This window comes from Diadema antillarum, unplaced genomic scaffold (assembly GCF_040938485.1).
Source record: "Diadema antillarum isolate AM-2024a unplaced genomic scaffold, OU_Dant_1.0 seq00000226_RagTag, whole genome shotgun sequence".
Taxonomy (NCBI): Eukaryota; Metazoa; Echinodermata; class Echinoidea; order Diadematoida; family Diadematidae; genus Diadema; species Diadema antillarum.
This window is the reverse complement of record NW_027271278.1, coordinates 217501-430000: the sequence shown is the minus strand read 5'-3', so window position 1 is coordinate 430000 and position 212500 is coordinate 217501. Positions and strand designations below refer to the sequence as shown.

General features: G+C 37.8%; 2 protein-coding genes and 1 pseudogene across 4 annotated transcripts; 1 reads left to right on the top strand and 2 right to left on the bottom strand.

Moving 5' to 3' along the window:
- Positions 1-27757: 27757 nt before the first annotated feature.
- On the top strand, positions 27758-129501 carry LOC139729221 (DNA mismatch repair protein Msh3-like). The gene is given in 22 exon segments (XM_071640151.1): positions 27758-27937; positions 28912-29044; positions 29534-30084; positions 31250-31524; positions 32386-32503; positions 83062-83214; positions 84033-84171; positions 84836-84953; positions 85772-85856; positions 87215-87324; positions 88371-88503; positions 89349-89530; positions 91039-91207; positions 93572-93636; positions 94349-94465; positions 95601-95708; positions 100367-100481; positions 120687-120844; positions 122664-122850; positions 123899-124013; positions 126489-126657; positions 128306-129501. Coding segments are annotated over 22 exon segments (3480 nt in total). The 3' UTR covers positions 128406-129501.
- On the bottom strand, positions 105444-115307 carry LOC139729214 (uncharacterized; annotated as a pseudogene).
- Positions 129502-142954: 13453 nt separating the features above from the next.
- LOC139729224 (sorting nexin-24-like) lies at positions 142955-198710 on the bottom strand. Of its 3 annotated transcripts, none has more exons than XM_071640155.1 (6): positions 198598-198710; positions 195633-195716; positions 194833-194937; positions 188746-188825; positions 185953-185985; positions 142955-144463 (listed from the first exon to the last, which is right to left on the bottom strand). In XM_071640155.1, exons 1-6 carry the CDS (start codon positions 198658-198660, stop codon positions 144310-144312), a joined length of 519 nt encoding a protein of 172 aa, XP_071496256.1. In that variant the 5' UTR covers positions 198661-198710; the 3' UTR covers positions 142955-144309. The 3 variants fall into 3 exon arrangements, with proteins under 3 accessions (XP_071496256.1, XP_071496257.1, XP_071496258.1); XM_071640156.1 differs by having other exon boundaries at positions 194833-194928; XM_071640157.1 differs by lacking the exon at positions 185953-185985.
- Between the last annotated feature and the right edge of the window lie 13790 nt (positions 198711-212500).

Below are 212500 nucleotides of genomic sequence, written 5' to 3'. Positions count from 1 at the left end.
CACGAAATTCTGCAACCGTGTACAACAAAAAAGTCTAAGAATAAAGTATTTACTTTGATTAGCCTGATCAGACGCACTGCTGCTTAATCGTACGAAATACATACAAAGAAAGCATTACACAAAAGCCTGTGACCAATTTCATATATTCTCATGTCATGCTGACAAAGACATTATCATAATGTACATAGTTTTGGAAGATATACTTCTTGTGTATCATGATTATTTCAGTTGAAAATTTTATTTAAGTGTCCTTCAGTGTCAATTACAAACTTTGTGTATCTGCTGTTTTATACATGGGTGATGTTAAGGAATTTATCGTTTGTGATTATAAGTGATGTGATTAAAACAAAAGATGCAGCTTCTATAAATCTATGAAAACGCATTGATATCATCCTTATCTCTCTCTCTCTCTCTCTCTCTCTACAACCCAGAGGTTGCGTACCTTTAGTTAATACCTCACTTTATTTTAAGGTATTCAAAAGAAATTGTGTTTCCTATTTCCTCCGCCAGTAGGTGAAACCTATATATGGAGGTTACGTTTGTTTTCGTGTGTATCTGGCTGTGTAGTTATAGATATTGTGACCTCTTGTTGGCAAGGGACGCTTTTATGTATTTTTATATACGACAATAAGTGTTAGAGAAACTTTCGATTCATTTTCGTACAAAATTGTATTTATTAGCATGATAATAATGTCTTCTGCAGCTGACATCAGTATGTGATTAGTAACAAGCAACACTTGGACAGGTTCGAGTGATTACCATTTTTCACTGACTAGTCACAAATGATAATATAGCACTACGTACATTTGTTTCTCCCCATTTAAACTGATTAAAAAATGTTAACAACTGATCATTAATTGTCAAAGATGAAATTAAAAAAAAGCGCAGAACACAGAAAAGAAATTGCTCGGCATCATTTCCCTTCATCACCGAAACAGATTTACGCTGACTGTTTCTGTTAACCATATTCATGTTTTAAATCAAGAACACATCAGTAGATGAACTATCACAAACGATGGACACCAGCCTCACGCACTGGCTGATTGTGAACAAAGAAATTAATGTGAAACTAAATTCAATCTTAGGCGGTCCATAAATTAGACTATATTCACATATCAATATATGGGTTTTGATCTCGGTTCTAGGAAATGACATTTTGAGGTAGGTTCTGCATCATTATTTTCTCGGAATATGTTAAAGTTTTGGATCGTGCGATTATTATGATAAATTTACAAACTTTATCCATGGTAGAGACATCAATGCATGTAACTGACGACAGAAAGAAAGACGTCACATGGTATTCACAAGATTCATAACCTGTCGAGGCCCCTTCTCTTCCTGATAGCGTACACAGTAACGGCTACTGCTACAACGCCAATGAGACCGAACACACCGAAAATGATTCCGGCTTGGCGCCCGAAGCCAGAAAATCCCTGGCCCTTCCCCTGGTCGGAAGCTTGCCCATTCACCATCGTGTTCTTTGCCACTCGGGGTGCAGCCACGCCTGGGATTATTACGACCTCAGCTACCCGGCCGGATGCACCCCCAATCGGTACTGCAGCTACAACCGGCCGTGCAGCAACATTGGCAACATTGGCAACATTGGCAACATTGGCAACAAGATTGGTTTCTTGATCCATATCGACGGCGCTTTCGAGGTCGATTTCGACTTCTAAAACGGCAGGTTCCCTCTCTTCTTCTTCCGAGCTGGAGGAGGCTTCAGCTTCAGCCTCAGCCTGGACTTCGACCACACTTTCCATCAGTTCAACATCAACCTCGACCTGCGTCTGACGGCCTTTTCTGATGTTTGCCTGGACGAAGCAGCACAGACCTGCGATTGAATAGGAGTAGAATGCTTTAATTTCCTGAGACTTAATTTTAGTCAATGTTAGTAATGATAATAAAATACCAAGTGACATCTCCTCACATATTTGAACACATTTGACATGCTATGATAACAGATAATAGGTTTTAAAACATTAAGAGAACTAAAATAAGTGAAATTAAGATATCGATTGGAGACATTGGTTATGCCTCTCCACTAGATGGACATCTCAGAGACCTTTCACTTAAGAAGAAACTGCAATTGTATACATTTAATCTGTTTATATTTGAAAAGAAACAATTACCTTCATATTTCTTTCTAAATTGACATGATTGATGGTTTGTGCAAAATCATTCTTAGTCAGCGCACTTTATTACTTCAACGACATATATTATCAGAATACAAGAGGGACGCGACTATAACCTTTTCTTCTTTTGTTATCCCCTGCTCCTGCTCCCTGTGTTGATTAGCATTGACGATTCTATTACTTTTCTTTACTTTGATAAATGACGAGATTCGTTTCTATTTCTTTCTCAAACACCTACTGCGTTAGGAAATGTCATCAAATATGTTTCTACTACAACAAATTCTTTTTGAAAGAGAATGAATATGAATAAATGCTTTAACACGGAGAATATTCACTTTACATACGAATAGATCAATGATCCACGGTATAAAGACAAAGATCCTTTCACAATTAGTATTATGTTAGCATAAATTGATAGTAGTTTTTGGTCAGGGTTCTAACGAGGGATAACATGAATATTGTTGCTCCCACGACATTTCAATGAAATTCCTTCAATAGGTGGTCATCACCAGTGAGAACTCGGCACTCGTATGTAGTTTACTGTACTTACCACAAAGAAGAGCGAAGATGATGCAATATTTTCCTCCTAGAGCCATGGTGTAGAGGTGTTCTTTCACTGTTCTGTAAGTTTAGGCGAAGCGAGATGCTCTCAAGTTTGATCCCAACCTGAAGCTGCTAGTTGATGTCACTTAGTTAAACCCTAAATACCTCACTGAAGGTAGAACTTGAATGGAGAAACCAATCAGGATGTAGAATTCACAAGGAATGGTGAGTCTGATGACAAGTACCCAGCAGGGTATCACTTATATACACTTTCAGGAAGGTTGAATTTCAGTCATCAAACCAATCAGAATGTAGAATTCATAAAGAATAGTTACACCTTTAAAAACGATGATATGGTTTCTCATATCGCGTGAGACAGCAAGTACTTGGCAGCTTGGCAGTTGGTAAATTATCAACTCATTATGGTTTTATTTTGTCCAGGTAAGCAAATAAGCTGCTCTTGCGTTTAACGGTGGAACCAATTCACAATAATGACACTGCGGTAGAGAGAGGTGGAAGTGGGATAATGTAAACTTTAATTGATTACCAGCATGTAGTTACGCACTGGTTAATAAGCCTTCAATATCTGACCTCCAACGATTCATCCTTGCTATGTGCACTGTATGTGTCATATTCAATCTCCCCACGCGGATCCATTTGGAAAGTCATTCATTACTCAGGCACGTTACACTTTCAGTAAAGCCATTCATAACAAGAGGCGGGTTCAACGCCATATAATTATCTCATTAAATTTCTAGTCCTTGAGTCTTGTTAATGTTTCTTGCCTTAAAAATTACCAAACAGCAAACAAACAGAAAGCCTCACCCAAAATAACGATTCTTCCCAGTTTTCCAGAGCCATCGAAATAAAGATTAAAGATAAGATTACGGTAAGATATGCATATGTGCACATACATTTTCATTTGACCGAAACACTGATGCTATAATACTTTGTTAGTTTTGCAATATATTATCATTATCCATTTCATGAAAATGTGAAATGAAAACAAATCTTAACTTATCCTTTTTGCTTACATGATATAGGCTATCTTTAAAACATTAATCTATCTCAAGGGATGACGTCATGATATTTATTCAAAATGAAATTCGCATGAAAACATCAGCCCCCTCCTTTTGAGAAAAAAAAAGCGTCAAAGAAACGTTTTGTCGTATTTTTAAGGTTTTGAGAATCATACGATATTCTCCAACAAGCTATAGGTTACGAAACCAAACAGCTGCTCTTTTTACGACGAATGATCAACAACTGTTCATTTTAAGTTTATTTTGAAAAGAAGCAGGTGACATCGAAATCTTTTTCTGTTCATATACTTAGAAATGTATGGTGACATGATAACTGCCCTTGAATTTTTCTGACATCCATCAAATCAAGTAAGTTTTTTTTTTTAAATCTAATTGTTATAATTGTCATGACAACATCAGCCAACAGTTGTCAATGATGAGCAAAGCATGGAAATATGTCACATATAATCATGTTTAATTAGCGTTAATTAATCACCTGCGTTAGCCAGACAATCATTAAAACCCTGCCTTGAATCATAATCAGCGGATGTATAGCTCCCTGAACCTGACTTGAGAACAATGTAATAGGATTATTGCCAGAAAATGAATGGCCTGAAATCACTCTTGACGGGATAAATGCAGTCGGAAATTGCCGGATGCTTCCTTTAGGTGGATATCCCACGGGAAAATGTTATTCTACTTCCTTCTGATATCCGAGGATCACTCGCTGAACAAATGCCGTATTGCACTACCTTCGTTTGAGACTGGGTAAGTTCGCTACTGTTCTCAATTACTTATTCTTAACTTACATCAGCATTACAGTTTTTTCTGCACTTCTACCAATTTCTAAATACTTCGTGGCTTTCTTTTCTTTTGATCTAAGGACTATAGTTTTTTTCTTTTATTAGTTCTGTTTAATAGTAAGGAGCGTACCAAATCTTTGAAATGGTAAAATCCATTACGCGTGGTGAAGATAATCAATCCATGTAGTCATTTGTTGTTGGAATATCTTGATATCTCGTCCATAGACAGTATCTATGTAACATTTTAAAGGTTTACATCTGAAGAACATGCCAGAACAATTTCTTAGTATTTAGTTACAAAAAACATTCTAAAGAATGCAGAAGAGAAATGTAACTGTAGGGGGTACAGTGGCTGACTTTCTTGGTATTTATCACAGTAATCGAATGGTAAAAGGTACTCAAGCAGGTCAAACTGTTTTCATTGCCTAGTGTTAAACAAACAACTTTGAAATTTGATAGACGGTAATCATCTGCCAAAAAATTCTTTAATCGAAAATTTGTTACACTTTTGGAGATTTCTAAGAGATTTATTTATAAAATATTTATAAGCAGGCAAATGATATTGCTGCTGTTTCAGGAGGGTTTTCCATAACTACACTTATTGGACAGCCAGAGATCTTTTATGTTGGAACAAAACAGTAAATGATAGTAGTTACTTTCTCATTGAAGTTGAAAGAGTACATCATTGATCAAACGTATTCTCTGCGCAACGCATTGGTTCTAAACATCAGTATAATGTTATCACATTCTGATCATCAGACACGAGCAAAGAAATGTGTTCCGCAATTTCGTTTTTGTTACTGCTCTAATGTTCTGAAAACAAAGAGAAAAAAATATGATAATAGTATAAATTGAATGAGTTAACTGAACGACGACGTGCTGGGAATGGAACTGCAAGTGTGATGGCCTAGGTAACTAAAAGCCTGCCTAGTAAACTCGGGATCCATGGTTCTAATTCGGGCGGCGTGTTTTGTTTCGTTTCACGTTGTTTAGATTTTTTTTCAGGCAAGGTACATGTACATATAACTGCGATATATACGATGGACAAATATTATTAGAAGAAAAGCAGTTTGGCGCAATTGCAAGATCTTTTTTTTTTTTCTAGATGTGGCGATACAATGTGTTGAGACCCGAAAATCGAAATGATAGTAGACTCTAACTGAAATTTTAAAGTCACATTGTAATTGTCATGGAGATGACAATCCAATGTTACAGCAAAATGGCGCTGGTTTTTTTTTTATGGCTATAATCATTGTTTGACATGCTAATCCCGATATGGTGCCCAAAGTTGCATTTCATACAGTCAAATTTTCTAGGCAGGGAGGTTATTTCATAACAATTTTCATGTTTATAAACAACCAATGTTAAATTGAATTTGAATCTGATAATTTGAATGTAAAGCTTGACTTAAAGCACAATTGGATTTTGTCAACCAATCTTCTGATGACTATTTTAGTCGCAATATTCATGATAGTCGGTACATTTTGACAGACGGGGCTTTTGTTTTACGCTGTTTTTAAATTGTTTTCGTTAACATCATTTTTGGTTTCTTTTCGTAATTTCCACTTTTTCATATACTTTGATGTCAAGTAATGATGATGTATGCTTAAAGTAGTGTATACACACATACATAAAGATTGTGAAACAAAAACATGTTAAAATGATGCTTATGATGAGATGCTAACGGAAAGAAAAAAAAAAGAGGAAGAGAGGTACACTGGATTTCCTATGAAAGTATTCGTAGCATAGTTTTGGAAGCTGTCCAGCAGGAAGGCGAAATCATGAAAGAAACATTGTGGACTCACGGGCTCAAGTGACGTCTTAACGTGAATCACATGCTGTTACTGTTGGAACAGTCGTAAGCGATATGAATACAGTAAATAGTCTAAAGCTGTAATTCCTTCGCACACCTGCAGCCCTGCGTGTATTATTAATGTTTACATTGTCGATCCGACATGAAATTGGATTACAGCAATTCCAAATTTTCAATTTTCACCGGTTTCCGTTTGCTCTCCGTGAGACCTTACTGGCAAACATGATTGTTACAAGTTGTCAAACCGTTCAGAAGCAGCTGACAGAGTTGTTGAACTTGAACAGAACAGTGGGCACAACTGAGCAATATTTTAGTCTTGAGTGTGTGGCCAAAAACCTAGACCCAATAGTTGACATTTATGCACGCCTCGAGATATTCGACAGTCAAGACTTAAAACAAAAACGTAGAAATCTCGTTCACTTGTTTTGAGGATGGATCAGATTCAGAATCCATTGTATAATGAAAGCCCTGACAGGTGTCATGCCTGGGCATCAGTGGATGCTACAGAAATGAATTAGTAGATCCAATGCCAGATTAGTGTAGAAAGACAAACGTTGGGCAAGCTGTAGCCGTGTGGTTTAATTGCCGGTGACAAGCTTGTATATTCATGGCCATGACTACCTGCATGAATTGTTACTGGGAACATGTCTGCAGTTTGCAGCTTAAAAGAAATCATATAAAAGCAGCAGGAATTGACTTCAAATTTCAGTTCGGCTTACAAACCAGATCAAATAACCACTGCTCCCAATATTTGGACTGTCACTACTTGAGTGCATACATTGTCGACATCATGTCTTTATCTGGTCAATTTTCCGGAATGGTCTCCCTGCTCTTCGGTAAGTTATTTCAGTCTCACACCTTGACAGTATACTGATATAGAGTAAAAATAGTGGGGAAGTTAGTTACTCCGCAGGTTCGTTTATCCGAAAGTGAAATAAAGTTCGTTATGTAGAAGGTTTGCTAGTCTGAAAAGCAAAAATCCTGCATACCTAGATTGTAGATGCTTGTTAATCTGAAAAATGAAATGGGGTTCGTTAATCCGACCACTTATGGCATTATCCCGAAGGTTCGTAATTTCTAACTGTCTAAGGTCTGTTATTGCGAAAATGAAATAAGGTTCGTTATTCCAAAAGTTCATTCATCCCAAAATGAAATATGATTCGTTACTCAGAAGGCTCGTTTATCCGAAAATGAAAAAAACAAAACAAAAACATGGTGGGCACGAACTAACCCTCGGAATAAGAAACCTTATTTCGTTTTCGGATTAACGAACCTTCGCTGTAACAAACCGGTTTTATCTTTTTTCCCCCATTTTCAGATTAATTCTAACGAACCTATGGAAGCACGAACTGTAACCAAAACAATACGGCCTTCTTTTCACTGATATTTTTTGCTTCCGTGCCCATTGCAAATTTATGTATACATAAAAGTGAAGTACAAATGATGCTCGGTCTTTCTTCATGGAATCAGCCACAGACTTGCAACCATGATGCAGCTGCATCTCTAGCTAATGAACCTTTACTATCATCGACTTTAATGGGTTTGCCTATCAATGTGTTGACATGGCCAGAGTTTTCAATGAAATATTATAAAACTTTGTTTTAGACTACACTTTATTTTGAGTTTATTAGTGCAGCTTTATAGCCCAGACACATGACACTGAAGTCAAGGGAAATAACAAAGGTTTAAGTTACCGTCGTTTCAAAGTTGCAGTTTCACTTTATTCGAAGCGTTCTGTCAGCATATCAGGACTGCTGATTTGGTCACGTGAATGAGAGTGAAATCTTGTAACCAATATAAAGAAGCATATGGCATCCAATATGTGTACAACAAATACAACCAATAACATACTTGAAATTACGTTTAAAATTGACTTCTTCTGTCCTGGAGGGCATGGAAGGTCTTTAGTAATCGATAAATTTCAAACAGCATAATAGGGAGCACATTTCTGCCAAATGGTGAAAAAAAAAGATGTGATCATGGCAGCCCAAGAAAGGCAACAAGAAGAGGTCATATTAACTGGAAGACTAACATTCAAATAGATCTTTGTTCATTTTAACTGTTTTTATATATCTGTTCTGATAATTCTCTGTAATCTCCCGGAGATGATGCTGCTGTTCTTCCTTTCATAAAGCCTGCTGCTGTGTTTCTGTAAATTCGTATAGCATTCTGTGGTTGATATCGCCAAATATTACTCGTATGAGCTGTTTAATTCTGTTCTTCATCTGACCGAATATAGTTCACAAAATTCCCTTGTGATTGCACATTATTTGATGACTTTCTGTGAGTTATGCCTACAGTATGAGCTACTTCTACAACAAAGAACATTTCAGAGAAATTAGCTGATACCGTTAATTTCAGTGGAGTCAAAACGCGTACTGCTAAAAATATTCTGAATTTGACGGGGTCCGAGATGTTCTCCCGGCAGAAAGTTGCCATGTTGAAGCCCTTTCGTATTGACATGACAGCATAGACCAAATTGGTAGGCGATCGCAACAGTGCAGTACGAAATGTTGGAATTTAAGCCACGTTTATCGTGTTAAGTTTTATATCGTGTGTGAAAACAAGGTAACTATATACCAGTATTGTCCTCTATTGGCCATCGATAGACGAATAATTACTCAATCATATCTCATGTCAGTCCGAGTTGTTTGGCCCCAAATTAAGTGACAGCGATAAAAAGGAACCCTTTTACATTACTTGAGCTTTGAAAGATATACTGGAGGTTTGTTTCTTCTACGCCTTGAAAGCGAGGCTCCGTGTGTATGACAACGTTTTTTTCGTTCTATGTCTATCTTTTACTTAATGGTGGATGTTCATCACTTTGCAGCCCTCTGTCTAGTGGCCAACGCGAGTCACGTGGCCAAGGCGGTCAAGCGGAATGTCGGAGCACCGCAGGAGCAGAATATGTTTGACATGCCGTTTGCCCAGACGGGCCCCAGCCTGGACGGGAGCATCATGGACATGGACTCCAGCAGCTCCAGCGAGTCAGAGGAGATCGGATCCGTGGTCGACATGGACATGGACATTGACACGGACGGCAACGCGGCCGCGGGTGGAGCAGCAGCTGCTGGTGTCAACCCAGCAGGTAACCAGGTTGCAGGAAACACGTTCGGCCGGGTAGGCAACGCTCCGTCCACGTTTGGAAGGAACGCAGCAAACAAGCAGGACCAGGGACAGAACAAGCTGGGAAGGAAGTCGAGCTCGGGACAGGGAGTTGGCATTGCCTTTGCCGTGATCGGACTGGTCGGCGTGGCTGTCGCGGCGACTCTCTATGCTGTCAAGAAGTACAGGCAGCGAATCCCAGTAGTGCAGGTCTAGAATCTGTCGTGATCGGGTGATGGTCGTTAAGCTGGCAAGCAAGATGGTTGGACAATGATTGATGACGGTGCTCGTTCTTTGGCATACGACTTCCATATCGTGTTATCACAGGCATTTTGCGTCAAATTTTGAATACCGTTGGTTATTCAACGCTTATCTTCAAACCAATGAAGGAAGCATCAGCTATTTGGTCATATTTATGTATAATTTGTTGAAATATTTATGACTCTAATTTGATTTTCTTTTTGCTCTTGTTCACATATCATGTTACGCGTATGTGTAAACGCGAAATATATTTTATATCAATAAATCTTCCAGTGGAAACTATTTTGTGAAAAGAAATTTGTCACACGTGTAATCGAAGATGTCATGCTACTATACACACCGAAATAGTCATACACTTCTGTCTCACTTTCACACTTAGCGTTGTGTGTGTGTGTGTGTGTGTGTGTGTGTGTGTGTGTGTGTGTGAATTGTGTTTGAATCAGTAACAATCTGGATTATGAACTATTGAAGAACAGAATGCAATGGAACAGGAAAGACAGGGGAAAAAGCTGTATGCGGGCAATAGGCCAGCTGGCTTAGAGTAAGAAGAGAGTTAGAGTCAGTCCCCAAACGGGATTCACATTCCCTGACACAGATAATTAGTCTCTACGTCAGAATGTGTGCACTTTGGATAAAACAATCACTCGTGCATAATACAGCGCATGTACGGTCTGAGTGTATTCAGAATCAATTTAAATTTAAATGCCTCTAAAAAAAAACCTTTTCATTTGGCTTTTAAATCTAAGAAACGGCTAAACTTGACAGGTAGACATGCTTGCTTTATCAATTAGGTTTTCATCTCTTCAAGTTGTAAATTACAAGCTGTTAGCGTGTCTGTTAATTTTGTTCGGTATATCGACGAAGAACAATATCGGGAAGGAAGAGTAACGATTAGAGAGAGCCTGTTTTAGCCATAACAGTAACTATTTGGAAAAATACTTAACTTAAACGATAATTTTCTTTTTGTTTTGTTACGCTTCAAAATTAAATAATCGTCTTCATGTGACATTGAAGTAATTACAGGAAGGGTCTAACTGAATCTTAATTATCAAAATTTACTGCGTTAAGTCTTTGATTTACTCAATCCCCTTGATAGAAATCACAGATATTATAAATAGTAAACACTTCAAAGTAAGATGATTGGGGTGAAGAAAGCATTTTCTACCCGTTGAGGAATCCAAAATTTGATAAAGATTTTCCCATAAACAGTAGTGATAGAAAAATCCGTTCAATGAATGGTTTATGAGTACAGTGATATTTGTTCATAGGTATCTTTCAATTTTAATTTTAGTTTAAAAGATTTTGTGTAACCCCTTTTCAACAATGCAATGTACAAACGAAAATACAACAATAACAAATATTTGGGATAATAAGACTTTCCAATGAAAATCAACTTTTACAAACAAATTCAGTGGATAATTCAGATACAAAATACATTAAATTGTTGCATCCTGATAGTGGCGGTATATGCTTCATTACATTTATACTGTGTTTCTTTACCCATTTTATTTGAACACATTATGTATAGGTCATTTCACACACACTCCAGCAAGCTTCAAAGAAATGTCCCTCCCATGATATCTACACAGACTCACATATCCAACGGTTCAACATATCTCTATTGAAAGTAGAATTCCACACTATGATAGTGTCACAGTGTGTTAAAACGTTGAGGTACCCATTCATCTAATTTAAGATTAAGCTGTTTGATCACCCAAAATGAAGTGCACCGTAGGAAATGGGATAACATAGAATCGTTTACTACTGTGATTCCGTGCATTTGAAGCATACATTATATCAATCAATGCAGTAGCTCTCTATATATATGCTGGATGATTATAATCATCTTTGCGAGGCTGACTAACTCTTCATCCCACTGGTCAGTTAGTGACAGCTCGTACAATGGTGTTGAGTAACTATATGGTCTTATACTGTATGGTCTGTTATAGTAAACCAATTCCTGCATTATACGCTGATATTTTATCCACATATAGTTCAATTCAGTTCAAAGGTGAGCTTGAAGTTTCCCGTATGAATGTAACAAAATTAACTGCCTTTAGATCGCGACTCCGTAATCGTTGCTCGTCGAGAGTGGGAAAAACAACGAAGAGTTGAACTCGGGTCGCTTGGGAAGTTCGATGTCGAGGCGACAACAATGTCCTTCCCCGAGATGACGTTTAGTATACCCAGTATACCCGGGCTCAGTATACCCAGCTTCTAAGGCGAGATGGGCCTCGAACGCGTAGAGGAGAGGAGTCCTAGTACGGTGTCAGGCTTGACAGAGACACCCGAGGTGTCTTGACTCAGTGAATGGACGAGCGTCCAAACTACGCCCATATACGCCCAAAGCTTCGCCATAATAATCCTTAACAGCGCAGTTCAGCCTTGGAAACACCAGCTCAACTATGTACGTGGCGCCTCTGTCATCTTGTATGACAGGGCGTGGCAACTTCGCTTTTTGGTCAGTTTGCCTAGAACATCGACAGCTAATTTTGACATTGAGTAAATGTTGACATTGACTATATTGACCGTAGCATTGACTGATAATGTTGACAGTCTGCCTATAAAATTGACTGCTAAACTGAACTGAACTGAACTGAACTAACGTGCACTCCCAGTTATCAATGTGTGCTGTGGGGTCTAGGTTGATTACCCCCCCCCCCCCCCCCGGCAATTACCCCAGACCCTTCGCCCTGACCCTAATCCTGATCCTGAACTTAATCTTAACCGTAACCCAAACTCTAACCCTAAACCTAACCCTAACCCTCTAATCTTTACTGTAGCCTTATCACTAACCAGTATTTAGCCGGGGGGGGGGGGGGGGGGGGGGGTAATTGCCTGATGCGGTGCTGAGAGCAGGAATAGCTGTAACTTACCTGTGAGGATTCCACCCACCTAACTCCCTAACTAATGAGTTCATATTCAGATCGATTAATAAATGAGAAATTGATTCCTGCTTAATTGAACATTGAACTATATTATATATAGGCCTATATATATTATATATATATATATATATATATATATATAGTGTGTGTGTGTGTGTGTGTGTGACTTTTACGGCGTCAAGTATTTTCACAAATCAGAGATATGATTAATCCCACATACATTCAGATCGAGAGAGACGATGAGATGCCATCACCAAATTCCCTATGAAACTGTAGAAAAGTCTTCATTTTTTAAGCATGAAAAAAAAAAATAAATGTGTAAGATGTAGACTTCGCATAAAATTATCGTATTCACGCAAAGGGTCATGAAACCAAGCAACGATGACTTTTGGGGAATGTTCCAGTTGCTGGAACTTGGACCAAAATATGATTTGGATATTTTTTGCTAACAAACAAGTGGGATATTGGATAAGTGATAACATCGTTGCGTTTTCCCATCCGCGTGTATTCAGAGAGAACAAGACTAGTGACAATATAAATCGCCATAACTTTTCTCTTCCTGTTCGTCCGATTATGTGTGTGTATAATCATATGCCTACGCACATATCATAATCCTAAATCTCTCTCATCACACACTCAACACAATACATAAGGTGTCTATGAGTGACTCTTATATTGTCAAACAAATTAAACGAAGGTTGTTGAAACATGAAGTTGCAAAATCGACAACATAAATATTTATACAAACCACAGCAAGCGATATTCATAGAATATACATATTAACTTTATTAGGTATTAACTTGCTTCATACACTTCTGAATGGACAGAACAGGATCGCACAAAAAAAAAATCGATAATGCATTGCATACTATATACATATGGCACCATATCAATAAGCAATCTTCATCGATTGTATCAATACCAACCTTAAAAGAAGCATCTTTGATTGAACAGATGAATGCAAAAAGATAAGTGTTTTATAGAATGTGTGCTTGATAAAATTCGCTGTTTACCGCAATCAGTGATGATAATATCTATAAGAAAATAATATCACATGGGCAGGAATGACTGATTGCGGCTGGACAAGGATCAACACATCTCAGAGCAAAAATTGCTATGATCACGACTTGAAATGCGGTCCTCGATCAGCAGAATTTTCCCTCTTTAACACCCTAGGCATCAAAACTTAATGAACTTTTTGACAATCAAACCAAGGTGAAGTTCGTTTCGCCTCCTGTCATTTTCGCGATTGATATTTAACATTTGATAATTTCAAGCAGCATTTGAATTGTAGCAGTCTTTAGTAATACTTTTTAGTTGCTAAGTTCGCATTCTATATTTTTCCTCACAGCGAAGATCTCAAAGATGGAAAGACGTATTTCTGTTTCCTACAGGTTAGCGACCAAGGGTAGACGATGTCTGTATTTCCTGACTGCGAAAACCGACGCTCCAACCACGAATCCAATCAGGGCAATGACGGCGACGGCGATGCCGGCACTTGACCCGGAAGAAGACGCAGCGGCCCCTGCACCACCTTTGCCATTTCCTACACCTTCCGCCATACCAGGACCTCCCATCATTGGTAATCTATCGCCCGCGTCATTACCGGTGTCACCGCCCACGTTAGGGGCTGGGTTAGCGGCCCCGACGACCACTGATGCGGCACCGTCACCGGCAGGTGGCGGGGCAGCTGACTCTTCGCTCGACGCCGATGCGGACGAGGAATCAGCCGGTTCGACGCTCTGGGCAAGGGGACCATCGACCTGGGCTGCGGGTACGTTGAGTTGATCCCACAAATCTGCAGCAAACATCTTTTGGTTTGCCTGTGCTTCAAGGCAGCTCGCTACAAGGAAATGAATAAGATCTCGAGTTATGTAAATTGTACCAAATAACGATTTTCTTTTTCTCATTATCACGGAGGAGCCTGCACTCTACACTACGAAATTGGTATTCGCCTTGTGTATTCCTGAAAGGACTATCATAGTTTAGTCTGTTGGAGAAAAATGAATTATTATTTTTTTGATGATTTACTATCATATAATTGCATCATGAAACAACTTCTGAGAGAAAGTAGGCCTAGTTGAGTAGGATTTGATGTCCTGCATGCTGCATTTTCAATTAGCTTAGATAATATGTAATATATCTACCATGTTAAGCAAGTGAGAACATTTCGTCATCGAAAACATCAACATCTACGAAACATCCTTTGCTCCCGACCTAAGAATTGGTCACATAGCTGTGGCCTTCATACGCGTAACAATTGACAGTTTTCTGTTTTATCTGTTGATTTAGTTTTATTTCTCTTTTCTGGCGGGGATAGTGAAAAGACATCTGTTCCGAATGTTGTTTCGAAATGGATGAAGTATACCCAAAAATAACAAATGTTAAGGTTTGTTGCGAGATGTATGCATGACATTACTTACAGTACTGCCGTACTTTGGCAAAAGGAAGCAAGTGACATACCATCCAAATTTGAGTTCTTGATGTTTTCATATAACAATTTACATAATGAACTCTTCTTCCAGGCCAAATGTCATGTAGAAACACTCATACTACTAAGAGACAATATGTTAGATAAGACACCCTGATAGTCCATTGACGTCAGTGTAAATGACAGACACATTTTGCTCTTTTGTTTACGAGAAATTTCACTTTTGTCACTTGCGTCCTTTTGCCAAAGTAGAGCAGAGTAGCCCAGGTCTTCTTTGGTTGTTGTTTTAAACTGAAAGTGGAATGTCAAATCCAAGACATTCCAGTGTGACGTTGTAATAGTTCATTAACTTTACACGTAAAGAAACACGTTAAACTCAGAAAGAGCAGCTACTTACATCACCAACTTCGTGCAATTTCCCTTTGACTATTAAATAAGATGTTCTTTCATATGAACATTAAAAGAAATAAATGTCATGCATTTCGGATGAGTTGCTGATTCCCCAGTTTTGTTTTTTCTTTAATTCATGAAAATTTCATTAAAAAAAACCAAAAACATCAAAACAACAAAACAATACAAGCACATCAAACTTTCACAATTTTACAGTTCTCATATTCATCGTAGACGTTAAACGCTGTGAAGGCCAACAGCAAAAATGAACGGATTTTTTTTAAAATTTATAATGATTATCATTTTTTTTTATAACATGAGAATCTGTAAAGACACGTATGGCTTGGGAGATAACGTAATCAACCAAAACTGAGGTAATTTAGATAGCGTTGAAATTGAGTGATGATAAAGATACACGAAGATAAAAAGAGCGAAAGCAGCATTTTCCTCACAATATCCTGCGTAATTTAAGCTAAGAGAATGAAATGATAGAGTTGAGTCAATTGTGATTGCAAGTTGTGGTTTCTAGTTTTTCTATTTTTTTAATTTTTCTAATTAATCGAATCATTTGCATGCGAAATTATCATAAAGCGAGGAATATAGAGAGTGTCCTTCAGGCTAAAATACGCCTCAAAAGAAGATACAAGCTCACATCAAGACGCCTGACTATAGTAGGCCCTAATGGAGGGACACTTATGATGCAAAGAATTCAAAAGCTGTTGTTACTTTCAAACGTCAAATGGAGAAACTTACCGAAAATGACTGCCATGAGGAGAAGAACTGATGCAAGTGGAGACATGGTGGGTTGGAGTGATGGGAACTTCTACTTCCAGAATTCTGCTTCGAAAGCTTCGAAGAAAGGTCTTTCCAATAACGTTTAAAATGATGCACCCCAAGCGAACAGTTATAGAGATTGGAGATTGAAGCAGAGAGTGCCTTCTTTAAATACCTAATAACGTAGTCCTCTCTTATTACAGATCAAGGGGAAGGAGTAGCGACCTTCAGACCTCAAGAACATTTTGTGCGAGGAGCTAAGATCGCCAGCGACTTGATGGTCAGAGTTAATGAGGCAAAATTAACATTGCATTCACATGTCGCCACTAGCTGTACCGCATCCAAGGCCTGCGGCAGATGGCTTGAAGATGACATTGTCTTTGAAAATATTTTGATGTCGTTGCCGTTGACTCTGACAGTTGATATCACAGTCCGCTCGCACCTGCATTCAAGTCTTTTCCATCAGTCAAAGCCATTGTATCTATACCTGCGAACCAGATTGTTCACCATAAGATTTTGCGTAGCGGTCACACAGGCTTGGCTTTTGCCCAAATCGGCGGGGTATGAAACTTGAATGTCTCGTGACCAACTTGAGCGATGGTTATTGGTCAATGAAAGTTGCAAGCAATGAATTACGTAATAGCCACTGCATCCTCGCGTTACAGTGGCTTAAAGGGGAATTCCAGTGCAGATGAAAGTTACTCTGAAAAGAAGGAATAAAATTTTCTTAGCACAACCATGAAAATTTGATTAAAATCGGATGAAAAATACTGAAGTTATGACATTTTTGAAATTTCGCTAATTTTTTTTCAAGAAACAGTTCTTGAACAGTGCATAAGAATATGCAAATAGCGACGTGTTGATGTCATCTTCTCACAACTTGCCATAAAGTTTGCACGTAAAATTTTGAAATTTCAAATTTTTCATTCAAACGCAACTAGTCTCAAATCCTGATATATCTAACTGATCGTTATTCTGAAGTTATTCTACCAGGAATAACATCATGTGTGACACTTAATAAGGACATTTAATTTTCGTCATTTTTTGCTTTTGTACACGATCAATGGAAAATAATGAGGTGACGACACCATCAGCTCCCTCATTTGCATAATTATTATTCATATCAGCTGTACGAGTGAAGCAGAAATAATCTATTAGTGAAACTTGACAATATCATAACTTCCCAAATGTTTATCCGATTTTGATAAAATTTTGGTAAGATTTTACTTTTTATTCTCAGACTAACTCGACTGGAACTCCTCCGTGAGATTGAAGGGGTGGATGAGATCGAGGAGTTGATGAAATCAAGGGGTGAATGGGACGGAGGGGTTTGTTTGTTTGCTTCATTTCCATATGAGAAGAGGGCTGGACAGCCCATATTCAGCTGCAATAGCTGGTCTTCCATGGGGTCCAGTTGGACGTAAGGCGGGACCACTTCACCGGGTTAAACACCCTGAATGAGATGGAAGAGGGTGAATGACATGAAGGAGCATGAAGTGGATGAGATGGAGGAGGTGGATGAGAAGGATAGGTGCATTGGAGGAGAGGGTAATGCGGAGGAGGGTGAATGAGCTGAAGGAGGGATGAGGGTATGTCTAGATGAGATGACAGAGGGTGGATCGAGTGGTGGAGGGTGACTGGATGCAGGGGTTGATGAGATGATGGAGGAGGGTGGATGAGATGAAGGAGCACGAAAGTGGATGAGATGGAGGGAATGGTTGAGAAGGATGGGCGGATCGGAAGAGTGTATATGATGTGAAGTAAGGGAATAAAATGAAGAAGGGTGAATGTGATGGCTGAGAATAGGCCTAGATGAGATGAAAGAGGGTAGACCCCATGGTTGAGGGTGACTAGAATGGAGGGATAGGGTGAATGAGATAGAAGAGGGTGGATGACATGGAGGGGGACGAACAAGCCGAGACTTCCCTTTCAAATCTCCCAATGTCCTCTTTACCCAATTCTATGTGGCATCATTGCTACAAGTGTTACTTCATTGATTTTTAAGGCATGATTAAACACTGCCAGATATTACCTTGACTCTGCTAATCTTTGCTCTTACTTGTAAACCACTAACTATGTGCTTTACTATCAAGCTGTTGCATCGAAGCTTAAAAGCACGCAACACTTTGACATCGTGTTATGTTTCCACTCAACAGCTGCACAAGCAACGACTAATAACCATGTAATAAAATTAATGATGTCACTATAATATATATTCAAGCTAAAGTCTGTCTCTACAGTACATAACGTAATCAAGGTACAAAGAGTTTTGAATTGATAAACGATGTTATCATGTCGGTGAATTTTTGTTATTTCATACATTGTCAATTTCTCTCTTGGATAGTGATATTCCTATAAAAACATCCATTTCTTGTTATCATTTACAACGTATTCTACACCCAGAAATGTTTGGTTGCTCAGAGTTGCCTAGATCGTCTTTCCTTGACTAAGACAATCTCAGTGTATATGCCAAGAGTTCCTGCCACAATACACACATCCCAGCCAAACGTACACCTACACAGACGTTAAAGAGCGAATAATTATATCACATCGCACAATAAGGCCAGAAGCTCGGTCATTAACGACGGAAATTTACAGATCCTATAATGCGATATGAATGCCACCACGTAATCATGAAAAATGTCACGAGAAATTATTTTCCTCTTTCTTTGAAATGACGTCATATCTTGTTGCTTAGAATTATCATTTTGTTGTTAAGTGTGGAGCTTTAATGACTCTTTATACGTCTCGGCGCTTGTAAATATTTGGATTGTCTTCAAAATGCGTCATGTGTCATGTGTTTGAGTAAAAAATCAGAAGCAAATTGCCATAAATAAAAGTTGTTTGTTTGTGTGTGTGTGTGTGTGTGTGTGTGTGTGTGTGTGTGTGTGTGTGTGTGTGTGTGTGTTTGTGTGAGTCTGTGTGTGTTTTCATATCTATTATGCTATATAGATCAGAACCTCAACGTTGCTGTCGGTGCGTTCAAAAACCAGTACTGTATATTGCCGTAACAGTATGCCTGTATTTTGTCAGCGAAAATGTACTTAAAATTCTAACCTGTGTTCGATCTCTTTCATGATAACGTGATAACTGAAAGACGATATTCCGAAGAAGCCTATCTTTATTGCAAATAATGTCTTAGTTCTGCTTGGGACAACCAAGTTAATGCATTCAATCGAGTTTTTCATTACTCCCCTGATCGATTAACATCATGGCAACTTTACAACAATCTCAAAAGAAATCGCATGGTATTGGAAACAGAATCTAGATGATTATGGCCTGATTTCAAGGTAACTTTTTTGTTTACTGTACTTCCCGAGAAATCCTAATAACATCTAAAATGTGGAATACATTACACTCTTATTATTCAAATCCTTCGTGGTACTAACCTGTGTGGTGGTGTTGAAGGAAGTCTTTGAGTAAGCTCGCCCATACCAGAGAGTGATCGACGAGATTTCCACCTATCGGCAATAAGTGATTACCTAATATCATAATCTGCAAGGAACAATCTAAGCCGAAACAAAAAAAAAAATGTACGCAAAAAGCGAACATATATATATATATATATGTCATTTAAATCATGGCGGAAAAGTTCCGACATATCTTTAATTAGCAATGACATCTGCTGCATACAACATGGATGAGCAATAATGTGTGTTTGTTGCTGTAATCTTTTCAATTCAATAATCAGTTATGAAATATGAAAAGTCAAGCCAAGGATACGCTCCTTTTCTCTAAACAAGACAGCACAGAAAACAGACATAATAACGAATACAAAGACAGGCAATGCGCATAAACATAACACAAACACCGTGAAGAGAGAAAAAAACCACCCAGAGATACTGTAATGATTCATGATTACATTTACTATAAAAGAGTTCTATCAGAGTGGGATAGGAAATATGGTACATATTGACGGGGTTATTACGCGCATGATTACCGGTATTCATGTATAGGCCTGGGAACATCCGTTCTTTCATTCGGGGTAGTTGTTTTATAATGTGTAAATTCTGCCTGCATTTAACTTTCGCCAAATGTCATTATAACGCGTCATCGGGCTCAATGATCGAAGGTACAATACGAAATAACAAGATACAAAAAGTATTGCCCGAAGTGGATTGCTGTGATTCCGTATATAGGTGGCTTACTATAAAAGACACGTTTACACCTTAAAGTAAACTTGGACTGGGATGGCGATACATGTACAATAATTCCTATCTTCTTTATATCTAAATTTGGCGATCAGTGTGAGGATATTCAGCCTGTTTCCTCCATGCCAAGTATAAACCACAAAGCGTATTATACTATTGCCAGAACTGTAGTGTTGTTCGCGCTGAGCCATCGACACTAACTTGTTCCCGACGAAAAATGTTAATGATTTGATAATTTGTTTGATACACTGTATGTGCTTTATATAATAGGTTATACTGCGCCCTCCCATTAGTGGAATTCTTGCGGCGAGTCGCATAAGGAGGACGTAGATTCGAATCCCGCCCGAGTATATGCCCGTGATTTTGATTTGTTTTTGTTATCATGCCTTCTACCAAACACTGATTAGGGTGTAGTTATTACGTCAATGTAGGGCAATTTGTCAATCAGCTGCGATACTGTACGCCCAATACTGATAATAATGATAATAATTGCATTTACATGGCGCTTCATACTGGCGTTTCTAAAGCAGCCACATCATCATGCATGCACAATCTGCATTTTGATTTTGTATGTTCCTACCATACGTCATCCGTTACACAAAGGAATACAAACACTCACACACACACACACACACACACACACATACACCCACATCCACACACATCCAAATACACACATCCACGCGCGCACACACACACACACACACACACACACAAGAACATTGAAAGATATAAAATATCACGCAGTCTGAACGTGGCATCAGAATAATGAAATTATAGTCAACTATAGAATTATCACTGAAGGTGATTAATACCCCGCCCCTAGTGTTGCTTTATAGTATGTGATGTCATGAGGGCAATGACGTTAATACCAAGTTTGTGCACTTGTCGAATTGGAAACAGAATAATTTTAGTTTACTGTACAATTACAGAGTTGACACTGAGTATAAAACTTACAGCAAATGGAAACATGCTTTTCCCCATCAGCATCACTACACTTAAAGACCATCATACACACCAAATTTGACCTTCATAGCTTGAATGGTTTATTTTGATACAGAAATGAGTGGTTACCATGGCAACACATTTTCCTTAAACTAACACATTGGTGTCTTGCAAAACTACACTTCTAGATCATGATACATACTAAATTTTACTTTAATTGCTTGAATGGTGGAAATGTTATTCGATCTGCAAGGTTTTGGTAAAATTGTGGTTACCATGGCAACGGTTTGTGTGAGAAACACAAAGATTATGTGTTCCACATCCATACCTCAGGGCCATAATGCCTACCAAATTTGGTTTCAATTGCTTGAAAACTGTGGAAGAAGTTCACTCCACAGGATTAAAAAAAAAAAAACATGCGGTTACCATGGCGACGCATTGTCCAATACAAATACAAAGGACATTTTGCAAAAGTATCATACACACCAAATTTCACCTTCATAGATTAAATGGTTCAATTTGATACAAAAATGAGTGATTACCATGGCAATACATTTTTCTTATATTAACACATTAGCGTCTTGCATATAACTACACCTCCCGATCATCATACAGTACATACTAAATTTGACCTTAATTGCTTGAATGATGTGGAAGTTATTCAATCCACAAGGTTTTGGTAAAATTATGGTTACCATGGCAACGCTTTTTCCGACAAACACAAAAATTATGTGTTCCACATCTATGCCTCAAGGTCATAATGCCTACCAAATTTGATTTCAATTGCTTCAAAACTGTGGAAGTTGTTCACTCCACAAGATTTCGAAGAAAACATGCGGTTACCATGGCAACACTTTGTCAAGTACAAACACAAAGAGTGTCTTGCATAACTACACCTATAGATCATCATAGATACCAATTTTAAAATTGATTGCTTAAATACTATGGAAGTTACTATGGAAGTTTTGGTAAAATTATGGTTACCATGGCAACGCATTGTCCGACAAACACAAAAAGCATGTCTTGCACATCCATACCTCAATATCATCATTTACCCTAAGTTTCATTTAAATTGCTTCAAAACTGTAGGAGGAGTTCGCGACGCAAGATTTTGCAAAAAACCGACCGACCGACCGACCGACCGACCGACCGACCGACCGATCGCCCGACCAACATCGCGGTGATTCCTATATACCCCCTTCACACTATATGTGGCGGGGGTATAACAATATTCTGTATTGGCAAACTGGGGAAAGAAGGACGTTTTTTTTCACTGATTGACTCTTAAATCTTTCAAAGTTGGTCGACCTTAACAGTGCAGCTTTAGTCGTCCAACACAAGTTTATGTTCTAGAGAGATAGTGCTAGTTTAACACATTCAGATTGTAATACATATTGGATGTAATGACTTTTGGTATTAGTAAAACGTGCACCTGTTAGCTCCTGTTATTTGAGTATGAGGACTGCTCAAGGGCTTCGTCAGTGTCAACTATACATGACTGTAACACCAGCCGTAGTGACAACGACACAGCGAGACAAGTGTTGCGTGCGTGAGAAGCTTGAGAGTGGATTACACGGCGGTTACTGCTTCTGTTTCAGACATGGTCAGATACTCATTACAAGAACGTAGGCCCTATCAGCTGCTGTAAAATAGCTTAACTCAATGGATAGAATTGATTATGCGTTTCTCACATTTTTTTTTCACTTATGCATAATTACATTCAGAACATTTCGGGAAATAATGCTTCATATCCAACACTCCTTACATTCCTTTTTAATAGGTCTATAATTAAAAAGCTGGTTTAAACAGGTTAATAATGTGTCAGGTTTTGTACTATCATATAAATTTCCATGTCATTATGAAAGACAATAAATAGCATAGCAGTTAAACAATGGCCAAAGCGACAGAAATCTCCCACAATGTAACTTTCCTTGCAGACTATCCTGCCCCCATCACTGAAAGAAATTGGGAAAAATTATAGGAATGAGGAATACTAATTTGACAAGAGCTAAACGTGCACTGTTCATGTGGGTAATTCCTTGCTCAAAATGCACCAATCAGGATGTATAACATTCGTTCCTTTAAGATTAGACAGTATGTTTTCTAGTTTTCTTCTTGTATGTTCATGACAAGAAGAGTTACAAAACAAAACAAACCTCAGCAGCCTTAATTTTTGTAGCTTTATTTTTTCTGCACACTCACTCTCTAAGCTTAAAAAGAGAAAAATTGTATTATTTTCTTTTTTCATATTCGGTCTCCTTTGTCTCTTATCGTAATAATTCACAATTTTAGCTGTAGGTCCTATATACTTATCACTTCGAGAACACCGCTGCCTCTTTCGTATTAATTACCGGCGTATTGACGACTTGGCCCTCTCGATTTAATCACCACTAAAGCTTCCCTTTCAGGTTTTTAGTTCAACTAATACGACAGGGAGTTGTGAGGTTTGAAGATGACACTATATTCCATCGAATATGCGAATATTATGATTATAAAGAAGGTGCGCATGTATATGATGAGATAAAGATGCAACTATAGCATAGATGATGGTGATGATAGTAACAATAACGATGATGATAGTAGTGATATGGATATGTAGGCCTACCCTAAGTAGGTATAAGAATGATGCCTGTAGGGCCTAGACAACATTATTAGCATTCATTAGCATTAAACTCTAAAAACATCCGGGTCAGAACTGACCCGGAAAAGGGTCCGCAGGGGTCACACTCCTTTCCTCGTCAAAAATGACTTGGAATTTGGTCATAAGACCCGGAATGGGGTCACCCTGACCCAATTCATGACTCTGAATGTGGTCATATCTGACCCCATTCCATGTCATTTCTGACCCGGAACGGAGTGTGGCCCCAACAGACCCTTTCCCGGGTCAAACTGACCCGGATGTTTTTAGAGTGTTGATTTTTTATAACTATACCATCATCAAGAGGATCTCAGCGTTCCCTGCAACGTAGATAGTTTACCGTGGTTTTTTTTTTTTTTTTTTTTTTGTCTAGCCTACTTACAAAGAAAGCTGCAGCATGCTGAGAAACATGGTGTTCTTGATGTACATATTATAGCAGGGCCTAAAATAAGGAAAACGAGATTTGTGTCAATATATTCTACAGACGCGAAAAGTTACGCATCCTCCTGATTCTGTGCTTGAGAAATGCTGATGAGTAGTCTCGCACTCGGGCTTTAGAGGGCGCTTTTCCCGTCGACAGGGAGAAGACATTCATCACGTTATCTAAACAATCCCCTACGATGAAGTTGATCATTTTATAAATGTGAACCTTCAAGAAACTTAGGCAGCAATATAGTAGGCCTGAATGCTAGTAAGAGAGACTTATACAGAAAACATCGAGGGTGTATAGATATATGATCCATCACACCATCATGGTCTGTTCGGTGACACGACATTATTTGCTCATGAGACAAATTGCTCGTTGCTCCGGTCTGTTTCTCCAACGACTTCTGGTTGGAGTTAAGTTGTGATTATGAGGTGTGGTTTAGTTTGATGACAGATTGTGAGGATTAGGATTAGGGTGAGGGTTAGAGGCCTAGGGGAGAGCGGGGAGAAGTTGGACATTATTTCGAGTTCGCCGATTTTCTTCTTATCTTTTTATAGAAGAGATGATTACATTTCCTTTGGGGCTTGCATGAAGGTTCATATGGTATAGGTTACATAAAGAGCTATACACTGGGGGTGGCACTGTTCTCAATTTTCTGCAGTTAATGAAAAGAAAAAACCTTATTTTGGGGGAGAAGTTGACCCACCCGTGGGTAAAGTGGGACAACGGCAAGGGAAAAATGGGACGGTGTTGGTAAAGTGTGACATCCTGTAAGAATGTCGGAAATGTCAAAGTTGGAAGGCGTAATGAAACATTGGTATGAAAACAGTCAAACATGCTTTAAAATGATCTTTATTTCAACAAAACAAGTTTGAACATGATGTTTGAAAATCTGAACTGTTTTACATGTAATGCTGTTATGAGGGACAAATGGGACACGTTGTCTCAACTGTCCCTCACATGGCATATACATAGGTATGTACGACTGCTCAGTAACTATGCAGGCATTTGTCAAAAACAAGTTATATTAGTTGCATATCAATAAGGCTCACCACCAGCTTTTTGGTGCCCTTAAAATCATGAATGCAAAGACAACAGGTTAAAGGGATCGTATAGTTTTGGTTGAGACTTAATTTCAGGTTTATAATTTTTTTTTTTTTGTGAGATAATGAGAAACCTCTTATGAAATATGAAAGAGCATGTAATTCTATGAGGAATTCAACATTTAGTTGATGAAAATTGGTTTTGAAATGGCTGAGATGTCCAAAAAAGAGCGATTCTAATAAAGTGTGGGACCGTGCACACTTTATTACGATCGCTTTGTTTTACTTTGTTTTTGGATGTTTCAGTCATTCCAAACCCGATTTTCATCAAATACACTTTGAATTCCTCTTAGAATGGTATGCTCTGTACTAGGACCTACATCATAAGTGTTTTCTTGGTATCTCGCAAAAACTTAAAAGCCCAATTCTCATCTCCACCACTGTACCATCCCTTTAATTAATCTGATTTCAAAAAAAAAAATCATATTTTGGGGAAAGTTTTCAATAGCAATTTATACATACTTAGAATTTGCCGAACTGCATGGCTTTCTTAGTGTGATGTATGGTTGCTAGGGGTTTATTGTAGATATAAGCCAATCGCTGATTGGTTGAACAGTTTTTGATTCAGAGAAAGTGTCCCACCTGACCCGCGTGCCAACTCAGTAACTCACCCCGCTCTCCCCTATATGTTAGTATTTTTTGGGGTAGAATTTATGTTGGGCTTAGCGTGCAGTTCTGTTCTGTTCTTTCCTATAACTGTTCATAGCTATAATTTGCTATTGGGAGGTTTAATTCATTTGCCTTTTCAATAACACTGTTTTGACAGAAGGAGATATGGGCCCGTGAAGGCTTATTGTAATATAGGCCTAATCATTGAGAAACCACATTAATAGGTAATGCGAATGTGTTGAGATGTAGGCCCTACGTGAGACTGGTTCCATGACTTGTGTCTGCGACATGGAATATTGCTCCTTAATAGGTAGGCCTATAGGCCCTATATCAGCCAACCGCAGAGTTTTATGAAAAGGCACTTGGTGATACATGGGAAATACATAGGGTCTAACCGCTTGATTTTTTTTTTTATACCGGAGGTGGCACCAGAAAAAACAAAAAACAAAAACAAAAGTTTATTGTTGTTGTCGTTTTTTGCTACCGCGGGTATTTTTTTTTCTTTCTTTGCTATATATTACTAGTATAGTTAGTTGAAGAAACCCGGAAGTGGAAGCAGAAAGTTGCGCTGAGGCCCTTTTTGTTTTTGTTTTGTTTTGTTTTCCCTTATTTATTTATTTATTTATCCGAAAGTGGCACCAGAAAAACTGCCCCCCCCCATCCCCATTTAAAAACGTGGCACCGGCCTGCGTATGTAAAACTCCCAATAGCAAGCTCTTTCTTATAAAATGTAAAAGTATGTATCCACACATATATACACACACACGCACATGCACACACACCACAATAGAAACAGGCAAACTGTTTCGTAGCTTGGACTGCATTACACTTATGCATTATACACCTGACAACAGGGCAATTAAGAAAAAATGATGCTACAGTTGGAAGCATAATCACCATGCAATGTGACCTAGCCGGGGACTTCTAATCGTATTTTCAAAATATGGTTGCTACCTCATTTTTCCTCTTTTTTAATGTTTATTATTATAATGTTTATCTTGTAATCAAGTAATACAATACGTGAAACAAAATTTAATCCTCGGTTACAATAATGTTATAGTGCAGCCAAAATACAATGTAGGGCCTCCGCCGAGTTTTTCGTGGCACGCCACGATGCCCACATGCCATGAATACCATGCCATACCATAGAGCTGCATTAAACAGCTCTATGTGCCACCAACACACACTAGCAGGAAATGAGCGGCGCGCGTGCGCGCTTGGCTGGCTTACTAGTATTTGAATCTGATGAGACAGCTGCTCGCGGCCACCTCGTCTGCCACCTGCGCAGCGCTAGCGGCCGTCGCGCCACCGCCATCGGCACGCACATCTACTCGAAGTGTGGCGGCGTGCATGGCTCGTGGAAGCCAGCAGCAGAGTTCGAGAAGACACCGTAATTTCGTCTCGTGTGAGCAAAGTTCGTGAATGTTTCATTGCAGTAGCAGGGACTGATCGATGATATGGACTGGGGCTGGCACTGAAACATAATGTTTGTACAGTAGCATTGGCTGGACTTTGTAGAGGTCACATAGACCTGCATATAAATTCAGCAGTAACTGGACTGGTTACACTACAGTGACAGTGTTCAGTTCTAACAGTGTACACTTTACAGTAACATACCACTCTATGCACTATGCTACTCTACCGGTAGGCAATGCTAGGTCTACCTGTCAGTGATGTAAATTTTAACGGCTAGTTCAGATTCACTCAGGACAGTCAGGTGTTATCATGCCGAAACCGAACTGTGCAAAGCTTCATAAAATATCCTCTTCGAACTCGGCAAAGAAGACTCATCAAGCCACTCTCTCCCGCTTTTTCTCACCGAAGTCAGCCGTCCGTGATGGCGTATCTACTCAGGAGAAAACTGCTGCTAAAGCTGAAGACGGTGACACTGTCAGAGAGCGGAATGTGAGTTCATGAGTTTATTCAAAACCACTGCAGTATTACGTATTGTACAGTACTAGTATTGTGTAGATCAATTATTTACAGTAACGTTATATGTACCTTGGTAATAATCAGTGCGGTGATGCTACCACTGCAGTAATCAAATCAGACAGTAGTTGTATACTAACTACTAGCAGCTACACACAATTGAAACGGTTACGTGTGATACTATTACTACTAATCTATAAATTACTCTTTAAATTTAATACTACCACTATCTATGGAATATGGTAATCAGTGACACTACCACTGGCATTGCAGTACTCATACTATGACGTGGTACAAATTAACTCCCAGACATAGTCATACTGGGAAAGTGGAAATTTTCGCAGTAAATTATACTAGTATTTAAATTTTCGTGCATTTTGCGCAACCAGAAGCTAGTGCAAAAATAAAAGCATGCAAATAATTTTTGCTTGCAAGCCATATGTTCCAGTACCGGTAGTTGATGTCTTGATTCCATGGAATTAAAAACATGCGAAACTTTTCTTACGTGGCTGAGCACGAAAAAATTAGTCGCACGAAAATATCCGCTTTTACAGTACAACTACACTACAGCAATTAGATAGCACTATACTACATTTAAACACTTCAGTGATCATGAAATGTTTTTGATACAGCGGGGATATGTGAATGTCAAAGGTTGAATGAATATCTTGTCATCAGCTTGGGAATAATCAGCCAATTGAGGACAGGCAGATTTTTCTACAATTAACATGCATTTCCATAGACACTTGCCCGAGTGTACTGGGGACTCGTCCTCTATGGGTTAAATGTGTTTGTATTGGAGCACCTTTACCCTATGACTTGTAAGTTGTAGAAATACATCATTTTTGGCACTAAGTTGCAGGAGCAAATCAAATTTTACTGTAGTTTACTGTTGACAGGATGCATATGGAACTGAAGCATGACTTTTGCGGAACTTTCACTTCTTTTAGAGCCTGGTGGTCAACTCCCCCTTTGGGAAACGTCCAAGGCCGTTGGAGAAGGATGAGGAGCACTCTACTCCAAAGCCTCCCAAGCAGCTTCGTCTTGATGGAACCATTCATGTGGAGTCTATGCCTATTTCAGGTCCATGAATACCCACAGCCTAATATAGATGGTTAATTGAATACATCGCAACATTCTGTGCTTGCATATGATAGCTATATGTACCACTTTTTTTTTCATCATTCATTAATCCAGAAGAGAATTGGAATATACTGTAAAGATACAAAAGATTTAAAGTCGCATACAGTCATTGGACATGATGCAAATATTTTAGCATGTACGCCATCTGTAGTAGGTTTTCCGGTACAATGTATAGCACAGATTGGGAAAATAACAAGTCTTGCCTATTTAACCTTCATGTACTGAAAGTTATCAAGTTGTTTTTGAACCTAAGCCAATAACACTTGAAATACGAAGCTTGTATGTGGAATGACTGATTGAGATGTATTGACATAGTATTGAAAAGAGGGAATGTGGTCAAAGCTGAGTTTAAATATTTAATTGTGGCAAATTTCATTTGTTTAAAGCTTTCTCATCTCTTTTTGGTTATTGTGTCTTTCCATTCTCCAGAGTCCCAGCCAGTGTCACTGTCTGGAAGCACACTAGCAAAACTCAACAAGTTCAGTTTGCCTAGCTCGTCAAAAGCTAGCCCTGACTCCTTTGAATGTGGAGATGCTGAGTCTTCTGGAGAGTCGAGGCATCAGAATTGCAATGACCCTGTGGTAGCCCCCTCTGTTAGTGAACCAGCAGTAGCATCAAGCTCTTTTTCTGTTCCATCCAAACCAGCCAGTGACTGCATTGTTTCAAAGAGTGTATTATCTCTAGAAACCAGGACTGATGGAGACGACTCCAGACAAACACAGAGCAGGAAGTCTGCCAAGCTGACTGAACTCAAGGACAAATTCAACTATGATACTGGCAGTCCGCCAAGCAGTTCTTCCAAACACTCCAGTGGGGGACCAGGCATTGGGAGTGTTAGGGCAAGGGGGAGAGCCCCTGGAGCAAAGTCCTCCCTCACTCCACTGGAGCAGCAGTTTGTGAAGATAAAAGAGAACTACCAAGATGCAGTCCTGTTTGTTGAGTGTGGCTACAGGTACCGGTTCTTTGGGGAGGATGCAGAGGTGATGCTATGATTCTTTCTATTAGATTTTGGGAAGAAATGGAGGACCATTGCTCTTCCTTCCTGTACTTTTATTATTATTATCATTTCTTTTTTTAAATCATGTTCTTGCTGCTGGCAAGATGCAAGTGTGAGTTGTAACTCTATACACAAGAACAGCTATGTTTAACTTTTAAAATCTCAGTTGATCTGACCATAAAGGTAGCAGATTACAATGAAATGATCACAAAGCAAAATGTTACAAGAGAAAAAAGAAGTGGTATATTTGTACATGTCAACACAGTGTAACTGGTTCATTCATAAAGCTTGCTTGTCATACGTTATTAAAGGACAAGTTCACCTTCATAAACATAAGGATTGAGAGAATGTAGCAATATTAGTAGAACACATCATTGAAAGTTTGAGGAAAATCGGACAATCTGTTCAAAAGTTATGAATTTTTGAAGTTTTTGTGCAGTAACTGCTGGATGAGAAGACTACTGCAGTGTGTGAATAACTTAGATGTCACATGCGTACAACAATATGAGGAAAATATAAAGAGAATTTCACAAAATTTCATCTTATGAAAAAAGTTCACATTCCCCCGACTCGTTACCGACAAATGTTATGGGTAATATCATTCCCCCTGCCTTTAGAAAGAGCCAAATCAAGTGCTCTTTTATTATGTGAAAAAAGTGAAAATATGTTGAATTTTCTTTATATTTTCTTTATACTGTTGTACGCATATGACTCACAAGCTGTAGTAGTCTCCTCATCCAGCGGTTCCAACACAAAAATTTTAAAAATTCATAACTTTTGCATCGATTGTCCAATTTTCCTCAAACTTTCACTGATATGTTCTACTAACATTGTTGCATTCTCTCAGTCCTTATGTTGATGAAGGTGAACTTGTCCTTTAATGATATGGTAAGTGATGAATTGTTGGGGTCACTCTGAATTGTACAGGTGTAATGTATTGTGTTGTGAAAACATATAAATGTAATCATAACTGATATTAACCCTAGAAACAGTATTTGGTACATTGGTTCAAGACACTGATCATTGTGAATCAAACAGGAATATTTCCTGTGATTCATTATACCAAATAACTTCTCCACAGAAAACAATGATGCAAAGAGATTCAAGTTTCGTTTATTATCAGTCATTCTGTGTCTTGTTTTCTATAGATAGCAGCAAAGGAGCTGAACATATACTGCCACCTCGATCGTAACTTCATGACAGCAAGCATCCCGACTCATCGCCTCTTTGTGCATGTCAGGAGGCTGGTTGCCAAGGGATACAAGGTGGGCGTGGTCAAGCAGACTGAGACGGCAGCCCTGAAGGCGGCAGGAGACAATAGAAGTCAACCGTTTGAGAGGAAGCTTTCTGCCCTCTACACAAAATCCACGCTAATCGGAGAAGATATCCTTTTAAGATCCTAACTGTGGAGATGTCAAAATGTGTGTGTGTGTGTGTGTGTGTGTGTGTGCAGTGCACAGTTTAAAGAAATGACCTGTTTTCTTGCAGCATGGTTTGGCTTATTTTTGAAGATGTACAAGAATATGATATAAAGTGTAAAGCTACAGCTGTACATGATCATATCTTCCCATACTAATACTTTGTGAATGTAATATGACTGCGCTAATTATATTTTTTTTGTGTGTTGATTAGAAAATAGGGGTTTCAGATTTTTTTTTTTTAAGTGAAGAACAACATTAATCTTAATCTTATGATATTGGCTTGCCTGATGGAAACCCGAGTGTATTGCTGTAGAATTAGGACCCTCCTGCATGGGTTGTTAACAAGTGCAACAAGGTAGTTCAAGAAGGACCATACAAATTTTCCATCCCCTGAAAAAACAAACAAACAAACAAACAAGCAAACTTGATATCTATTATTACCGGCAAGTTGAATGATTTGACCCTCACAATTGCTTGCCATTCTTTACTAGGATTTATATAAAGCTCTGGCTGCTTGTGTTTACAAAATTGCTAAAGTATGCTCAGTGTTGTTAGTGTGTGAAAGTGTCCATGTAGAATTGTATTGAGTCTGCACATTTTACAGATACTTCAGTGGGTATTCTTGCAGTATGCCACAGTTCAGTAAGAAAGAGAGGAGTTGTCATCTGACAACTTTGCATTCCAATAGCCGTGCTTATGAGTCAATGAAAAACAGGAAATACATGTATGTACCTGACAGTGTAGTTTATTCTCTGGGGCCTGTATATTTGTGTCAAAGAACATACATTGATATGTATGTATATCACTTGTTGCCTTGACAACGAACATCCACATCTTGAGCCATCCAGTCATGATTGTGACAGAGAGCTGGAGGAGTCCGCCTTCTCGTCCTCACCCACCAGCTATCTTCTCTGCCTGTGTGAAGTGGCCAAAGAGGGTGTGAAGAGTCCCAAATCTGATGGCGTGAAGTTTGGATTAGTGGTAAGAATATTGCGATGCATTTTGCCTTTTGCTATTCTGCAGGAATGGTATATGATTCCCAGCTCTTCTAAAACCCATTCAAATTTCAGTACCCTTTTGATACTAGTAACCCTTTTGTTCTCAGTATATCAGCACTCGCTTTCATTTTGCAGAACAGTTTCTATAACCCTTTCACCCCCAACTCTTTTGTACACCCATTCAAATTGCAGTACCCTTTTGATAACCCTTTCATTCTCAGAACCTCTTTACACCCTTTCATTTTACAGAACAGTTTTTATAACCCTTTCACTCCCAGCTCTTTTGTACACCCATTCAACTTACAGTACCCTTTTGATAACCCTTTCATTCTCAGAACCTCTTTACACCCTTTCATTTTACAGAACAGTTTTTATAACCCTTTCACTCCCAGCTCTTTTGTACACCCATTCAACTTACAGTACCCTTTTGATAACCCTTTCATTCTCAGAGCCTCTGTATACACACTTTGATTTTACAGAACAGTTTCTATAACCCCTCCACTCCCAGCTCTTTTGTCCTTTCATTCAAATTACAGTACCCTTTTGATAATCTTTTCATTCTCAGAACCTCTCTACACCCTTTTATTTTGCAGAACAGTTCTATAACCCTTTCATTCCAAGCTCTTTTGTACACCCATTCAAATAACAGTACCCTTTTGGTAACCCTCTCATTCTCAGAACCTATTAGCTTTCTTTCATGTTGCATAACAATTTCTATAACCCTTTCATTCCCAACTCCTTTATAGTCCCATTCAAATTACAATACGCTTTTGTTAACCCTCTCATTCTCAGTGCCTCTGTACACTCTTTTATTTTGCCAAACATTTTGTATTTACCCTTTCATTCCCAGCTCTTTTGAGACCCATTCAAATTACAGTACCCTTTTGGTAACCCTCTCATTCTCAGAGCCTCTGTACACCCTTTTATTTTACAGAACAGTTTCTATAACCCTTTCACTCCTGGCTCTTTTGTATCCCCATTTAAATAACAGTACCCCTTTGATAACCCTTTCATTATCAGAACTTCTCTACACCCTTTCATTTTACAGAACAGTTTCTATAACCCTTTCACTCCCAGCTCTTTTGTATCCCCATTCAAATTACAGTACCCTTTGATAACCCTTTCATTCTCAGAACCTCTTAGCACTCTTTCATGTTGCATAACAATTTCTATAACCCTTTCATTCCCAACTCCTTTATAGTCCCATTCAAATCATAGTACCCTTTTGTTAACCCTCTCATTCTCAGTTCCTCTGTACACTCTTTTATTTTGCCAAACATTTTGTATTTACCCTTTCATTCCCAGCTCTTTTGAGACCCATTCAAATTACAGTACCCTTTCGGTAACCCTCTCATTCTCAGAGCCTCTGTACACCCTTTTATTTTGCAGAACAGTGTCTATAACCCTTTCACTCCATGAAGCTCTTTTGTACACCCATATTACAGTACCCTTTTGAAAGCCCTTCCATTCTCAGAACCTCTCCACATTACAGAAGAGTTTCTATAACCCTTTCACTCCAAGCTCTTTTGTACACCTATTCAAATTACAGTACCCTTTCATTCTCAGTTCCTCTGTACACCCTTTTATTTTACAAAACAGTTTCTATAACCCTTTCACTCCTGGCTCTTTTGTATCCCCATTTAAATTACAGTACCCCTTTGATAACCCTTTCATTCTCAGAACCTCTCTACACCCTTTCATTTTACAGAACAGTTTGTATAACCCTTCCACTCCCAGCTCTTTTGTACACCCATTCAAATTACAGTACCCTTTTGGTTCCCTTCTCATTCTCAGAGCCTCTGTACTCCCTTTTATTTTGCAGAACAGTTCTGTAACCCTTTCACTCCAAGCTCTTTTGTATCCCCATTTCAATAACGGTACCCTTTTGATAACTCTTTCATTCTCAGAACCTCTCTACACCCTTTTTACAGAACAGTTTCTATAACCCTTTCACTCCCAGCTCTTTTGTACACCCATTCAAATTACAGTACCCTTTTGGTTCCCTTCTCATTCTACAATACCCTTTTGATAACCCTTTCATTCTCAGTTCCTCTGTACACCCTTTCATTTTGCAGAACAGTTTCTATAACCCTTTCACTCTCAGCTCTTTTGTATCCCCATTCAAATTACAGTGCCCTTTTGATAACCCTTTCATTCTCAGAACCTCTTAGCACTCTTTCATTGTGCAGTAAAGTTTCAATAACCCTTTCATTCCCAGCTCTTTCACAGATCAATTCAAATTACAGTATCATTTCCATAACCCTTTCATTCTCAGTAGGCCTACGTCTCCACACCCTTTCAATTTGCAGAATTATTTTTATAACCCTTTCATTCCCAGCTATTTCACAGACCAATTCCAATTAAAGTACCCTTTTTATATTCCTTTTATCCCTTTCATTCAAGTAGCAGTACCATTTTGATAACCCTCTAATTCTCATTACCTCTCCACACCCCTTTCATTTTGCAGAACAGTTTCTATAACGCTTTCATTCCCAGCTCTTTCACAGACCAATTCAAAATAAAGTATCCTTTTTATAACCCTCCCATTCTTCGTACCTCTGTACACCATTTCATTTTGCAGAACAATTTCTATATCCCTTTCATTCCCAGCTCTTTCATAGACCCATTGAAATTCCAGTACACTTTTCATAACCCTTTCATTCTCAGTACCTCTGTACACCATTTCATTTTGCAGAACAACTTCTATAGCCCATTCCTTCCCATCTTTTTGTATACCCCTTGAAATTACAGTATCCTCTTCATAATCCTTTCATTCTCATTAACTCTTCACACCCTTTCATTTTTCAGAACAGTTTCAATAACCCTTTTATTCCGAACTCTTCCATAGATGCATTCAAATTACAGTACACTTTTCATAACCCTTTAAGTCTCGGTACCTTTGTACGCTCTTTCTCTCTGCAGAACAATTTCTATAACCCTCTCATTCCCAGCTCTTTCATAGACCCGTTGAAATTACGGTACACTTTTCATAACCCTTTCATTCTCAGTACCTCTATACACCTTTCTTTCTGCAGAACAGTTTCTACAACCCTTTAATCCTCATTAGCTGTCGACACCCTTCCATTTTGCAGAACAGATTTTTAATAACCCTTCTATTCCCAGCTCTTCTGTAGACCCATTCATATTACAGTACCCTTTTGATAACCCTTTCATTCTTAGTACCTCTGTACACCCTTTCTTTCTGCAGAACAATTTCTATAACCCTTTCATTCCCAGCTCTTTTTTAGACCCATTGAAATTACAGTACACTTTTCATAACCCTTTCATTCTCGATGCCTCTGTACACCCTTTCTTTCTGCAGAACAATTTCTATAACTCTTTCATAGACCCATTGAATTCATAGACCCATTGAAATTACAGTACACTTTTCATAACCCTTTCATTCTCAGTACCTCTGTACACCATTTCATTTTGCAGAACAGTTTCTAAAATCCATTCCTTCCTACCTTTTTGTATACCCATTGAAATCACATTACCCTCTTCATAACCCTTTCAGTCTCATTAGCTGTCCACACCTTTTCATTTTGCAGAACAGTTTGTTAATAACCCTTGTATTCCCAGCTCTTTTTTAGACCCATTGAAATTACAGTACACTTTTCATAACCCTTTCATTCTCGGTACCTCTGTACACCCTTTCTTTCTGCAGAATAATTTCTATAACCCTTTCATTCTCAGCTCTTTATTATACCCATTCAAGTTACAGTCCCCTTTTGATAACCCTTTCATTCTCATTACCTCTGTACACCCTTTCCTTTAGGAGAACAGTTTCTATAACCCTTTTATTCCCAGCTCTTTTATTCACCCATTGAAATTACACTACCCTTTTAATAACCCTTTTATTCTCAGTACCGTACCTCAGCACATCCTTTCAGTTTGCAGAACAGTTTCTATAACCCTTTCATTCCCAGCTCTTTTGTATACCCATTCAAGTTACAGTCCCCTTTTGATAACCCTTTCATTCTCATTACCTCTGTACACCCTTTCATTTTGCAGAACAGTTTCTATTACCCTTTTATTCCCAGCTCTTTCATTCACCCATTCAAATTCCACTACCCTTTAAATAACCCTTGTGTTCTCAATACCTCTGTATACACTTTCATTTTGCAGAACAGTTTCTATAACCCTTTCATATTCAGCTCTTTATTATTGTCACATGGGTTAAACCAGAGTCGGATATAATCACACATGCCACTTACTGATCTAGTATCTCAACCAATCTGTAGTGTTTATTCGAACACAACAACCCTCAGGACTTCACAACTTCAAAATATCGTTAACGTATATCTCAACAACTGAGTTGCACATTCGTGTACACGAATTTTGATACTCAAATCCATACACAAGTACCTTATGGGATATCTCAGGTTCCTGATATGAACCTGCCGTGATATCTTTACATCAATAACCACTCCGTCGCCCTTACTACTGTTACAACTGTTGCAGTACGTTGTTACACCACTTCTGCAACTCACCTTTCACTTAGGGCGAGTATGGGACCTAGCTAACTAACATGGGCTAGTATACTCATGTTTTACACGATTCGATAACACTTGTAACACTTCCTCCAAAAAGAGGGGGGGGGGTAGAAATTATAATTGTAACTATACACACGGCCGGTAATCGTTACTCCATTAACATCTATATACCACCCCCACTTATATGGTCCTAGTGGTACACATGAAGCGACTAAATACCCTCCTACTGATATATCATTAAGTGTTTAACTTCTAAGTTATCTATGTTATCGAACAACAAAAATATATATATATTCACTCAACCTTCTCCAAATGCTACGAAAAGAGCATCACAATGGAACATCAAATGCTCGAGCTCACTATACACGGTTCCTCAAACAAACGTCCAGGTACATCACTCACAATATTCGCCATAGGAAGGCGTGCACGTGAAAGGGACATAAACTCAACAAGCTCTTGCTGAGCTAATAATCATTCGGGCTTCTTATCCCTTTATCTTGTCAGTCATGCACGCACACAAAAAAAAGAACACCTCACGGTCGCACCATATATGATGAAAAAAATATATATTGTTGACGTGTATCATAGGCACTAATGAACATCTCACTCCTCTCCAAATTGCAACGTGATGAGCCAACTCAAATATAATCGGGCGTATAACATCGCCAGTTAACTTGTTTGGCCACTGTTCCTAGTACCGTACATGAAATATCCAGTGTTCAATTGTCAGTGTACATCACCAATGTTGCTGGACGCGAAAAAGCATACAGAAGTGTCGACAGGCGGATTGAAGAGCGTAATTTTGCCAACGTTCAGCACATCCAGTGAACTGGTTTTCCACTGGCCGGTATCGTAGTTGACAGCAACCTTCACCGCATCTGGAATGGCATTGCCGACTTTGGGGCGAAGTCCCGAAACCCAGTTGCCATCTAAATTATCAAAGCAGTGTTACGAAACCTTACATACTACGGGCATCTGACTTTTTTGTACATAAATCTTGATGCTTAAATACTCAATTTCGTATAATAGCACGATGTAACATGTACTCTAAACAGTACACATCAATGTATCAGTCTTATTCATACCTAACTTCAATAATATCATGTTGTTATAACACTGTTTTCACCATCACGTTAGTGATATTCAATATCACACGGCATACATGACAAATAATGCGTTTCATGTCACATCATTATTGTTCCTGTATATAAAAAACAAAGAAATACACAAATAACCGAGAGTACTTACTGCTGATTGTATGGATAGTATTCTTCTCCGTGGAGAGGAAAAAGAACCCTGGCTTCAAGTGGTCCAGACTGGCTTAAAAGGATTAATAACTGGCGAGGTTCTGCTACGACTCCTCCTTCGACCACATCCCTGCTCAGTCTGTCACACACTTAAAATATTCTTACCCTATCATGTACAAAACTACACAATGTACTACATAGAAACCCTGGACGGCTCGCCCGCGGAATCTGGCACCTGTGGAAATTCCACCCTTTTGTCGCATCGCTTTTGTCTCATCGCATTCCCCACACAGCTTTCTGCAGTGGGTTATAAAAAAAAAACACACTCGTCATTTTGTTACAACACAAATCGCGCTTCATCACATTTCAACGCACTTATACTACACCAGCAATGGCAACTGTTCCTACTCTATTCACTGGTATATATTCTAATAAAATAGAAACAAAAAACCAAATACATTTCTCCTGTGACAATTATACCCATTCAAGTTACAGTCCCCTTTTGATAACCCTTTCATTCTCATTACCTCTGTACACCCTTTCCTTTAGAAGAACAGTTTCTATAACCCTTTTATTCCCAGCTCTTTTATTCACCCATTTAAATTACACTACCCTTTTAATAACCCTTTTATTCTCAGTACCATACCTCAGCACATCCTTTCAGTTTGCAGAACAGTTTCTATAGCCCTTTCATTCCCAGCTCTTTTGTATAACCATTCAAGTTACAGTCCCCTTTTGATAACCCTTTCATTCTCATTACCTCTGTACACCCTTTCCTTTTGGAGAACAGTTTCTATTACCCCTTTATTCCCAGCTCTTTTGTTCACCCATTCAAATTCCACTACCCTTTTAATAACCCTTGTGTTCTCAATACCTCTGTATACACTTTCATTTTGCAGAACAGTTTCTATAACCCTTTCATTCTGAGCTCTTTTGTAGACCCAATCAATTTACAGTACCCTTTTGACAACCCTTTCATTCTCAGTACCTCTGTACACCATTTCATTTTGCAGAACAATTTCTATAGCCCATTCCTTCCCATCTTTTTGTATACCCCTTGAAATTACAGTATCCTCTTCATAACCCTTTCATTCTCATTAACTCTTTACACCCTTTCATTTTGCAGAAGAATTTCTATAACCCTCTCATTCCCAGCTCTTTCATAGACCCATTGAAATTACGGTACACTTTTCATGACCCTTTCATTCTCGGTACCTCTGTACACCCTTTCTTTCTGCAGAACAATTTCTATAACCCTCTCATTCCCAGCTCTTTCATAGACCCATTGAAATTACAGTACACTTTTCATAACCCTTTCATTCTCAGTACCTCTGTACACCATTTCATTTTTCAGAACAGTTTCTATAACCCATTCCTTCCTACCTTTTTGTATACCCATTGAAATCACATTACCCTCTTCATAACCCTTTCATTCTCATTAGCTGTCAACACCCTTTCATTTTGCAGAACAGTTTTTAATAACCCTTCTATTCCCAGCTTTTCTGTAGACCCATTCAAATTACAGTACCCTTTTGATAACCCTTTCATTCTCAGTACCTCTGTACATCCTCTCTTTCTGCAGAACAATTTCTATAACCCTTTCATTCCCAGCTCTTTTATTCACCCATTGAAATTACACTACCCTTTTAATAACCCTTTTATTCTCAGTACCGTACCTCAGCACATCCTTTCAGTTTGCAGAACAGTTTCTATAACCCTTTCATTCCCAGCTCTTTTGTATACCCATTCAAGTTACAGTCCCCTTTTGATAACCCTTTCATTCTCATTACCTCTGTACACCCTTTCCTTTTGGAGAACAGTTTCTATTACCCCTTTATTCCCAGCTCTTTTGTTCACCCATTCAAATTCCACTACCCTTTTAATAACCCTTGTGTTCTCAATACCTCTGTATACACTTTCATTTTGCAGAACAGTTTCTATAACCCTTTCATTCTGAGCTCTTTTTTAGACCCATTGAAATTACAGTACACTTTTCATAACCCTTTCATTCTCGATACCTCTGTACACCCTTTCTTTCTGCAGAACAATTTCTATAACTCTTTCATAGACCCATTGAATTCATAGACCCATTGAAATTACAGTACACTTTTCATAACCCTTTCATTCTCAGTACCTCTGTACACCATTTCATTTTGCAGAACAGTTTCTAAAATCCATTCCTTCCTACCTTTTTGTATACCCATTGAAATCACATTACCCTCTTCATAACCCTTTCAGTCTCATTAGCTGTCCACACCTTTTCATTTTGCAGAACAGTTTGTTAATAACCCTTGTATTCCCAGCTCTTTTTTAGACCCATTGAAATTACAGTACACTTTTCATAACCCTTTCATTCTCGGTACCTCTGTACACCCTTTCTTTCTGCAGAATAATTTCTATAACCCTTTCATTCTCAGCTCTTTATTATACCCATTCAAGTTACAGTCCCCTTTTGATAACCCTTTCATTCTCATTACCTCTGTACACCCTTTCCTTTAGGAGAACAGTTTCTATAACCCTTTTATTCCCAGCTCTTTTATTCACCCATTGAAATTACACTACCCTTTTAATAACCCTTTTATTCTCAGTACCGTACCTCAGCACATCCTTTCAGTTTGCAGAACAGTTTCTATAACCCTTTCATTCCCAGCTCTTTTGTATACCCATTCAAGTTACAGTCCCCTTTTGATAACCCTTTCATTCTCATTACCTCTGTACACCCTTTCATTTTGCAGAACAGTTTCTATAACCCTTTCATATTCAGCTCTTTATTATACCCATTCAAGTTACAGTCCCCTTTTGATAACCCTTTCATTCTCATTACCTCTGTACACCCTTTCCTTTAGAAGAACAGTTTCTATAACCCTTTTATTCCCAGCTCTTTTATTCACCCATTTAAATTACACTACCCTTTTAATAACCCTTTTATTCTCAGTACCATACCTCAGCACATCCTTTCAGTTTGCAGAACAGTTTCTATAGCCCTTTCATTCCCAGCTCTTTTGTATACCCATTCAAGTTACAGTCCCCTTTTGATAACCCTTTCATTCTCATTACCTCTGTACACCCTTTCCTTTTGGAGAACAGTTTCTATTACCCCTTTATTCCCAGCTCTTTTGTTCACCCATTCAAATTCCACTACCCTTTTAATAACCCTTGTGTTCTCAATACCTCTGTATACACTTTCATTTTGCAGAACAGTTTCTATAACCCTTTCATTCTGAGCTCTTTTGTAGACCCAATCAATTTACAGTACCCTTTTGACAACCCTTTCATTCTCAGTACCTCTGTACACCATTTCATTTTGCAGAACAATTTCTATAGCCCATTCCTTCCCATCTTTTTGTATACCCCTTGAAATTACAGTATCCTCTTCATAACCCTTTCATTCTCATTAACTCTTTACACCCTTTCATTTTGCAGAAGAATTTCTATAACCCTCTCATTCCCAGCTCTTTCATAGACCCATTGAAATTACGGTACACTTTTCATGACCCTTTCATTCTCGGTACCTCTGTACACCCTTTCTTTATGCAGAACAATTTCTATAACCCTCTCATTCCCAGCTCTTTCATAGACCCATTGAAATTACAGTACACTTTTCATAACCCTTTCATTCTCAGTACCTCTGTACACCATTTCATTTTTCAGAACAGTTTCTATAACCCATTCCTTCCTACCTTTTTGTATACCCATTGAAATCACATTACCCTCTTCATAACCCTTTCATTCTCATTAGCTGTCAACACCCTTTCATTTTGCAGAACAGTTTTTAATAGCCCTTCTATTCCCAGCTTTTCTGTAGACCCATTCAAATTACAGTACCCTTTTGATAACCCTTTCATTCTCAGTACCTCTGTACATCCTCTCTTTCTGCAGAACAATTTCTATAACCCTTTCGTTCCCAGCTCTTTTATTCACCCATTGAAATTACACTACCCTTTTAATAACCCTTTTATTCTCAGTACCGTACCTCAGCACATCCTTTCAGTTTGCAGAACAGTTTCTATAGCCCTTTCATTCCCAGCTCTTTTGTATACCCATTCAAGTTACAGTCCCCTTTTGATAACCCTTTCATTCTCATTACCTCTGTACACCCTTTCCTTTTGGAGAACAGTTTCTATTACCCCTTTATTCCCAGCTCTTTTGTTCACCCATTCAAATTCCACTACCCTTTTAATAACCCTTGTGTTCTCAATACCTCTGTATACACTTTCATTTTGCAGAACAGTTTCTATAACCCTTTCATTCTGAGCTCTTTTGTAGACCCAATCAATTTACAGTACCCTTTTGACAACCCTTTCATTCTCAGTACCTCTGTACACCATTTCATTTTGCAGAACAATTTCTATAGCCCATTCCTTCCCATCTTTTTGTATACCCCTTGAAATTACAGTATCCTCTTCATAACCTTTTCATTCTCATTAACTCTTTACACCCTTTCATTTTGCAGAAGAATTTCTATAACCCTCTCATTCCCAGCTCTTTCATAGACCCATTGAAATTACGGTACACTTTTCATGACCCTTTCATTCTCGGTACCTCTGTACACCCTTTCTTTCTGCAGAACAATTTCTATAACCCTCTCATTCCCAGCTCTTTCATAGACCCATTGAAATTACAGTACACTTTTCATAACCCTTTCATTCTCAGTACCTCTGTACACCATTTCATTTTTCAGAACAGTTTCTATAACCCATTCCTTCCTACCTTTTTGTATACCCATTGAAATCACATTACCCTCTTCATAACCCTTTCATTCTCATTAGCTGTCAACACCCTTTCATTTTGCAGAACAGTTTTTAATAGCCCTTCTATTCCCAGCTTTTCTGTAGACCCATTCAAATTACAGTACCCTTTTGATAACCCTTTCATTCTCAGTACCTCTGTACATCCTCTCTTTCTGCAGAACAATTTCTATAACCCTTTCATTCCCAGCTCTTTTATTCACCCATTGAAATTACACTACCCTTTTAATAACCCTTTTATTCTCAGTACCGTACCTCAGCACATCCTTTCAGTTTGCAGAACAGTTTCTATAACCCTTTCATTCCCAGCTCTTTTGTATACCCATTCAAGTTACAGTCCCCTTTTGATAACCCTTTCATTCTCATTACCTCTGTACACCCTTTCCTTTTGGAGAACAGTTTCTATTACCCCTTTATTCCCAGCTCTTTTGTTCTCCCATTCAAATTCCACTACCCTTTTAATAACCCTTGTGTTCTCAATACCTCTGTATACACTTTCATTTTGCAGAACAGTTTCTATAACCCTTTCATTCTGAGCTCTTTTGTAGACCCAATCAATTTACAGTACCCTTTTGACAACCCTTTCATTCTCAGTACCTCTGTACACCATTTCATTTTGCAGAACAATTTCTATAGCCCATTCCTTCCCATCTTTTTGTATACCCCTTGAAATTACAGTATCCTCTTCATAACCCTTTCATTCTCATTAACTCTTTACACCCTTTCATTTTGGAGAAGAATTTCTATAACCCTCTCATTCCCAGCTCTTTCATAGACCCATTGAAATTAGGGTACACTTTTCATGACCCTTTCATTCTCAGTACCTCTATACACCTTTCTTTCTGCAGAACAATTTCTACAACCCTCTCATTCCCAGCTCTTTCATAGACCCATTGAAATTACAGTACACTTTTCATAACCCTTTCATTCTCAGGAGGTCTGTACACCCTCTCTTTCTGCAGAACTATTTCTATAACCCTTTCATTCTCATTAGCTGTCGACACCCTTTCATTTTGCAGAACAGGTTTTTAATAACCCTTCTATTCCCAGCTCTTTCTTAGACCCATTGAAATTAGGGTACACTTTTCATAACCCTTTCATTCTCGGTACCTCTGTACACTCTTTCTTTCTGCAGAACAGTTTCTATAACCCTCTCATTCCCAGCTCTTTTGTAGACCCAATCAATTTACAGTACCCTTTTCATAACCCTTTCATTCTCAGTACCTCTGTACACCATTTCATTTTTCAGAACAGTTTCTATAATCTATTCCTTCCTACCTTTTTGTATACCCATTGAAATCACATTACCCTCTTCATAACCCTTTCATTCTCATTAACTCTTCACACCCTTTCATTTTGCAGAAGAATTTCTATAACCCTCTCATTCCCAGCTCTTTCATAGACCCATTGAAATTACGGTACACTTTTCATGACCCTTTCATTCTCGGTACCTCTGTACACCCTTTCTTTCTGCAGAACAATTTCTATAACCCTCTCATTCCCAGCTCTTTCATAGACCCATTGAAATTACAGTACACTTTTCATAACCCTTTCATTCTCAGTACCTCTGTACACCATTTCATTTTTCAGAACAGTTTCTATAACCCATTCCTTCCTACCTTTTTGTATACCCATTGAAATCACATTACCCTCTTCATAACCCTTTCATTCTCATTAGCTGTCAACACCCTTTCATTTTGCAGAACAGTTTTTAATAACCCTTCTATTCCCAGCTCTTCTGTAGACCCATTCAAATTACAGTACCCTTTTGATAACCCTTTCATTCTCAGTACCTCTGTACATCCTCTCTTTCTGCAGAACAATTTCTATAACCCTTTCATTCCCAGCTCTTTTATAAACCCATTGAAATTACAGTATACTTTTCATAACCCTTTCACTCTCAGTACCTCTATACACCCTTTCTTTGTGCAGAACAATTTCTATAACCCTTTCATTCCCAGCTCTTTTTTAGACCCATTGAAATTACAGTACACTTTTCATAACCCTTTCATTCTCAGTAGGTCTGTACACCCTTTCTTTCTGCAGAACAATTTCTGTAACCCTTTCACTCCCAGCTCTTTTTTAGACCCATTGAAATTACAGTACACTGTTCATAACCCTTTCATTCTCGGAACCTCTGTACACCCTTTCTTTCTGCAGAACAATTTCTATAACCCTTTCACTCCTGGCTCTTTTGAGACGCATTGAAATTACGGTACACTTTTCATAACCCTTTCATTCTCAGTACCTCTGCACACCATTTCATTTTGCGGAACAGTTTCTAAAAACCCATTCCTTCCCAGCTTTTTTATTCACCCATTGAAATTACACTACCCTTTTGATAACCCTTTTATTCTCAGTACCTAAGCATATCCTTTCATTTTGCCAAACAGTTTCTATAGCCCTTTCATTTCCAAGCCTTTTGTATTATACCCATTCAAGTGACAGTCCCCTTTTGTTAACCCTTTCATTCTCATTACCTCTGTACACCCTTTCATTTTGCAGAACAGTTTCTATTACCCTTTTATTCCCAGCTCTTTTATTCACCCATTCAAATTCCACTACCCTTTTAATAACCCTTGTGTTCTCAATACCTCTGTATACACTTTCATTTTGCAGGACAGTTTCTATAACCCTTTCATTCTGAGCTCTTTTGTAGACCCAACCAATTTACACTACCCTTTTGATAACCCTTTCATTCTCAGTACCTCTGTACACCATTTCATTTTGCAGAACAATTTCTATAGCTCATTCCTTCCCATCTTTTTGTATACCCCTTGAAATTACAGTATCCTCTTCATAACCCTTTCATTCTCATTAACTCTTCACACCCTTTCATTTTGCAGAAGAATGTCTATAACCCTCTCATTCCCAGCTCTTTCATAGACCCATTGAAATTAGGGTACACTTTTCATGACCCTTTCATTCTCGGTACCCCTGTACACCCTTTCTTTCTGCAGAACAATTTCTACAACCCTCTCATTCCCAGCTCTTTCATAGACCCATTGAAATTACAGTACACTTTTCATAACCCTTTCATTCTCAGTACCTCTGTACACCCTTTCATTTTTCAGAACAGTTTCTATAACCCATTCCTTCCTACCTTTTTGTATAACCATTGAAATTATATTACCCTCTTCATAACCGTTTCATTCTCATTAGCTCTCAACACCCTTTTATTTTGCAGAACAGTACCCTTCTATTCCCAGCTCTTCTGTAGATCCATTCAAATTACAGTACCCTTTTGATAACCCTTTCATTCTCAGTACCTCTGTACATCCTCTCTTTCTGCAGAACAATTTCTATAACCCTTTCATTCCCAGCTCTTTTATAAACCCATTGAAATTACAGTATACTTTTCATAACCCTTTCATTCTCAGTACCTCTATACACCCTTTCTTTCTGCAGAACAATTTCTATAACCCTTTCATTCTCATTAGCTGTCGACACCCTTTCGTTTTGCAGAACAGTTTTTTAATAACCCTTCTATTCCCAGCTCTTCTGTAGACCCATTCATATAACAGTACCCTTTTGATAACCCTTTCATTCTCAGTACCTCTGTACACCCTTTCTTTCTGCAGAACAATTTCTGTAATCCTTTCATTCCCAGCTCTTTTTTAGACCCATTGAAATTACAGTACACTTTTCATAACCCTTTCATTCTCAGTAGGTCTGTACACCCTTTCTTTCTGCAGAACAATTTCTATAGCCCTTTCACTTCTGGCTCTTTTTCAGACCCATTGAAATTACAGTACACTTTTCATAACCCTTTCATTCTCGGTACCTCGGTACACCCATTCTTTCTGCAGAACAATTTCTATAACCCTCTAATTCCCAGCTCTTTCATACACGTATTGAAATTACAGTACACTTTTCATAACCCTTTCATTCTCAGTACCTCTGCACACCATTTCATTTTGCGGAACAGTTTCTAAAACCCATTCCTTCCCAGCTTTTTGTATACCCATTGAAATCACATTACCCTCTTCATAACCCTTTCAGTCTCATTAGCTGTCCACACCCTTTCATTTTGCTGAATAATTTTTTAATAGCCCTTCTATTCCCAGCTCTTCTGTAGACCTATTCATATTACAGTATCCTTTTGATAACCCTTTCATTCTCGGTACTTCTGTACACCCTTTCTTTCTGCAGAACAATTTCTATAACCCTTTCATTCCCAGCTCTTTTTTAGACCCATTGAAATTACAGTACACTTTTCATAACCCTTTCATTCTCAGTACCTCTGTACACCCTTTCTTTCTGCAGAATAATTTCTATAACCCTTTCATTCTCAGCTCTTTATTATACCCATTCAAGTTACAGTCCCCTTTTGATAACCCTTTCATTCTCATTACCTCTGTACCTCCTTTCCTTTAGGAGAACAGTTTCTATAACCCTTTTATTCCCAGCTCTTTTATAAACCCATTGAAATTACAGTATACTTTTCATAACCCTTTCATTCTCAGTACCTCTATACACCCTTTCTTTCTGCAGAACAATTTCTATAACCCTTTCATTCTCATTAGCTGTCGACACCCTTTCGTTTTGCAGAACAGTTTTTTAATAACCCTTCTATTCCCAGCTCTTCTGTAGACCCATTCATATAACAGTACCCTTTTGATAACCCTTTCATTCTCAGTACCTCTGTACACCCTTTCTTTCTGCAGAACAATTTCTGTAATCCTTTCATTCCCAGCTCTTTTTTAGACCCATTGAAATTACAGTACACTTTTCATAACCCTTTCATTCTCAGTAGGTCTGTACACCCTTTCTTTCTGCAGAACAATTTCTATAGCCCTTTCACTTCTGGCTCTTTTTCAGACCCATTGAAATTACAGTACACTTTTCATAACCCTTTCATTCTCGGTACCTCGGTACACCCATTCTTTCTGCAGAACAATTTCTATAACCCTCTAATTCCCAGCTCTTTCATACACGTATTGAAATTACAGTACACTTTTCATAACCCTTTCATTCTCAGTACCTCTGCACACCATTTCATTTTGCGGAACAGTTTCTAAAACCCATTCCTTCCCAGCTTTTTGTATACCCATTGAAATCACATTACCCTCTTCATAACCCTTTCAGTCTCATTAGCTGTCCACACCCTTTCATTTTGCTGAATAATTTTTTAATAGCCCTTCTATTCCCAGCTCTTCTGTAGACCTATTCATATTACAGTATCCTTTTGATAACCCTTTCATTCTCGGTACTTCTGTACACCCTTTCTTTCTGCAGAACAATTTCTATAACCCTTTCATTCCCAGCTCTTTTTTAGACCCATTGAAATTACAGTACACTTTTCATAACCCTTTCATTCTCAGTACCTCTGTACACCCTTTCTTTCTGCAGAATAATTTCTATAACCCTTTCATTCTCAGCTCTTTATTATACCCATTCAAGTTACAGTCCCCTTTTGATAACCCTTTCATTCTCATTACCTCTGTACCTCCTTTCCTTTAGGAGAACAGTTTCTATAACCCTTTTATTCCCAGCTCTTTTATTCACCCGTTCAAATTACACTACCCTTTTAATAACCCTTTTATTCTCAGTACTGTACCTCAGCACATCCTTTCAGTTTGCAGAACAATTTCTATAGCCCATTCCTTCCCATCTTTTTGTATACCCCTTGAAATTACAGTATCCTCTTCATAACCCTTTCATTCTCATTAACTCTTCACACCCTTTCATTTTGCAGAAGAATGTCTATAACCCTCTCATTCCCAGCTCTTTCATAGACCCATTGAAATTAGGGTACACTTTTCATGACCCTTTCATTCTCGGTACCCCTGTACACCCTTTCTTTCTGCAGAACAATTTCTACAACCCTCTCATTCCCAGCTCTTTCATAGACCCATTGAAATTATAGTACACTTTTCATAACCCTTTCATTCTCAGTACCTCTGTATACCCTTTCATTTTTCAGAACAGTTTCTATAACCCATTCCTTCCTACCTTTTTGTATAACCATTGAAATTACATTACCCTCTTCATAACCCTTTCATTCTCATTAGCTGTCAACACCCTTTCATTTTGGAGAACAGTTTTTGATAACCCTTCTATTCCCAGCTCTTCTGTAGACCCATTCAAATTACAGTACCCTTTTGATAACCCTTTCATTCTCAGTACCTCTGTACATCCTCTCTTTCTGCAGAACAATTTCTATAACCCTTTCATTCCCAGCTCTTTTATAAACCCATTGAAATTACAGTATACTTTTCATAACCCTTTCACTCTCAGTACCTCTATACACCCTTTCTTTGTGCAGAACAATTTCTATAACCCTTTCATTCCCAGCTCTTTTTTAGACCCATTGAAATTACAGTACACTTTTCATAACCCTTTCATTCTCAGTAGGTCTGTACACCCTTTCTTTCTGCAGAACAATTTCTGTAACCCTTTCACTCCCAGCTCTTTTTTAGACCCATTGAAATTACAGTACACTGTTCATAACCCTTTCATTCTCGGAACCTCTGTACACCCTTTCTTTCTGCAGAACAATTTCTATAACCCTTTCACTCCTCGCTCTTTTGAGACGCATTGAAATTACAGTACACTTTTCATAACTCTTTCATTCTCGGTACCTCTGTATACCCTTTCTTTCTGCAGAACAATTTCTATAACCCTCTAATTCCCAGCTCTTTCATAGATGTATTGAAATTACAGTACACTTTTCATAACCCTTTCATTCTCAGTACCTCTGCACACCATTTCATTTTGCGGAACAGTTTCTAAAACCCATTCCTTCCCAGCTTTCTTATTCACCCATTCAAATTACACTACCCTTTTAATAACCCTTTTATTCTCAGTACCTAAGCACACCCTTTCATTTTGCAGAACAGTTTCTATTACCCTTTTATTCCCAGCTCTTTTATTCACCCATTCAAATTACACTACCCTTTTAATAACCCTTTTATTCTCAGTACTGTACCTCAGCACATCCTTTCAGTTTACAGAACAGTTTCTATAGCCCTTTCATTCCCAGCTCTTTTGTATACCCATTCAAGTTACAATCCCCTTTTGATAACCCTTTCATTCTCATTACTTCTGTACACCCTTTCCTTTTGGAGAACAGTTTCTATAACCCTTTTATTCACAGCTCTTTTGTTCACCCATTGAAATTACACTACCCTTTTAATAACCCTTTTATTCTCAGTTCCTAAGCACATCCTTTCATTTTTGCCAAACAGTTTCTATAGCCCTTTCATTCCCAAGCCTTTTGTTTACCCATTCAAGTGACAGTCTCCTTTTGTTAACCCTTTCATTCTCATTACCTCTGTACACCATTTCATTTTGCAGAACAGTTTCTATTACCCTTTTATTCCCAGCTCTTTTATTCACCCATTCAAATTCCACTACCCTTTTAATAACCCTTGTGTTCTCAATACATCTGTATACACTTTCATTTTGCAGAACAGTTTATATAACCCTTTCATTCTGAGCTCTTTTGTAGACCCAACCAATTTACAGTACCCTTTTGATAACCCTTTCATTCTCAGTACCTCTGTACACCATTTCATTTTGCAGAACAATTTCTATAACCCATTCCTTCCCATCTTTTTGTATACCCCTTGAAATTACAGTATCCTCTCACAACCCTTTCATTCTCATTAACTCTTCACACCCTTTCATTTTGCAGAAGAATGTCTATAACCCTCTCATTCCCAGCTCTTTCATAGACCCATTGAAATTAGGGTAAACTTTTCATGACCCTTTCATTCTCGGTACCCCTGTACACCCTTTCTTTCTGGAGAACAATTTCTACAACCCTCTCATTCCCAGCTCTTTCATAGACCCATTGAAATTACAGTACACTTTTCATAACCCTTTCATTCTCAGTACCTCTGTACACCCTTTCATTTTTCAGAACAGTTTCTATAACCCATTCCTTCCTACCTTTTTGTATAACCATTAAAATTACATTACCCTCCATGGCCTCTTCATAACCCTTTCATTCTCATTAGCTCTCAACACCCTTTTATTTTGGAGAACAGTTTTTAATAACCCTTCTATTCCCAGCTCTTCTGTAGATCCATTCAAATTACAGTACCCTTTTGATAACCCTTTCATTCTCAGTACCTCTGTACATCCTCTCTTTCTGCAGAACAATTTCTATAACCCTTTCGTTCCCAGCTCTTTTATAAACCCATTGAAATTACAGTATACTTTTCATAACCCTTTCATTCTCAGTACCTCTATACACCCTTTCTTTCTGCAGAACAATTTCTATAACCCTTTCATTCTCATTAGCTGTCGACACCCTTTCGTTTTGCAGAACAGTTTTTTAATAACCCTTCTATTCCCAGCTCTTCTGTAGACCCATTCATATAACAGTACCCTTTTGATAACCCTTTCATTCCCAGCTCTTTTTTAGACCCATTGAAATTACAGTACACTTTTCATAACCCTTTCATTCTCAGTAGGTCTGTACACCCTTTCTTTCTGCAGAACAATTTCTATAACCCTTTCACTCCTGGCTCTTTTTTAGACCCATTGAAATTACAGTACACTTTTCATAACCCTTTCATTCTCGGTACCTCTGTACACCCTTTCTTTCTGCAGAACAGTTTCTATAACCCTCTCATTCCCAGCTCTTTCATAGACCCATTGAAATTACAGTACACTTTTCATAACCCTTTCATTCTCAGTACCTCTGTACACCATTTCATTTTTCAGAACAGTTTCTATAACCCATTCCTTCCTACCTTTTTGTATACCCATTGAAATCACATTACCCTCTTCATAACCCTTTCATTCTCATTAGCTGTCAACACCCTTTCATTTTGCAGAACAGTTTTTTAATAACCCTTCTATTCCCAGCTCTTCTGTAGACCCATTCAAATTACAGTACCCTTTTGATAACCCTTTCATTCTCAGTACCTCTATACACCCTTTCTTTCTGCAGAACAATTTCTATAACCCTTTCATTCTCATTAGCTGTCGACACCCTTTCGTTTTGCAGAACAGTTTTTTAATAACCCTTCTATTCCCAGCTCTTCTGTAGACCCATTCATATAACAGTACCCTTTTGATAACCCTTTCATTCTCAGTACCTCTGCACACCATTTCATTTTGCGGAACAGTTTCTAAAACCCATTCCTTCCCAGCTTTTTATATACCCATTGAAATCACATTACCCTCTTCATAACCCTTTCAGTCTCATTAGCTGTCCACACCCTTTCATTTTGCTGAATAATTTTTTAATAGCCCTTCTATTCCCAGCTCTTCTGTAGACCTATTCATATTACAGTATCCTTTTGATAACCCTTTCATTCTCGGTACCTCTGTACACCCTTTCTTTCTGCAGAACAATTTCTATAACCCTTTCATTCCCAGCTCTTTTTTAGACCCATTGAAATTACAGTACACTTTTCATAACCCTTTCATTCTCAGTACCTCTGTACACCCTTTCTTTCTGCAGAACAATTTCTATAACCCTCTAATTCCCAGCTCTTTGTTCAGAACAGTTTTTTGATAACCCTTGCATTCCCAGCTCTTTTTTAGACCCATCTAAATTACAGTACACTCTTCATAACCCTTTCATTCTCAGTACCTCTGTACACCCTTTCTTTCTGCAAAATAATTTCTATAACCCTTTCATTCTCAGCTCTTTATTATACCCATTCAAGTTACAGTCCCCTTTTGATAACCCTTTCATTCTCATTGCCTCTGTACACCCTTTCCTTTAGGAGAACAGTTTCTATAACCCTTTTATTCCCAGCTTTTTTATTCACCCATTCAAATTACACTACCCTTTTCATAACCTTTTTATTCTCAGTACTGTACCTCAGCACATCCTTTCAGTTTGCAGAACAGTTTGTATAGCCCTTTCAATCCCAGCTCTTTTGTACCCATTCAAGTTACAGTCCCCTTTTGATAACCCTTTCATTCTCATTACCTCTGTACACCCTTTCCTTTAGGAGAACAGTTTCTATAACCCTTTTATTCCCAGCTTATTTATTCACCCATTCAAATTACACTACCCTTTTAATAACCCTTTTATTCTCAGTACTGTACCTCAGCACATCCTTTCAGTTTGCAGAACAGTTTCTATAGCCCTTTCATTCCCAGCTCTTTTGTATACCCATTCAAGTTACAGTCTCCTTTTGATAACCCTTTCATTCTCATTACCTCTGTACACCCTTTCCTTTTGGAGAACAGTTTCTATAACCCTTTTATTCCCAGCTCTTTTATTTACCCAATGAAATTACACTACCCTTTTAATAACCCTTTTATTCTCAGTACCTAAGCACATCCTTTCATTTTGCCGAACAGTTTGTATAGCCCTTTCATTCCCAAGACTTTTGTATACCCATTCAAGTTACAGTCCCCTTTTGTTAACCCTTTCATTCTCATTACCTCTGTATACCCTTTCATTTTGCAGAACAGTTTCTATTACCCTTTTATTCCCAGCTCTTTTATTCACTCATTCAAATTCCACTACCCTTTTAATAACCCTTGTGTTCTCAATACCTCTGTATGCACTTTCATTTTGCAGAACAGTTTCTATAACCCTTTCATTCTGAGCTCTTTTGTAGACCCAATCAATTTACAGTACCCTTTTGATAACCCTTTCATTCTCAGTACCTCTGTTCACCATTTCATTTTGAAGAACAATTTCTATAGCCCATTCCTTCCCATCTTTTTGTATACCCCTTGAAATTACAGTATCCTCTTCATGACCCTTTCATTCTCATTAACTCTTCACACCCTTTCATTTTGCATAAGAATTTCTATAACCCTCTCATTCCCAGCTCTTTCATAGACCCATTGAAATTACGGTACACTTTTCGTGACCCTTTGATTCTCGGTACCCCTGTACACCCTTTCTTTCTGCAGAACAGTTTCTATAACCTTCTCATTCCCAGCTCTTTCATAGACCCATTGAAATTACAGTACACTTTTCATAACCCTTTCATTCTCAGTACCTCTGTACACGATTTCATTTTTCAGAACAGTTTCTATAACCCATTCCTTCCTACCTTTTTGTATACCCATTGAAATCACATTACCCTCTTCATAACCCTTTCATTCTCATTAGCTGTCAACACCCTTTCATTTTGCAGAACAGTTTGCAGAACAGTTTTTAATAACCCTTCTATTCCCAGCTCTTCTGTAGACCCATTCAAATTACACCCTTTCATTTTGCAGAACAGTTTTTAATAACCCTTCTATTCCCAGCTCTTCTGTAGACCCATTCAAATTACAGTACCCTTTCATTCTCAGTACCTCTATACACCCTTTCTTTCTGCAGAACAATTTCTATAACCCTTTCATTCCCAGCTCTTTTTAGACCCATTGAAATTACAGTACACTTTTTAAAACCCTTTCATTCTCGGTACCTCTGTACACCCTTTCTTTCTGCAGAACAATTTCTATAACCGTTTCACTCCTGGCTCTTTTGAGACCCATTGAAATTACAGTTACACTTTTCATAACCCTTTCATTCTCGGTACCTCTGCACACCCTTTCTTTCTGCAGAACAATTTCTATAACCCTCTAATTCCCAGCTCTTTCATAGATGTATATAAATTACAGTACACTTTTCATAACCCTTTCATTCTCAGTACCTCTGCACACCATTTCATTTTGCGGAACAGTTTCTAAAACCCATTCCTTCCCAGCTTTTTTATTCACCCATTCAAATTACACTACCCTTTTAATAACCCTTTTATTCTCATTACCTAAGCACACCCTTTCATTTTGCAGAACAGTTTCTATTACCCTTTTATTCCCAGCTCTTTTATTCACCCATTGAAATTACACTGCTCTTTTAATAACCCTTTTATTCTCAGTACCTAAGCACATCCTTTCATTTTGCCGAACAGTTTGTATAGCCCTTTCATTCCCAAGCCTTTTGTATACCCATTCAAGTTACAGTCCCCTTTTGTTAACCCTTTCATTCTCATTACCTCTGTATACCCTTTCATTTTGCAGAACAGTTTCTATTACCCTTTTATTCCCAGCTCTTTTATTCACTCATTCAAATTCCACTACCCTTTTAATAACCCTTGTGTTCTCAATACCTCTGTATGCACTTTCATTTTGCAGAACAGTTTCTATAACCCTTTCATTCTGAGCTCTTTTGTAGACCCAATCAATTTACAGTTCCCTTTTGATAACCCTTTCATTCTCAGTACCTCTGTTCACCATTTCATTTTGCAGAACAATTTCTATAGCCCATTCCTTCCCATCTTTTTGTATACCCCTTGAAATTACAGTATCCTCTTCATGACCCTTTCATTCTCATTAACTCTTCACACCCTTTCATTTTGCATAAGAATTTCTATAACCCTCTCATTCCCAGCTCTTTCATAGACCCATTGAAATTACGGTACACTTTTCGTGACCCTTTGATTCTCGGTACCCCTGTACACCCTTTCTTTCTGCAGAACAGTTTCTATAACCCTCTCATTCCCAGCTCTTTCATAGACCCATTGAAATTACAGTACACTTTTCATAACCCTTTCATTCTCAGTACCTCTGTACACGATTTCATTTTTCAGAACAGTTTCTATAACCCATTCCTTCCTACCTTTTTGTATACCCATTGAAATCACATTACCCTCTTCATAACCCTTTCATTCTCATTAGCTGTCAACACCCTTTCATTTTGCAGAACAGTTTGCAGAACAGTTTTTAATAACCCTTCTATTCCCAGCTCTTCTGTAGACCCATTCAAATTACACCCTTTCATTTTGCAGAACAGTTTTTAATAACCCTTCTATTCCCAGCTCTTCTGTAGACCCATTCAAATTACAGTACCCTTTCATTCTCAGTACCTCTATACACCCTTTCTTTCTGCAGAACAATTTCTATAACCCTTTCATTCCCAGCTCTTTTTAGACCCATTGAAATTACAGTACACTTTTTAAAACCCTTTCATTCTCGGTACCTCTGTACACCCTTTCTTTCTGCAGAACAATTTCTATAACCGTTTCACTCCTGGCTCTTTTGAGACCCATTGAAATTACAGTTACACTTTTCATAACCCTTTCATTCTCGGTACCTCTGCACACCCTTTCTTTCTGCAGAACAATTTCTATAACCCTCTAATTCCCAGCTCTTTCATAGATGTATATAAATTACAGTACACTTTTCATAACCCTTTCATTCTCAGTACCTCTGCACACCATTTCATTTTGCGGAACAGTTTCCAAAACCCATTCCTTCCCAGCTTTTTTATTCACCCATTCAAATTACACTACCCTTTTAATAACCCTTTTATTCTCATTACCTAAGCACACCCTTTCATTTTGCAGAACAGTTTCTATTACCCTTTTATTCCCAGCTCTTTTATTCACCCATTCAAATTACACTACCATTTTAATAACCCTTTTATTCTCAGTACTGTACCTCAGCACATCCTTTCAGTTTGCAGAACAGTTTCTATAGCCATTTCATTCCCAGCTCTTTTGTATACCCATTCAAGTTACAGTCCACTTTTGATAACCCTTTCATTCTCATAACTTCTGTACACCCTTTCCTTTTGGAGAACAGTTTCTATAACCCTTTTATTCCCAGCTCTTTTATTCACCCATTGAAATTACACTGCTCTTTTAATAACCCTTTTATTCTCAGTACCTAAGCACATCCTTTCATTTTGCCGAACAGTTTCTATAGCCCTTTCATTCCCAAGCCTTTTGTATACCCATTCAAGTGACAGTCCCCTTTTGTTAACCCTTTCATTCTCATTACCTCTGTACACCCTTTCATTTTTCAGAACAGTTTCTATAACCCTTTTATTCCCAGCTCTTTTATTCACCCATTCAAAATACACTACCATTTTAATAACCCTTTTATTCTCAGTACTGTACCTCAGCACATCCTTTCAGTTTGCAGAACAGTTTCTATAGCCCTTTCATTCCCAGCTCTTTTGTATACCCATTCAAGTTACAGTCCACTTTTGATAACCCTTTCATTCTCATAACTTCTGTACACCCTTTCCTTTCGGAGAACAGTTTCTATAACCCTTTTATTCCCAGCTCTTTTATTCACCCATTGAAATTACACTGCTCTTTTAATAACCCTTTTATTCTCAGTACCTAAGCACATCCTTTCATTTTGCCGAACAGTTTCTATAGCCCTTTCATTCCCAAGCCTTTTGTATACCCATTCAAGTGACAGTCCCCTTTTGTTAACCCTTTCATTCTCATTACCTCTGTACACCCTTTCATTTTGCAGAACAGTTTCTATAACCCTTTTATTCCCAGCTCTTTTATTCACCCATTGAAATTACACTACCCTTTTAATAACCCTTGTGTTCTCAATACCTCTGTGTACACTTTCATTTTGCAGAACAGTTTCTATAACCCTTTCATTCTCAGTAGGTCTGTACACCCTTTCTTTCTGCAGAACAATTTCTGTAACCCTTTCACTCCCAGCTCTTTTATTTACCCATTGAAATTACGCTACCCTTTTAATAACCCTTTTATTCTCAGTACCTAAGCACATCCTTTCAATTTGCCGAACAGTTTCTATAGCCCTTTCACTCCCAAGCCTTTTGTATACCCATTCAAGTGACAGTCCCCTTTTGTTAACCCTTTCATTCTCATTACATCTGTACACCCTTTCATTATGCAGAACAGTTTCTATAACCCTCTCATTCCCAGCTCTTTCATAGACCCATTGAAATTACGGTACACTTTTCATGACCCTTTCACTCTCAGTACCTCTATACACCCTTTCTTTGTGCAGAACAATTTCTATAACCCTTTCATTCCCAGCTCTTTTTTAGACCCATTGAAATTACAGTACACTTTTCATAACCCTTTCATTCTCAGTTGGTCTGTACACCCTTTCTTTCTGCAGAACAATTTCGGTAACCCTTTCACTCCCAGCTCTTTTATTTACCCATTGAAATTACACTACCCTTTTAATAACCCTTTTATTCTCAGTACCTAAGCACATCCTTTCATTTTGCTGAACAGTTTCTATAGCCCTTTCATTCCCAAGCCTTTTGTATACCCATTCAAGTGACAGTCCCCTTTTGTTAACCCTTTCATTCTCATTACCTCTGTACACCCTTTCATTTTGCAGAACAGTTTCTATAACCCTTTTATTCCCAGCTCTTTTATTCACCCATCACTACCCTTTTAATAACCCTTGTGTTCTCAATACCTCTGTTTGCACTTTCATTTTGCAGAACAGTTTCTATAACCCTTTCATTCTGAGCTCTTTTGTAGACCCAACCAATTTACAGTACCCTTTTGATAACCCTTTCATTCTCAGTACCTCTGTACACCATTTCATTTTGAAGAACAATTTCTATAGCCCATTCCTTCCCATCTTTTTGTATACCCCTTGAAATTACAGTATCCTCTTCATAACCTTTTCATTCTCATTAACTCTTCACACCCTTTCATTTTCCAGAAGAATGTCTATAACCCTCTCATTCCCAGCTCTTTCATAGACCCATTGAAATTAGGGTACACTTTTCATGACCCTTTTATTCTCGGTACCCTTGTACACCCTTTCTTTCTGCAGAACAGTTTCTATAACCTTCTCATTCCCAGCTCTTTCATAGACCCATTGAAATTACGGTACACTTTTCATGACCCTTTCACTCTCAGTACCTCTATACACCCTTTCTTTGTGCAGAACAATTTCTATAACCCTTTCATTCCCAGCTCTTTTTTAGACCCATTGAAATTACAGTACACTTTTCACAACCCTTTCATTCTCAGTAGGTCTGTACACCCTTTCTTTCTGCGGAACAATTTCTGTAACCCTTTCACTCCCAGCTCTTTTGTTTACCCATTGAAATTACACTACCCTTTCAATAACCCTTTTATTCTCAGTACCTAAGCACATCCTTTCATTTTGCCGAACAGTTTCTATAGCCCTTTCATTCCCAAGCCTTTTGTATACCCATTCAAGTGACAGTCCCCTTTTGTTAACCCTTTCATTCTCATTACCTCTGTACACCCTTTCATTTTGCAGAACAGTTTCTATAACCCTTTTATTCCCAGCTCTTTTATTCACCCATTGAAATTACACTACCCTTTTAATAACCCTTGTGTTCTCAATACCTCTGTGTACACTTTCATTTTGCAGAACAGTTTCTATAACCCTTTCATTCTGAGCTCTTTTGTAGACCCAACCAATTTACAGTACCCTTTTGATAACCCTTTCATTCTCAGTACCTCTGTACACAATTTCATTTTGCAGAACAATTTCTATAGCCCATTCCTTCCCATCTTTTTGTATACCCCTTGAAATTACAGTATCCTCTTCATAACCTTTTCATTCTCATTAACTCTTGACACCCTTTCATTTTGCAGAAGAATGTCTATAACCCTCTCATTCCCAGCTCTTTCATAGACCCATTGAAATTAGGGTACACTTTTCATGACCCTTTCATTCTCGGTACCCCTCTACACCCTTTCTTTCTGCAGAACAGTTTCTATAACCTTCTCATTCCCAGCTCTTTCATAGACCCATTGAAATTACAGTACACTTTTCATAACCCTTTCATGCTCAGTACCTCTGTACACCATTTCATTTTTAGCTCACCTGAGCCAAAGGCTCAAGTGAGCTATTGCGATCGCCCTTCGTCCGGCGTCCGTCGTGCGTCGTGCGTCGTGCGTCGTGCGTCGTCCGTCGTCCGTCGTCCGTCGTCCGTCGTCCGTCGTGCGTCGTGCGTAAACTTTTTACATTTTCATCTTTTTCTTGAAAACCCCAAGACCGATTTTCATCAAACTTGGCAGGTAGCATCCCTAGGGGGTTAGGAACTCAATTTGTTAAAATGGGCACCATGCCCCACCCAGGGGGCCCCCAGGGGGGCCCAAACCCCCCAAAATTAAGGAATCTGTAAAAATCTTCTTCTCTAGAACCAGAAGTGATAGAGCTAAGTTAATACTATGAGTTAGTACATTGATGACTGTAGTTTCAAGTTTGTTCATGGCAGAATCAGGGGTGCCCCCCTTGGGACCCAGGGGAGGGGGGTGGGGAGGGGTTCTAATGGGGCCTAAATTGTACATTTTCATCTTCTTCTTAAGAACCCCATGACCCATTTTCACCAAACTTGGCAGCTAGCATCCCTAGGGGGTTAGGAACCCAATTTGTTAAAATGGGCACCATGCCCCACCCAGGGGGCCCCAGGGGGCCCAAACCCCCCAAAATTAAGGAATCTGTAAAAATCTTCTTCTCTAGAACCATAAGTGATAGAGCTAAGTTAATACTATGAGTTTGTACATTAATGACTGTAGTTTCAAGTTTGTTCATGGCAGAATCAGGGGTGCCCCCCTTGGGACCGAGGGGAGGGGGGTGAGGAGGGATCCTAATGGGGCCTAAATTGTACATTTTTATCTTCTTGAGAACCCCATGACCCATTTTCACCAAACTTGGCAGGTAGCATCCCTAAGGGGTTAGGATCTCAATTTGTTAAAATGGGCACCATGCCCCACCCAGGGGGCCCCCGGGGGGCCCACACCCCCAAAATGAAGGAATCTTTTAAAATCTTCTCTAGTATCAGAAGTTATAGAGCTAAGATAATACTATGAGTGAGTACATTAATGACTGTAGTTTCAAGTTTGTTCATAGGAGATCCAGGGGTGCCCCTCGGGGAGGGGGGGGGGGTGGTTGGGAAGGTCCAAATGGGGGCCTAAATTGTACATTTTCATCTTCTTCCTGAAAACCTCATGATGGATTTTTGTCAAACTTGGCAAGTAGCATCCCTAGGGGATCAGGATCACAATTTATCAAAATGAGCACCATGCCCCACCCAGAGGGCCCCAGGGGGCCCCAATCCCCCCAAATTAAGGAATCTTTAAAAAAATGGGACCTTATTGTACATTTTCATCTTCTACTTGAGAGTGCCTGGTCAAATTTTGGTAGAGCTGTGAATAATTTAGATTAGTGACTGCGTGAAAGGTGAACTTGCGATACTCAGGTGAGCGCTAGACCCGCGGGTCTCTTGTTCAGAACAGTTTCTATAACCCATTCCTTCCTACCTTTTTGTATACCCATTGAAATCACATTACCCTCTTCATAACCCTTTCATTCTCATTAACTCTTCACACCCTTTCATTTTGCAGAAGAATTGCTATAACCCTCTCATTCCCAGCTCTTTCATAGACCCATTGAAATTACAGTACACTTTTCATAACCCTTTCATTCTCAGTACCTCTGTACACCCTTTCATTTTTCAGAACAGTTTCTATAGCCCATTCCTTCCTACCTTTTTGTATAACCATTGATATAACATTACCCTCTTCATAACCCTTTCATTCTCATTAGCTCTCAACACCCTTTTATTTTGCAGAACAGTTTTTAATAACCCTTCTATTCCCAGCTCTTCTGTAGATCCATTCAATTTACAGTATCCTTTTGATAACCCTTTCATTCTCAGTACCTCTGTACATCCTCTCTTTCTGCAGAACAATTTCTATAACCCTTTCATTCCCAGCTGTTTTATAAACCCATTGAAATTACAGTATACTTTTCATAACCCTTTCATTCTCAGTACCTCTATACACCCTTTCTTTCTCCAGAACAATTTCTATAACCCTTTCATTCTCATTAGCTGTCGACACCCTTTCGTTTTGCAGAACAGTTTTTTAATAACCCTTCTATTCCCAGCTCTTCTGTAGACCCATTCATATAACAGTACCCTTTTGATAACCCTTTCATTCTCGGTACCTCTGTACACCCTTTCTTTCTGCAGAACAATTTCTGTAACCCTTTCATTCCCAGCTCTTTTTTAGACCCATTGAAATTACAGTACACTTTTCATAACCCTTTCATTCTCGGTACCTCTGTACACCCTTTCTTTCTGCAGAACAATTTCTATAACCCTCTAATTCCCAGCTCTTTCATAGACGTATTGAAATTACAGTACACTTTTCATAACCCTTTCATTCTCAGTACCTCTGCACACCATTTCATTTTGCGGAACAGTTTCTAAAACCCATTCCTTCCCAGCTTTTTATATACCCATTGAAATCACATTACCCTCTTCATAACCCTTTCATTCTCATTAGCTGTCCACACCCTTTCATTTTGCTGAATAATTTTTTAATAACCCTTCTATTCCCAGCTCTTCTGTAGACCTATTCATATTACAGTATCCTTTTGATAACCCTTTCATTCTCGGTACCTCTGTACACCCTTTCTTTCTGCAGAACAATTTCTATAACCCTTTCATTCCCAGCTCTTTTTTAGACCCATTGAAATTACAGTACACTTTTCATAACCCTTTCATTCTCAGTACCTCTGTACACCCTTTCTTTCTGCAGAACAATTTCTATAACCCTTTCATTCCCAGCTCTTTTTTAGACCCATTGAAATTAAAGTACACTTTTCATAACCCTTTCAATCTCGGCACCTCTGTACACCCTTTCTTTCTGCAGAACAATTTTTATAACCCTTTCACTCCTGGCTCTTTTGAGACCCATTGAAATTACAGTACACTTTTCATAACCCTTTCATTCTCAGTACCTCTGTACACCCTTTCTTTCTGCAGAACAATTTCTATAACCCTCTAATTCCCAGCTCTTTCATATATGTATTGAAATTACAGTACACTTTTCATAACCCTTTCATTCTCAATACCTCTGCACACCATTTCATTTTGCGGAACAGTTTCTAAAACCCATTCCTTCCCAGCTTTTTTAGTAACCCATTCAAATTACACTACCCTTTTAATAACCCTTTTATTCTCAGTACCTAAGCACACCCTTTCATTTTGCAGAACAGTTTCTATTACCCTTTTATTCCCAGCTCTTTTATTCACCCATTCAAATTACACTACCCTTTTAATAACCCTTTTATTCTCAGTACTGTACCTCAACACATCCTTTCAGTTTACAGAACAGTTTCTATAGCCCTTTCATTCCCAGCTCTTTTGTATACCCATTCAAGTTACAGTCCCCTTTTGATAGCCCTTTCATTCTCATTACCTCTGTACACCCTTTCCTTTAGGAGAACAGTTTCTATGACCCTTTTATTCCCAGCTTATTTATTCACCCATTCAAATTACACTACCCTTTTAATAACCCTTTTATTCTCAGTACTGTACCTCAGCACATCCTTTCAGTTTGCAGAACAGTTTCTATAGCCCTTTCATTCCCAGCTCTTTTGTATACCCATTCAAGTTACAGTCCCCTTTTGATAACCCTTTCATTCTCATTACCTCTGTACACCCTTTCCTTTAGGAGAACAGTTTCTATAACCCTTTTATTCCCAGCTCTTTTATACACCTATTCAAATTACACTACCCTTTTAATAACCCTTTTATTCTCAGTACTGTACCTCAGCACATCCTTTCAGTTTGCAGAACAGTTTCTATAGCCCTTTCATTCCCAGCTCTTTTGTATACCCATTCAAGTTACAGTCCCCTTTTGATAACCCTTTCATTCTCATTACCTCTGTACACCCTTTCCTTTAGGAGAACAGTTTCTATAACCCTTTTATTCCCAGCTCTTTTATTTACCCATTGAAATTACACTACCCTTTTAATAACCCTTTTATTCTCAGTACCTAAGCACATCCTTTCATTTTGCCGAACAGTTTGTATAGCCCTTTCATTCCCAAGCCTTTTGTATACCCATTCAAGTTACAGTCCCCTTTTGTTAACCCTTTCATTCTCATTACATCTGTATACCCTTTCATTTTGCAGAACAGTTTCTATTACCCTTTTATTCCCAGCTCTTTTATTCACCCATTCAAATTCCACTACCCTTTTAATAACCCTAATACATCTGTATACACTTTCATTTTGCAGAACAGTTTCTATAACCCTTTTATTCTGAGCTCTTTTGTAGACCCAACCAATTTACAGTACCCTTTTGATAACCCTTTCATTCTCAGTACCTCTGTACACCATTTCATTTTGCAGAACAATTTCTATAGCCCATTCCTTCCCATCTTTTTGTATACCCCTTGAAATTACAGTATCCTCTTCACAACCCTTTCATTCTCATTAACTCTTCACACCCTTTCATTTTGCAGAAGAATGTCTATAACCCTCTCATTCCCAGCTCTTTCATAGACCCATTGAAATTAGGGTACACTTTTCATGACCCTTTCATTCTCGGTACCCCTGTACACCCTTTCTTTCTGCAGAACAATTTCTACAACCCTCTCATTCCCAGCTCTTTCATAGACCCATTGAAATTACAGTACACTTTTCATAACCCTTTCATTCTCAGTACCTCTGTACACCCTTTCATTTTTCAGAACAGTTTCTATAACCCATTCCTTCCTACCTTTTTGTATAACCATTGAAATTACATTACCCTCTTCATAACCCTTTCATTCTCATTAGCTCTCAACACCCTTTTATTTTGCAGAACAATTTTTAATAACCCTTCTATTCCCAGCTCTTCTGTAGATCCATTCAAATTACAGTACCCTTTTGATAACCCTTTCATTCTCAGTACCTCTGTACATCCTCTCTTTCTGCAGAACAATTTCTAGAATCCTTTCATTCCCAGCTCTTTTATAAACCCATTGAAATTACAGTATACTTTTCATAACCCTTTCATTCTCAGTACCTCTATACACCCTTTCTTTCTGCAGAACAATTTCTATAACCCTTTCATTCTCATTAGCTGTCGACACCCTTTCGTTTTGCAGAACAGTTTTTTAATAACCCTTCTATTCCCAGCTCTTCTGTAGACCCATTCATATAACAGTACCCTTTTGATAACCCTTTCATTCTCAGTACCTCTGCACACCATTTCATTTTGCGGAACAGTTTCTAAAACCCATTCCTTCCCAGCTTTTTATATACCCATTGAAATCACATTACCCTCTTCATAACCCTTTCAGTCTCATTAGCTGTCCACACCCTTTCATTTTGCTGAATAATTTTTTAATAGCCCTTCTATTCCCAGCTCTTCTGTAGACCTATTCATATTACAGTACCCTTTTGATAACCCTTTCATTCTCAGTACCTCTGTATACCCTTTCATTTTGCAGAACAGTTTGTATTACCCTTTTATTCCCAGCTCTTTTATTCACCCATTCAAATTCCACTACCCTTTTAATAACCCTAATACATCTGTATACACTTTCATTCTCAGTACCTCTGTACACCCTTTCATTTTTCAGAACAGTTTCTATAACCCATTCCTTCCTACCTTTTTGTATAACCATTGAAATTACATTACCCTCTTCATAACCCTTTCATTCTCATTAGCTCTCAACACCCTTTTATTTTGCAGAACAGTTTTTAATAACCCTTCTATTCCCAGCTCTTCTGTAGATCTATTCAAATTACAGTACCCTTTTGATAACCCTTTCATTCTCAGTACCTCTGTACATCCTCTCTTTCTGCAGAACAATTTCTAGAATCCTTTCATTCCCAGCTCTTTTATAAACCCATTGAAATTACAGTATACTTTTCATAACCCTTTCATTCTCAGTACCTCTATACACCCTTTCTTTCTGCAGAACAATTTCTATAATCCTTTCATTCTCATTAGCTGTCGACACCCTTTCGTTTTGCAGAACAGTTTTTTAATAACCCTTCTATTCCCAGCTCTTCTGTAGACCCATTCATATAACAGTACCCTTTTGATAACCCTTTCATTCTCAGTACCTCTGTACACCCTTTCTTTCTGCAGAACAATTTCTGTAACCCTTTCATTCCCAGCTCTTTTTTAGACCCATTGAAATTACAGTACACTTTTCATAACCCTTTCATTCTCGGTACCTCTGTACACCCTTTCTTTCTGCAGAACAATTTCTATAACCCTCTAATTCCCAGCTCTTTCATAGACGTATTGAAATTACAGTACACTTTTCATAACCCTTTCATTCTCAGTACCTCTGCACACCATTTCATTTTGCGGAACAGTTTCTAAAACCCATTCCTTCCCAGCTTTTTATATACCCATTGAAATCACATTACCCTCTTCATAACCCTTTCATTCTCATTAGCTGTCCACACCCTTTCATTTTGCTGAATAATTTTTTAATAACCCTTCTATTCCCAGCTCTTTTTTAGACCCATTGAAATTACAGTACACTTTTCATAACCCTTTCATTCTCAGTACCTCTGTACACCCTTTCTTTCTGCAGAACAATTTCTATAACCCTTTCATTCCCAGCTCTTTTTTAGACCCATTGAAATTATAGTACACTTTTCATAACCCTTTCATTCTCAGTAGGTCTGTACACCCTTTCTTTCTGCAGAACAATTTCTGTAACCCTTTCACTCCCAGCTCTTTTTTAGACCCATTGAAATTAAAGTACACTTTTCATAACCCTTTCAATCTCGGCACCTCTGTACACCCTTTCTTTCTGCAGAACAATTTTTATAACCCTTTCACTCCTGGCTCTTTTGAGACCCATTGAAATTACAGTACACTTTTCATAACCCTTTCATTCTCAGTACCTCTGTACACCCTTTCTTTCTGCAGAACAATTTCTATAACCCTCTAATTCCCAGCTCTTTCATATATGTATTGAAATTACAGTACACTTTTCATAACCCTTTCATTCTCAATACCTCTGCACACCATTTCATTTTGCGGAACAGTTTCTAAAACCCATTCCTTCCCAGCTTTTTTAGTAACCCATTCAAATTACACTACCCTTTTAATAACCCTTTTATTCTCAGTACCTAAGCACACCCTTTCATTTTGCAGAACAGTTTCTATTACCCTTTTATTCCCAGCTCTTTTATTCACCCATTCAAATTACACTACCCTTTTAATAACCCTTTTATTCTCAGTACTGTACCTCAACACATCCTTTCAGTTTACAGAACAGTTTCTATAGCCCTTTCATTCCCAGCTCTTTTGTATACCCATTCAAGTTACAGTCCCCTTTTGATAGCCCTTTCATTCTCATTACCTCTGTACACCCTTTCCTTTAGGAGAACAGTTTCTATGACCCTTTTATTCCCAGCTTATTTATTCACCCATTCAAATTACACTACCCTTTTAATAACCCTTTTATTCTCAGTACTGTACCTCAGCACATCCTTTCAGTTTGCAGAACAGTTTCTATAGCCCTTTCATTCCCAGCTCTTTTGTATACCCATTCAAGTTACAGTCCCCTTTTGATAACCCTTTCATTCTCATTACCTCTGTACACCCTTTCCTTTAGGAGAACAGTTTCTATAACCCTTTTATTCCCAGCTCTTTTATACACCTATTCAAATTACACTACCCTTTTAATAACCCTTTTATTCTCAGTACTGTACCTCAGCACATCCTTTCAGTTTGCAGAACAGTTTCTATAGCCCTTTCATTCCCAGCTCTTTTGTATACCCATTCAAGTTACAGTCCCCTTTTGATAACCCTTTCATTCTCATTACCTCTGTACACCCTTTCCTTTAGGAGAACAGTTTCTATAACCCTTTTATTCCCAGCTCTTTTATTTACCCATTGAAATTACACTACCCTTTTAATAACCCTTTTATTCTCAGTACCTAAGCACATCCTTTCATTTTGCCGAACAGTTTGTATAGCCCTTTCATTCCCAAGCCTTTTGTATACCCATTCAAGTGACAGTCCCCTTTTGTTAACCCTTTCATTCTCATTACATCTGTATACCCTTTCATTTTGCAGAACAGTTTCTATTACCCTTTTATTCCCAGCTCTTTTATTCACCCATTCAAATTCCACTACCCTTTTAATAACCCTAATACATCTGTATACACTTTCATTTTGCAGAACAGTTTCTATAACCCTTTTATTCTGAGCTCTTTTGTAGACCCAACCAATTTACAGTACCCTTTTGATAACCCTTTCATTCTCAGTACCTCTGTACACCATTTCATTTTGCAGAACAATTTCTATAGCCCATTCCTTCCCATCTTTTTGTATACCCCTTGAAATTACAGTATCCTCTTCACAACCCTTTCATTCTCATTAACTCTTCACACCCTTTCATTTTGCAGAAGAATGTCTATAACCCTCTCATTCCCAGCTCTTTCATAGACCCATTGAAATTAGGGTACACTTTTCATGACCCTTTCATTCTCGGTACCCCTGTACACCCTTTCTTTCTGCAGAACAATTTCTACAACCCTCTCATTCCCAGCTCTTTCATAGACCCATTGAAATTACAGTACACTTTTCATAACCCTTTCATTCTCAGTACCTCTGTACACCCTTTCATTTTTCAGAACAGTTTCTATAACCCATTCCTTCCTACCTTTTTGTATAACCATTGAAATTACATTACCCTCTTCATAACCCTTTCATTCTCATTAGCTCTCAACACCCTTTTATTTTGCAGAACAATTTTTAATAACCCTTCTATTCCCAGCTCTTCTGTAGATCCATTCAAATTACAGTACCCTTTTGATAACCCTTTCATTCTCAGTACCTCTGTACATCCTCTCTTTCTGCAGAACAATTTCTAGAATCCTTTCATTCCCAGCTCTTTTATAAACCCATTGAAATTACAGTATACTTTTCATAACCCTTTCATTCTCAGTACCTCTATACACCCTTTCTTTCTGCAGAACAATTTCTATAACCCTTTCATTCTCATTAGCTGTCGACACCCTTTCGTTTTGCAGAACAGTTTTTTAATAACCCTTCTATTCCCAGCTCTTCTGTAGACCCATTCATATAACAGTACCCTTTTGATAACCCTTTCATTCTCAGTACCTCTGCACACCATTTCATTTTGCGGAACAGTTTCTAAAACCCATTCCTTCCCAGCTTTTTATATACCCATTGAAATCACATTACCCTCTTCATAACCCTTTCAGTCTCATTAGCTGTCCACACCCTTTCATTTTGCTGAATAATTTTTTAATAGCCCTTCTATTCCCAGCTCTTCTGTAGACCTATTCATATTACAGTACCCTTTTGATAACCCTTTCATTCTCAGTACCTCTGTATACCCTTTCATTTTGCAGAACAGTTTGTATTACCCTTTTATTCCCAGCTCTTTTATTCACCCATTCAAATTCCACTACCCTTTTAATAACCCTAATACATCTGTATACACTTTCATTCTCAGTACCTCTGTACACCCTTTCATTTTTCAGAACAGTTTCTATAACCCATTCCTTCCTACCTTTTTGTATAACCATTGAAATTACATTACCCTCTTCATAACCCTTTCATTCTCATTAGCTCTCAACACCCTTTTATTTTGCAGAACAGTTTTTAATAACCCTTCTATTCCCAGCTCTTCTGTAGATCTATTCAAATTACAGTACCCTTTTGATAACCCTTTCATTCTCAGTACCTCTGTACATCCTCTCTTTCTGCAGAACAATTTCTAGAATCCTTTCATTCCCAGCTCTTTTATAAACCCATTGAAATTACAGTATACTTTTCATAACCCTTTCATTCTCAGTACCTCTATACACCCTTTCTTTCTGCAGAACAATTTCTATAATCCTTTCATTCTCATTAGCTGTCGACACCCTTTCGTTTTGCAGAACAGTTTTTTAATAACCCTTCTATTCCCAGCTCTTCTGTAGACCCATTCATATAACAGTACCCTTTTGATAACCCTTTCATTCTCAGTACCTCTGTACACCCTTTCTTTCTGCAGAACAATTTCTGTAACCCTTTCATTCCCAGCTCTTTTTTAGACCCATTGAAATTACAGTACACTTTTCATAACCCTTTCATTCTTGGTACCTCTGTACACCCTTTCTTTCTGCAGAACAATTTCTATAACCCTCTAATTCCCAGCTCTTTCATAGACGTATTGAAATTACAGTACGCTTTTCATAACCCTTTCATTCTCAGTACCTCTGCACACCATTTCATTTTGCGGAACAGTTTCTAAAATCCATTCCTTCCCAGCTTTTTATATACCCATTGAAATCACATTACCCTCTTCATAACCCTTTCAGTCTCATTAGCTGTCCACACCCTTTCATTTTGCTGAATAATTTTTTAATAGCCCTTCTATTCCCAGCTCTTCTGTAGACCTATTCATATTACAGTACCCTTTTGATAACCCCTTCATTCTCAGTACCTCTGTATACCCTTTCATTTTGCAGAACAGTTTGTATTACCCTTTTATTCCCAGCTCTTTTATTCACCCATTCAAATTCCACTACCCTTTTAATAACCCTAATACATCTGTATACACTTTCATTCTCAGTACCTCTGTACACCCTTTCATTTTTCAGAACAGTTTCTATAACCCATTCCTTCCTACCTTTTTGTATAACCATTGAAATTACATTACCCTCTTCATAACCCTTTCATTCTCATTAGCTCTCAACACCCTTTTATTTTGCAGAACAGTTTTTAATAACCCTTCTATTCCCAGCTCTTCTGTAGATCTATTCAAATTACAGTACCCTTTTGATAACCCTTTCATTCTCAGTACCTCTGTACATCCTCTCTTTCTGCAGAACAATTTCTATAACCCTTTCATTCCCAGCTCTTTTATAAACCCATTGAAATTACAGTATACTTTTCATAACCCTTTCATTCTCAGTACCTCTATACACCCTTTCTTTCTGCAGAACAATTTCTATAATCCTTTCATTCTCATTAGCTGTCGACACCCTTTCGTTTTGCAGAACAGTTTTTTAATAACCCTTCTATTCCCAGCTCTTCTGTAGACCCATTCATATAACAGTACCCTTTTGATAATCCTTTCATTCTCAGTACCTCTGTACACCCTTTCTTTCTGCAGAACAATTTCTGTAACCCTTTCATTCCCAGCTCTTTTTTAGACCCATTGAAATTACAGTACACTTTTCATAACCCTTTCATTCTCGGTACCTGTGTACACCCCTTCTTTCTGCAGAACAATTTCTATAACCCTCTAATTCCCAGCTCTTTCATAGACGTATTGAAATTACAGTACGCTTTTCATAACCCTTTCATTCTCAGTACCTCTGCACACCATTTCATTTTGCGGAATAGTTTCTAAAATCCATTCCTTCCCAGCTTTTTATATACCCATTGAAATCACATTACCCTCTTCATAACCCTTTCAGTCTCATTAGCTGTCCACACCCTTTCATTTTGCTGAATAATTTTTTAATAGCCCTTCTATTCCCAGCTCTTCTGTAGACCTATTCATATTACAGTACCCTTTTGATAACCCTTTCATTCTCAGTACCTCTGTACACCCTTTCTTTCTGCAGAACAATTTCTATAACCCTCTAATTCCCAGCTCTTTGTTCAGAACAGTTTTTTGATAACCCTTGCATTCCCAGCTCTTTTTTAGACCCATCTAAATTACAGTACACTTTTCATAATCCTTTCATTCTCAGTACCTCTCTACACCCTTTCTTTCTGCAGAATAATTTCTATAACCCTTTCATTCTCAGCTCTTTATTATACCCATTCAAGTTACAGTCCCCTTTTGATAACCCTTTCATTCTCATTACCTCTGTACACCCTTTCCTTTAGGAGAACAGTTTCTAAAACCCTTTTATTCCCAGCTCTTTTATTCACCCATTGAAATTACACTACCTTTTAATAACCCTTTTATTCTCAGTACTGTACCTCAGCACATCCTTTCAGTTTGCAGAACAGTTTCTGTAGCCCTTTCATTCCCAGCTCTTTTGTATACCCATTCAAGTTACAGTCCCCTTTTGATAACCCTTTCATTTTCATTAACTCTGTACACCCTTTCCTTTAGGAGAACAGTTTCTATAACCCTTTTATTCCCAGCTTATTTATTCACCCATTCAAATTACACTACCCTTTTAATAACCCTTTTATTCTCAGTACCTAAGCACATCCTTTCATTTTGGCGAACAGTTTCTATAGCCCTTTCATTCCCAAGCCTTTTGTATACCCATTCAAGTTACAGTCCCCTTTTGTTAACCCTTTCATTCTCATTACATCTGTATACCCTTTCATTTTGCAGAACAGTTTCTATTACCCTTTTATTCCCAGCTCTTTTATTCACCCATTCAAATTCCACTACCCTTTTAATAACCCTTGTGTTCTCAATACCTCTGTATGCACTTTCATTTTGCAGAACAGTTTCTATAACCCTTTCATTCTGAGCTCTTTTGTAGACCCAATCAATTTACAGGACCCTTTTGATAACCCTTTCATTCTCAGTACCTCTGTACACCATTTCATTTTGCAGAACAATTTCTATAGCCCATTCCTTCCCATCTTTTTGTATACCCCTTGAAATTACAGTATCCTCTTCATAACCCTTTCATTCTCATTAACTCTTCACACCCTTTCATTTTGCAGAACAGTTTTTGATAGCCCTTCTATTCCCAGCTCTTCTGTAGACCCATTCAAATTACAGTACCCTTTTGATAACCCTTTCATTCTCAGTACCTCTGTACATCCTCTCTCTCTGCAGTACAATTTCTATAACCCTTTCATTCCCAGCTCTTTCATAAACCCATTGAAATTACAGTACACTTTTCAAAACCCTTTCATTCTCAGTACCTCTGTACACCATTTCATTTTTTAGAACAGTTTCTATAACCCATTCCTTCCTACCTTTTTGTATACCCATTGAAATCACATTACCCTCTTCATAACCCTTTCATTCTCATTAGCTGTCAAAACCCTTTCATTTTGCAGAACAGTTTTTAATAACCCTTCTATTCCCAGCTCTTCTGTAGACCCATTCAAATTGCAGTACCCTTTTGATAACCCTTTCATTCTCAGTACCTCTATACATCCTCTCTTTCTGCAGAACAATTTCTATAACCCTTTCATTCCCAGCTCTTTTATAAACCCATTGAAATTACAGTATACTTTTCATAACCCTTTCACTCTCAGTACCTCTATACACCCTTTCTTTCTGCAGAACAATTTCTATAACCCTTTCATTCCCAGCTCTTTTTAGACCCATTGAAATTACAGTACACTTTTCATAACCCTTTCATTCTCGGTACCTCTGTACACCCTTTCTTTCTGCAGAACAATTTCTATAACCCTTTCACTCCTGGCTCTTTTGAGACCCATTGAAATTACAGTTACACTTTTCATAACCCTTTCATTCTCGGTACCTCTGTACACCCTTTCTTTCTGCAGAACAATATCTATAACCCTCTAATTCCCAGCTCTTTCATAGATGTATCTAAATTACAGTACACTTTTCATAACCCTTTCATTCTCAGTACCTCTGCACACCATTTCATTTTGCGGAACAGTTTCTAAAACCCATTCCTTCCCAGCTTTTTTATTCACCCATTCAAATTACACTACCCTTTTAATAACCCTTTTATTCTCATTACCTAAGCACACCCTTTCATTTTGCAGAACAGTTTGTATTACCCTTTCATTCCCAGCTCTTTTATTCACCCATTCAAATTACACTATCATTTTGATAACCCTTTTATTCTCAGTACTGTACCTCAGCACATCCTTTCAGTTTGCAGAACAGTTTCTATAGCCCTTTCATTCCCAGCTCTTTTGTATACCCATTCAAGTTACAGTCCCCTTTTGTTACCCCTTTCATTCTCATTACCTCTGTACACCCTTTCATTTTGCAGAACAGTTTCTATAACCCTTTCATTCCCAGCTCTTTTTAGACCCATTGAAATTACAGTACACTTTTCATAACCCTTTCATTCTGGGTACCTCTGTACACCCTTTCTTTCTGCAGAACAATTTCTAAAACCCTTTCACTCCTGGCTCTTTTGAGACCCATTGAAACTACAGTTACACTTTTCATAACCCTTTCATTCTCGGTACCTCTGTACACCCTTTCTTTGTGCAGAACAATTTCTATAACCCTCTTATTCCCAGCTCTTTCATAGATGTATCTAAATTACAGTACACTTTTCATAACCCTTTCATTCTCAGTACCTCTTCACACCATTTCATTTTGCGGAACAGTTTCTAAAACCCATTCCTTCCCAGCTTTTTTATTCACCCATTCAAATTACACTACCCTTTTAATAACCCTTTTATTCTCATTACCTAAGCACACCCTTTCATTTTGCAGAACAGTTTCTATAACCCTTTCATTCCCAGCTCTTTTTAGACCCATTGAAATTACAGTACACTTTTCATAACCCTTTCATTCTCTGTACCGCTGTACACCCTTTCTTTCTGCAGAACAATTTCTATAACCCTTTCACTCCTGGCTCTTTTGAGACCCATTGAAATTACAGTTACCCTTTTCATAACCCTTTCATTCTCGGTACCTCTGTACACCCTTTCTTTGTGCAGAACAATTTCTATAACCCTCTTATTCCCAGCTCTTTCATAGATGTATCTAAATTACAATACAGTTTTCATAACCCTTTCATTCTCAGTACCTCTGCACACCATTTCATTTTGCGGAACAGTTTCTAAAACCCATTCCTTCCCAGCTTTTTTATTCACCCATTCAAACTACACTACCCTTTTAATAACCCTTTTATTCTCATTACCTAAGCACACTCTTTCATTTTGCAGAACGGTTTCTATTACCCTTTTATTCCCAGCTCTTTTATTCACCCATTCAAATTACACTACCATTTTAGTAACCCTTTTATTCTCAGTACTTTACCTCAGCACATCCTTTCAGTTTGCAGAACAGTTTCTATAGCCCTTTCATTCCCAGCTCTTTTGTATACCCATTCAAGTTATAGTCCCCTTTTGATAACCCTTTCATTCTCATTACTTCTGTACACCCTTTCCTTTTGGAGAACAGTTTCTATAACCCTTTTATTCCCAGCTCTTTTATTCACCCATTGAAATTACACTACCCTTTTAATAACCCTTTTATTCTCAGTACCTAAGCACATCCTTTCATTTTGCCAAACAGTTTCTATAGCCCTTTCATTCCCAAGCCTTTTGTATACCCATTGAAGTGACAGTCCCCTTTTGTTAACCCTTTCATTCTCATTACCTCTGTACACCCTTTCATTTTGCAGAACAGTTTCTATAACCCTTTTATTCCCAGCTCTTTTATTCACCCATTGAAATTCCACTACCCTTTTACTAACCCTTGTGTTCTCAATACATCTGTATACACTTTCATTTTGCAGAACAATTTCTATAACCCTTTCATTCTGAGCTCTTTTGTATACCCATTCAAGTTACAGTACCCTTTTGATAACCCTTTCATTCTCAGTACCTCTGTACACCATTTCATTTTGCAGAACAGTTTCTATAACCCATTCCTTTCTACCTTTTTGTATACCCATTGAAATCACATTACCCTCTTCATAACCCTTTCATTCTCATTAGCTGTCAACACCCTTTCATTTTGCAGAACAGTTTTTGATAACCCTTCTATTCCCAGCTCTTCTGTAGACCCATTCAAATTACAGTATCCTTTTGATAACCCTTTCATTCTCAGTACCTCTGTACATCCTCTCTTTCTGCAGTACAATTTCTATAACCCTTTCATTCCCAGCTCTTTTATAAACCCATTGAAATTACAGTATACTTTTCATAACCATTTCATTCTCAGTACCTCTAGACACCCTTTCTTTCTGCAGAACAATTTCTATAACCCTTTCATTCTCATTAACTGTCGACACCCTTTCGTTTTGCAGAACAGTTTTTTAATAACCCTTCTATTCCCAGCTCTTCTGTAGACCCATTCAAATTACACTACCCTTTTAATAACCCTTTTATTCTCATTACCTAAGCACACCCTTTCATTTTGCAGAACAGTTTCTATTACCCTTTTATTCCCAGCTCTTTTATTCACCCATTCAAATTACACTACCATTTTAATAACCCTTTTATTCTCAGTACTTTACCTCAGCACATCCTTTCAGTTTGCAGAACAGTTTCTATAGCCCTTTCATTCCCAGCTCTTTTGTATACCCATTCAAGTTACAGTTCCCTTTTGATAACCCTTTCATTCTCATTACTTCTGTACACCCTTTCCTTTTGGAGAACAGTTTCTATAACCCTTTTATTCCCAGCTCTTTTATTCACCCATTGAAATTACACTACCCTTTTAATAACCCTTTTATTCTCAGTACCTAAGCACATCCTTTCATTTTGCCGAACAGTTTCTATAGCCCTTTCATTCCCAAGCCTTTTGTATACCCATTGAAGTGACAGTCCCCTTTTGTTAACCCTTTCATTCTCATTACCTCTGTACACCCTTTCATTTTGCAGAACAGTTTGTATAACCCTTTCATTCCCAGCTCTTTTATTCACCCATTGAAATTCCACTACCCTTTTAATAACCCTTGTATTCTCAATACATCTGTATACACTTTCATTTTGCAGAACAGTTTCTATAACCCTTTCATTCTGAGCTCTTTTGTATACCCATTCAAGTTACAGTACCCTTTTGATAACCCTTTCATTCTCAGTACCTCTGTACACCATTTCATTTTGCAGAACAGTTTCTATAACCCATTCCTTCCTACCTTTTTGTATACCCATTGAAATCACATTACCCTCTTCATAACCCTTTCATTCTCATTAGCTGTCAACACCCTTTCATTTTGCAGAACAGTTTTTGATAACCCTTCTATTCCCAGCTCTTCTGTAGACCCATTCAAATTACAGTACCCTTTTGATAACCCTTTCATTCTCAGTACCTCTGTACATCCTCTCTTTCTGCAGTACAATTTCTATAACCCTTTCATTCCCAGCTCTTTTATAAACCCATTGAAAATACAGTACACTTTTCATAACCCTTTCATTCTCAGTACCTCTGTACACTATTTCATTTTTCAGAACAGTTTCTATAACCCATTCCTTCCTACCTTTTTGTATACCCATTGAAATTACATTACCCTCTTCATAACCCTTTCATTCTCATTAGCTGTCAACACCCTTTCATTTTGCAGAACAGTTTTTGAAAATCCTTCTATTCCCAGCTCTTCTGTAGACCCATTCAAATTACAGTACCCTTTAGATAACCCTTTCATTCTCAGTACCTCTGTACATCCTCTCTTTCTGCAGTACAATTTCTATAACCCTTTCATTCCCAGCTCTTTTATAAACCCAATGAAATTACAGTACACTTTTCATAACCCTTTCATTCTCAGTACCTCTGTACACTATTTCATTTTTCAGAACAGTTTCTATAACCCATTCCTTCCTTCCTTTTTGTATACCCATTGAAATTACATTACCCATTTCATAACCCTTTCATTCTCATTAGGTGTCAACACCCTTTCATTTTGCAGAACAGTTTTTGATATCCCTTCTATTCCCAGCTCTTTTGTAGACCCATTCAAATTACAGTACCCTTTTGATAACCCTTTCATTCTCAGTACCTCTGTACATCCTCTCTTTCTGCAGTACAATTTCTATAACCCTTTCATTCCCAGCTCTTTTATAAACCCATTGAAATTACAGTACACTTTTCATAACCCTTTCATTCTCAGTACCTCTGTACACTATTTCATTTTTCAGAACAGTTTCTATAACCCATTCCTTCCTACCTTTTTGTATACCCATTGAAATTACATTACCCTCTTCATAACCCTTTCATTCTCATTAGCTGTCAACACCCTTTCATTTTGCAGAACAGTTTTTGATAACCCTTCTATTCCCAGCTCTTCTGTAGACCCATTCAAATTACAGTACCCTTTTGATAACCCTTTCATTCTCAGTACCTCTGTAGATCCTCTCTTTCTGCAGAACAATTTCTATAACCCTTTCATTCCCAGGTCTTTTATAAACCCAATGAAATTACAGTACACTTTTCATAACCCTTTCATTCTCAGTACCTCTGTACACTATTTCATTTTTCAGAACAGTTTCTATAACCCATTCCTTCCTACCTTTTTGTATACCCATTGAAATTACATTACCCTCTTCATAACCCTTTCATTCTCATTAGCTGTCAACACCCTTTCATTTTGCAGAACAGTTTTTGATAACCCTTCTATTCCCAGCTCTTCTTTAGACCCATTCAAATTACAGTACCCTTTTGATAACCCTTTCATTCTCAGTACCTCTGTACATCCTCTCTTTCTGCAGTACAATTTCTATAACCCTTTCATTCCCAGCTCTTTTATAAACCCATTGAAATTACAGTATACTTTTCATAACCCTTTCATTCTCAGTACCTCTATACACCCTTTCTTTCTGCAGAACAATTTCTATAACCCTTTCATTCTCATTAGCTGTCGACACCCTTTCGTTTTGCAGAACAGTTTTTTAATAACCCTTCTATACCCAGCTCTTCTGTAGACCCATTCATATAACAGTACCCTTTTGATAACCCTTTCATTCTCATTACCTCTGTACATCCTCTCTTTCTGCAGAACAATTTCTGTAACCCTTTCATTCCCAGCTCTTTCTTAGACCCATTGAAATTACAGTACACTTTTCATAACCCTTTCATTCTCAGTAGGTCTGTACACCCTTTCTTTCTGCAGAACAATTTCTATAGCCCTTTCACTCCTGGCTCTTTTTTAGACCCATTGAAATTACAGTACACTTTTCATAACCCTTTCATTCTCAGTACCTCTGTACACCATTTCATTTTGCAGAACAATTTCTATAGCCCATTCCTTCCCATCTTTTTGTATACCCCTTGAAATTACAGTATCCTCTTCATAACCCTTTCATTCTCATGAACTCTTCACGCCCTTTCATTTTGCAGAAGAATTTCTATAAACCTCTCATTCCCAGCTCTTTCATAGACCCATTGAAATTACAGTACACTTTTCATAACCCTTTCATTCTCATTAGCTGTCAACACCCTTTTATTTTGCAGAACAGTTTTTAATAACCCTTCTATACCCAGCTCTTCTGTAGACCCATTCATATAACAGTACCCTTTTGATAACCCTTTCATTCTCAGTACCTCTGTATATCCTCTCTTTCTGCAGAACAATTTCTGTAACCCTTTCATTCCCAGCTCTTTCTTAGACCCATTGAAATTACAGTACACTTTTCATAACCCTTTCATTCTCAGTAGGTCTGTACCCCCTTTCTTTCTGCAGAACAATTTCTATAGCCCTTTCACTCCTGGCTCTTTTTTAGACCCATTGAAATTACAGTACACTTTTCATAACCCTTTCATTCTCAGTACCTCTGTACACCATTTCATTTTGCAGAACAATTTCTATAGCCCATTCCTTCCCATCTTTTTGTATACCCCTTGAAATTACAGTATCCTCTTCATAACCCTTTCATTCTCATGAACTCTTCACGCCCTTTCATTTTGCAGAAGAATTTCTATAAACCTCTCATTCCCAGCTCTTCATAGACCCATTGAACAATTACAGTACACTTTTTAACCCTTTCATTGTCATTAGCTGTCAACACCCTTTCGTTTTGCAGAACAGTTTTTTAATAACCCTTCTATTCCCAGCTCTTTCTGTAGACCCATTCATACTTACAGTACCCTTTTGATAACCCTTTCATTCTCAGTACCTCTGTACATCCTCTCTTTCTGTAGAACAATTTCTATAACCCTTTCATTCCCAGCTCTTTTTTAAACCCATTGAAATTACAGTATACTTTTCATAACCCTTTCATTCTCAGTACCTCTAGTACACCCTTTCTTTCTGCAGAACAATTTCTATAACCCTTTCACTCCTGGCTCTTTTAGACCCATTGAAATTACAGTACACTTTTCATAACCCTTTCATTCTCAGTAGGTCTGTACACCCTTTCTTTCTGCAGAACAATTTCTATAACCCTTTCACTCCTGGCTCTTTTTTAGACCCATTGAAATTACAGTACACTTTTCATAACCCTTTCATTCTCGGTACCTCTGTACACCCTTTCTTTCTGCAGAATAATTTCTATAACCCTTTCATTCTCAGTACTTTATTATACCCATTCAAGTTACAGTCCCCTTTTGATAACCCTTTCATTCTCATAACCTCTGTACACCCTTTCCTTTAGGAGAACAGTTTCTATAACCCTTTTATTCCCAGCTCTTTTATTCACCCATTCAAATTACACTACCCTTTTAATAACCCTTTTATTCTCAGTACTGTACCTCAGCACATCCTTTCAGTTTGCAGAACAGTTTCCATAGCCCTTTCATTCCCAGCTCTTTTGTATACCCATTCAAGTTACAGTCCCCTTTTGATAACCCTTTCATTCTCATTACCTCTGTACACCCTTTCCTTTTGGAGAACAGTTTCTCTAACCCTTTTATTCCCAGCTCTTTTATTCACCTATTCAAATTACACTACCCTTTTAATAACCCTTTTATTCTCATTACCTCCGTACACCCTTCATTTCTGCAGAACAGTTTCTATAACCCTTTCATTTCCAGCTCTTTTATAGACATATTGAAATTACAGTACCCTTTTTATAACCCTCTCATTCTAAGTATCTCTGTACAGCCTTTCATTTTACAGAGCAGCTTCTGTAACCCTTTCATTCCCAGCTCCTTATTACATGTAGATCCTTTCAAATTACAGCTCCCTTTCCATAAGCCTTTGATTCCCAGGTCTTTTGTATATCCTTTCAAATTATAGCTCCCTTTCCATATTAAGCCTTTGATTCCCAGGTCTTTTGTATATCCTTTCAAATTATAGCTCCCTTTCCATATTAAGCCTTTGATTCCCAGGTCTTTTGTATATCCTTTCAAGTTATAGCTTCCTTTCCATATTAAGCCTTTGATTCCCAGGTCTTTTGTATATCCTTTCAAGTTATAGCTTCCTTTCCATATTAAGCCTTTCATTCCCAGGTCTTTTGTATATCCTTTCAAATTACAGCTCCCTTTCCGTAAGCCTTTGATTCCCAGGTCTTTTGTATATCCTTTCAAATTATAGCTTCCTTTCCATAAGCCTTTCATTCCCAGGTCTTTTGTATATCCTTTCAAATTATAGCTCCCTTTCCATAAGCCTTTCATTCCCAGGTCTTTTGTATATCCTTTCAAATTATAGCTCCCTTTCCATATTAAGCCTTTGATTCCCAGGTCTTTTGTATATCCTTTCAAATTATAGCTCCCTTTCCATAAGCCTTTCATTCCCAGGTCTATTGTATACCCTTTCAATTTACAGTACCCTTTTGAAATTCCTTTCATTCTCATAAAAGCTGTTCACCCTTTCATTTGTACATAAAAGTTTCTATGACTCTTTGTAGTACTTTTCAATTATAGTAGTCTTTTGATAACCCTGTTATTCTCAGTATCTCTACACACCCTTTGATTTTTTGAACAATTTCTATAACCCTTTCCATTCCCAGCTCTTTATGTTGATCTTTTCAAATTGCAGTACTCTTTTGATAACCCTTTCATTGGGCCGGATGCATAAACGCTAGCAATTGCTTGTGCTAGCCTTTTACTCGAATCCGTATGCATAAAAACAAGCAATTGCTTGCGAGCAGAAGCTCTTGCTAGCAAGTACAAGCAAATGCTTGCAGTCCGCAAGCAATTGCTTAGAGACCAAGCATTTGCTTAAAAACATATGCATAAAACATACCTTTTGCTAGTTCTTGCTAGCAATTGCTTACGATTTTCCAAACTCTGTAAAATGAGCTTGAGCTTTTGCTTATCTGGGACGTTCCCTTTTAAGTATCATTTTCATATTCATGGAAGAAAGACAACAATTGTGAAGGAGTGGTATAAATCTACAAGAAATTACTCTTAAGTAGAGTAAGAAATTTTTCATTTCAACAACGGGAATAACCAGTGGTTGGCACGCAAAATTTGATGAAAAACAGGTAGGATGTCTCACTTCGGTGGAGAGCAAGGAGACGTCTCTCCACGTACGATGTGCACAAGCAAAAGATTATACATATGTATTTAAGCAATTGCTTGAGCTACACCTTTTACTAGACGAGCTTGTGCTTTTGCTTGAAGCAATTGCTTACAAGCAATTGCTTGTTTTATGCATTCGGCCCACTCTCAGTACCTTGTAGATCCTTTCATCTTGCATAACAGTTTCTATAACTCTTTCCTTCCCGGCTCTATTTGTAGACTCCTTTAAATTACAGTACCCTTTCAATAACGCTTTAATTGTCCCCGCCGAACGAGTTCGAGCAGGGGACTATGAAACGGGCGTGCGTGCGTCCGTCCGTGCGTGCGTCCGTGCGTCCGTCCGTGTGTGCGTCCGTGTGTGATCAAAATGTACAATTTGCTACTTCTCTGTCATTTATGAGCCAATTTTGATTCTGTCTGCTTTATATGATAGCACTACATGGGAGCTTTAAAACTTCTACACAGAATTTCAGTTGTGACCTTTGACCTTGACCTTTGACCTATATTGTACATTTTGCTACAAAATGCTACTTCTTCGCCATTTCTAACCTGATTTCGATTCTGTTTGCTTTATGTGATGGCACTAGGTGAGGGCTTCAAAACTTCTACACAGAATTTTGACCTTTGACTTCTTTGACCTTTGACCTTGATTTTTGACCTATATTGTACATTGGCTACAAAATGCTACTCCTTCGCCATTTCTAACCCGATTTCGATTCCGTTTGCTTTATATGATGGCACTAGTTGAGGGCTTCAAAACTTCTACACAGAATTTTGACCTTTGACTTCTTTGACCTTTGACCTTGATTTTTGACCTATATTGTGCATTTTGCTACGAAATGCTACTCCTTCGCCATTTCTAACCCGATTTCGATTCCGTTTGCTTTATGTGGTGGCACTAGGTGAGGGCTTCAAAACTTCTACACAGAATTTTGACCTTTGTCTTCTTTGACCTTTGACCTTGATTTTTGTCCTATATTGTACATTGGCTACAAAATGCTACTCCTTCGCCATTTCTGACCCAATTTCGATTCCATTTGCTTTATGTGATGGCACTAGGTGAGGGCTTCAAAACTTCTACACAGAATTTTGACCTTTGACTTCTTTGACCTTTGACCTTGATTTTTTACCTATATTGCACATTTTGTTACAAAATGCTACTTCCGGCGGGGACATATATTACGCACTGTGTAATTTCTACTTTTCCTTGTTCTCAATACCACCGTACATGTGCATCCTTTCATTTGGCAAAGCAGTTTATATAACCCCTTCTCTCTCAGCTCTCTGTAGACACTGTCCAATTACACTATTGTGCTAGATGCCATTTATGTTGTGTTCTTCTTTGGTAATAGTATACATGAATGTAGGAAGGTGAACGTGCAATACTGAATTTAGCCCTAGACTCACTTCGTCTCTTCTTTCTTTCTTTTTTTCCCCTACATTTTTAAAGATGATAGCATGTAGCATGTGAAAAAAGTGAGAAAGTTTTGTGTCCATGTCTGTGTGACATTGGAATATTGAAAACATTTTAGCATCAGTACTTTTATTCAATCACTGACCTTCTTCCAACAAATATTGATTTCTCTCTTGAAGGCAGTTCAGCCAGCAACTGGAGACATTGTGTATGACAGTTTCCATGACAACAAGCATCTGAGTGAGCTGGACACCAGGATGCATCACATTCGACCTATTGAGCTCCTGCTACCAGAACACCTGTCCTCAGAAACAGAGAAAATCCTGAAAGATATACAGATGAGGTCAGTGTTTGTTTGACTTGAGTGAAGATCATAACATTGACTTTAAACTTCAAATATCAAATGGAATTTAGTGTCATCGGTTATAAAAAAAGGTCTTTATGTTGAAGATAACCATTGGTAACCTTGGCAAAATGTAGAGTAATTTTTACCTTTTTCTTTGTGTATCTCTCTACTATCAAGCTATTTGATAGTCTTTCAGTCTGGATGTGAATGATAAATCTTTGCTATTTATCCTGTGTAAGTTATGTGTTTGCCACCTGCAATTTATACATTGTTCTTTAGGTACAAAAAAAGTACCTAGCATAAAAAGACCAGCATTGTAGAACACTTTTAGATTTTATGGATATATCTTTGGTGACATGTGAATAATTAGTCAAAAGAATACCTAGTGAATAACAAGTATCAGACAAAAAGAATTTTGTGATTACTGTAAAACACAATATTTTTGCGGCTTGAAATTTTCACGAATTGGAACCAATGGCCTTTTTCATGGCATGAAATTTTCGCTAGTTGCTTCTAACATTCAATGCGTATAGCGTAGACAAGAACTTTCATGTGCATTTTAGTTTTGCAAAATCTTGGCTCTCGCGAAATCTGCAAAAATTGAAATGCACGTGAACATTTTTCGTTTTACAGTACATGTGATGATCATTTTTCTTCTCTCCCTGTCTTTTTCGCATGGTCTGTCAATCTATGCATCTATCCACCTATCCCTCTACCTGTCTATCTATCTATCTATCTATCTATCTATCTATCTCTTTATCTTTATCTCTTTCACTGTTACTCTGTCTGTCTATCTCTATGAACATCTCTCTTTCTGTCTCCAGTGATGTGACAGAAGACTGCATCAGAGTAGAGAGATTGCCCAACACAGTGTTTGAATACACCACGGCCTTTGAGGAGGTATCATCATTCTACAGCATCCAAGAGCACTCGGTCAAGTCAGGTGAAACTGTTGTTCTTCAATTCTCATGTATGCTATTTTGCTCAAAAGGTGTTTTTATAGCTGACGTGAGTAAAAGGCTCATGTGGGCTTTTGCAATTATTAATCATTTGTCATCTGTCAAGTATCATGCATAAAATTCTGACATTTTCAGCTTTTTGTTTAATACCCCATGTCAGATTTTCACTGAACTTGGCAGATACAATCTGTAGTCACCCAAAGGTAATTTCAGCTTTTTGTTTAATACCCCATGTCAGATTTTCACTGAACTTGGCAGATACAATCTGTAGTCACCCAAAGGTAATAGGATCTCAGTTCATTCAAATGATCATCATGCCCTTTTTGCATGTTTAACTGCATTGATGAAGTGCATAGATGATTTCCTTAGAGTCTTGATTATATTATGGCTGACTTCCTCATAGTTTATTTGGTATACACAAATTAGGAAGCAAGATGGGACAGATTACATCTTACTTGGAAGCTTGGAATCTAGGATGAAGAAGGAGATGAGAAAAATTAAATGTACCAGTAGGATATGACAAGAGAACTGATGTTTGCCAACGTCATTGCCTTTTTGTGGTGACACATCGCATACATGTAAGATGTGAATGGCATAGTTGTTTCAAGTAGCTAACGGTCCAAGTTTTCCATTTTTTTCCCCCCACAGACAGTGTTCCCACCCTACAGTCAGTTTTGGATCTCCCAAAGCCAGTCATTTGCTGCCTAGCTGCTTTGTTGAAATATCTGAAGGAATTTAACTTGCACAGGATACTTCGAGTCACAAGGTAAATAAGACTAGTTAGCCTGTGGAGTCTGTAAATGATGGCAGGGTGCGTATTTGTTTGGATGGTCTTTGTAGTAACACTGCTTTTTTTCACAATTCAGGAGTCTAATAATGTATTTAAATCCTGCACACAACCTACAATAAGAGCAAGGGTCTTGCTTGGCAACTAGAAAGCTTGATTTATGGTAACCTCCATCCGGCAATGAAAGTAATTAATGCATATATTGTTTCAGACTTGTTTGCCAAGAAAAGGTGAATAAAGCTGCACAACAGGCAATATGCTGGCTCACCTGGCTCACATGAGAGAAATATTCATACAGTGGAACATATATATATATATATATATATATATTTTTTTTTTTTTTTTTTTTTTTTTTTGGGGGGGGGGGGTTATGAGCAAGTTCAAGAATAAACTTCATTTGGGATGTTATCAAGTGGTGTGAAATATATCTTCACCGTGATAACCCAGTGTGTAAAGGTTTGAAGAATTAAGAAGGATGAGTGGTAGATAAATATAGCACTGTAGGGAAAGACAGGGGGTGATGGAGCATGATACAAGTGATTTTAGGATTAGGATAACAGGGACACTAGCTCACAAAGGTACATATGTAGCCACTGGCTTTGAAGCTATTATATAAATTCATAATTGGCCTTATGGACCTCTACAGTATGAAGGGAGGGTATCTTGATCAAGACCTTTAGTGATTTATGTCCATGCAGATCTTACATTATCAGTTCCCCATGACTGCAATGTACATGATGTAAAGATTAGGTGTTTGAAGTAATGTTTGTCACTTTTGTGTGTGTGTGTGTCAACAGTAACATGTCCCAGTTTTCTGCAGCGAAGGCAGTGATGAGGCTGGATGCTTGTGCTCTCCGCAACCTGGAGATATTTCAGAATCAGGTACTGTCAGTAGTTATTTCAAACACCTTGACTTTCTTGTTTCAACATGAAACTAATGCTACTTACACATACATCCAAGCAGTTTATCCATCTGTTTGTCTCCCTCAACTGACTGCTTACTGGAACCAGATGTGTTATGTCTATAATCTATCTCAGTAAGGAGTTACTGCATTACTGGGAGGTAAAGGATTAACTGTAGTACTGGCCTCCTCTTTTCATAGAATGAGTCATGAAAACTCTGCAGACTCATTGGTCAAGAGCAGTGTGTTGATTTTTAGTAGCGACGCATTCAATATCAATTAATTAATACGATTGCCGACAATAGCTGCTGCAAACATACTATCGCTCCCTTGTAGCAACAGTTGTGCACTTTAGTAGCAATTGTAGAGTGTGCACTAAGCAAGGGAATGCTAGCCGTGAATCCATAATTTAGTGTGCATCCAGTAAATTTGATATGAGTCGGCAATTGTGAGCTGCATGATGGACAAAAATTGATTTTGGGCAGAACTTTTGTCTGCAGTTCTAAAAACAGATAATGCACATGGTGTGTTTTTTTGTGCATTGGTAGGAATAGTGTGCGTGCAGTTACTATAATGGAAACTAGTCTAAACTCACAAGGCACAATACTGTAGTTACCAGTCTACTGATGCACTCGTGTATCTTTGCATCATTTGTATAGTGAGTGTTAATTACAGTGTTTTTTTCTTGCAATACTGCAAAATGTTCATAACTGTCTAGTAAAATCAATGTTTTGCAATAACTTTTCTTGATGAGTATCCCAAACTTTTAACTCTTTATGTGCCACGTTCACACGCTTGACTCAGTCGACGGCGTGCCAAGTTCGCATGATTCTGCTCAAACGCAGAAACCGATTGATAAATCACCACATGCCACAGTACAATGAAACTGTTACTGGTGAATCCATTCCTGTCACATGTAGCTTGCATTTTATGTGGTGATTGACTATCAAGCAAAGTTCCCTACTGGAATTGAGAGTAAATTCTAAGTTTCTGTCACTGTTTTGTGTACACAAGTCTTGCCTTTACCGTATTGTAGCTCCTGGTCACTTGAAAGGAAAACAATCATAAATGTGTCATACAATTTGCATCAAAGCAAAACTTGGCATATTCTCCACATGTTTGCTCATAACATGTCCACAGTAACAAAAATCTATAGAGGTTATGCAGACTTAAACATTAAAAACAGAACGTTTTCTACAAGCATGACTATGTTGCTGTCTCAGAATAATGTGGCACACAGAGGGTTTACATCATGGCACATAAAGAGTTAATCAAGCTACAATTTCGTATATTTGCTGTCCATGGTAACATGATGATTATTTGCTTGTTTCATGATAGGTTGATAGGAGCGAGAAGGGAACACTGCTCTGGGTTTTGAACCACACCAAAACCAGGTTTGGCAAGAGACATCTAATCAAGTGGCTATCCCAACCCCTGGTTTCTGTCAGGTATGAGAGACATCCCGTAGGGAAGTAAAGTTGATCTCATCCTATAGTATTCCATCCATTCCCAGGTTTGGGGAGAGTTTGTCGATTTGGCTCAGAGATCAAAATCTCTGTAAATCAAAGGGTTAATGATTATCTGCATAAACTGTTGGAATATTATCTGTAGTAAGTTGTGTCAAAATGCCAGTAATCAACCCAGTGTATGCCATAGGCATTTTTTTATTTAGTGTTGCATTTAATACATTGTAAAGCCACATGTGAGCTTTGGAATACAATACATGTGTCTACTGTATATAGTCATGACCCTACAATGCAGACTCTGTGGTGCCATTTGTGAAGCTACATGGTGTACACAGTTTGTTTGAGGATAGTGTGCTGTTGCCTTTGTCATAATGTAGTTGGGATCCTTTAAAGTAAAGCTAGGTTTAGTTTCTTGTTTGTTCTCTCTGGAGTATGGTAGTCACTCATACACTGTAGTAAGGGGTTCTGAAAGTAGTGAGATGTGGTTATTCTCTGATGTTAGCAAAGAAAAGAATGTTGGAAAAACTACAATAACCAGAATGGACAGAAAGAAGCATGAGTTGACAAAAGAAATAATTCACTTATAATTCTTAGAAACTATGAAATGAAGTAGATCGTTATAATTACTTGGATAAGAATACTTGAGCGATCTATCTAATTCAAAGTGGATGAATGAAAAGAATTTTCATCAGTTTATGAAGCCAAGTGGTTATCTTGTTATGAAGAGTTCAGACTTTAACAAGGGGTGCCTGAAATGTCTTCAGTAATACTGAAATTTCTTGTAACGTGGTGCTTACAGGAATCCGATGAATCTTGTACAAAGTCTTGAGAAATTTGAAAATTTTATCAGGCATCAGGGTGTTGACTGTATTCATGTCCCCTAACCATATTGGTGCCAAGACCTTTTGATAGTGTATACAATGCTATGAGGTTTCTGTGCCAATCAGCAGTCAAAGCAGACAAAGGAAACTTCATAATGCTTGGCAGTATGTATTGTGTTCATGTGACTATCCCATGTTCATACTCAGTGAGATAGAATGCAGACTGAATGCTGTAGAAGAGATTCTAGGATCTGACTCCCTGCAGCTGAAGAGTGTCTGTGACATCCTGGCCAAGACCCCAGACCTAGATAGAGGCCTCTGCTCTATCTATCACAAGAAGGTACATTTTGTACATTGTAATCTAATACATAATTTTTGTGCCAGGTTTATCCACACATATGTTAATCAGCCCATCGATTCCTGGGAGCTGCATTTCTGTGGTGTAACTACGTTTTTATTTCAACTGTCCATTGTCAGTGTTGCTTGAGGAAGAAGAAGCACATATCTTTTATTCTACACTTTGTAAGTCCTTTGTTGTACATATATTATACAATATAAACATTGATATATTTGTTATTGTTAATGTTGTTGTGTTAAAGCAGGATGTACCTACATGTACATTGAATGTCTTGGAACTGTAGGCCCAATGGTTTTTGCATTAAACTAAAGAGAATGGGGTGCACTGAAGACATCCAGAAGCCATGCATGTTCGCTCTTCCCTTCTGATGAAACATAATTAGGTGCCTGTAGAAACTAGAGGTGTCCTTTTTGAGATCACATGGTTGTAGCACAGATTCTCTGGTCTTTGTGTACTCGGATTTGTTACTGATGGAGATGGCAGAGACTAGACTGGCCTGGCAGTAAAATTTCTTCAATGCTATTGTCTTTGCAACTCTAGAAAAGAAAACTTGATGCCTAGGCTTTTGATTCTTCAAGAATTCATTCTCAAAAAGGACGATATGGAATTGAATTTTGTGTAAGTACCCGGTAAATGTCAGACTATTGGGAAATAGATTTTAACCTGTTGAGGACGGACTGATTTTGTATAACATGCATTTCCCATGAACACCTCCCCAAGTATACTCTGGACTGTTGTCAATGGGTTAATTAGGTATGGCACACCTCACATCCTCAGATTTCCTCAACAGTCGATTTGCAAAACTGTTCATTTCTTTCCTTGCACAGTGCTCAGCGGCAGAATTCCTGAACGTGGTCCGCTCTCTTGCCAAACTGAAGCTGGCCTTCCAGACTCTAGAGGGCAGTATGCACATCAAGTCAGCTCTTCTTCAGAGTGTCTTCAGTGAGATACCTTGCCTCTTGGATGGAGTTGAGTCCTTTCTGGCTGCCATCAATGAAAAAGCTGTCAGGTGAATATGCATCAGTACCCTCAAAGAGTACATCGTAATCATCTCACCAATAATCTGCTCATGTTTTGTCATTTATCTTCATTGGGTGATTTTTATTTACTTCTTTGTTACCATCACTACTGTTAAGTTGTTATAGTCATTATTATTATTATTGTGATTTAATATACATGTATATTATCACTGTCACTAGCAGTTATCTGTGATTCATCATATCAACCTTATAATGATGTATATCAGATTTGTATGTCCATTCCCTTGACTTGAGACTATTCCCTTCATTGATGTGATTTTGTTCAGGAGGTCACTTACAGAATATTGGCCATCTTTTAGATTTGACTCTTGCATTTAGATCAAAGATGGATCATAGCTTTAAGTCTGTAGCCAAAGTCCAGGATGATATGCAAAAGTGTATGTTGTTACGAATGAGATGGTAATATGATTACTACATGAATCTGTAAGAGAGATGTCATGCAAACGTTTAATTACTAGCAGATCATACAACACAAAAACTCACAATAACTCTGGAAGTGAAATAGTCGTCCTCTCTTACATTAACCCGTTGAGGATGAGTCCCGAGTAAACTCGGGCAAGGGTATAGTGTTGCAGCAAAATCAGTCCGTCCTCAACGGGTTAAAAAGAGTCATATTTGATAATTCTTTGATGTACTGTAAAAGTGGTTTCTTTCGCGTACAGAAACTTTCGCGGTTTCCATCGGTGCCGACTTATTCGCGTGTGTTTAAATTCGCGGTTGGTAATGACAGCATTATAACAAGCGACGAGTTCAAAACATTTTCGCGTGATGTTAAATTCACGGTTCAACCTCAAAGCGCGAAAAGTGCGAAAATAAAACCACCGCGAAAGAAACCACTTTTACAGTAGTCAATCTTGGTTCCCTGCCCTCGGTGATAGATTCGAAAACCATGGCTAGTGCAGGCCTGCTATAAAAGAATTGTCCATCAGAATATATGTGCACCGAAGTGTATGCTCTTTAGTAAAAATCACACTCCAATCAAGCAAGATTCATTGCCTACATGTGTGCTGCTTTAAGTGGCTGTGTGTAAAGCTGTACAAGAAGCATTCCAGGGATTGTGAGCCAAGCAATACAGACATGTACAATACCCTGGATCCTGCCAAGAAGGCTTCCCACCAGGTTTGGCCAGTCAGAAATTGAACATGTTTTACTGTTCCCTGTGAGCTTTGCACAGAGACAAAACCCCTGTGTACATCCTCTACTATTACGCGTACATGAAGCAAACAACCAAACAAATAGGAGGCATACTGTACATAATGTTGATGACTGTCAACCTTTAGAACTTGCTTTAGCTTATATTGAAATATTATGCTGTCACTGAGATAATCCTGCAGGATTTTTTGATCTTCGACATGCTGACTGTAACTTGTGCAATATATAGTCAACTGAAAAAAAGGTAAGTTTGAACAGACATCTTGAATAATATTATGTGACACACATCCCATCAGACTGGTTTTCTTTTATTTCATTTTCCAAGGGAGAAGAATAAGACAAATCTCTTCACTGAGCCATCCCAGTTTCCTGCTGTTCACCAGTGCATGTCTGACATCAGAGATGTCACCGACCAGTTTGGGGATCACCTCCGCAGGCTTCGTACTGAGATATCTATGCCTAGTGTTGAGTATGTCACAGTTTCTGGGACTGAGGTGAGTCCATATCCATGTTGAAACATGTAGGTTTGGCTGCACAATAAAAGTGATAATATGCCTTAATTAGTAAAGTCTTTGTCACTTGCAGGCTAAGGTATTGTGATGTGCTGTGTTGTCATGCTTGTGCGCAGGATACATATCCGTATTCACACTCTTCGTTTCATCACTCTCAAACCATATGTGACTGTGCACCTCAAAACGAACATAAAGTCGCACACACTGATTTTGCGTGAGGACCGAAAATAAGTGAAATGGGTCAACCTAGCCGAACTTGACTTTTTCATATTTTCTGAAATAGTGGGTCTTCTTTTACATTATGCTAAAATTTGGTATCATAAAACGGGCAGGAAAGTGTGTTTTTTTAGCAATTTATCTCGAACTTTTTTGGTAGAATAGTGTGATTAGGTGTGTCTTTAGAATCCCTTTTTCATTTCTGAAAAACCTTGTCCACACTCTTCACTTTCAACTCTAATAACTTTTGAAAGGATAGCGCTACTGCTTTGAAAGTTGGCATTGATTATGGACAGAATGTGTTAATGAGGCATGTTTAATTTCAGTTTAATGTAATAATCCCTTTATTATACCCCCGCCAAACGAAGTTTGAAGGGGGTATATAGGAATCAGCGGACGGGCGGTCGGTTGGGCGGTCGGGCGGTCGGTCGGGCGGTCGGTCCGTTGCAAATCTTGCGTCGCGAACTACTTCCTCAGTTTTTAACCGATTCCCATAAAACTTGGCACAGATGTGTGCCTTGGGTTGTAGATGTGCAAGACGTATTTTTTGACAATACCCAAAAGTACGTTGCCATGGTAACGGCATATTATGGGCAAAAATGGGTACAAATCTTGCGTCGCGAACTCCTCCCACAGTTTTTGATCAATTTTTATGAAATTAGGTACAGATGTTCATCTGAATATGTTAATGTGCAAGACACATATTTCCGCAGTGGCAAAAAGTGCGTTGCCATGGTAACGGCATGTTATTGGTAAAATATAGGGCAAAATGCTTCATGGCAAAACTGCTTCATCAGTGTTCTTCCAATTCTCATGGAATTCATATTGAATGTTTGTCTTAGGATATAGGTCAGCATGACACATTTCTTGACAGTGACAAAAAGTATGTTGCCATGGTAACAGCTCACATATTATGAGCCAAAATGATGGAAAATTTTGTGTTGCAAACTACTTCCTCAGTTTTTGCCCAATTTCCATGAAACTTGGTACATATGTGTGCCTTTGGTTGTAGATGTGCAAGACGCATTTTTCGACAGTACCCGAAAGTACGTTGCCATGGTAACGGCATATTAATGGCAGAAGATCAAGGAAAGATCTTGCGGATTTAACTACTTCCTCAGTTTTTTGACCAAAGCTTATGAAATGTTGTTTGGCGGGGGTATAACCAGTCGCTGTAGCGACATTTCTAGTTGTTGTTACTCTGGTGGTTTACTTCCTGTTTTTTTGTCCCATTCATCGCACAGCCAGCACGGTTTGGTAAAGATTAAGCGCCTGAATACACACTGTACTTCAAAGCCTCTTTTCTCAGTTCAAACTTTTCCTGAGTTTGTGCTTTCTTTCCAGTATTTAGATCGGTTAAGAGAGTCCATTTGATTTGAGTTATACATCATTTTAAAGCTTAAAATATGCTCTTTCAGAATATGGTCTTAACTTAAAATTCATGTCTGGCGACTTTTTGTTTGTTTTGAGGTGCAGGGTCACATATTGGAACATCTATCAATCCTCATTCAAGTACTAAAGAATTGCTGTAACAATATTCCAAGCATGTAACTTTTACTTGAGAGTGTTTCTTCATTGATTTGCGTAGATGTTTAAAAAGCAAACTGTCAATGGAAAGATATTACCTTTAATCTCTCTTATCTCTTTTTGTTACCGTGGCATTGGTGTCTGACCAAAACTTTGTGTCGTTTGAGTGTGCTGTATCACTTTTACAATGCCACTATTAAAGTATGGAGGAATCAAAGCGAATTGATGCTTGAAACAGATATAACTAAGTTACTGGGCATGTGAGTGGTTAAAGATATGACTTGTTCATGAAGCATATTTCCTGCAACAGTAAGCCATTAAGATCATGCTGTGCAACATGTCCAGAGTACTATTTGTGTACAATTTGTGAGCTCACAGCATTACTTACAGGCAGTCAGTTTCATAGTGAATAGTGTGGCTGAATTTAATGATACTGAATGTTCCATAGCTGGAAACAAGACAATCTGAAATACTTTCCAGGGTTGTCTAGACTTTCCAAACAAGGTATTCCATCAGATAACAAACAGCAGAATATAGAATAGATTGTTCAGGTGACTTTTGAAATCATGAGGAACTTTCTTTATATCTTTCTTTTCTTAATAGTATATGGTGGAAGTAAAGAAAACTCAGCTAAAGAGGATTCCACAGAACTGGGTCTCTGTCAGCTCGTAAGTATCAGGTGTGGTTTACACTGTTTATGTGAGTGCATTATAATGTGATTTTTAAGGATCAGAGCAACTTGACGTCAGAAGAATGAATTGTCAGAAACTGAGAGGGGGTGGACTAAACTGCAGTGGAACAAACATGCAGATTCGTATGAAGCTACATAATGCATTAAGACAGAAAAAATGTTGTGGTATCAAGAAGTTTTGTCAAAATATGTGATTTTCTTTAAACAACTTTGTACCACTTTCCTGCCAGTTTTCGTAAGTGTATTGTTCAAATAATACATTAGATATAATGAAGCCTTGTAGTCCCAATTTGGCAGTGGACTGTAGTGCATTTCTACGAGACTAACTCTTTTTTTTTCTATACACTTGGTTTGATGAATAAAGAAGAAACATAGGAGAATACAGTGTATCACTTTTTGTAGTGTTTTTACTTGACAGATGTATTTGTTTTTATGTAACAAATTACCTTTCTTTTTTTGTACAAGATGAAGCAAAAGGTTCAGATTCCTTTTTTTTTTCTTTACTAACATAGATTTCTGGAAATGAATTGGTTTTCCATACATGTAGCTTTCATACCGTAGCATGTCTACAAACTTTCTGAATGATAAAACAGGAAACAGCTGTATAGGTGTTTTAATAGGGACTTTGAACAAATCAGGTACAGTATGTAATATATTCAATTATGTGTTTCACTCTCATTCCTACACAGAACAAAGCAGGTGATACGTTTTCGACCTCCCTACGTTGAGTCAAGCTTGAAACGTCTGTGCCAACTGAGAGAGCAGCTCGCTCTGGAGTGTAACAATGCCTGGCTAGATTTCTTAGAGTAAGTGCAGAGTTCCATATTTAGTGGTATCAGTAACAGGTGTATAACTCTTTTAGTCCAGTGGGTGCCATGTTCTTAGAAAATATCAATAGGGCTTTAGGATGGCAGTCCTGAGACTCAACAAACAACCAAACTGACAAAAAGATGAACAAACAACAAGCAACCACACAAACAGACAAGAAAACCACCAAGCAAGGAAAAAAACTCTGATCCAGTTTTTAGAGATGATTCCAAATTTAATGATGCTAAACGAGGGGTAATTAATTAAAGTTGAATTTGGTAAATCTAATGTGCCCTGTAGGAGTTGTAGACACAAATCAGCCTACTTTGGTAGGATATTAAGCATATCATGTTGTGCTAGGACTCTGAGAGTGTTGTGTGGTGTTACGTATCACAATACTTTCTGTAACAAACGGAAACAGAGGGAAACTGACCAGAAAGGAATAAAATTTATTAGTGGAAAAATGAGCAAAGAAAATGGCATTCCATCGAGATTCGAACCAGAGAACTCCGGATAGCCAGCCCTGTGTCCTACCGACTGAGCTACACGTATAGAAAGCCCTAGTACAGTGTTCATCCCAGAAACCCTTTATTCTCAACGCTCATGTGGTCAGAAGCTATAGCGGTGTGTGCTAGTGTGACGCACACACTTAATCGTGACATAAACCTAATAAAGGATAATTCAACTTTGGGATAAATGCAAGGAATCCCGATGGAATTCCATTTTCTTTGCTCATTTTTTCCACTAAAAAAAAAAAAAAAGTTTTCTGGTTACATATCACAACATCAAAACATTTTGTTGTCCATGTTTGTGTGTTGGGGGGGGGGGGATGGACGTAGGTAATTTAATCCTATATAGTTAAATTTTGCGAAGAGATATAGTAGAGCAATATTCTTATATGACTGGTTCATTTCACGCCTTTGCAGAATATGTTCCAAGTATACTATAATGATAACTGTAGATTCTCATTTCTCTCCTTTTTTTTTCTTTTTCTTTTCTCAGTCTGTGATTCTGCAGATGGTAATTTGAAATTCTAGACCTTGGTCAAGGTTTAAGTTGAGATTGACTTCCACAGAGGAGGTTTATAAAGTTGCTTATCTCACCAGAAGGAATTTATCAAATTGTCTTTGGCAGGTCATTTGGGGAGAAGTACTTCTCATACCGCAAGGCAGTCCAGCACCTCGCCAGCTTTGATTGCTTGCTGTCACTAGCAGCCGTATCCAAGCAGGAGGGCTACTGCAGGTAAATCTCATTGTAATGAATGTCTTCATTTCTTGTTTTGGGGTCAAAAGAGGCCTGAGCTTTTGATCCTAGCAGAGTCTTCTTTAGAGGCAAAATGACAAGCATGTGGGGGAAGCAATCACATGATAAAATATGGACAACACAGAGTAAGCACAGTCTGGAGAGGGCTATTGACACAGAACAATGAGAGCTAAAAGGGTGGTTTAGAATTCAAAAGCAGGGAGCCAAACAGGTAAAGGAAGGATTAAAGCAAGGGGGTAAACAGACAAAGGTGGTGGACCAGCAATGATCCTAGGGATCATAGGGGGCTACCTGTAAAGGATAAAGATGAATAGGGAGGCAACATCAAACAAGATGAGGAACAATACAAGGGTAAAGAATATGGAAAGAATGAAAAAGCAGCAGCATGAGTGAAGGGGGGGGGGGGGGTTAAAGTAGTAAGCCTCATATTCTGGTGTACAAAGATGTGTCACAAAATGAAAGTGAGAGCCAACCAGCAAATGCAAGCCACAAAACATATCAATGTATATAAAAATAAGGCAATATATACTACATAGAGTGGATCACTGTATAAAAGCAAAAATCCCAAAGGGGAGAATTATACATAACTTGTGTCAATGTCAACTTTTCATGGAAGTTTCATTTTAATCCATACACAACTTTTCAAATTATTTTGCAGTCAGACAAACCAACGCCGATGATCAGTTAACTTCCTTCTTTGGCGGAGGTAATAAAATGTTTACATTAGGTAAAATGTGTAGAGTAAGGATTGATAGAAACTAATTAGTAATCTTCCTATGGGATGATGAGGCCATGGGGTTGGATTGTTTCACTCATCCTATGACTATTTCACTCATTACCTATTCTTTGCCCTTGTGTTGTTCCTTATTATGTTTAATGTTGCCTCCCTATTCATGTTTATCCTTTACAGGTTGCCCCCTATGATCCTTGGGATCATCACTGGCCCACCACTGCCTTTTGTCTGTTCACTCCCTTGCTTTCATCCCCCTTCCTTTAATACCCATGTGGTTCCCTGCTTTTGACTTCTAACCTACCCCCTTTGTTCTCATTGTTCTGTATGAATAGCCCTCTCCAGAATGAGTGTTGTGTGTACTCCATATTTTATCATGTGATTGCTTTCCCTACATGTATGTCATTGCCTCTGAAGAAGATTAAGCAGTTTTCAGCAGCTTTTTGCTGCATTTGAAGAGTTTGTTTGCAAAAACCGATAAGTCCATATTTGGTAATTGGAGATATTTGCCATTAAAGGTCAAGAAAAATAAAGAGAATGATAAGAAAATTTTTGCTTCTTTTGACCATAACTTTAAAAATTAGCTTTATATGTAGTGACCAATATATCATTTAAAAGGTATTATTTTGTACTTTATGACAGAGACCGTACTTCCAAATCGTCAAAAATGGACTTAAGGTGAATCGGTTTTTGCAAACAAACTCTTCATTTCATCTTGTATGTATGTATACCACCTGCTTGGTTTTAGGTCCCACCTCTTCTGTATGAATACACAAGCTTTTTTGGCTTCTTCTGTTTCTATGTTTAGAACTACCATCATTTGCCCTAATTTAAGAGTATCATTTAACAAAATAACACTTTCTTGACATAATTGAGTTCTAAAAATTGTGTTGTGTTTCCTGTGAATTTCACATTTTGATTTGAAAAAAGAGCAACAGAGTAAATCAATCAATCGCTGTTTGCTTTAGAGATCAATCAGCTGGTCAATCTATCAATCAATTGGTCAGCCAGTCATCTAGTCATGTGTCGATCAGCCGGTCAGTCTGCCCATCCATTAGTCAGTTATACTATTTTACTGAAACTATGCCCAAGGAACTTCCAAATGAAGGCTTTGGTTACAAGAATTTACTGGTTTTTGAATGACTGGGTTGTAATGTGAAGGTCACATGGTCTTGCATTCAAACATTTGACCTTTGTTCTAAAGGTTCTGAATTTCAGATCCCCATATCAGTGGTTTCTGTTGTCTTTGAACATTTTCAGAAGTGCCTGAGTTGACTTAACCCTAAAAAGACTGGGGGGGGGGGGGGGGGGGGGGCTAAAAGGCCCCCCCCCTCGACATTTCGCGCGATTACTCAGCAACACGCAATGCTCTCTCCGCGATGCTCTATGACTTTTTTCTTTCGAGTTTCCCGCACATTTTGACACCAAATTTGTGACGCCCGGGGGTACGGTTCTGAAGTTACATAACTTTTTGTACATGCACGTGAGACCGAAAATGGCTCAAAAATGTGATTTTGTGTACAAAGTCAATACAAATTGAGTTTTATCACATGGTTTATATAAATATGCTTATTTTTACTCTCAATGGCTAAAATCAATTTGTTTTAGTAGTATTATGCTTCAAAAAGGGTCTGCCACAAATTTTGCTGAAAAAAACAACGAAAACAAAAGGTCGAAAAAACAAAGAAATACATAAGAAATTCATAAAACAATAAAATAAATAAGAAATTAATTTTGATACCGAATTTTTTTTCAAGTACATTTGCTAAGAATGCTACAAAGAATATCTAGACCAAAAATGAGCACTTTTGGAGCTTTATTTACTGATTTAGATAAAAAAGTCTGATTTCTTGCATAAATTAGCATAATTAACGCTCTTGTAGATTACATCGCACACTACCATTGTGCAAATTTCCGCGGCGATCGCGCGATCCACGGCTGAGATCTTAAGGGGGGGCCCTTTAGGCCCCCCCCCCCAGTCTTTTGAGCTACCAAAATAGCCCAGTCTTTTTAGGGTTAAAGAGGTTTGATAACTAAACTATTGCTATTTTTGTATTGTCCAAATGTTATTGAAGTGTAAATGTAAACTTGCCAAGCTTTTTCATTTGGTTACCCCAAGTTGTAAAGTTAGCAAGCCCAATCAGGTGTAGCAATGTGCCTCCATCCAACAGGGTGGCCAAGATGACACAACAGGGATTACTGTAAAACGAGGAATTTTCGTGTGCATTTTAATTTCGCGAATTTCACGAGCGCCGAAATTCGCGAAATTAAAATGCACGCGCAAGTTTTTGTCTACACTACATGCATTGAACGCCAGTGGCAATTCGCGAAAATTTCATGCCACGAAAAAGGCTGTCGGCTCCAATGCGCGAAAATTTCATGCCGCGAATATATCATGTTTTACAGTATGGGCGTTACTCAAAGTGAAAGTCTATCCTAATATCATTTTGCTTTGTATGAAAAGAGAAAAATCAGAGAGGCACAATGAAAATTTGGGGAATAATCGGATACTCATAAAAAGGTCATGAACTAATGAGAGAGTAGACAAAATGGCAACTCTGTGTGACGTACATGTACACATGTAGGCTTACCTGTAGGTGTTGAGTAGCTCTCCATTTGGTTTGTGCAGAAAAAGTCAGCAATTATTGCCCCCCCCTTTTTTTTTAATCCTGTCAAATTTTATTTAGACCTCTTCTTGGTATATAAAGATTGATACATTTCTGCATGTCCTACCTCAGTGGATAAGTTCTGTTTCTCTCAAAATATTTGAGAGAAATGAAAATTAGTGAAATTTTGCATGTTGCACAAGCTTTATTTTGCAAGAGATATTGACTGATTTACCTCAGATGGAAAGTGTGCCAGTTTCATTTTTTCTCTACCATGTTTATATGCTTTCATGAGTGCAGTCAACATTATCATTTGACATTGAAGAAAATCTTGTTATTCAAACATAACTCTGTTTGCAAGTTGACAAGCTCCGGTCCATATTTAGAGCAAAGCATGAATTAAAAAAAAAAAGCCCCAAAACAAACAAACAAAGAACGTCCCAAATCGGAACACGTTTTCAAGAAAGAACAAAGTTTCGAGCTAGCCAGGTACAAGTTTTAGAGAGTATAATATTACAAACTAGTCATCAGTAGAAAACATGTATTTTGTGTTTTATGCGTGGCATATGAAACAGGAGAAGGCATGTGAACAAAGGATTTGTATTTAAATTGTTAAGGCACATTTCATCGTATAGTCAGTTTGAGGAAGGGTATGAATGATGCGTGGGTGAAAGCATCTTCAGTTTCATCAACTATTCTTGTAATGTTCAGCGCTGGAAATCAGGCAGAGTGGTGATGACTTCCGTGCAGACGTGAAGAAGGAGGCTGGCTGATTGAGACTGCATGGAAGTCTTGAAATTGAGATGGAGGGGATCGATTTCAGCAATGAGTGCACCTTTGTAGGTCGCAGTGATTTTACACAACCACTTATTCCAGAACAAGTTCATCTCTAAACCTGTCGAAAGCTGCTTTCCATCTCGTCACTGTCATATCAATGAGGACTGAGTATAGGTGGTGGGAATTACTCATTTATTGATCATAGTATTGATGACGATGTAGAATGCAGTTAATACATTTAATTATTCAGACTCCGCATCATTCAGATGTTCAATTGAGAGTGTCCATTTCCCTGTAGAGACGTGCAGTTTAAGAGCTGCAAGAGAGGATAGACAGTTAATAGAAAATGCACACATCTTGAAGAAACGATGTTTAACATATTAATATCATGTGAACATTGCTACATTGACTTTGGCATTGAATGTAGAAATTTTCTTGCAGTGCAAAGAAATTGATATCAAGCATGCCTGTTCTATGGGTGAGTAAATTTTGGTGTTTTTATATCGGTCTCCTCCTCCTGACAGGCCACATGTCCGTGATGGCCCAGTCAAGGTTGAGATTAAAGGGGGACGTCACCCTGTAGTGAGTGCTCTCAAGGCGGAAGGCGAGCAGTATGTACCAAACGACACTTCCATTAACGTGAGTACTGACTTGGACCCCAGCCAGCCGGCAGCGTCGCGAAAATGTGTCTAAATCATTCTACAGCGCTGCGGTGTGACCTTGAAATGACCCCTGTACCGTGTGCGAGGACTGGTTTTCAATCTGCGATATTTCACTTCATTTGCATGATATCAAAACCAGGTTTTTTGCAGATGATTAGCGAAATTCTGAATTTTTCAGAGATCACAATATCAAACAGAAAAGACTGCGATAACATATTCTAATCTCACGTCAAAAATCGTGTTGAAAACGGAATATTTCCTTTCAAAATAATTTGTTAAATTTCACTTTTCTAGTGAATGAGCCAATAAAAAACGTTCACGAAATGGTTGGAAATATATCAATCCATTGAAACATGTAACTCTTTATGAGTCATTTCGTGTAGATGGGTCAGGATCCAGCAAAGTCTAGAGCAACTACACTGTCAGCTAGCCCTCGTGAAGACAATCCGATTTTCTCGTGCTGTGATTGGTCGATTACCGTCAGCTGAGGCTGACGTGTATGACGTCAAAGAATCTCCAGTTACAGCTTCTGCTATTGCCAGGCCCGACGTAAAACTAACTGTTCATAGACTATTATGAAATCATTCTGAAGTTGATTTTAACCTTTTCAAACAAATTTCAGTATTCTTCTCGTGTTTTATGAGCCCCATCGATCAAAAGGTAAAAGAAAATCGACAGACGAATGTGAATTTATATAGAGTGCAAAAACGAACCCGTTTGTTCAGTCCCACGTATTCGTTTTGCAGTGTTGCGATTGCAGCAAAACAAAGAACAAAAAACGGTCACAGCACCGGACACCCAGTCCAGTCGTGTGAACAACAGAAGCAGGTATTTCCGTATTAGAAGTATCACGTTTATGTATATACGTGTCTATGACTGTTATAAACTGTTGAACAAATACCAGACAAGCTATATTAATAAGTCGCAGTAGCTTGTAGTACTATGTAGTATAGACCACTCTTAAGTTAGTAACTGTACTAGAACTACAGTAGTACAAATAGTGCTAATACTATAGTACTAGTGGTAGTAGCCTGGTAATTAATATTGTAGTAAGTTAATACGTTGCACAGGAGTATCAGTATTTACTTCACAGCCTTGCCCTGTCTTAAATAATTGTACCGAATCGTGACCGTGCTGTGCACGGCGTCTGTGGTCAGACTATAGAATATACCGGTACCTTCCTATTACCGGTAACAGTAATAGTAGTACATTGTAGTAGCCATTTTGTAGTACTGGTAGTTGTAGAAGTAGCAGAAGAACTGGTATTCATAGTAAAAAATTAGTAGCAGTGGCGGATCCAGAGGGGGGCGCAACCGGCGCACGCCCCTCCCCTTTATTTTTCGTAAAAAACAAAAGAAATAAGAAAAACAAAATGAAACCCGCAAGTGGCACCAGAAATATTAGTCAGGCCCGCCCCCCCCCCCCCCCTTTACAGAATTCCTGGATCCGCCCCTGATTAGTAATAGCACTTTGACATAGATGTATTTGTCTATTTCTGGGTACTTGTGTGAATGTGTACATTGTGGATTCTACATGATGAGACAGTACATAACACACATGTAGGCTAACTAATCACCGATTGGATGTGGACTCTATTGAGAATGACTGAAATCAAAGCAAGGTGGCCTCTTTGCATGTCTGTGTTACGTTCTTGTACGGTATTTTTTATTTATCTATTTATTTTTTATCCGTTGTCTCTGGTTGATGAAAGCAAGCTGCTCACCTGCAGATCACTGTGCAGAGGGTCATCTTTCCTACATAGGACCATAAAGGACTGGAATAGTCTTCCAGATGAAGTAGTAGCTGCTTCTCTTCAATACCCTCAACAACATTTGGGTTAAGAGTTAGGTGTATAATCAGCGATGGCATTTTTCTTCTTTTGTACTGATGTAATAGTAGATACAGTAGTAGTAGTACAGCAGTAGTACTGATGTGATAGTAGATACAGAGAACAGGTCAAGCTTGCTTCATTTTTACTGCCATGATAATCAACATATTTATTTGACCATCTACTGCAAGACTAAAAAGCAGCAAATCAACTATGGACTGGACAGATTGATGTGTACACAAGCCTTTGCACCAAAACCAAAAAAGTAATGATCCATGAAATATTGGTCAATTTACACTACGCTAGAAATCCATTCATGCAAATTCCAGAAGACACGACTTTCGCACTCATGTTTGTTTTTCCCTCCTTGAAATAGATATCTCTCTTTCTTTCTCTCTCTTCTCCCCAGTTTACACAATAGCTCTCATGCCATCATCAGTTATTCTGCATTATATCTTAGCATGCACTCAGCAGAACAAGACAAGAAGAAACTTTTCAATATTATACACATTATCCCAAATAAAGATCATAACACATTAACAAAATGCTGTAAGCAATACTTCTTTTTATTAAACAGAATGTGATGCAAAAAAAAACCAACATTTTTTGTGCATTACTTCCAATGCAGCAGAAAATGCATAAGTATACAAACAAACAAATAAATAAATAAATATTTGAAAGGCAAATAAATTCAAACTTGACTTCGACTGTGTCATATAAACTTACAATAACTTGAAAGATATGTCTTTGCTTTGTGTTACGAGTAGACATCCCTGTGAAAGTACTGAATTGAACATAAACATTGTGTTGGCAAGGTTGGTTGTATACAGTGTAGGAAAAGTTTGATCACAGAAACCGATCAAGTCCATATTTGGCAAATGGAGATATTTGTGACCAAAGGTCAAGAAAAATAAAGAGAATAATAAGAAAATTTTGCTTCTTTGACCATAACTTCAAAAATATACTTTTATATACATAGTAACCAATGTATCATTTCAAAGGTATTATCTTGTACCTTATGACAGAGACCGTACTCCAAAATCTTAAAAAATGTACTGATCAGTTTTTGCGAACAAACTCTTCATATATACTGTACATTTTTTAAAGCACATGTATCACTAGTACAAGTATTTGGCAAGGAATAGACTGTAATGATATATACCTTTATGTGCAACTTTGACAATAGCACCAAAAAAAAAAAAAAGACAAAAGTATGGTCACATATTTTTATAGTCATGAGATACATACATGTACACCTGTATATGCCAAGTGTTGTTGTTGTATGATGAAATATTACAAAGATATGTAACATGCAAGCTACAGCTGTAGCCTTTGATTTCTCCACTGTATGTAATGGGTTTCATGTATGGGCTGAGCCTAACTGAATTCAACAATGAATACTTTGACGGTTCTGTTTGTTTTTAAAATCTTTAGATGTGCACATGGAATGTTTGAATTATGTTGACTTTTCTTGATACTGCTCAGAATAAAAGCAAACAACACATTTTACTAAAACTCTTAATGAAAACCTAAATACAATGTACAAAGGCATATCTCTAAAATCTTTGAACATGGAATGAGGTACTTTTAAACATATAAAAATCATCATCAATATTGCAAAATGACTGTCTTCCTTTGAAACATAATGTACAACAGCTGTCATAGAGGGGTACCTCCAGTGCAAACAGTGCTCTACTCCATACACTCTAAAATACACTTTACATATATGTACAAATGTAAAGCAGAAGATAAGGAGCACTTTGAAGTACAAGTCTGATGTGCTTAGGCAATCAATAATATTCTGCTAGTCATAACAAATTTAAGGCACTACATCAACCTAGTTCAATCACTACATCTAGAAAAATATAGGCTGTATAAAAGGAAATAATGCACAAAGGTTTCAAATGGAATGCAATGGCAGGAATGGCTCATAAGTATGAAAGAACCTCTTGAAAGTACGTGTATGGACAAACTTAAATATGAGGTACAATGTATGTCACACGTTATCCTTTCACACACATACACAAAAACACAGGTATTGCAGTCAAATGCACAAAATAAATTTTCGATCTCATACATGCTACTAAAATGTGTGATAATCCAGTTGCATATAACTCACATTTTCATAGACCGAGGTATATCTAATGTTCCACATTTATCAACAGTTCTCTCCCAATGTCATGTCTCTTTACAATTTTGACTACATGCCTGGTAACACACACATAATATCTTACCACGGAGGCTAAGTACCTCTTTATCTTATGCACTGCTACTTTCAGGGATAATTGTCACTCTTCCTTTTCATGCACATGTAAGTTTTGTAAGAGAATGAATATGTGGAACTTGATGAGGGTAGGTAATTGTTGCATTCTGTCCATCAAAACTTCAGTTTGCCCCACAAACCTGGGGCACCTACCATAAATCTATAATGTTTTAACTACGATACAGGCTTTATACAAGAAAAACTCGAACAAAGAATCAATATACCCGGGCAGTATGCAATGGCAGGATGACTCTTTGATGAATACATGTCCATTATTCACACACATTCTTCACACAGTATGCACACGATTAAAAAAAAAAAAAAAAAAATTATGGATAACTACCCTACACATCTTCATAATCTTTGGTTCTCCAAACAGGCATGAAAATGCATGTACGCTTGTGTCACACATAATACCATACCAAGGAACCCAAGTACCTCTTTTGTCATGCACTGCTACTTTCAAGGATATTTGTACACATTTCCTTTTCATGCTTATGTAAGCTTTTAAAAAAAAGGATTATGTGGAACTTTAAGTTTGATGAGGGTAGGTATTCGGTTGCACTCTGCCCATCAAAACTTCAGTTTGCCACACAAACCAAGGGCACATAACATAGTTCATAAATGTATTGAGTACAATACAGGATTTACACGAGTAAACTAAAACAAAGAATCAGTTTAGCATGCAATGGTAGGATGACTCTTAGATGAATACATATATTCATTATTCACACACATTTTTTTACACACTGCACTGGACAAAATAATTTATTAAAACTGACACATCTTCATATCTTCGTTTTCCAAACAGGTATAAATGAATGCATGCTTGGTTTGTACACCTTTGATCACAATGTAAGTAAGTCTATGTCATCTTCAGACAAATCTGCAGTGTCTAGATTGTATGTGTGAGTACCTGGGACTTCAGTAACAAAATCAATGTCAGAAGCCTCTTTACTATCCTCCTCATAGTCTGTGATGTCGTCCTCACTGTCTGCACCATCTTCTGTATCACTATCACTACCGTCACTTTCCATGATTACATGGTCTTCTAAATTTGTACAATTCCTACATGTACAACCAGGACCACAATATTGCCCCTGTTTCTTACATTTGCACTGCTTATTCACACACTTATTCTTCTTACATGAACAGCCTCTTGTTAAATATGCAACATTATTTTTTATTTGTTCAATGTTCTCCTGTGAATCCCAAACAAAGTCAACAAAAGTACAATCACTTTCCTGAATAACTGAAAAGCCATACCGAGTGATGTCTGGATACATAAATAGCGGGGTTTTGCATTTGCCCCAGACAGTGCTCACCCAGCATGATCTCAACCAGTGAAACCTAAGAGCAGAATGAGAGGGCATCAGTTGATCTTCATAAACACCTTTCCATGATGCTTTACGGACAATTTCTAATGCCTTGTGATGATGCTCTACAGAATTATCAGCACTTAAGCTGTTGAATAGGTGTACTGGTGTATCATAGTTGTGCAGGCATGCTCGATTGACTTTGTAGTATACACACAATATCAATCTGTAAAAAGAAAGCAGTCCTTTTTCTCTATCTGTATCTGCATGTACATTACTAAAGCTCAAGTTTGCTGTATCTTCACCAGAAATAAATTTGGCATACTGTGCAAAAGTATTGAAGAAGATGCTTTTCCCCAAATGGCAGAAGTATGACACAAAATCACAACCAGAGCAAATGTAAAGAGTCTGAATGCATTTTAGTATGTCAATGTCATTATCAATCAGATGAGTAAAATCTGAATCAAGCTTGATTGCTTGTTGCAATAAATTGATGTTCAGGAATCTCTCATCTCCAGCCTTGGCTTTATATTGCAGGCATACATTCTTTTGACCGAAGTCCAGCGGTAATGCCACCATCCCAACATCTCTATCGATCGAGTACATTAATACGTTTGTACATGTACTGTCAAAGATATGCAGAAAAATTTGTGTATCACTCTCTTCATGGTTGTGTATGAGAGCATGATGAACAACATCTGTTTTTGTGACCACTACACCTGTCCAATCTGGTTTTGTCATTAAACCTACATGAAATCCCCCTGATGTGATGAAGACTTGCCCATTCACCAAATGAGATTTAACGAGTCCAATGAACTTCCGGGATAGATACCTTATCAACAAATGCTTCTGGGTGCGCACCTTGAGAAATTTGTGCCAATTTGGAGGAAGAAGTGTTTCATCATCTATATCAGTGTATACACCATCAGAATCATCATCAGTATCTCGTCTAGAACGTTCTACTGACTTGGGGGATAAACCCTGTGTGTTGGATTGATCAAACAAAATGCGTACTTCAGTACATCCCTTCCTGAAATATGGAAGTATCCACCTAGCAACAAGAAATGAAGCATAATCTGAGAAGGTTTTGAACTGACGAAGGGGACTTGTGTATATAATATTCATGCCTTCTGCAATAAAGCAAGCCTGTGCATATGACACACTTGGTTTAGATGTCACAATATCAACTTTACTTCCATATCGCTTGTCAAAAATATCATACACTAACCACTTTGCACCCTTATGAGGCATATTGTTGCTATCACAAATAGCTCTTGGTTTCTCCACAAATTGGAAGAGTGAACTAACAGGTTGACCTCTTTCTTCTGAATATGCTATGGTGCGTTTATAGCACATAGTAATCAACCTCTTCTCTTTTTCCAAACTTGTAATTTTTCTCTTTGAAACTTTGGGTTTTGTAAATGTTTTCAATCTATGCTGACGAACAACAGGTTTCTTATTACTAACTTCCTTCAAAATTTGGTACTTACAATAAACACTATAAGCATCATATCCAATTTTCCGATATTGAAGAAGACTAGCTGCTTGTTCTTTTGTAGCGAGTACATGTGTAAAAACATGATGCAACTGAGGTGTTTGATCTGGCAAAAACATTCTTGTTTCCAAAAGTTTACCAAAGTAAAGCTTCACATTTGAAAATTCAGATTGTATCACAGATGGAGAAAGATCACGATGGGTAGGAGACTCTACAGAGAATTCAAGCTGAGATTGAAAGTTACGAATAACTTTTGCCTGATATTGAATTGTGGCTGCCAATTTCTCCATATTCTTGGGCAAACCACGAGATATGGCCACTTTGCAATCTTTATTTATGAGCATCTCGTGTGCTTCATCAAACGCTACTGAAGAAAAATGGACTCCTTTTATACTGCAAACAAATGCCCCATTCTGAAAGTGTTTTTTACATGCTCTGGTAGTGCTTGCATCATATTAATATGAAGAGGAATCATTTTTGCATAGTTCTGCCTATCACAAGCATGAAAAAGGGCAACCATATTCTTCATAGCAGCATTGCGCAAATTCCAGTTTCTTGAACGAATGGCCACATATAAATGAATGTATGACATGCAATCCTCATGAATGAATCTGTTCCAGAACCTGAAAGTTTCTAGCTTATCAGACATGTCCTTGCAAAAAATTTCAAACTCCTTCTTGAGTGATGTAAAACAATCTGACAAAACAAACTCCTTCTGTAAGTTCTTGTATGCACAAGTTACTTCCCCCTTCTCATCTATTTTGAAAGTTTTGACAACTGCTGCAACTTTTTCCAGGAAGGAACAATTAGATATCTCAGCATCTTTTTGCCTATGGTCAAGAAAACATTGGAACTGTAACAAATATATGGCTTCATGTACCTGTAGGAGAAATCTATGTGTGCGTTTGAAATTGGAGCAGTTGGCAAGGCTTTGCAAAGTGAGATTCTTATGGACACATTTTGCAAGATTCTTCAACCCACCATCCCAAAAAATCTTCATTAAGACTTCTTGATAATTTTTCAAGAAATGCCAGTCTCCTATATATGGTATTAGCCATTCTAAAGCTTCTCCATACTCTCGTTTGATATCACAAAGAAGTCTGAATGTGGCTCCATCCCCAATCACTACTAGATGATTAACCTCCACTGTCACTTTAAAAGTGTCATAAAGAAGCTGAATACAATTCTTGAGTGTTTGAGAGGTGTCTGCTGGCTGATCTAAAACACGCAAATATGAGAATAGAGACTGTTCTGTGGACTTGCAGTCACTGTCAACCAAAAGTTTACACTTAAAACTGGGAATCAGCGGTGAAACAGGTTCTTCTTCTTTTACACTAACATATCTTTCAAATACATACAGCATCATGTCATTTTTGAAACTTAAGACTGAATCCTCTTCCTCTTGTGATAACACAAAAGCATCCCATTTAATCTGTGAGGAAATATAAGTTTTGAATACTGTGGGTTGAAAGTAATCCTTTGTTTGCGCTTCCATAGGTTCACTTAGCTTCAATTTTTTTCTTACAGAAGGCCTTTCACTCCTATGAAGAGTTTGTGAGGTACTCGGTAGATCTTCAACATAACCATGTAATTTTTCATAGACATCATGCAATAACTCACTTACTGGTTTTGGCTGTTGGCACATGATCAATGTACCATGCCAGCTTCTTGATTGATCTGCCCTTACTGCAGCATACGGTGCCAATACATCTATGTTATCTATTGACACACACGTTACAGCATTCACATTCAAATTACTCAGTGGACTTGCAGAATCATGTTCATCTTCTACCAGTTGTAGCAATCTTTCCAGGGTACTTTCAGAAGACGAGAAACCTAAACGATTCATTATTTTCATAAGCTGGGATGAATGTGACAATCTTTTAATTACAGTTGCTGTTATGATTTGAAGAGGATATAAGCAAGACTCACTCATAATGAACTGGAGCAAGAACATGACCACAACTCGTCTCACTTCCTTTAACTTACTAGAAAGGGTCCCCCCCTGAAATGAAATTCTTTCCTCAGAAACACAAAGAGAAGTTTTCTTGTAGGTGGTCATCTCAGATGCACTTGCAGTGAGAAGTGTAACTAAATTCCATAAAAGAGGATCAAAAGATGGGAGTGCATCATGAAAGGTAAATTTATCTATACATAGAGGATTTCTGGTGTAGTATGTGTTGCTCTTTTTAACTTGTTCTTTAAGCCTTAAATTTCCCTCAACTATAAGTTTCCGAAATGCATGGTCTATGTTCTGACTACTGATATCTTGTTGTGGTATGACAGGTTCCTGTTCATCTTCTTTCTCTGTTGCCTCTGAAATTAGTAACCTGACTTTGTGCTGTGCATTATGGAGGCTGTCTATCAGCGCTTCCCTTGTTACCTCTGAAACATAGAAAAAAAGCCCTTTCCTCTTGGAAGATTTGTGTATTGAAAGTGCATCACCAAAACGGCCTACAATCCTGCTCGTTAACCACCCACTTGATCTACAGAGGTCTTCATATTCTTCACTATTAATGTCACATTGTTTTCTTAATTCAGCTATATAAAATTCATAAGCATCGGCTAACAAAAAACCAGAATAATTTTGACACCAAATACAGATTTGCTTAAAAATGGTACAGCACAATTTGTCTAATAATTGGCTTTCGCCAGAAGAAAAATCCTCAAGACCCAACTGTGTTTCTATATCATTGATTGGTAGCGTTTTGGTAGATGTTCTTGTTGAAAAATTGTAACACTGTCTACAAATAATATCATCATCACTTGGTACATACGAGTCGTTTATGAGAGAAAGATGTTCAAAATCTAAACCTTCGCACTCAATTACCTTGTACCAGTACTGCTTTCTTACATCTATCGGTTTGATTATATGGCCACAGACAGCACATTCCTTAAGCTTGTGAAAATTTGAAATTTGGGCCCTGTGCTTTTGGCAAAGAGGTACTGGGTCGGGAACTTCTTTTAAGTCTGTATTAAATGTTACATTAAAATCTGTTAGAAGGATACATGAATCTACTGTTGAGAGTTCAGAGCATAATGAAATAGTGGACAGAAAGCAGAGTTCATGTCTGTCTTTTTTGCGTGTTTTTTGAGGAGTGTAAGAGAGGTCTTTTAGTTTGTTTGAGTATTTAATTCGACATGCATTGCATATACAATCACTTTCTTTTATTTGAGGATTACTATCTCTAATGCAATTAGCTAATTCCTGAGACTTTAATGTGGCAAGATGGCAATATCTGGAAGAGGTGCGCTGGCAGAGGGTACATGGTCCACACGCACCTTTGCTGCATGGTTTCACCCCAACTGCTCCATGTTTGCAGTAGCTTCCTCACAACTTGGTTCCACTTTCTGGACACTCAGCTCAGCTTCCTTTGTGACACTGGCAATGAGGGGCATGTATGACTGGGCGCCTTGGAATCTACGTTTCTACATTTGTAAGAAATGAAAGGAAAAGGAAAAAGACATTTGCATTCATTATACCCCTAGCAGTAAATCATAAAGAATCATCTACAATCTATATTAATTAAATACTTCCAGTAATAGCTCTTTTCCAATTTAGGAAGCACATGGAGACAAACAATAAAATCATGCTGTCATCACTGGCATATTGTGTGAAGGTAAAAAAAGTTTACAGCTACTAAACTGATAAAGAAGGTTGAAACAAATTAACACTCTTATGTGTACAAAATTTTGATTACTGCATATCTATGTGGCTGGTGTAAAACACATGCATATAATTACATCTGTACATATGCTAATTTTACCTTCTTTTTACGTCTGCGTCGTTTGCATGCCTCGTTGCGACGCCTGTTAGCTTTTCTGCGTATCTTCTGCAAGACATACGATGAGCATTGCATTGGAATGTCTACCAGCTGTTGACGTGGTCGAGTATGAAGTGGCACATAAGGTATGAGGCAGAATGGCTTTGTGTCTGAGATGTGTCGATATGGGGGCAACTTGGGCGGTTTGGGCTGCTTGGCAAACTTGGCAGGAGTAATGTAGCCATCTCTTCCAATAGTAACCCGTCTCTTTGGCTTTGTACGCTTCCGTTTTCTTCTCTTTTGTGCCACCCATCTCTTCTGAGGTAGATCTGAAAGACGGAGTACATTTTCATTAGAAAAAATACAATAAAATGCAAGTATACAATCATAAACAACGAATCAATAATTCAATCAGAATACTTCTCCTATTTAAATGACATCAAGAGTTTTCCCCTTTAAAGAAGATTTGCAATACATATACATGTACACCTGAATACAGTGAATTCTCATTGATCAATCTTTAATTCATATATGGTTTGTTGAGAAAAGAATTATAAAAACAATAATAATTAAACAATACATTTACATTATACAAGGCGCGTAATAGGGATGTTCCCATTCAGCACACAGCTTATGTGAAAAAATGATATTCAGAATTGTTGAATTACCAGTTGGGAGGCAACACGAACAGTTTGTACTGGAATGATTCTGGCCTGCTTGCTGGGAGATTCCCTCTTTCGAAGACATGTGGCTCCCACCAGGAGCTGGCTGCGGTGGAGTGCTTTTGGCGACTGACTTGGCAGAGCATGGCTGGCTTGGGGCAAGAGCTGGTGCCTTGACACACCTTTGGCAAGAATCTGCAGTTTTCTTACATTTCTGGCAAGGAGTTGGGGCTGAAAGGCAAAAAAAAGTTCAAGAAATAAACTATGAGAAGGAAGGACCCAAAATATACTAGAGTAACAGAATAACAATGATTCAAAAAATTTGTCAGGAATCAAATTAATAACTCCTAAAATGAGAACTGGAATATATCAACTTAAATTCCAATGGCATTAATACAGAGAGCATTATTTGTCTTGTACATGTATTTCAGGGATCATAGCTCTATTTATTAAATTTTCACATGAAGCAAGAAGACAAACAGGCAGGGAAAGCAATCACTATAATAACAATAATAATCATAACATTATATTTACATTGAACAAGGCGCGTAATAGGAATGTTCCTATTAGGCACACAGTTTACTAGAAAAAATTAATACTCAAAATTGTTGATTAATTACAATTTAAAAAGTACACAATCCTGCATTTAAATTACCAGTTGGGAGGCAACACGAACAGGATGTACTGGAATGTTTCTGGCCTGCTTGCTGGGAGATTCCCTCTTTCGAAGACGTGTGGCTCCTACCAGGAGCTGGCTGCGGTGGAGTGCTTTTGGCAACTGACTTGGCAGAGCATGGCCGGCTTGGGGCAAGAGCTGGTGCCTTGACACACCTTTGGCAAGAATCTGCAGTTTTCTCACATATCTGGCAAGGGGTTTGGGCTGAAAGGCAAAAAGAGTTCAATAAATAAACTATGAGAAGGACTCAAATTATACTTGAGTAACAGAACAATAACAATTATTCAAAAAAAATTGTCAGGAATCAAATTAATAACTCCTAAAATGAGAACTGGTATCTATACACTTAAATTCCCTTGGCATTAATAAAGAGAGCATTATTTTTCTTTTCTTTTTTTTCAGGGATCATAGCTCTATTAATTAAATTTTACCAAGAGGCAAAAACACAAACAGGCAGGGAAAGCAATCATTATAATAACAATAATTATCAAACAATACATTGACATTGTACAAGACGCGTAATAGGGATTTTTCCTTATAACGCACTGCTTATGGGAAAAAATAATATTGAGAATTGTTGATTGATTACAATTAAAATGAATGTACGTAATCCTGCATTCAAATTACCAGTTTGGTGGCAACAGGAACAGGATGTACTGGAATGTTTCTGGCCTGCTTGCTGGGAGATTCCCTCTTTCGAAGACATGTGGCTCCCACCAGGAGCTGGCTGCGGTGGAGTGCTTTTGGCGACTGACTTGGCAGAGCATGGCTGGCTTGGGGCAAGAGCTGGTGCCTTGACACACCTCTGGCAAGAATCTGCAGTTTTCTTACATTTCTGGCAAGGAGTTGGGGCTGAAAGGCAAAAAAAAGTTCAAGAAATAAACTATGAGAAGGAAGGACCCAAAATATACTAGAGTAACAGAATAACAATGATTCAAAAAATTTGTCAGGAATCAAATTAATAACTCCTAAAATGAGAACTGGAATATATCAACTTAAATTCCAATGGCATTAATACAGAGAGCATTATTTGTCTTGTACATGTATTTCAGGGATCATAGCTCTATTTATTAAATTTTCACATGAAGCAAGAAGACAAACAGGCAGGGAAAGCAATCACTATAATAACAATAATAATCATAACGTTATATTTACATTGAACAAGGCGCGTAATAGGAATGTTCCTATTAGGCACACAGTTTACTAGAAAAAATTAATACTCAAAATTGTTGATTAATTACAATTTAAAAAGTACACAATCCTGCATTTAAATTACCAGTTGGGAGGCAACACGAACAGGGTGTACTGGAATGTTTCTGGCCTGCTTGCTGGGAGATTCCCTCTTTCGAAGACATGTGGCTCCCACCAGGAGCTGGCTGCGGTGGAGTGCTTTTGGTGACTGACTTGGCAGAGCATGGCTGGCTTGGGGCAAGAGCTGGTGCCTTGACACACCTTTGGCAAGAATCTGCAGTTTTTTCACATTTCTGGCAAGGGGTTGGGGCTGAAAGGCAAAACAAAGTTCAAAAAATATACTCTGATAAGGACTTGAATTATACCTGAGTAACAGAACAATAACAACCATTCAAAAAAATTGTCAGGAATCAAACTAATAACTCATAAAATGTGAACTGGAATTCATATACTTAAATTCCAATGGCATTAATAAAGAGAGCATTACTTGTCTTTTGTTCAGGAATCATAGCTCTATTAATTAAATTTTACCATGAAGCAAAAAGACAAACAGGCAGGGAAAGCAATCACATTTGAGGAATACACACAACAAGAACAGTCAGGGGAGGGCTAAAGACACAAAACAAAGAAAACAAAAGGGGAGGGTAGGAGTACATGGTCAAGGAGCCCATCAGATACAAAATATGAAGGTGAACAGACAAAAGGCATAGAAGGGTCAGTGACAATCACGAGAACCAAGAGGGGTTACCTCTGAAGGATAAGGATGAATAGGGAGGCAACATCAAAGAAGAGGAGGAACAATAGGGGGATAAAGAAAGGAAAAGAATGAAATAGCAACAGCAAGAGGGATGGGGGGGGGGGGGGGGGGGGGGCTGTGCAAGTAACAAGCCCTAACCTGGTATATTAAGAAGCAACAAAATGAAAGTGAGTCAACCAACACATGCAAGTTATCAAACATACTGTACATGTATCAAAGCGTATACATAAAATGACAACAATAAATGACATCAATAGTAGTATGATAATGATAATCATGACAAAAAAAAAACCAAACAAACAAAACAAACTAAAAAGAAGAAAGACACAACAACCAAGGGAAACAGATGGGGATGCATATTACATACAATGTAATACACTCCCATGCATGCATGTTGGGATCCTTGCCCATGAGCATCGACCCTCCCCTTCTGTTTTTGTTTTTGTTTGTATTTGTTTTTGTTTTTTTGTTCTGTGTCTCTATCCCTGTCCTGCTTTGTTTTGCCTATAGGGAAGATTCTGCTTGGATCAAAAGCTCAGAACCCTTTTGACTCCAAAATTTTACAAGACAAATTATGACTTCAATTTATTAATCACTGTTTGAGGGATGCAAGTGCAAGGTGAACTACAATGTACATGAAGAATTATAATTTCAGATGCAATCCTGTTTTTAATTTACCTGTTTCTGCTGAAGGGGCACATGAACAACATGTAGCTGAAGGCGGCTGTGATTCCTTGTTTTTTGAGCATATGCTGCACAGGTCCCCCTTTTTGATCTTTTTTGGCTTCCACAGTTTTCGCAGCTCAGGTGGACACCTGTGCACACTGCTGGTCTTCACTGGCGCTAAACATCTTTCCACTTGTTGCGAAATTTCTTTCCCAAAAAGTTCCTTTCCATGGCGGTTCAGATGTAACAAGTCCCACTTGAACAGAGTAGCGTCAATTCTGAATTTATGATTGCTGTGGTCGATTTGCAAGAATTTGCAGTCTGTCAATTCTGTACACAAGGATTCAAGTTTAATGTTATAGTACACAGACTTTTCGTACAGGTCTTGACAGTCCCACCTTGGAATAATCCCAGAGAATATCACTCTTGCATTGACATAATAACTCCTAACAGTTGAATGCAGGTCCACATATGATGTTCTGTCTAAATTCCACACACTACAAGCTAAGTTGTTCGTGCCAACATGAATAATCACAACATCGATGTCACTTTTATCGGAGGTTGTACTACATGAAATTATGTGCTCCTTAACAGTTTTGATTCTGGCACCAGGCAAGCAGGTCACTTCAAAATCCACAAACTCTTTGTCAAGATACTCAGATAATCCTCTTACAATTGAATCACCGATGACATGGATCTTCAGTCGGCTAGAGCTATATGATACAGTGTATGAAATGAGACAAACAAAAAATAAAATTAGCACATGTTCAAACAAAAGACAAGCATCATTATAATAAAAGAATGTCTGTATTGAAAATTGTGCATAAATAGTAAATCCATTCTCGAGAGAGAGAAAGATGAACCAAGGAGAGGAGTACACTGTACACTTCGTAACTACCAGACTAATATTTTTAAACCCAGTGTTGGTTGTACTAGTACTATGTAGACAAGGTCAAGAATATCAAGAGGTCAAGAATAACAAGAGTTTGGTAGAATACCAGTGTAGCACATTAATCAGAAATCATATAGAATCTCTGTACATCAATAATGACAATATCTAACAGAAAAGCCAGAAGCTAAACACAGTCAACATGACTCATTTGATCTACCTCGGACCCCCTTCCCCCCCCCCCCAAAAAAAAATGCCTTTTATATTAAAACTTTGAAAACTTCAAACCTGTCTATATGCTATAGTCTAAGACTAGACAGTAGGAGGGAAGGTAAAAACTTTAAAACCTGAAAATGTAAATTTAAATCAAGATAAGAAATAAAAGAACATTTGGCATTATCATATTTATAATCTATTTTAATAATGTAATTTATAACACATGAACTTGGAACATGTACAATAGGCCAATTGTATGTAGCAACGACTAGGAACATAATTATATAATAAATGTATCTCATTATCTGTGCTGCGTATGTACATGTAAACAAAGCTAGAGTAGGGTATAAAAGACTAAAAAGACTAAAATAACCATGTTAATGTTATTGTTACTTGTAGTATAGATCAACTTTTTTTTTATCTTTAAGATTTCAAGATTAAGATACTGTAACAGTAACAATGTTATAGAGAACTTAGGGTCTAAGATCTCTACTACGCCTACGACTCTTAACGTTACTTTTTTTTTTTTTTTGGAGATATGGACTACCCTAAAAGTGCATGGGAGCAATTAACCATGGATGTGGGGCCTAAAGTTAGTATTCTGCTAGGCGCAGACATACAAAAGAAGCGACGAGTTGGCTGAGTTGAGCAGACTTTTCTACAAATTGTACAGTGCAGTGATATACCGAGGCCGACTATTATTTTCTTACAGAACAGGACATATAATTGTACATACGGGACTAAGGTCAATGCGTTCGCGATCAAATCTTGCCCCTGCACAGACAAAATCGAGTCCGGAATTCTCGTTTACCTGAAGGTCACGTGACCCTACATGGGTTCGGGTAACATCAAAAAACCTAAAATTTCGAAAATTTGCTTCGACTTTGGGTGCAATTTTGATCACTTCGTTTATTTGTGAGCCAAAATGAGTTTGGTATCAAAATTTCCGCTAGAATCTCATCTATTCAAATAACTGATTCAAATAACCACAGGAGTTGTAGATGGGTCAGGATCCAGCAATGTATCAGAGGATGTCAAAAGCAGCTTTATGCGCTACCAGCTTCTTTCATCCATCGTATCTCCCTTAAAAAGTGTCAGATTTGGTTTTAGGAAGCATGGAATTAATCGTCTTTTATTGGACTACAAAACTTACCCAGACATGGCTCCGAGTTCACGTTCATGGCTGTGTTATAGCGAGCGATATTGAGGATGTCTATTTGGCGTCGACGAAAAGCCTCGCCATCCAGCACATGCGCAGAGACATGCGCATAGAATGAATTCGGTGGATTTGCTCATTAGCATACGACGCTGCGGACTGACTGACCCTACGTGTATATTCTTATGCTGGAAGAAGTGTATGGGAACCCATTATTTGATCTGCAAGTTATGTGATTGTAAGGGACAAAGGAGGTACAGGGTTGTCCAGCAATCTTCAAAGTTTCATATTTTTTGACAGATAGAGATGGATGCGGTTTGCCATTATGTTCATGTTTTGCTCCAGAGATTAAAAGTAGGATATTTCCCTTGTTTGAATTTCAGCAATTTGTGTTCATTGTTGATGACACTGTGTACAGCCTTCCATGCGTTGGTTATTCATACAAGTTATGGTTTAGACTCATATATTATTTTGGCCTCTGTGATTTTGAGCATCAACTGTAGACATCACAGGAGATTTACTATGCTTCATACATTAACCAGAAAATTGTTTCATTGAAGGACAGGTAAATGTGATTTGAAACTTACAAGTAGAACAGTTAAACAGCAGTGAAATTCCACAGGCATCTTTTAGCCTTCTATTTTTGAAGTTTGTGCATTTATATGCAAAATCACTTGATTCTAATAATTTTGAGATGTAATCGCAAAGTCATCTCCCTGTAAAGCAGAAACAGTTGCTTAACAAAGAAAAAAATATCAAAACAAAATAAATGAATAAATAAATGAAATAAATCAATCAATAAATCAATATAAATAGAAAATTATAACAATAGCTTAAAATAAGCAACAGTGATGACTGGACTATGAGGAAATACTGTGGTGTACAGAACATACCTCATTACCTCATAACTCATTTTTTTTTTTGTCCTCGCCGAACGAGTTCGAGCAGGGGACTATGAAACGGGCTCCGTACGTGTGTGTGTCCCTGTGTCTTGTCCGTCTGTCTGTCCGTGTGTGCGTCCGTGTGTTATCAAAATCTTCAATTGCTACTTCTCTGTCATTTATGAGCCAATTTTGATTCTGTTTGCTTTATATGATAGCACTACATGGGAGCTTTGAAACTTCTACACAGAATTTCAGTTGTAACCTTTGACCTTGACCTTTGACCTATATTGTACATTTTGCTACAAAATGCTACTCCTTCGCCATTTCTAACCCAATTTCAATTCCGTTTGCTTTATGTGATGGCACTAGGTCAGGGCTTCAAAACTTTACACAGAATTTTGACCTTTGACTTCTTTGACGTTTGACCTTGATTTTTGACCTATATTGTACATTTTGCTACAAAATGCTACTCCTTCGCCATTTCTAACCCGATTTCGATTCCGTTTGCTTTATGTGATGGCACTTGGTGAGGGCTTCAAAACTTCTACACAGAATTTTGACCTTTGACCTTGATTTTTTACCTATATTGTACATTGGCTACAAAATGCTACTCCTTCGCCATTTCTAACCCGATTTCGATTCCGTTTGCCTTATGTGATGGCACTAGGTGAGGGCTTCAAAACGTGTACACAGAATTTTGACCTTTGACTTCTTTGCCCTTTGACCATGATTTTTGACCTGTATTGTACATTTTGCTACAAAATGCTACTCCTTCACCATTTCTAACCCGATTTCGATTCCGTTTGCTTTATGTGATGGCACTAGGTGAGGGCTTCAAGACTTCTACACAGAATTTTGACCTTTGACTTCTTTGACCTTTGACCTTGATTTTTGACCTATATTGTACATTTTGCTACAAAATGCTACTTCCGGCGGGGACATATTACGCACCGCGTAATTTCTACTTCTCCTTGTTTTTCTGGAGGTGCACACAGTCAGTTATTAATCATTGTATCACTGTATCACATATCTATGCCTCCGCAACGAAGTGGCCGGAGGCATTATGTTTTCGGGTCGTCCGTCCGTCCGTCTGTCCATCCGTCCGTACGTCCGTCCTTACGTCCGTCCGTCCCGTTTTGTTTTTGTCGATATCTCAAGAACCGTGTGGTGGTTTTACATCAAACTTGGTATGAGGGTATATCCTTGGGGGATAATACTTTGTGTGGATTTTAGGGTCACAGGGTCAAAGGTCAAAGGTCAAAGGTCACAGGTTATTTTGTAAAAAAAAAATTGAAATTTCATGTTTTTCTCCGTATCTCGCAAATGGTTCAAGGTATCTTCATGGAACTTAGTATGTATATATGCTTGTGATTATCTAGGGAAGTTGGGGGGTCATGGGTCAAAGGTCAGGGGTCAAAGGTCAAGGTCAACTCCTCAAAATATCACTACTTTCCTTATATTTATGCAATGAATGAAGGTTTTTTTTTTTAACTTGATGTATACATGTATTACCCAATATATATGCTGTGGGAAGTTTCTTGCCAAAAGGTCAAAGGTCAAAAGGTCAAAGGTCCAGTGAAAGTGCTGAATTGCACTTTTTCTTCCATATCTCAAAAGTAACTCAAGGTATCATCATGAAACTTACATAGTTATGCATGTTCAACCTAACAGCGATTCTCTTTGGAACTGTGAGGTCAAAGGCCAGGTTTAGATAATGCTATTTTCCCATTTGATACTGAAATTATACTTTTTCTCAATACCTTGAAAAATTACTCAATGCATAAACTTATAAAAGGGTCAAAAGTCAAGTAAAAATCATCAGTTCCCCAAATACCTGCACTCTGACATTTTAATCATTCATCCAATTGAACCTAGTTCTAGGAAAGTGAACATTCAGCACATTTCTGTCAAACCTGTCATTTTAATATTTTGCCAATTGTTTGAAACTGTCATCACACATTGTCAAGACATTGTACTATAGACCTATTAGGAGAACCATGCATTGTGGCGGAGGCATATCAGTCGCCGTAGTGATATATCTAGTTTTCTTCTTCTTTTTGTTAGTTATTTGGTTTGACATTGTCTTTATGTTACAGTGGTTATTGTGTTATCTAATTTTCTTGTATTATAGCACCAGTGTGCTTTCTAACAATAGAAATATCTGTATAAAGCGCCATATGAATGCATTATCATTATTATTATCATTAATAGCTTATTATGAGAAATGGCTATTGCTTACCAGGCACTCAGCCAAGAAATGTCTACCTGACAAGTTGTCTTGTTACTATGCCCCTGTTGACTTAATAAATGGGTACCTGGCAATGCTTACATGCAGGTGGTAATAATGGAATGATTCTCAAGTGCCAACACAGAAGTTTAGATGGAGTAAATTAGACCAATCATCATTCAATTCCTGCAGGTTGATGGTATGCGCTGTATGATCATCACTGGGCCCAACATGGGAGGGAAGAGCTCCTACATCAAGCAGGTTGCCCTCATCTCACTCATGGCCCAGGTTGGCTGCTATGTGCCTGCTGAATCCGCCACTGTCGGCACTCTGGATGCAATCTATACTAGGTGAGTTGTGTCCTGACAGCCCTGTGGTACACGTGTGTGTGAGTTTGAAGGTCACTCAAGGAAGATACAGTCCTAACCTGGACTGTACAACTATGTATGTCCCAAACAAATTACAATGGGACCCTCAACGATGATAACTTTAAAGATAGTGGAATCAACCTATACAATTTCAGGGTTTGAAACCCTAACTCATAGCCCACATGTTACAGAAAACCCCATTCGATTTTCTTCAGTGATCAAAGAGAAATGAGGAGTTTTGTAGAGCATGTCAGAAATCCTTTCCCTCCAAGTTCTGTCCGTTGTGTTCACACATTAATATGCAGTACCAAGAGCGTCCAAGATCTAAACTTGGAAGAATCAGATCCATGACATGCTTTAGAACAATCTTCATTTCTCTGTGACCACTTAACTGAATTGAATGAGGTTTTCTGCACAATAGAGCTAAGATATATCTTAACCCTAATCAGGCTGGGGGGGGGGGGGGGGGGGCGGAATCCGCCCCCCCTCGACGTTTTGCGCAATATCTTCGCAACGCGATAAGCTCCCGCCGCAATGTTTCATGACTTTTTTCTTTCAAGTATCGCGCAACTTTTGAGACCCAAATTGTTGCGCCCGCGCGTACCGTTTTGACGCGACGGCCGTTCAAAAAAAATTTGTCAACCCCAAAATTGCTCCAAAACGTGATTTTGTGTACAAATCCAATGCAAATTGTGTTTTTTCAATTAATTCACATAAAAATTCATATCTTCACTAAGAATGGCCGAAATTAATTCATTTTAGCATAATAATGCTTCGAAACATGTCTGTGACAAATTTTGGCCAAAAAACAAACAAAAACAAAAGGTAAAAAAACAAAGAAATACATAAGAAATTTAAAAAAAATAAAATACATAAGAAATTAATTTCGATACAGATTTTTTTTTATCCTATGTCTCAGAAGAATGATACAAGAAACATTTTAAAAAAGAAATTAGCTTAATTGGAGCATTAATAAGTGATTTAGAGCCCCAAACTAATTTTATGCATAAATTACACTAATTAATTAATATAAAATATAAGAAAAATTTTTCGGAGAAAGCAACCATACATTTTGATAGAATACGTCGCGGGCGTCGCGTGTACCGATTTTCGGCGCGATCGCGCGTTCCATAGGCGAGATCTGAAGGGGGGGCGGAATCCTGTATATGGAGTACTGTGTATGCTGAAAAAGTTGCAGTGGTTTTAGTTTTGCAAATTATGTGAACAGGCTGTCCATTGCAAAATATCAACATGCAAATTATTGACAAATATGAACAGGAAAGAATTGCCTGCTTTCACTGTCTGAGGCGGACATACTAACAGCATTGCAATATCAAGTGACTAGTGGTAGTAGAGCCCTGATACTGTACTATCAGGCCCCCTGTTTAAATCCTTGGAAAACAAGTACTTTTTTTTTTCCCTGAGAGATTTGGTCTTACTGTATTTCAAGCAATCTTTAACAAACTGTTTGCTTGAGAAGTCACACTTTCTTCTGAAGTCTTTCCCCCCTCCCCAGTTATCAATTAACAACTTGGCAAAAAAAAAATCAAATAAAAAAATCAACTGTCATTTGTAAAAATATCTGTGTGTGAAAATATCAGTGTGTAAAGTAAATGATAACATTCTTTTTACTGAAATAAAAGAAAGGAGGCTTATCATACTGGAAAATCCCTCTTTACGCTGGACTGAACCAACTGAATGTGACTGTGTATGAATGCAGGTTATACTCTGTGCAAGGAATATAATGATGGTACATTAGTCGACTATCTCAACTCTTTGTGTTATCTGTGATGTGCTGTAGAATGGGAGCCTCAGATGACATCTTCAGGAATCGCAGCACCTTCATGTCAGAGCTCCAAGAGGCGTCCAGCATCCTGTCCCAGGCCACGCCCAGAAGCCTGGTCATCATGGATGAGTTGGGGCGGGGCACCAGCACACATGACGGGGTTGCCATTGCGTACGCTACAGCCCTACACCTGATATCTGAAGTATGATTATGATAATAATTGAAATAACTAGAAAAGCATTTGGAGAGTGGAGACCTCCACCAAGCAGCTAATTCCACCCATACACACATGCTGAAAATTGCCCTATTTCCCAATGATAAGGAATCCTTTTTAGTGTCTCAGAGCTGAGTCTATGCACAGGGTGTACCTCAGCTTCCTGCTGTGCCTAGAGGGTACTTGAACCCCCCCCCCCTAAAAAAAAAAAAAAATAAATAAATAAATAAATAAATAAATAAATAAATAAATTAAAAAAAAATAATAATGATAGTAATAATAATTGTGAATAAATAAATAAATAAATAAATAAATAAATAAATAAAATCCTTCAAAAAGTCAAACCAATTCCTGGATCCAGATGTGATCACTACCAAAATTTTATGAGTGGTTCCTTGTGTCATTATCAACTTTCCTTTGTGTGTCGTCGAAATCCATCAACAACTTGTTTGAGACAAACCAACAGCAGTGAAAACGTAACCTCCTTCATGGAGATAATAATTATATAACACTTACATACTGATAATACTGGGTATCTATAAGCATCAGTGTAGGGTGCTTTGGGATGAATGGAAAATGTATTGTGTCCACAGACTCATGTGCCAGATTTCTGAGGTATACTTTTGACCATAGTCATTTCCTCCTATTGGCTTACCTCAAAGAAATTCTTTGGAGTGTGAAAATGTTCAATGGTGTGTATGTCCTTATCAGTTGAGACAAAAACTCAACAACAACAACAACATACAGATAATACCCAGGGTATCTATTTGTTGTTGTTGAGTTTTTATGTAGCATGTAAAATGTGTATGCCTGAATTGTGTGTCTTTTTTTCTGTAAACAATGCTACATTGTATATTGTCTTGGGATTGTAGATAACAGCTAAGTTTGTCACTTTCAAACAAAGAAGCAGCATGCTCTGAAATTTTACATTCACCCCTTATTTTAAACTATGTGAATATCCTTGACTATTAAGATTTTCTGAGCTTAGAGTGATCCTTTCTTGTACTCATTGGTTGGCATCTTCTTGTTTTTAAAGGTGAAGTGTTTGACCCTGTTTGTGACCCACTATCCACCCCTGGCTGAGCTGGAGAACCTGTGTCCATCTCTGGCTGGTAATTTCCACATGTCTTTCCTGCTGCAAGAGACAGAAGGTAAGTCCCACCCCTCCCACCCCCCCCCCATCCCCCTCCCCCCATCCCCCTCCACCATCCCCCTTCTACAAGGGCCAGAAGGAATGAGAACTACCCTATGCTACCATGCCACTGCAGTTTATTACTCAACTCTCAGAGCTGCGAAGTCTATCTGATTCTCTTCATTATGCCGGCACAAGAAGAGAAGAGCCTTCCATGAATCAGTATTGTTATCTTTCCAAGATGAGTGTCACACAGGAACACCTCCCTTCAAGCTTTTTGGAATTTTAACCTCTGTGATGATGACCTTTTAAATGTCAGCAGCCTCAAACTCCATTCCATGTTCAAGTTGTCTGTTTAAAGTCATGAACACAAGCAGGAGGGTCATCAAATTAGACATGAAGCATTAGGAAATTGAAGAATCAAGATGTTTCTAGTGTATCAATGAAAAAGTGGTACTAGTTGCCATCACTAATTTGCAAATTATAGGCAGTTATGATGTCACTGCCTCACAGCCTTCTCATTGGTCAGCAGAGAGATACAAATATTAATCCTCGCTATGGCAGGTGATTAGTCATCTACAACCCCTTCACTCTTCAAAGTTACAAAAGCTAACTTATTAACAACTCACAATAATTTGACATTAAAAAACTTCTTTTGTTGTTTCAAAACATGGAATTTTAGATATGCTTTGTTTGCATATAGATGGACAGTTTGTGAAGCAATGACACCATCCTATCAGCTGATTAGCACAGATTGTGACTACTGCCTCTGTTTTGTGTGTTTGAAGTGGTGCCTGTACACTCTTTGTAGATGTCATGTTTTATCCTCTGATGCGATGGACTAGAAGAAAATCATGAAGTGGAACACCTTGCTCCAATTCAAAGGACATAGGCATATCCAGTTTGATTGAATGGAAGGTGACACCATTCTGTGTTACAGCACATTCTTGGCATGTAATCCTGGGAAATGAGGTGATGTCATGATGCCGTTTACTGTTTCATGCTGAATATTGAAGACCATGCTCTCTTTTAGATTTGTTCAACACCCCCGTGTAGATTCATGATGGTTTCAAGAAAACAAAATCGGGGTCACGGAGAGTGATGTCTGTTGCAAGACTCAACTTCCATCGAGTGTCAGATTTCACTCATTCTCAGTGAATTGCACCATGACCTGCAGCAAACACATTCAACCCAGAAGAAAAATAAGAATAATACAATGCTCTGACTGTTGCACAATCTAGTTCTTCAGGAAACTGAATATACTGCAATTAATCACACTCCTAAGTCAAGTCTGCCCAACAAACATCCTGAATTGTGGAATGTGATGAAATGTTACAAGTCAAACAGGCAATGTGTCACTCAGACATGCAGGAGAATGTCTTTGCACATTCAAAATATTTCATAAATCATACAATTGCTGATTCCTGTGAATGTTGTAAAGGTAAGTTATGCAACATTTTAAACAATTTTTTTTTTGTGAATAGAATAAAAGTATTCAATGAAGTGTGCATAATGTGCCTGAAAATTTACAAACATATGGAATGGTGCAAAATGAGGAAAAAGTGTCAGACTTTGTGAACTTAAGTGTGAAGAAAAGGGTTTTTGTAGATTTTGAATCTAGGCATAAATCAATGAAATGAGAAAAACAAGACGAAATGAATTCTTTCCAGATCTGAAAGATACAGTGTAGCATTGATGTTCTGAGATTGTAGTGCACAGCTAACTGTTTTCATTCCACTCTGACTGTCACTTGCAGAAAAACAGCAGTGTTTATTACAGCTATACATTAACTGTCAATAAATGTCCCACAAGCGCTGTGATGGTATGATATACAAACACACATGAAAGACCGATGCTAAACTTGACTTTTCCATCAAGAATTTACACTGTCAGGGTTTTCGGTGTCCACTAACTTGCATAAATGTTAAGGAATGGTAACTTATGACACTCGGCATTCCCCTTGACAAATTAGATCAATCCATGCATGAGCTGATTTTTTTTTTTTCTTTCAATATCAGTGAAAGTACATGCATGCCTGTAACTTGTGAAATACTTTAAAAGTGGAAATTTTCAGAGTGTTGAAATTTTTGTGCATTTCACGCAACCAGAAACTAGTAGGAAAATAAAAGCATGTGAATATTTTTGCTTGCCATATGCTCCAATTGTTACTGTCTTCATTTTGCGGAATTAAAAACAGGCAAAACTCTTTTTGATCAACCAAGCGTAAAAGGCGCACGAAAATATCCACTTATATAGTATACATTTGTAGCTACATCCATGTGTTTTAAATCTGAAATGCAGCCTAGCAAACAAAAGTTTTTGATTCACCTTATCCTGTGTGTTCTATTTGATATAGCTGCATTCATAATTCAAAAATTATTCATGGTTAAACTGCTTATAACTTTTTTTCTGGATTGGATTCATCATCACGACACTGTTCCATGGATATAAAAAGTAATTTTGATTTTGAGCTCTGTATTTCTTAAACACACAGACAAAGAGAATGCAGTGGAAAGATTGACATTTCTGTACCAGCTGGTTGAAGGTGTTGCAGCCAGGAGCTATGGTCTAAATGTAGCCAGACTTGCAGACATACCAGAACCCATCTTGGAGGAGGCCACAAGGAAATCTCTAGACCTTGAGAATGCCGTCTCAAATACAAGGTACATCACAGATAACCAGCAGAAAAGTGGACAGACTCATAGACCATCAAAGGGACAGTCCATCCTGATATTGTGTTGTTTTGCATAAAGACAAAAAAAAAATCATGTAGAGAAGTAAAAATGGGGGAAAAATCAGACACACAAAAAAGTTATGAACTGATAATGTTTAGAGAGTATGACAAATAGGCAACTCTGTGAGAGGTAGATGTTGAACAGTTCTTCATTTCATAGTACACAAAATTTCACTAATTTTTGTTTTTCTCTAATATTTTGGCACCGACAGAACTTGCAAATATCCACTGAGGATGACATGCAAAAAATTATTACTCTAATTATATACCAAGACCAGCTCTGAAGAATATTTTTCTCTTGGGGGAAAACCGACTATAATTTGTGACTTTTTGTGTACAACAGAATGGAGAGCTTCTCACCATCTATGTCACACAGTGTTGCCAATTTGGTTTGCTCTCTAAACTTTTAAGACTTCGTTACTTTTTGTGTGTCTAGTTTTCTTCTCAGATTTTCACTGATCTACTTTTCTGATTTTTGTGTTTTCAAACAATTTCCAGGATGGAATTCTCCTTTTAGGAGAACAATAAATGAATAATTTAGAAGTCTGCTGATCCTTAATTGAGGCCTTGTATTAAAAGGGTTGTATTCTCATCGAATAAACTTTGAATTCTTTTTAGAATGGTATGCTCTATACTATTTCATAAGTGGTTTCTTGGTATCTCGCAGAAAGTAAAAACCTCAATCCTCATCTCCACCAATACTATACTATCCCTTTAAACATAGCAGTACGTAATCAAGGACACATTTGTGGTAGATTTATTGAATGTAAAAAAGATTTTGACATATATGTGATATTTTGTCCTGTATGCTTTCCAGGTTAATAGTTGATGTGCAGTGGTTACAAATGTATGCCTTAAACTTAATTACTTCATATGGCATACTCACATTGGCCTCAATTTCATCAAATTTGAGTCAAGGCCACTTTTTTGAGGGGGCACAAATCCACTACAAGGGGCACAAGTGAGTAATAAAATGTTGTGGCCCTGAATGGTTTGATTTTGACAGGGGCATTCTGGCAAGTGGGAGGGGCATGGTGGCAAATAGCTGATGTCCGATGGGTATTTCGAGTGCTGCTTACGATGGCCATATACTTTATACCCCATATTTTTTTGTGAACTTGGTCTTTCAAAAGAATTTTGTGAGTGGTTGAATTGCAATCAAGAACCACAACGATGAAATAATGAGAAATGAATGTACTATCATGGTACATGTAAGTGATTTCAAACCTTGAACTTCTGCTGCATGATGCAATGTGTTTGCTACTCACCTACACAGTGTATCATGCCATTTATGATAATTGGACATTTTGTTAAAAACTGGTTGATTCTGTTCAAATCAAAAAGGATGTAAAATAATTTATGCATTGTCATTTCAGGAGCTTGTTTTTTTTTCCGCTCTTGAAAAAAGAAGTTGTTTTAGTTTGAAGTGCATACAGCAATACTTTGAATTCAACTCTGATCCACACGTAAAGCTCTGCCTCATATGGCTGGCTGCATTTTTTCCCCAATAAACAACCACATGGAATCTTTAGAATTTTGAGCACTGATATTGTTTTCTTTTTTTTCCACCCAAACAGATCTACAAGGAAACTGTTTCTTCGGCTCATGCAAATGCCTGTTTCCAGTCACCTACCGCTACAGCAGCAGTTGGAACAAATGTTCGAATCAATAACTTGATGTCGGAGACGAGAACTTTGGCATTCTGGGCCACGTTGAGGCATGAAGGAAGCTGGAGAGTGCTACATGGAGAACATGTCCATTCATGCTGTTACTAGTACTCCTTGTGTCTTTGCAGTACAATTTCATTAGTACTTGACTGAATTCTGTAGAGTTTACAGAAGCTCCATCTGATTAGTTTGGAAAATGGAGTCAACTTCACTTCTGGCAGGGATCGATTCAGCAAACTCTGTGCCATCACTGAAAACCATTGATAATCAGAAGGTTACCCTCAAGTGTCATGGGTGCAAATATCAGGGTCAGGTGAAAATGCTGTATATGTACGTATAGTTACTGTCTTTTGGCTGTGCTTGTGTCAACATGCCTGTATTCACAGGCATACACACATATATATAGATATTTCAGTGTTTTTAATTCATTCATATTTTGTTTCTCCATTTCACTCATTTTCTTTTCTTTCTCTTTTTGTGAAACATCATGGACAAATTAAAGAGTTTTGTTTATGTAAACTGTTTAGTTTCATGGTATGCGTACTGTGTAACACTTGTATCAGACACTTTTTTTCTTTCTTTTTTTTTCTTTCTTTCTACTTTAAAGAATGAGGCATCAAGCCATCAAAATATTCTTGTGTAAGAGCCAGGTTTCTATGAATTCCACAGCTGCAGATTTGCATACTAATAGAAGATGTACAGTTGTCAATTGTGAATTACAAATAAGGAAAGGGATTACTTTCTAAGGTGTTTCAAGATTTGTTTTTGACAAGCCTTGAATAGAGCTTTCTGTATGAATATAAAACTGACGTTCTGTCAAGCACTGAATTAGCCTGTAGTGAATTTGTAATTCTGGCCTTCAGTAATCGTACTGTTGCTCATCATTTGTATTCAGATTGTTGATAATGGATGCTTGCTCAGTCTTAATCTGTCCTCTAATGCCAATCTGTTCCCTGCACTAGCGCTATAATCTCTGAGTAGTTGGTTGGGGGTCAGGGAGAGGATTTCAAGCGTGATGAAGTAGTGTGCCCGACAGTTTTGCTGTGATTGTGTCAGTTACAAAAGTATGTATTGTAGTGAACCCACTGCACAGCCAGCAAGCAGAATGCATGCATGTACTGTATATCCCATAAGTGTTTGTGAATGTAGCCATGAGCAAAATCGTTGGGAAGTCATGATTCTTGAAAAAGACTCAGTAAATATATGGTATTTTACAATGTACTGCTTGTCTGTTCGACATTTGCAAAATCACACTGCAGCTGTCTTGCACAAATCCAAATTATCCATAGGTTGGCTATTGGTATGGGTATTATCTTCAATAGATAGGATGTCCCAAGGACGTCAGACCTATACGAAACTGCTTGTAATAAATGTGGGAACGTTATGGATTACAGCAGAACACGTCAGGATGTGTAGGGTTGCCTTATCCAGTGTGAACAGTCAATTACAGCACCTTGTATACAAGTGGATGTGTGTGTTGTGCTAATGTTTTGTAATGATGAACATAATAGTGAATAGGATCCCAAAATTTAATGAATATTGACTTCTTGAAAAAAAAAGGAATTTCAGCCAATTAAGCTCCGAAATGACTGAATAAGAAAAAACTTTTTTTTGTTTTGTTTTGTTTTTTAAACAGAAATTGTTCATTTTCGTTTGTACATCAGTCAAGCAGAAGCTTTCTCTATTGCTGGGTCAGATTATGTAAAGATTACTATCATTGGCATCTTGATGTAGAATGATTCTGGTTTCCTTGACAATTCCAATCATGTACCAGTGAAAGAGGCTTCTGACGTGTATTTGTTGATGCATTGTACACATCAAACCCTGAAACTTAATCTCCTAAAATCTCTTATTGTTTTGTGAACATCATGCATATGGTAGGATTCTTCATGGCTGTTTACCACAAAAAAGTAGATGTGCAAAACATCATCGATCATTTGCCCGAGACATACGAATGACTGTGTGATAACTCTCCTGCCGAACGTTATTTAAGTGGAAACACCTAGAATTTATGTGCACGACCATTAGTCTCTCAATGTGTGGTGAAAATTGTAGGAAGTGGAACTTGTCAGACTAGTCAAGAGGAGTGGATGTAATTGACTTCAATCAATGAAATTCCCTGAATTTTGCACACTTTTAACCTGTTGAGGGTGGGCTGATTTTGCTACAACACATTTCCCATAGACACCTGCCCGAGTTTACTCGGGACTTGTGTTCAATGGGTTAACTATTTCAGCAATGCAAAACTGTGATTTTGACCTGAATCTGGGAAACTGAAATGCTCTTCTTTGATTAGTCTGTGAGGAGTGTTGTTATGACTTTGTTGCTATGGTTTTTGTGTCCATGACTTTTGTGTCAATGACTTTAATACCTGTCTGTCCTCAAGTGGGAGAGTATTTTTGTAAGCATGTTTGTATCTTATTCTCCCTTGGCAACTATGGCCTCATACTCCCCTGCATAATCCTTGCCCAGGTGTATTAATATCACTGATTGTGCCCTCGCCAAAGGACATTTGACAGGATACATGCAAAAACACATGTATCTGCATGTGGTTTGACAGTCGGTCAGTCTGTTGCAAATGTTGCAGATCAAACTGGTTTTTCAGCGCTTCATCAGAAAATTGGCACACTTGAAAAACTATATGTAAAGTTGTTCAAAATATTTTCCATAAGTACTAGAAAGTGCATCACTGTGGTAATACATGTAGTGCATTGTGGCCCAAAAATCAGGACGAAAACCTTGTAGCTGGAACTTCTCCTCCAATTATTATGCAATTCCTGTCAAATCTGACACCACTGTTAAACTTTGATAATAAGCCATTTTGGGGTTCCAGTTTGAACATTAGCAGAAAAAGGTCATTTGTACTGAGAGACAGGTTGGTTTTTCGATTCACTGAGATAAGCATCTGTAATGCTATGATTATTCATGTTATCCTTATAAATGGTGCCTGCCAGTACATCCACCTGACAGCAAGCCTGGTATTTGGTAATGTTAAAAGGAAAAAAAAAATTGTTAATATATTCAAAACAGCACAATGAAATGAATGCTTCCTGAATAATTGTTGATTGACGAACCATTCTGGTCACTTCATCTACACAGGTTCATTCTTTGTTTTGAATACGAGTTCCATAAATTGCTATGTTGGGCAAATTGATGCATTATGTCGCTTTTAATTGAGTGAAGTGCCTAACCAACTGAGAAAAATGAAAGGTCGTTTTTACCCTTGATGTGCACATGATCCAGCTACCTCCAAACTGGTTTATGGATGTAAAATTGTGCAGGAAAAAATTGAAATTGCAATCATGGTAGCAGTGCATTTATATGGCCTTAAAAATGAGGAAACGGCCTTCCCTGTACACTTGTAATGTCAGTGATTCAAAAGAAATCACACATGGTGATTGTGATTTGAAGTTGTGCATGATATATTTTTATATATTAGAGAAGTCAGAGTGGATAGTAGGTTGCCTTGATAACGGCAAAATATGGCCCCCCAAGTCAGGGGTCAGGGAAAAGTGGATACAATTAATCACTTTTTAAAGCGATTCAAAAGAAATTTGATGCTGTGTGACTTGATGTAGACATGTGTAAGACACATTTTTCGATAGTAGTGAGAAATTTATTGCCATGGTAACCGTGCGTTATGGCCCTAATATCAGCAATAAATCGATTTTGTTATTTACAATATGTACATTGTACCTTCTGTAAGATTGCTGTTTATTATTCTCGGCAGTGTACAAGTAGAGAAGTTTTTTATGCCTCCGCCACGAAGTGGTGCCGGAGGCATTATGTTTTCGGGTTGTCCGTCCGCTTTCGTTTACACGATAACTTGTGTAATATTGACTGGAATTTTACCAAACTTGGTCCAAGTATAAGTATGATGGGGCAATTATTTGATTAGATTTCGGGTGAAATCGGCAAAAGGTCAAAGGTCAAGGTCAAATCATGAAATTGTATCCGTTTACGCAATAACTCAAGACTGGATGGAGCTAGTTTTCGCCAAACTTTGTTGCAGGATGATGTATGATGGGAAAATTACTTCATTAGTTTTTCAGTGAAATCGGACAGAGGTCAAAGGTCAAAGATCAAGGTCAAATCTTCAAATTTATCTGTTTACGTGATAACTCAAAACTGGATGAAGCAGCTTTCACCAAACTTGGTCCAAGGATGATGTATGATGGGACAATTAGTTAAGTAGATTTTAGTGACATTAGCAAGAGGTCAAAGGTCAAAAGGTCAAGGTCAAATGCTAAAAATGTTGCAATTTCCCCCATATCTATGCAATGTGTAAAGGTATTTTCTTGAAACTTGGTGTGGACATGTACTACTGCGTGAAGATTCTCCAGAGAGAGTTTCATGTCATAAGGTCAAAGGTCAAAGGTTACGTGAAAATGTTGCAATATCACTTTTCTTGCAAATGGTTCAATGTATCTTCGTGGAACTTGGTACATACGCATGTACTGACTGGCAGGGATTATCTAGGGAATTTAGGGGTCATGGGTCAATAGTCAAGGGTCAAAGGTCAAGGTCAGCTCATCAAAATTTTACTATTTCCCTCATATACTAGCAATGCTTGCATTATTAGTTTCAAAAATTATACATGCATTACCTAACGGAGATTCTCCGGGAAATTTCCAGCCAAAAGGTCAAAGGTTAAGGGTCAAAGAACAGGTTTCAATGCCCTCCTCCCCCCCAAAAAAAACAACAAAGCAACAAACAAAAACAAAAACAAAACAAAACAAAAACAAAATCTATTTTGTACTGTCATTACACTCTTTTTTCATACCTTGGAAATTACTCAAAGCATAAACTTATAAAAAGGTCCGTCAGAATTCAAGTAAAAATTCTCAATTCCCCAAATATGTGTACCGGCACTCTTAAAAAATTATAGCAAATCCAGTTCAAGGAAAGTGAACATTTAAGACATTTCTGACAAACCTGTCATTTCAATATTTTGCCAGTTATGTGAAACTGTCATGGATCACACATTGTGAAGACATTGTACTATACGCCTATTGGGAGAATCATGCATTATGGCGGAGGCATCAGTCGCTATAGCGACACTTCTAGTTGCTTTATATAGGTAGGAAATCCATACAACTGTGTGCTGACGTTGCATGAAAGACTGTTTACGCTGTTGGTTGCCATGCCATAGCCCTCCCCACATGTTGATGCTTGGATGGAGAGAGAGAGGGGGAGAGAGAGAGAGAGAGGGAGGGGGGGGGGGAAGAGAAGTGTACTTGTATAAATGGATAAATAATTATCAATATAATTGTAATAAACATAATTGATTGCAATGTACAATCTGATAGATATCACAGTCTCTCAAAGCATTATACAACACTTGATGACACATGGGTGGATTTTTTTTGTGTGTGCAGGAAATATAAATCAATACACACAAAAAAATGAACAGACATCCACACATGAACAACTTTAGATGAGCCTACAAAAAACAACAACATACAAAGTAAATCTTGAAAGTTTTTGCACAGCTAATTGTACACTACTACTTACAGTGGAAACTCAGTAGGGGCCTATAACAAGATCCTTGGGATCAAGAGCTATTCTTTATATCAGATATTTTTTTTATATCAGTATGTAGTAAATAAATAATACAAAACAAAGAAAATTAATTCATTGGCACTGGAGAAATTAGTTTGTCATATCAGGTATTTTGTTATACAGTGTTGTAGATCCCTTTATATCAAGTTTCCCCTACATGACAGTAGGCCTACTGATGATTAGTGCTACGTATACATTGTAGTGGTGTTCACATGGAGTCTGCATGAAGTGGCTGCTCAAGTGTGCAGAGCCAAGACTCAAGCAGTGTGAACTTGGTCATGGACTCGAGATATCAGACTTTTCATCCATAGTGAGAAAATCTAAATTCTCGTTCTCAAAGTCGCAGTTGCATAGTGGATAAGACTCCCGACTCCCGATTGGAGGACCGGAGTTCGAATCCCGCCCAGTGCTTACGTCATTGGACAAGATGCTTCTACCCACCATGTACATCTCGACTCACGTGTATAAATGGGTACCTGGCAACGCTAGGGTAATAATAATGGCAGGGCCCTCTGGTAGAGCAGTGGTAACACTGAAGAGGCTACCCTGGGTAAATAAGACCTTATTATTATACATTGTATGACAGGCTGAGCCGAGTGTATCAAAAGATGACTTCTATGGCAACGTTTGGAGATTATTTTGTCAGATACAGTACAAGCCCAAATTTGCATATTGTACCTTCCAATCTTGCTAAGATATTTTGAAGGATAGAATTTCATACAGAAATGCCATTTCAAAGCATATTATCAGCTTGGTCTATGTACTTGCCAACAATGGCAATGAAAATGAAATAAGATAAAATGTAATTTTGAATTATTGTATTTATTTCATGGGTATGGCGGGTTATTAACTGCCAAAAGATTATCTGCGGCTTTGAAATATACAATGTAGGTATATAGAGTGTTGCCACTATTGGTACTGGGGAATGCACCACTTAAGCTGTCACAGTACACTTCAGGGCTTTTTCAATCACATCTCCCAACCCCATATCCCATCCCCGTTTTCTCCCCCTCCCCCAATTTCTTCTAGAATATTTTGATGACGCCATAACATTATATTTCTTCAATGCAATCAGAAATTAAGATGACAGGAAAGCCGATGACTTGATGACTTGATGACTAGAGGAGATGGGAATGACCGAACAAAAATTTTAAGAGAGAGGATAATTTTCTTCAAAAATGCACAATCACCATGATAGACCCATGGTATATTTGAATTGTTTTCAAAAGTTAACATGCGAGGTTGATTTGTTTGGAATTTGATTTTTATGAATGTTCCTGTGTAGTGATGAAATAGAATACAAAGTTTAATGTCTATTGGAATAAAAATCCCTCACAGTAGTGGTCTCAGTCACCCTTTCTATGTGTAAAGAGTGCTCTTCATATTCATTCAGTGAGACTGAATTCTACCTTGTTCATGCTTGTAGAGAAGCACAAATATCACAAGTGTAGAAAAAGCAAAGAAAAGTAGTAAAAATCTCGACAAACACTCAATTGTAGACATCACTCTCTGGGGAGGCATGACAATGTACTTGGAAGCTCCTCCATACATATGTCTCAAGGCTATAATCGCACGCAAAGGACGTTCTTTACATCGGACTGAAAAAAAAAATGAAAGGCTGGCGAGTTATTTTTGCATTTCTAGTATTTTTTTTTTTTTTTTGCGTTTCTTCTTATAGAGCTTCAGTGGAACAAAAGAGAAGAAAATTAAATGTCGTCAGGTATTTCTGTTAGTGAAAGAAAAACACTAAAAACTTGTGAATATTAAGCTTTTTCATAACTGAAAGGAAGCAAAAATATAATTATTTTTCCAGTTGTCTTTACAAAATTGTCAAGTAATGTCATCAATTATCATTAAAAACATGAGTCATTATACATGTAAATAAAATGATCAAGTAATATGTCATTGTAGCTGGTATTAATTGTGACACTGATAAGGGTCAAAGTAATAGGCCTATTGATAACAACCAAAAATATAGCAATCATAATGATTGTTAGGATATTATCATATTAATACTATGGATATTAGTGATCTCACTGTGCTGAGAGGAGCTAATCAGGGTTTGTGTAGTCTAGGTTTCATCCATAATAGGCACACACATGCACACACACACATATATGTCTTTCAAAGGCTGGGGTTGCAGAGCATTTTCTCTTTTTTTTTTTTGGGGGGGGGGGGTTGTCAAAGGTTGTGCTTGTGGTAAGGTCAAGGGTCAACAGGAAAAATATCAGATCGGAACTCTTTAAAAGCCATGGGTTTTCTTGTGCTTCTTATGTTTTCCCAATTTTTCTTTTCCTAGAAGCCAAATGTGTGTGCGTGTGTGTGCGTGCGTGTGCGTGTGTGTGTGTGTGTGTGTGTGTGTGTGTGTGTGTGCGTGTGTGTGTGTGTGTGTGTGTGTGTGTGTGTGTGTGCGTGTGTGTGTGTGTGTGTGTGTGTGTGTGTGTGTGTGTTTGTGCATGTGCAGGCACATGTGGGGGGAGGGGGGACTGTACCCCAGCCCCCTGGTTCCACTGCACCTGTTTAAGAAATGTCTTTGTTTTAGTTGTGCTGACATACACATTGTACATTGTAAGATGTTATTTTTTTCACTTAATGGTTTTTCTTTCACCCACACATGAAAATGTATTCCAGGTGAGTTCATCACTGACAATGCTCTTGTGCAACACACTTTGAATGCAAGGTACATTGTGTATCTCCTATGTGAGAATCATGCAATCATGGCTGTCTCAACCACAAAGTGCAAGTCAGTTCTTGAACTTTTTCAACAAATCTGCAGTTCAACCAGCATGCTATTTTTTCCCATGGTAATATTTGCCCGGCAGTCAAATCTTATCTGCCCATAAAACTGCATTACTCTATAAGATTGTTTTGGTTTGTTTTTTTTTTTTTGCAACCCCCTTGGCATATACATCTACATTATAAAACTATAAGCCATGGAGATTGGTCTTAACGGGAAAAAGAAAAAAACCTGATATGGAATGTAAATACATGTGCATATAATATCAAACAGATATGTGTAGCAGAACAAGATATGGCAAGAGGCTTTAATGGAAAATATTACCAGGATAAGAGACTGCTGCTGATATGACCACACTGTCATCTACTTTCAATAATCTAACAGTATTTTCTTTTTCCTAAAAAACTACGTCCCCTTCCACTATGTGCTTGTCTCCTTTCTGCATACTTTCATGCACCACTGGCAAAATTGACAAGCCGCGAAAGCACAGTTCCACCTCAACGGCGTCCTGGGAATTTCCCTTCTTTCCTAGCAACCTGAAGTAATAGATTTACACTGACCTCGGAAGAATTCACAGTCTCAGATTTGAGATTTATTTTTTTTCTCCATTGATTTTTATTTCTCATATCACGAAGTACATATGAATGAAATACACACAATCATTTGAATGAAAAAATAAAACAGCAATCATGCAAACTGAAATAACTTTTTGGGAATGTACAATTGAACTAAGTTATGATGAAAATACCTGATAATTTTTGCACAAGTGTAATACTAAATTATCGTGATTAGGTAATGACATATTTTATACAAAAAAGTAAACAGATAACTTTGTTAATTGAATCTACATCTAAAAGCAAAGTGACAAGGACTTCCCTACCCACATGTCCCCAACACCGAGTCTTACTCATTCCATTACCCATTGGCATCTGCCATCCCTTCTTACCCTGTTACTGATCCCTAATATTCAAAAATACAGAGCAGGGGCAGAGCCAAAAATTCTGGGGGGAGGGGGGGGGGGGCAAAGTAGTTTATATTTCTGGTGCCACTTCCAGGTTTAATAGCTGACAAGCCAAAAAGAAAAATTATAAGGGGGGGGGGGGGGGGGTGGGCACATGCACCCAATGTGCATCCAGTGTGCCCCCCCCCCCCATTTGTTGTTTTTTTTCATTTTAAAAACAGAAAACAAAAGTTGGGGGGGGGGGGGGGGGGGACTGGGAGCTTGCCAGGAGCACCCCCTGGATCCGCCACTGCAGACATCCACCGGCCCATATACTGTAAAACAATATTTTCGTGGCATGAAATTTTTGCAAATTGGAGCCGACGGCCTTTTTCGCGGCATGAGATATTCGCGAGTTGCCTCTAACGTTCAATGCATATTGTGTAGACAATTTCCCGAATCTTGGCTTTCGCAAAATTTGCAACATTAAAATGCACGCAAACATTCGTTTAACAGTACCCTCACCCCAGGCTCTCATGCATCAATTTCTACCCTTCTCAATCTTCATTCCACAAGTTCAATGATGCACCCAAACACACACACATTGAGACAGATAAAGGATATCACATTTATTGGGAAGAAATATCAAGCATTTACTATTTTTTGTTTGTTTTTACATGAGAAAGGGAAAAACACTTCGCAATGGAATATAGAGGGTGGAGCGGATGAAACAAATTACACAGGGCCTACACGTAGTATTCACACATTCATATTTCAGGAAATGTGATCCCAACTTATTTCTTTTTAATGGTAATATCAGGATGCTAAGGAAAAAAGGTGTCACCTCTCTCTCTCTCTCTCACACATACATATAGGTGTACAGAGATTTGGGGATTGCTACAGTCTCTTGGGCAACACCCTCCCTGGTACTTGGGCCCCACCCTCACCCTAACAAACAAACAAAGCAAAATTTTCACTTCAGCTTACATGAGCCATTTGGCTCAGGTGTGCTAAAAATGAACACACTCAATATATCGAAGGTTTTTTATATTAATCTCATTCACAGTTGCACATTACCATTTGCAGATGAAACAAAACCCAGCTTTTGTGCCGCAAGTAGTTCTTAAGAATAGAAACAACCAGAGTAAAAAAAGTTAATCAGTATTTATCAAAGTTAAGTATATGTATTGTTAGATATATAAAATGTGAACAATAGCTACATATAATAAAATAGTTTCTAGACTTAACTGTCTTACAGGGAGTGAGAATAATAGTGATATCTTCTTATATTTTAGGCTTTATTATGAAATTGTTATATGGTAGGATGTTTTGTGATACAACTGACCTACACGTATGCGTCAAATGTGATAACTTGAACATTTTTAAAATCACTGTTCCCAATGGTAAACATACCTTTAATCTTTTACTGTAAGTCTGGGTTGTCTAGAAATATGATTTTTACATACCCATTGGCATCATTAATGGCAAATACAGTGTATAAGTTAATATCAAGCTTACAACATGTTACAGTGTTGTACCTGTACACTGCAAAGAAAGAGAGAATCGGTATAATTCACATTTCGGAATCTCATAGCTGCTTTGATACATCTACAAAGTTATTAATAGAATCAAAAACATAATTTTGACAGGGGGCTCCATTTTATCTATGTGAGAACTGATGAAGGCTTCACATTAAACTGCACAATACAAGATAATGTCTTTCATCAAAGTATGGTTCGAAGGAAAAAAAAAAACCTCTGGGTAAACGAAAGGAGAGAAACAGACAAGCATACAAAAGATCCACACACAAAAAAAGAATAAAAATTAATATCACAGAGTCATTGATCCCCAACATAAATCTGGACACACAAATATGCAATTATTGTAATGGTCAATGGAGTATAAGGCAAACTCACACATTGATATCACGTATCCCGACTTGTAAACAGACGGGAGCCAAGATGCGGAGGGAGTGATCCCCTCGCTGATTGACAGGGGGATTTAAGGGTTCCCCCGAGTCAAGCTGCCTGGTGGCCAGGCCGCCCCGGTAACCAATCACCTGCGTGGGGCTATTAGTTTTCCCCCTCAAGAGACAAGAAATTAAACGGCGTTGAAGTGATATTCCCCTAAATCCAGAGTGGTTTATATTTACTTGAAATCCTTGCTGGAAGTTTGTATGCTCTCTCCCTCTCTCTCTCTCTTCGTTCTCTCTCTCTCCCTCACTCCCCCCCCTTCTTCTCCGTTTCCTCTACTTGCTCCTTCTCTCTCTCTCCTCTCTCTCTATATATCTCACTTCATTTCTCTTTCCTTCTCTATCTCTTTCTCTCCTCTCTCACTTTGTACTATCCATTAGTTTATGGAAACCTTCTATTTTTAATGGGTTGAGAAATGACACTGAAGCTTTCAAAACTGCACCAAATCCCCCTCATAATTAAAGACGTCATTTGTACTGTACAACGAAAAGAGAATTCATTTTCTATGAATATCCTGACACGTGTTTGTCCATACAGCCTTACAGATTACCCCAGAAAGTACATGGTCACAAATATGGGCTCCTCAATGGAAAAGCCTGGCCTCCCCCACACCATCTATTTATTTGCTCTTATTTTGAGTCCTTTTCATGGAATTTAAAGAAAATGACCTATCAGAGAGGAGAAATCCACTTTAATGTCTGATGATGACACAAAGATGTCGCAAATACGCAGTGGACTTTGTCTGAAGTCAGTCAGAAGCCAAGGGTGGTGTCTCGGATGGAGAAGCTTGCTATAATAATTAATACCCTGGTATGATCAGTGCACAAGGTACCAGTGCTCGCTAACTTTCACAGGTGAACAAACCCCTGATTAGCCCAGAAAGTACACACAGTCCATTGATGGGCTCCTTCATGGAAAGTCTGGCCTCTTAAACACCATCTTATTATTTTTCATGCCCTTTTCTGTAGAATTAAAGAAAAAAATGATTCATCAGTAAGCAGAAATCCACTCTTTGTACAGCAACAGGGTCGAACCCACAAATTCTGTAAAGGGGAGGCCCCTTGGGGGGGGGGGGAGGCATGTGCCCCCCATTTTTTTCTTTTTATTTCTTTTCTTTTTAACAAAAAATAAAGAGGAGGCGCATGGGGTGCGTGCCCCCCTCTGGATCCACCACTGAGCAATGATAGAAAGTCTTTCATGACATACTGTTTCTAGCACATATGGTACCAATGCAGCAAACATTCTTGCTGAATGCTTTGTGACCAAATACATGTACTAGTAGCATTGCCCGTGCTGTCTTTGCCTATACATGTAGGTACAGACACGGTCTGTAGACTATCAATTACATGGAGAGCTTATATGTACCTAAGATATCTGCATGTACAGATAATGTAAATGACATAATAAGTTAAACACACCACACATGACAAAATTTATACTGGGGACTTTTACTCTTTATTGCACCAGTGAGGAAGCATTACATAAACTAAAGCATAAGCAAGCAATAATGTTGCAAATCTTAATGATCACTTTTGTTTAACTGCACTGTGGTTTGATGCTAAAACAAAAAACAAAAACAAAACAAAAAAAATCATAACATACAAACTGAGGATCAAGTCTTTTTTGTTCATGCAACATTAGCAAGAAAAAAAAATCTTCCTAAAAAAAGCAAAGAAACTCTGGTGATAGTACAAGTTGTACTATGTTCAATGCAGATTTTGTTCAATATGCATCAAATTGGATAAAACTTTAGATTACTTTATATTCCAAAGTGGGTATTTAAAATGAGCATAAAAAAAAAATCAATTTTGCTGGGTCTAGAGTGTACTTGTATCACTTACTTGTATAAACTGACTAGACTTTCCCCCAGAGAAATGTATGTGCCATGTTAGATGCCCTATGTTGCAAAGAGAGAATGACTAATGACAAGAACTCAAGTAAAAACACAACAACAACAACATATAATAGACAATGTAAAAAACAACAAACTCTATACATAATAGTTGCATGAGTGTTGTATTATCTATACTGTAAGCTTTTGTGGAAAAAAACAACGCTTTCTAAGGGCTCTGCTTGGAAGTTTGAAATGATCAGTTTTTGCCTCATTCATTGTCCTAGAAACTGTAGTCATTGTAACTGTGACTACAATGCACAGACTTTAGAGTTACAAAATGACTGAAATAATCCCCCCCCCCCCCAAAAAAAAAAAAAAAAAAAAAAAAAAGAGAGAAAAAAAAGTGAAGGCTACAATGCTTGCAAATAGTAACAGTATCCATTCTGGTCTATGTTTCCATATCATAGGAGACAGGACAATTACTACAAATGCTGCAAACCTTCCTGACACTTTTTCTACAGTTTGCTATTTTGAATTGAAGGTATCCTTGTAATCTACCCAAATATGGCTAAATGAGAAGAGTAAAATGAAGATTGAAAGGACTTCTTTTGCCAGCTTATAGAAATGTCTTATGAAATCTGATTCCTTTTCTTCTTCCCCTATAGATGGGCAACATGTCTCAAACCTTATGCGAACATTCACTGTAACCTTTGGATTTTATTTGTTCACCCTCTCTCCACTTCACAAATTCAAGGAAGGCCACGACTTGTATGGTTTTACAAAAAACCAAAACACACAAAAAAAAAACCTTAAACTTTTCAAAATATCAACCACCAGGGAGATTACATCCCAAAAAACAAGATATATGGTATGCGTAGACCGTATGAAGCCTAAATACCTGGATATGTCAAGGATGAACAACAGTCTTATTTTAGCCATGTTTATCACAAAGTAAGGTCAAACCGGAAAAGCGTCTGTGCTTTATCTGATATTTGACTGATTCTTGCAATTCTCTTCTATGCCACCATTTTCTTTTAGATTTTTTTTTCTTTTGTGTTTAGGATTATAAGAACATTATCTAGTGACAGTTATATCACAACTCTGTCTTTAAGAGTATAAGAACATTATCTAGCAACAGTTATATCACAACTCTCTATTTTTTTTGTTCAAACTGATAGATAATACGCTGATTGTTTGTTCAACCGGAAACTAGTAGATGAAGAAGCAACAACTTGCAACTGTTTCACAGCAGGCAAACATACATAAAAGTTGATAAAAACACATTTCATATGTAAGGATATTACAGTCTCATACCTCTTTTTAAGGAACAAGAAGATTCTGATGAAACATTAACTGGTTTAATATGCACACAGGTAGGGTTGAGAAGCCTGTCCCTTCTGTGGACATCTTTCCACCATCCATAAAATACTACTGTACAGCTACTGTAAAAGTGGACATTTTCGTGATTCAGTGTTGAAATTGTTACAAATTTTGTGAAACACAAAACCAGTGTAAAAATAAAAGCATGCAAATATTTTTGCTTGCCATGTGTTCCAGTAGTTAATGTCTTGATTCTGCAGAATTAAACACACAGAACTCTTCTTACCCAGCCGAGTGTGAATTAGTTGCGCAAAAACATCCACTTTTACAGTAGTTCATACAGCTTGTATGATAAGAAAATGTCTCAAATTTTTGCAGCATTCAACTGGTGTGCCACTCTTTGAGGAGGGTCTCCTTCAGATACTCGTTTGTAACACTATAGAAGAAACTGATGTAAGTTCCCATTTATCTAGGCATCACTCAATTAAATAACAAAAATCAAATCATAGTGTATGGACTTTAACTGTTTAACTCCCAAGAAAAAAACAATCAGATGAGCTGATGGAGCAACTAGGATCAGAAATGAAACTATTCTTGGAATTAAACAGTAAGTCCTGATGCAGTCATTTGATTTCTGCTTCTCGATCATGGAAGAAAGTTCTCAGGAATAAATAGGTATGAAATTAGGACTCCGAAAATTGATATAATATATGCATAGAATAGTTTTTTACACACAAAAATAAAGGGAAAATGCATATCTTGATTTCTCTTGATCTCCGCACGACACATAACAACTCTAATATTTTACTACACTAGGTGCCATTAATAGTGCTTTACCCACAAAATAATTACATCACATGAGCTATTAAACATAACCATGTTTGAAGTCACATTGTTGCATCATGACCGGATACACATGGTAGCTGACACAGGAGACTCTCACTGTAGCATGACAGGGAGATGACTGGGTGAACATACGATTATACAAACAGCTCTGCATTATAACAAGGGGAGTGAACTTTACAGCCGGAACTTCACTGCACTTTCATGCAATATATGCAATGGGACACCGGGCAGTCATGGAATTGTCCATGCAAAGGCAGATTTCTATGTTTCCCTCACATAACAGTGTCATGTGATGCTCCTGAACTTCCATAATGCACCATGTATTGTACTCTGGTGTCACTGTTTGGTAAGTGGTATCAACTGGAAGTAATCTAATGCCACGTCAAAGACAGTCTTGCAGAAGGGGCCAAGTTATACAGTTCCCTGAATTACTGACAAATAAACCGTCTCCATGGTTACCGTCTCCATACGGATGTTTCCTGGTAAGAGAAAACATACAGTGTACCTAGCATTTTAATGGAAAGAGTCCGTGCTGGCCCTTTTTCATTAAGCACTGACTGATATGGTCTCACAGCTTGAAAATACGTTCAGGAGCTCAAGGGCAAGATACAGCATCGTGGCAACCGTATCCATGGCATATCGTGATGGCAGCTTGCTGGATTGTCCTCCATTTCTCTGGTCTCACTCCCTCCCTGCTGCTTCTCAAGAGGAGGAGCTGGTGGAGCTCTCAGGATCTGTCAGGGGGTCGTCATAGAGCCCCTGCCGCACCCCGTCACTGAGAATATCTGGGAGGCCGGCATCCGTGGGGGATGGCAAAAGGAACGGGTCTGACTCAAACACCATCACGGGCTGATGACTGCCAAGAAAAAAATACGGATTACATCTTAATTTCTAGCTGATGATGGAAAGATCTATAGCACACTTTCTCTCTCTCTCTCTCTCTCTCTCTCTCCCTTTCCCTCTCACCTTACTTTCAGATTTCTAATTTTGTAATTCATTGCATCTACCGGTACATCTAAATGCCATCCTTCAAACTTCTTATTTTTCAAAGTACTGTTGTAGATCAGTCACTTTTGGTGATATACTTATGATCTGTGCCACTGCTACATCTAGAAGCATGTATTATGACACTAGCAACTTCATACTCTAGTTTAAATACCACAATGTTACCTTGGATACAACTAATGAGCAAAGAGCATTGAAGTCACTGTCCTGGTATCTGCAAATACTGCAACATACAGTTGTACATGCATGTATGTACACTAATTACAATCCTCCTGATAGGTTACTTGATCTTTTCATCCCATGGTCATCCCTGAGGTTTTGCTCTGAACTTTGTTCCATAATCATCTATTTTCAATTCTTAAGGGGGAGGGAAGCAAAAGTGAATATCAAACACCAAAATATATGGCTTCACTGGTTTTTCATTGGATTTTTTCCATAATCACTGGGGAATGGTATGTCATAAGAGCTAATTTCTATCAACTATCATGCACAATATAATACATAACTAGATATATCGCTACGGCGACTGATATGCCTCCGCCATAATGCATGGTTCTCCTAATAGGTCTATAGTACAATGTCTTGACAATGTGTGATGACAGTTTCAAACAATTGGCAAAATATTAAAATGACAGGTTTGACACAAATGTGCTGAATGTTCACTTTCCTAGAACTAGGTTCAATTGGATGAATGATTAAAATGTCAGAGTGCAGGTATTTGGGGAACTGATGATTTTTACTTGACTTTTGACCCTTTTATAAGTTTATGCAGTGAGTAAGTTTTCAAGGTATTGAGAAAAAGTATAATTTCAGTATCAAATGGGAAAATAGCATTATCTAAACCTGGCCTTTGACCTTTGACCTCACAGTTCCAAAGAGAATCACTGTTAGGTTGAACATGCATAAATATGTAAGTTTCATGATGATACCTATAAGTGAGTTACTTTTGAGATATGGAGGAAAAAGTGCAATTCAGCACTTTCACTTGACCTTTGACCTTTTGACCTTTGACCTTTTGGCAAGAAACTTCCCACAGAATATATATTGGGTAATACATGTATACATCAAATTAAAAAAAACAAAAAACCTTCATTCATTGCATAAATATAAGGAAAGTAGTGATATTTTGAGGAGTTGACCTTGACCTTTGACCCCTGACCTTTGACCCATGACCCCCAACTTCCCTAGATAATCACTGCCCATCGGTACAAGCATATATACTAAGTTCCATGAAGATACCTTGAACCATTTGCGAGATATGGAGAAAAACATGAAATTTCAATTTTTTTTTTCACAAAATAACCTGTGACCTTTGACCTTTGACCCTGTGACCCTAAAATCCACACAAAGTATTATCCCCCAAGGATATACCCTCATACCAAGTTTGATGTAAAACCACCACACGGTTCTTGAGATATCGACAAAAACAAAACGGGACGGACGGACGTACGGACGTACGGACGTACGGACGTACGGACGGACGGACGTACGGACGGACGGACGGACGGACGGACGGACGACCCGAAAACATAATGCCTCCGGCCACTTCGAAAATTTGTAAGGCATACCACGGTTTCCTTTCATCTGCTACAGCCAGAAAGTTGACTATGCTCAGTTTACATATGAGTACTATAGAAAACTTGTTCTCATGTAAATTGAAATACTGCAACTTGGCAGCCAGAATGCCTCATACAAGCACACTGAAAATCTTGTTTGATAAATAAGAGGTATAAAGTTAAATGTCAAGCATCTACAGTAGAATCTACTATTTAAAATGTCTCCTGGCCAATTCAAATGCTTAAACTGGCATTAAAAAAGTGTGAAAGAAGGAAGACAAAAGCAAACTACGCTGCAAGCAGAGATCAGAAGAGTTTAGATTACAATACACAGAGAAACTGCTAAATATTCATTAAAATTTTGGTTAATACAGCAGGTATAACATTCACATAAAGATAATACAGGTGAACACCGTTCCTATAACGAGATACTCAGAACAAGAATTTTCTCATATTTTAAGGAAATCTTGTTAAACGGCTGCCCACAGGTTGCCACAAAAATACACACATGTAGTACTACAAACAGTCAACACACAGTAAGTCCCACTTGCAGGCGAGAACTGCCTTATCAGTGTAAGCTTGTGTCAAATATAAATAAAATCTGGGATGGGAAAATCTTGCAATGATGAAATTCCATGGTATGTGTCATGTTTGTTATCATGGTGTTCACCAATATAAATTTCATTAATGACTAAGTCACTGAAATGCTGTTAGTACATTTTCAAAAGCAACATTGAACACATTTTTTAGTAAACAGGTCATCAATCATTTCAGCCTGTAACTCAGCATGTCAACATAAACCAAATCTCATTATCAGGGAAGGCTGACACACTACAGATAGATGACTAAAAGACATTACCCGTGTACTTTAAGTAAAACACACAAGTTATGAATTGAAGATTAATGTGCCTTATACATGAAAGCAAAAGAAGTTTTGATACACACTGTAAAGTAAACTATCCACTCTCCAACTTCAACTGCCACTGTGTGGTGTTTCAAAAATAAGATGAATAACATTGAACTCTGTAAAGCTCTGCGTGGATGGATGGGGAGCACATAGTGTTCTGGGAAGCATGAAAACCTTTCCCCCAACATCCGTGAATTTCATTCCTTGAACACTTGAGTGACAAAGGCAACGTCCAATCATGACAAACGGTAAGACATGAAGATGGAAACATCTTGGTGTTGTGCGTGAAAGGCAAGGCTGAAGAAATCTTTGCAGGGGTGGATGGCACTGATGGCAATACAGTGTACCAACAATGTGATGATCATATTAAAGGATGAAAAGTAATACAAACAACAAAACAACTACTGTTACAAAATCTAATACTACACCAGTTGTACTTCTTTTAATACTGATGTTACACTGCACTAGCACTCTAGTAATATTGCCCCTTGGTTTTACTACTAGTACTACAACTGCTACACATATGTATATGCGTGTACCTATACTATCACTTCTTTTATCTTGTACTACCAGTACCACTTCTCATACTTATTATTGCTTACTGCTGCTTGTACTACAATGTACTTTAATACTACTACTGTACTACTACTACATGTACTACTACTAACTACTACTACTACTGCTACTACTACTACTACTACTACTACTACTACTACTACTACTACTACTACTACCAACTTGCACTTCTACTAATATTGAAGACACTGGATCATTATGCACAGAAGTTTATGTGGACCTTGCTGAGAACATCTTTCAACACATGTATGTGTTTGGCTTATTGGTAATAATTAATATCTGGTAATATTCAGTCCCAGGTAAGACTCCAGAATTGTAGAGCATACTTCTGCATACATGTATAATGTAGATGAACATTTCCTTCTTTCTTTATTCATTTTATTTTATTTTATTTTTATTTTTTTTGGTGGGGGGGGGGGGGGAGGAGGGAAGGGGGAAGAGAAATGTTCATGCTTCTCAGGTTGGGATGTCAATCTTCTGCTGATTCAAGACCTAAAGACAATCCACCAACTCAGGCTTGACATTCTTATCAAGATTCCAGAGGAAAAATGAATTCATTAAAGACAAGTGCAACAAAAATATATAAGATATATAAGAGGGATTGAGAGATAGTATAATTTGGCAAAACAGGAAAACACCACAGCACTCAATTCGCAGAACTTAATTGCATCTTTCCATGTGACTGATATGATTACCAAACAACATTGCAGGGAAATATGCAAGGGAAAGGTGCATTTGAATGTCTTTTGTTATCAAATCAGATTAGCACTTGAGCAGTGATTGACAGGTAATGTCTCTTGCAGAATCTTGGTTTGGAAGTTTGTTTGTTTCTTTGTTTGTTGTTGTTGTTGTTGTGGTGGTTTTTTTTTGGGGGGGGGGGTGGGGAGATATCTAAGTAGTCTGAAGAAAAGAAGAATGAAAAAATTGTTAATGGCACATATTCAGATATTCTCTTGACCACATAAACTAGAAATGTCGCTACAGCGACTGGTTATACCCCCGCCAAACAACATTTCATAAGCTTTGGTCAAAACAACATTTCATAAGCTTTGGTCAAAAAACTGAGGAAGTAGTTAAATCCGCAAGATCTTTCCTTGATCTTCTGCCATTAATATGCCGTTACCATGGCAACATACTTTCGGGTACTGTCGAAAAATGCATCTTGCACATCTACAACCAAAGGCACACATCTGTACCCAGTTTCATGGAAATTGGGCAAAAACTGAGGAAGTAGTTTGCAACACAACATTTTCCATCATTTTGGCTCATAATATGTGAGCTGTTACCATGGCAACATACTTTTTGTCACTGTCAAGAAATGTGTCATGCTGACCTATATCCTAAGACAAACATTCAATATGAATTCCATGAGAATTGGAAGAACACTGATGAAGCAGTTTTGTCATGAAGCATTTTGCCCTATATTTTACCAATAACATGCCGTTACCATGGCAACGCACTTTTTGCCACTGCGGAAATATGTGTCTTGCACATTAACATATTCAGATGAACATCTGTACCTAATTTCATAAAAATTGATCAAAAACTGTGGGAGGAGTTCGCGACGCAAGATTTGTACCCATTTTTGCCCATAATATGCCGTTACCATGGCAATGTACTTTTGGGTACTGTCAAAAAATACGTCTTGCACATCTACAACCCAAGGCACACATCTGTGCCAAGTTTTATGGGAATCGGTTGAAAACTGAGGAAGTAGTTCGCGACGCAAGATTTGCAACGGACCGACCGACCGCCCGACCGCCCGACCGTCCGCTGATTCCTACAGTGCTGATCACGTTAAACTTACCTACGCGTTACCCCAAAAACGCGTCGGTACGTGTACTTCCGCGTTGCGTTTCGCCATACGCGATCGCAACGCGTACACATTGTACAGCAAAATATTCCCTTCCCTTTCACTATTGTGGAATAGCGCCATCTCGCGGGCAACATTTCATTATCTGTACTTGTGTTCGCGCCCGCGCTCCCACCGCAATGCGATCCATATCGGGCCGCGCCATGATATTGACTCAAAGTGAAAGAGCTTTATAACTGACTGTGAATTGAAGAAAAAGAAGAAAACATGTGTGCTTTTATAGCTTTTATGTGTCACTGAGAAGGGGTGATGTATTCAAAAATGAATAAACACGTATTTTCGGCGTTGACTTGCTCATTTTTACCTGTCGGTACTGAATATTGCTTTAGCTTGAGTTTCATTTTTATGGCATGCTTGCTCTTCATGTTGATGTTTCTTTCATTCCTTGATGGTTGGTGTTGTTGTTTTTTTTTCTGTGAGGTGACCTACTAAGTATCTTGTTTTAGTGTACGGGCTGAAATTTTCGCGGTGGATTTATTTTCGCGAATTCCGCGAATTTCGCGAATCGCCTTTGAACCGCGAAAATAACAACACGCGAAAATAACAACGCGCGAATAACTAAGTTTAGTTTACTTAGGCCCTCGCAACCGCGAAATTAATAACACGCGAAAACGTCCCCCCAAATAGCAATTTGCAAAAATATCTGTACGCGAAAATTTCAGCTCGTACAGCAATTCCTATCGTTCCGAACGCATACAATCGCGTTAAATCACAAAAAAAAAAAACGTAATGAATAAACACGTATTTTCGGCACTGGCTTGCTCATTTTTGCCTGTCGGTGCTGAATTTCGTTAGCTTGATTTTCTTTTTCATGGCAAGCTTGTTCTTCATGTTGATGTCTCTTTCATTCCTTGGGGGTTGGTGTTTTGTTTTTGTTTTTTCGTGTGAGGTGACCTATTTTGTTTTAATTCTTATCGTTCCGAACGCATAAAACCGCGTTAAATTAAGAAAAAAAAAAAACACGTAATGAATAAACACGTTTTCACGGCGCTGCCTTGCTCAGAGTCATTTTTGCCTGTCGATGCTGAATTTCTTCAGCTTTAGTTTCATCTTTATGGCATTCTTGTTCTTCATGTTGATGTCTATTTCATTCCTTGGGGATTCGTGTTTTGTTTTTTAATTCTTATCGTTCCGAACGCATACAACCGCGTTAAATCACAAAAACGTAACGAACAAACACGTTTTCACGGCGCTGACTTGCCCTTCTTTTGCCTGTCGGTGCTGAATTTCTTTAGCTTGAGTTTCATTTTTATGGTATGCTTGTTCTTCATGTTGATGTTTCTTTCATTCCTTTGGGGTTGTCGATTTTCTTTTTCTTTTTTTTTCGTGTGAGGCGACCCATTTTGTTTTAATTCCGCCTGTCGTTCCGAACGCATACAACCGCGTTAAATCACAAAAACGTAATGAATAAACACGTTTTCACGGCGCTGCCTTGCTCAGAGTCATTTTGCCTGTCGGTGCTGAATTTCTTCAGCTTGAGTTTCATTTTTATGGTATGCTTGTTCTTCATGTTGATGTTTCTTTCATTCCTTGGGGGTTGATGATTTTTTTATTTTATTTTTTCGTGTGAGTTGACCTATTTTGTTTTAATTCTTATCGTTCCGAACGCATACAACCGCGTTAAATCACAAAAACGTAACGAACAAACACGTTTTCACGGCGCTGACTTGCCATTCTTTTGCCTGTCGGTGCTGAATTTCTTTAGCTTGAGTTTCATTTTTATGGTATGCTTGTTCTTCATGTTGATGTCTATTTCATTCCTTGGGGATTCGTGTTTTGTTTTTTAATTCTTATCGTTCCGAACGCATACAACCGCGTTAAATCACAAAAACGTAACGAACAAACACGTTTTCACGGCGCTGACTTGCCCTTCTTTTGCCTGTCGGTGCTGAATTTCTTTAGCTTGAGTTTCATTTTTATGGTATGCTTGTTCTTCATGTTGATGTTTCTTTCATTCCTTTGGGGTTGTCGATTTTCTTTTTCTTTTTTTTTTCGTGTGAGGCGACCCATTTTGTTTTAATTCCGCCTGTCGTTCCGAACGCATACAACCGCGTTAAATCACAAAAACGTAATGAATAAACACGTTTTCACGGCGCTGCCTTGCTCAGAGTCATTTTGCCTGTCGGTGCTGAATTTCTTCAGCTTGAGTTTCATTTTTATGGTATGCTTGTTCTTCATGTTGATGTTTCTTTCATTCCTTGGGGGTTGATGATTTTTTTTTTTTCGTGTGAGTTGACCTATTTTGTTTTAATTCTTATCGTTCCGAACGCATACAACCGCGTTAAATCACAAAAACGTAACGAACAAACACGTTTTCACGGCGCTGACTTGCCATTCTTTTGCCTGTCGGTGCTGAATTTCTTTAGCTTGAGTTTCATTTTTATGGTATGCTTGTTCTTCATGTTGATTTTTCTTTCATTCCTTTGGGGTTGGTGATTTTTTTTTCCGTGTGAGGTGACATCTTTTGTTTTAATTCCTACTCGTTCCGAACGCATACAACCACGTTAAATAAATAAAAAAAAAAACGAACAAACAACATAATGAATAAACACGTATTTTCGGCGTTGACTTGCTCATTTTTACTTGTCGGTGCTGAATTTCTTCAGCTTGAGTTTCATTTTTATGGCATGCTTGTTCTTCATGTTGATGTTTCTTTCATTCCATGGAGGTTGGTGATTCTTTTTGTTGTTTGTGTGAGGTGACCTACATGTATTTTGTTTGAATTCTTATCGTTCCAAACGCATATACAACCGCGTAAAATCACACACAAAAAAACAAAACACGTAATGAATAAACACGTATTTTTGGCGTTGACTTGCTCATTTTTACATGTCGGTGCTGAATTTCTTTAGCTTAAGTTTCATTTTTATGGCATGCTAATTCTACATGTTGATGTTTCTTTCATTCCTTGAGGGTTTGTGATTTTTGTGTGTGTGTGTGTGTAAGGTGACCTTTTTTGTTTTAATCTCTATCATTCCGAACGCATACAACCGCGTTAAATCACAAAAACGTAACGAACTTTACACGTTTCCACGGCGCTGACTTGCCCTTCTTTTGCCTGTCAGTGCTGAATTTCTTCAGCTTGAGTTTCATTTTTATGGCATGCTTGTTCTTCATGTTGATGTTTCTTTCATTCCTCGGGGGTTGGTGATTTTTTTTTTTTTCGTGTGTGTGTGTGTGTGTGTGTGTGTGTGTGTGTTAATTAGGTGATCTACCAATACTAGTATTTAGTTTTAATTTCTATTGTTCCGGACGCTATGTCCAGAGCGTCTATACACATTGGAACTCGGAGACTTTTTGTAGCAGAATACTAACCAAGTATCCGATGCGCGTACCGAAGTTTGGATACGAAATCGCGGTAGAGTGCATTCTTCTTCACAAATTTTCACCACAGCCAGTTCTACAAAATGTACGCATCTTAACACGTAACGCTATATCATGAATATCATGGAGTATGTTTATATGACAGAAATAAATCGAAGTGATAACATTAGAGTACACGAAATATGTTCAGTTTCGGGAAATAAAATAAGATTTACTTTCTGAGATTGCATCATCGAAGGATTAATCGTGACAAAGCTTTTTATTCCCTTTCGACAAAATAAATGCAGGAGACTAAAGCTGTGATTGTTGTTTTATGAACTGTGTACTAGTATTGGCATTCGGTGCTTGTGCAGCAGTGAAACAAAAATTTTATTCCAACCCATTTGTTTACACATCTTTGCCATATGCCACACGCAATTTATCGAAGCGTCCACATCGTCCTCTGATAGCGGAAATGGGCTCCGGGACATTCCATTCAATGACGGGGTTTTTATTTTGCAACGTTGTCAACTAACTCTCGTGTAAGCAAGTTCTTGCTACGGCTAATCTATTCTATGATGCATCATAATCTATTTATGCTTAGATAACCTAAATTTGCAGAGACATATAAAAAGATTTGACATTCAATCGTGATACGTTTAACTACTCATTCACCCTGTACTGTAATCCGCATGAGATTGTCTGCTCCGCACGTGTTTTCGCTATAACTAAAAGTTCGATCGCGATGGTACGCTGTGTGTGTGTACCATGTACCATAGAGCTGTATTACCGATTCTCTACGGTGTGTACTGACTGTGAAGGGTGTACGTAGTATACTGTATGTACGGCGCAGCACGTGACTTTTAATGGTACCAAGGCACAAACAAATTGGACATACGAAGTCGTACATTCAAGAGCTAAAACAAACAAATGGCGAAATCGAACTCCACCACTGAAATGGTATTGACACTTTAATGTAATGAGTATATTCCACGCTCATGTTTGACCGAGTTTTGAGAAGAAATTCTATACTTTGTAAGTTTTCCTCGCATGAGATAAGGAATGTGATCGGTGAGATAGCTACCCATACAACAGTAGTGTGTATGTGTACTGCACGCATGAAGAACGGTCCCTTACCCTATAATATCCCATACATACCAAAGAGTACTGCAGTATACCAAAATGAGGCAAGAACGTTAGGAATGCACCATGGTGTGCTGCAGATTCTTGGGCGAAATTTGCCTTTATTAAAGCCCTTCTGGTATTTAATATTTTATATTCTATATTTCATATTTAATTCTTATTCTTCATAAAATCACAAATAAAACTACTTCATACATTTACAATATATTTTGTGTTTCTTTTTTTTTCAGTCTAAGAAATCTGGTTTCGGATTAAAAAAAAATAATATGTACAGTTCTTGACTCAAGTCTAAATTCCATGCACCTTCTTGCAGTTACCCATGGATAAGATGCATTTACGTAATCAGCTGTTACGGAGTTGTTATATAGGCCTACGGTACTACGGTACCTACAGCCCCTGCATGTTAGACTGTAATTGTGACTGTCATTTTATCGGTGGCGTTTATGATTTTATAATCTTACCCGTTCAAAAAAAAAAAAAAAAAGAAGAGGCAAATTCGAACATTATGGAATGGAGTAAGTTTTTGTCAGAATTCCTTATCAATATCAATTGTTTCCATGACAGTTTTCAGATTTCACTTGCTTCATTATCAAAGCTGTTGTACATCTTGGTTGCTTCATAAGAAATCACCTTTGATTTATGATTTTACAAACGAATTTTCATCGTTCACCTATTTTTTCTTAATTTCATGTTATAATATTTCACGATGGTATGTGCATGCAGGGCTGCCAACTCTCACTCATTTTGGTCCTTTCTCACTCTATAACTTTATTTCATTTGCATCTCACTCATTTTGACTCCTGTCCTAAATTATAGCATTGGCCTATGGGAGTCCCACTCTCAACTAGTTTCCAATGTTGGCAGCCCTGTATGTGTTGTCTTCCCATGGCAAGATATGGCTTTTTTTTTTCATCCAGGCTCAAAGAAGAAACCGACAGGAAGGAAATGAAAAAGGATAGAATGAAACACCAGCTCAGCAGGCTCTTTTTATCGATATGACACAAATAGTGAACGTACGTAGCTGCATTAGAAATTCGATAAAGTTCTGAATAGTGTGATATTAGTGGAAAAATGAGCAACAAATTTGGGGGATTCCATCGGTTCGAGATCAAGAACTAAATAGAAACTAAGTACATTACAGCAGTCTGGACTTGATGCAAACCTACTGTCTAGCTATGATTATAGTATTATGGTCTATAGACTCTATCTAACGTTAGATAATTCTCTAACATAAAGATGTAATGAACTGAGAACACGTGGATCATTGACGTGCGTGACATCGAAGATCCTATGTTACGATCTGTATTAGACTAGTTGTGCGTTGACCTCTAAGCTAGCTGGATATGAGCACGGATGATGAGCCGCAACCACAAAAGTGGCCGCAACACACAGACACATACACATACTGCGTTCATCTGCAGCACACTGGGCATTTTGCCTGAAATGGTAATGGTATGGTAGGAGACTCTGCTGTTTTGGTAGGGGTAGGTGCGCGCGCTACCTATCACGCCTACATAATCATACGGTGTATGTACACACACCATAGAGCTAGCTGTACGTATAATACAGTACACACACGTCACACTTGCTTTTCCCCCCACGATGAGATGAGCGAGCATGCTGCATGCTGCTAGCTAGCATGCTGCATGAAAACTGGCGGGTAGCTCGCGGCGCGGTACGGTACGCAACAGTTACTTTGTATAGCGTGTTAGGCTATGTCGCCGGTAATGTACATGAACAACAGCAGGTCTACTACATACTGGTACTCGTATACTACAATGTAGTAGTACGTCGGTGTCCAAGACTGCATGCATTGTAACCAAAGTCACTGGCGAAAATCTCTTTGATTGTAACGTTTATAACCGACACCCCATTACTACCAAGCTATAAATAGATCAAAGAGATTTTTGTCCTCCCCACCACTGCAGTGTAGCATTGGGGGTACCACCTATCGTCACCCTAAGGATCTGTAGCTTGTTTATTCTAAAAATTAATATAACACAAATTCGCCTAATTCGTACCTCAAATATGCCATAAATAGTGCAGTTTTGAATGTCGTGACCGTCTCGTTGATTATGAATCTCCGTTTTAAAATAGCGCAATTTTAGTGCGTGCGTTCCGTTTTCTTAGCGCAGCTTAAAAGGGTACCTAGCGATCGGCACCACTGTACCCCCTCCCCTCCATAGGTAATACTCAGTACACGTGAATTTCACAGCCATGCGTCGTTACTGAGCGGATGTGTATTGAAACGTTTAGTTTGGTTTGTTGGTTTGTTTTTGAGTTTGATTTTCGTTTCTTCATTTTTATTGTTTTTATAGCTCATGACACTAAGGAGACTACTAGAGGTTATGACGTATGAGTGGACTACAGTATAAAGAAAATATGAAAGGAATTTCACAAAAATTCACTTTTCTAGCAAAATGAAAGAGAACTTGACTAAACTGCTTTCAGAAAGCAGGGGGAATAAGCGCTAACCCTAACATATGTCAGTATCAAGTTGATGGAATGTGTAATTTTCATGAAAAATGAATTTTTATTGAATTTCCTTTATATTTTCTTTATATTGTAGTCCACTCATACGTCAGAACCTCTAGTAGACTCCTTACCCAGCAGTTCCAACACCAAAACTTCAAAAATTCATAACTTTTGCATCGATTGCCCTATTTTCCTCAAACTTTCACTGATATGTGTTCTACTAATGTTCCTGCTTTCACTCAATCCACAGTGTTCTTTGGGTTTACATTCCCTTTAAGAACTGATCACTAGTCGGTCTTAAGTCCTTCTTAACTTTAAGAACGGCTTTGTGACACCCTCCCCCCCCCCCCCCCCCCCCCCCCCCGGCCCCCAGGCCACGCGTCGACCATGGCCATCGACTTGACGTGCGTTTTGCGCATGCTCAGAACATGTTATTTCCCCTAGCCAGCTAGCTCTGAGCGTCCCCGTCGCGAAAATCATAACGGCGCAACTGACTGCATCGAAATATTAACCCACGGGTATGCGCTCGAAGCAGTTATATTCGAGTTATAATGCCGTAAAATAGCAAAATTCTTTTTTTTTTTTTTTTTTTTTTTTTACTTGTGAGCATTATTTTTGTTTGCTGTTGGTTTTATGAATAAATTGACTTAAGCATGTTGAAAAATAATGTATTTATCATTCTGGATAGTCACCATAATTTTATATGTTTCAATGACAATACAGACTGTAGGGCCTATACTGCCTTAAGGTGTTTGGTTCAGAGGTAATTTTGTTCAACAGATTCTAAGCTGTTGACATTACAAAGATACATTTTACCTATCTTTCTAAATGATGTGAAAAGTGCCTGTCAGTTATGCATGTTAGTCATTTTTTAGAGTAATTAGTAAAAGATTAAAAAGACAATAGTTCATGATGTTAAAATATGACTATTTTGCAAAACTTCATTGATTTATCTATCATAGCTGTAACTTTCATACATTAGCGCTTTTTCTTCTTCTTTTTTTAGTTCTTACAAGGTTGTCTTCGCGAATACTTCCATTCTTTCATAATGGATGGTTCCCAGTTTGCTTTACATTGTTATTCGGACTAATCACTACCAGGTTTTTACAGTTTTGTTGAGACAACGCAGTTTGTGTTTCCCAGCTGAAGAAAGCAGCGTTAAGCTTTTCTGTGAACTTGAAGGGAAAATTTTGTTTACAGGTGTTTTGTCCGATAATTTTCCAAATCAATTTCACAGAAGGTCCCGGACACAAATTGGTCTCAAATAACCCTATAAGGGACCGAAACTGGAAAAGAAATTTAAGAAAGGAAATTCTTTACTTGAAATTTGGGCGGTAATAACCACATTCTGTGTAAACACCAAATTAAAATTCAATGGGGATAGAACTGCAAAATTAATCGTGCTTTCGAATTTTTCCTTTTCCAGTACTGGGGACTTAAAGTTCCTCTGTTTACTTACTTTGGTTGTTCTTGTTACATTTCGCGTAGTTTTTCTCTTTATGATGTTGTAATGTATGGTCCATTATAGTTTGCTTCATATTGCAATTCGTACTAAATCACTACCAGTTTTTTAAAGTTTTGTTGAGACAACGCAGTTTGTGTTTCCCAGCTGAAGAAAGCAGCGTTAAGCTTTTCTGTGAACCTGAAGGGAAAATTTTGTTTACAGGTGTTTTGTTCGATAATTTTCCACATCAATTTCACAGAAGGTCCCGGACACAAATTAGTCTCAAATAACCCTATAAGGGACCGAAACTGGAAAAGGAAATTTAAGAAAGGAAATTCTTTACTTGAAATGTGAGCGGTAATAACGACATTCTGTGTACACACCTAATCAAAATTCATTGGGGATAGAACTGCAAATCATGCTTTCGAATTTTTCCTTTTCCAGTACTGGGGACTTAAAGTTCCTCTGTTTACTTACTTTAGTTGTTATTGCTACATTTCGCTTAGTTTTTCTCTTTATGATAGTGTATGGTCCATAGTTTGCTTTATATTGCAATTCGTACTAAATCACTACTAGTTTTTTACAGTTTTGTTGAGACAAGGCAGTTTGTGTTTCCCAGCTGAAGAGAGCAGCGTTAAGCTTTTCTGTGTGAACTTGAAGGGAAAATTTTGTTTACAGGTGTTTTGTTCGATAATTTTCCCAATCGATGATTTCACAGAAGGTCCCGGACACAAATTGGTCGCAAATAACCCTATAAAACAAGGGACCGAAACTGGAAAAAAAATTAAGAAAGGAAATTATTTCCTTGACATTTGAGCGCTGATAACCACATTATGTGTAAACCCCTTATCATAATGAATGGGGATTGAACTGCAAATAATGTTCTTGAATTTTTCCTTTTCCAGTACTGGGGACTTAAAGTTCCTCTGTTTACTTACTTTAGTTGGTGTTGTTACATTTCGCGTAGTTTTTCTTATAGCAGTTTGCTTTATATTGCAATTCGTACTAAATCACTACCAGTTTTTTACAGTTTTGTTGAGACAACGCAGTTTGTGTTTCCCAGCTGAAGAAAGCAGCGTTAAGCTTTTCTGTGAACTTGAAGGGAAAATTTTGTTTACAGGTGTTTTGTTCGATAATTTTCCAAATCAATTTCACAGAAGGTCCCGGACACAAATTAGTCTCAAATAACCCTATAAGGGACCGAAACTGGAAAAGAAATTTAAGAAAGGAAATTCTTTACTTGAAATTTGGGCGGTAATAACCACATTCTGTGTAAACACCAAATTAAAATTCAATGGGGATAGAACTGCAAAATTAATCGTGCTTTCGAATTTTTCCTTTTCCAGTACTGGGGACTTAAAGTTCCTCTGTTTACTTACTTTGGTTATTGTTACATTTCGCGTAGTTTTTCTCTTTCATGATAATGCATGCTTCATAATTTGCTTTACATTGCAATTAAATTGCAAGTCGATATGAGAAGAAGGATGGGGCCTCATGGGGCCCATGTCTCCCGCCACGCGAGCCAGAGAGTCATCATGCAGTCTTCTATACAAGAAAAACTAGCGGAGGAGGTATCACTGGGAGCCGGCAAGCGATATTATCTGTTTTAATTCCTGAAGCAGTCACTATACGAGTCAACGGGCTCCACAGGAGTGAAGAAGATTACTGTAAAAATAACCTCGAAGCTCGAAGACTTCCGTATATACCATAATCTACAACCTGTGAGGTCCTTTTAACGACGAGCTCTGAGTAGGGACATTCAACTTGCCACAGGCTATACCATCTTGATCTATGGACGCGTCTTGCTCTATACCATCAGGCGGGGTGCAGGCAAGGCCTAGGCTGGGCCCCTGAAACAACGGCTCTTTTTAGAGCCACCAGAGATTCAAGAAAGAACAAAGAGATATGCTCTCATGATTGAACATAATATCACTTTCTCAACTTTCTTCCCTATCTTTTCCTACCCTATATTTATACGAATAGCATGCTCCCTATATAATTGCATGCATATGAAACTGTTTTTCATCCCTCTTTTCCCTTGCCTCCAATGTAAGAAATGACTATTAGAGTGATTGTGTGCTATTGACAATGTTATTACATCATTTCTCTGCAAGTGGGAGGTGAGTTTCTGTTCGTGTGTTGATGTGCACTGCAGTTGAAAAGCGTTCGAAATTCCTTTCCCGTGTATCGTGGAAACTCGATAGATCTAGGCCTACTACAGGAGATCTCATATACAAGGAATACATACATCAAAATATTTTTTCCGTTCCCAATGAATTCACTTCCTTTTTTTTTTTGGTCGTTTATTGACAGTTGATTCCATAAGAATGTTGTGGCCTATATGTTTAAGTTACCAAATAATTCTTTATATTATGTTCACAAATTCACTCTAATAGTTTGCAATTATACTGTCGATCAGGGACACTTCCCATTCCAGTAACTATGGACGGCGTGTATCAAGCCAGAAACAGATAGGTCCAGTATTATTATATATCATTCTCTGTTGACCAGGTTATATTTACATTGGTATATATACATCCGAACACAAACAGGCTTTCTATGATAGCGGTTATATAAGACAAGCATATACGCATGTATTCATTGTCTTTTGCTGTTGTAAACCGAATGTCTGCCTTTTGAAATGAATATGCAAGTAGTATGCCTTAGAGTGAATTTGTCAACATTATAAAACATTTTTGGTAACTATATAGGGCACATACACCCCCCCCCCCCCCCCCCCCGCCTCACCGAGGGACATTTCCCATTCCCGTTACTTCGGCGATGTCATTTCTATTGAGCATGTGTATCTACACGTTTGGTGGTTATTACGCATAAAAATGCGTTCATTCGATACCTTTACTTGCAATAATGCGAATCTACACGTTCTATACGTATACACGTTTCAAACACAGGAGGGCGGTTTTTTGATGCACAAAATATCGTGCGTACTAAGGACTTTCACGATTTTATAGAGACTATTAAAGCTCACATTATCCTAATGAATCATGTAAACATTTAAGACATCAAGCCAGATACAGATAGGTCCAGTAGGTCTATCATTCCCTGCAGACCAGGTTTATTTACATCGGTATATACATCCGAACACAAACGGGCTTTCTAGCGGTTATTGAAGAGAAGCGTATACGCATTTATTCATTGTCTTTTGCTGTTCTAAAAAACGAATGTCTGTTTTTAGAAATGAATATGCAAGTATTCCATTACAAAAGGGATCTGCCACATTAATTTCTTTCTAACCCTAACCCTAACCCTAGCCCTAACCCTAACCCTAACCCTAACCCTTTTCAACAGCAAAAAGTAAAGATAGATAATGCGTATGCTTTAGAGTGAATTTGTCAACACTATAATGCATTTTTGGTAACAATATTGGCCACATATACACCCTCCCCTCCCCCCCCCCCCCCCCGCCTCGCCCAAGGACACTTCCCATTCCTGTTACTTCGGCGATGTCATTTCTATTGAGCATGTGTACTTACACGTTTGGTGGTTATTACGCATACAAATGCGTTCATTCGATAAGTTACTTGCAATAACGCGAATCTACACGTTCTATACGTATACATGTATTTAAACACAGGAGGGTGGCTTTTTGATGCACAAAATCGTGCGTACTAAGGACTTTCACGATTTTTTAGAGACTATAAAAGCTCACATTATCCTAATGAATCATGTAAACATTTAAGACATCAAGCCAGATACAGATAGGTCCAAGAGACTATAAAAGCTCACATTATCCTAATGAATCATGTAAACATTTAAGACATCAAGCCAGATACAGATAGGTCCAGTAGGTCTATCATTCCCTGTTGACCTGGTTTATTTACATCGGTATATACATCTGAACACAAACGGGCTTTCTAGCGGTTATATAAGAGAAGCATATTATATACGCATTTATTCATTGTTTTTTGCTGTTGTAAAACGAATGTCTGCTTTTTGAAATGAATATACAAGTATTCCATTACAAAAGGGATCTGCCACATTAATTTCTTTCTAACCCTAACCCTAACCCTAGCCCTAACCCTAGCCCTAACTCTAACCCTTTTCAACAGCAAAAAGTAAAGATAGATAATGCGTATGCTTTAGAGTGAATTTGTCAACACTATAATGCATTTTTGGTAACAATATAGGCCACATATACACCCTCCGCCCCCGCCTCGCACAGGGACACTTCCCATTCCTGTTACTTCGGCGATGTCATTTCTACTGAGCATGTGTATCTACACGTTTTGTGGTTATTACGCATACAAATGCGTTCATTCGATGATTTACTTGCAATAACGTGAATCTACACGTTCTATACCTATACATGTATATTTAAACACAGAAGGGTGTTTTTTTTTTAATGCACAAATATCGTGCGTACTAAGGACTTTCACGATTTTTTAGAGACTATAAAAGCTCACATTATCCTAATGAATCATGCAAGCATCAAGACATCAAACCAGATACAGACATGTCCAGTATAGGTCTATCTATCCCTGTTGACGAGGTTTATTTACATTGGTATATTCATCCGAAAGCAAACAGACTTTCTAGCGGTTATGAAGCATACGCATTTATTCATTATCTTTTGCTGTTTTAAAACGAATATCTGCCTGTATTATGCAAGTATTCCATTAGAAAAGGGATTTGCTTCATTAATATCTTTCTAACCCAAACCCTAGCCCTAACCCTAATCCTTTATACAACAGCAAAGTATAATAAATGGGCTCTATGAGTTAAGTTACCAAATAATGCTTTTTAGTGTTGACAAATTCACTCTAATATGGCAATTATATTTCAATCATTACTAATCCAAGGACATCTTCCATTCCTGTAACTTCGGCGATGTCATTTCTATTGATCATGTGTATCTCCACGTTATGATTGTAACTACGCATATTTATGCGTTCATTTGATACCTTTACTTGCGATAATGCGAATCTACACGTTCTGTATACATGTATTTAGACACAAGAGGGCGGTTATTTTTTTATTTTTTTATGCACAAAAATAATCATCTATCGTGCGTACTATAGATCTTTCGCCATTTTTTAGAGACTATAAAAGCTCACATCCTAATGAATCATGTAAGCATTTGAGACATCAAGCCAGATACAGAAAGGTCCAGTAGGTCTATCATTCCCTGTTGACCTGGCTTATTTACATCGGTATATACATCCGAACACAAACGGGCTTTCTAGCGGTTATGATAAAGAGAAGCGTATTATATACGCATTTATTCATTGTTTTTTTGCTGTTGTAAACCGAATGTCTCCCTTTTGACACGAATATGCAAGTATTCCATTACAAAGAGATCCGCCACATTAATTTCTTTCTAACCCTAACCCTAACCCTAGCCCTAACCCTAACCCTAACCCTAACCCTTTTCAACAGCAAAGAGTAAAGATAGTTAATGCGTATGCTTTAGAGTGAATTTGTCAACACTATAATGCATTTTTGGTAACAATATAGGCCACATATACACCCTCCGCCCCCGCCTCGCACAGGGACACTTCCCATTCCTGTTACTTCGGCGATGTCATTTCTATTGAGCATGTGTATCTACACGTTTTGTGGTTATTACGCATACAAATGCGTTCATTCGATAATTTACTTGCAATAACGCGAATCTACACGTTCTATACATATACATGTATTTAAACACAGGAGGGTGGCTTTTTGATGCACAAAATCGTGCGTACTAAGGACTTTCACGATTTTTTAGAGACTATAAAAGCTCACATTATCCTAATGAATCATGTAAACATTTAAGACATCAAGCCAGATACAGATAGGTCCAGTAGGTCTATCATTCCCTGTTGACCTGGTTTATTTACATCGGTGTATACATCCGAACACAAACGGGCTTTCTAGCGGTTATAAGAAAGAGAAGCATATTATATACGCATTTATTCACTGTTTTTGCTGTTGTAAACCGAATGTTTGCCTTTTGAAATGAATATGCAAGTATTCCATTACAAAAGGGATCCGCCACATTAATTTCTTTCTAACCCTAATCCTAACCCTAACCCTAGCCTAACCCTAACCCTAACCCTAACCCTAGCCCTTTTCAACAGCAAAAAGTAAAGATAGATAATGCGTATGCTTTAGAGTGAATTTGTCAACACTATAATGCATTTTTTGGTAACAATATAGGCCACATATACACCCTCCGCTACCCCCCCCCCCTGCCTCCCCCAGGGACACTTCCCATTCCTGTTACTTCGGCGATGTCATTTCTATCGAGCATGTGTACTTACACGTTTGGTGGTTTTTACGCATACAAATGCGTTCATTCGATAAGTTACTTGCAATAACGCGAATCTACACGTTCTATACGTATACATGTATTTAAACACAGGAGGGTGTTTTTTTTTTTCTGATGCACAAATATCGTGCGTACTAAGGACTTTCACGATTTTTTAGAGACTATAAAAGCTCACATTATCCTAAAAAATCATGCAAGCATCAAGACATCAAACCAGATACAGATCCAGTATAGGTCTATCTATCCCTGTTGACGAGGTTTATTTACATTGGTATATTCATTCGAACACAAACAGACTTTCCAGCAGTTATGAAGCATACGCATCTATTCATTATCTTTTGCTGTTTTAAAACGAATATCTGCCTGTATTATGCAAGTATTCCATTACAAAAGGGATTTGCTACATTAATATCTTTCTAACCCAAACCCTATAGCCCTTACCCTAATCCTTAACAACAGCAAAGTATAATAAATGGGCTCTATGAGTTAAGTTACCAAATAATGCTTTTTAGTGTTGACAAATTCACTCTAATATAATTTATGGCAATTATATTTCAATCATTACTAATCCAAGGACATCTTCCATTCCTGTAACTTCGGCGATGTCATTTCTATTGATCATGTGTATCTCCACGTTATGATTGTAACTACGCATATTTATGCGTTCATTTGATACCTTTACTTGCAATAATGCGAATCTACACGTTCTGTACATGTATTTAGACACAAGAGGGCGGTTATTGATTTATTTATTTTTTTGATGCACAAAAATAATCATCTGTCGTGCGTACTATAGATCTTTCGCCATTTTGTAGAGACTATAAAAGCTCACATCCTAATGAATCATGTAAGCATTTGAGACATCAAGCCAGATACAGAAAGGTCCAGTAGGTCTATCATTCCCTGCAGAGAAGGTTTATATACATCGGTATACATCCGAACACAAACGGGCTTTCTAGCGGTTATATAGAGAAGCATAGTATACGCATTTATTCATTGTCTTTTGCTATTGTAAACCGAATGTCTGCCTTTTGACATGAATATGCAAGTATTCCATTACAAAAGGGATCTGCCACATTAATTTACTTCTGAACCCTAACCCTAGCCCTAACCCTAACCCTTTTCAACACCAAATGATAATACAGTAAATGCGTATGCTTTAGAGTGAATTTGTCAACACTACAAGTATAAAGCATTTTTGGTAACTATATAGGCCACATACACCCTCCCCCCCCCCCCCCCCCCCCCCCCGACTCGACCAGGGACACTTCCTATTCCTGTTACTTCGGCGATGTCATTTCTATTGAGCATGTGTATCTACACGTTTGGTGGTTATTACGCATAAATATTTAATATGCGTTCATTCGCAAGCCAGACAAAGATAGGTCCAGTATAGGTCTATCATTCCCTGTTAGGTTTATTTACATCGGTATATTCATCCGAACACAAACAGGCTATCTAGCGGCTATAAGATACAGTAAGAGAAGTACAGCTGTATATGCATTAATTCATTATCTGATGCTGCTATAAACCGAATGTGCGCCTTTTAAAATGTATATACAAGAGTATTCTATTACGGGTTCTGCCCAGCATGCAGTTTCAAGTTCATAGTGGTACAAAAACAGATGTCATAAATTAAGTATTGCCACATTAATTTCTTTCAGTGGCCTATTCTGAGCATCAATCTTAACACAATCATATTTCGCTCAGCAAAAATCATTCCAGAAGTAGGTTATTGAGGGACCAAAATGCTCTTGTTCGTATTAGGCGGGGGGTGTTTGTGGCCTATGAATTCAGTTACCAAAAATGCTTTATATTGTTGGCAAATTCACTCTGATAGATGGGAATTATATTTCAATCATTTATTACTGAACAAGGAAAACTTCCCATTCCTTTTACTACTGCGATGTCATTTCTATTGAGCATGTCTATCCACACGTTTTGGTGGTTATTACGCATACAAAATAAAATGCGTTCATTCGATACCTTAACTTGCAATAATGCGAATCTACGCGTTCTACGTATACATGTATTTAGACACAAGAGGGCGGTTATTTATTTTATTTTTTTTTTTTGCACAAATAATAATGTATCGTGCTAACTATAGTCTTCAAGATATTTTAGAGACTATAGAAAAAGTTCACATTATCCTAATGAATCATTAAACATTTAAGACGTCAAGCCAGGTACAGGAAGGTCTACTAGGTCTATTATTCACTGCTGACCAGGTTTATTCACATTGGTACATGTATATTTATCAGAACACAAACATGGCTTTCTAGTGGTTATAAGAGACATCATAATTATTCAATATCTTTTGCTGCTGTAAACCGTATGTCCGCCTTTTGAAATGTATATTCCATTACGAAAGGATTCTGCCCCGGCAGTTTCTATTGAAAGTGGTAGAAAAACATGTTATCAAGAGATTATTGCCTCATTAATGTCTCTCAGTGGCCTATTCTGAGCATCAATCTCGACACAATATTATTTCGCTCAGCAAAAATTATTCCAGAGGTAGCTTATTTAGGGACTGGAATGTTCTTGTCTGTGTCAAGGGAGGGAGGGAGTTGTTGCGGCCTTTGTGTTATAAGTTAGCAAATAATGCGTTATATTGTTGACAAATTCACTCTAATAGATGGCAATAATCTTTCAATCACATTAACTACTGAATTAGGAATACTTCCCATTTCTGTACTACTGCGATGTTATTTCTGTCGAGTATGTTAATTCACACGTTTTGGTGGTTAATAAGCATATTGGTTCATTCGATACCTTTACTGGAAATAATGCGAATGTACGCGTTTTGCGTATATTTAAACAGAAGATGGCGCTTATTCGATGCGCAGATAATCAATTAGGTGTACTACAGATCTTTCATGATTCTGTAGAGAGTATAAAGGGTCACATTAATGTTTACAAGATTATTAGGACTATGTGAGCCTTTAAAATGCTTCAAAATCTCCCGCTACAGAACGATGGCGAGCTGCTGTTTTTTTTTTTCCTTCTATACAGTGCGTACATTGTATAAGAGCCATTTTCATTGGTATAAGTTTTATATTAAGGTTAGCAACTAATGCTTTATAGTGTTTACAAATTTACTCTAATAGCTGGCAATTATCCTTCACTCATTTATTACTGAATCAGAGACCCCTTCCCATCCCTATTACTATAACTGCGATGTCAGTTCTATTGAGCATATGTATCTACACGTTTTGGTGTTTATCACGCATATATACGCGTTCATTCGATACCTTTGATGGTTACAATGCGAATGTATGCGTTTTACGTACGTTCTAACAAAAGTGGGTGGTTCTTCGACGAACAAAATAACCTATAAAACGTGCAAATAATAGAACTTTCATGATTGTCTTAATAGTAATATTTGCCTAAATAATCGTAACGGATTTCATGAACACTTTAGACATCAAGCCAGACACACGTAGGCCCAGTAGGTGTTTCACACTCAGTTGAGCATATTTATTCACATTTTGTCCATTCAAACTCTGTGGTGGTTACAACGGAAATATATTCATTTTTTATTACCTTTTCTGGTTATGATGCGAATATACGGGCTTCACCTACATAATCTATATTAAACACAAGTGGACGTTTATTCAATGCAGACGTTTTTTTTTTTTATTTAACGTCATACGATAGATTTTTTCACGATCGTTTATAACGAGGGAAAAAACATAGAGGCCGATAGAATCATAATGGAACTTAGGAACTTAGAAGTCACGCAAGGCACAGATAGACCGAGTCCGTCTTGCACTATGAAGCATGTTTGTTCATGTTTATGCACACTTTGTGTTGGTTGTAATCCAAATATACGCATTAATTCACGTCGTTTTGATGATTACAGCAAGAATGCATGCGTCTGAAATGCATAAGAACCAATACAAGATTCGTAGGTGATATCCAACGTTATGTTTAGACCAATCTAAAATAATTGTCAACATAATAACAAACACTATTAACATAATAACAAACACTACCATCCATGATTGATTTTTCACGTCGCTACCCTGCTTTGGACTTTCCAGGTATCCTTAGATATATAATTATCAGTATACCTGGGGATGGACTCGTCAAACCATCATTGTTGGTACTAATGTGACGTAGATATACACAGCGCGATTAAATGAAATGCCTAAAATATATATGTACACGAGGTACATTATCTTATTATCACTTTATGTTGACTTATATGTTTCAGTTTAAATGTGGACACCTTCATCCAAATGAAAAAAAAAGTATTTGAATATGATCTTACATGTACGTACAATCTGATTGTAATCTATGTTATGAAAGAAGTGTTATGCATAATTATCATAATAACAGAGAAAATTAATTAAAGTGCACATTGATGATCGTACTGAAAATATTCACCCTGTAACCATATTATCATACATTTTACATGATATCATAGGTACACTGTGTAATAATTACGAATACATGTATCTATCATGTTACACTGATAATGATTTCTCAATTACTCTTAATCATATCATGGAAGCTGGAAATATGCAGATGTCAGTTGAATCAGTACTGTCAAAAGAAACCAGTTAAATGGAAGAAGTGACAGATAAGCATTGAACCAAAATCATTCATAACGCAGTCATAATTATGCCTCATTCACTTTGTCAAAACGTCGGGAAGAACCTCAATCAACATTAAGCACTTCAAATTCTGTCATTCAGAAGTTGTGCATAACTTTATGAACAGTTTAAAGAAAAATACTTGGTATCCCGGATTACGTAGTCTCCGTTTTATAAAGGGCTAGTTGTAACATATACCTTTAAAGGTACGTATAAAATGCAATATAGTCATGACCGTAATTTCATGTTCACCTGTCTGCTGATAATAAACGCTTAGTTGCAATAAGCATATCTAACAACGCAAAGGATTACATGGAACTTAATCATAAACGCGTACGGCAGGCTGTCATACGAGATGTATACATGGATACTTTAGCCATAATTCTTTTAAATAAAATTTCATAGAGCAATTGAAATATCAAAAAAGCTGAAACAATACGAAAAGTATTCAGTGATACGTTAGTGGTATATTATCAACGCCTTTTCAGCTGCATGAGGATTCATAGCCTTTCTAATTGTTCTTGAATTTCTAATGTATAGGCTAAGCAAAATGTGGAAAGGTTACAAATTCGAAAAGGAATTACTTGACTAGGGGCAAAACAATCGAAACACATAGTAGAAACTAATATTCACTATCTATTTCATCTCAGAAAAGGTAGGACTCTGACAGGAAACAGATTATAGATTGTGGTCATCAGAAATACGTAAGTTGCTTATCGCACATTTCCAGCTATGAGGAGAAAAATAATACATCACCACTATCAGAATGGACAGTTGGTTTTCTTATAAACATGACCACTTAGACATACTAAGTGTGTATACATTAACAGACATTCACCAGGAGAAAATATGCAATAAAATACAGTCTGTCAAAAGATAAAAAATAAAAAAACCACAGAAAGACACCGTTGCAGGGTAATTGGGTTTTCTGAACCAGGACGGGAACTTTCCTGGACACAGGGTTTGAGAACATGTGAATAGTAATAATGATAATACGTTCTGTACTAAACCCAATCGAATTCTCCAATGAAAGTTGTAAAACTACTGCACCCATGTCCCTGTTTTCATGACATCATTTACACGAAATAGCTTTGAACAAAAATTGTCGACAATTGCAAGTATTTGTATGAGATTGGGTGTGTATGCTCTATTGGTTTCCGTTGTTCACAGACCCGCTGGCCGGAACGTTCCCCCTCTGTTTTTAAAAGTCCATAAAAAACAAGCGTGGAATTCTTGTTGTTGCGCATGCCAGTGTAGCAGACGTTTGTGCCAGTGTCAGTAAGTATGTCGAGTGAGGGTCTCGAATGTGGACACCAAAGCCTGGAAGATAACTGAAAGAGAAACGGTGAGAATATGAACGGGTTTTTTTTTCTAATAACGCATAGTAATGACGAAAATAAACTGCCACTTTGGGCTCGCTGCACGAGTACTCGACTCTGAGATCAACCCGATTTTGATAAACCTAACCTGACCAAGCAAAATAAGTGAAAAATTAATCACACTTGAAAGAAAGGTCATGGACTTTTAATTTCTCTATAATATTTGGAAATTTTGATTTGTATTCTGCAAATGAGTGAGACTCAGTAAGCTAATGACGACATAAATCTACTTTTTTTTTTGTTATTAAAGTGAATTGAATCGGAAACATTTCAAGTCTTTTAGACGTACATGAATAATTGCAAAATGTACATAAGATAAGCTACAGTGAACCGAGATATAAAAATTTATTACAATAATGGTTTATGTCTACATTTCTATTGACAGCTGAATAATATTTAAACGAACATTACGTTAAAAACAATTCAATTTCGTTGTAGTCATATCAAACGGTTGAATGTAAAGAAGGTATAAATTCCTATTCATAAAATTAACAGCACTACAAAAGTTTTGCATTTCTTTATAGCTGATTTTAGAGAGCTTAACATAATTAGAACAAGAAAAAACAAAACAATATAACAAAGACATCCATGCTTAACTTTATTTGAAATAGATTTGAATAGATAATTACAGAGTACTACGCTTTACACTAACAAATCATCAGTTGCTGGAATGGGCGCAACCCAAATGAAACAGCGTTGTCATATCAAGGCGGAAAAAATATCAGAATATACGAAATGTGCAATTTCAAATATCTACATGACACTAAAAAAATAAGTATTCCAAGTAACACAAACACAAATTCAGTAAAGTATAGAATTCAAAACCAACGGAAAATTATTATTTGAATAATAAATTTCGAACAGTAAAAACAATGTAAAAAAAAACAACTTACGTGTATAAGTACATAACGGGTACAAGTTCGGCCGTAACAGGAACAGTGACAGCAACTGCTCATGGCATCACAAATTAATAGCAAAACAAAAACCAAACCAAACAAAAATAAAACAAGATTTTATAAAATAATCTGACGAACGAAAAAAACAAACAAAATGCCACAAGCGTCAAGAGTTGACAGAGGCGCCAATTTAATGCTTGCCCCGGCGTAAAACATTTGAACGTGCACTCCTGGATAGCTGTTGCCCCGGCGTCAGAATTTCGAAGGCGTTCGCTTTCAGCGCTTTCTCCGGGTATTGTTTTTTCGCTTTCAGTTCGTTATTCCGAGTGTTCGTTACTTCAAAGGTTCTCCGAATGCTCGTTATTTCAAAGGTTCGCTTATTCCGGCTATTCATTAGTCGGAAAATAAGGGAAGGTTTGTTAATCTAGAATAACGAAACTCCAACGAAACGACTAACGAAACGACAATCGACCTTCGGAATAACAAACGCCACATACTAAAATTGTGTTTGAATGAAGCAAGCTTTCCCATTTTCGACCTAAGGAATATAACTATCGGTATTCGCAATTTGCGTGTTTCGGAATAACGAACCCTCGGAAATATAAACCTTTCGAAACTAACATCATCCGGAAACAGAGATCAATGAGATAATTTAAAAAAAAAGAATGACTGATCGCATAATTATCGTAACACGATAGTTATCGTAACACGATAAAAATCAGATAAACGTCAACACCATTTGTTGAAAAAAGTAAACGAGATAAATTTCACCTCAACGTGTTCAAAACAAAAATACAACGAATTTCACCGCCATGTTATGTTAATAAACTAGGAAGTTATAGCTAAGTGATAAATCATTTCACTTGGCTAATATTTTTTACGACCGGCCTTATTTATTTTTTTTTTCACTGTTGACTTTTTTTTTTAGTCGGGAAGATGTTCATCATCGTGGTAGAAACTGAAGGAAATAAAGCTGATCTGCTGTCTCACGAAGTGAGGTAAACACGAAAAAATAAATACTACTTTGCCAGACAAAGGCGAGACGAAGGCGTAAAACGTTTGAACGTGTCATGCACTCCTGGATAGCTGTTGCCTCGGCATCAAAAGTCAAGGCGTTCGCTTTCAGCGCTTTCTCCGGGTACTGTTTTTCCGCTTTCAGTTCGTTATTCCGAATGTTCGTTATTTCAAAGGTTCTCCGAATGCTCGTTATTTCAAAGGTTCGCTTATTCCGGATATTCATTAGTCGGAAAATTAGGGAAGGTTTGTTAATGTAGAATATCGAAACTCCAACGAAACGACTAACGAAACGACAATCGACCTTCGGAATAACAAACGCCACAAACTAAAATTGTGTTCGAATGAAGCAAGCCTTTTCCATTTTCGAACGAATGAATATAAATAATGGTATTCGCAATTTGTGTGTTTCGGAATAACGAACCCTCGGAATAATAAACCTTTCGAAACTAACATCACCCGGAAACAGAGATTAACGAGATTATTAAAAAAAAAATGATTAATCGCATCATTGTCGTAACACGACAAAAATCAGATAAACGTCAACACCATTTGTTAAAAAGAAAACGAGATATATTTCAACTCAACGCGTTCAAAGCAAAAATACAACGAATTCGAACGTCATATTAGGTTAATAAACTAAGAAGTAAGTTATAGCCAAGAGATAAATCATTTCACATGGATAACATTTCACGACCAGCCTTTTTTTTTTTTCATTGTTGACTTTTTTTTTAGTCGGGAAGGTGTCCATCATCGTGTAGAAACTGAAGGAATTAAAGCTGATCTCCTGTCTCACGAAGCGAGGTAAAAAAAAAAAAAAAATGAATAGTACTTTGCCAGCCGACGGCTATCTATAGCAGACTTCGCGGCCGAAACGTCGTATTAATTTTGTCGCGTTTACCTCGCTTCGTGAGACAGAAGATCAGCTTTATTTCCTTCAAACTTTTTTTTTTGTATGAAAAGGAGGTGCCGCAATTTAGTTTCAATGTTTGAGAAATAATGTATCAGCGGAAAAATAAGCAAAGAAAATGGGATTCTATCGTGATAGCGTCCGATTTTCTGTGCTCATTTACCACTGATAAAATATATCAATTTCTGGGCAGTTTCCTTCTGTTTGCGTTTTAGAAAAAAAAAATACAGATGTGTAACGATTTACTGACGGACATAATAAAACAGTTCTGACACCTCATTTTCATAACTTTGAGAATCATTAATGAAGGATAAATTCGGTAGATCGTTTGGAACAGCAATATAAAGGGCTAATTAACGAGTGCAAAACGTCTTTAAATCGAGATAGACCAACAACGAATCAACAGGTCATTAAAATGAAAGTCCCGACTATCTGTATTACCAGACACTTATTTTCTGTTGCCGTGAATTCCGTCCTCAGAGGCTGAAAAGCGAGCGAAAAGAAAAGGCACCAATTATTCACAAAGATCTTAACATTACGAGTGTAAAGAACTAAGTGAATCACTCTCTTCTGTTCCGCTGCAAAATATACAAATATTGTGTTTCAATGCGACATTTTGCGCGGCGCAAAATCGCATTGCAGCTACGCGCGATACTTTCACTTAGGCGCCGTAGATGGCGCTAGACACTTTGACCGGCGGAGCTCCGTCGGTCGATGCGTTCGCGTTGAAACGTGTTTGTGAACGCGTTACCGATGCGCGGTTCTACGCGTAGTAAGTTTAACGCGATCAGCACTGTATATACCCCCTTCAAACTTCGTTTGGCGGGGGTATAATGATGATCAGGGTTATTTGCATCAATACTTACATGCATTCACACTGCACACTCCTTTTAAGAGGTGAATTAATCAATACAAATAAAAAGAAGAAATCTTCTCACGTGCAAGAATAAGGCCATTTCTCTCAAATTGTTACCTTTCTCATATAAATATATATACCAAACTTTCATTTTCCAATCTTCTGCTAAAGCTGTAGGTGATGTACTCACACATCAAAAATGACTAAATTAATGCTAAATCTGAGCATCTCTGATTCATAATGTCAAAAAAGTGGTTGCATAAAAAGAAAGAATCACAAGTTCTCTGAATTTCATGCTCACCACAGCAAAAGAACAAGAAATGAAATGCATATTCTGTAGGTGCCTATGGGAAACATGTGCCATATAACCAAAATCAGCTCGTCCTGCAACTCTAATCTTTTAATCAAAGTAACTTTTCTAGTGAGCAATTAACACACTATGTAAACATGATTTTTTTACATGTAGGCCATGATTGCTGATACTCTTGGTGACATACAGAACCTGGTATACCATGTTCCTATATGTGAGTTGATGCCATGGAAACCTGGTACATTGAGTTTCTGTAAGGAATGGGTTAACTGAATCCATACTATGCATACATACGTAAATTTCCCTTTGAAGGGTGAATTCCATCAACATCACCATTTACTATCATTTACTATCACAGCATTGCTCCTTCTTAAATCCCCAGGTGCAGCCTATAAACCTTTAGATGCAGATAGTCTCACATCCTCCATAAATGCCTCTCTGGATGACACAGACTTCTCCCTCTGGGGATGATGTTCCTAGAAAGGGATTTGGAGATCTTCAGCAGTATCCTCCTTTGTGGATTTATGAACAACTTGTTTGCACAGTGCAACTTAATCATGCTAAGTAATACCAACCACATGGAACATATAATATATCTTTCCAGATATATGCTAAACTTGCTTCAGGCACAAAGCTAATGCTTCACAGAACAAACCATACAAACTTTGTAGCTAGCCATTTTTTCTCTGGAGTTTTCTTCGTTATTTCAATTTTAAGGGGGGGGGGGGGTGGTCTGGTGCAGGTTCCTGTCTAACTTCCGATTTCACTCCTGAGTGACATACAGAACCAATACCGGAAATTGTATCTGTACTGGCCATGGAACAGAAACAAACAAGGTTGTTCAACTGCTTAAACTCCCAACTATCTCAGAATGCAGAAAATTCACACTGGAATAAAGTCACATGTGAGTTTCACCAGAGCACTTGATTTAATGACTTGATTTGTTGTAGCTCTGTATATTCATAGTTTACAATTCTGGGCAGAGTCCCTGGCTGATGAAATTGCTTCTTTGGCACACCCAGGACACTACACAGAAATAGTAATCAACAAAGCAGAGCAAGCATTTGTCATATTTTTTCCAACATTTGTAATTGTTTCCTTGCAAACGGTGGCAGTAAGGCATTTAATAGCTCTCTCAATGATTGTTGCATGATTCAGCCTCCATCCAAATGTACCTAGAGTGACATGTTTGAATAAATCACCAACACTGTCAATGAGGCATACCCAACAAACTTCTTTCTGACACTCCGAGCCGCAGTGTTTGTAATTTACATCAAAACTGTTTTGTGCCAGCTCCCTTGATATGATTTATTGTTTTTAATCAAGGGGCTCTGCAATGACACTTGTTCATCATACAAAGGGTGTGGAAAATGATGGATCTCAGGCTACTGAGTAGATGACGATAGCTTGTCTCACAATGTCACATGTCAAATCACGGGGTGATCAATCACAATGTGGTTTATTTCTTCTGTGACATTCATATAAACTGTTTTCATGACCCTAATCCACATGCCATAATTTGGGAAAGGGAAAAAAAAAGAAAAAGCAAGATCACCTTCTCCTTCTCCAATGAAAAAAAAAAATGCATTTCAATAAATTTATGAGTCCTATAGAGAAAGCATTGGTGAATTCAAAAAAATGATGTGAATGGCTCAGAACTCTAGTGTTGGCTGCCTCAAACTTATATTCCCTGCTACCCTTGTTCTGGCAAGTAATAAGAATACTGTAAAAGTGGGTATTTTTGCACAAGTAATTTTGTTGTTGTTGTTGTTGTTGTTGTTGTTGTTGTGGTTGTTGTTGTTGTTGTTGTTGTTGTTGTTGTTGCTTGGCCAAGTAAGATGAATTTCATGTATTTTCAATTCTATGGAATCAACATATGAGTGGTACAAATTGTAAGCAAAAATATTTGCATGCTTTTATTTTTGCACTATATAGTTTCTGGTCGCTCGAAATGCACAAAAATTTCCTCTTTTACAGTATCATTTGGTTTCAGTTTTGCTGCAAAAGGGCAGATCCACCTGTAGATCAGTCAGTTCTCAAGACTTCCATACACTGGCACAAACATTCTCAAATGCTGAAGCTGGTAGCTAAAAGGGATTTAGGACATGCTTTCTGACATGTGTAGAATTACAAGGCATTCAGACCCTTAATGTGCCTTGTCAACAACTGCCAGCATCATTCTATGCAACAACTGTGTAACATATTCCCTGACATGTCAATCAAACATGTAACTACCTACATGTATGTGCAAGCACTGCAACAGAAGTGAATGTATGGTCAAGGTAAGCTCCGCTTTCTCAATTGAGTTCGTGAGATCAAATGATAAGGCAAAAAAAAAATTGTTGTATTGACGTAACCCGCCCGACCCTAAAAAAAAACCTGACCCTGAACTTTTCAACAACAAAAAAAAGGAAATACATCGTTTTTACCGAGAGAGGGCGCGATACGGGTTTGCGAATTATAAAAAAAAACAACAACAACAACAACAGCTGGTGTTGGAAAATGGCCGCGCAGTACAGCGTGTCGGCGACCGCCAAGTCCGGTTCGAAGATTTTATTTAATATCATTCGGAGAATCGATTTGTCTGTGGCGCTGGGTGATTTAGCCCTGGAATTTGTTTGTTCGGATTCTGACCGGTATGTCGTGACGGCTTTAATTAAACCGGTGATATGACAAACTTTGGATGCAACAGACCCTCTCTATCGAATGGAGTTTTGTTAGATATGAGTTTTACACGTAAAATACAGGTAGCAAAAAAGAAAGAAAAAAAATCTGCCCGCCCGACCTTATTTGAAAATCTCATGTTACGCCAATACAACAGTTTTTTTTTTTGCCTAATCGTATACAGACCGCAAACCGACTTGCAAGAACTCACCTGGAAAACACACATCCATACCACAAGTGCCTGAATCCTCAACAATTCAGAATTTATCAACTAGTATGAGACATATTTTTATCAGCATATTTACAAACAAGTTTTGAGCCAATCTGAAGAGTTTGTGGTTATGCCCACAGAGGCAGGACTCTCAATCAACCAGGAGTGATTTTTTGCCAATAAAGTTTGCAAATGTAGTCATGGAAGAGAGTAAAGGACAAAGAGACTTAATCATTAACACTGTGCAGAGAAAACAAATAAATTTTGACTAAAAAGATTGACTAAAATGGGCACATCCAAAAGTGGCCAAGGATTAAGTACCTGTGGCGAGGCGGTTAGCATACAGAGAAATTAATCAAACCAAAGCAATTTGTCTCCTACAGACAGTTTACTGGAATTGATCTGCCCTCTGTAAATGGTACTGTAAATATCACCCTGGCCTTGATATTTGGGCATAACTGTCATTTCTAATCTCAAGGTTTATCATCAGCACCCTCCTCCCAGATATGACTATAATTACATCTCCAAAGAAGATCCAAATGCAGCATGCAGCTTAACTACTTTTACATTTGACATTTGCCTTTGCACTCCCATCGCTTGAGTAATCATTCAACTGCATGTATGTTTTAATATTTTGATTGTTTCTGTAATAATACAAAAATGCATTTACATTAAGACTTTTCTGGTACTCCTGAGTTTAATTGCATACATACCTATCTTTGATGAACCCTGAACTTCAAGTCCACCCTGAAGGACAATTCCACACTGTGTTCAAGCTGGCTTTTAAAATATTATAAAGTTAATCAGAAGGACAGAGTGGTAGAAGTTCATTAAAGTCAGACTTAATAGGAATAAACATTACAGAATATAAAGCTTTCACATTTTTCCCTGTGCAGCGAATTTCACTAAAGTGAGATCTTGGGGCTACAAACAAAGAGATGATATTCCTTTCAAAAAGGAAATATCAATTGCTATGGAACAGAAGTGTATCCCCCTGTAGAGTGAATATAAGTCAGCAACCTATATATGACCTCTGACCCTAAAAAGGTGGAACAGTGAGGGCAGCATCACCAAACATTCAAGTCTAGATTTGACCACCATAAGCCCAAGGTATACCAAAATTTCAACAAGATGTATCATGAAACCCACCTTCATATCCACCAAAATATGACCTTTGACCCTTTAATAGACAGTGCACTCGGAGCAGCATTAACTAGTAGACAAATGAACAGACAATAAGAACAGTAATAATGATAATAATCAGGGTAATGGGGGGGGGGGGGGGAGCTCGGGCCCTCACTTCTTTTTTATTAATGATTTATATAAATAGGAATACATCTACATGTAGGGTCTAAAGACCTGGCCCGCCCACTCCCCACTTGTTTAACCCTCTGGAAGTGGGTAAGCTTTTTTGTTTTGCTTGTTAGTCGGTGTCGACTGGAAGTGTACCAGAGGGTTTTTTTTATTTTTTTTTTTGTCAGCTGATGAAACCTGGAAGTGGTAGAAGTGTGTGTTCAAAGGATTTTTTTTTTTTTTTTGTTGCTTGTCAGCCGAAGAAACCTGGAAGTGGCAATGGAAAGTTGTGCTTGAAGGCCATTTTTTCTTCTAATGCTTGTTAGCTGATGAAAGCATGAAGTGGCACTAGAAATGATAAACTGCCCCTCCCCCCCCCCCCCCCCCCCACACACACACACACTCATAAAAATGTGGTGCTGGCCGTGATAATAATAGTTATAATAATGATTATGATAACACTAATGGTACTAACAATAATATGATAACAATGGAAGAAATGGCAACGATTTCACAGAACCACTAACAGCAACACTGTCTCACAACTGAAGAAGAATAATGAGGATTACTCACTGCACCAAAAAAACTACCAACTTGGGATGCAAATTACCTCTAAGCCCAAGATTTCCAAAATGTCAGCGTCTTATCACATGTAATCTGGCATTAAGGCCGAACTTGAGACTCCCCAGTAGAAGTTCAGTAGGAGTGTTGAAGAAATGTCATCTTGAAAACACTGTCCACTGAGATTGCTTTGCATTGTAACAGAAATCTACAGTTTTGAGGATGCACAATGCACAGGATTTGTTTTTCTCTAATGTCTTTTGTGAGGGTCTCAAAAGTGATACAGTTTACACTCACTGCAGTCTACATGACAAACTTTTTTTCCTATGACTTGATAGGAAAAATATACCAAGTTGTAGAGCTGCAAAATTTCAAACAGTGATTGGATATCTGTCTTAATATACACTTTGAAAGATGGTTGGGCTTGATGGGAAACAGTTTTGGTGGAAACCCAAGAAATGATTATGATCAATTATTGTTATACCAAGAGGTACATGTAGTTGGTGGAAAAATTGCCATTTAGAGCTCATTGACCATACAGTAGGTATGATATAAAACTATGTGACATCAGGAAGATGATCTGCCTTTTTACTTAAATCTTACTTATGTCTGTGATATTAATCAAAACATACAAACAATGATAATAACATCAGCATCAATGATACTGATAAATCATGATACTAACATTAAAACTGGTACTACTACTGCCGCTGCTGCTGCTGCTGCTGCTGCTACTACTACTACTACTACAACTACTAACTACTACTACTACTACTACTACTACTACTACTACTACTACTACTACTACTACAACTTCTGCTACTACTACTACTACTACTACTACTACTACTACTACTACTACTACTGAATAACATTGATAAGAATGATGATTGACAAGTATATTATGCAACTGATTGATAAATTGCCCAGCATCGACGTAAATATCGATGGGCACTTTGTCAATCAGTTGCAATGAAAACATCTCGACGGAAGAATTTCACTGATTTGAATAAGTACATTATGATCTATAAAATATGATTGTTGGTATAGATACTATCATCATTATCCTTCTACAAATTTACTTTAATTTCTCCACTTTCCCTTGGGGGAATACACTGGATGGTCCATTTGAAACCATAATTATCATCTAATTCTTTTTTTTTTTCATACAAGAAATTACACTGTGGTTATGTCCATCATTTATTGTGGCTGTAGCTAGAAAAATTCTCATATCACTCCTGTATTACCATTGATAGCTGCACACTTTTCCTTCCAACAGATGTCTATTTCTACACTTGTGTAGCTTGATAACAATAGTATAAAGATTCAGAAAGAGATACATTATTTACATGAGTGCATTTGCTACACTGGAGTGTAATGAAATAGTTTCTTTGAACCTTTTGAATCACAGAATACTGCTTATGACACAACAGTACAAACTGCACGACTTGTACAAAATATTGTCTAGTGAGAAACACTGAATTCCAAAGTTGAAATGTAAAGGGATGGACATGAGAAAAATGGTTGTAACTGCATCTGACACAACTGTGCCAAAATGTTCAGGTTGCCCTCGTTCATATCTACTTTAGATTTGAATTTCTTCCCTTTCTCGCTGTTGTTTTCTCATGATTCATCGCCCTTTTCCCCTCTCCAAGCTAATGAATAGCTCATTTACAATTCAGATTGCCAATGTTGATTGTAAACACTTTTCCATAAAAAACAGTAGTTGATGTCTTCAAGGAAAGTCAAGACTTCAGTGTACTTTCTTGAAATGCTTGTCTACCTTGACTAAACCATCCATTATTTTTCACAGCTCTTCATCCCAGTTGCACCTTTTTGTTTTTTTGATCCCATAAAATGGGAGAGGGAGGGCTTGTGAGAGAGAGGGAAAAACATCATGATTACAAAATGATGAGGAGACAAGATATTGCCATGGACACACGAGATAGTGGGTGCATCTTTGATAATGAGAGACAAAAGCTCCCATAGTTTCTGTTGTTTTCCCTCTCCTCAGCTACGTAAAGATGTTTGCCCACGGGGATCTCCTCGATGACAGAGCAGTGAGGAGTGACTGCAAACATTGAACGGGGAGGAAAAAATGAGCAAAACAAGAGTTCATACACCCTTGCGTCACCCAAGACATTCCTCGGAACGTCTAACTCACCTTTTATTTCTCTGTCAAGTCTGAGAATGTCTATTAACCCGTTGATGACAAGTCCCCAGTATACTGGGGGAGGTGTCTATGGGAAATGCATGTTGTAGCAAAATCTGCCCGTCCTCAATGGGTTAAACTGCTCCAAGATAAGTGATAATCTGATCATTGGTATCCCCACCCCCGCCATCACACACAAAGCTAATATGCATTATAAGGACAATTGTAACAGTGACTACCAGGGCAGCACAATATCAAGGGACGCAAACAAAGCAATAACCAAACACAAAGAAACAGAGAAAATACTCATTTTCACTTCCATGACATTCTGTGATGGCTAGGTCAATGCACAGAGTTCCAACTCAGTTTCTGGGCCTGAGGAAAGTGTACAGATGTAGCTAATCGAAATCTAATGAATGAATTGGTCTGGGGATAGACTATTACGTTTGATTACGTGGTAAGCCAACAGTACATGGTCTGCTGCCATGCCACCAAAAAACAGAATGTGAGGCTGATGAAGTGTTCAAAGAAAATTGGGGTTTGAAAAAAAAAAATCTCACCGGCTCGACTATGATTACAAAATTTATGTCCCATTAGAGTAACTCTTTTATCTTATACTAGTCTAGAGCCCCAGTCACACAGAACTCCACGTCCAAATCCCGTACAAAAAGTTATGAAAATCTGGTGGACATGGTCGTAAGTGGTAATTTTTTGGTCAATTTTGGTTTGGCCGTGCTTTGTATGGGTATGGCTGTTGGCGGCTGTTCCACTGCTGAAGCACTGCCTAAGCACGGCTCCATGTCCAGCCACGTGTGTGTATGCGGAAAAATCCATTTGTCAGCGATAAGCCGCTAAACACACGCTATTTCCCGTGATACCAACGCGTAACACATGTCAGATGACCGTGCTCTGCCTGTTGCAGACCGCTCCTTTCGCGTCTTTACCGCATCTCCCCAAGTTTTAATCACTGCCGGAACACGGATTATCACGTGTGTTTCACGTGTGTTGCACGTCTTACCACGTGTGCCGCCCATGGTTGTCCGCGGAATAAAATTTTGAGCAGTTCAAAACTTTTTACCACGTCCGACGCCGTTCAGATTTTCCCCCGCGTCCTGTCACGTCCATAAATTGACCGTAGCTCATCTTAAACTCCACATCAACGCGAACAACATCGTCTGCTTCACAGGAGACCACTTTTTGATGTGTTTTGGCCGTGATAAAGCTGTAAAGCGCTGTGTGACCGGGATTTTACAAAAGAAGGAAATCAACATTCATCTGCAAAGGTTAAGAAGTACTAGTCAACAAATATTTTTGAATATAAATTTGATGCGAGTGAAAGATCATCTCATCCTTAATGTGTAATCTCTGGTGTCATATAGAAGAAGCTTTTTGACTGAAAGGGATGGGATGATGAAATGTTTCAGTGAGCTACAGTACCTCTCATTCATACAGTTTCTTTCCCATCCAGATACATTGACCAAGTTGAATAATCTAGGGAAAATTGTTCATTGTTCAGAAACCACAAAGTTGGCAGACAGCCACACATTATTTGTACCTTTGTATACATAACTGTGTTTTGAGTGAATATTTAAAACAATTAGCTGCAAAAGCCATGACTCATTTGTAAACTACTGCTTGTAATTGATAAATATTCACACAATGGTAGGAGAACAATCTTAAACTTTAACAATAACTAGTAAATGAATAAAAGTGAAAAAAAATCTCTCTGTTGCTGCTGAAAGGATACAAAAAGGACTACAGGAGAATTCCTTTGTAACAAGGTCGTCAGGTTTGGTTTATTGTCTGTACATATCTGGATCCACGTTGTATCTGAACACTTTGAACAGATCTACAATGTACACACTACATAAACATGATCAAATAATTTCCTTGTTACATCTGCACAAATTCTGTATGTTTTTTATTTTTTTTGGCCAGAAATTCATCTTACAACAAGACACTCCAAATTCCCACAGGTTAACAAGTAACGGTTGATTTTCAGGCCCAACAATTTACCTCATAAAAAGAAAAGTGGATTATCACTGTATCCGAACTCGCCGTATGGGGGTCCCCATACAGCAAAAATACCACTGCAAGTAATAGTCAACGAGGACGCCTCCACATTTCTTTCGTGGACTTTCCATTCAACAATAGGTAATCTTCACCTTTGGTCTAGAGGAGCGATCTTTGACTTCCCATTTCTGCAAGGAAATATTTCCACTGCAATCTATACCTATCCATCTTCTTGAGTTACAATGTATATTCATGATGGATATTCCTAGCTAAAGACGGCTTGAGTATGACATTCTGAGCTACACTGTAAGACATCAAGTGTTTGACCCTCAACCCTTCCCCCTATTATCATACAATGTATCTAATGAATACCTGTTTACATGTTTCTATCCTTTTTAACTACAATTTGTGCATTATATTACCATCAGACATTCTACACAGAATTCAGTGCTGGAAAGTGACTTGGCGGATGGATGTACAATGACCTTTGACCTTAGCATTTCACATCATTTATCCATACAGTTGTTGTATGTTTTTCTTCCATCCTTGCTACCAAATCAACGCCTGAACCTCAGCAATGTATCAAGAAAATCCACTTTAGGGCTTTCCTTAAATTGCCATAATGAGATAGAAGAGGACAGACAGATAGACGGACAGACAACCCAAGAACATGATGCCTCCAGCAGCCTTCTGGGCCGAGGCATTAAACTTCTTACTGGTGTTTCATCTTTACGTTGCATTCGTAACTATGTCAGGCCAATCAGGAAATTATATCATCAGTTCAGATGTAGGGGCTGACAGTACAACATATTACGGCCCGCGGCGACTCGTTTGACAAATACACTTAGGTGGCGGTCAATCACCACAGATGTACCGATGCATTACCGAGTTATTATCATGATGAAATGGCGAGAAAGCACACAGCAAAGCTAGTTAGTTTGCAGAAGTTACGCCTGTGACATTATGTGAGGCACATCAAAATGGTCGATCGTGTGCAGAAATGACTGAAGAGTGTAGTCCATTGAGAATGAGCATGGATTATTCAAAATATTAGTTTGCCTACTATAGATATAAAGCACTGCAGATTATTAGGTTTCTAGTGTCTTTTGTGTGACTAAATGTTGTGATATAATGTGTAAAATGCAAATGCAATAACAAATGTATGGTATTTAATGCATGGTTTAGAATGGCATGTATGCATGCATCCAAAATTTGTCAAGTACATTCTAATAAAAAGTTGTTCAATGTGATCCAATCTGTGATTACAGTTCAGTGTCCACTGTAGCTTTTCTTAATCATTTTTTTACCAGAATTCTCCTATCAGCAAAGATTGACTTTGCTAAAAATGGTGAAAGGGGGCTATCATGAATACAACAATAAAAATTATCATCTTTTTCCTTTCAATATGCAAAAAAAAAAAGAAAAGAGTACTGTGGGGTTCTGTCAGTGCATTTTTCCATATCAAGTCCAAAGTGCCAGACATTTTTCTAATGAACTTTCAACACTGAATGACCTCAATATCTCTGAATCGCTACTGTAAATCCATGGAAAAGGTGCTACCCCTTTGCTTTTAATGATACAAAGGACAATTGCATGGTATTTTCTAATACTGTCACTCAATAAAGACATTGGATTAATTGAGAAAAGAATGAAGCAAGAACTCGTGAAATGAGAATGCCATTGTTGTTAAGAACCAGAAGGAAATAAACAGCACCAAGTGGTATCTTAGCAACAAGAAGCCTGTCTCAACCCTCATTCGCAAAGCATCATGTGTATAGATAAAAGTGACCTCAAATACACTGTAGGTATTGACTCATACTAAATCAAAATGATCCATCACGTCAGCTTGCACATGGCACACAAAATTGGTTTCATGGCCACAACCTCAGAACAGAAGACATTTTCCATTATTTTCTTTGCTTGGGACGATAGCAAAGTGCTAAAAGCTCCAAAGGAAATTGAAAATTCAAAAGCATGTTCTCATTTCTTTCTATTAAAGTCATTCCAAGCTGACTACAGGATTCAAAATGTGGCCAAAGCTCTTCCACTGCTGACTAGAGTCTGTAAGTTATTATTAACTTTTCTAGGAGATTGAAGGGTTTTGAAAAGAGATTAGCACCATTGCTCTACATGGATTCTTCTACCCACCAGTACACATGCCAAAGAATTGTCTTCTACATGCCTTTCTAATCATTATCATGATTTTATAAAGCAATATTTGATATTCAGTAACATTGCAAAAGGTGCTACGTCTTTTTTTTTTTAACTGTTTGATAATGACCACAAAAAAAAAAGACTAGAAAATATTGGATAAACATTATTTTTCTTCTTTCAGTTTACTGTCCTTTACCTTTATCCTCACAAAAAACCTGCAGAATTTTTGTATATGTTACTGTAAAACCAGAAATATTTGGGCATGAAATTTTTGCAAATTAGAGTCAAAAGCCTTTTATAGCATGAAACTTTTGCAAATTGCCACTGGCATTCAATTCACAGAGTGTAGACTAGAACTTTTGTGTGCATTCTGATTTTGTGAAATTCACAAAATCAAAATGCTCACAAAATTAAAATGCACAAAAAAAAAATGTCTAGTTTTACAGTATGTACACATGTGAACTGATAAATGTTGCATGGAATGATTAAAAAAGATATGAAATGCTTCCTTTTAGGATCTTTTGCTTGATTTGTTTGGAATAATTTCATACTTGTTGCGTCTGCCTCTGATGCCTTGCAGTTATGAGGATTTATCATGACTGCAGGAGACTTTATCTTGCTTTGTTTGTTTGTTTGTTTGTACACACAAGCAGAATCCTTCTGTTTCTTAATTGATGTTAGCAAATTACTGGTTGGGATGAAGCAAAATGGTTGAAGGATGGTTATTCACACACTCTGAAAGCAAAAAGACAATTCAAGAATTTTCAATGATTCCACTCACGTCGGGGTGTCGTTATCTAACTCATCCAGCGAACTGTACGAGGAAAAAGCATACAGAAGAATCACTACAGTACATGTACAGCAGTGTTGTGTACGCCTGCTGCATTTCTCTAATAATTTCTTTACAGGAAGACAATTCAAGGGTTAAAAAAAAAATGACTGAACATTCTCCTGTGGAAGATATCTGAAGAAACCTCTATCTGTTGTTTCATCTATACAAATGAGCACTCAGAAAAAATCCAGCATACAATTCTATGCTTCATACATTGTCCATGGAGAAAAAGTTACTGGAAAAATGAAATGTAAGGGTGGGGGATGGTATTTTAATTTTTGTGACTTCAGACCTTTGGGTGAATTTCTAAACAATCACTTTTAATGCCAACCTCCCGCATCAAAGAGATATTGTATATAGAATGAAGCGGAACCATCACAGGTTCTTCTTCTACCTCCCAAGCTACGTGTATTTACTTCTGCCCCTCAAATATGTCCCTTTATCTTTCTTCTTCTCTTTCTTCTCATTTCCAAACTTTTTTGTTTTGTTCACAGTTTGTTCCTCTGCAGCTGGCATTGAACAACTGTAATGGACCTGGTAGGAGTTCCTTGCTCGACTGCTAGTTCAGACTCATTAGTACCCCAGGGGCTCTATCAAATCAAATCGGCATTTCATCTGCTGACCATGTTACCTCTGACAAAAGATGGAACAAGGAATTTAAACTAGTTTGGGGACCAGTTGGCAGGCAGGCAATTTCAAATTTCCCTAGTGGCACGGAGTGGCAACTCCGCCTGCACAAGATCATCGACCCGTGGTCGCTACACCCCCACCGAGTGGCTGAAATTGAAGCCCCAGTTTATTCGATATTCTACAAGTTGCCACAGAACGACTGTAAATCAAGTACTCCCATGGCGAGCCGCCACAGAATGTGGCTTTATTCGTTTCTTCTCCCACTTCTTCTGCTGAGCAACAGGCTCTGAATATCATCTTGCAAATTTTAACATGGATATGCCACAACGTTCAGTGAAAAATCCTCATACATATTTATGCATTCATGCGCAGCGAGTCTTCACAGAGAATTCCGATGCTGAAATTACAACACTGTTCCTCACTCATGTAACTTGCGTGAGTGGTTTTCAGCGAAAGTGGTGAATTAAATCGTACGTGCCATGTGGTGGAAATGATATTGGAGAATGGCTTGCAGTAACCTACAGGCCAACATGACAGTCGCTACATGAAAAAGCTCCAGCTTTTGGACGAAGAACATTTAGAATGAAGATGTGGTCTGGCATGCATTCGTTTGAGGCTTCAAACAATTACAGTTGCATCCATGCACATATTATGTCTGCTACCATGAATTTCCTGGGAGAAACTTAAAAAAAAAAAAATCATGTACATGCATGGAATAAAAAATTCTGCAGAAGGGTATGTGTCATAATCAATTCAAGCATAGTTGCTACTCAAACTGCCAATGCTCTATTAAGTTGACAAGTAGTGCAAATATGTGCTTGCAATGTCTCTTTCTATCGGTGAAATGCGTGTCCATGCAAAGAGCAGTCCATGCTGAATGAAATTCAACTACACACTTTTTAAAATCACATCCAAAAGATATTTTTGATGCATGAGATGGTGCAAATTGCATCCAACTCCACATTTGGTACAACCAATACAGGTATCCCCCCCCCCTTTTTCGTTTGAGGGGGGGGGGGGGGGGGTGTTGTGTTGAAAACTGTTCACCTGCTTCTATAAGTTTGCTATCTGATTGGTGGGATATGTAAATGCCTCTATAGAAACTATGAAACTTGAAAACATGCATTCATCACACATGTAAGACCATCCTAAAATGTCACTCTTTGAACGAGGCATTTGTTCACTTTTCATCTTCACTTACAACAAGAATCAGTATAACCTCGAAATCACATTTATACTGATAGGACTCTTCGCAGTCATTGCATCATATCTTATTCACATCCTTTAAGAAAACCTAACAACAACAAGAATGACAAATTACCAGGGGAAAATAGAGAGATTAACTTGAAGGAGACAAAGAAAAGAGATTCAGCTCACATACACATTGTCATCAGAAGAGTGAAAAAAAGAGGAAAACATAGCCATGTGTAAGAATGAGGTATAGAACTGATTTGCAAAATTTGTGAGAAGAAAATTGTGGCTAATGAAAGAAAGGAAAAAGGACAGAGAGAGAAAAAATGGTCTAACATATAGAGGGCAAGAAACAAACAGTACAATTATATACTACAATAGGGGGAAAAAATTGACATGAGAGAGAGAGAAAATGAAATACAGAAATGAAGAGAAAGTAATGAAGGATACCAGTTTAGGATTGAAGATGAACAAGAAAAAGGTGCAAAAGGATGATGGTGACCAAAACAAAGATGGAAAGTAAAATACTGGAGTGACAGAAGAAGGAAAGAAACACAGAATGTAAGGAACAGATAGGCAACAAGATTCATGAAATGTTAGACATAATATGTTCAGTGCATGACTTCTTCTGAAGTCAAACATAATCATGGAGTGATCCCACGCAGGATTGAGACAAGGATAGTGGCCAGATGAGACAGGTGAGGATAGAATCAGGCAGGTATAAAGAGAGGAGAGGTGAGAGATATATGAGCAAGAGAGAGAGAGATATCATAGAATGAATAGGGGGGAGCAAGGAAGGGAGAGGGAGAGGGAGTGAGGGACACAGAGTCATTAAAGAGGGAGGAGGGAAGGGGAGAGTGGCAGAGAAAAGCAGAGAGGAGCACCATCAGTTTGTTTTTTCTTTTTCTTTCAGGAACTCACTCGTAGCTGACTGTCTTGAAGTTCTTCACTCGTAGAAATGTCAGCAGTGATTTGGGGATGGCTTCCTTCTCCAGCACTCCCTGTAATGGGGTTGGGTGGGAAATCACACATCATCTAGTCTGTCTGAACCTCCATTTCATGCACTGTAAACAATATAAGCACGTACACAGCGCTGTCTGAAAATTGCCCTCTATCCAACCAGGCCGGGTGACCAGGATGTACCATGCCTGAAATTATGTGTCCTGCTTGTCTGAACCTTTATTTCGCTCTTTTTCCCCTTGATTCAGTCCCTTTGCAATACACATAATGTTGCATAGGCCATACATTTCAGGAATCTTGACTTTTAGCACACTTTCACAAGTTGCTTGAATTTGCAAATGAGAACCACAAAAACAGTTATAAGGAATAATCTCTTCTCAGGATTAATTACCTGGCAAAATCCCTCTTCAGAGATGTTAAAGGAGACCTCCGCATGATTTTTAGATTTTTGCATTTGAACAACTGTAAATTAGTTATACTGAGGACAGAGTTTCAGAATTTAGGATCACTGGAATTAAGAATAAGAATATTTTTAAAATTTAGAACAAATTGCAATGAACAAGGATGATGACATGGCAGAGTCACCATAAGAATGCATGAGTTGGGGCTCAAAGAAGCAGAACAAAAGAAGAAGGCATGCATAGATTATAGACAGGTGAACTCGCAAGCAAGTAGCATTGTAATGGAATTGCACTGCATTTCTGAAATATGTGAACCTCCTATGTCATCATCCAAGTTCAGTGTAATTTGGTTAAGGTTTTTCAAAGCATTGTTTCTCTGATCAAGAACCACAATAAATTCAACAAATCAATACATGGAGTTGTTGATTTATGTACTACATGAGGTGAAATTTTGAAAATCGTCTGGAATGTCCCTTTAAACATTGTATTTCTGTTACTTAGCAATATCTTTGTGAGTTGTCACTTTCACACCTGTATGAGTGTACTCTTGGAAGTCCTGGAAAATATGGAAACTACAGAAGCTGAAAACAAATCATGTTTTACTTCTATGTGTATAGGCTTTTACAGCCTCAAGCAAACATCAAACAAATTTGGGCATACATGACATGACAAAGACAGAGTATGCCATGCACTGAAATAAGTTACAATAAGAACAAAAAGAGAATATGTGTGCAAGCATTCACCTATTCTGTGATGAAGAAAGGATGTGGTTTTGGCAATAAGAGGGGATTGTTAGTGTGTGTTCAGATTTACAGCCAAATGATTTCCCTCCATGGCTCTTCAAAGGGCATTACTAGGAGCCAAGCTAAGAGCATGAACACTGATTTTTCTTCCAATAAGCCACATCGGGGCATTTCACAATTTTGAAGCATGGTTTGCTCCACGACCATGATGAACCTCTTCTGAGAATTCTGCAGAAACGTCAGCATTGACAGAGGAGAGTTTCCGTCTCCAGAACTCGCTGTCAAATGAAGATGAGTGGGAAATAACTCGGCACAAGGTCTCGTTGAACTTTCATTTTAACCCTCTAGAGATCACCCTTTTTAAAATACCAATTTCATCACATACAATGCAGTTACCTTTGGTAATGAATGAGCTATTGCAACTACCCTGCACACAAAAAAATACTGCCCCTCCCCCTGCTCCATCAGACTTTTAATATCTGTGCAGTGTCACAACAGATTAAATGGGGAGTTACTTTTTTTCCGACATTAAAACTGACACCATTCCCCCCCCCCCCCCGCTTCCCACTTTTTTCATTTATACTGTATCTTTAGATTTCTTTGGTAATGTTGCAGAATCTATAGTCAAAATATCACACACCCGACAGCTTAGAAATCATTATACAATAAATGAACTCACACATACATATAATAAGGGCCAGTCCAAGTTGATTACCATGATTCATTTGAGACATTTCAGAGACGTAATTCATCATCAAAAGATGAAAAAAAAAGAGACGCAAGATTTTTTTCTCAATCATCATCTACAGTTGAACCTCTCGTATCCGGACAAGTCGGGACCAGAGCTCATCCGTATAAGGGATTTGGCCGGATACGGGAGACTCAATGCTTTATACATGTACATATACATACACATGTACTGATGTAGCCCATTGTAGTACCACATATAGTAATGTGTATACTGCAACCTTTTCATTGTTACATTTGGGGATGTTTGGGGATGTTAAAATATCTGAAGGTAAGCAATTTGGAAGGAAATTTGATGTAATGTATGTTGATCATGTTGGAAGTAATATGTAATTCATGTGTGTTCATGTAGGAGTTCTCAAGGAGTTGGGAATCCCCCTTTCCTCCCGTAATTATAAAATAAAAAATCACGGCGAGATTGCGTCCGTATAATAGAGAGATCCGGATATAGGGAGGCCGGATAAGAGAGGTTCAACTGTATATGCCTGATAGCCAGTAGAGCAAACTTACAAAAGATGGTGACATTTGAAAATGAATATGAAATGAAATAAAATAGTGAAAATATGATCTGTTATGACCAAATAAATGGATGAGTGAATGAATGAATGAATGAGTAAATAAAAAAAAAATAAATAAATAAATAAGAATTTAAAGAGTGCTCTGAAAGTGTTTCATTCAACAGCTTAAGATTCAGTAGGCGTGTCTACATCAGATTGAAGTTCAAACTTGCAAGATATTTTCCTTAGCTATATTTTCATAGCATTATATCATAAATGTGCTTCTTCACCAGCTTGAAACCGGGTGGTCCATTTGGGAAATTAATCTGAAGTTGACACATGCATACTTTGCAACATTACTCCGCTTGCTTGCTCAGCCACAGAACTCCACAGAGAGTTCTGTGCAGTCAGACAGCAGCACCCGAGCTGTGTGGGCTCGAACGCGGTTGGTTCAGAAACACGGGATCGAGAGAATTTGGGGCTGATGTAGACACAATCCAAATAGTGCACTAATTCATGAATTTAGCGCACTATTTCACAAACTAGACCAAGATTTTTGAGGAAATTTTCCTGATCAAATAGCATGTTATTTTGGCATCGGGCTACTTTCCTACCTGCAAACTCGTGCGTTATTTTGAAACTTCAGTCTGATGAAGACAGGCCTAGTGTGATGAAAGGTACAAAACTCAAGTTCACAATGTTCAGCAAACTTTCTTTAAGAAGCAAAGTACACTTTTAGTACATAGCATACTGAATGTCAGAAAATCACTTTTTGTATCTTAAAACAGTTTTAAATGGGACATGTCTTGCTATCATTTTCTGTGTAAAAGGCAACTGTAGCAAAAACGAAGTCCTTGGCAGGTGATACCAATTAAGTAATGTGTATGTGAACATGCTTTTCTCTCAATTAAGAAAAAAGAACAAAATCAGACAACACACACATTAACAATGGTATTCGTACAGTATTTTCCATTGGAAAACAGAAGCTCGAATATTTGTTCATTTTTTATTGATATGTATATGATACATGTATGCATTTATACCTTACAAGAAGAAATCTTACAATGTGCACAATTTTACTTAGAAATATTTTGCATTTCTGTATTGATGGTAATCTTTGATTATCAATGTTGTGGATATCACAGCTACTTGTCTACAGCTTACCTCACATGCATCAAACATTGAGTTTGTTGGGTTGTTTTAAGTCTTGATGAAAAAAAAAAATGTGAAGGAAATCTGTTGCTCCAACTCCACATACAACATTGTTTGCTCGTTTTTTATTCATTCTATTCTTCTGTCTTTTTTCAAGTGTTTATTTACAATTCTACTAATTCTTTCATTCGGTTTGGATAAAGTACACTTATTTACAAGCACATACTTGCTAAGATAAACAATACATTCTGGGCACCTGCTAATCAACATAACACATTGCATGATTAGATGGTAATGCCACTTTATATCTCATAAATAGTTTACAATGGAAGACTATTTTTGGTAACAAAAAAAAAACAAACAAACAAAATCCCATCTCTGTTCCTACAATGTATCTTTGGACTAACAGATAACATATTGTGCATGTCATTGTTTTAATAAGCCAGTTCGTACTTAGCTCATGTGCACGTTGAGAAAAAGTGCAATGTCTGCATTGAATAGTAAATTGTCACCATTTACATCTGGCCTTTGACCCTTGACCTTTGACTCTAAAATTCATAAGATCAGAATGTTTGTCAGGCAGAACACGCATATTAAACTACGTACTAAGTATCAAGATAACTTGAGCCACTTCCGAGAAAGAAGTAAAGTTCAGCACTTTCACTTGATCTTTGACCTTTTGATCTTTGACCTTTTTAGGGAAAAAAAAAAAAAAACTTCCCAGAGAATCTCTATTGGGTTATACCGTATGCATACACCAAGTTGAAAAAAAATAATCCTGTAGGCATTGCATAAATACATTGTATGACGGAAATAGTAAAATTTTGAGCGTTACCCTTGACCTTTGACCCCTGACCTTTGACCCCATGAGCCCAAAATTCCCTAGATAATCACTGTCAGTCAGTACATGCATTTATACTATGTTCCATGAAGATACATGTACCTTGAACCATTTCCAAGATATGGAGAAAAAAGTGAAATTTTAACACTTTTACTTGACCTTTTGACCTTTGACCTCATGACCCAAAACTTTTACAAGAGAATCTTAATTGGGTAATACATGTATACATTATGTTTCAAGAAAATATCTTCAGGCATTGCATAGATATGGGGAAACAGTGAAATTTTGAGGATTTGACCTTGACCTTTTGACCTTTGACCTCAAGCATGTGCAGCCAAAAGTTGATAGGCACAACTTCAACCCCTAATACACATACATGCCAAGTTCCATTAGGATACCTCAAAATGTTTTTTAGTTACGCTGTCCACAATATTCATTACGGACGGACTGAAGGACAGACGGAAGAACGGACAACCGAAAACATAATGCCTCCGGCACCACTTCGTGGCGGAGGCATAACAAAATATGATCTTGCATAGTGAGACCAGGGGCCCGTTTCATAAAACTTGTCATCAGTGACAACTGAAGCATCCATTTCTTTGTTTTGTATTGAATGCATTAAAACATATGTTTATTTGTATTACCAAATACCAGGTTTGCTGTCAGGTGGATGTACAGGCAAGTATCCTTTATAAGGATTGCATAAATAATCATATGACAGATGCTACTCTCCGTTAATTCAAAAACCATCATGCGTCTTGGTAAAAATGACCTTTTTCTGCTCATATGCAAAGTAGAACTACGAACTGGCTTATTAGCCTGTATTTGTTTAATCCTGGATAGAAATCTACCACAAAATATTACGACATGCAACTTTGATTTCATACAAGCATGTACATAAGACTAAAATATTGTGCTGTCTGTTCCTGGAGATATTGGGACACATTCTCCACAAAATATGAGGATAAAAAGTCTGCTTAGATTGTTATAGAAAGCTATATGGAACAACACAGTATGTGAAAATGAGCTTTTCCATCTAACCTCAAAATGGTGTTATGAATTGCACAACTCACATTATTGTATCTATGCCCATAATAGTTGTTCAAAGCATTGTAAGGATACATTTCAAACAGGGTTGTTCGTTTTGCTACTACAGTCAGCCTGATTTACAATACTCTCTATTCAAGAGGCAATTCATCCCATGAAAGATCACTGTGTGACCTAGCAGACTTTTTTTTTAAATGTCCTACTGTCACACAAGTTCTCTATTGTATTCATTCACTGAACTCCACCTTATGGCCTGTACATGCATGTGTTACATTCCTTTCCTTTTGTACTCAAGTCTCTTCACTTGACTGATTCAACTTTTACAGAGAGTGTATAATTGTATCTTGTTCCAAAATTTACTCATTGTAGACTTGCCATGTACACATAATTCAGATTATGTGAACTATAATCAAACTACACTGTAGGATTAACTACGTTGAATCACTTCACTCATTCAACGCACGGCTTCATCCACCTGAGAATTAACTTACCATGAATTTGTTAATCACTTCCTCATTGATCCCAATCCATAGGTACCCCTCCCCTTTTTTCAGAGCAATAATACCCTTCTGCTACTACAGCTTAAAATGAGATAAAAGTGAGACTCTTTTTACACTTACCTGGATATATGCCTCTAATGCACTCCTCCTCTGCTCAATTCCCCTGGCATTCAGTTGACGAACCTTCTTGGGCGGGAAGTCGGGCGTTTCAAATTTCTTTTTTACCTACGTGGAAAGAATGCCATCTTATTGTTAAATGAGGAGTAAAATTAGATTCTGCATCATTAGCAAAGTTCCTGACCCATATTATTGTATATAGTAAAGGGGGGGGGGGGCTCTCACATTAGATTTTGTTGATCATTATACAGGGATAAAAGGCTAGGAGATACTTTCATACCAACTATACACTAACTGATTCTTAAAGATCCTGTTTACCCCTGGGAACAGCTATTTAAAAAATGTTTGAGATATCATATTTGATGCATGTGTGTAGGTCAGTTGTATCACAAAACATCCTGCAATATAATTTGGCAATAAAGCCTAAAATATATGGAGATATCAATTTTCTCAATAAACCACAACTGCATATATGGTTTCACAAATTTATTGGAATTATTGTCACATTTTGCATATTCAACTTAATATTCGTTGATTATATTGATTAACATTTTTACATTGGTTGTTTCTATCCCTAACTCACATTTTGGATCTATTTTGAAGTACTAAAGCTTGGTTTCTGTTTGATCTGCGAATGGTAAATAATGCTTTTAGAGGGACTATGCAATGAAAATGCATGTTGACTAATAATTGATTCATATGTTGTAATACCCTAATCATCACTTATGTGTCAAAGTCCGGGGTGATTAAGGTGCTACATACTCATATATTATTATGTATCCCATATCATCATCCATACTCACCTGTTTGTGAAGGGCATGGAACTCACTGTACCTCTTTTCCACAGAATGTGTTCGACCAGCTACCTTGACATTAATCTGGTAGACCTAGCAACAAATGACAGATATGGGGCAACAAAAAAGGGGCAGCGAAATCACAGTGTTTGAACGTTCTACTCAAGAATTTCCTCAACCACTGGTTATTCATGGAAAGGCATGCACAATTAATTTCCTATATGATTCAAAGATGACATTCAATTGGGAGATTTTGTTGCTACTTTTTTTATATCTTGTGGCAGCTATTAAAATCAATCATGAGTTTCTTGCTACACATCAAAATGAAGACAGATTTTAGAACCATGTCCCAAGCTTACATCATCCAATATCAACATTAATGCAATAATCAACTTACAAAACTGTTTGATAAAATTTGTGTTGAACTGATACGATCATAATATGAGATCCCATTTCATATCGATTTTCATATTGTCCAGCAATCAGTACAAATTGTAGGTTAATACCTTATCCTCTTTCTCCAAATCACATATTCTTTCTTTGCAGACCCTTTTAATATGAGAGCAAGTGTTTTGAATACCATTTTAGGTAGTAATCATGCAGAGTTGATTTTATTTTTTTTTTTTTTAATATTAAGGATTGTAAGATACACATGATATACAATGTACATTTTACTTTCATTCAGTTTAAATCAAGAAATACTTTATTTTGGAAGTGACATTACTAACATTTGACTACAATGATTTTGTATGGTTCCCATCTTAGGAAAGTCTTGTCAAAAGACTGATATCCAAATTATGACTTTCTCAGTACTTGTCAGATACCATTCAAATTTTCAGCAAATGTTGCTCTCATTTCATCAATATCATTCACTCAAACTTTTGTTGTTTTGAGTAAAGTTTCCTAGAACATCATCACTTGTGCCACTCATGGAGCCATACATTTTATGTTTGAAGTTTTTGCTCTGATAACACAGTTGTCTATTTTTTTATTTTTTTTTAGTTGCTACTTGAGCAGGCATTCGGGCACAACTTTTGGTTAAAAGTCTTTGACAGTACTTACATGTATTTCCCTGAATTTTATATCACATGGTATGCACAAGACAGTATACCATTTTAGCATACATGTAGAGTGGATGGTATATTATGATCAGTAATAACCTTTTTAAGTGACCATATCTCATACAGCTAGAGAATCTGCTTTATCAAAAAATCATACCCAAATGCTTACAAATAATTTGCATCCAAATGTCATTTAATGGTTTCATAGACCTACTGTATACAAATGTATCGAAAAGGATTTCACTTCAATATCTGTAACATATTACAAAACTGTACACAAAATCTGAGAACAAACATCTGAGGACTTAGTTCTGTACGTACAGCATTCACACAAGTACATTGCATGAGGAGTACACAAATACATGTAGCTCATGACTTGCAATTTGAAGCTTTCATAGCATTACAGATTACTAATGTATGCAGTTACACTGGCGATTTCAAAATTCTGAATCAACATCATTTCAAACCACGAGAAATCTTATGGGTAGGGCATAAACTAGGAGTCAAACAGTGGGTTCACTTGAAGAATTTCAGTCAAGTTACAATGTGGGGACATGATCAATCTTTTTGCCTGGCTGATACATGTATGAATGGCCTGCCCATTTAACCCACTCCTTACGAGGACCTGGTATAGCAGGTTCCCAAGACAAAGAATAGAGTACCCAGTACCTGCATTCTTGGCCTAAATTTATGCTTATTTGTGTAAAAAACTGCCTAGATAAGTGGCTTTGATAAAAAGACAAGAATTGATTCTATCAGCATAAATTGTTCTCTTTCGGTAGGAAAACGGCATATAGCACAGTTTTATTTACCATTTTTCAAATTTAGTTTGTGCTTGTTTTGTTATAAAACCCATATATGAACATATACATGTAAACAGCGATCAAGGCTGAGCTCAGTAGATTTCTGTGTTCACTGACCCCATTCAGGTGGTTCGTTTTGTGTAAAACAAAAAAGTCTGTGAACCCATCAGCGCACGGTCTATTCATACCTCGCAACCGATCGATATGTCCATTGTTCGATGGCACATGTAGTTGACCGTGTAAAGGAGATACATGTACCGCTTGACTGCGTTTGCACAGGTGGACTACCAACCTGTCCGTTGTCTGTTGACTGGCAGAAAGAATCTTGTTTGGGGGCATTTAAAGGCTCTCTGATAATTGCGGGAGGAATGGGTTTAGGTACAATTGTATGTTTCTGGGTCAATCGATTACTTGCTGCGTGATATTACAAATAACGTTAGATTTGATGCCTGCCCATGGCTGACAAACAGGGCCTTGGAAGAAGACAATATTATCTAGTCGATGTTCAAACCCCATTCATTTGACGAAGCCGAAAATGCAAATATCTACACATATACACCTATCTGCTAGTAGAACTCGTAGATGTCTTAAGTAGAATTCTACTGGCATTATCGTGAAATAGGTCCCCACTCCATCCATTCACCGCCGGCCGCCATTCATTTCGTCATAGCCAGTGACTGCTGTCAACCGACCTCCACGGAATAGACTTTGCACATAGTAAAGACGCACACACACACGCAGAACAAGAGCCGGAGGGGACCGATATCACGATTTAGCCATTTTACTTATTTTCTGTACTTAGGCCTAACTAGAATGTTCTATCTAGTTTAATGTTGGGACGACACATAACATTTTTTTTTTCTTTTTTAACCCCCCCCCCCCCCCCCCATCACCTGCAAACTAGCTGGTAGCCCAACCAGACGCTGTTTATACAGCTATTTACAGTAACTGTAGTTAGCTAGCTGGTATTGGTTGTCTGCATCAAAACAAACAACGATTGCAACCTTTGGGACTACGTCACATCACAGGAACTTCATTGAGCGAACAAGGCTTCAAGAACCATCCAACTCTTAAATCATGACAAAATATGATCACTCAGTGTCAGATTACCGTATATGGCCTCTCGTCATCACTGATAATTTGTCTGAATGTTGGAATTGACACATGGATCATGATTGTGTACTTGTGGTCGATTCCGTCGTTTCACTGCACTGTAAACTGTGATGGTACTGTAGTCTGGTACTGATCGGAAGCAAAGCGGTAACTGCAAAGAGATTTCATTATGGAACGCGGTGTGTTGCAAAAGTTGCTCTTTGCAAGCAAGAGAGAGAGAGAAAAAAGAAAAGAATGTTCATGTTGTAATGTGTAATAGAGTGTATGTTGAGACTTTAATACATTTTTTGAGTGAGTGTCAATATGTTGATAGATTGTGGGTTGAAGTAAGAGAATGCATTAATGTTACCACAAGGTTAAAAATAACATTTACGACGGAAAATAAATCATTTGGTTTTGGGGGTATCAACAATTCGGCATTGAACTGTATTACTATGCTTGTGAGATATGAAATTTATATTTGTAAAATAAGAAAAATAATACCTCGTTTTGATTTATGTAAATATAGTATAAGGGAATATTATGATAAAGAGAAATTCATTGCAAGAAATAATCATAAGTTGCAAGTGTTCCAGAAAAAATGGTGTCTGTTTAGACACCTGTTTTCTTGATATGTATTATATTGTATTGTATTTGAAATATTATGATGTTATTTGAAATATTATGATGTGTTACGTGTACACAAAAAGAGAACAATAGATATCCCAATGAGGGGAAAAAATAAAAAAAAAACCACAAAAGACAAATTCAAACAAACAAACAAACAAACAAGCAAGCAAACAAACAAACAAACGAAACAAAACAAAAACAAAAACAAAAACAAAACAAAAAAACACCTCAAAACACTGCTGATCGCAGATTTCCATCTCTGCATCAACCAAGAAAACCTCTGATCAGGGGGTGTTTCATCAATTTAGTCAGCGCTGACAAGTTGTCAGTTTCTGACAATTTCAGCAAAATCTTCGGTTTTGATTGGATGAGATGCCCTGGTCAGTGACTGATACTATATAATGGTTATTGTCAGAGACTGACAACTTGTCAGTACTGACAACTTTCATGAAACAGTAGGCCTACCCTGCAGTTCATCTCTGCACGCACAGCGCAAAACCTCTATCGGCAGTTAACTATATGTGTAAAAAAAAAAAATAAATAAATTATAATAATAATAATAATAAGAAAAAACAACTCGTGATTACTAGAACTAGAATGATCTCTGCACGTGCAGTTTTTTTTATCCCTCCCCCCCCCCCTCCCAAAAAACCCCCAACAACAACAACAACAACAAACAAACAATTCCTGCGCATACAGGAAACACAAGACATGGGCGGTCAGAATCCTTGCAAACAGTCACGTTGCATCTTACAGCAACAAGATTAACCTGTTTGACGCTATTTTCAGGTACAGGGCCTAAGCCTTTCGACACAGCCACACATCATGTATCTTCTCAATTTCGGTTAACCTTTCTCTTCGTAATTCTTGCTTGCCAATTCCAAGTCTTTGTGCCAGCAAATTCTAAAAGTCCTCCAGTCATCGAAGTAAGTTAGCAGTTTTCGGGAGGAATTAGATTCAATTTCAAAATAAAAATAAAAAACATGATAAAGATGACCAAAATTTCAGACAAAAGGCTTCGAATGTCAGACAAGGTGCACAAAGGTATTCTAGGCCTACACAGGCCTATGTCACTATCACGTAGACAAAATTGGAATTAAGAGCACAAGAAATTGACCCCCCCCCAAAAAAAAAAAAAAAAAAAAATCTTCAACCACTCCCGAACTTATCATAAATCTACGAATGTTTTGTCAAGACATTTACTTTCGCTCTTTCTTATATTATACTAAAAGCGTCGTCATGAAATTTGCTAGAATCTGCACTTATTCTCCCCATGGTAGTAGTCTTTGAAGTGAAGCTCGTGTGCCAAAATGACTTGGGTTTTACTATGATGCTATGGAACAAAAATAAATGAAGAAAGCAAAGAATGTTGTATATAATAGTGTTATCAGCAAACAAAACTTGGAAACTTATTGCCTAACAATGGAGGTGGCAATAGTTATGTGAATGAAATATGAATTTAGGTATACTGTATGTCAACACCACTGTGGTCAACACTTCTTGAGCAACTTGCATAAATTTACGCACGTGCTGATAACTTCACCGTATAAAGGGCTCGGTTGAGTTGTCTATACAAGGTAAAGTTTAAGCATCAATAGTGGATCCAGGTGAAATAAAAAGACATTTTTTTTGGGGGGGGGGGGGGGCGTGCGCCCTCCTTCAATTTTGTAAAAGCGTCCCTTCCCCTTAACGGAATTCCTGGGTCTGCCCCTGCACATTGCGCTCTCATAGTTTCTCTTTTTATGCTTTGGTTCAGTTCAAACAACATTCCATGTATATAGGCCTACATCAACCTGGTTCAATTTTTGTAATTATGATTATCATACAAAGCAATGTACATGTCCCCACGATGGGTTTGTGTTAAATGTGAAAATTGAAATTGAATTGAAATTGAAATTGAAATTAATCAACTTGTAACATACCTGGTAAACTAACGTGGTGCCAGAAGTCTGAAGTCCCCCCCCCCCCCCCCCCCCCCTTGGAACACGTGGTGCCGGCCATGAATATCATTGTGTACTGTTATCTAACCATGATAAACAGGTTGTATCTCAATATCCAACAAGTTCACTTAGCCAAATTTTTTCAAAGGAATTCATTGTAGGCCTATAACCAAGGAGGTATCACGAATAGGCCTTGTTTCACAGAGGATGACTGAAAAAGAAAATTGTAAACAGAAATTGAGAAGACACATGATATCTTGCTGTGTCGAAACGAGTAAGCCTGAAGACTAGGTCAAACAAAGACTACAACGTAACATTCATCGTTTTGAATGTGGTTTGAAATCTGGATCGATTCCAAGGTGGACAAGAAAAACAAAGATGAAAAATGAATGGTAATGTTTCTCACGTGACCATAACAGGGCGTGCCAGGCTCGTAACTAGGATTTGTAGATTTTTATGGGGGGGGGGGGATAAGAATTAGAAAAAGTACACCTCTTCCTGTTTAATCAGCTGACAAGCAAAATAGAATAAAATAAATAAGTAAATAAATGAAAATTAGAAAAAAATAATTTCTCGTGGAACTTCCGGGTTTCATATCGGCTGAAAAGCAAAAAAAAAAACAAAAAAAAACAACAAAAAACATGCACTTCGGCGCAATTCTGGTGCCACCACGAGCCCCCTTTCATTATTATTTTTTCTTTTTGTCAAACGGGGGGCGGGGGTCCGCGATTTATTCATTTTTTCTTTTTATTTCTTTTATTTTTGACTGATGGTAAAGGGGGGGGGGATGAACTACCATTACACGCACCTGCGTGCATACAACTATTTGCATATTTTAGGGCCTCCCCCTCGTTAAAACAGTCACGAACAGATAAACTGTATATAGGACCATATAGGCCTAATACTGTTTTATTTTGGATTTGACATGATTTTGGAGATTCTGTCTGTATGAAATATTTCATGAAAGCAACGTCACATGTCAATTGCGCCATTCATAGGATATAGTGTTACGAGTACCAGTCTGTACTGATAATTCTTGATGATTTTTCTGACAAATTTGCTGATATTGAATCGGGCTTAACTTTGATGAAAATTTTCCAATTTCGCTCAAAACGCTTGTTTATCAGCCTCTTAAATTATTTCTTGGCGTTCAGCCAAATCTTTTTTTTTCCCTCGTAAATTCTCCTTTGAATTCGGAAGTTGTGTTTTCTTTTCGCAGACGCGTGGTTCAAAACTCACTGATTCTGAGAGCTAACATGTCGAAATCCTTTTGCCGGGCCTGACGCCAAACAATCACCTCTTATTACCTCTACCGCACAAAAAGAGAAATAACGCACAGCTATGAGAGGGACTGAAGAATCAGGCCCAACGGGACCTAGTCAAGTTGGTGTCATCCCGAGCCTATAGTAATTGTCGTCCCGACTTTGTGCAAATATTGCTCCATGGTGATGAATTAATTCAATACTGCTTGATTGTGAGGTTGGTGATTGAACTCCGCGTACCAAGACTTTAAAAGAGTAGAGTAAGAAAATAAAGGAGAAGAGGAAGAAAGGGGGGTGGGAACATGGTCAGGGTAATAAAGAAATCAAAATGCCTATCACAAGAACCCATTGCATTAGTGTGTTATGGTTTAATCTTCACTGTTTGAGAGGATGGGGACACAATTGTGCTTTTAAACGCCAGTTTGAATTATTGCATAATAAAACTTAACAATGTCAAAAAACAGCCGCAAAGAGTCAATATTATTAGAATTTTCTCAGAGCTTCTAGTCATGGTTGTGTATAACATGGAGTATTGAGCTGAATTAAGTAAAATCAGGTCAACTGTTGAAATTTGATACTGCGTTTGGAATATCGTATATATTGATCGATGAAACAAGGTCAAGGATAGTGTGACCAATAACATGTTACATCATAGTGTGCTGTAATTGATACGTTTTCAACAAAAGAGTGTTACGGCACTTGTCAAGGGCAAAAAGGCATATAAACCGATATCATTGTGCCTCTGAAATCATTATGACAAAACATCCTTGCTCTCATGACTGTTATGGTGGTAATCCTAGAACCTTGCTGGACAATCGTAATGACAAAGGTTTTTTTTTTTTCGATTGTGACAAACTTCAGGTTAAAAATCAAGAACAAATTAATAAATAAAACAAACATGTAAGCAAGCAAACAGACAAACACAGAATGGTGTAACACTCCGAGTCATAAGTAGGTAAACATGAAATGTCCCACAACTTTAGATAAAGTTTGTTGTTCTTAGCATCAAGGGGACCGCTCTAGGAAAGAATCATTTCTCCTCTTTCTGTTCAGTAGTGTTTTAAACAATGCATTATAATTTTTATATTTAGATCAATTTTGGCGAGTTTCAGATGTTTCGACAAGGTGTCATTTCTATTCGGCAGCTCAAGACGTGCAGATTGGAAGAATACACTGAGCACGGTTTCCTTCAACACTATAGATAATAATAATAATGATGATAATGATAATAATAATATTATTATTATTATCAATAATAAATAAAATAATAATAATGATAATAATAATAATGATTAGAGAAGGAACTCTTTGTTGTTATATATATATATATATATATATATATATATATAATATATATATATATATATATATATATATATATATATATATATATAAAGAAAGAGTCTCAAGTACGCCATGGATCCAACGATTACAAAAATTTTTATTACAAAATTTTCGGTCTGCCTCAGACCTTCGTCAGTGCAAAGACAATGACGGACATCATTGTCTTTGCACTGACGAAGGTCTGAGGCAGACCGAAAATTTTGTAATAAAATTTTTTGTAATCGTTGGATCCATGGCGTACTTGAGACTCTTTCTTCTAATAATTACAACATTCGAAGTCCAACACGTGGAAAATTCCAAGATAAATATATATATATATATATATATATATATATATATATATATATATATATTTACTATATATATATGTATATATATATATATATAGATTATACTCTCTAAAAAAATCGAGTGAAAATTTTCACTCTTGAAGGAGTGAATACAAAAAAAAGAGTGAATTTCGAGTGAAAACGTTCATTTTCACTCATTTTGGAGTGACCTCAGGGATCACTCGAAGATTTTGGAGTGATCCCTGACGTCACTCGAAATCGAGTGAAAATGAACATTTTCACTCGAAATTCACTCCAATTTCATTCTAAATTCACTCTTTTTTGTATTCACTCCTTCAAGAGTGAAAACTTTCACTCGATTTTTTTTAGAGAGTATAATATATATATATATATATATATATATATATATATATATATACATAATATATGTATATATATATATTGCAAACTTTTCTTTAGGTCATATTGATAATGCAATGCAGCTTTCCTAAATCTGTCGTTTGAATCACAAGAATCTTGATTTGAGAGTGTCTGACGGGGAAGAACCAAAACTGGTTCGACACCCCCTCCCCCCATTTGTTTAAACTCTTTGAATGAAAATGAAATATAATATAGAATTCACCTCCAAATGAAACTGTTAGCTTAAACATGTACTAAGTATATATTCCAGGCTCGTAACTATGGAAAGGGGGGGGGGATTTAAGGAGTTCGAATGAGGCCTCCCCCCCCCCAGCAAATTGTCTTTCAATTCATGTAGACCGCTCGCATATCAAATTGCGATTTCACACGGTCAAAGTAAGCTTTATTCGCACAGTGGCGATTTAAACATAGGCCCCTCCATTATTCCGCAGGACTAAAGATAGAGAAAAACAAATTAAAGCGACGGACACAAAGTGGTGATAAGTCATACGTGAATGTATAGAGAGGATGAGAATCATACTCCTACCCCTGTACATATCAGTGTACAAAGATTTGCCATGCGATATCCATAGCTTCAGTATATAGTTCGTTAATAGCTGAGTAAACAGAGGCCCTGTTCAACGAGTTCAAAGCATAGCAATGACATTTTGCCTATGTCGGCCACATTTATTAGACTAATGTTGACCTACTGTGCCCAATTCACAGATGCAATACGTCCAGGGCAGTTTTATTAAATGTAATTGATAAATTCAAGTGGTTCCAAAGGGAGAATAAGGAGTGACTTGAGAGGAGATGGAAAGAGAGGGGGAGGTAAAAAGGAAAGTTCGGAGATAAAATAGGGCGAGATGGACAGAAGTCAAAATGGCTACCAAATTATGATGGAAGTCACAGTAAATTATAATCAATATGGAATATAGGATACTTAAATTGAATAAGTACGTATCAAAGACAAGAAAAACTACATAGGTATTATATACACGACTCAAGTGTGTCGACTAATGAGACAATGCACTGAGCAATATTCATTAACAACGATGTTTAGAAGAAAAAGATAGATCCAGATTTTACCTTAATTTATGTGTTTATTATTTTCTTCTTCTTTTTTTTTTTAAGTTTCTCTTTGTGTGTGTGTAATATGTACTTTGCTGGAGAAAGTTGTTCCGACATGACAACATACAGGGAACAAACAGGCCCTTTACATTAAAAAACTAGGGATAAAATAAAATAATAGACATCTATGCATAGAAAATTGTAATACATGAATCGTCCACTTATCCACATTGCTTTCTTTTCTCTCTTGGTCTCGGCATATATCCCCTTTAACTCTTACAATAATTTCAATGTTGCAAAGCATGGAGACTTCGAAATGCTGCTGACACCATATTCATAAACATGATCGGCCAAAGGGGAAAAAAAAACTGTCATGTGAATCTGAATACAGTGAATATTATTTCTACAATGGGACCAAGTTTGCGAAATATGAGGGGAAAAAACACACCCCATATATTGATATAGCACGAAAAGCTCGACGATCCTACCCCTGTTAGATACTAAAAATTATGATGTAAAGATGCTTCTTTACAAACAACGCGCATGGTCATGTAGACACACCTTCCGTTTGACTTAACGTTTTTCCATGTGAACGCATTGTATTTACACATGGAAGGTTCAACTATTACCTTTTCCTGACTGTGCACGCTGTACTCTTCCTATGTAGAGGAATTGTTTCGTAAAAAATGACCTTTTGATGACACAAAATGTACAAAGTCTCAACAGGTAAATGCCTACAAACGCACACAAACACGCAAGCTAAAAATGTAAAAACATCAAAGAAGCCTTGCACCTACCACCACTTTTTTGTCTTTTTCTTTTCTTATAAGTGCCAACAAATTCATGTATGTACGTAGACATACTGGCATTTGAAGAACTTCACTTTTATTTTGATTTGAACGATGACGTCCAAAACATTCGCTAATGATCGAAAATGCATGGTGATTATAGGAAGCCACAAGAGCGGTACCGTCTTAAGATTTTATTAAATGGTATCTGTTGGTTTCAATAAAAATGAAGATTTTCAATCGTTAATGACGACTGCAGGAGAGTCCATATCCTTCCTTGTGTTTGATCAGCTCTTCTTAGATAAAACAAAAACGACAAATTAGAATCAGAGACAGTAGGCAATGTTTGGATGGGGTAAACGACAATTTATGAAGCTCCGAATAAAAGGCATTGCATTAGTATATATCTTGGTTACAGAATGTGACTACAACAGTTTAGGTATTCTTACATGGATAGGCGGGGAGAGAAGGGACTGACAATGTCAATACAAAAGAATATAAAAGTAGAAGAAGGATCAAGGAGGAGGAGAAGAAGGACAAGAAGAAGAAGAAGAGGAGGAAGAGGAAGAAGAAAAAGAAGAGTAAGAAAAAGAAGAAGAAGAAGAATGGGAAGGGGTGAGTAGAAGATGAAAGATAAGGAATGCTTTGTAAACTGAGAAACAAAAAGGATTTCTGTAAATAGCTCTCCGCCAACAGTGATTTACCTTGCGGTAACTCTAGGCCCACTGCGGCCATCCACTCTCAACGGTTGGAAGGATCAAGAGAGAAGAACAAAACCTCAGCGCCTCACACCTGTACATGCCCGCATTCACAGCTGCCCTGGTGGCGGATCAGAGCGAAACCTCCTCCTATCCCCGTCCCCGTTCAGCTGTGCAGCCAAAGATGGCTCAACTGACCTCCCAAGTCTCTCTTATAAGTCATACGAAGGTTGTAGGAGGCAAAAGACCACACGCTGGAGCGATGGGACCCAGTTAACCATAGAATAAAAGCCCTAAAATTGTATCTTATTTTGGAGATATTTCTTATTTACTGTTTGTTACTGCGTGGTTGTTTTTTACTTTGTAAGTTTGAGTTCGTTTTCTTCCAGATAATATCCCGGGGGGGGGGGGGGGGGGGAGGGGGTTTCCAGTGCGATGCCCCTTGAATACGACATAGAGCTACAATGTACTCCCGTCCATGTTGATTGTATTGTTATTTTAGATACGAATGAGAGAATTCTTCGAATAGTGCGAAGAGATTAAAAAAACATACCATTCGATAGGAATTTTGAAAAAAAAAAAATCAACATTTCTTACTGGCAAATCGTCTGCAAGTAAGAACTAGAAAAATTATAATCTTTGGTTCATTCTCATGTGAATATTGATTTGTAAGGATCAATGGGACGATATAGAGGCCGAATCCATCATTTTGAGGGAGATTTAAAAGGTCCCAGTATTTTTTTTTTTCCTAATGATACCCTAACTCGGTCAGATTGCTTGAACCAAGGGCTTCAGCGACGCGTTTTATGGAAGGGGGTCGACAATCAATACATTTGGGATGCGCTTAGTGTGCTTGAGCCGACGAGGAAAAAGAGAAGAGTTTTTGGTGAAATGCAAACCAGCCTGGGGAGATGATGTTAACCCTCACGAGAACGTCTGTCTTCTTTCTATGGAAGAGGGAGGGAGATATAGAAAAAGATAGATAGATAGAGAGAGAGAGAGAGAGAGAGAGAGAGAGAGAGAGGAAGACATGGAAAGACAGAGAAGAGTCCTGTCACATGATGAAGATGCTTGAACTTTCAGTGAATGGAACCAGCAGCAATTCAAGCTATCAAGGAATTCAAAGACATTGATAATAATGCTAAAATACGAGTATAAATGATGACAAAATCGGCGTATACAGTTCCTTTGTGAAACCGAGAAATGCAAAGTCTTATGGTTGATATTGATTTTATTGACGGTGTGTGTATGTGGGGGTGCGCGAAACGTTAAACGCTCAACCATTTGAATACGTGTGAACACGCTAAGACTGTATACATATCCACAAGATCATGTTTGTATACCGGCACTTACACATACACACACAAAGCATACATTGTATAATTATATGTATGTATGTGTGTATGTATGTATATGTATGTATGTATGTATGTATGTATGTATGTATGTATGTATGTATGTATGTATCTATCTATCTATCTATCTGTCTGTCTGTCTAACTATCCTATGTAATATAAGATATTGTATGCACACATACAGTAATATACATATATTTACACGTATATCATTTACATCTGTGTAACATGTGTTTTTAAGAGGGTTTTAAACTGCAATTTCACGTTAAATGTCTGTTAGTGCTCTTTCACCTCGTATTTTCATCCACAATGGCTATGTTAACGCCATCAGCTCAACAAGAGATGACCGATTTGTAAAACGCTTCTTTAAACATGCCTTTCTCGCCCCCTCTCTTTCTCTCATTTATCACCCTTCATACGTACAAAACCACCCCTTTTCCCTTCTTTTTGTGGCATTTTTTTTCCACACGCTAGTGAGGTAACAAGGATAAGAGCCCATGGAGACAAGGGAGCAGGAAGATAAATTAGATGAGTGCTGATCCGCGTCCAATCATGACCAAGTTAGCTAGAATGCGCGGCCCCATGAGGTCCGAAAACCACACCGACTCAGTCTATCCGCTGGTGATGAATTATTACTACGAGGGAAGTAGACCGTCGTCAACACCAGCAGAAGTTCGAACCATATAGCGCCATGAAAGGAATGGAAGAAAGGAAAACAAAATAGATCTACACCAGAAATATAGAAAAACAGAATGAACATATTACTGCTGTTTTTTTTTTATCTTGACTGTTGAATACACGTGTGAACTATGTTTTCTTTCGCGAAATGTTTCACCGGTTCTGTTTTAGTCATAAATGATGTCAAAGAGGTTTGCTAACATTGCTAAATTTACGTGGTGAAAATCTATAGAAAATGTTTCATTCATTTTGTGCAATCTCAGTAAAGGTTAGCTTTCATTATGTATTTCGAGAAATACTTGTATTGTTTTTGATCTATACCACAACCTCAGAAGCAATCTATTTTGGCGTATCGCCGTATTGTACTCAATAAGCCTACCAATGATACTACTTGATGTTCACGGTAACTTTATTTATTTTGTCCACAAGCAGACTACAAAATACAAGCTGGGCTTTTCAGCGCGTCTCCTCCATTTCATACAACTTTAATCTTAATTCAATTTCATCTGCTTATGACAAGTGATGCGTACTATTGTTAATTTGTACGTAGTAGGCGTAGCACTTTTCTTTGTTACTACATTGTATTGATATTGTGTTATCTTTTTTGTATGCAAATGTTTTGCATTGTTGGAAATAAAAAATAAATGAAATGATTACATGGTTATTACCGTATACGACATGAAGATGTAAAATACATCTTTTATGAGTGCACAAATTAGTTACATATGGGGACGGCGTTATTTATTTATTTATCTATTTATTTTTATGATGTGTGGGGACCAGTTTTACTTTTTTGATTTTAAATACGAGTTTATGTGTGTGTTTTTTTTTTTTCCTGTAGCCCAAAGTGTGGTCGTGCACGTGGCACATGATATGTAGGCCTATAGGTGGACAGAATAAGGGAATTCAATTGATGGAGAAAAAGGCGAACATTAAGAGGAGTTTAGACAGATTAGATTAGATTAGACAGATTAGACAAGGCAGATGGGTGTTGGCAACTTATACTCAATAATAGGTTTCGACAATGCACAGACATTTTGCCTCTTGCTTTACGACATTTACGCAGGCGTATCAATTAGTGTTGAGAATTTTGCATGTTAATCGACACATGGTCACTCTAACATTATTTACAAACGTTTCTTCTGCGATCACGACAAGAATAATGCTGACTTGTCAGTTTAAATGTCAAGTTTCCTTTTCTTTATGAAGAGAAGCGGAAAGCAAGTAAATTTTGAAGATAATAATGTATCATCGGTGTAGACAATGCCGTTGTTAATCTTAATGGCATTCAATTGATACAAATAATATAATTATGCAATTTGCTTCTTGTCATAAATAATTTTTTCCAATCTTTCCAACATCAACTGCCCTGGTATGACACCGATTAAACTCCAATTCTTATGTAATCATTCAGATCAGCCTGACCATACACATAAGATATTACATTATGCATAGATATAAAGCGAAAGGTAGAGTCAGGAAGCATCATAATCATGTGGTTGACATTAGAAATATAATTGTTTATGATACGGCGATGCTTTTATTTATTCATTACTGAGATGTTGTGCCAATTTTGTGATAGGCCTACAATGTCATCGATACTTTCTAATTGGCTGGTCTTTAGGCCTATTTGATGAGATCTTGAAAACGAAGATAATAACAGTTATGATGATAAAAGGGGTTTGCACTGTGTGAAGGCGTTTTGATTAATGATAATCATAGCTGTAGTTATTAATGCATTTGGATGTGTATGTCTACACTTTTGTGAAGTTAGGCAGCAAATGGGTGTCATAAGTTATCTTTATACTGCACTTGAATATATGAACTTTACTTTTGTATTTTCATAGGTATCTATATACATGTATATCCACGTAAGATATTTGGACTATGCATACAGCCGTATAAGAAATGTCATGTCAGGCGATACCATATCATACTAAACTATACCATACCGTACCACACCATTACATGACATGCTCTACCATAACTTTCTTAGCATACCATTACTACTTTGGCACAATGCTGCGTATCACTACCAGTATAGTCTACCATGCCATAATTATGTTACCTTACCACTCTATACCATACATAACATACATACCATACCATACCATACCATACCATACCATACCGTACCTTCCATACCGTACCATATTATAAAACCACACCATACCATACCATACCATACCATATCATACCACACCATTACAAACCTGACATTAACATTCGTTACTAAGCATTCGCACAATGCGATACAAAATATCACACACGAACATGCCCCACCTGAATACTATACTCCCGCGAAGTCATTCCACGCCACACCGTGCATACAATATTGCCTATCAGTCCTGCAAGGTACACCATAATGTCAGCTCATTGTATCCTACGATATATAAACATATATATATATATATATATATATATATATATATATATATATAATATGACGGCATCTGATTTTCATCATACTTGCCTTGTGGTGACACACTTACTCGACTTATGGATATGCAGATCATACCCTTTCGTTTATCACTCTGTCCTTGACACTCGGTGGAGTTTGAATTCAATTTCTCAAGTTACTCTGTCTCTGTTGTACTCCTCCCCTCTCTCTCTCTCTCCCTCTCTCTCTCTCTCTCTCTTCAAGAACACACAAACAATATCTTTAAGCAACAAAATAGATTTTTTGTTCTTGTTGTGGGGAGAGGGGGGATGCCACTGTTCAATCATTGTGAGAAACTCATTGAAACTGTATGGGGAAACTGCATCTTCACCAGGTTCTCCAAGTAGGAGGGAAAGAAAATATGATTATAAACCAAACAAACGATCAATTACTAGTAGTTGAGATAACATTGATTTTAGGTTTGTTTCGTGGTCATTTCCTTATTTAGTTCTTATTTAATATAATGTCATGCATTTTACCCGCACTGCGTGTGTTCGTATTGAATGGAATAACTTATTTATTATTTTTTATTACTATCTTTCTTATTATTTATTTCATTTATTTATTCATTTTTTCTCAGGTGGCCGCTTTGGAAGCGATGGATACACATGTAAGCCAGTAAGTACGCGACAGACGGCTCACAGTCCTCTCCGAAGGAACAGAAAACGAGGATATTGCGCCTTACCCAGGGGCACAGCGGCTGCAGCCAGGGACTCGAACCACACACCTCGTGATTGGCAGTCCAGGGTCTTAACCACTGATCCACAACAGGGCACCGTTTTATAAAAAGATGATATGATAGCAACTCTTGCTGGATGGCAATTGCCATGTTAATGACAAGAGTCGAACTTTCTGATTGGCTTTTGCTATACGGGAAGTTGCCATTCCAGCAAGAGTTGGTATCCTGCTATATGGGGCCCAGATCCTCATCTAACGCGTACACAAAGAGACATACTGCAGTGCCCAAAAGAGTGAGGGAAAGATAAAACTGACAGAAGGGAAAGATGGATAGAAAGTATAATAAGG

Coding starts and splice junctions, on each gene's coding strand:
- LOC139729224 (XM_071640155.1), bottom strand. CDS start 198,660: ATGATCCATGTGTCAATTCCAACATTCAGACAAATTATCAGTGATGAC. Junction 195,717..198,597: donor ATGACGAGAGGCCATATACG/GTAATCTGACAC, acceptor ATTTGTTGCTAG/GTCTACCAGATTAATGTCAA. Junction 194,938..195,632: donor TCCATGCCCTTCACAAACAG/GTGAGTATGGAT, acceptor CTTTCCACGTAG/GTAAAAAAGAAATTTGAAAC.